General features: G+C 32.6%; 15 protein-coding genes and 2 long non-coding RNA genes across 36 annotated transcripts; 8 read left to right on the top strand and 9 right to left on the bottom strand.

Annotated features, from left to right (window-relative positions):
* Positions 1 to 3859: 3859 nt before the first annotated feature.
* On the top strand, positions 3860 to 25132 carry gprs (speckle type BTB/POZ protein). Of its 5 annotated transcripts, none has more exons than XM_076409120.1 (10): positions 3860 to 4049; positions 7563 to 7793; positions 10212 to 10322; positions 10593 to 10628; positions 17213 to 17330; positions 17390 to 17547; positions 19720 to 19867; positions 22327 to 22362; positions 23229 to 23395; positions 24956 to 25132. In XM_076409120.1, exons 2-10 carry the CDS (start codon positions 7563 to 7565, stop codon positions 25130 to 25132), a joined length of 1182 nt encoding a protein of 393 aa, XP_076265235.1. In that variant the 5' UTR covers positions 3860 to 4049. The 5 variants fall into 5 exon arrangements, with proteins under 5 accessions (XP_076265235.1, XP_076265272.1, XP_076265253.1 ...); XM_076409157.1 differs by having other exon boundaries at positions 24960 to 25130; XM_076409138.1 differs by lacking the exon at positions 10593 to 10628.
* A 7488-nt stretch (positions 25133 to 32620) lies between these two features.
* Positions 32621 to 33824, bottom strand: LOC143194114 (uncharacterized). Its single transcript, XM_076400694.1, has 2 exons — positions 32976 to 33824; positions 32621 to 32920 (listed from the first exon to the last, which is right to left on the bottom strand). Exons 1-2 carry the CDS (start codon positions 33822 to 33824, stop codon positions 32621 to 32623), a joined length of 1149 nt encoding a protein of 382 aa, XP_076256809.1.
* Positions 33825 to 42080: 8256 nt separating this feature from the next.
* LOC143199348 (pickpocket protein 28) lies at positions 42081 to 53543 on the top strand. The gene is made up of 9 exons (XM_076409109.1): positions 42081 to 42244; positions 42302 to 42544; positions 46375 to 46486; positions 46585 to 46730; positions 47208 to 47412; positions 50014 to 50284; positions 50916 to 51061; positions 52959 to 53086; positions 53137 to 53543. Exons 1-9 carry the CDS (start codon positions 42105 to 42107, stop codon positions 53360 to 53362), a joined length of 1617 nt encoding a protein of 538 aa, XP_076265224.1. The 5' UTR covers positions 42081 to 42104; the 3' UTR covers positions 53363 to 53543.
* A 2761-nt stretch (positions 53544 to 56304) lies between these two features.
* LOC143194095 (uncharacterized) lies at positions 56305 to 57912 on the bottom strand. Of its 3 annotated transcripts, none has more exons than XM_076400668.1 (4): positions 57799 to 57912; positions 57233 to 57343; positions 56965 to 57146; positions 56306 to 56592 (listed from the first exon to the last, which is right to left on the bottom strand). In XM_076400668.1, the coding sequence occupies exons 2-4, from the start codon at positions 57321 to 57323 to the stop codon at positions 56407 to 56409; spliced, it is 459 nt and encodes a 152-aa protein (XP_076256783.1). In that variant the 5' UTR covers positions 57324 to 57343; positions 57799 to 57912; the 3' UTR covers positions 56306 to 56406. The 3 variants fall into 3 exon arrangements, with proteins under 3 accessions (XP_076256799.1, XP_076256783.1, XP_076256792.1); XM_076400677.1 differs by lacking the exon at positions 57799 to 57912 and adding an exon at positions 57416 to 57526; XM_076400684.1 differs by lacking the exon at positions 57799 to 57912 and having other exon boundaries at positions 56305 to 56592; positions 56965 to 57162; positions 57233 to 57369.
* Positions 57913 to 63154: 5242 nt separating this feature from the next.
* LOC143206904 (centrosomal protein 20) lies at positions 63155 to 65127 on the bottom strand. 2 transcript variants are annotated; one of them, XM_076419761.1, is made up of 4 exons: positions 65080 to 65127; positions 63888 to 63944; positions 63524 to 63727; positions 63155 to 63471 (listed from the first exon to the last, which is right to left on the bottom strand). In XM_076419761.1, the coding sequence occupies exons 2-4, from the start codon at positions 63916 to 63918 to the stop codon at positions 63341 to 63343; spliced, it is 366 nt and encodes a 121-aa protein (XP_076275876.1). In that variant the 5' UTR covers positions 63919 to 63944; positions 65080 to 65127; the 3' UTR covers positions 63155 to 63340. The 2 variants fall into 2 exon arrangements, with proteins under 2 accessions (XP_076275876.1, XP_076275866.1); XM_076419751.1 differs by lacking the exon at positions 65080 to 65127 and having other exon boundaries at positions 63780 to 63892.
* Positions 65128 to 66119: 992 nt separating this feature from the next.
* Positions 66120 to 83993, top strand: LOC143206787 (uncharacterized). The gene is made up of 9 exons (XM_076419517.1): positions 66120 to 66212; positions 66900 to 67140; positions 70978 to 71142; positions 72389 to 72663; positions 75919 to 76025; positions 78233 to 78361; positions 78418 to 78536; positions 80641 to 80825; positions 83782 to 83993. The coding sequence occupies exons 2-9, from the start codon at positions 66960 to 66962 to the stop codon at positions 83938 to 83940; spliced, it is 1320 nt and encodes a 439-aa protein (XP_076275632.1). The 5' UTR covers positions 66120 to 66212; positions 66900 to 66959; the 3' UTR covers positions 83941 to 83993.
* A 1741-nt stretch (positions 83994 to 85734) lies between these two features.
* LOC143206746 (pickpocket protein 28) lies at positions 85735 to 120265 on the bottom strand. Of its 3 annotated transcripts, none has more exons than XM_076419439.1 (10): positions 120150 to 120265; positions 102181 to 102406; positions 94359 to 94501; positions 94201 to 94303; positions 94038 to 94137; positions 91113 to 91264; positions 90068 to 90269; positions 89744 to 90014; positions 86647 to 86706; positions 85735 to 86589 (listed from the first exon to the last, which is right to left on the bottom strand). In XM_076419439.1, exons 2-10 carry the CDS (start codon positions 102396 to 102398, stop codon positions 86138 to 86140), a joined length of 1701 nt encoding a protein of 566 aa, XP_076275554.1. In that variant the 5' UTR covers positions 102399 to 102406; positions 120150 to 120265; the 3' UTR covers positions 85735 to 86137. The 3 variants fall into 3 exon arrangements, with proteins under 3 accessions (XP_076275554.1, XP_076275545.1, XP_076275562.1); XM_076419430.1 differs by lacking the exon at positions 120150 to 120265 and adding an exon at positions 103357 to 103439; XM_076419447.1 differs by lacking the exon at positions 120150 to 120265 and adding an exon at positions 103357 to 103397 and having other exon boundaries at positions 102181 to 102402.
* Positions 115530 to 119686, top strand: Gart (trifunctional purine biosynthetic protein adenosine-3 Gart). The gene is made up of 14 exons (XM_076419405.1): positions 115530 to 115863; positions 115941 to 116188; positions 116242 to 116636; positions 116689 to 116943; positions 117005 to 117224; positions 117282 to 117504; positions 117554 to 117752; positions 117831 to 117887; positions 117947 to 118141; positions 118197 to 118428; positions 118482 to 118603; positions 118662 to 118921; positions 118979 to 119236; positions 119289 to 119686. The coding sequence occupies exons 1-14, from the start codon at positions 115696 to 115698 to the stop codon at positions 119469 to 119471; spliced, it is 3015 nt and encodes a 1004-aa protein (XP_076275520.1). The 5' UTR covers positions 115530 to 115695; the 3' UTR covers positions 119472 to 119686.
* LOC143206870 (tetratricopeptide repeat protein 36 homolog) lies at positions 119684 to 122872 on the top strand. The gene is made up of 4 exons (XM_076419700.1): positions 119684 to 119818; positions 119883 to 120071; positions 121392 to 121567; positions 122716 to 122872. Exons 1-4 carry the CDS (start codon positions 119719 to 119721, stop codon positions 122785 to 122787), a joined length of 537 nt encoding a protein of 178 aa, XP_076275815.1. The 5' UTR covers positions 119684 to 119718; the 3' UTR covers positions 122788 to 122872.
* On the bottom strand, positions 122795 to 125316 carry Trp1 (Translocation protein 1). Its single transcript, XM_076419584.1, has 8 exons — positions 125159 to 125316; positions 124579 to 124711; positions 124298 to 124450; positions 124108 to 124247; positions 123867 to 124054; positions 123660 to 123807; positions 123427 to 123611; positions 122795 to 123377 (listed from the first exon to the last, which is right to left on the bottom strand). Exons 1-8 carry the CDS (start codon positions 125192 to 125194, stop codon positions 123248 to 123250), a joined length of 1113 nt encoding a protein of 370 aa, XP_076275699.1. The 5' UTR covers positions 125195 to 125316; the 3' UTR covers positions 122795 to 123247.
* A 64-nt stretch (positions 125317 to 125380) lies between these two features.
* Positions 125381 to 126946, top strand: LOC143206828 (dnaJ homolog subfamily C member 28). Of its 4 annotated transcripts, none has more exons than XM_076419625.1 (6): positions 125381 to 125504; positions 125702 to 125814; positions 125868 to 125963; positions 126025 to 126224; positions 126279 to 126426; positions 126477 to 126946. In XM_076419625.1, the coding sequence occupies exons 2-6, from the start codon at positions 125737 to 125739 to the stop codon at positions 126909 to 126911; spliced, it is 957 nt and encodes a 318-aa protein (XP_076275740.1). In that variant the 5' UTR covers positions 125381 to 125504; positions 125702 to 125736; the 3' UTR covers positions 126912 to 126946. The 4 variants fall into 4 exon arrangements, with proteins under 4 accessions (XP_076275740.1, XP_076275715.1, XP_076275735.1 ...); XM_076419600.1 differs by having other exon boundaries at positions 125486 to 125629; positions 125683 to 125814; XM_076419620.1 differs by having other exon boundaries at positions 125492 to 125629.
* Positions 126936 to 129232, bottom strand: LOC143206877 (SUZ RNA-binding domain-containing). 3 transcript variants are annotated; one of them, XM_076419724.1, is made up of 5 exons: positions 129110 to 129232; positions 128568 to 128665; positions 128382 to 128434; positions 128076 to 128321; positions 126936 to 128029 (listed from the first exon to the last, which is right to left on the bottom strand). In XM_076419724.1, the coding sequence occupies exons 2-5, from the start codon at positions 128631 to 128633 to the stop codon at positions 127921 to 127923; spliced, it is 474 nt and encodes a 157-aa protein (XP_076275839.1). In that variant the 5' UTR covers positions 128634 to 128665; positions 129110 to 129232; the 3' UTR covers positions 126936 to 127920. The 3 variants fall into 3 exon arrangements, with proteins under 3 accessions (XP_076275839.1, XP_076275829.1, XP_076275846.1); XM_076419714.1 differs by lacking the exon at positions 129110 to 129232 and adding an exon at positions 128714 to 128845; XM_076419731.1 differs by lacking the exon at positions 129110 to 129232 and adding an exon at positions 128714 to 128845 and having other exon boundaries at positions 126936 to 128014.
* A 12944-nt stretch (positions 129233 to 142176) lies between these two features.
* Positions 142177 to 184282, bottom strand: hob (bridge-like lipid transfer protein family member hobbit). 3 transcript variants are annotated; one of them, XM_076419304.1, is made up of 38 exons: positions 184105 to 184282; positions 183872 to 184046; positions 183693 to 183819; positions 183446 to 183637; positions 183130 to 183393; positions 182893 to 183078; positions 182621 to 182839; positions 182164 to 182494; positions 181990 to 182111; positions 181767 to 181921; positions 181483 to 181616; positions 180030 to 180309; positions 179739 to 179902; positions 178594 to 178838; positions 178404 to 178544; positions 178224 to 178346; positions 177985 to 178161; positions 169257 to 169497; positions 158886 to 159050; positions 158586 to 158786; positions 158330 to 158523; positions 158089 to 158248; positions 156898 to 157086; positions 156641 to 156834; positions 155141 to 155302; positions 154965 to 155084; positions 154695 to 154908; positions 153220 to 153426; positions 153010 to 153158; positions 152881 to 152956; positions 145054 to 145175; positions 144703 to 144978; positions 144393 to 144622; positions 144196 to 144343; positions 143421 to 143514; positions 143017 to 143207; positions 142551 to 142868; positions 142177 to 142419 (listed from the first exon to the last, which is right to left on the bottom strand). In XM_076419304.1, exons 2-38 carry the CDS (start codon positions 183982 to 183984, stop codon positions 142357 to 142359), a joined length of 6687 nt encoding a protein of 2228 aa, XP_076275419.1. In that variant the 5' UTR covers positions 183985 to 184046; positions 184105 to 184282; the 3' UTR covers positions 142177 to 142356. The 3 variants fall into 3 exon arrangements, with proteins under 3 accessions (XP_076275419.1, XP_076275427.1, XP_076275436.1); XM_076419312.1 differs by lacking the exon at positions 142177 to 142419 and having other exon boundaries at positions 142821 to 142952; XM_076419321.1 differs by lacking the exons at positions 142177 to 142419; positions 142551 to 142868; positions 143017 to 143207; positions 143421 to 143514; positions 144196 to 144343 and having other exon boundaries at positions 144456 to 144622; positions 144686 to 144978.
* Positions 160685 to 163249, top strand: LOC143206912 (uncharacterized). Of its 2 annotated transcripts, XR_013008561.1 has the most exons (3): positions 160685 to 160891; positions 162197 to 162330; positions 163070 to 163249. It is a non-coding gene; the product is annotated as an uncharacterized LOC143206912 (long non-coding RNA). The 2 variants fall into 2 exon arrangements; XR_013008560.1 differs by lacking the exon at positions 163070 to 163249 and having other exon boundaries at positions 160693 to 160891; positions 162197 to 162459.
* LOC143206924 (uncharacterized) lies at positions 177004 to 177399 on the bottom strand. The gene is made up of 2 exons (XR_013008562.1): positions 177282 to 177399; positions 177004 to 177202 (listed from the first exon to the last, which is right to left on the bottom strand). It is a non-coding gene; the product is annotated as an uncharacterized LOC143206924 (long non-coding RNA).
* Positions 184283 to 184298: 16 nt separating the features above from the next.
* mRpL50 (mitochondrial ribosomal protein L50) lies at positions 184299 to 185491 on the bottom strand. The gene is made up of 4 exons (XM_076419665.1): positions 185354 to 185491; positions 185084 to 185187; positions 184517 to 184839; positions 184299 to 184465 (listed from the first exon to the last, which is right to left on the bottom strand). Exons 1-4 carry the CDS (start codon positions 185411 to 185413, stop codon positions 184344 to 184346), a joined length of 609 nt encoding a protein of 202 aa, XP_076275780.1. The 5' UTR covers positions 185414 to 185491; the 3' UTR covers positions 184299 to 184343.
* Positions 185492 to 185538: 47 nt separating this feature from the next.
* Positions 185539 to 238543, top strand: skd (mediator complex subunit skuld). Of its 3 annotated transcripts, none has more exons than XM_076419340.1 (28): positions 185539 to 185816; positions 200927 to 201272; positions 222300 to 222399; positions 223851 to 224140; positions 224197 to 224368; positions 224428 to 224541; positions 224607 to 224906; positions 226456 to 226665; positions 227509 to 227653; positions 227720 to 227984; positions 228042 to 228265; positions 228316 to 228552; positions 230109 to 230412; positions 230473 to 230796; positions 230853 to 231091; positions 231146 to 231407; positions 231462 to 231787; positions 231848 to 232076; positions 232142 to 232344; positions 232413 to 232598; positions 232652 to 232829; positions 232893 to 233122; positions 233183 to 233374; positions 233443 to 233797; positions 233974 to 234290; positions 234345 to 234596; positions 234652 to 234896; positions 236043 to 238543. In XM_076419340.1, exons 1-28 carry the CDS (start codon positions 185748 to 185750, stop codon positions 236173 to 236175), a joined length of 6447 nt encoding a protein of 2148 aa, XP_076275455.1. In that variant the 5' UTR covers positions 185539 to 185747; the 3' UTR covers positions 236176 to 238543. The 3 variants fall into 3 exon arrangements, with proteins under 3 accessions (XP_076275455.1, XP_076275447.1, XP_076275459.1); XM_076419332.1 differs by having other exon boundaries at positions 230097 to 230412; positions 236043 to 236713; XM_076419344.1 differs by lacking the exon at positions 226456 to 226665 and having other exon boundaries at positions 230097 to 230412; positions 236043 to 236713.
* Positions 238544 to 285636: the final 47093 nt, after the last annotated feature.

Below are 285636 nucleotides of genomic sequence, written 5' to 3'. Positions count from 1 at the left end.
TTGTTTTCCTCTATTTAGCTATTATATTTGAACAAAAACCACAAAATATTAAAAGATATCCAAAGGAATATATTTTATATGCTGCGAACTTCTTACAGAATATTTTTAGGACTGTATAGGAAACAAACATGAGCACTATCCAAAAAAAATTAATACAAATGTATTCTTATTAATGAAATTAAAAGGTTTACGAAAAAGCATCGAGAAATATTGCGTGATACCAAAAACGTCGTCGGCAGTTGTAGTATACCCCTCAATAACAGTGCACTTTCCAGGAGATTGAGGAGACAAAAACTCTTTGAACTTATATTGTTATTTGTGATAACTGTGCCGTGTTTTAAACCATCTAGAGTACACCAATGCTTTTAAATAAAAAAAGGAATTGTCAAAACATACAAGAATATTATCATTTATAGGTACGTCTAACGATTATACATCTGATTTATATTTTTTCACTAATACCTCAAGGTAACAAACTTTGCAAAATTCAATTTTACTCTTGATGTTCAAAACCATATTACATTTCTTTGTTTATTTACTTAAACTAAGATGAACCTTAACGATTATTTCTAACACCTTTATACAATGTGTGTGTTAAACAAAATAAACATTTTTCTGTGTCCATGTGTTATATGTTTTCCAAATTCGTCTCAAAAATCAAATTGGACTCCTTAAGATATTTTGCGATAATCTAAATGGGCAAAAAAAATTATTTTGTACTCAGGGATTATAGTTCTTATTTTCCAATTTTTAAAATCAATTTCTGGATGAGATTTTCTCTTGGTTATTTTTTCCCATCTGAAATAAATTTCTACAAAACGGACATGTCACTTTATCATTACAAACAAATTCTATACTCTTATACTATTTAACTAAGATCGTTTTTAATCGTCAAAATCATTTTTCATATGCAATTAAATTATCTGCATTACTACAGTGTACTATTATAGCAATACGAGCGTACCGCTAAAATAGAAAGCGTGGAGCAAATTGTAGTTATCTTTCTATAGTCTATCTAAAGTTTTTTTGTACAAACGTCATCAATGTGCATAATGTATTGCCTGCCACAATTTGTAAATTCCTTTTTGAGAAACAGACAACATTTTTCTTCCCCCTTTATTCTAATTAAATGGAGACACAATGATGTCTGATAAGTTTGAATGTGTAACCGAACTAGCCGGTCGTCCGGTTGTCAAACGTATGCAAAATTCTTCAAAACAACAATGATTACAAGTTGTAGATCGGCAGACGTTATTTTAATGTTTTAAATTTCAAATCGCTGCTTATTACTACTCTGATTGAAAATTCCGAAGCCAGACAGATCAGATAGCGTCTCTAATCAGTTACTTAGAACAGGAACGAGATAATGGAGTAAAGTCAGTAAAATTCGTTAGGGAGGTAAGCATTTTTACTATTAAATATTAATTTGCTGCGATTTTTATTGAAAATATATTAGCGTGTTGCAGCTGCACTGAATATTATTAGTATGGACACGGTCACTGAAATATCTCAAAAATTAAAAAATATGATCTTGAATTCACCGACAAAACCGTCCTCATATGAAATGGGTAACAAATCAAGATCATCTTGATGTTAGATCTATAAGAGATTAAATATATGAAATGTGAAACAGTGAGTAGTTTTCACAAAATTTTCATACAAACATAATTTAATACAATTATTTCAATGGAAATTGTTGGTCTGAAAACTATCGAAGAGGTCAAATGGAACAAGGCACTCATGGCAAGATGATAATATAAATAGTGTTAAGACAACAAAAGTTGATGGAAAAAGGTAAAGATTGAAATAAAAATTGATTAGGTTTTATTTGTCATAACAGTTATTAATAATTCATTGCATATATCTTGTACTTAGTGTTAAAAACGGGAATGGTTAATAACACCGTCGGCCTGGATGAACTGGATCAGACACATTGAGGATGAAATTGACGCAACATGGAATTGTGAAAAAATCTTACATATATTGGAAATTAACAACTTATTCATTCACCTGAATGAAACTTTCTTAATATGATATGATTCAATGCTGCCAATTTCTAAGACAGGTTTATGAGAATGGAAGCAATTAATATTTGATAACTGTAGGAAATGTTATTTTAAAGAGTAAAACATGTGCAGAGATATGTGTGTAGTTGTTGACAATATATATGAGCATTTGGTTAAAATGTGTCAGGAGAGAAATAATAGTAACTGTAAAAATGTAATGATTAAACCTTATTTTATCATGAAAGATATGTACAGGTATTAACAGAATGAAGAAGAACTAAGCGTAAAAGGTAAATATGCTCTCTAATGAAAGTAAAACATGTTACTTGGATATACAATTGTTAATTAGGTGGATTAAGCCTCCAGAGGATACAACTACAAACGCGCCTAGAACTCTAACCTAGAAACTAATAGGTGATATAGAAAAGACTTAAATGTAAATAAGTAATGTAAAAATGTAATTTAAGTCGTTCGACAATATATGCATTAGACCTACTATAATGTTAAAATTCTATTTGATAAGAGTATTTTTGTTTAATTATTTTATTTAGATTAGAATTTTGTTGTATGTTAAAATCAAACTGAACTAAAACTCAGAGTTGATACGGTAACATTGCGACGTATTGACGTCACAAATTTAAATGACTTTATTTAACTTTTTTGTACTGTGATTGTAGTTCGGAACGTATGGAAAATTCAGCAACAACATTGCAAAATGTATTTAAAGTATTTTTGTTGCGTTTATGGAGGTCATACGCTAAATAAATATGGAAAAATCATGATAGGTGCACTAGATGGTGCGTATTTCTAATAGTTTATTGTAGTAAACTCTGACAATCTATGGATCTGGAATTGTCTTGTAACGCGTGCAGAACAAAGCTGTAAAAGTGGTCACTTTATGACAGAGTATACTTTTCATTTTCTGTACCAACGTTATGAAAAGAACAGAAAAATCATGTACATGAGCTACTTTTGCTCGAACAATATCGTCGGTATAAATGTAAAGAAATAACCCAGCAAAAATATCTTAAATTATCATCAGTGTCGAAGCCAGTTCCTTCGCTAATTTGCCGAGGTACAGGTACAAAAATATGTCTTAAGAGCTTCGTCTTCATCACAGGGAGCTATGAAAATGATTTGATTTATTAGGGAATATTTGTCGGACCTATAATTGGAAAGCTAATGTCCGAGGTGGTGTTAACAAAATATTTGAGCAGTAGCATAGGTATCGTTTCCAAATATTGTTCTCAGTAATAATAAACTTTCTCAGTAAGCACAAATCACCGGATTACAAACACGTAATCGACAATTTCTTGTAAAATTACCTCAAGAACAAATCACTCTCAAAATATGTTTTCTACATCCACATCTCGATTTTTCTCACAAAAGTTAGTTGTGATTTATACTTTTTAGTTCAATAAATAGCCGTTAATGATCAAAACTAAAATCAATTTTACAAAACGGGCCGTATAGTTATCTAGTTAACCCGTTTGCTTTTTATCATAAAAGTCCTACTATATTTTATTATAATAGTCTACCAAATAATTTTTGCGACTTTAAAATAAATAAACATTAATTGAAAATACATATCCACTAATCAGGAGTTAAATTAAATTGGGATAAATAGCTAGGGCATAAGAATAACAATCATATTTAATTAAAATAGGAAAAAACCCAATAATTATTAATCTTGGAGAATACACAAGAGCGAAAAAAATTACAAAACATTATTCCCGTAATGGCTCCATAATAAACATCTCCCCATGTAACGCGTCCTTGAACCGAGGCAACCAGATCGTTAAGGACACGCATGCTCCCTATCACGCTTCTCCATCCATCCAGGCGGCCGACTCTCAGCAAGCTCAACAGTTTTTCATCCGTGAAAATATCGCAAAAGAATAGGTCGATATGGTTCCGATAAATATCGCTTATAACGTTTTCTAAAAGCGACCAAGCACGTTCGTTCTGATTTGAATCAGATTTTTACCTTCTGTTTCTCTTATTTTAACTGTTTGTCGACAAAGCTCAAGTAAAAATCAACAGGTAAGTTTTTCCTCACTCGTCTACTCACTATTTTTAATAGACACATTCTCTGTGTGTAATATTTCGAACAAATTAGTTGAATATTTATATGAACATAAATATAGTATAAAAAATTGTTTGCCTAGATTCAAAATATATACTGCATATTTTATATCTAGCAATCAACGTTTTTTAACTATTTTTCTGAGTCTATTTTTCCAAATAAATATATTTGAATTAAATTAGTATTTGTCATATAATATGTATAACCTCTAATAAAGCTTTATTATTATTGAAATATAATATACATGATTTCATAAACGTCCTTAGCAATATAATATATATTAAGAGATACCATGTTGCTGAAAAATGTGTTTTCAAAACGTAAGTATTATTCAATAAAATCTCCTAAAAATTTTTCTATGTTTATTTCAATTATTTTTTAAATAGCTGCTATTGGCTCAATTTGAAAATGTAATCATTTGTAATGACCTGCGTTCGATGAAAATTGCTTTCCATGGATTTATAATGATATAAATAGAATAAAAAAACAAAGGAGAGTAAAATCTGGTAAATAGTGCCAATGCTTCAACAATTGTTAAATTAATTAGCAGTTTTTCCCCACTTTTTTAAGCTCAGGGAAAAAGTATATAAATTTGACGGAAGTGGCTTATTTCTTCTGTAAATCAATTTCTCGCATATTTTTAAAGGTTACTCCCAAAAAACTGCTTCTGGCGCCTACTTTATCATTTTCTGGATCTTCGCTCCTTTTTGAGGATTATGGTTGAAATATTGTCCATATTCATCTACTATCAATGTTCTAGTGGTCAAAGTCGCCCGCTTATAGGCCATTACTTCCTTCAAACAGTACAAGTTCAGATTATGCATTTGGCCTTATGGAGCTGGTCATAGCATATGATTTTATACCAAATCTAACAAACGTACAGCACAACCTTCCTATCAATCCTAGTTTGACCACTGTTGCATGGCTCAGCACACTTCGATCGTGGTTCTTAATACTTTCTTTTATTAAATCTCTTAGGATTTCAACAACTCAACAATGTGCCCATGGGCAATTAATTTTTTTTATGATTTCCGTCATACAATATAACTATACTGATATATAGAAAATCGCTTCAATAAGTGATTTGCGGTACAAATTTATAATCTAAATCTTATTGAGATACTATTCTAACTTATTCTAAAGTCTAACTCTTTCTAGGGATTATTATATCACACCCTATGTGACTTGACACTTAAACTCTATTTTATCTTTGTTGGAATTCATCTTTCAACTTTTTTGGATATAGATTAAAATAAATCCGAGTCAACCATTCATAAACTGTCACAAAAAGCTTTTTTTATTTAGAAATATCATCTTTCCGATGTAATCTATTGTAACGGCTCAGACTTTTACAGCGCAAGATTCAATTTATTAAAGTCGCCGATTGGAAAAATAATGAATTTCGTTTTGCTAGACTCAACTTTTAAATTCACTTTTGAAATGTGAGTAGGAATGTCAGCCGAGAAGAAACAATTTAAAAAACAATATATTCAAAAGTATACAAATATCGACTCCAATATTTTTCAAAAAAATACCGATATTTTGACGATCGAAAAATATCGATACTTATTTTTACAATATCGATGTTTTTTCGCTCCAGTCCTATTTTCCACGCAATATTCACTTGAAGGGAAGAAATCGCAAAACAAAAGTTTGATACGCTTCTTCAATCGAAGCTCCAAACTTTTCGTATCGAACTTTTTCCTCTCCAGTTCTAATTTTTGCCGCAAACATTTTTGATGATCGAGGGAGAGAAATCTCAAAACAATGGTTCGATATTTTCCTTCAAAAATTAAAAAAACTAGGTTTTTAATATTGATATTTTAATTTGTAATTGAAAATTCTCTATTTACAATTATGAATACTTTTTTCAAAAAAATATCGAAAAATATCAATATATCTATCTTTAATTTCTATAAATATTTCTGCTTTTTTATACCTGAACAGAGTATGGAGTTTCTTACTAAATACAGATGGTTTGATTTTGAAAGAAATTGAATGGAATCTATGTGTGAAGTATTAGCATTTTCTCTTTGTTAGCTCCATCTTCCATTTTACTTCTATTTGAACGTGGGTTGAAACAAAACTGAATCAGGCATTCACAAATCTGTCAAAAGCTTGTTAATAAGATACTTAAGCTTTCTAATTTAATTTAGTATAAAATAATTAAACTTTTACAGTTTCAGATTCAATTAATTAAGACCGTTTATTAAAAAAATCTTCTTGTCAAACATAATATATTGTCATTTCTAAAACATACCAAATATTAAATTCGAATGTGTTTTGCTGTTTGTAAAGGATATTGGATTTAGTATTGGAGTAGTAACCTAATAGTGCTGCGTAATCTTACCCAACCACAATTTATATTATATTCACACCCTTAATAAGTTCTCTCTTTACCAAAGGATAAAGTAACCCGAACTATAAGCATGCAGATTACAATTATAGAAGCTACCTTATATAAATTTATATAAATATTTATATCTTATAGATGCATCGGGTACATTTATATGATTCAATCTAATGCTCTGTATTTGGTAGAATCAGCTTGATATGCTATACTATGAGCTGCTAAGACCTAATGAAACTATTAATCATTATCGACTACAAGTGAAGCATTTTAGCCGAGAACAGCACGAAAAACTAGCGGAATAAACAATGCGTTAATACAATAAAAACATTCTAGAATAAATGAAATCTATTTTTCACAATTAAGCTTCAAATGAAAACAAAATCCTTTAAATCTAATGTATAGGCTTATTAACATCGTTCAAATGTTTTTCACGGTGGCACAAATCCCAGAAATCCTCCCAATTACTTTAATTTAATGATTTTTCAATTAATTGAATCCTAGGTTATGTTGGCTTTAAGGACATCAATCTATTGAGACTTACTGACATAAACTTACGACTGTAGGAAATTCCACAAAACAAAATGTGTCGAGGTCAAATTGCAGAATGATGAAAGCCAGTTCATGTTAGCTAAATCAGAGATAACCATTCCCTCGTGGCGTTCACTTTGTAGCACATAGTGACATACTTCTAGAACAATATGTCGTTCAATGTGTACCAAAATTGAACTAGCTATATTACATTATCATGCTTCTCATTGACAGTAGTGGCCTTTTCAAACTGGAGAAAAAATGGGAAAGATATTTTTGGTAATACTTTTGTTTAGACCACTTTATTATTTAAACACCATTTTTGACATGTACTGTTGGTGATTCCAACGACTTTATCTTACAATCAAAAAAATTACATCTAAAACAAAATAGTCTGCATTCATAGACAAAAATTATCAAGAAAATACACGTACAAAACACTTGCATCATAATAGATCACAACACTTTTCACATAATTATAGCACGAAATGTAATTTTCTATTCCCAAGTTTCAAAAAAATATTTGACGGCTCTAATGACTCTTTATTTTAAACTGTTCTAAAATCGTATTAAATTTCGTTTATTGTAGATGCCGGAAAGCGTATTACTACCAGCAAGTTACATCACGATGGCTGAGGCTGAGCCAGACCTCAGTACGTTCGAAAACAAGTCAGGATTGGCTGAAGACATGAAGTTCCTGGCGTCAATGCCGGAACTTTGTGACGTCACCTTCCTCGTTGGCGAAACCAGAGAACCGGTGTGTGCTGTTAAAGCGGTGCTAGCAGCCCGATCAAGAGTATTTCACAAAATGCTCTATCAGGTACAATTTAAAATATATCAATATGTATGTATTTTAATGTATGTATTTATTTGTTTTATTTGAAAATAACTAAAAATCAGCTAACTTGCAAACTTTTAAATATAAAACGCTCCTGAAATATTATGAAATGATTTTGAAACATATCCGGCTTGAAAGTAAAAAAAATGTTGTCCCCATCTAATAATATTTTCGTTACATTAATATTTTCGGCGTTGACAAAACAAAGAAAGACAATTTTCTTCAATAAATAAATCAATACAACCGAAAGTTTATAACAACTTAAAGATATAATTTATTTTCATTAAATTAATAAGGACATTATACAAATGGAATCATTCTACAAGCACTGTATATGTTAAACTATAACTCAACAATTTTGAAATGGGGGAAAAAGCCAATAAAAAAGTCATGGAATATACATTATTTAACAAAGATCTACAGATTTGGCGCATGAGATTATTGGACACCATTTAGTTCTGAAACAGATAATAATTCAAGTTTGACGCATGCGTATATACAACTTGATTTAATTACTCCTATATATAAATAAATACATACAAATTTGATAAATAATTGATTTAATATTGAAACTATATATAAGGAGGCAAATAAACATTGAAAACTTTTTCAAATAAAATTATATAATAAAAATATAATTTCTATATGCCTTTCTATTTTTATAAGAACGCCATATTTAAATTAATTTACATATTTGAACAAATAACATGAACTCCAACAACCATTACATAAACATTATCATAAACAATACCAAAATCATTTAGATCAAATCCAGTTAAAACCAAATGAAAAATCCATCACTATATATAAAAGCAGTGAAATCGTCCTGAAAATCTCCATTTATAATCAACTATGATCCCTAATGCCATTTTTGCTACTCTTCTTGATCCATAAACCCCATTAGTGAATTGACTGCCTCGAGCTTTTTATTATATATAATATATTGTACATTTACGAACCTAAAATGATCATACTTTTAAGCTGAAAGAAATTTTACAATACATCATTATTTTTACAAAAAAATTTTAATTTATAATTTATTTACCTATACTCTTATATAATAATGCGTTCTCTTTTCCTTGTTTGTCATTAGATAATTAGAGTGTTATTGATAATTTTATATTTTGTTAATTTGATTCAGATCTATTTTTGTTAACAAATTTAATTATTTCATGGTGTCATGGTCCACCATTCTTGCATCCTAGCAAAATTCTGTATAATTTCTTGTCCATTTTCTTCTTAACAAATTCTAGCTACATCTCACCTATAAAATAAAAATTAAATCATTACTAAAATATATCATGTTTAAAATATATGTCTAATTATTACCAGTTGCTACAATTTTTTCTATTATTCTTGATGGACAAACATCATTAATGAATTGACTACTTACAACTCAACAAGAATCATTTTCTTCTCCGTTCCTGTTATTACTAAATTTTGGCATATGTTCATACCTATTCGATGTCGTTGAAAATGATGTGTTATACATTTGGCAGCTAACATTCCCACTATAAATAAAATCGATGCTTTTGGATTTTATAAATTTTAAAAATTTAACCTTACATTCTACACTTACCCCTTGTTCTTCCATATTTTAAAACCAGCGCATGTTAAACCACCAAGAAAAACACAACAATTTAATTATTATTCCTATAAAATTATTAATGTAACACAAAATCTAAATATTATATATGTTTTTGTTGTTTTCATTTGATCGACTATATAGATCGATTTGAAGAGAATGTCGCCAGTCGAAAAGGGAGAAAATATAGTTTATTCTTTTCTATGGTTTTCTATGCAGGATAGTGCACATGCGCCAAATCCGGATATATTTGTGAAGTAATGTATCCTAAAGTACAGAATTAGCTCTGATCATCAATAATCAAGTTTTTCACTTCTTGAACTTTGATTTGCCCTCTATCTGAAAACACTAAATTCGGTCATTCTTTCTCTTTCGTCAAGTCTTACTAAGTCAGCTTGGATATTAGCGTTTGCATTTTAGCATAGATATCTAAATTGAACACATTGTATGTTTTATTACATTTTAGATATTTTTAATATTATGATACCTTATTTTTTCTTACTAGACGTTCTTTTTAGAGCGTCTGTAAGAAAAACTGTTATTATTTTAAGGAATATCTTTTTTATACAACATTTTAGCTTTTAGAAATATCAATTCCTAAAAATGTAGTACTCCTATAATGAAATGCATTTTAAGAGAAGAACTTTATTTCTCTACTTTATTTCTATAACTCTCAACTCCATGCATGGTTAATCTGAATATTTAGCTTAACCATGCTCTCTCAATTTCTCAACTCCATGCATGGTTAAGCTAAATATTCAGATTATACATAGATAGATAAAAATTCTACTGATTTCATAAATTAATATTTAAAGGCTCCTAGTCCGCAACGTAAAAAAGAACCACCACCAAGAGAAAACAAACTGCGCTTGTTCCTGAAGAGATCCTCCGAACCCCTGCTTAACTTACAGAACGCTTCTCAACAGGTAAAAGATTCACATAAAAGTACTCTCAACATAAATGACATTATACATAAACAATTTTAGAAACTGATCAAATATGTGAACTCTCATATTAAAAATTATATTCGATCAAAACATTTTCTTGAGCATTATTCACGTATCTGATTACGTTTTAAATATTTTACTAAACAAAGTTACATAGGTATTGAAACTAAGTGCATAAGTTCCATAGATTTAGGTTTATGCGGCTTATGAATATCGATTTTAAATAATCCTTGTTATATATACATTTAGAGAGGCTTCACCCAGCAACTGGCTCCTATCCAAGAGGTAATTCCAGTCCTCTATCCACAATGCCCGTTTATTTTACATTTTTTTGCTTAGAATGCATTGTCTGCGAGATAATTCACGTATCTTCACATCGACACATTTAGCAAGCTCACAAAAAGACGTTGGGCGTGAATTTTCTTAATTACTACCGTCCATAAATATAAGGGCAGAACTAGAATAACAGTAACCGTATAATTAAGATTTTCTTGTTTTAAACTACATGAGTTTCTAAAAAGATTGTGGTCGTTAGTACTAGTATTAATGAATTTTACATTCATTTCAGTTAACTTTTCAACCAGAAGCACAACTTTTTTCTTTCTCTGTTCAGCGCCATAACAATCTATTTCAGAACAATATGCCACTATATTCTTCATATTTTAACTTTTTATAATTGAATTTTTTTTAATAAAAACCCTACTATTTATGGGAGCAGCTGCCATGCCTCTACATGAGTTTGTTGCTGATACTGGGAGATCTCGCATATATTGCCCATGCTTTGAGGAATATTAAGCATGTTGCTTATAGCTTTAGTCTGGAACCTTCCATAATTTCTATGTTACGGTTGCTTGTTGTTTCCTATAATTGAATTCAGATGGATTTTTCTACCATCATTTTGGTCTTATTGCTTAAGTGGGAGTATCGTCCCGTTAACCAATTCACATAACGGAGCCTGTTGTAAAGTTGTTACGCTTAATCAAGATATGCTTCTGAAAAATTAACCTACGATCCAAGTAAAGCACCATGTAATTTGCATGGTCCTCTTGTGGGATGTTTCCGTTATATAATTCTACCGTTGTACAGTTACGCATTGGAGTTGGAACGAAGCAATTTTTGTATCCGAATGCACTGAGAGGACGGCCGTGTCGTCAACGTAGGTCGCAGTCATTGCATCCTCACTAGTAGAAAAGTCCGCAATGTATATCAGGTGTACAACACCGGTCCTAGTACGCTGCCCTTACCCTTGATCATGAAGCTCATTCGATTAAGGTAGGTTGGGAGTAAATGTCAAAAGCTTGACTTATGTCCAAAATGGAAGCAGACCAGTACAGTCTATATTCCAGGCATCTGCTCATAACAAATACACTGCCATGTATTTGTTCAATTATTCCATAGTCCTACCGGTCTCAGAATTGGTGACTACGGATTATGTTATTTGTGTGCTCCTTCTCTGTGCTTAAAATAATGTTTTCCATTATTTTGTCAATTACTGGTACAAGACCCATAGATCTATACGAGATCCTATCCTGTGATGGTTTACGATTTCTTCCATTGTCCTGAGAAATATTCCAGCTTAGTACAGGCATGGAATGTCTTGACTTATAAATCCCTTGTGTGGTAAATGTTTCAAGGGAGTTTCGTCAACAAGATCGTAATCTGGTGATTCTCCTTGAAGTATTTTTTCCCACAGAACCTTTAGGATGCAACGGTAGGTATGTCTCATATCATCATTCATCAGTGATTTAAGGTATTCTTTTATTTGGACTTTGTGCCAGACTAGTGCTAGATAGTCAGTAAAGGTGCTGACTTTAATACTAATGAGAGTCATTTCAGCTTTAGGCTTCTTTATAGTTTTCTCTGATTTTAACAGCACCACTGTGAATTAATATGGAGAAATTTCTTGAATTGAATTATTATTTATTGTTGAATATTGTCAATTTGGTTATTTTCCAACTAATTTTTAAGTTTCCAGCTTTCCAACCCACTTTTTCTTAGAAACCGTTTTCTAAAAACATAATTCTATATTTGTTACAGGTTATGTGGAAATCATCCCTTCTGAAACTTATTTTAAATTAATTTTAAACATGCACATAGTGATTCAATATCTGTTTTTAAATAAACCTTAGAAAAGGAAAACATAAAATTACCCCTAAACCTTCACAATATCTTCTGTGCTTCTAAAAAAGAATACTTCTTACGTATTTAATTAGGAAATGTATTGTATTACATTATTGGAAACCTTCTATTATTGGACGGTGGTATTTCTTCAAATTTACTATTTCCTACGATTGCTCTAGTTCTTATAATTTTTATTCAAAATATTGAAAATCCAATATGGTACAATTAATTGAGTAAAAAATTATTGAAAAACTGAATTTTGTTAATATTATAAATAAATATTAAAATATATTAATACTAAGACACCAAAAAGATTGTTTCGGCTAATTTTATAAAGCAAAAAGTGCTTTATATAATAAAATAAACCTGACATGGGAATACTGCTAAACCGACTTTGGATGGTTAATCACTAACTGAATATCCGTACTATATTGAACATATAGTCTATTCTATAAAACAGTGAACTCACGCCTTCAAAATGTATGGCGTCAACACATTGCAATATTGCCGCATTAAGTTTGACTTTTAGATTTTTTGTGCATTAATTATATTGTAAATAAGATAATGAAATAAAAATAATTTATTCAGTCAGTGTGGATTTCTAACTTTCTATTCAAGTCAATAACTGAACTGTTAATTATCAATCTATCTGACATTTTCTCTTCGGTGTGTCTGATGGTGTTCATCCAAACTAAAAGTGTTATTGTAGTCAACGCTTCTTTCCACACATCTCCAAACAGTTCTTGCTTTTGAAACCTCCTCGAACAGCATGTCTATTGTAACAATTTCTTCTTACATTCCGTAACAATTCGATTCAATTGAATATGCAGTGACAGGGAAGAAGACTTAATATTATGTGACCATATTGTTCAGCTATGCATCTTTTTTCACGATTAATTTAAAAAAAAAGTAATTTACATAAAAAATAATTAAACATTTCATTTATATTTATAGAGTAACAATTTGTAATAGTTCAGTCTTTAATATGACACGCTATTTTTATTGTGACTTTGCCATTCGTCGCCCAATGATCCATTTTGAAATATCAACGTTCCGCCTAGATACACCAATTCAAATAACACAATTTGGTTAATTTTATTATATGCTTTTAAAAATTGTGTTATATTAAGAACAATGTATGGAGTTTCCATTGGACATCTTAGTTGGTTATCTTCGAAAATGTATAACGGGATATCTTTAATCCCTCAAAGAGCTGCTTATCTCCAAGTTATCTATTAATAATTTCCAAACTAACAGTTTTCTCTGAAGTAATTATATTAAATTATGTTTAAATCGGAAAAACTACTCACTACTTTTATTCATTTTATAGATGTGAACTCGAACATCGTATGAGGACGTTCTATTTTTGGTGATTGTAATATTTCAATCACAGTGCCCATACTAATATTCAACAACTGAATATTAAACATATCTAACGCATTTTACTGACAAAAGGGAGGCCTCCATTATCTGCTTCCTCTTCGAAGCAAGTGATTAGAAAAACAATATGGTTTTCACTCTGGTCATTTATTGGCTTCGGTATTTTCAATAAGAGTATTTTCAGTAAAAGATTTGAAATTTATCAAAACAACCAAAGCGCCAAAGAAACGTTTGTCGATTTATAACTTCTAATTTTTATCAAGATTTTGCATCTTTTGCATTGCATCTTTTTTAACTAGAATAAGATAAGAACAAACTGCGATATGCAATACATTTGACATCGTGAAAACCTGAGTTCACTGTTATTTTGAATAGACTATATGATACCAGATATTATAGCTACTACTATGTAATATTTGCTTTATGTTGATAATGTTTTATCTTCTATTCAAAATAATGAATATAATCTATATCTTCAATATAATGCATCAAATCCGATTTTCATTATAACACTAATTATTATTTATTGGCTATGACTATATAACCTATAAGATAATGACAACAATCTGAAGTAATATTATTAATATTTAGTACATGAATTCAATATTTAACGACAAATAAAACATCAACATCGATAATAACAGGTCATCTAAATCAAAAATTATTTGTATCAAAAATACATTCGATATTATTAGGTGATTGCATATATTTTTATCAAGCTCTGAAAGAGCATTCAGACAGTTTAGCAGTTGATGAATCAACTGTTTCCTTGCGATAGAAAAGATCCTAAAAGAAAGAAAATAGCTACCATATAAATTGACTAAAAATGTATATTTCACACCCCTTCAAATCGTAGTTTCATTGCTCGCCATCCAAAAAAAAGGTTATCTGTGAAGTGTGGTAGAAAGCTGATTTGCTACAACAATATCAAACGCAAGTAGTCATATATTAATCCAAGAGGGCCACTCATACTGATAACGAAATATGTTTACATTCATGAGCATAAATCCTACTGGAGATGGAAAGCAGATTTACTACAACAATCACAAAAGCAAAAAGGCAAGAGTTCATCCATATCAACACCGACTAAATCCTACTATTTATATATTGGATTGAGCAAAGTGTAACGTGTTATGATCTACTAAAACGATAAATAATATGATACTAAAACTAAATAAAATTACTATTACAACCGTATACCGACAAACAAATTGGCTATTGTATTGTAACTCCTGCTACGTGTAATGTTGCACACGTTGCAAGAGTTGTTAAGGATTCATTGTTACAGCTTAAATTCCAAATTCTGTCGCACCCAGCGTACTTACCAGACATAGCGCTTTCTGATTAACAATTGTTCAGACTGATGCAGCATGGCTAACCTAGAAAATTTTCGAAACGCCGATGAAATGCAAAAATGGACAGATTAGATTTCAAAACATTATGAAAAATATTTTTTATTAATATATATTGGACTAAATTTTCTCAGAAAGTGACTTTTAAATTGAAGCAATTATCAGAATACATGCGACCACCTAATAATAACCATGAGTTATATATCCCATCACCAATGACAATAACTGGCAAAGTATCGTTCAATATTATGGAATCACTAATTAACATATCAAATAATGTCAACGTAGTTGGTGAACATCAAAACAACAAAATTTTTACAGATTCTTTTATCCTTTATTAACTCTTGACTCTTTTCTAAACAATTACTGGATATGCTAACACACCGAGACACTTTTTATAAAACTAAATAAATAGCCGAAATTACTTTCTTCTCAACATCATGCTGATAATCACTAAGTCAAATAAATAATTATACCATGTTGTAAATAGTAATAAAATCTAGGTATTCTTCAAAAATTCTTCAATATATATCAATTTTTTGCTTAAAGCTTTTCTTAGACATTATATAACAGAAGATGACGATCGAAAAGCTTTCATCTTTTATTTATCATTAATAGCTTACTCTAGAAATATACATATAGACAAAGAAATATTGTAATTCTTACATGCCACATATTACATTCATTTATCAACAAATATAGTAAAAAATATTTCTTTCTCTAATAGTATAAATGAGGTTGTAAAAATATTAGCTTTGTTAATATTTGTAGAATATATTTCTAACCCAAATTTATTAAGTAACTATAGACACTATTTATTCATTGAAAGCAATAACTTCCTAATAAATAATATTGTTTTAATTCCATAATCACCATGAAAATAAATCAATTTCAAATTAGAAACATTAGAAACTTTTAAAAGATTGCTGCTTTCAATGAATGTTAACTAGAGTAGGAACGATTTTCAAAATTGCACAAAATAGACAATGAGTTGGTGCGAGTAATAATATCACTTAGATAGAAAATGCTTTTATGCAACAGTATAAACATAAATACTACTTAATACATTTGTTTGTATAGTTTGGATATTGATATTCCCAAAGAGATAAATGTGAGAATTTTATGTTAGACATTAGACTTGATATTTAATTTTGAAACCTTTTTACAACTTCGATCAGATCAACCAATTATTCGTTTTACTTTTAATTTGTATAAAAAGTAGCTTATGCAGTAGTTATATCAAAAGATAACTTCCAATACATCTTTAGCTGACAAAAGTCAGTATCGCAAAAGTGTAATAGGATACAGATTATGAGATAAAAAAATGTTTGTTTTCACTTTTTCACCCAAAACAACTCATTAATAATCACAGTTATAAAGGACATTAACATTCACTTTTCATTCATAATAATGTCAAAAGGGTTAACGAATTTATCAAAAATATTTAGAATTACGTACCACATTTATTGATATTGCATGCCTTAACAATTTTAATACTAATGTTTTAGAAGGCCAATCTCTACAAACAAAACTGTTTATATACTTTGATATTCCCAGTTTTCCTGTAGATAATTTAGACCAGAAAAAGCTGCATGCAAACTTTGACCACTTATATGAAATAATTTAAATAATAGTATGTTTAAATATAGCTAACTAACTACATAATACCTCATCAAATGCATGTTGTTAATTAATAAATCTATTACCTACTTAAATATCTTTAAAATACAGTGTTATCCAAAATACAATTTTATACAAATAAAGCAAACGCATACATGATACTCAACAACTTAAACATACTCGCAACACAAAATATTTATAACTAACTTATAAAATAAAAACATGATTATCTTAGTCAAAATGTATTATATTATTTAACATAAAATATTAGCTACTTTTACGTGAAATATTTGATATTCGAAATTTTACTAAATATATTTATTATAGTTAAACATTTGGATAACACTGAACAGCACTGCTGTGTTAATTCAACATAAATTAATGAATTTTGTCTAGCCTCAGTCGCAACAACATCAAACCGTGATTATTGAGGAATTTGAGCCTGATGTATTTCGGCAACTGATTGAATACATTCATACAGGCTGTGTCACCTTACAACCAAGAACCCTTCTAGGTATTTTACTGAAATAGTTTCCTAAATTACAGTTATATTTTACTATTTATATATTACAGGAGTGATGAATGCTGCTGATTATTATGGCTTGGATGAACTAAGACGAGCATGTGCGGGTTTCGTACAATGTTGTATCAACGTTGATACTGTGTGTGCATTGTTGGCTTCAGCTGAGAGATATATACAATACAAATGTACCAAATCATTAGTGCAGAAGGTAAAATAATCACTATATATAATCAATATATATATATATATATATATATATATATATATATATATATATATATATATATATATATATATATATATATATATATATATATATATGTACCTAAATAAATATAAAAAATAACTATGAAAGCTTATATAACGTAGTTATCATCATCTTCAGGTAATAGTTAGAACAGCCTTAGACGTAAGTCACTTAGGTGAACGTCCAAATAAATTATCAGGTCTGTAAATTAATTTTAAAGGATTTACAGATTTGTTACTCCCTATTAATGGCATCGGATACATTTGAAACCAACATTCTTGTTGAAGCCTCAAGTTTCATCGCTTTGCTTTTTCCTCGAAGTGTATATCGCAGAATGTTGTGTGAATCTTATGGCAACCATGATCCTCTGATTTCATTTTGAATTATGATTACTCTTTGATTAAATTATTTTATGTTATAAATATTACTTGATGAAATTATCAGTGATCCCCATTCCTTCGATTACATCGATGCATTTGAGTCAAGCACTGAGTGAAAAACAACCTAAATACGATAAATACGTAATAAAGACACAAAAATGTTATTCTTCATTACGACAGCGCTCAACCAGACGTTGCGAAACCAGTGAAAACATACTTGAAAAGATTAAAATGGAAGGGCTACCCCGTCCGCACTATTCTCCAAAACTTGTTCCTTCTGATTACTACTTGTTGCGATATATGAGTGGTGACCTGTCTGATGAGAATACTAGGAAATGGCTTGTGGATAGCCTCAAAAAATATATCGTTCTTTTCCTGAAAGATGGGAAAAGGTAGTGGATCGATAACACTTTGAATAAAAAATATTATAACGATTTTTCACAATAAAACTTTTTTTTTTTGATAATACACAAATTACCGATTCGGTTATTGTATAAATTTTTAAATATTTATTACAAATATCACTACATAGTATAAAACAAAGTCGCCTTTTCTGTCCCTATATCCCTATGTGCGCTTAAATCTTTAAAACTACGCAACGGATTTTGATGCGGTTTTTTTCAATAGATAGAGTGATTCAAGAGGAAGGTTTATATGTATAATACATGCATAATATACTAAGGCAACATTGCTAATTTTAGAGGTTTCTAACGCGATGTCGTAAATTAACCTATTTTTTTAGGCTTATTTAGCAATTAGCAAAAACGCTGCCTAACCCTACGAGTTAGATCAAATTAATGTACTACAGTATTGTACACCATAAAAAGGTCTACAAAAAAGTCCGCGATGGTATATGTTTATCTTTTAGGGATAACCCACATTAACCATTTTTATTGTTTATTTTTTACGTGAGAAAATGGCTTATTTACGAAGCTATTTTAAGCAATACGGCATTAATCCTTATCGAATTAAGTACCTTAAATACAGTGTGCAATTAATATAGATCAATATGGTTCCTTACAGCATGTAAATTAAACAAATATTTTCGGAGATATTACAAATTTAAAATTTGCGTTTAAAAATGTGTAATGTAATAAAAATTGTATGAATTTAGATATTCCAAAGATAGCAGGAAATCTTCATAGTAAGTATAGGGGAAGAGGAATTGTTTTACTCCAAATTTAATGCGTGCAGGCCAAGGGCAGTAATGAATGAACCAAAAATACTGGATCGATTTTAATCATGTTTTCATTGAGTGACATAGGCATATATATTTTATGCCCGTGCAAAGTCGGAGCGGGCCGCTATGTTTTTATATACAACGTTCATATTTTTTCTGTAGTGTATTTAATTTAGTATCAGCATTGCACCCGTGCGAAGCCGGGGCGGGTCGCTAGTTTAAAATAAAACAAATTTAAAAAAATTCTTTAAAACTAATTTATAGGCCAAATATTATATTGTGATTTTCAGCTATATCTTTTACTAAAAGAGCTAAACTATTTCTGGTGATTCTTTATTGGTCTGATTTGGTTTGGTTTAAAAACCTGCGGATTTGATCTTATTAATAACACACACACAAAAAATTTAAATACGATGCAACACATTGAAACAAAATTAAACTCAAAGAGCCATATAACCATGGCTACTATACTTAATGAAAGTATTTATTTAAACCAACCGCATGATTAAAGAATAGTTAATATTTTGTTATATATTAAAAATACAATATTAAATCGTATCTCAACTCGCTCAGGTGCTGGAATTTGTGGATGAACACGGTAATGAAGTATTAAACCTAGGATCTTTCACGCTCTTGCCTCAACATGTAGTCAGACTGATATTAGCCAGGGACGAACTACAGGCTGATGAATTCACCAAATTTCAGGCAGCTCTCATGTGGGGTAAGCAAGACTAATCAGCATCAAATTAATATAGATTTGTTCTGAAAATAATGTCTATCGTTTCGCATTAGATTTATTTTTGCTTTATTTTAGTTAATACACTGCTGGAAATAAATTTTATTTTAAGTTTGTTCGGAATCTGATATCATGAAGTATCCTATATATTCTGTTTTCATTGCATAATTTAGTTATTAAAATAAAATGTAACATGTAATTGAAGGAAAAAAACTGACAATTTAACTTTTTTAGATATCATGAACAGAATTGTAATCTATATTGGATATTTTCTTTACTATCTCTAAATATATTTTCCATTCTTCTAGACAAATGACACAGAATAATTTCGTAAATTCTTCTATCCATTTTGATTTAATTCTTTTTATTTTGCATTTAAAAACACTACTGTAATCGCAAAAATAACAAGATTAAAGATATAATATAATTAGATTTTTTTTTCATCGGAGAAACTTTGAATTTACAATATTAGTTGCATGAAATTATTCATGTCAAGAAAATGTTAATTACGACGATAACTTTTGTTTCTACCATTGCGACATTAATGTGAGATATTAATTCCTAATTGCCTGACTGATTTAATTCAGAATAACGCCCGGGTTATTATTTTATGCCGATTGAGGATACTAAAACCGAATTGAAGAGGACTCCATAGTAAATAAGGTGAATGTGGGAAAACCTCCTATTCGATCTGAAACAGTTGCTTCACAACTCTTACAACGTATTACAGAACATTATGACTGAGCATTGCATCTTTTACTCACTATTGTAGATGTTCTTTACAACAATACATCATTAAATTTGTTCACGTGACATCGGTACGCATTTTTTATATCACCATATGTACAGCACGACATCATGACCATGAATGTTTTGTTTCGTTGTGGTTAATATAGCTCTCCTGAAAAAACCCATAACATTTTGCGCTTAGGATTGTCGCTATAGATGCAAATTTCATTCTCAGTCAATGAATCACAGAGGAAATAGAATATTTTTTATCTGCCTGTAATGAAGCCGCAATGATGAGACGAAGTGGCATTTTCAATCAATTTGTGTGATTTATCATTCAATAATACGTTCCTTGTCATTGACATCAAAATTACCGCTTTTAAAACTTTCTTTAAATTATTTCAAGGTAATATATGTTGGAAGTAAAAATTTAAGCATTCGATAATTATCGTCACGTTACACTCAATAATTTAATAACAGTGTAACTTAAAGAGAAAAATATATTATTATTATTGAGTTAATTATATTGACACTTGCAATTTCTACCAATAAATTCCGCTAATCAAAATACATATAAGCACTCAATATATAGGACGTTTTTTTTGTGGCCATTTCAGGCGCTTTTGGACTGATACTTTCAATACTCTTCATACTTCAATACCATATATGAATTCTTGCAAATATTATTGTTCATTTTTACATGATTTTATCGTTTTATTAATAACGGTATTTAATTATAGTATTGACATATTATATTAGCAATCGGTAACAAAATTATACTTTAGCACTTTTCAATATAATGGTCAGTTTCAAGCAACTATTATAAAATATTCAATATAACTCCCACAGAAGTATTCTAACGAATGATGATACGACGACGTTTTTCTTGACGATGATTTTGTTAAAAGTAAGATTGACCTTTATGCAGATAAGATTGTTGATGAATGCTATGGTAGCATATTGTTTCTCTATAAATACAGAGGGAGAATATTTGTTTCCAAACATAAATACTATGATATCCTTACTGTTGGTATTGATGTTGTTAAAAACTATACGACTACTATAGCTACTATAGCTAACAAGGCAAGGGATTGCGAAATTAACAGAAGTTATATGGAAAAAGTGTGAAATGAAATGGTGAAAACGGAAATTTGCAGGTATCAGAAATATTGTCCCTGTCTGAGTAACTAATTTCAAATAATCATGTAATATAATAGAAAATAAACTTGAAAGAAATTGGAATTGATTTGCTTTCATCGCCAAATATAAAACAACTGGCAAATATTAAATACCATTAAAGGTACTTAATGATACTTAAGATGTAATATTATAATTTAAAATTAAACTGAAATGGTTAATATACATAATAATTATTGATCTATTTTGTTACAATACATATATAACAATATTTGAATTAGAGCACTTCAAAAGAATAGAGGTAATATTAAATAATCTTTATTTAGATAAGTATAGAATATTTTTCCAGCAGTGTATATTTAATATAAGAAATTTAAAATCATTAAAAATATTTTATCTATTATTTTCAATTAAAAATAAATAAGCACTAATATTAATAAGTAAATTATAATGCTAACATAAACTAAATTATTTTCTGAACAGTCAAATATTCCTAGTTTAGTTTTACATTTAGTTCGAATTAGATGTTGTGGAGACAAGTTTTCTTATGCTTTTATTTAAACCGTACAAATTTCTAGGACTTGCACAGGGACAAAATGAATCAAATTCATCAGGTTAGATTTTACGATAACCCTGTAGAATATGTTGTTGATAATTATTGGTGTTTTATCTGTAAATACTTTCGATAAACAACGACACTGCAAATCGATACATACATTTAAGCTCTCATTAATGCTCTCTATAAAAGATCTTCTAACACAGTATGAAAAATTAAATGAACAGATGTGTCCACAATCAAAATGACATTTAAATTTTATTATTTAGATGGTTTTATTTCGTGCTCTTAGTGTTGTTTCTCTACGTTCTTTTTCTTTCTTTTGTTAAATTTATATCATATAGTAATATTGTGAATATATTTTAGACTTTCACGGATCTTTATTTAGAATGGCCCAAGACGCTTACTTACGTATTTTGTCAAAACTTGAAATTGTTTAAATATTTTCGATTGAAATGTTTTTAAAATATTTAAGTTATCTTTTCTATCTTTAATATTTCTTTTATCTTTTATATCTTTAACATTTCTAGCGTTTGTATTCATGATATTTTGTTAGAAAGACAATTCTAGGTAAACTCGTCATTGAAATAAAGTCAAAATTGGACAATTTTTAAAATACAGCAAATAATGACATATCTGACAGATTTTGGTTAATAGTGATATGTAAAAAATAATAACAATATCTCATTAATTACAAAATGAAACTGGCCCGGAGTTATTATTTCCCAGTATAGTTATTAGAGAATCATCAAAATCTGGAAAATCTAATTAAGAAAAATAAATTAAAAGTTTTAAAAGTTTGAAGTTTAAGTCTGTCAACTTTACAAATAATATGAATATAAAAATCAAAAGAAATCTAAGATATATTCACATCTATTTTAATACAATTATCACCAAATTCAAATAATAATGATTTTATTCCAGGTAAAAAATATTGCGATAATAATTCAACAACCAGTTTGAAGGACGTAATAGGCAACTTTATCGAATACATTCAGTTCCACAAGATCCCGGCTAACGTACTGATGCGTGAGATACATCCTTTAGGGCTGGTTCCATATAGCATTATTATGAATGCTTTGGCTTATCAGGTTCAGTATTTTCATTTTCTTCCCAATTCCCAACATTAATGTTAATCGCATGAAGAATCGCTTTTAATCTTCATAAATATTTGTCGTCGCTATGTCTTTATTTAGGAAAAATACGTTTCAATATAATCTTCACTACAAAGTCTATGAAATAAACTTTTAAAAAATATTTACATTATCGAATAACTTGCACAATAATCAGATGCCATCTTGAGATATTAGGCAGTTGCATGTATTGTGATCAACGATATCAATTGGCGAAAATGTAGAGTATCAATATAAACAAGAATTACTCATTATCAATTAGCTCTTAGGATAAGTGGCACTTGCAACACTATATATGTAGCTCATAAGCCTTTAGAATACATCTCGCGTTTCTGGTATGGATAAGAAAATCTATTAACTAATTTTCACAATAAAGGTTCCGCCTTCAATTTATATTTAAACTAATATATCAACGTTCATTTGATCATCTATAAGAATTGATTGAACTGATATTTGGGATAAAATCAATTAAATTGGGGTAGCCTAATTGTTTGGTCTATACATATCATATTTTTAAATAAGGATAAAACAGTTGAAAATAGAACTGTGTTGTCATCAGTACATATTAGATCAAATTTTAATACTTTGTTGTTATAGTAAAATATTACTAGTATAAATACATAATGCCTACATTCGAATGTATATAAATACTACCCACAATACAACACACAAGAAATGAAAGATTTTAAATTGACAATTTGATGTTTTATAATTGTACTGAATAAATGTTAATTAGAGGCCCATCAAATAATTATTTCTAAGCTACTGGTGATGCTACTTCATCATACGCCAGTCGTTTAGTTTGGTTAAAGGTCTAAAAGTAATCTTTTTGAGAGGAGTAAAAAGAAGAATGAGAGGAGTAAAAAACTCAACAGAAAACCAAAATGTTCCAAAACAACAAAGAGTTACCATAATATAAGCTCAGATGCTCATATATATAAAGAATTTATATAATAAGTCCATAAATCAATTATTAAAAGCATGTTCCTGGATTAAACAACAAAAACATAAAATTATCATACAACAGAAGCAGTCAATGGTAATGGGAGTGGGAAACTTTTGCTCCCTTGGAATAATTTGATTATTACTTGTTAAAATATGGACTGACAGAAATGCATACACATGATACATTGGTACACAATTTTCGTAATAAATAAATACGAAAATTAATGAATAAACTGAATAGCCGCAGAATCAATATCGTTATATTGACTTGTATTGTCACCAAATATATGAAAAAAATCGCAGAAAAAGATGAACTTTTTGATTGGAGCAATTTTGCATAACAAACATCTATTTCAGTGAAAATATGATAAGAATTATTAATCCTAATATTATCAATAATAATAATTTGATTTTGTAGTTGAACACCCCAACAACAAGTAGTATATAACATATACGAAAAGAACATATGAAACTAATAAATTTTACTAAATAACTGTGCTTCACGTTTTTTACCAATAATTGTGCTTTAGTTGTTCACCTGATCAAAAGATCCTCCATCACTACTCTTTGCAGGCAGACCCGAACAGCGTTGATCCCGGAAAGCTGTCCCCAAATCGCGTAAGACGTCAAGATCATGGCCGTTCGATGAGTGTCCAAAGCAGCCTGGACCCTTACGGATCAAATACCACGCTCAGCTCATCTGGCTCCTCCGAACTGGCTTCTTCAGACGGAAAGCATAATTCCAATTAACATAGGGCCACTGGTATGCCCCTACCCTCGGCACCTCCTCCTGGTGGTGCTGCATCAGCCAGTTCTCTACCCACGTCCAGCGCCCCTATCGTCACATCTAGCGCACCATCCAGTGCACCTTCGAACACACCTTCGGTCAGCTCCAGCCCTCTACACCAGCCCCATATCCATCCGCCACCTACTGTTACGATACAAGCAGCATCCCCAGGCGGTGGTAGCTCTACTCAACAATCATCGCCAGCACATACGTTTACATTTACAATTATCCTGAAAAAAGTGACTGTCAAAGAGAAAACGAACTTGTAGGGAAACGCTGAAGAGTCACTAAGTCGTATGATGGGCTCGACAGAAGTTTTAATTTAGATTTTGTATTTATCTAGTTAATATGTACATTTTATACTTTGTTTGCCGTTTATATCGTTTTATAATACAAATTTATACTACCAGTAGAATACATTAGAATTATACAATCTGGTGAATCTGATGTAATCAAAAACGAACCGGTTTAGTGCCATTGTAGTCAAGAACGGTCAAGCGAAACGCTCATTTTCGGTCGGTCCGAAACGGTCCTTCAGCAATAGAGGCATATTCAAAGTACATCCAAGCATGCATGTTCATTTGTGTATGTGGTACTTCATGATCAATCATATAAAATGCAATAGCAAATATTCCGCCACATCTAGGTAAGATACGAAAAAGAAGATACGAAAAAGCATAGAGAATTCGAGCGTTTTTACTATTTGTTCTCTTGCAACCACATCATACTAGCTGCTCCTGCAGCTTGGCCGATTTCCTCGGGCCACTTTCCTCTCCTCCTGTTCTGTATTACTGCAGGAGATCTTGTCAACATTTTGGATTTTCCATAATTAATTCTCAATAATTTATATCTAGGCCTTTATGTCGAGAAAATTTATTTTAGTTCACCTTTAACACCAGGACGCAAGATTCTAGTGAATTCGAGCGGAGGCTGCCGTATTACTGAAAGTGGCCGAATTATACTCAATCATAAAAAAGAATACATCTATTTCCGCTATTTCTATTTAATTAAAAAAATCAATATTAATCTAAAAATAATACCCAAGTACATACATTCCTTATATTAAAAATTAAACCTGTTATAAATATATCGTTCAGAATTCTACATCTATAAATCGTAACATGTTAATAAAATGATATTTACGAATCCTATAAGATTATAAGGTTACAAATATCTATTTAAGCCCGCACAGTATTCGCAGTGGTTAAGGAAACAGTATTTTAAGTCTTCTTAAGATATAAATAAATATCAACGAAGCAATGACAAGTAAAATAATAAAGTATAAGGTTATAATAAAGATTTTATATTTTCAATAATAAAAACAATTATTTAGTTATTTACAAAAAATTATTATTCTCTTTTAAGGTTGAAGAAATATATAAAATGTACATATTGTAGGAATTATATATGTATATATATAATGTATGTATATATATAATGTATGTATATATATAAAGTATATATATATATATATATATATATATATATATATATAATAAATTATTTAATTAACATTGTCGAGCCCTCATTAACATTTATTCTAAATTTTTTATTATCTGCCGCACCATATCTTACACTCGTTTCAATCATTACATTATCTAGTATATGCATTGTGATATCTAAAGACTTATTACTTATTTCATACCTCATACGGCAGATAAATAAACGAATATATTTTCAAACATAATACAAATCGTAATTAAATCATATTTTTTTCAGAAAATAGAACTTGAACTACAACAAATTATCTTTGAATATTTGGTTTATTCTATAATTATAGTTTTAGTGCTGTAGTTATCATTATAAATACCCTTTCTGTGTTCACGTTTAACATTGATACACTCGCTGAATGATTATTAATAATATTATGAGTTTTTTTTTAATTTAACATTATTTTTCATACGAATTACTGACTTTTTGGCTATAGCAATCTATATCAAATTAAATGTCAATTAATTGAATAAATAATGCAAGTTCAAACATAAACAACAGAAAAGAAACTAAATTCATCGGTAAACATTCTTAACAAATGGTTGTCCAATAATCACCAAAATAAAAGAGGGTACGACTTCAGGAATTCATACTGGGGTGAGATTCCGTATAGAAATAGTATATTTTTGAGAAATAATTCTTTTAATAATCATATTGATATTTATGCAATAAATAAGTCCAATGTTCCCATAAAACGTTACTCATTAACTACTACGCTTCTTTAAAATGAGTAAATTAATTAATATCTAAAGACTATTAGATTAAAAGTTAGGCCCTTAATATTACCTATTTTTATGCGGAGTCAAAAAAATTAAACCGATGATACTCTTCAGGATAATCAAGTTATGTCTCAAAACTTCTAAGACAAAAACTTAAATACTAATACTTTAAATGTAACTTAAAATTAAATACATGTGATGTTATATTCTATGTTAAAACTTGACATGTCGACACCTAATTTTTTCCTGAATATATAACGTCTTGCCCTTTCCACGTCCTGATAATACAAATTTTACCTGATTTTTGATATTCACATGATTCTTTTCCATACTCCTTTTCTTGCCAATTTCTCCCCTTACCATACCAGTGGCTAAATTATTAACTAAATATTGATGTTACTTATGTAAACCAAAACATAATACTCAGTTATAGGGGAGTGTTATTTGTTGTGTAGATCAATGTATGCTTTCTCTTGGTTCAGTTTAAATTTAAGATAAAAAGTAGTCTCAAAAAAGTCTGAAATCTATCTATAAGTACTCTTATCATAAGTTGTGCTATTATAATTTGGCTAATATTTCAATACCTGAAACATAAATTGGTTCAAATGTGAATATATCATATCTGAACATAGAAAGTTATATAGAATAAGATCGATGAAAATTAAAAAAGGAATTGGGTACAGTTTGTAGCTTTTAACTGATAGGTTAAGTACACTAAACAAATGTATGACGACATGTCGTATCAAAAAGGTTTCATCTTCATAATTCTCATTATTTTAGCCAAATTAAAGTGTCAATGTTATGAACTATGTATGCTCTCTATCAAAAAATGGGCTAAGATGTTATAGAATATATCTCTATTTATGTACAATATGTGTTTTAATATCAACCTTAATAATATTAACAATAAGCAAAACGTTTACTAAAGAAATCAGAAATGGGCTAAACCTGGAGAGGTGAAAAATTGTAAACCATTATCTTCCATCTTGGCTGATCACAGTCTGGCAACATCTAGAGTCTGAAAAGAGCATTCTCAGGGAGATCAGAAACAGATATCACTCCAACAGTTTGACGAAAAGATGTCAGAAATTAATGACCTTTCTCCAAACAGAACTGGTAGACGTAGCCCTAACATCTGAAACCATATTTACAGACAAATCACATTGGAAAATATACCATCTATCGAGAAACAATCATGGAGAAATAACCTTTTATTATTGAAAAAAATATCAAACATTACCCCTGGAGTAATTTCGCACAGAAAAAAATACAGGTAACCTCAATAAAGCCAACAAACAACAAAACCGAAACAGTAATAACTGCAGATTACTGTTCCGCTAGGCACAAAATATTTGAAGAAGACTTTGAAAAGAGACTTTCCTAAAACGATTTATCTGTGGTGGCGATTAGAACTTAAAACTTACATTAAAATTACACTGGGGCTGGATTTATAAACTCAAAAGGAAGGCAACTACAATGAGTATTAGAGATAATAAATGATTGAGTGGATTTCCAGTAGCGAACCTACTTACTGGCCACCTAGCAGAAAAAAGATTCCTGATTTTCTGTCTGCTCTATTCCGAACATGTGTCGATTTATGATGATATATATGGTAATACTAACTGATACGCCATTCGGATATACCGAGTGGGTAATTGACAAACGAGAGAGAATAATTGAGAAAATGCCTTATCATCCATATAGAAAATTATCATCCATATAGCCGCCAATAAAGCATCGCTTGAACTCGTAATGTAAGGGCAAAATAAAAGAAAAAAAATACTTACCAAAATAAGTTGCCTTACCACTAGATACCAAAAAAATAAAACTTTATTTTATAAATGTTCAAAATAACTGGATATCCTCATAGAAAAATCTTTCAGAACTGCCTATCAACAATAACATCCTCGGTACACTCGAACTGTTCGCAGTGGAAGGTAACTAAAACCATAAGAAAGCTAAAGCTTAAATAAAAAACTATTAGAGACAACATAGGTGGGTAGAAAATATGAAATAGAGATAAAGTCGGTGCCTTTGCGACTACCTAAGTTTCCACCACTCTTGGAGTCTGACCAGGAATAAGAGCCAAAATGAAATACAACCTAAAGTGGTTCTGAGAGATGAGTGAGTGATGAGTTATCAATGAGAAAAACCTTTCAATGAAGAAAAAGTACCAGGTTACGATCCTGTCGACCCAACTATCTAAAAGCATTTACCACACAAGATAATCTGACCAGGACCAAGAGTAAGCAACTCGACAGCAAACTCCGTAATATCAATTGGTTAAATCATTATCAAGTCAATCTAAAAATACAGCATTCTACTATGGGACACGAGAAGCATGAGTCATATCGAAATATTAGAAAGATTCCAGAGCAAATTTTTAAGGTAAGTAAGGCAAAATTTTAAGGTAAAGTTTTAAGGTGAAGTATAAAATAAGTCAACATAACATAAAATATAACACACAACATATTCACATGGGGCTGCATCCATAGATAGAAACTATCTCATAAAAAATAAAACAAACAATTTAGAATCGACAACACGTGTGACTTATTGTTTTAAGTCAGATCTCCATAACACAGAATAAAGAAGAAAAAATCGATGTCGGCGAAAACCAACATGCCACCGAATCTCGAATTTAAGAGGGCACCAGAGTCTGAGATAATCGCAAAAATATTAGCAGAATTATTCAGAAGCTCATTCTCCGAAAAGCAAAAAAGCAAGAGTCCTTAATGTATAACCATCCGGTAACTTCAAAATCCTGCTCACAAACAGCTTTCTGAGCTAACATATATTACAAATTCCATTTTCAGCTTGGAAAAGTTTCCATCTATATAGAAATACACCTATATTATTGTTATGCCCAAAAAAAGAACTAAATCGACACCCTATATCTACCGTCCAATCCTCCTTCTAGATTAATTATCAAAAATCGTTAAGCAAATAATTCTCTATGATCTTATTGAAACTGTTAAAATGAAAAACAGCAACCAAGACCAGGAGTTTGGATTTCGAGCCAAACACTCGTCAATCCGCCAGCTAAAATTAGTAAGCGAAGTAAACCGCACTTTTCATGACAAGAATCCCAAAGTGTTTTTAGGAATTTAACAAAGTATGGCATCATGGTCTATTTTCAAAGCATTAATCAAATTTGTGATCTTGTAAACTTGATATATTTATATCTGTCGATTATTCCCAACGAATGTCGGTGGTGTTCTTTTTTAACTAAGAGATATGTCCAGTCCATTTCATTAGATCCCTCTAAGGCTGAAACAGTAAAATCCACGTTTTATGCGGATCTGACGACGATATTTTTTTTGGTAGATTTTGACGTATTGTAATGGGTTTAGATATTGTAAGAGTTCACATGCTTACATTGCAAAAGAGGACGAATTGATTTATTGAATCAATATTGAAGATTTGATGGTTGCATTTAAGGCACAATGGCGATTTTTCATAGATTCATCAAAAATAAGCCTTAGAGCAGTTCCGCCTATGATGGGTTTCTTTACGTCTGCTATTACAAACCTTCACTTGAGTTCTCTTCACAGGCCAGAGCTCAATACAGATAGGTCTCTCCATAAGCGTTGCCGGTGTTATTCTCAAAAAGTTTGGGTACTCCTAATTTTGGATTACTGGCGTGTAGTTTGGATATGATTGAAACTTCTACTTAAAATCGATGTCTACTAACCTTATCCACTAACAGAAGATGATTCTGTCCCTTGAAGCCAATGTTTACTTCCCTATTTAGAGATGGTACAACTAGCTTTCCGATCTCTAGTTAAAAATGCGTGGTAGTTCGCATTTTGTTATCCTTTTTTCAAATTTGTGGTGGTAATGGCATGTTCTTGATGATCTATGGTATCCACTCTTCCAATAGCTTCTTCTTTTCCTCCATTCATACAATTGCTTCCGAAGGCATTAATTTCGTCTTCGTATGGTGTTGCTCTATATACCTCTGCAGACGTAAATGGCTGATTATTGGATACTTCGGCTACCTCCATGATTCTGATGAGCAACTTCAGTAATTTGTCGATAGGCATGTCCACTCCACTAGAAGCTAATATATTCATCACCCTAAACAATTACGATAGCCTTTTGCTTCCTAGAGTCGCTTCAATTAATTTGTTGTTGAATCTAATCAGTATATGTGCTTATTAAACGACACTTCAGTGCATTGTATTTGTTTGTATCTGGTAGGACTATAAATGTGTCAGTTACATGTTCAAGAATAACATTATCAATAAACCATAGTTTTGATTTTACCGACCAAAAAGATGGTAGATTTACACTTCTTACCCCCTCAACATTTTCACTTTCTACTGTTTGTACACTACTCAAATTTAATCTCTGGCTTCGTACGTAATTAATTTTTTTACGTTTTATTGTGATAACATCGGGTTTATTATTGTAGCTTACTTGACAGATTTGGGTACAAGTAAAATATACTGAATAGGTCAATTGACCAGCGCTACCATTTAATATTTATGCTGGTGAATTTGCCAGTAAAATGCGTTAGGGAGATTAAAATTTAATTTTTTATTAAAATTTCAAAAGACCCTCAAAAAATTAAGAACAATTTAATATTAGATTCATCAAAAAGAAATCGTCCATATGCAAAGCACAATATTTTAATACAATTATTTCAGAAAATTAATCTGGAAAGTGTTAGGTACACAGTAGATTAGCTGGAAGAAGAATCTGTCATAAACTATTACGCCTTCCTACCTATCTCTGCATATTTAATCCTATCGAATTAATATGGAGGGTGGCAAAAAGTTATTATACTAGACATGCTGATTTGGAGGGATATACAATGAAAAACAGTTTGGACTTGTGGTAAGCATACTGTAGCATCTTCGCCTTAGATCAACTTCATCAGATAGTAGAAGAAATTAACAACTGGTGGAATTGTGAACGAGTTTACACTACAAACAACCTACACTACAAACTATTGTGACTGTAAATTAATTCTAGTTTGGGTCCTTTGATAATATATGTTATTATATATTATTAATATATATTATTTATATATATATATATATATATATATGTATATATATATATATATATATATTATATATGCCATATGATAATTTATTATTATGTGCCAAAACCAAAATTCATTTTGATGACGTAAATGTACTGTTATTATGGAATCTTAACAATTATTTTTTATGTTAACAAAAATATAACTTTGTAATTTAAATTACAGATATTATATATTTATTATTAATTTTACAAGGTTCTATTATTTATGGTTATACTTGTATCATTATTTCTTAATTCGACAAATACAATAAAATAAGTTGCGGTAGTACCAACAATAGAAAATGTCGTTGACCTCTTGATTTCGAAAAAACCCGCTGCTGAAAAACAAACAGGTCTACTTTTCATTTGACCTATAAATATCTGCAATTCTTGATGTACTTCTGAGGACAATAGTTGACCGTCTATCAAATTATAACAAATGGAGAGCAATTGAAGCGATTGTCTTTTCGTCATGTCACAGCGAAACTGAGTCATAGAAAACCATATCTAAAAAAATATGGGTTATTATGAATATAATATATTAATCTGTATCAATACTTACCAAATTTAAAATAATAAAGATTACGTAGAGGAAAAATGTGTCATACTGGAATTTTAGATTGGGAAGTACCTTTTCTATGAGAAAAATGCCAAAATCCAGTATTTGTAATGAACACTGTATCGCCATCAACAAGAGTAATTCTCCAAATAGCTTGTTGAATGTATCAATCACCTTATGCATTTCTAGATATAATCTTTTTGTTTGTCTAACCATTTTTGTAACGCTTTCAATATTGGTATAGGAACAAGCGGTCAAAGCATATCTCATATACCTATACTGGTTCGACAATTCCAACGCAATTTGGCCAATAAGATTAGACAACAGGAAACTATAGTAAAAATAAATGTAGGATAAAACGAAACTTACGGAACTATTTTCTATTTGCCAGAAAAGTATGTCCAAAACATATAAAAGAAGAATTATAAAGGTAGCTACTACAAAATACAAATTAGCATTTCTCAAGATGGTTCTTTTAATATCCTGGTGCTCTTTAACAATTTGCTGACTGCATACGTTAGAAATTTGTTGAAATAATCTCTCCCACAACTTCCTTCTTGTATAGGACCATATCACGACACTGTTAAACATTATATAGCCAGATAACTCGCACATAACTCTCACGATAATTGACAAGTAACTTTCCGAGTACTCTGTATAGAACTTATTCATCCAAATATAGACCTCCATTGAAATCATAAACGTAATTAGAATCACCACATAAAATAAACTGCAAATTCTACTACCCAGACGATTTAACGAGAAATTGTAGTTTGGTAGTATACCAAAGCCTTTCATAATTTCCACATTGGGTCCGAATAAGGGGACACATTTATTTCGGTTTTCTATCATGACGGAACTTGATATCTGAATGAAATGTCCTATCCTTACCATAATATGATATAACGTAATTAACGCTAATCCAACCAAATGGAGTTGATTTCGATAAAATTTTATTGCTATTTGTAGTTGCCATCTGTGTTTTAGTGCCATTTATATGACCAGATATCTATAGAAAATATTGTTCTAAATGGTAAAATAATCTTTTATTCCATTAAAAGTTATTTTGTTTTGAAAATATGGATTCTAATATGTAATTTTCGTCGTATTTTGTTTTGTTCTTCCGAAAAGGGAAAAATTTAGCTTAATCTTACCTAACATTGTATGTTGTTTAGTGTGCTAAGTACTACAAAGAACGCTATTATCAGAATTGGTTTGCTAGACATTAATGTAGACTCCAGGAAATAGCCTTCCATGATAAAATTATGAACAAAAGTCATATTCTTGGATTCCGCATGAATTAGCATTAAAAATTTTAATGGGCCAAGTTACCATTTGTGAATGGCTGCTGAAAGGATGTGAAATCAGTCCATCTTTTAAATGACGAAAGACTGGAAAAGCTTTATAAACTATTGCTAACATATGCAGCATGAGCTGTTCGAACATGGGAAAGTCATTAATGCGACTCTTTATTGTCTACATCTATTTAAACTGAAATAAGCGAATTAGAAAAAAACATATATTTAGTGAATCGGCAATAGTTCATAGAGATTAGCTGATTCACTAGCTGTAAAGTTTTACTGCATCTATAGCCCGGACTTCGTCCCATTCGTTCCTATTTATACAAAACTCTTTTAATGGTATAAAGGTGATATACAGATAAAATTACTTGTTTCAGTTTTCAATCAATCAAATCTTGTTTCAATCAAAACAGTATTGGCAAAAATCTTAAAATAATTTTCTCTCTGTTATATATATAAGAAAAAATACCTACAAATTGTAAAGCCCTTTTTTTCTATTTTTTCATAACACTATAATTTATAAAATTCGTTCGGGTTATCAGATCTAATCGTTGTTCTGGGTTCGCTTCACTGTTTAATTGTAATTCACTGTTAGATTGTAAGCACAACGCCTATTAGTTTCCGATTGCCCATAAAATACCCTTCAGTGGATCCATCGATCACTGCTGATATAAACATATACTAATTGAGTATCAAATATTCAGCTGACAAAGGAGACTATTTCAATCTCATTGAATTCAAATCTATTTCAATTTAGGAAATACGATAGCAGTACCTTCACTTAAAGAACCTGGATCGGCTGATGAACTTTTTAGGTCTAACCGGAATACTGCCAAATATTTTAAAATAGTAACCAATATTTATATTAATATTCATATTTTTGTGTATTATTTGTACCTTACACGTTTCTTTTTCTTTGGTTTGTCATATTTTTATATTTTTATATTCTTATATATTTATGTCTTTATACTTCTTTGTTATATATGTTTAAACGTGTATGTTTTTAAAATTTCAATTGATTTCTTTCTTCACACTCTTGTACTTTTATAGCCTTATATTTTTGATGTGTTTATAATTTTATTATATATATTCTTGTATTTCCATATTTTTATATATTTGATGTAACCTTACATATATAGTTAAACAATTTTATATATAAACTTAATATCTACTTTGCTATACTTGATCTTTTGTGTTCTATATATAATAATTGTATTAATTCACCTATACATAATGAAAATATTGTATATTTTGTAAAACTGGGAATAGACCCCATGAGGCTGACGGGTCATTAAAAAATAAATAAATCTAAGCACGCTAAAAATTGTATTTTCAACAATTATTAGTTTTGTTGTTTTAAGATAGAAAATAGCATTTCGAACATTTTATCATCGAGATTTCCTTATTTATCAAGCACAATGTTACATACGGTATTTGTGGCTTTGATCTGATGCGTCAATTAATGATATATGTGTATATTATTTTCAATCTGAAAGCAATGGTTATTTATTTGACTAATTACATGGCAATTCGGAGAGTTGATATTTGTTGTTTATTATTATTGCTTTATATTATTATATGATATATGATTAAACGATTATATTAGTTACATGAATCATAACAATATACTTACACCACTAACACTCAGAGAAAGTTATGTGATAATATTGTGATGGGTTATGAAATATGGATTCTGTACCTCATATCAGAAGCAAGCTTGGAGAATGCAAGAATATGACATTGTTATGTATTAGATTGAGCTCAAATATGAATATAATCCAAAAACAACATCAGAAATGATGAATTGTTGAACATTTAACATGATCAGGGGGGTTATGTTAGGATACAACTCCTCAAGTCAACCCCAACCCATAGATCAACACCAAGAAATAGAACTATTAATAAGAGAAATCACTATAGATACTTTATCTATTGACTAACTGGCATGAATCAGTTCAACTAGATGATAATTGGTGATCAAGTAATAATGTAGATACCATCATCGTATTTCGACCATCTTGAACATCGAATAGAGATTTTTATAAAGCGCCTATGTTATATATGATTATAAAACCTTTTCAGATTATGACGGCGCTGTTACTCGAATTATTCAATATCAATGAGAAGCAGCTGTTAAACTAATACCGTAAGTCATCTGGCACTATACATTAGATAAATAACTGGGAGATAACCATTATTTCATTATTATTATTTTGTAAACAACCGAACAGATGATACACCAAAAATAATATCATCTATTATGGATATTGTTTAATTGTAAATCATTTTAATAACACTTTTAAATAAATAATATATAATAATAAATAAACGATTATACGCAAACGTCTATCTTCATTGATAACTCTGATATTTATAGAAGTTATAAAAACATTATATTTTAATATACATTAAATTGACAAAATGTTAAACAATTTTTATACATTTTCATGAAAATTTTAATGCAAAAATAGATATAACTATTGCCGACCTATTCTACGGATCGCAATAGAGAAGAATTGAAAGGATGCGGGCAATAGGTGTAAAATAGTCTTAGAAAAACAGAAATAAATTTCTGATGAATCACTGGCAACTTTCGTAGCCAGTAAATATAAGGTTCTAAACTAGAATTCGTTGATAAACTATTACACGAGAGGTTAACAAACTAAACCTCCATCTGATTATATAAAATGTTACCTTATATTTCTCACATGATCTGAAATGATATAGAAATTAAATCCTATTAGTACTACCATATCACCATAATATAGCAGATTAATAACTTGCCGCAAAAGCAACTCCCCCAAGACTTGAAAACAAGAATATAACAGTTATACAAACAAAACGCAATTAAAACATCTGATTAAACAATGACAATTAAATACTCATCAAGATTTAGAAAAAAATTCACCTTTGATCGAACAACTATGTTCGAACAAATTGTAACCTGCGTCCTTGAATTTGTTCCTACTTCCTAAGCTGCACTGGTTGTGTTTTAGTCGTATTTAGTCGCAATTAAAATCTGGGACCATAAAAAAGAATTTCGGGATTCGAAAGAACTGAATTGTATTTATTCTATCAGTACTTTGAATTAGTGATCCCACTTTCATGAACTCTACTAGATAGAAACTTTACTATATGTGAATGAAGATGAACGAATCTTCTTAAGATTTTTTGTATGAGAGTCAATCTGCAATTAGTAGGACTAAAAATGTAATTATTTATAAAAATGTTTAGAAAATTGTATGTCAATTACATAGATATGGGACTGTATCAGCCTATATACTATTATGATTTAGCATGGTTTCATTTCGTTATACTTTACTGAACACTTTCCATAGGACATAAATCATTTTTCAACATGCCACTTAGAGGTGGCAATATTTCCTCCATTTTAACTTAATGACGGCAGCATCATCGCAAGCTTATGCTTAAGTATCAATCGTAAGGATTTCCTTATAAGGGGGAGTGGGGTTGGACATTCCTATTTTTAGAAAATTGCTAATATTGTGCAGTTTTTGTGCATATATATAATATTTTTTTAGAAACATGTTTCCTGAATTTCGGAGCCGAAAAATTAACCCCGTTCTGAGGATGACTGTTCCGCTCTTGAGTACATTAACCTAACTATTACAATTAACCTATTACATTAACCTTACCTAAACATTGTATATGTGCTCAATTGTTATATTATATCCTCTACCCATTGCCCCTTGGTGGTGAATTAGAATAAAAATCTCCGACAATTAAGTAATACCACGCTAGGTCATTGTCAGTATTACTTTTGTTATTATTTCTTTCTTATTATACTAGTCTTTTTCATTTTTCCTTCCTATTTCCTTTTTGATCCATTGTTGTAATGTTCTTCAGCCAACACATTTTTTTCTGAAGTATCTGTTAATAATCCAGTCTTTCTAAAACGTCTCTTTAACATCTAAAATAAGAATTGTAAGAAAATGCTGCCTGATGCCATGCAATTTTCACGATTCCTGGTATTTGGTATATGCGTATAGTTTTTCTGGGATTGTTACACAATATATTATGACCATCTAAAATAGTCTCATCAGTATAAGGTATCCAGCTCTCTCACAACGGTCTTAATTACACTAGCCGACGTAACAACGCTTGAAGGGTAGTTTCTTTTTCAATGTAGCCTTTATCGCCTAGTCATATAAGCCAAAAAACAGGGTTAATCTCGGAATGAGACATAATAAGCTGTATAAGTATAGGTCCGTATAAACCTGTATTTTAACATTCCAAAAGTTATCTTGATAGTTTGATAAAATCTGGTGTATGCGTCTTAAGATATCAAATGTCAAAGGTCACAAAATCATTTTCCTACAAATATCTCGCTTTCTATGAATTTAATAATATTTTCAATTTTTATGATTATTATGGGATATAAAATTCTCTACAACTTATGTTTCGAAAAATTTTGTATACATTCAACTGCTTCTGAGATAGAGGACGAGCGTTTGCACTGGTTGGTGGAAGAGTGAATGTTGGTGGTCCTCGTCCTCTTGATCGTACGTATTTAATATTGAAGATTTTGTATTCTACCGTCTAATATTTGTTATTATTTTTTCCATATTCCTAGCCATATACGTAAATGATGTCGAAAAAATAACTCATGGCTCAATACTTGAATCTACTAATATAAGAAGAAGGGCAACTATGTTTCTGTATTAGAACAAGTAGTAATTTTATTCCGGACACCTCTATCAATGTTAGTATATTTTATGTTCACGACCACACCTGAGAGAGCATTAGTTTTTCATTATATAGAGCGGATACAGGGCAGTCTCAGTTCTCCTTATATCTCTCCCCCTCCCCCAAAAAAAGACGACAGCATCATCGTCTAACAAAGCTTTTTTAGTATTTATCTTGATAAAACCTAATCTCAGCGTAGTCAATTACCTGCCTTCCACACAAATCAAAATCCCGGATCTGCTACTGACATCAATTGTATTTGATTAGAAATAATGTTTTCAGACAATAGAAATAATCCACAGTGCAGTCAAGGTGAACCTATTATACTGATATGTGTATATATCTCAACAGAATTATAATAGTAGCCAACATGAAAATATAGAATATTCCAATAAGGTCATAATCCGCTACATAAATCAAATTTAGGTTAGTTAAATGAGATGGGAGCGTCCTTTCCGACATGTTATGGATGGAACGCAAAAATATATAACGGATAATCCAGTTAATTAATGGAAAAAGGCGTATGAAAGTTATCCATTTTATTTCATTACGAAGTATGATGTTAAGAGAGTATTGCGTCCATATCGTTTATGGTAATTGCTTTGTTACTCTCCTAATTACTATTTAATTATATTTTACTTCTAATAAATATACGAGGGTTATTTCAAATTCTACAAAAGTATTTTTTTAATTAGGCTTTTCTTTGCTTGATTTGAAACGAATACTACAATGAAATTTATTTCTACACAGTATGATTATGTTTCCAGAAAATTGTGGAGAATGATCTATGAAAATAAATTGGGTGAAAGAATTATCAGAGAATTCTTTATCCTTTATTGGAACACCACAACCTTATCTCACTATAAATACTAAATACTCAGAATAAAAATAAGTTTCCACTGTTTAATCTAATCGAAGATTCATCGATCGAAGTTTCCATCTAAATATGTTTCACATATGGTTGAACATTGTCATGCCATAAAATAAGTTAATCGTGTTTCTGCTCATACAATAATGACTTCTCTACTAATAAATTATATAATTTGACTTCTTTGTATGCCTTATTGTATTATTTGTACATTTTATTTCTGTTATTTGTCTTCAACGTCAAATTAACTAGTCTCGAACTTCTAAACCTCACCTATTACAACGCAAGTAACGCTCTGTTGGCTCAAAATTCAACAATGTAGCAAAATAAAAACTACTAATCTTATACTATATTCTTTATATTATATATAGGGTTTATCTATGGTTTATATACTGCTTAACGTAGGTTCCAGGCGACGGTCTTCGATATTAAGTCTATCTATTAGCTAGTGATCCAATCAAATACTAGCTCAATCTGTTTCTTGGAATTTACACCCTTTACAATTAAGAACAATTGCCCATATGGTCTCGAATCCACAACTATAGCAGCACTAAGAGAACACTTACACAACAATATCATAATCTAACGATTTATAGATAACAATTTTAAATATAACTCACTGACAAGCTCTTTTTCGAACGGTATCTTATGTATTCTTTCAATAATGTTCTACATTTTGTATATTTTTAACGAATATGGTACATACCAAGAATGAAAATGCATGCAACATCAACATTTAGACATCCCGTTGTTGATATTATTAATTAATTATTAATTACTATATCAACATATTGATACAACAATCCCTATTATTTCCTTATATATTTGTACTGTTTTTGTTTAAGTTGTTTTAAGTCGTCGGTCTTATATTAGTATGGACATTCATATCAAAATATTTTTTATTTATTTATGTATTACATTGTTACTAGTCGTTGCCGAGTAACATTCAATTTGTCTTTGCAATAACTTAAACCTAAGTATGTATCTAGCAGGGCCCATCGGCTCTATCTTAGCATCTGGTGTAACAATGTTTATGTGTTAACTGAGGCTATTCTATTAAATGTACCTCACTGCACTACACTACACAAGGTCATATAGTTTGATTATTTTAAATATGTGTCATGTTCTGCTGTTATTCAAGAGTTGTGATACTTCGACAATAACATAAGAATGGAGTCTCTCCTCATGTGTCATTACGATGATCTTGATTTCCTGAAACTCTCGGTGTAAGTCGTATAGTATCCGGATGCCCCCAAAACACTCTCAAGACTTTATTCTGGAAAACTTGAATTGTATTTATATTACTTCTCACAAAACATCCCCATAATTGAATTCCGTATGTCCATATAAGTTTCAATACTTGCTATTTTTCTATATTCGAATTCGAATTTCAGTTCATTTATTTTGTTTCATTTTTTGCACGTCCCTTCTAACGAAACTTTCCATCAAGGTTCATTCGAACATACCTAACATGGCTGCTATATGGAATGATATTATTATTGTTTTGGTGCTTGTGTGATCTAATTTTACGTAACCTGTACATGCACAGATTTACTTTCGTTAACTTTTATTTTCCAGATTTGTATCCAGTTATTTATATTGTCACTTGCCTATTATAATTTTCATATGACCTTTTCCATCTTGACTTTGACAGCAAGAATATCATCAACAAATGCAGCCATCGTAATATTGTGGTAAATCACATTTGTAGGGTATGGACAAAATTGGAGCCAATACACATTCTTATAGCATACCTGCTTTATCTTCTATTAGTGTAAAGTAGGCTTCCTCTTGTTTGAACAAGGCCTTCTTGCAATAACTTATCGAAGGCTACCATTTTACTTTTATAAGCTTTTTCAATTATATCTGTCATTCTAAGCACCCTCGATTATTGAATTCTTGTTAATAAACTCAAACTGGTATGTAGATATTAGGATTTCTCTCTCTGTAATCGGTTTTATTATTTTCAACAGGAGTTAAAATATAGGCGTATAGCTTTTATTTCATTTAAAAAATAAAATAACTTTTGACTACATTATTAACAAACTAGTAATAAACATTTAAATAGCTAGTCAAAATATCAATCTGAAAACAATCAAGTATTTAACTCTGAAATACTTTTCAGAAACTACCCGTAGATCAGTTTAAAGAGCTGTCACCTATTACATCATTTATTGAAAAAATCGTGGTGTATTCAGCGAATTTAGTGTTATTCCCAGTTAATATTCACGAAGCCCCAAATACAAATAAACAACCATGACAAAGGCAGTTGTATCCCCGCCTAAAAATCAACCTGTATTTTGTAAAAGTTTTCGGAATTATTTCAGAGAATATTGTCAATGTACTGGTGTGCACGGTTTTCGATATTTCGGTGAAAAACGAACAAGATTTGAAAGGTAAAGGTTACGAAAATATAATTCGCTATAAAGTTGTAACTACTCATTTTATCGTAGAATTTGGTGGTTTATTGTATTTTGCTTTGTATTTACTGCATGTGCGTACCTAATTAAAGAAGTGTATCACAAATGGGAAAGAAGCCCAGTAATTGTGAGTTTTGCAACAAGTGAAACGCCCATCTATAAGATACCATTTCCCGCCGTCACTATATGTCCTGAATCAAAGAGTAAACATTCAGTATATAATCATACTGATATCATTGTGAAATTATCTAGGAAGCAGAAATTAAATCGAACAGAGTGAGTAATAATACAACTTATAATGAAGTAATGTATATTAAAATATATTTTACATATCGACTATAAAGTTTAAAAATATCGATTTTGCTTATTACGAGTTGCTTATTACTACCTGTATTGATATAAAAGGACCATAAATGAATGAATGAAATGAGCGCGTTTCACAGCTGTCAGATCGTTATTTTGTGAATTATAGCAAAGCAACTTTTGTTATTGAGAAAAAATTGGATAAAAAAGAATTTCGCCTGTTGATAAAATATATCGTCTTGAAGGGAAAATATACAGTTCAAGCAAAAACTTGGTTTGATTCCGAGTTTCCGGATACTGCCCCAAGAAAACCAACCATCAAGGATTGGTATGCTAAATTTAGACGTGGTGAAATGAGCTCTGAAGACGGTGAACGCAGTGGACGCCCAAAAGAGGATGTTACCGTCGAAAACATTTTAAAAATCTACAAAATGATTTTGAATAGCCGTAAATTGAAACTGAAAGAAATTGCAGACACTCTAAAGATATCAACTATATGTGTACATCATATCATTCACGAATATTTGAGTATGAGAAAGCTCTATGCAAAGTGGGTGCCACGCGAGCTCACCAAAAACAACGACGAGTTGATGATTCGGAGCAATGTTTGAAGATTATCAAGCGTAATAAACCAGCGTTTTTGTGTCGATATGTGACAATGTATGAAACATGGCTCCATCATTTCACTCCGAAGTCCGATCGATAGTCATCCGAGTGGACTGCACACGATGAAACCGCTCCAAAGCGTGCGAACACGCAACAGTCGGCTGGAAAGGTTATGGCGTCTGTACTTTGGGATGCGCATGGAATAATTTTCATTGATTACCTTGATAAAGGAAGAACCATCAATAGCAACAATTACATAGCGTTATTGGACCGTGTGAAGGACGAAATCTCCAAAAAACGGCCGCATTTGAAGAAAAAGAAAGTGCTGCTTCACCAAGACAATGCACTGTATCACAACTCAGTGGAAACGATGGCAAATGGCAAAAATCAATGAATTGGGATTCGAATTGCTTCCTCATCCATCGCTTTCTCCAGATCTGGCCCCCAGCGACTATTTTCTGTTCTCAAATCTTAAAAGAATGCTCGCTGGGAAGAAATTTTCATCGAATGAAGAGGTGATCGACGAAACTGAGGCCTATTTTGAAGCAAAGCATAAATCGTACTACAAAAATGGTATCGAAAAGTTGGAGGGTCGCTATAATCAATGTATCACCCTTGAAGGGAATTATGGATAAAAAGAATAACTTTGCCAAAAAAATATGTTTTACTATGGTAGGTCGAGGACTTTTCAATTGACCTGTTATATATATAATAATTTGAAAACGGACCAAACTATTAAGCACTCACATTATAAAGATCATCTTTATAAAGTATTTTGCATAAGCAATATTATAAAAATCTTTTAAATATTAGAAGTATGTATGGAGAAGGCTCACACGAGATTTTAAGTAAATCGGTTCTATAAAACTTGAAATATCTTCAACCATCTCGAAAAAGCGTAATTTTAAGGAAAACGCCTTTAAAGTTTTGGGGTAAAGTTACGACGGATTAAATTCCGCATCACTAAAACAGCTATCAAATAAATAAGAACCAATATAAATCTAAAATAATTCGGAAAATAATGCATTCATCGCATTTAAACCAGATTTCTTACAGAATGAATTTAATCACCTTCTTTCTGTCCTTTCTAAAGATGAATACAACTAAAAGGACATATTCAATGCTCACCTACTATAAAAAGTAACACAGAAGATAAGGCCGAAATAGTATCGCTTTAGTATTTCCGTTTCTTTCTCGCATTGGAAAGGAACTGAAAAAATAGATGACATATAGATTTCTCAGACGCTCCCTAACCCCAGAGCTGCAAGGGATCTACTGAAGGTAACACATGTGTTCAAAGTCCCTTCTGTGTGTAGGAAAATATACATAAAAGAATATGGGAGGACGATAAGCACCCCAATAAAAGAACATCAACGATGTACAGGATATGAACCCACGGCCAGTCAACTTTAACTAAAGAACGACTGAGAGAAAACATCGGGAAAATTTTAATATGACAAACATCAAAATAGTTCAAATAAAAACAAGTATTATAAGCCCGTATAAAAACAAGTATTATAAGCCCGTATCTGTCATACCAACCTCATAGTTTTTTACTATTCAACGAATTAAAAAATAGGCTAACCTAATTATTAGAACTTTAGAATCAGATCCCCGGTCCTGAAGATGCAATAATACGATTGCACGATTTGGAATATCGGCTAATAGTTTATGTCAAGAAACGCGGCTCCAATCAGGCAATAATTCAGATACCGTGTGAAATCTCAAACTTTGATCTCATTCGTCAATAATCACAAATAAACTTAAATAAAGTATCAGAACATTAATAAATCAATTAAAAAATGATATTTTGTCGTCTTTAATAATTCTAACCAAGTTAGAATAGAATTGTTAGTTTCTAACAATAATTTAAAATTACAGGTCAATTAAAAAGTTCCCGGTCTGATACATAGATGGCGCTACTAAAATTAAATCCATATGTTTTTAGTTAGCCCTAACCCTCAAAAGATGCCTGTATAAATTTGACAGCTGTCGGATCATTAGTTCGTGAATTATAGCAATTTGAGTGAAGCAACTTTTGTTATTGAGAAAAAATTGGATAAAAAGGAATTTCGCCTGTTGATAAAATATATCGTTTTGAAGGGAAACTATACAGTTGAAGAAAAAACTTGGCTTTATGCCGAGTTTCTGGACACTGCCCCAGGAAATTCAACCATCAAGGATTGGTATGCTAAGTTTAGACGTGGTGAAATGAGCACCGAAGACGGTGAACGCACTGGACGCCCAAAAAGAAGTCGTTACCGACGAAAACATTCAAAACATCAATAATTTAATGGCCATAAACTGAAATTGAATGAAATAGCAGACACTCTAAAGATATCAACTAAACGTGTACATCATATCATTCACGAATATTTGGGTATGAGAAAACCCTGTGCAAAGTGGGTGCCGCGCCAGCTCACTTTTGACCAAAAACAACGACGAATTGATGATTCGGAGTAGTGTTTGAACATGATCAAGCGTAATAAACCCGAGTTTTTGCATCGATATGTGACAATGGATGAAACATGACTCCATCATTTCACTCCGAAGTCCAATCGACAGACATTCAAGTCTGCATACGATGAATCCAAAGCATTGGAAAACGTAACAGTCGGCTAGCAAGGTTATGGCGTCTGTATTTTGGGAAACGCATGGAATAACTTTCATTGACTACCTTGAAAAAGGAAGGACCATCAACAGCGACTGTTACATAGCGTTATTGGACTGTTTGAAGGACGAAATCGCCGACAAACAGCCGCATTTGAAGAAAAAGAAAGTGCTGCTTCACCAAGACAATGCACCGTGTCACAAGTCAGTGAAAACGATGGCAAAAATCCAGGAATTTAGCAAATTGCTTCCTCATCCGCCGTATTCTCCAGATCTGGCACCAGCGACTATTTCCTGTTCTCAGATCTCAAAAGAATGCTTGCTGAGAATAAACTTTTGTCGAATGAAGAGGTTATCGCCGAAACTGAGGCCAATTTTTAAGCAAAGGACAAATCGTACTACAAAAATGGCATCGAAAAGTTGGAGGGTCGCTATAATCAGTGTATCACCCTTGAAGGGAATTATGTTGAACAAAACAAACTAATTTTGCCAAAAAAATGTGTTTTACTATGGTAGGCCCGGGACTTTTCAATTCACCTGTTAATTATTTTATTTACTAATCATATAAACTAATTGATTATTTACAGAGAAACGAAAGCATTGTATATGAGTCTTATTTGTGACTTAAATCAGCTTAGAAAATTGAATAAGGCTGGCGTTAATACATTCTCTGATGACTTCTTAAATTTTATAAATTCGGTAAGAATTATTCAGCTCATTTATTCAACAATGTAATTAGTTGAAATTATCTTGGTCAATCAACCAAATTTACTTAAAGGGCAATTTTATTTTTGCAGGCTAGACGAGAGAGATACATTTTTGAATGTAGTTGGATGGGAGATAATGTAAATTGCGATAGCCTTTTTGTACCTGTAATTACAGATGAAGGAATTTGCTACACGTTTAATATGCTGGATAGAAGTGACATGTTCCGTGAAGATGTGTAAGTTAATACAGTAGCAATCGTATAAAAACTGGACCTATGGAATATATAATACAATATTGTATATCGGAACTAATTGTATGCACTAAGTATTCTAATAATTTTTTCACTTCAAAAATAAATTTATTGAGAAAAATTGGTAATTTCCACCTTTTCGGCAACATGGCGATGCTGAAGTAACAATATGTGTTCAGCAGCGATAGAGTTTTGCGCTCCTTCAGCAGTTCGATTGTCAAGTCATTCTGAATTTATTTTCCCATTCGGTCTGCATCAGGGTATCCTTAAAATCTCTTTCATATGGAGAACACTATCATGTAAAAGGTTGAGTTTTTATGTATTACTCGCTATTGCTAATCCTTTTGTAATATTTATTCTAAATAAAAATTAGATTAAAAATTATCAATAAAATATATTATTATTTTGTCGCTATGAAGAACAAATTATATATAATTCGATACTTGTTTTCTTTTCTTGTAGAATTTACTATGAAAATTTTCTACGTAATCCCGAACGCGAAAATCTTTCTTGGACTTTGGATGATGGCTATGGAGAGGAAGAAGGATTAAAGACTTACCCGAGGCGAGCATCGTTAGCTGGCGTTAAAAATTCCTTGCAAGTATCCCTAATTGCATGGAATGAGGATATCGACTATACGTGTAAAGGATCATTAGAAGGTTTTCGGGTAAGTTACAAAGGTTACTTCTTCTAAATATTTAAGGAACAAATTCATTTTTACACATTCTCTCAGCTTGAGGTTTAATTTTTCCTTAACTCAAAAGAATATATTGAAATAAACACCATTCAAAAAATAAGGGCCGTGTTACAAGAAATAGATTTTTGAAAGAGGCAGATGAAAATTAACGCTACAAATTAATTACAACAACAGAAATCATTGAATATCGGATAGAATTAAAATTATCATTTTTGGAAGATACATTCACTCCAAGATAAATTCAGGAAAAAATTTCATAGTGCATTTAAACAATACAACAACACCAGAGAACGTAAGAAAAATACAAGGTATAATTTTATTGAATCATCAATTAATCAAGACAGATTTAATAGGAGCTCTAGGCATATAATCTAAACATTGAGAGTTATGCGCACAATGTCGAATTCGCTAATAATGGAACCGAAATATCTCAAATTATTGTGACAAAATTGGATAATATATTTTTTTCTAGGTACTGTCCGTAGTGATGGAATGCTATTCAACAATGTTTGAAGCGCTCGTAAAAAGAAATAAAAGTATTTTGTACATGGTTTAATCACCACTAGTGATTGTTGTATGATCGAAATTCGACCACAATGTATTAAATTAATAATGTTTCTCTCATAATAGAGCAAAGGGTCTCATTTAAAAATCATCTGTTACCTAAACATGTTTTCGCAAAATGCAAACTACCTCAAGAACTTACACACACTAACATTTCTTAAATTGCAGTTAAATAAATATAATTTCCATTAACTTTCAATGAACGAAAAAGTATTAATAAGTGTAAATTATTATGCCACTGAGCATAGTAACAATATATTATAAGTAAGATTATTTTCAGAACTCTAACAACTACAGAACATCAAATATAAGTATACATGATCTTTCTTTATTTTTATATGATAAACAGTAGTTTGGAATAATAAATGAAGTAATACATGTTTGTATATTAAAACAGAGAGTATACGATAACACGATTTTGAAATTGATATTTGAGCCTGTACATTAAAACAATAACGAACATAATTAAGCAATTTATTTTTTACAATTTAGAAATGCATATTAAAGGGATGTACTTACAATCATTAAATTAATTAAGTCTATAGAATAAATAATCAAAATATGTATCAAACAAAAAAGGTTAATATTTATCAATGTTTTAGAATGTTTACAAATGTACTGTTAATAGATCATAATTTCTTCTATTTGTCCAATGTGTTCCATCTATGCAAATTAGGTAGTTAGTTCCATTTTAAATCCTGTATATTTTTATTACTTCATTTATGTATTCATGTAGTCCTTATCTTTTATCCATATTTATGACCTAAAATATATATTAGAAAAACAATAAATACACCAGGCTGATTAAAAGAATAATTTCTGTAACTAAATTTTCAAATAGAACTGTATTGTTTTTTGCTTATTAATTTCACTCCTCGATCTCGCCCTTGCAGATAGCTCATCTTTAGTTTGTCTTCCATTTAGTATGGCTTCCATTTATTTATTGCTTTCTACTTAGTCTTATATTCCATATATCCCAATTAAAAGTCTATGAAAATGTTTTATAACTGTTAATATTCTACTTAATGTTTATATCAACTCCTGCTGCACAAATTAACTTTTTTACATTACAATATTCGGTTAGTGCTTTTTCAAGAAATGCATTGACTAATGAAACCCGAAATTAGAATTCAATAACATTAAAATTTACATAAAAACCTTAACGGCCTTTAGAATTAGCTTTGGTACAATAATATACTATGTCTCCAGAACTATATCAATTAATAACAGTCCTTAGCATGAACAATTTTTCCACACAGACATCAAATTACATTAATATTGTGATTTTTAAAATCTAAATATCTTGTAAATAAAAAAAACCCACGGTTCTTGTTATTCTCGAATTTTGTTAATCTATGTTGGGATAAAATGTTCACATATGTCGGGTGTTTCTCGCACAGCTGTATACACGGATAAAGCGGGCACAATAATTTGTTTTCTTTGCGAAAAACGTAAAATATAAAAATACCTTACCTAACCATACTATTTGTAATCGTTTTTTATCGAAAACTTAAAATAAAAACAACTTTTACCCCAGGGTGTTATTGTCGGTGAACCAAACTCGCACGGCACGGCTACCCACTGGATTTGTTTATACAGTTTGTTTCACCAATCTGACGGCTATACCATGTTACTTGATTTGGGCGTTTTTCGTTTTATTCGGCTATATTTATTAGTAGCGCGTATTACACAAAAATATTAATAAAAATAAAAATATTAGACCTAAAATTTCTTCCTCGATATAAGTAAAAGTTTAATGTTTCCAATTACACTTACTTTGAAAGTAGGCATAAAATTATCTTGAATAACTTTTATTGCTCGAAGTGGCGTTATTTAAAATCAATTATTGTATTACTAAAGTAATACTGTAAGTACACCACTGCAAATAGCTAAACACCTTATTGGATTTTGCATATGGAGTAAATTCAATTCAACTTCTTCATAAACATTTTCACGTTTCATTAATAATCTTGATACCCAATTAATTTAATAAATAAATATTATCAGGTTATGTTACATACACCAATGAGAATTCCTACACCAAGTCAACAATACTTCAAAGTACCACTGGATGAAGTTGTACTGGGATCAATTCAACCTGTAATGATTACCACCTCTGACACAGTAAAAGTTTACAATCCCAAACGCAGAGAATGCTACTTCCCTGCTGAAAGAACATTGAGATACTTCAAGATCTACACACAATTAAATTGCCAACTGGAATGTTTGACTAACTTCACTTTAAGTCTGTGTAATTGTGTAAACTTTTATATGCCACGTAAGTTCGCTGGAAAATAATTTAGAATGCAAATAAGTCTTCGTCGCTTTTTTAGTCGAAAATTATAGAAATAGGTTTAACGAAAAATATATTTAAAAAAATGTAATTTATGTTTTATTGAAGAAAATGTTCTAACCACTATTTCTCTATTATTGTCTCTAGAAATGTCTCTAGAATGAAAAATACCAAACAGATAATCTCTGCGTCAGACAACAGGTGTTAGGTTTATGTCTATATTTATTTAATCTTTATTTTATGTCTCATATTTCTGTGAGATTCTGCCGAAATGTCGTCCAGATATTAAAGGTTCTAAAAACCAAACGGGATTTTTTTTTATTATAATTATTAATTTTAACATACAACTATACTAATTTATAATTTTAAACGTTCTTAAGTCTTCTGTAGACATATAACAGCTTTGTATAAGCCCTAAGCCAACAAGGATTGTTAAATTATAATAATGAGTAAATAATAAAAAATGATCGATAATTATTAATAAATGTCGTAGATTAGACAGTGAAGATGTCATTTAGATGAGACGTTTTAAACGCCGGAGACTTATTTATGCACACAGTACTATCAGTTACTGAAAATGTAACTTTACTAAGCTATAACAATAATGTGATTTCAGGCACTGGAAACACAAAAATATGTGGAGCAGCAAAAAAGAACTGTATGATGCTCGCAGAAAAATGGCTTCAAACAAAGGGACTAGTAAAGAAGTTAAATGAACTGCGAACAAAGCCCAAAAATAATACTGACGACGACGATTTATCAGTAAGATATATATATCATTATATGCTATTAGTAAGATCATTTTTTAACCTCTTCGAAATCGGCGAAGTGTTCTGCAATGCGTTGCAATTTAAATTGATCATTTGTTGTCTGTAGCAATCAGCATTAACCCCAAAATTCAACAGTTCATAATATGGGACACCTACCTGGTCCACCAGATACAGAGCATCGATGTTTTCCCATCGCTATTAATCATTCACAAAGTGCGACTTAGCTCACATTCAACAATTCTGCAAATTGTTTTTGAGTTTGTGTTGGATTTTCAACCAATAATAATGTCCTGCATTGCCTCATCTTCAAATATTTTCGGTCCAGCATGTTCTTTATCTTAAATGTTGAAATCATCACATTTAAATTGTCGAAATCCGGTTTCCAAATGTCTATGCTTGGAACATGTTCACTGTTGATGAAACAACAAAAGTTAATGCGTGAATTTGCGGCACGTTTTGCATTCATAAAATTTGTTCATCACATTTTCATTTTCATGACATTTTCAAAAAATTCTTAATCTAAAACGCTGTTATATTAGCGGGACCTAACTAGAATACTTTGAGATTAATTAATAGTAGAATAGTATGACATAGGTATCAAATCATAACAATACTTACGACTAGTAAATTCTTTAGAAATGTGAAGTATATTCTGAAACCGAAAGCCGGAAAATTATTACCAACACATCTATTATATAGTCAAAACTTGTAGTACTTGCTTCCATTTTAATTGAATTTTAACTGAATATATTGAATATATTATTCTGAATTGAATTTTAATATATTTGGTTTTCATTTTCTTGCACTATTAAATATTTGTGAGGTAGGTTAAACTGGGTAAACAGATAAAACTCAATCAAAGAACTTTCAAATGACTTATCGGTTGATCAAAAACTACTTTAGACGTTTACTTGCATTGCCTGGAAAGATACAAAAGGTGGTATAATGGATACCACATGAATTGACTAAAAATGCTATTATGAACCATTTCAATATCGCGGTTTCATTGCTTGCCGAGCAAAAAGCGAATAATTTTTGTGGCGTATTGTGACTGGCGATGAAGAGTGAATTTTAGTCCAGTACAACCATCAATATCTGCACTGAATTTTCAAGGCCATAAACTATTGCTGTGCAAATGGTTGAATCAGCAAGATGTAGTGTATTACAAGGTCAGTTAGAACGTTCAAAAGAAAGCTGTTAAAATTTCATGATAATTTACTCATAAGTTTGTGAGTTATTGGGCTAAGATTGGCACTACTTTTATTATTTTCAAAACAATGGATCAAACACAATTTCGTCTTTTAATTTTACTCTGCCTCTTGAATGGAAAGAAAAGGACTACGCTATCCGAACTATCAAAAGCAACAATATAACGTTGGTTTGCTGACTTCAAACGTGGTCCTAGAGACACCAATAATGCAGAACGCAGAGTCCTAATGAGGTGGCAACACCAGAAAACATCAAAATAAGACACAAAATCGTTTTGAATCGAAAAGTGAAGTTGTGTGAGTCAACTACCATCGTAAATATATAAAAAGAACGTATTGGTTTTATATTCCATGAGCATTTGACTATGAGAAAGCCCTGTTCAAAGTGGGTGCCGCGGTTGCTTACTGTTGTAATCGAAAAGCAAGCTGTTTTTCTTATATAAAGACAGCAACCAAATACTAAGTCAGCATAAATGAGCGAGGCCAGCACCACGGAATGGTTCCAGAACAGTCTCCTTTAGTCCATTGATCGAAACACATTGTCGGGCCAATAAACCAGTACATTTATCAAATAAAGGCCTTTTATTTAAACAAGTATGATCTTTTTATTTTAATTTCTAACATATAAAATAATTTTCTATAGTTTTAATGAAAGTAATTTGACTTTATTGTAAATATTAGGTTCCTTTTTGTGACTGTATGCCCATATGTACTGATTTAACCTACGATGTAGAAACATCTCAGGCCGGCTGGAAATGGCAAGGAAAGTGGAAGGCCCTGCATCCTGATCAACAATTCAAAGAGAACCAGTAAGCAGTAACAATATTAGTGATCGTCAATCAACTAATTTAATTTACAGAATTCATAAATCTCAGCTTACCCTATATTTTAAAACCTCACAGTTCGTCACCTCTAAAAGACACGAGCTATATGGACCGACAGACTTTCTGGCCAACTTCGGAGGTTTACTTGGTTTGTTTACTGGCTTTTCAGTTTTGTCTTTAATGGAGATCATCTATTTTCTGACTGTACGAGTTTGTTGTAACATCAGAATGTACGGTATGTGGTACGGCCCAGAAACTTAAATAACAAGAAAGTTTCATGATGGTTTTATTTGACTATATAAGTGATATTTTACGTAGCAGAATTTGGTTTTACATCAAAGTAAATTATCAGTACAAATGTACAATTAGTTAGGTGAAAAATAATTGTCAGAAAAAGTACAAATCAAAGATGAATAATAACTAACCATATTTATATATACAATATGTATTTAACTGTGTTTATTGTTAGTTAATTTCACAATAAACTATTCCGCTACTTATGTTTTTACTTGCCTTTTAATCTAATATTAGTCATTCTTGAGTTAATCGATGGCTTAGATAAGTTTTAAGTGCTTATAATGATTTTTGCATTGAGTATCTTAAAAAATCCAAGGGAACTAAATTTTCATATCTACTACTTGAAACAGCAAAATGAGTACAAAGGAGTAATGAGAGAAAATAAATAATTAAATTTTTTCTTAATTTAAAATGTGCACCCAATATTTTCTTGCCACTGTAATAACTGTATCTCACATCATTTTCCAAAAACAAGTTTATTATGTACTGTAATTATTCAATATACAGATATCATATTTAAAAAAACAGCATTTTAAGGCGTATCTGAGTATCTGTTGTATTTAGATCGCATTTGACCTCTAAGCAAGCATATCACGTCACAAATTTACCACCCAAGGCCATGAAAACTTTCATTACTAGAAACCTTACCATAAAAACCGTTACTTTCTTTCCCTAAATGAGTAAAAAAGTGACCGGGGTCAAAAAATTATGTATTTTGGCTAAGGTAAATCATACTTACCAAAGTAGAATAAAAAGTATTAATTATTTTTTAACCTTCTAGACTGAAAATACCTCGGCAAATATAGAAATGATATAGAATCTATGAATTTATAAAACGACATCCTGATTTAGCTTTAAATCAAACTACACATACGAGCATAGCAAGAACCATTGACTGCAATCAAGTGCTAATAGATATATTTTATACAAATTTGAAGCAGTGTCAAGAAATATATAAATTAACTAACCTGCAAGCCCCATATAAATATGGAGATTTGTATGAACACTCATAAAAACACCTGAAAGGGAAAACATTTATAATAAAGTTGTTTCTGGAGAATATTGTCAATCTATTAATGCTGTATGAGTGCAACTGTAAATTATAAATTGATGGATGAAGCTCCATCTGAAAGTTTTTGTGAGTTTCATCAACACATTTATATTTTCAATTCCTTCATTATTTCAAGGACAATACATCATCAACTTTAGACAATCCTGTGCGATTGACAATCGATAATAATTCGTCCTTTACTACCTCACGGCAGTCACAAATAACCCTTAGACAGATCAATAGACTGTAAATATACAGTAGTCAGTACCTATATAATTGAATCAGATAAATTATTATTATAGTATCCTAGTAAATCTACTAATCATTAGCAAGTGACTTCGATTTCTGATAAGATTTTAAAAAAGTTGCTGTGGGTAAAAAGTTTCAGCATTCAAGTTCACTGAAATACATCACTTCGATAACAACCTGCTTACAGAAGCAGACTTTGCACCATCCTCAGTTACGGAAACGTTTTATTCATCTTTTGATACCGTTGCTCAATGTTCACGTTAAAGTTCTCTTGATCTTGAGTAAGATTCAATAGAGAGTAAAGAGTATAAATTTAGCAGAAACACTATTTGAGATTCCTAATATTTGAAACCGTGCTGAAGTTGTGAAGTGAAGTGATCATCGAAGCTGATATAAATAAATCCATTGAACAATCATATGTGTTTTTAGATCCAATGGACAAAATATACAGGAACCGCAAATTCTGGTCTCCGTAGCATTTTGAATGTTAACATATGGGACCCGTGAGTAGGTCTCATAGTCCTTTAACCAATATAAGTCTATCGCTAAAAGCCACTTACATGGCAACTGTCAAGCCCGAGACAAAGTGCCACAAGTCGGAAATAATCGTTAATAGCCCGCTTAAAAATATGTTATGTATGAATAGAAGCAAAAAGCAATCGACCAAAACTCTAGGAAAAAAACCAAAGATGAACATGGAAATCAAAACCATGCCATAGGCGAAAAATAATATTAGGAAAGATATTAAAACCAAAGACAATGAGAAAAATAAATGTTCCCAGCAAGGATACTATTGTCCATTATGTCGAAGAAAACTATTTATGTTTTGTTATAACTACAAAGATTTATTACATTAGAATAAACGCCGTTTTTCTTTAATCAACTAAAACTTTCATTTTGATGAATCTTATTACATCACTCTACGACTACATTCACTTGATTCTAATATTCTTTAACACGGGGTCTTTCAATAAAGATTGGTCGATGTTGAAGTGGAGTGACACAATATATGTGTAAGAATCTATACCAACAAACTATAACATTATCACAATGGTACGGATCCGAGTAAAACAGTTTTTAAAAATTCTACCGAGCAAATTCGGCGGAATGTTGGTCTGCGTCAGTTTAGTATTACAATTTCATATAATATAATCATTAATGACATTTCTACAAACTATACACTTTTTACAACGCTAAACATTATTATATTTCTTTAAATAAGTCAACACAAATTCTAAAATAATTATTGTTAAGGGTTACAATCATCATGTACAAAACTACATGCTACAGATATTTGGATAGATGCTACTAAAGTAAAAATTTATAAATTAATAAGAGCATATTATAAAGAAATTAATAATTTTAGGCACTAGTTAGTATCATAACACCAAAATTAAATGTTTAGTACCAAAATAAAAATAAAGACGCGATGGCAAAAGTATTCAGGATTAAATTAAAGTTGATCAAAAAAAAATTAATTTTAATCTATGTACACTGAGTAAGAGAAAAACTAGACATACTTCAGTATAACTGCTACGTACATAATATGTTCATGTAATCATGTCCACCAAATGAAATATAAAATATACTAAAACGAATACAAAATTATTTTATTAATGATATATTTAAACAGCTTCATTTTGGACTTATATGTTCATGATTTAATAACAATTTTTTAAAGTCAATAATCTGTTATGAATTTAAAGTTTCATTCCTTCTTGCTCTCCTTCGCAACCACGGCCAAATAACAAAAAGCACCACATCGCGGTACTGGCTGCGCTGCTAAGAAAGCGCCACCATCCGGAGATTTCTCATATAGCATTGGTTTTTTGGTACCACCACTAGCCGCATGTTCCTTCCATTCGTCCAAGTTCACTTCAGCTGGACCACCGGGCTAAAAAATTTAAATTACTACAACCATAAAACGGAAAATGTGTGTATTTTAGGCTGCATAATTTATCACTTTATTTATAAATTAATAATAGTAAATACATATAATATAGTTCTATTTTAATTATAACAAGTATATTTTTAGTTATTTAATTATAATCTAATAATTAAAAGCTATAAATAACTCTTTAGTATTAATATTAACAATATATATGTAATATAAATTAATTTCCAGAAAACAATTTGAACATACTTTAATATTAACTAGATAACATCATTTAACTGTATATGCTAAAGATAAAAACCCTTGAACTTGTTTTAAAGAATTATATGTCAATTAACCTAAACTGCAAATATCTAAACTATGATACTATACCAGAAGATGAGCTATGTCCGGCAATGGACTAGTAGGAGGTGGTTCTGTAAAAGGAGGTTGAAGTTCACCTTGTTGTATATTCACCACCAAGTAGTACATAAAATCATTCCTTAGTTTCATCTCTTCGATCGACTTATTACACGTAGCCAGTTTCTTCATCCACCTTATCGCTTTGTGCTTATCTAAAACAGGCACATCCTTTTAACACCTCCACACCTTGATCCAAACTTTGATAACAACAGCTTCTTAGAAACCGAAAAGCCTTTACCGTCATTTTTGTTTAGATTTGGTAGCATTGTTTTCGCCAAGAACATGTTATAGTTGCAGTCATAGTTAAGATCTTCGGCCGTGTCCGTCATCCTGAATGGTTTCGAGAGTTCTGAATAAACACAAAATAATTTAGACGTTACAAAACGTGACAGGTCACAAAAGTGACATTGTCTTTAATAACCTGCTAATAAAATACCGGTTCACGGTTCACCTAATTGTAAATAAAGAGCTTTTATTGCTAAAAACAAAATATTCAAATACATCAATGAAATTACATTATTTCTTTATACGATTCACCAAATAACATTTCATTGTAAACACTAAACACATTAACACACACAACAATGAAATAATATACCCATACTGTGTATATTAGTGACTACAGTCATCCAAGGAATTGTTTAAAGAATATATTTGAATAAGTTTATCTTTAAAATACATTGATTTTATAATTTAATAATCTGATAATAACTTATGTCAGTATTCTGAATAATTTTTAAGAATTTAATAAAAAGTTATATTTTAGGTTACATAATTTAAAAAATTGTTAGTAGTTCTGCTTACAGCTGTTAATTTATGCAAATATTACTATAAAACTGCAAAAACAAATACTCCCAAATGTATAAATTCAATTATTAGTTCAACCAACTAAAAATTAATCAAATAATAATATAAAGCGTAATAAATTATAATTTCGATTGCGCAACGGAACGTCAAAAATGTCTGAATTGACATGTTTCTTTATTGATTTAAAATAATATGTACATATGTCAATATTTGACGTATCAGTTCAAAGCAGCAAAAATTATATATAAGTATGTGATACGGCCAGCCAGTTTGTAGGCATATACCGTGCAACTTTTTCCCATCTCTCTGACAATATAGCAATATCCTGCCGACAATACGATGTTTAACAACAATCTAATAATCGATTAAATTTTTGCATATCTATGTCTGGTAGGCAAAGGGTGCGGCAGAACTTCCCATTCGAACTGCATCGGCATATCCACAGATAAATAGAGCTCATAGAGTAATATACATAGAGTGTTAACTTGTAGCCTCGTCTTGTGAATTTCGTTGGTTAGTTTAAATTACCATTACAGGCACCTGTAAAGAAAATATTTTATTAGGAAGGCATTTCATTGCTTGGGGATTTCATACGCATCACGTGACTAACCCCTGACGCCACATTCTACTGACCAATTAAATTTGAAATAAAACTCAAATGTAAATTTCTCAAAACAATTTATTAAAATAAAATTGTATATAAATATACATTATAACTATATAAATATATAATATATAAATACAACATTATAAAATATTAAAATGCTAAACTAAAACTATATAATGATTATATAAATAAAAAATAATGAAAAATAAATATATAAATAAAAAATAATGAAATATAAATATCTAAATAAAAAAATAATAAAATATAAATATATAAATAAAAAATAATTAGAGATGAATATAAAAAAGGCTGAAATCTAGTTGAGAACACAACAATCTGCTTGAAAATACAATCAAAATTGTCTATAGCGCTTTTTCCCTTTTTCATATCTCTTTAGTGCTATCAATTTAAATAAGATGTATTACAGTTTGTATATTTTTGTTCCCTCATTCAGAAAACAGAGAACTACAGCTGAAAGTCTGCCTGTTAATATTTTACGTACTTGCTTAACACAAAAATACATCTAAGTAAATTCGAGGAGTAAAAGGAGTTAATAATCACGCTCATCTTGTTGGTGTGTAAATTGTATTATTTTACATTGTATTAATGTATTTTTTAACATCATTTTAACATAATATAAATTATAAGTATCTTAACCATTATGCATTTGTTTCAAGCAAATGAACCCCTTCAAAATAATTGAATTTTTAATTGATGGCACCTTACAAACAACTTTTTAAAGAAAAACTTTTCTACTAAAACTTTTCATGTAATACATTCAATATAATTTTGCCATCGCCCCATCTGAATACACTTTTTTAGGGTAAATGATGTGGCTCGGTGAATGGAGGTAAAACAAAATGAAACAGTTGTGTTTACATTATGTGTGTTATTTATTGAAGTAATATAAAAATATAAAAACACAAATGATAAAACGGATGGCAGCGGTGTTACCTGGTAACGAGGCGTGGGCAGTCGATGGTGGCACGTCTAAACCAAACGAGGGTTGAGCCCTGAATGAATCGAAATACCCTTCAATAACATCCCAAATAAACGTCTCGGGGTTTCCGCCAGCTATTCGTTATCGGGTTCTAGTTGGCGCTGCTGGCACACCACCCGTGTTCAACATCTGGGATTGTATTTCTGGGTATTTTGTAAACCGTTATTCCACGATATAAAAGTCGACATGTCTCAAGGTCGCTACAATACTCCCTTGTCAGAATTTTACATACAATTACTCCAAGCAACAAAAATACAAAAATGTATGAAAAAATATCAAATACAAAAAAAATTATATACCAAACAAAATGTGCTGCATGAAAAGGGCTTTGAAAAATATGATAATTCGAAACGGTTGTGGTTGGTACGGTTGCGATCTGGTACGGCTGTTGATATCTTCCGGTCCTACAGATACCGTTGCTTCATTATCGCTTTGGCACTTCAATGTGGTAAATCGACGACGTTGAGAACAAGCTATTTTTCGGACAGGGCTCCCGTAATCGACGCTGTGGGAGGATCGATTGTTCGAGGACGTGGTAGTTTATTTTCTTCGACGACGAGACATTGGCAATTCTGGTACCTCGGCAAAGACATGACGAGTCTACGGTGACTGCAATCGGTACCTAGCTTCTGGAGCTGCTCTGTGACTAATCCGTAGTCACATACGTTACGGTAATTCAGAAAAAACAAATAACGACGGTATCCAACCGAAGCTGCCCAAAGCCTTTCAAATCAAAATGTCTGCCATTATGACGGAGATGGAGAACGAAGGAAGACATTATCATTTAAACATAGCGCCGAAAGAAATGTTTAGCCGAGACGCTGATGATTAAGCAGTGATGTAAAAATATCTATGAGTTCAAAAGATTGTGAAAGAAAATGTTGACAAAAATTTTAAAAAAATGAGTTGGAAATAATGAAATGAATAGGAATAAAATGAAAAGGAATATTGAAGGTCAAATCGAAAACGAATCGACTCAAAAATATTGAAAATTTTGAAACAAAAAATATAACGGCCACGTAAAATACACGTACCCTCCATTCCCAAGTCCAAACCCAATTTTGCGAAAGATCACGTCGGGGTCACCACTTTAGGGTAAATGATGTGGCTCGGTGAATGGAGGTAAAACGAAATGAAACAGTGGTGTTTACATTATGTGACCGTTATTAATTGAAGTAATATAAAAATACAAATGATAAAACGGATGGCAGCGGTGTTACCTGGTAACGAGGCGTGGGCAGTCGATGGTGGCACGTCTAAACCAAACGAGGGTTGAGCCCTGAATGAATCGAAATACCCTTCAATAACATCCCAAATAAACGTCTCGGGGTTTCCGCCAGCTATTCGTTATCGGGTTCTAGTTGACGCTGCTGGCACCCCACCCGTGTTCAACATCTGGGATTATATTTCTGGGTATTTTGTAGAGCGTTATTCCACGATGTAAAATTCGACATGTCTCAAGGTCGCTACACTTTGAATTAAAGTATGAGTAGTATTTTCATGATTTCTTCTATTGTATTCCTGTAAAAAACAACATACATATATGTGAACACAAATTCTCTATATAAATACTTGTATACGTACCAGGTAAAAGAAATGCTACACTGGATGCATAACTCTTTTGAGAATGAAGATACATTAGAATCAAATAATAGTGATTATAATTAAGGCACAAAAATGCTAATCGTACTCGATGTCAGACACCCAAAAACTGTGTCACAAACAAACCATAGAAACAAACCATCGGGTTATAGAAATTAGCCAATCAAATGCCTCTCTAGGGCAATTCAATTTAACGAATCAAAAAAGTGATCTCAGAGCCAGCATTAGTTGGACCCGTAATACATTTTCTCGGTTTCGCCTATTTAAGTGAAACTTCTATATATACTCATTATAGATTTAACTTTATAGGAAATTTTGGGAAAATGTTTCGCGACATCCAGCATCTAAATGTTACTACTTTCAACTTATTACTTGTTTTAATCGCTATGCTAGGAGCCGCAGAAGAAATGCCGAATCGTTTTCCTTCGAACAAGTATTTGGCTATCTTAAGTACACACAATTCTTTCTTTTGTTAGATGCAACTCCACTAAAATAATACCTACTGAATGCAAATATAAGAGAGAATTAACCGAAGTTCGATACACCAGGAATTTTGGTGCAAAATGATTCAGGGCTAAACAGTGCTTAAATTTTATTGCCCAAGTAAGAACAAATTTATTAAACTGCCATTAATTAAAAATTTAATAACTACCTTGACGGGGTACATTTCATTTCAATTAAATAAAACAAAATCGTGCAATTATCGGAATATATTGGAACATGAGGGCTCTTTAGATAATTTACATCCATACTAACGGGAATATATTACCAGGAATTACAATTTGACAATCACAAACATGATGTGGTCAAGGCAACATGACTGACCATTTATTGTTGCGATAGTTGCGGGTTTAAATCCTGCTGGAGTATGGTCGTAAATTATGGTATGGTAATTAACGCCCACTACTACTTTAAACTTAGAAGAGTGGACTAAATAGAGAACGATGCATTTTCATTTAAGAATTTAGGTAAGTAAGTTATTCTTTTGTGTTTGTCTTTGAATATGTGATGCAGTAGAGGATGCAATATATGGATGAGATAATGAAGAAAAAATAAAGACCAAGAAGTAACCACATAATTCGCATAATACATGGGAGAAATAAAATAAATTATAAATTAACTATAGCAATTATATAATTATTCTAAATTTAGATAAGTTTTAAGGTCTTTATCAATTAATGTAATAAAATATGTGATAATACAATGTTTTATTTTTAAATCTTTTACCAATTTTTAGTTTCATTATTGACTTTTTAAACACAATTCTTATAACTGGTAATTGAATAATTACCGGTTCATTAAATAATTTTAAATATGTATTATTTAATATTGCACCAGTTTATTTGAGAAATATAAAGTTAAGTTTGTTCGTTATTGTACTAATATACACATTCAGATTAAATATTAATTACAAAACTATTTCAATATATAAATAAATATATCTATTTTTCAACATAAAAGGGTAATAATATAAGGTAAAAATAAAGGGGTAATAATATAAGGTAACATAATAAGATGATTTGATGATATTACACATCTAAAAATATTTGTAAATTAAACTTATTAATATGTTGTTCAACTTGCAATAACAGTTACCTTAGTTTTTGTAATATTTTCATATTAACAATCTTAACAAAAAGTGAACCCGAATTGGCAGTACATCCGTGCCTTTCTATATATGCCAAGATATGTTAAAAATGGTGCAATGATATTGTTTCTAATGAACATTAATTTTATCAAGACAATCAAGACAATCAACTATATTAGTGAAGTTATTTTGATAGTAGAAATAATGCCTAATTAAAGAAGTTTTTAATATGATGTTGGATAGTAGTTTTATTTCTATTAAATGTGAACACATTTTATTATTTAAGTTTAAACATTAGCTAGAGATCTTTGGTGATTTATATAAGTTGATATATTTAGAGACACAATGTAATACCCAAAAACTTATCGATAAAATAATTTAAAAAAACAGCGCCATCTATTGGTAATAATTTCAAATAAGATAAATGTTAAAGAATTCTTGTACTATGAAAATGTTAAGAATGTTTTAATTAACTAATATTTAAACTTATTAAAATATTATAACATATTACCTCATTATTTCGATTGTGAGGTTTAATAACAGTAAAAGTATATAATTGAGACAATAATTTATATTTAGGATATAGAAAATCTACAGCAAATATATAAACACAGCTTCACAAACACATTTTTAATGATATATTGAATTTTATTAGTAAACTTTATTTCAATAAAACTATTATGATTATATTATATTATTAGCAAGAATAGCAGAGGCTCTTCTATTCAGCTCTTCTATATTTTCAGTCAGTATCTTGAAAAGCTGATACAATATAATATAATAAGGGAATTTTAGCGGTTTTCGTATCGTCAATAACGCCTAATTTTGTTGTTAAAATATCTCTAGAAATCCTCTCATTTGACTGTCCCGATTCTTAAAATAAAACCGTCATATATAATATTGACTATTTCCTCACTAAACATACCCGCTGTTAGAACTTGCTCAGAATACAGGTACCCATTCCAGGAAAGATATTCCCTGATCAACTCATTTATTAATCTTGTTTCCTCGGGTATCTTAGGAGTCTCATCGGATTCCAAATTTCTATTCAGAATGTTCATGATAGCTGCCCTGATCTCTCCTTTAAATCGACCCAATGTACCATCTTTTTGCAACGATTCTTTTATGGCTGAAAATAAAATGATGAAGTACAATATTTTCACGAAATAACCCGTTTTTACCTTGTAAAAGGTCACTTTCTGTCGTTTCACTCATAGCACACAAAAAACATGCATACAAAACCCATCAAACAAAAAATAACTGACAGAATTAACCTATTCTTAACGTACCTGTGTTTGTATAGAGCACTTTTGTTACCATAGCAACCACAACTGAACAGCTGTTTCCTTCATAAAAAGCATATAATGTAAACTAGATCGTGAATGGCATAAGGAAGATTTCAAGGACCTTTTATTTTTATTTATCAATTTTGCCTAAAATTTCTCGAATATCGGTAAAAAATATATAGTATAACTAGTGTAAAATAAGGTAAAATAGATATTTCACAAAAAAATAATATTCATACTGTCTAAAAACTTGAATTTTTTATTAAATGTTGGTTCATAATTATAATATTATAATTATTATATAATTGTAACAATTAACCCTCAAAAATTATTTAATAATTAAGAATTAATGTTTAATAATTTTTATATGCGGTCATAAATGGAGGAACTAAACAGTAGTTAAAATTATTACAATTTTCAATGGACATGATGACTAATTTTGAAAAACATTTTACAAAAAAATGAACAACATTCCAAACAAATTTTCTCTCTTAAAATAATGTAAAAGGTTTTGAAGGAAAAGTTGGCGTAATTACGTTTAAACAATATTAAATTTGTGCTAAAATGCTCAATTATTACTAACGTCTAAATATTACGTGATGTTTTAATAAACAGTTTGTGAGTATATGTTTGTTTCTACAGTGTATCGATGGTGACACTTTCCCACTGTTAACTGTAACTGTAATGTATTTAAATCTTGCATAGGGACACCTATATCTATCTTCATAAAATGTAATGTATTTCTGCGAATATTAATCGGGTACAAGTTTATACTTTTCTACTACCTTCATAGTGTTTGACGTACCTCGTAAAAATAAAATATTTTTAACAGAAAAACTGAACCGACTTCAAAAAATACATAAGGAACTCACTAAAAATTAAAAATTAATCAAACTTAAATATTTAATACAAAAAAAAATTAAAATAAATATGTAATAATAATAGGTAGGTATTAAGCTGAATTATGTGTATATAGTATATATACGTGTAGTAGATACGTAAAATAAGGTTTTTGTTTATATTTATTTAGTTATTACAACGATTAATATGTACTTTAGGGTAAATGATGTGGCTCGGTGAATGGAGGTAAAACGAAATGAAACAGTGGTGTTTACATTATGTGACCGTTATTTATTGGCTATATAAAAAAAATGAGAAAAATACAATTAGATAAAACGGATGGCAGCGGTGTTACCTGTTGACGAGGCTTGGGCAGTCGATGGTGGCACGTCTAAACCAAACGATGGTTTAGCACTGAATGAATGGAAATACCCTTCAATAACATCCCAGATAAACGTCTCGGGGTTGCCAGCTATTCGTTATCGGGTTCTAGTTGGCGCTCCTGGCACCCCGCCCGTGTTCAACATCTGGGATTATATTTCTGGGTATTTTGTAGACCGTTATTCCACGATGTAAAATTCGACATGCCTCAAAGTCGCTACATGTACATATTTTATTTTAAAACGTTTTTTTGTGTTAAAATCTAAGTTCAATAATTTTTTACTTTTAGTGAGTCCCTTATTTATTTTTGAAGTAGGTTCAATTTTTTTGTTAAAAATATTTTATACAATTCTGTGGTTACTCTATAGCACTCTGTGGTCACGCAACTGAAAAGCTATTCAATCAATTCTCTTATTTGAACGTCACACTTTATTCCAAGTGGTTTGTAATGACATTTTAAGCTCGGCTTTATCCGTCCTCAAAGTTTTCCCCCCTACTCGTACATTAAATTAACGTTCTCTCTTACAAATTTCAATCAAGCTTGTATGTTTTTTGAATGAAGGTTTTCTTTGCTAACTGGAATATTATTGATATCCATATGAACAGATCTTAATCGATCCAATGGAAATTAAAATTACTTTTAATTTTTCTATGCCAACAGTATCATTTCACTGATAAAATAATCAAATTATATTCTGATTAATGTATTGATAGAAATAATTGTCTTCCTAGATTCTTCAGATGATAATATGCCATATCCGATCGTTAAATTTGTCTATAATAATTTATTGTGGTTTTATCTAAACATTTACTGCGCGGTAGATTTTCTAAAAATTGACACTTATATTGACAGAATTGTATTACATAGGTAGTATTGTTACTGAATTATCCTGTCATGTAGACATTTTGTAAAAAATTACCGGTGCTTTTTATGAAAATTTCCAAATTTTAGTCAAAATTTAACGCAATATTAATGCAAGTAATTATCAAGCAGTTTTAAGTTTTAAAATGAATGGAACTATAATTGCTTGCATTGTCACAGCGATATTGGTTTCAGCAGTGTTTTGTGCTATGAAAAGAGTTAGTCCTTGTTTCTAGTTTAATTTAGTAAGTAACATATTTTATGTCAGAATCATCCATATAAATCGTGTGACAAGTCCTCATGGGTTATGGACTTGGAGGAAAATGTCGAATTATTCCAACTAAATTACTTTAGTCGTGATATTTTTCAGCAGTACAAAAATGACTGATAAGAGCATATTTTGTAAGGTTAATTTGCCTTGACATAATTTCTATAAAGCCTTTAACTCTTTTAATTTAATGAAGTTACTGTTCTGCTTTATAAGTTATTAGACAGCATTGCCATGATAGGAATTACCTTTTTATCGTCATCATCACACCTTAACTTAGCATAATTTCACTATAGGATTATAGCTTTTATCCAGATAATCAATTTCAATACAAATGTTTGTGTGGACTGCTCTCAATCTTCAATGAATACGACCGAACCATTGTAATCTGCGTCTTAATATTTCTTCTCCACATCTCACTCTATGTTGAATGAGAATGAATTCTGTCTTATAATACAATAACTGTAGTTTATTAGAATGCATGAAATTTGCAAAATATATATCACAGATATTTCTAATCTATATAAAGCTATTAACATTATCTTAAAAATCGATATTCTCTCTGATGTTAATCAAATAATCCCACTATATCCAAATCTACACTTGCTGTTAATTATATTAAAGTCCGACTATATGATTTTTAAAATAAATCATTTGTTTTTAGTTCAGAAAGACTCTCTTTGTAGCAAAATAACGATAGTGGGATTTGTTGGATACCAAAATAATGTCTAGATTAACAAAGCCCCCGAGCAAAAGCCAGATGCGGACGCCATCTGCCGGAAAAATATCAGGAACAAAAGGCGAATCTAAAACTGACTTGAAGAAGAGGAAGGTGGGGAGTAAATCCGGAAAGAAAGATGTTGGATTTGAATTACCAGCTTTAAGTATAATTGGAAAAAAGAAAGGTAAGTTTATATATTACCAAACCAAAGTATTACTAATTGTTTATCATCATTATTATTTGAACTAGCGCGGATTAATATTAATAATAGTTTTATGTTTGCCATTTAATCTGTTCATATGTAACAATATTCATAAAATCTACAATTTTTGTTAGTTTCCTAGTTTCCGAAACATACAAAAGAACTTATATAAAATAACTATATAATATATTTAATCAAATATTCAATTAAGGGCACAAACTGTAATAAACCGAAAATATTCGTAGATTTAGACACGCCACTGGAAGTATAAACACAGTTAGGCTTTTTTAATGTTTTGTGAACTTTAGAATGGAATTTTGTATTCCATAAAATGTTGAATATTAGCCTGTTAACAATTCATTATCCCTCTCAATGAATCGGTCATATAATCTCCGGTAATTGGAAAATTAGAACTTGGTGCAGGTGGATACCGACATACTTCCGGTGCAGCATTCTGACTGGTTGGGGATCTAATTCTTATCATAAGATGTATTTAACACACGCGGAAGGTCCAGCAAATTCATTTGCTGCTATGTCTGACAATCCATCCAATTGTACTCACGTCATCCAAATCTAATCTAATTATTTGAAATATGATTTTGTACAGCAATGTAATTTATTGCTCAGGTACTGGTATTGTGGGTATTCCAGCACCATTACCGTGATTGCTTAATAGGATTGCAATTTGGATATTTTTGTTTATTCCTTCGGTTTTGAATCAATATTTTCATTTTGGGTTTATTACACTGTTTATCTGGATAAACTGGATTCTTCTAGCTTTGAAATCCATTCATCTATAATTCACTATCAATTTTCATATGCGTCTTAATGATGATTTCCATATAATATTGCTATTTATAACCTTTAATAATGAGTGATTGTGTCTTCATTATGCTACCAAACCAACCAGATATTCTCGTATTACCCTTAGGCCCCGTCTTTAGACCAATCCTGGATTTTTTTCTACAGGGCATAATTATTTTATGACATAATTATTCTATATGTCTGAAACTATAGAAGTGAAGTTAAGATATCGTATATTTATGTTTGCGGCTATTTATAATTGTGATTGTCCAAAAGGCAAGAGTCAAAATACAACAAGGAGAATGAACCCAGTCACTCCAGTAACCAGGCTGAGTAAGGCTGAATGTCTTCTGAGATAGTCTCTAATATTTGATCAACCGGTAGACTTAATTCCGTGGACAGTGTTTGGGATTACCCACGTTAAAGAGTAAGTTTAGTTATATGGTAACCCAAGTTGATAATAAAGAGAGAGTAACTGAAAATAAATAAAGAAAAAATAGGTAATTAGAATTAATTCACTTCATAAAATTTCAACTGGTTCTTGTAGCCTATAGTCAGGTTTGTCTGATTTTCTGTATATTTTGTTCTTCTGGGCTTCAAGCGTTTTTAAGATGATAGTCCATTCTGATACCATTTATGAGGTTTCTGTTAACGACAGCTAATTGTTAAATATATTATAACTGATTTGATAAAACGATAGAGGAGTGTTGTGGGTTAGTCCTTATGAATTACGCTATTAATTATTAGATCGTGCGCTATTGAACACGCCATATTTTAGTTCGATTACTGTTTCAATATCAAACAAATTTCTAGAAGTTAAAAGCTTGATTTGTGATAATAAATTATGTCTCGAAGCACGTGTTCACTTTACTTTAAGAAAGCCTTCACTAATATGCATTATAGCGAACTAATATTGATTATAATTTAATACAAAATTGTAGAAAAAAGCTAAAAGCATTGTTCTGTTATATCTTAAAAGTGGCAAATGGCCCACAACAACAAACGCAGCATAAAAATTAAATGAACGATTAAATTCGATGCGATTCGCAGCTCTTAGTGATTCGGCATAATGATTCATACAAACCAGTAAAAATAGATCGAAAAATTTTAACATAGAAAGTTACTTATATTTATTTGTTGTGTACTTATTAAAATAAAATGCCACATGTTTGAGAACGAACAGGAAATATTGATCGACGTTCACTTAATAGAGAAATAGTCCGCAACTATCAGTCAAATAGAACTATAAAATAACAATTGACGGATAATACAAATTTGCAAACCATGTTGCAAACACACATGTATATCAAGGTCGAGAGCAACACAGTGAACGTCTTCGAACTAATAAATTGAGACAACGAGTGTCTCTTATCACGTTCGAATATGACGCCGGTTATTCGTCACGTGCACAAGTCGTCATCGACAATATGGAAAAAAAATGTAAACATTGTCATTGGCTTCCATGATTAAATATGCTACCAGAACCATTGAAAACACTATCCGCTGGGACCATACTAAATCGAAATTGTTTTACACAAAATTCGTAAATTCATTTATTGCTTCCAAATGACATAATTTAGGGCAACAAAAATTGTTCAGAATAAGAATGGTTGTAATTTTAAATCAACATCAAGATTCAGGGCGAACTGTACCATACCATCAAATTGGTTTCTTCTTTTCAATACCTGAGACTGATCCAAAATGTTTGCAAATATTTTTTATGGGTGATGAGCAGCAAAAATTAAAACACGCTCTCTATATATACATTGAGCAGATGGAGGAGAGATAAAATGTGACAACTTTGGGAACTTTCTTGCAAAAGCGTAATAGATTACAAAACGGTAACTACAATATTGTCATTAAACCAGAGGAAGTATCATATAAAAAGAGCTTAGGAAGATACAATATACCAACTGTTAATGAAGTGACCAAGATAGTCCTAATTTTTATGATGCTTTGTATACTATTCATCGATATTTTGGAAATGAGAACATGAATCGTTAATATCGTTGATAAATAAATATAACAATCATTAATTTACTTGATTACACACTACTCGATCTGAAAAATTACGTTTGAACAGGACAACGTCTGTTGGGTCTGCCAGTTTACGTATAAATAAATAAACTAAGTTATTAATAATTAATTAAATATTAGAAAGCGCTCTACTAACTAAAAAACACCCAAAAATGGGGGAAGCTAGATAATTTTCAATTGAATCAATAAATGACGCTGCTTCTATACTCTCAAATATTTTGGGAACCTTTTGCCATTCAAACGTTTTATAGTACGGATTCATTGTATAAGTATTACTGATCTATTAGGCATATTTTTCATATTTATTTGGAGTTTTTTCTGTAATAATAAATATAAGTATACTAAACAAAATAAATATTATCATTAGTTATAACAAGCAGAATTAAACCCATCCTTATTGTGGCATGTTTTTACTAGAAATAACGTAAATATGTTTATTTAATTAGGAAAGTTTAGCATATCTAAATTTCATCTAAACAACTTGATTATTTTGATATATGATACATGTCACTTTTGTCATTAATTTTATGAAACAGTAATTATAATTAAGTAAAGCAATTTATCATGTGACATGACCGTTAATAATATACAATAGTTTAATCAAATCAACCTCTTTATACTTTTGTCACCTCAAACAATGTAATTACATGAAATAGTTGAATGGAAAAAAAGATTGGGTTTACTTGGAATTAAGTTGAAAAGAATTAAATTAATTTAAAGTCTATATTTCTTTAATTTCTGTATAGGAAGGTACCAAAAACTGGATCAAAACATAAATTTCTTTTCGGATATGTTAAACATGACTAGCAATTCACAATTGTTTAAATTTGTTTATTGTAAATCAATTATTAACTGTTGAATAAAACGACGTAGACTTATTTGTACCCTATGAGTATGTTTCAGTCATTATGATCTGCTAATTTTGTTATTTAACAAAACAATTATAAATGTAAATATATACAATAATTTTTTTAACAGATATAAAATTTGAAGATATCCGAAAAAAGGTTATTAGACGAAACAATCCAGAAGGTGAAGACAAGAAGCAACTAGTCAACATTATCAAATACATCAACCAATCCAAGCCAAAACTTAAAGTTCAAGAATACATAAACTTGGTCTCAAAATATACCAGTGATAACGGTACGAATTAATTAGTTACCCTTACAGCCTTGTTGATGTTCCTTCCGCCTTAAAGTTTTCTGTTCTTATCTATCAAATAATTCATTTTCGTTTCCTTCTTTTACTTCCTTTCTGCGCTCGTCTTGTTGAATCACCAGTTGAATTACCTATGTGAAGGTTACCACTCAATAGTCAAATTATTCAAGTATTATGGGTTATAGAATCAATGCCGGTTATCCATTTTTATAATATAATGACGTATACCTAGTACTGAAATACAGAAGGCACTCGATAACGTGAATATTCAATAATGAAAACAATGCGTTAATATATACACATTTTCCAATTAAGATACCTCTTTGATTCATGGAAAAAGTGAGCGAATTGTTGAACAGCGATGTAAAGCAATACTGGTTCTGTTGAAAAACAGACCAAACGCATCCTACTTGTTCACCATTCAAGTAGTCTTAAAACAGAACATGCACATGACCGCCATAGTCACATCCGTAATGGTTGCTTTATATAACACCTCCCTTCAAGAGAAATAGCCACAAGACTGTTTGTTTTTGAGTATCGATTATATCTTCGTCCGCTAGTTTACCTTTGAAGATCTTCTAAATGGCATTGTTTATATAGAAATTTCCATGATGTCCCCCTATGCAAAAGTTTTCCAAGTATTGGTGACTCTAGATTTCAATAGTCTACGGCTAAAATACTGAACTATCATTGCAAACTTCTGTCCAAATTCCAATAGACTATGTTAATTCACTGCAATTTCAGCCCGCTTTTGACGGCCTCACATCCTGAACAGTGCCGCGTGTTCGGAGAATCCACGGATTAGGGGTATTTTCATAACTTGAATGTTTCTGACTTTGAATAGTTTATGGCTATCGGCCTTTGAGTAACTTTTCCGCCTTTTGTGACCTTACAGCTTCAGCTGTGGTACTTTGGCCCGAACTTCACTTAACTACACCAAGAAATGCTTCGAATAACTGCGGAACGACTGCCAGTCCAACATTAACCTATCTTCTTTTATTCGTAATTAAGTTGAATTAATTGAAAAGACAGCCTTGTGGTTGCCTTGGAATCCTACCGAGATAAAATATTAATATGTCTTGCCTATGATCTACTTTGCTTGATCAGTAAACTCAATTGTTAATGAGGTGTGATATTTTCATTGACCAAATTACGCTTTTATTTATCCTATCTGCTTATTTTGAGTTTTTCCAACTTTATCAACTATTATAAACATTTTAAACAATTCTAGGTGAAGTCTTAAGAAAAGTAATGGAAGACGATCTAACTTCCTTTCGAAAAGTTGTAACAAAAGTTTATGAGACAATGACTCAGGATGTCAGCGATGTTCTTGTGAACGAGCAAATCCAAACAATGAATTTCTATAACGAGAGATATGACGTATATTATGAAAAAACACTCTGGATGATTAGTGAGATCTATCAAATGATACCGGAATTTGATTTTGAACGATATGCCCGTGATAAAGACCAATATCTTAATTATGTATCGCCAATTCCAATACTGGTAATTTTCTTAATATTAATAAAAAAACATTCCCTAAAGGTTACGGGTTTTATCAATACATTTTACATTGACTTTTTCTTACATTTAATAGAATAATCACCTAAAGCTATGACTCGCAATGAAATATGTGATCTATTTTTCCATTAGTGCTCAATATATCTGACACAATGTGTAATCTTAACAAGATATATTTCATCATTGTTTTTATAAAAGAATAAAGCGTAGTGGGGCGAGTTAACTCAATTTAAACTATTAGGTGCTTGAATGTATTCTGATCATTTGTTCACCTTAAAAAGGTATTTATTGAGAAAAATTGGTGCCATATAGATTGATCAAAATATTATACAATTTTTTTCCATATTTTTGTCATCATGGCGATACCATGTCGAAAAATCGATGTTGGTTTGGCAACGATTCAATCATTGATCCAAATTCGTAGATTTTCTAGCATTTTGAAACAGTGTGCCTTCATCAATTTGCACAAGTAAGGCGCTATGCCTGCTGAGTATGCAGCCTACAGCAGAATATCCCATTCGAGCATACCCTCCACAACTCTTGCAATTTTCGGATGATCACTATAATACAAGAGAATGACTTTGAATTTAATCAATTGACGTCGGTAGGCATCTGTAGTAACGTCATGATTATTGCCATAGATAATCCGGTTCGGTGTAGCATACTCAATAATATTTTCAATTAATTCGTATAATGGTCATTTTCCCTCCTCTTATAACTAGTTTTTCATCCAATAAGTCTTGCAATTCTTTGTCGTCAAGCTTTTTTGTTTCTACAGACCTTTCCTTGTAAATGATATGAAATCAACATTTTAAATGATTTACACCGAAACCAACAATTGCGATATGACGGAGCAGCATCATCCTAAATTTCTAAAAGTTTTTGATGGTCTTCGCAGCAGATTCCTTCAAATCAATCAAGTCCTATCATTAGCGCTCTGTGCCCACTGAATAATTCAATAACACTAAATGAAAAATTGTTATTCTGTGTAAAAGAATGTCAAAACCGTCGAATTTAATGGCTTGGTTAAGTTGTCTAACTGTTGTTACATCGAAACTTCGTATTTTCAGGTATGGCTGATCAAAATGCGTACAACCATCTAATATAATAACATTTTTAAAAACACAATTAAACTATAAATATCAATTAACATAAATCACCAAAACTCAAAAGGCAAATTAAGTTTAACCTTCTAAAATATAAAAATAGTACATTATAAAATATAATGCTTTCTAAAAATTACTAATCTAATTTCTGTCTTTTTTTTTGGCAGAAGCCTTTGATACTTTAAAGTATTTAAAATCTCGAATTCTCTATAATGTAAAAAAAGATTCCTTTTCAAAATACTTATTTTCTAGTTCGCACTCTTAATCTTCATTCTGTGCCACTGTTTTTTTTTTAAACCTATAGAATATAACAATATATCACATAAAGATGCTCCAAACATTTTGCAGAATATTCCAATATTCTAGAACTATAAAAGAAACAGACATAAACATCATCCATATTTGTGATAACCTTATTATTAATAAAACAAATATTAATATTGTCTAGACATTGTTATAAGACGCACTTCAGAAGTGAAAGCGGCTTTTTAAATAATTTCAGTATTGTGCTAATCATTAGTATACATCGAAAGCAACAGGTGATTTGCCAATCAGCTCCACTTGGACACGCACTAACCCTCACTAACTTTTTTAATTCGTTTATATTAGATAAACGTTTATATTAGACCACTTACATAAACTATTTTTATTAAAAAAAGGGATTACTGGAAACATAGTGTTAAACAATTTTTGCGTTTTTAAGTACTAATTAATTGTTATTAAATGTTGAAAAACAACTTTACATCAAGCGCTGATGAGAAGATCAATAATTTGATCTTTGCAGTATAACTTTTGTTACTTAGAGAATTTAACTATTACCTAATTAAGTTTATTTTTGGTTTGCACATTATAGTATTGTTTGTTTGTTTTAAGGTATTAAATGGTTATTTCTGGAATTTTATTGAAACGTTTAATTATTTTGTCGTACTTTTTCTATTGATTTAAAACCAACAAAATGTTTTTTACATTCAAAACATTGTTAACTATTTGTTATTTCTGCTAAACGACTATGTTGCCGTATCAACTCGGAGTTTTAGTTCAGTTTAGCTTTGACATACAACAAAATTCTAATTTAAATAAAATATAATAATATCTACTATTTTAAAAATGTTATTCTTTTAAAAGCAATATCTGGAAGTTCCATTTGACCTCTTCGATACTTTTCACACTAACAGTAACACAAATAATTGTATTAAATTATGTTTGTATTGAAAAACAACTCACTGTTTTAATACATTTCATATATTTCATCTCTGATAGAGCTAACATTAAGCTGATCTTGATTCGTCACCCGCTTCGTATGAGGATGGTTTTTTTAGTTGAATTCAAGATCTTTTTTTTTTAATTTTTTGAGAAATTTCAAACTGACACAAGTCAAGTGACCATGTCCATACTAATATTCACTGCAGCTGCAAGAAGCTAAAAAATATTTTCAATAAAAATCGAAGTAAATTAATATTTAGCATTCTATTATTCAAAGTAACTGATTAAAGACGTAATATCTGTGTAGAGACTGTTCTGTCTGGCTCCGGAATTTTCAATCAGAGCAATAATAAGCAGCGATTTGAAATTTATTAAAATAAGCAAACATTAAAATAAACATTTTCCGGTTTACGGCCTCTTATCAATATTGTTTCGAATAATATTACATACGTTTGACGACCGGACGACTTTAACGGGCTAATTTGGTTACACGTTCGAACTTATCAGATAACACTGTGTCTCTTCTTAACTAGAATAAAATTAAATGGAAAATGTCTGATATTAGAATGAATCTACAAATTGCGGCAAGCAATACATTAAACATCGTGACCTAGGACAAAAAACTTTGGATTGACTATACGCTTATACTGAATAGTTAAGCCGTAATATTTCTTATTTAATATTTTTCTACAATTGTATCGACAACTTACATTTTCGCGATCTTTCATAGTCTAGAGTATCTCTTCTCGTGTTAGTTATTTTAACGCATTAATTGGTAGTGGGCAGTATTTTCCGATAATGGTACAGAAAAATTTAAATTGCAGTCTATAACTTAGGGCCAGAGATTTTTTAATTGGTGTGTTATATGATTATTATATATCTTAACATAGATTTAATGTAACATAATAACTTATATTTATATATACTTTAGATAAAACGTGACGCTGATGATGTGGATGCACAAAAACGACAAGAGGCCTTCCACAGGCTACAATGGTTAAAGATTGAAGGTGAAAGGTTAGCTGAAGAAAACAAGAGGTTAGTCTTCATTTAATCACAATGTTTATATTTTATTGATTCAAATTCTTGTTAAAAGATATCGATATCAAATTTACAAGAAAATAATTTAATATTTATATAAATTATTGATAACACATAACAAGTTGTTATTGATATTTACTTAAAGAAAACTATTTTAATTAATATGTTGTTACTAATTGTTACCGACTAACCTAAAATGTGTTTGCGAACACTGCTGTTTGCCGGCTTGATTGGCGCAGTGGTCGAGGCGACAGAACTTCCTGCTGTTGCGGTAGCAGCATGCTGGAATCCTGCTGAGCCATTTTAATGTAAACATAAATTTATGTTTGTTATTTTTCGAAAGGACAAGAATATAAAAGCCGACAAGGAAAATGATCCCAGTAACGCCAGTAACCAGGCTGGGTAAGATCGAATGTCTCCTGGGATGATCTCTAAGTTGGTCACTCGCCAATCGATAGGCTTAATTCCGAGGGCCGTTGTTCCGAACCGTTAAACCGTTAACATTAAGCAATAGGTCCAAATAAACCATAGTTGGTAAAAAGAAGGCTATTCAATATAACAAAAAAACTGCTGTTTTTTCTGCTGGGATTTTCTTCGATTTAAATTTTGTTTTTTTATATATTTAAAATCATCTCGAGTACTTTACGTTGTCGCTAGATAGGATGATAGTATTATTCATTGTTATTATTGCATGTGAAGTTTGATTATATGTAAACTCGATATGTACTGAATTGTTTTTGTTAACTTTTATCCTCCATGCCTGGGTCCATTGATTTATATCATCACTCGTTGCGCGTCTTTTTCCTCCCGATTATAAGAGAAAAACTGACAAAATTAATAACTACTTTAATTATAGTAAACTTAAGTAACAAAAATAGATGGGTAAATGGATAATGACGACAATCTTCAAACAATCAATTGGCACAAACTTGGCTCCCTGACTAGATATCGGAATATTTTTGCAAACTCCTTGGTAATTAGATGGATACATTACATTTTATCCCCCACTGCTCCTCCCTTGGGTAATGTGTACGGAAAAAGTAGGCTGACTTCATTATTCTTTTCGCCACCTTATTAATAATTATTTCTAGGGAGGGGAAGACTTATTCCTTATGGTGATTTCCTCATGTCCAGAAAGATATACGACCATAAATACCCTGCGATTCACCTTTCCCACGGGTTTCCAAGGTCAACAATCTCCTCAGTATTTATCTGCTTATTTACACCATCGGAAATCTTTCAAGGGATTGAAGTGTTAGTGCAGTTCGTCTGGTTATTGGTATCTTTACTCTTTTTATTTCGAGTGTCTCGTCCTGTTCCAAATATGCCTGATTTCGTACCTATTTTTTACATATTCTTAGAGATTAGCTTAAATAGAATAAACTTAAAATAAACCTGACTTTAATATACTTCAAATGCATCAATAAATTAAATGCCTAAACTATTTTCTACACCCACCTGTTGTAACTTTCTGTTTGTTTCGTCACTGTTTTTTCCAATGTCTAGTATCGCAGTATCGTGAGCAAATATATCCGTGGTCATATTTTCTTGTATAGTATAGCACATGTAAAATACGTAAAAACTTTGCCACACTACACTGTCATGTAGTACACCTGCTTTACCTTATTTATTATAGAGTAGGCTTCCAGTAGATCAACTCTAAACATTCTGGCTGAAGATTCTATTTCTGTGTCATGTCAAACCTTGTCCAAGGCTTGGGCTCCACCTAAGAACGTAGCTAAGTAGGCTTCATATGTTCTACGCATCTGATCTATTGTTGACAATCAATTCTTCATAAAATCAAACTGATGGACGGGTATTTGATATATAATTTGTTGTAGTCTTTTCAACAGGAAAACCGTCAAGATTTTTCAGTCAAATTTCAAAACAAACCAGTTTTTAAAACTTTGGTAACTTTTTTTACTGTGATTAGATAAATTTTCGAATTTGCGCACTCATTGAACAACAGAATATATAAAAATTTAGTTTCTGTCAGTTTGAATGTTCCCACCTACATCTGTTATATGTGGGCTGTGAAAACAAAAAACTTATAAATGCTGTTTTAATTATTTTAAGCTAAATTACTAAATTTTAATCTTAAAATTTTTTTTTTAATCATAAAATAAAATACTATAGAATCTAAATTATTTTCTTATCAATTCAATAACAATAAGCAAATTCAAACTAAAAAATTATTTAATTAGGTTGCAAGAGAGACTGAACGAGCTTCGACAACAACAAGCCAACACCCAAACAAAGGCCGAATTGAAGTCTCATATTATGGAGGAGAAAATGATCGATCTAGAGAACCAAGAGGCTGAAAAACAAGAACGGTAGAGATAATTCATTATCTTATTAATTAGACACATTTTTTCTGTGATGTTTTTAGTTTGAATGAGCTACAAGGAAACTTAGGAAAAGCTATCGTTAGAAGTGAAGCTTATATTAGACTAGAAGGAGATGAACCGTCTAAAGGTCCTAAAGCAAAAATAGAAGTCAAAATTGATAGTAAGTATAAAAATAGCAGCTGGAAAAGTTGTGTGATTCTGTTTCTGTATATTGCCGCAAATGGTTAAATATGAACTACAAATATTAAGTAGTCGAATTTAATTTTTTTGATAGACTTATATTATTAGACTTAAATATTCATTATTTAAATATTCATAAGAGAAAACGATAGAACTAAAAGAAAATGTACGTAAATGAAGCATTTATTTTAAAAAATTTATAAATTTGTATTAGGTGCTTGTTGGTAACCAGATGCTGTTTTTTGCTCTAATAATGAATTTATTAATAAAAATTGGCACTATATATTAATCAAAATATTATTTAACATTTTCTAAAAGTTTTTCCCATCTTTCCAACATGGCGACAGCGGCGATTCCTTAATAAGTGCGCATGTGCAAGTGCACCACCAAATTTAATGCCTCCTCTTAAAAAGAAAATTAATTAAATTATCTCCTGTCATTATTTTCACAATTCTTTTTATTAAAAAAAAAACGACTCATCATAGACTTTAAGAATACACAAAAACTTTGACGAATTTCTTATCTGATGGTAAACGAAAATCTTAAACCTATCAAATATTTCATAAGCAAAACTCCATATCCCCAAACCGCAAGACGCTGATTATGCATAACGTGTCAAATCCAGCCGTTCGCTTTGTTCTGCGCCCGTCGCGGGAATCTATGTCACTGCACATCGAAATATTAGATCTGATTGGTCAATCCTCCGCCGCCCGGACCCCGTGTACTCCACAAAACATTCCACTTGTAGCTCGCGGATGTAATAATCTATCTAAAACGGGAATTTTGATAAAATGACGGACAATTTTTACTTAACGTTGTGCACCCCCAAAGTATTGAACAACGCGCCGCCGCTACATGGCAATTCCATGTCGAAATAAGGATGTTGGTTGGCAGCGATCTATCATTATTCATTTTCGCACTTCTTCATCAACATTCTGCTTTCATTTTCTTCAGCATCGATCTTACAAAAAAATATTAATTAGATGGCTCTATGTCTACCGAATGTGGGTGCAGCAGAATTTCCCATTTGAGCTACCACAGTGTATCCCCACCATACTCAACGTATGGCCGAGCGTTGTCATGTAAAAATTCCTATGCGTCTGTTACTCCCTATTGCTAGTCTTTTTTGCAATAAAACATCGTTTCAACCTATTCCATTGACGTCAGTTGAAATCTGCAGTAACAGTTTCTTTTGATTTTAATAGCTAGTAATACATTACCCCATACCGAGCACCACAAGTACAGCAAGACTTTATGGGCGTGAATATTCCGCTTTCCTCTCTATTTATGATACACCTGGTCTAACCCATAACTTCTTGCGCTTGGAATTATCGTAGTAGATTCATTTTTCATCTCCAATCACAATACGCTACGAAGAACTCTATCTAGGAAGCTTTTCTGATCTAGGAAGCCATGAAACCATGAGGTAGAATTTTCACTCTTTTTGAACCTTTTCTATTGTACAGGAGCAATTGACGACAATTAATCCATGAATTTCTAAGCTGTGTGAAAAATTGAGATGGGTTTTGATGCAGTAAGTTTTTACAATCCAATTCGAACTTTGTTCGTTCTACAAGAAGCTCGTTGTCATTTACCTCAAAGTCACTGCTTTTAAATCGTTAAAACCAAAATCGAAAATTAGGATATGACGTATTAAGTGTTTGGTGGATTTCGGCAGCAATTTTTTTCCACTCAAACGAATAACGAAAATGGAATTTTGAGCATTCCACAAGTTGCATCTATATACACTAAATAACTAATTAATATTATGTAGAGAAATATCAAAACCAAAATATTAGATTAGCTTAATAGTGGTTTAAATTGATACTTTACTTTCCTTAGTATTTTCATCAATAGATATCGTTGGTTAAAATACATGCAAGCATCTAATATAAATACCGTATTAAAACCGCTTAAAATAAAGATCGTCAAATTATGCAAAACCTTCAAAACATATTTAAAACACATTTTTATTTTCTTAACAATTATTTAATTTGAAATAAATGTTAAATTTTCGAATAATTCAGAATGAACAAAACATATTTTTTTATATGAACCATTACTACGACTTCTTAATTTTAAAGGAAAAATGCACCATAAGAAAAAGGTTGAATGGTCTACGGACACGGCAATTAGGATGGAAAAGGAGGCCGCAATTAGAAGTGTAAAAGCTGAAACAGCCAAAGCAGACGAAAGAAAACGAGAACGAAGACAATTCAAAGCTCCGCAAAATCTACCGATAATGCCAAGAGATCGTCGATCTGTAGTTGTAAGTTTTAATTATATACATTTCAAGTTTAATTCCTAGGGATCTATTAAAATATCTGTTTAGAAATTGATTTACAACTAATCGGTTTTTAAGTCACATATTTAGCTCTACTAACTGACCCAGCGAACTTCGTTCCACCTTAGTATGAATTTATGTGTGTTTGTTACGAATTATTTTTACTTCGGGACAGGGCGGGATTAACAACACCACGTTGGCTTTGGAACAGAAAAGAAATCTATTTTCCTTGCTGCCCGTAATATCTTTTGAACAACCGCTTGAGACAAACTACAACACCCTCTACTGTTATACTTCTTTTCCACATATTAGGAATAAGATGTTTTCTCGATATAAAGCAGATATTGAACACCCCATCTCTATTTAAATATACCTAATATCTAACCTAATTAACATTATAAATATAAAACTGTAGAAAAATACATATCAATTGCGAAAACAAAATGATTACATTCTATACATAAACTCATTAGAGATTATGAATATTATAATTCTAAATGGTGGGAACTTTATTTAATAGTTTAGTCAAACAAGGGTGCACAATGCTACAAATGGCACTTAAACTGTCGACTTTTAAAGTAACTTGTTCAATCGCATACAAGTCCTTTTAGACTCATTTATTCGTAGGCTGCTAAATTGAAATGAACGGAAGTGCCACGTCACTGGATTGTCAGTGAGAAACACTATGAAGCCACACATTTTCTACTGAAACAGTCATCACTCCGGTCGGCATCATCCATTCCTTCAAGTCCACTATTGTTTTTTGGGTCGTCTTTTGGGATTTCCTGTGTTGATTGATGTTAGTATAACATATAATTCGTAGTCATCTAGTCTTTTGAGCTTAATGATTCTTCTTCCATAATTCATTTGACATTCGCTAATATTTGGTACAACAGGCTAGTCCTCATAACTGTATTTATTAGTTATCATCACTTTTGATGGTCTGCTCTTTAAAGTTTCGATAACCTCGTCCAGTATAGCCCACCATAATAGCTTTTCCTGTCTTTGGATCTAGCTGACTCTCTTTTACTAGTATAGCATACCATGCCATAAATTAAAAAATTACAGATCATGCTCCTATTCTATTATGATCTAGTCCTATTCAGTTCATGCACTGAATGAGCATCGGTCCTTGAGTTCCCATAATCCATAAAATTCTGCCCTCTGTTAAGTCTGAAATATTCTTTACCTCCAAATTTATTATACTGGCTCTGATTTTTCTTGAGTCAGTCAGCTTTAATATGTTTCTTGCTACCACACATTCTTGTTCCTACTTTCAATCCTGTTTCTTCTATTTTTCTTCCATTATTTACGAAATCTGGCTTTACATTGTCTATGGTTTCTAATGCCATGACTAATGTGCCATATGACACATTTTCTTCTTACTCGGTATAACCGGAGTAAATGACAATATTGGCCACTCTCTTTTAAATCCAATCTTCTCTTGTAATTTCCGTACGATATGAATTCTCATTCACATTTTTTTTCAAGTTTATTAATTTTCTCCATACAAAAAGTTTGGTGAATGAACTTGAACATACAAAATCTCCTCGCAGCCTCGATGGCATCAATTCTAGTACAGATTTAAATAATTGTACCAATTAATTGTGAGTATGACAGAATTGTTGCAGTTGTACGATGATCTCTCGCCTAGCTAAACAGTTGATGATACAGCGTTGGTTAACCTCGACATTTCTAAGAAAATAAATTTATATTCACCATGAACTAATAGCAACAATGCTCCTGCACGATGATGAATTGGATCTTGAATCCTTAGATAATCCTTGAATAATATAGAAATTAATTTATTAACCTTTGTATTTATATATTGGAATTGATAGATATGATATGCGTTACTGAAGAAAAAAGTACCATAAAAGTTTGATTGAAACCTCTTCCCTCAATGATCTATTTGCACCAAATAAAGTAATTTGGAATAAACTATTCGACATTCTACAAGAAAAGCTCTCATAGCTTAAGTTCTTGTTCAAAAAGTAATGAATTCAGTTGGCGTTGTGATAATTTAACCTTTCTGTTTCCATAACATATTTAACCACAAACCAAATTGTGGTTAATGTTTCAAAATCGACTGATTTATCGCCGTCGAAATCTACTGCTGAATCATATTTAAACGCCAAACGTTCATAAACAATTGCTGCGTTTGTCAGTACATTTTGTCTCCTTCCGCCTAAACTCCGAATGGATACTTCCAGATCTCACTAGAGAAATTCGCATTCTATTTGCCTCCAAATTCTGTGTACGCACTTCTTCACTATCATTCACTCTAAGATTATGAACGTTATATAAGCAATGTACTCACTTTCCACAGTCATAAACCCAAAGAAGCTCGAAACACACAAACAAAGTCTTGCTTGCTTCTGGATTACAAGAGAAGCAGTAATTGAAATTGAATTTGAATGAACTGAAAGTCGTTATCTTTTTTTGTGGATATAAAACCCACGATGGCTCCAAACGATTTGTGTATTTAGCCAGCATCAAGTTCAAAGCAAACGATACAAACTAATGAGTTCGTAGCATACCTCAGTATACGTTTCATTGAATTATATCACTTTCAAGCTGGTTATACTTAAAAGCATCCCAAAGCTTTATGTATTAATTTATATAATTTTTTAATTTAATAAATTGTTTAATTTAACAAACCTGAAGCTGGCTAAATTCGGCTGACCTTTATGCTAAGAAGCCAATTTCAAACGTCAATCTGTCAATATTTTGTTAGCTGTCTTCTGGTCACTCTCTTTATGATTATAATTTTTTAATATTTTTTTGTACAAGCCTTGTCGTGACAATAAACTCCTAGAAAGAATTATGTCGTTTGGTGCAGTGGTTCTATCTGATGATATACGAGTGCATACATTTCGACGATTTATTTGTACTTATATAGATTTTATTAATCTACTATTTTTTCATCCATCCATATTAGCCATCGCCGTTCAGTCAACCCTCTGGAAGCACCGGTCAGCCACGAATGACAATGTTAAAAGAAAAAACGAGTCAGAGAACAGTGACTGCTGTACAAGAAAGACGGGTATTAAGACCCAATTCTGGTAGCTGTCAAGGAAAAAAAAGAAATACTAAATAATTTATTCGATATCATGTATATCCCTTGTTATAATGTTTAAAATATATCAATTTCAACCATAACCAATCGATGCATTTCTATCTAAAATCATATCGTTTAGATTTTACACACAATTTTCAAGAAATGGAGGATGCGATAGGTTTAAGGTGGTAAGAAATTTAATTACTACTAAAATAAGTAAAAGTAATCGCTAGTAAGATAAAAGTCAAATTGAAGCAATAGCAAATAATACATCAAATACTCTAAGTAACGTATGTTCTAATATTTTCAGTAAATTTAAAGGAATTGTAAATTTTGTTTACATTTAATCACGTATCCATGACCTCTTTTTATCTACTATAAAAATATCATTAGTAATTAATTTAAATTTTGTGATTTTTATGATTATTTTAAAACTTTAAATTATATAGATTTATATAGGCTCTTGATAATAATTGCAGTTGAAACACGACATAAATAATAAAATTAAAGAACAAGTTAAGTGAATATACTTTACTATCCATTTGTTTACAGAACCAGGAAAAATAAGTACGTAAGTCGGTACGGTACATCCATTGATAGCCGCTTTTCCCCCCTATTTTTTAGGTAATTTACGAATCGACCTATTTGTTAGTATCTTCATAAGAAGTGAAATGATGCTCAGAAAAATCACAATTCATATGCCGGTACAGGTAGTAATCAGAAGGAAGAACGTCTGGAGAATAGGGCAGATTTGTTAACACTTCCTATTTTAATGTTTCCAAGTGTGTTTTCACCGCTTTGTGCAATATGTAGTCGAACGTCGTCATAGTGAAGAATAACATTGTTATGCTCGAATCCCGGCCGTTTTTCGCACAATGTGCAGCTCCAAAACATTAATTATAGTCGATAGCGACCCCACTGATGGTTTCATTAGATTTAGTATACCAAGCTGATCCCATAAATACAGAATATTAGCTTGGAGTCATGGATATTCGGCTTTGTCGTTAATATTGATGCATGACCAAATGGTCCCCGTGGTATTTTTTCACTTTAGATTATCGTAATGGATCTACTTTTTAACGCAAGTAACAATACGATGCTAAAAATCGAACCGATTTTGGCATTGAAGCAGCATATAACCAAACGCCTTTCAATATATCCTAGCTTTAATTCATACGGTACGCAAAACCCAAGCCTTTGGATCATTCCCAAGTTCTTCAAACAACTGAAGTTCTTTTGTTACTCGCAACAATTCTGCATATTCTATCCCAATATTGAATTTTTTTGCCTGTTCAGTAGGCTTTTGGTCTTCGGTGTTACACATTTCACATGTTGAAATTGAAAAAGCATGATTGTCATAAGCTTCACACAGCATTCGATGACCTTCAGTCGCCTTTTTTTTTAATTGAAGTAACAAAGTAAATGTAAATACAATACACAAAATACAAATATAGACATTTTCAACGTACAATGAAGACTGTCTGTCTATGAGACTGCAACATGAAGCTATTTACAAATGTACCCGATGCGATTTAATATACATTAACATCATCTGTCGTAAATCCTTTAAAATCAATGTATAGGCCTAATAGTATCTGAAGTTATTTAGAACGGTTTCCCATATTTTTCAGAAGTCGCGAGGGCGTTAGGTTTTATATGACTTTAAATATATATGTTTAGAGTGTGTTTTTTTAGAAAATTAGAGATTTTTTATTGAATTTATATGTCACTTAAAATAATTGTGCTGTTAAATAACAAAAATTAATAAAAGTATTCTCCTGAGCAACTGTTAGATAACTAAAAACATGGCTAACAATAAAAATCAATAACAAATACTTTAAATAATTTATTTCGTAATTATTAACTACAATAATAATCACTGTTTATATTTAGTGACGTATCGATGACCTCTTATTATCTTCTACAAAAACATCTTTACAGCACCGTAATGTTATTTTCTCTAAATATGTGCAATATAACATTTGATTACAATTTCATAACAATACAACAAACATAACACATAAATTGGAGATTTATTATCATATTTCGGCTATATGCTTCGTTTCCATTAACGACAAATATTAAACAGCAAGACTTAACACAGAAGATATTTTTTTACATTAGACATTAAATACAAATTGCGTTCTATGTTAAATTAGTTGTTACGATGATATTAAAATATTCTGCGAATAATAATATAACATAGTTCATTATTTGTGAATATATATGGTATGAACTACTTTTTATGCACATACATATCATCATTGACCAGTTCCGGTGATCCAGACCAATAATGTCGTCCGTATTTCTTTACGTTGCACATCAATCTTAAAGACAAAAAGTAAACGATCTCCACAATTGACAAGAAAGAAAATCCGGTGAATAATCCCAAAATACCACCGCAATTGGCGAGAAAATCCGTTTCGCCATATAATTCATTGCGTTCCGACGTTATGAACTGTTGCTCCTTGAAAAAGATATTAATCCTTGTCATTTGTACTCCAGGGAACTCGCTGAAGTTTACTTTGTACGACTGAAATACCCTGGCCCAATTAAACTCGGCCTGAGATGTCTCCGCATTATATACTAGAGATGTGCAGCCCGGTAAACAATCGCACTCGGAGGTTTTTTGAGATTCGTCCTCTTCGCGATTTATTCCGGACTGTACCTCTCGCCTCAAAAGTTCGTCTGAAAAAGCATGTCGGAATATGACATCATACAGATAGTTAATCTAAAAACTCTTACTTTGGGCTTCAAACATACACGTTATACTTCCAGATCCGCATATGGGAGTACCTTCTTCATCTGAAACAAAGCATTAATAATATCGAATAAAAACAGGTGCTTACGAGCATTCTGATTATGTTGTCACCATAAAAATATGTATAATATATATTAATAAAATGAACAATAATGTTATTTTCTACAATTGTTTCCCATCTTTCCAGTGACATGGCGATATCGTGTCAAAAGAACGATATTGGTTTCATCATTTCGAAACCGTGTTCCAAACCAGCCAAGCCATGCTGCATCGATCTCAACAAATGGTAATCATAAAGTGCCATGACCATGACCTCGGATGCGGCAGAAATTCCCATTCAAGCTTCAACAGCATATATTTTACAACATTTGCAACGTAGCTAAGCGCTGTGATGCGATAAAAGTTGTAATATTGGTCTTTTTTCAATAATATGTCATTTGATTTGTTCAATTGACAGTAACAATTTCATTCGGTTTTAGCAGCTCATAATACGGTACATCTTGTTAATCCCACCATATGTTTAGCAAGAATTTATGGCCATGAATATTACGCTTTGGTGTCTATGTGGATGGCTCTCCTAAATTAACATACGATTTTTTTCATTTAAAATTATCTTAGTAGATCCACTTTTCATCCGCAGCCATAATACGCCAATACACATGCTTTTTTACCTGACAAATAATAAAGCAACGCTATTTAAATGACAATGACAATTTCAGTCAATTTGTGTGGTGGCTAGCTTAACTCTACCTTTCCCCTTCTCTTCGATGGTTCCATCGCATGGAAACATCTGGAAACAGCAAATTAATCAAGAGCTAAGCTGATTTCTACCTCATGATATTTAAAGACTTCAGTACTGAGACCATGTGTAACGACAAGCAAAAGTATGAAACTTATACTTCGAAAAGTACCACAATTAGTAGTAGAGTCGTCTGTCAAAGTGTGAGAACCACTATTAGAGCATTATTGAACACAAGTGTTAACGGCACACAAGACTAATAATCAGGTCTTAACCTACCACGTAACAAGTTTTGCTACATTAGACACCTTATGCAGAAAATTGAAGACGTGTGGACAAGAATGGAAATCTCTATAAAATACATATGAGTTTTTCAAGACAGGTGATGAAATGAAGTATTAACGATTTTTGTTTTCTATTTCACATAATTTTTGCGAAAGATAACACTCTATTTAAGATTAGGTTCAATACGCTCAAATGGTTTATCGCGCAGAATACTTATTGTGACATCCACTGTGTGGCACTACGGCGTTACCCTTGCCAAAGCACATGTCATACACGTTTATATAATTCAATTTGGACCAAAATAAATGAGTTATCATAGTTATGTAGCGCTCGCCATTAAAGAGCATGAGAGCATGAAAGAATGTTTTGTCGCCTAGTGAACTTCAAGTGGGGTAGCACCATTTCATATAGGATAATTATGCCTGTTAACATATTCATTCATCCAAAAATGCTCCTCGTTCACAACGATTATTTTTGATCAAAATTGTTGTCCTAGTATACACGCATTTAGATATGATGTTCAGTCATGCAACTAGCCATAATTATTTGGCATCAACGACTGAAATAAGAACATCAGAAGCTATCAAGATTAACCCAACCAAGTTGCTTCCATACCCTGTAGAATTTAAAGAAAAATTGAGCTAGAAATTGTTAACGAATAATATAATATAATATCAGAAACAGAATACTATTAAACCTATAAATTAATTTTAAAGGATTTTTTATTTGAAGTTTTATTGTGAAAAATCGGTACAATGTACTTTATTCATAGTACTACTTTTTCCGACCTACGGAATCTTATTTAAGATACATCCAATCTTTTGAGGCTGTTCACCATTCGACTTATTTTTTGATAGTTTCATAAGCAGAGGCATAAGGCATAAGCAGTTAAATAATTTGCGGGTGCTAACATTAGGTAAAAAAAATTGTCTATAATTTTATCAAAATTCCCGTTTCGACACAGATAATTACATCCGCGAACTACCAGTGCACGGTTTTCATGTGCACACGGACGTTCATAAACTTATGACTGCCACGGCCAACATGGGGTGCGGGCAGCGGAGGATTGATCAATCAGATCTAATATTCCGATGTGTAGGAAACGGAGATTCCCGCGACGAGCGCACAGCAAAGCCAACGGCTGAATTTCCCCGTTACGCATAATCAGCGTCTTGCGATTTGGAAATATGGAGTTTTGTTAATGAAATAATTGATAGGTTTAAGCTTTCCGTTTACCATCAGATAAGAAATTCGTCAAAGTTTTTGTGTATTATTAAAGTCTATGACGAATCGTTTTTATATAAAAAATTATTAAAATAATGACAGGACAGAATTTAAATAGTTTTCCTTTCAAAAAGAGGCATTAAATTTGGGGGTGCACGTGGACGTATGCATTTATTGAGAAACCGCCGCTGTTCATAAGAATTATAGCGCTGCTTAGGCAGGTCACGACTCATATCGAAAGATACGCAGAGCTCAAACGTATCAATTATAGTCGATAGCGATCCCTATTAATTGTTTCATCGAGTAATATGTTCAAATGAACGTCTCAAATTGTTCTGACTGCCTGGAAGGCTCTTTGTCTTCGATGTCAAAATCATCACTTTTAAATCATCTAAACCAGTATTCAGTACTATTGGATGAAGGAATTGGATGAAGCATCGTTGTCCCAAGCTTTTAGTCGACTTTTTATTCGCCAAATGCGATTAGGTTCTAAGTACTAATTCAGACATGTTTAACGCACGGAAAAAATGTTTTGCTCACACTTCGACGAAATAACCAAAGAAAAAACACATACTGAAAAGTGAACCCTGTCAGTGAGGCTTCAACATGAAGGTTGATTAGAAATGTAACCGTAATATAAATACTCAGTAACACCATCTGTTATAAATTCTTTATAAGTAATTTACAGGCCTGATAATAAAATACTTTAGAGGAATTTTAGTCGTAAATCTACCCTAATATATGCTGATGTTGAAATAAACAGCTATAATTAAGAACGATACTTACACCTGAGTTATAAATTAACTAAAATTATAAGAATAATATATACTTACGTGGCATATGATAAGCAACACATTCACATTTTGCCAAGGTGTAGTTGGTAAGACATTCAACTTCGCAGTTTTGTTGAGTGTAGCTTTGATAAAACGCCAAATGTCGCTCTTTGGGAAAGTAACACTGTCTCCTATGTGGATCGTAATCTTTCAAGCCTTCAGATGTGGTCATCATGTCAGGTTTGACGGCAACAACGACTTCTTGATTCAAAGGTGCCCGAAAATATTGCATTCCTACTCTGGGTGTTTCAGCAGGATTGTGGAGCAGAATCTGGAAAGTGTTCGATGAATTGATGGAAAAATAATTATGTGGAAAGTTCGAACCTTGAAACCTTGCACAGGACCTCTACAAATATAATCAAGATCTTGCTGATATGCTCTGAGTAACAATAAAAATCCCGAAGAGAATCCAGCTGACATAGCTCGTCTAGGATATGTATTTATAGGAGCATTCTTCGGATAACCATCTTCTAAGTTCCACCCTTCCGATTTTCTTCCATGGGACATATAATCACCATGCAAAAACCTTTAAAATCAATAATTATCATAAAATATAAATAAAATGTTATGTTAAGGAGTTTTAAAATAGTCAGACTTTCGATGTTATTTCTTTATTTCGATACTGTAATGGTACGAATAGTTCCATAAAAATTAATGATAAAAATCTCAGCAGATTTTAAGACTAAAAATAAACCTTAGTTACCTAGGTACACAAACAAGTTTCCACTGTTTGACAAAATGTAAAATTGTTAAGTAAAAATATATGTAGCTGATAATTATCGATTGTTTGAAGAAGTGTATGAAAAGGATAACTTTATTAAAAGTGTTTTAGGCGTTTTCAACATTCAAGAACAAAGAACCTCACGTAAAATATAATAAATATTAAGCAAATCTAAACTGTTTGAAGACTTAGAGTTGAAAATCAGAAAAAAGGAATCAAAAAACCTTTGGGAAATCGCTATCTAGAAACTCATGCGTTTGAGTTGAGCATGGGAAGAAAAAAACCATTTTTCGATTGTAATTTACAATATGACAAGGTTTGAACACTTTTCCCACACATGTCTAGCCAAAGCACATGCAAGTGCACTTGTTAATCATTACTCGTCTACAGAATACAGCACAATATTCCTATACTATGAGAAAAATAAAAAAAATAGCAACAGAAAATATTTTAAATAAAATATGTAAAGGTGCAAATATAAAATTCTTGCTACAAACAGTGAAGACATACTTGTAGTCCCAATAATGTGCAAAGAAAACGTCTATACTACTAACTACTAACATAGATGACAATAACATTGATAGAGATTTAAAAATGATTTAATGTATGTTAAAATAAGTTTGATCAAAAATAATATTTATTACTTACACATTATTATTTAAAAGTTCACTTCGGTCAAGCATATTAAATGTAAAACATAAGCCTTCCTCGGTTAGAATAGGCGTGAAAAAGTTCGAACAGCTTTCGTTCAATAAAGTATATTTACAGGACCACAACATTTCGTTGAAATCTGGAGCAATCTGTAAGAAATTTAATATATTAATTAATAATGACTATTACGATTATCATGTAGAATTGTTAATTTGTTTTGTTTATTTCTTATGGAGAACCAAACCATTTGATTTTGTAGGGCAGAAAAAAAAACAATAGTGTTAATTAATACATGAGCATTATTAATATATAGATAGAATACTGGTGTTTTAACGCCGCAATATTATACTTTCGTTGTTGATTTAATTCTTTTTTATTTGTAATTCATTCTGTAAAGTAGTGGGTAGTAAATTTAGATAGCTTATAGATATGACTAGTAGTGTATGGCTCATTTGGATAATATTTAAAAACAACTTGTTAGGCAGTATGGGAAATGAATTATAGTAATTTTTCGAAGGAAAGCGAAATAATTGCATCGGATATCTGGTGGAGCCAGGTCATACCAGGAAGTACATTAAGCGAAGTAGAAAACACATGACTGGCGAAAAGTATGTACGTATCGGCTCATTGTCGAGTGCTCCAGACAATGGGGGTGTAATAAATCAGAAACACAACTAAGTAACGTACATATCTCATCCAAGGGAGAAAGTCATAGTTAGAAAAGTCTTTCCTTCCGAGGAAGAAGATCCAAGGAATAAAACAAGATGTTATCCGCCAAATCAAATATATGCTTCATTCCAATTATACCGAGATCAATAAGTACTTGCGTTAGCCGATCGATTATAATATTTAAGTCATCAAGCAGAATCACCTAGGATTTCGAGTCACCGTTTAGACACCAAATAAGACATCAAGTATTCATAATCAAATTCGAAACGATAGATTCTCATCAGAAATCTCTATGCATAATTCTTATATAATAACACTTCTTATTTAGTAATATTCATAACTATTTTAATCTTATATTACTTATTATTTTGTAATTGTTATCTAAGTTGGTCATAAATAAATGTTTTAAAACTAAATACACCTTTGCGGATTTGCAGATGCAGATAATTTGCCCATAGAAAAGAATCACTATGAAATCTTTTTTGTTACTACATGTATAGTGATTAGACAATTCAAGTACTCTTTATTCGTTTATCTGCATATCGACATTAGTTACAATCACGTTTAGAAGAATGCATATAAAATAAGTAGAATCCTAGGGTAGCTTCATGATATCTGATAGTTGTAAAAATGCCTTTAGCATTTAGAACGTCGGAACGCTACTACAGCTTAATTAATTTATCAATTCCGTCAGATATTTGCACCCACAAATGCAAGATTTAGTTTAAATTCCATCTATTATACTCAAATAATTCTCGAAAGAGAAAGTATTAATAACCGACAAAGCACCACAAAATATTAGGTGCTTGTACATATTTTGATCAGCGGTCTCTATTGTTGAAAATTCGAAGTAGCAATATAAACAACAAAAATAACTATTAAACAGCCCAGCTTAACTGTCGATGCCAAAGAATACCCTGAAGGACAATAAATCCGTTCGTGACCAAAGATATGTACTTGAGACTCGAGTTATTGAATTCGATTTCTGTAATTGCTTTCTTCGATGCTATTTTATTCTCGAAGCGGTTTTTTGAATTTGAAAAACATAAGTTGTTGTAGCTAGTGAGCAAATATTTAAAAACCATAATACTCAAAAGATATTCCTTGTTTTTTAATATCTTTTTGAGCCTTTTATCCCAGAAATACATACTTCTGTACCTTAAAACTATATTTCATATTAATAATTCATTAGTGATAACTATATCATAATTATTATACCCGCTTCTATTAAACGTGAAATTAGCATCGAAAATTGTCTATGCAGATTAGCTCGATTCACCCTCGATGTTACAGATCAAAGAGGGGCAAACAGAGCGTGCAAGGGGATCAGGGAGGCCATCTCCACCTGATGAGCGATGAAATGGAACTCATTTCTCACGGACCAAAGACTGGAGGGTCCACCTTCTTTCTGACATGTCTCCAGACGCTTCGTGGGGAAGATGCACATTTCCCCTGAAGTCAGCAGTTACAGGAAATGTTGCAGTCGCTGACCAAGAAAATGTTGAGCTCCTCGCGGAGACCTACGAGGCTCAGATGAAATGCCTCCTTCCCGCAGAAAACAACGCAACAAAACTCTTTCACTAAGGAAAACAAGATCATTCCTGATGAACAATTCGTCTTTCGCGCTCACCAATCATCCGTCCATTAAGCCACCCGTCTAGCCGCACACATCCATCACGCTATTGAAACAGCTTGGAGCAGTACTTATAGACCAAACTAAAGCTATCGACAAGGTCTGACACGACGGTTTGATCGCAAAATGCATGCGGTTATCGAACAGATCTTTCCAGGTTAAAATCAGGAAAACACTTTCCACTCGAAAACAAATCGACGCTGGCGTATCTCAAGGTTCCCCGCTAGCTCCTGCCTTATTTAACCTTTTTATTACAGATCATCCGAAAAAAGAGCACATTGACATCGCGTTTTACGCTGACCAAATTTAATGCAGTAGCAGTACAGGTCCACAGGAGTCAATTGTGAGACGGTTTCGGTTTAGTGTATTGGTAAGTCCATAGGCAATCCCACAAAACCCGGTCCAATGTGTCACTTAAAAATAGCGGCTATCGAAGCAAGTCTTCGTGATCAACAATGCGTCATGCATTCCACCTGATTGCACCTGATTTTAGGGCAGAACAAAAAAAATTATAATAACTATGGCATGCAAAAATATTTCACGTAAAAAAATAACAACTAAATAATATTAACCATTTTTCTTGGTATAATCCTATACTTATAACACATATTATAACTTACGCCCATAAGAAACTCAATGGTATCAAATCCTGTCGTCAAATTCCCTTTGTTATAAATGTGATTCTCGCAAACCAGTGCCAGGTCAGAAAATTTCTTTTTCCTTGAAATGTAAAACAAATACTAATACCTTGACCAAAAATAACATTGAAGTAAGTATACTCACTCATCCTCGGTCATCTCGTTGGATTCGTTTATAATTTTGTGGTAGTAATCGGTAAAATTATATTTAGTTTGGCGAGCTTTGGTTTCAGAACAAACCGTAACAGCTAAACATAAAGAAAGAAAATTACTTTGTGTGACTAAAACAAACGAAATAGATACCTGGGAAAGGAACTTGCCATACTGGGGTGGGGCTTCTAGCAAAACTAACGAGTACTGGTGAGGTATCCCACTTTATCCATGTTTGTATGATCAAATTGATACATATATAAAGAGATACACAAAAAAGTACCAACCACCATAATCTAAAAGTATAAGATAGAAATAGGATAATATAAAGAGTGTCATATGTTGTTTTATTTTTGACGTACGATATATCGGTAAATTCGATAGTTTTGATGTACCTCTACATAAAATAATAGCGAGCTAATTAATATCATCTACTTATTCAGTATATATAAAAGCTAATCATTGAACGCTTAAAATTTTTAACATTTTTGGTATTCATTATTTTTGCTCTTTGATGCCGAAACACATCAATCACTTGCAGAAATTTAGAGTGATGTTGCTCCATCATATCCCAATACTGGGTTTTGGTTTTAACGGTTTAAATGTGGTTATTTTGACGAATTTAGTCCAATTTGGTTGATATTCCATATGTTATCGTCGAGTTATTTTCAAAAGAGAACAAACAAAGAACCGACAATGTACCACAAAATATTCGATGTAAGTACGTATTTTGATCTGCGATCTTTATTATTAAAATAGAAGCGGAATATTCATGACCATAAAACCTTACCGTGCATATAGTGGGACCAGCAAGACGTATTTTACAAGCTGCTAAAACTGAATAAAATTGTTGAACATCTTGAATGGAAGTAAGAAAACGGATAGTTTCCAAACCAACATCGTTCTTTTAAGAGAACGCCGTCATATATTACAAGGAAGATCGAAAAAATTGTAGAAAATGATGGAAAATATTTTGATTATACTTTTATTTTGTTCTTTTATTTATACTTTATATAATAATAAGAGATCTCTATTAATATATTTATTATAATATATTATGAATATATCAGGCCTATAAATTAATTTTTAATGACAGTTGGTTACAGTATATTAAATCGCATCGGATACATTTGTAACCAACTTCATGTTGAAGCCTAACTGACTAGGCTTGACCTTTCAATATTTGTCATTATGTGGAAGTGGAACAAAACATTTTTTCAGAGCGTTAAATATTTCTGAATTTATATCGCTTGCAGGAAGCTTTACTTTTTACTTCAATTTGAAGAAAAAGGCGGCTGAAAGTAATTGAATGCTGTGTGAAGCTTATAGCAATCATGCTCCATCGATTTGAACATTTGATTACTGGTTTTGATGTTTTAAAAGTGGTGATTCTGACACCGAAGACAAAGAATGTTCTGGATAGAGGAATAATAGCAGGAAGAATATGCAGAATTGTTGGGAGTAACACAACAAGACACCATTTGATTCTAATCACTTGAAGAACATGAGAATGATTCAAAGCTTGGATATTTTGTGCCATATGCATTGAAGACAAAATATATTGAAAGGCATTTAGTAATGTCTTATATATTGTTTCAACGGTAAAAATGGAAAGGTTTTCTGCATCCTATTGTTACTGACGATGAAAACTATATCCATTACTATAATTCAAAACGAAAAAATGGTAACTACCTAGCCATGCATGAATATCAACAGCAAAGCCGAATATCCACGGCTTCAAGCTAATACACTCTATTTGTTAAGATCAGCTTGCTGTATACTATGAGCTCCTAAAGCCTAATGGAACCATCAATGGGGATGGATATCGAATACAAATTCGATTGAATTGAAATTCGAAACCGTTGAAAACATACTTGAATATATTATAATGCAAAGTGCTTCTCCACCTACCGTATTCTCCAGACCTTGCTCTTTTCTAACTTTTCCAGCATATGAATCGTGACAAAAACAGCGACTATCGATGGACAATACCTTGAGCAAAATGCATTACACCGATTTTTCACAATAAAGCTTTAAATTAAAAAAGTGCTTTAAAAGATAATCAGAGTACTTGGAGAGGTTCATATCTAATATTTTATGGACTATACGGAAATAAAATTAATTGTGATAAGAACCTCACGTAAATCAGAATTATATTCAACACTATAAAAATAAATGAACTCCCATAATTAACGAATTATACTATTGAACAGAACAAAACAGCTAAAAAATGTAATCAGAAGTGAAAATGATTATTTCCAATAGTCGAACATGAAATATTTCTGAAAACAAAATGGGCATCAAAAACTACAGTTCCGAAGGTGAAAGTAAAACTCAGACAAATAAGCGATGCGAAAATTATTACAATAAATCCCGCTGCTACAAACCAAAGGAGTGTTGAAATAAATACAAACACAAGATTCTACTTTATTCGGTTGTATTTTGCGGCTTGCGAACTGCCCTCGACAAGGCGCAAAACGGTAATGACCCTGGGACCCTTGGTCTAAGTGACACGTAAACATGTCAGGTCTACAGATATTGCGATCCTCCGAACTTGTATTTATATCTTCGGTAATATAAAGATTTAAAAACAAACGAATTTATTTCAACGCTTACACTGGTAAGGTGTAATCAGTATGTCTTATTTATGGTAAATAGGATTGGATTAACAGTATTGTGTGTTCAGTCATTTCAACAAGTCAGCACTTCTATCCGTTAAATAATAATTTCGTAGCCGGCTGGGTTAGCGTAGTGGTAAAGGCGACAGGACGGTTTACCTACTCTTGCGATAGTCGCGGGTTCGAATCCCGCTGGAGCATGGTCGTAAATTTATATTTGTTATTGTTTAATAATTGTGATTGTCCTAGGCAAGAGTGTAAAATCCGACAAGAAAAATGATCTCAGTCATCCGGGTAAGACCGGATGTCTTCTGGGATGATTTCTAAGTTGGTCACTCGCCAGTAGGTCCAGTCCAGATAAATCCCTAGTTAATGAGACTTTGAAATACAAAAAAAAATCGTAGCAGTTTAGTAAAGTTTTTGTTTTAAACTATACGTGTTTCTTAACTTATATTGTATAAAATTATGTGTTGTATAAATTTATATAATGATTGTATAAAAAAATAATATTCCTTTCTCATATACTACAATATCTGTTATTTTACATTTTATATATTTACAAAGATTCAAAATTCAAAATCCTTCAGTGTACAAAAAAACAGATATAACTATTCGGCCCACACTGTAATCGCAAGAACTTCATCCATATACAAACAACGATTATTATTGTCGTGTATAACAAATTTATATCAATTTAATTGCCGTGAAAATAAATCATTATAAATTTAAAAAATACATTCCTACCAGGAGACATGTTTTTAAGTATTGTTATTCAAGTTTGCAGTGTGTAATTTTCCGATTGGAATCGGAATTATGTTAGGAAACTAATTAAGGGCGTTTTTAAATTTCTAGACAAGATAACTCGGAAATAGTAAAACACCGTTTTTAATCACAAATCGGTGTATTGTTACACAATATATACCATAACTACGTAAGTTCCTTTTATGAATTTTTCGGTGACTGAGTTTGTAAATTCAGAGACTAATAGCACTCTCGTTTCTCGATGTATTTAATTGTTTTTAACATACCATGAGGTTGTCAGAATCATCCTCAACATTGTGTTTCGTCCGAATCTGATCAAAGTCCGAGATATGTAACTTTTTGTAGCAACGAAATAGGCACTTTTTCAATGATTAATTAATTTCAGTAAGAGACCGTTTACGGTAGAACATTATCGCTTTGGTTCTTTGTGGATTAATTTACTGTTTCCAAAATTTGAGCCATTTGATTATTATGTTTAACTGCTCTTGAAGTTTGGGGCGTATCTATTTGAAGGTTAACAGTTAGAGAGCCTAAAAAAGGCAGCATCATCCGCGTAGAATCTGGATTTTACTGTTTCAATTTTATATATATCGGCTATGTAGTTGTTATCGATAGTTCAGAATTATTTAAATTTAATAGTTCTGTAGTTTGCTCTTGTACTTATGAATGTAAACAATTGTTAAACAACTGTTAAAGGTAACTATTCAAAATTCAATGGTTTTGACATTTCACTAGATAAAATCATAACTTTCCGTCTAGCATTATTGAAGTTTTTAGTGTACACAGATAATCACAGAATAACATGATTTAATGTAATAATATATAGAATAATCATGGAACGTGCAAAAATTCTTTTGGTACGCTTGTTACATTTGTGGTGATGCTACTCCGTCATTCATTTTTCTGCATCTAGGGGCCAAAATCATACTGTCGTACTTCCGTCGGCTCAGCATCACTTCAATGATGCGACTTGGATCGTCCAACAGGACCTCCCTCGGACCCATAAGGTAAGACTGGTGCCGAGTCCATTTTTCAAACTTCATCATGTCGCCTCCCTACGAGAACGGCTTCCATGGTCGCCGGATTTCACAAAAGTTTGGAGTCGTTGAAGCAATCGCTCCGTCGAGAATGACACAGAATAAATCGTCAAAAGACGATCAGAAGAAGAGCTGCGGCCCCTTGCCGAAAGTCACGTTTAAACTTGTGTATCGTTGCGGGAGAAAGACACTTCGAAACCGGCTGAGTATATTATTACCAAAGGTCCATCTTATCGTTATTCGCTGTTGTTTTGCTAAATTTATCTGATTTAATAAAATTATCACTTAAAATATTTCTGACATGATACCCTGTATATAAAAATGAATTGCTGTTCGTTAGTATCACCAACACTCGAGAACAGCTGGACCGATTTAGCTAACTTATGTTTTAAAATATTTGTAGAAATTCACAGAAAGTTTATATATTGAGAAACTATGGAATAATTAGACCATATAATGTATTAAATATTGAAGATAATTTCTCACCACAAGGAACTATAAACGTTTCTTCCTCAGAACAATGATTTATTCAAATTGTTCAAAATAGTATTGGATCGGACGCCAAAATTACGTAGACGTAAAATTTGGAAAATAGATGTATAGCCTATTAAATTCGTTTTAGAATCAGACAATATTTTCCTTCTCATTTTATTCTAGTTAAAAAGAGACAAAAAGAGCCTGTCGGTTATCAGATATCAAGTTGTTGTCAAGTTGTCCGGTTGTCAGATGTATGCAAAATTCTTGAAAGCAATGGTGATCAGAGGTTATAACTCTAACTTATAAATTATTGTGGCTGTGTAATTAACTGTAGTTTTTAGATGTACTATAATGTTAAAATAAATTATATTTGATAACATTTTTATTCTATTATTTTAATTAGATTAGAATTTGTTTTATGCTAAAGACAAACTGAACTAAAACTCAGAGTTGATGCGGCAACATTGCGACGTTTTGATGTTACAAATTTAAATGACGTATGTCCAAATAACTTTGAATAGACTATAAGTAATAGGTTCACCAGCTCATCCCGTAAAGTAATAAATCTAATCGAACCATCCTTCAAAGGCCGCAAATCAAAAACATTGGTTTCGATACCGGACGGATATACTACTGTGATCAGAAAATAATAAGACTTTTAAATTCCTATCCTTCGATTTCATATCATAAATCGGACTAATTTTATTTTGTCATAGTCGGTCAATCAATTAAGCTAAATCAAGTTTAAAATCAAAATTTTTTATTTATTAATATGTAAATACTACTCGTTGCCGACTGACTTTTAATAATTTTTCTATACGGGAGGAATTATATACTTATCTAGGAAGACCCAATATTAGTAGCACATTTCAGTGTTTATGTCATTTGTACTTCACTACACAACTTCGTCTTCGTCGTTCGTAGGTCAGTGTTGTTCAAAAGTTGCAGCAATTCACTGTTTAGATGGGAAGTGGAGTCTTTCCTTATATATTGTTGCGAATCTCTTAATTTCCTCTTTAACAGTTGGAATCCCAAGGTATCAGTATATTTAACTGTTCCTGTAGTATCTGAGTACATCCACAGTACTGCTCAGCACTTTGTTATTCTGAGATAATTGTATCAACTTGATATTCCTTCTCACAGAACAACGCATATACAGCTCAATGCGATCGCTGAGTTATTTTGCAAATCCTTTCCACTCTGTTTGCTTGTTAATGCTGAGTTTTGTTCTTTTTTACTGAGGTCTATATGTTTCTGACTATGAAAAAATCTAATAGATTTGGTGTTTTATTTGTATCAATCTTCCAATAACTTGGTTATCTTGTTGACATGTAGTTATATCCTAGTGCAACCCTTAAATATTGTCATTCCAGACCCCCCTCTTGTATTTTTAGCATTGAAGTCGTCACCAATTATAAATTTGAAAAATAAGATGATGTTGACAGTTTTCTTCTACCGAGCCAAACTGTCATCAAGAAATAGTATGTGCAGCAGGCCGAAATTATAGATCGATAAGTCTCATTGACATTGGTTATTTGGGTCTTTTTCATCAAAAAATCAATTCATCATTACTCAATTGCCATATTTAGTTAATTAAGCTTCTAGATTACAATCCAAACTCAAAAAACAACTTCTATCTTGCAAATTTCCTCCAATAATAACAATAGCCACTCTGTCGAATCTCGGTGAATTAAACCTCATTGCCTGCTGACCGGCAGGTGTTTTCAGACCTGATGATATTGAAACTGCCAAATAGCATCCGATCGAATACTGTTTTGAGCATTTATACCAAATCGTTGTGCTGACGAAGAAACGTTTATAGCTCCTGGACAATAGTTTGATTCATTTGTTCTTATATCTCCAATTGTTTAAGATTTTGATAACTTATATAAATAGAAATGTCACCAAAAATGTTTCTGTACCTTTAAAGTAAGCATGAAATCATGTTTCGTCAAACAGTGTTATCCGGAAACAACTATTATAATTTTGAATTTTGACCAAGAAGTGGTTAAAATCATTTCCCATCCCAGAAAGTAATTATCTGATGGTCGGACCAATTGTGGCAAGTTTACTTTTCACCGGCACACCATAAACGATAGATTCATCGCGGTATTTGAACGCCTTAAAATGTTGAACGATTTTTATTTCCCCAATTGCAACTGATTTGTTGTTTATTTGTTCCTGAATCGCTGGAACACTACGTCTAAGGAATCGCTCCATTTCATTATGTCTGCTCGTTGTTGTTGTGTTTGATATACAGAAACTCCATACATTTTAAGCCTATCCACTTCAATTTCAGTCACTTTCAGAATGAAATTGTAATATACCTATATGACTATAATTATATTCTGTCTCTCGCTGTTCATTAGTGTGGTTAATACGTATGTTAAGGTAGCTCGTCACTTTATAATGTGCCATCAATTAAAACCTTAATTATTTTGAAGGGGTTCATTTATGCTTAAGACTTAAATTAACTTAAATTTTGATATATATATATATATATATATATATATATATATATATATATACATAAATCAAAAAACTCATATAACATATTATTGGGTATTAACACTCTATATATTTACTCTATGGTTACCGAATTTATGTACCGAACCTATCAAAATTAATGATACCTGTGTAATAATGATGTATGAAATATAAATCGTAGTATAATATTAAAGTATTATAAAAGTATAAAGGTTTAATACATTGTATAATCATCTAATCGCCTAATCGCGGTTTGAAAATGGCGGAATATTTGACAGCCAACAAAAATTTTGATCCTTTATGAAAATGAAACCATTGATGACAGTGACAGTGACAGCGAATTTTGTAGGGGAAAACAAAATCTTCATGTATATGTATATATATATATATATATATATATATATATATATATATATATATATATATATATATATATATATATATAATAAGAACAAGTAGATTCTTCAAAATATTTTATTTAATCTACTTTAAATAATTTCAACTTATTCTTCTTCTTAATAGTTATAAGGCTGTACCTAACAACATCTTATATGTACGAGCGCATTTTATAATTTCGTCACTTTTTCATTTTACCTTTCAAATATTGTTCTTTCCTGTTCGCCCATGTATTTAAATCCATGTATGCCAGTATTACTGGAATATTCCGCAAAATAGTAATAAAAATTCTTCCTAAATCCTGGATAAGGACGATGATGTTTCACTGGATACTCGATACCATCTTTCTCCTTCTTGCCGGTCTCCACATCAGGCAATTGCTTGACTGGAGTTAACTTTTTGGGAGTTTCAGTCATTTTACTATCTATAAAAAATTATGTCGTTAAATTATTACATCTCATTTAATAATGAGTAAAAAGAACTTTGTTCCAAAATGTTATTTATAATTAATATCAGGAACTAATTTTTATCAGTTAAAAACTCTGTTCGCTCAAGTACCAGTGATCAAGTGAGACTTCAACAGTTCAAAAATTAAGATATTGATTATAAAAATTCCCCGGAAATTAAAAAAGGCTTAAAGATAACAATTACAAGCATTATAAACCAACTCACAAGCGTAAAGATCTTGTAGGCTAGTTAGAAGTAACATAATTAACAGCTGGAAAACGTTTGAGTGGCTTGTAGAAGATTTAATAGGAATAAATAGATACAAAAAATAAGTTTTATGTAGAATTAGATGCTCTATATTTAGAGAAATAAACAACAGCTTAGTGTATTGCCAAAACTGAATAAAATCATTACTGTTGACTATCAACATCAACTGAATAGTTTGGATGGCTAACGCAACGACGCAAAATTGTTACAACAAAGCTGGGTATGTAAAACATACACTATCGCAATTTAAAAAAGCATACCCACTAGAACGACCTTCTAATTTGTTGAGTTTTGGAACCATTTTTTCAGATTAATGTACGATGACCTGAATGAATATACACCTGCGAAATGCTAAAGTAATGAGAAAATGGTTAAATGAATAGTCTCAGAATCCACTATTTCGCTGTTACCAAAACGTCGTATGAATAATGATAAATATTTAAATTCTTTCAATTACACAAATTTCCTTAACAAATGTCAATTTATACAATAATGTCAACCGAAGTAATCACAAGAATTAACATAGATCTAAAAATTATAATATTTACTAAAGATTATATAAACAGTATTTTATCACTAAATATTACTAAATATTCCTAAGTATTAGATCTCCGCGTTTTTTAATAAATAATTTATTAAAAATAAATATCAAATACTCACGCGTATTTTATTAGATCTTGCCGAGTGCGTCTGTTTTGACGGAATGCTATTTCAGGGATGAATTTGGAATCACCCAACAGTTTTCCGATGTTTTACTTAAGGGAAGCTCTCCCTAAACATAGATTGGCCGCACCAATATCGGACGTTAATAAAATATTTTTATAGAAAATTAAATCATTTGTATTAAAACAAATAATCTATCCAAAATTGCTGTGAACATACGTCATCAAAATGTTTAATTCATTGCCTGCCGCAATTTGTAAATTCGTTTTAGAATCAGACAATATTTTCCTTCTCATTTTATTCTAGTTAAAAAGAGATACAATGCTGACTGATACGTTCGAACACGTAAACGAACCAGCCTGTTAAAGTCGTCGAGTTGTCCAACGTACGCAAAATGCTTCAAAAGAATAGTGATAAAAGGTTATAAACCGGCAAACGCTGTTGCGGTTGGCTTTGCTTGTTTTGATAAATTTCAAATCGCTGCTTATTTTTACTCTGATTGAAAATGCTAAAGATTACGTCTCTAATCAGATACTTCGAACAAGAACTAGATAACGGAGGCTCTGCTTTTGCCATAAAATTCGTTAGAGAAAAATGCTCACATTTTTACTGTTAAATATTAATTTGCTGCGGTTTTTATTGAAAATATTTTAGGATGTTAGAGCTGCACTAAATATTAGTATGGACAGGGTAAACTGAAATATTTAAAATAATGAAAAAAGTAATATTGGATTAACCGAAAAGAAATCGACCTCATATGAAGCGGGTGACGAATCAAGATCAGCTTGATGTTAGCACTATCAGAGATCAAATATATGAAATATATAAAAACATATATATATAAAATATAGGGAGTAGTTTTTTTCAATATAAACATGATTCAATGCAATTATTTCAGGTAAAAAGTATCGAAGAGGTCTAATGGAACTTCCAGACATTGCTTTTAATGGAATACAATTATTAGAAGCATATAATAAAATTTAAAAAAAAAACGTATTATTTCTATTTGTATATTTGGACTTCAGTGAAACTTTCTGAATATGAGATTATGATTCAATGCTGATTATTTCTAAGACAGGGTGATGAGACTAGAAACAACTAAATATAAATATGTGTATACAATTAATATACGATAATTGTAGAAAATCGTATTCTAAAGTGTGAAAAATTTATGTTGATTAGCTATATGTGTAATTGTTCAGAATAAATCATATTTGGTTGAAATGTGCGAGGAGAGAAAAAATACCAACTGTTTTGCAAATATGGTTTATACGTTAGGGAGAATTAAGTGATTAATTTTATCAATGGTGTACACAGATAATAGCAGAAGAAATATAAAATACAGTGATATCAAAATGAATTGACAAGGGTTTCAAATACTGTTGTGTTTACACCATCGAAAGAAACAAGAACTAAACGTAAATAATTGAATGTGCTCTGTAATGAGAGTAAAATACGTTACTTGGATATACAATTGTTAATTAGGTAGATTAGGCCTCCAGGGGGATACCAATACATAAAAACGCATCTAGAACTCTACCACTCATGGGTGGTGTGGAAAAGAGGTCAATGTAAATATAATAAAATAACTGTAACCTATCTATTATTGTAGCTGTATAATTAACTGTACTTTAAATAATTGTATTAGATGTACCAGAGTGTTAAAATAAGCCATATATATTTGATAACATTTTTGTTTCATTATTTTATATACAGCATTTCAAATACGGCAACATTGCCACGTTTTGACTTCATAAATTTATATGGCGTATGTTCACACCTACTTTGGATAGACTATATGCATATTATATACGAATATAATAATAAAAAAATTTCTAACCTAAAATACCCCTGCAAATTTCTAGTGAATATTTTTACATTTATTTTGATTTAAAAACTTACTGTCAACATGCATTATAACTTTCATCTAGATAATATTGATTTAGTACTATTATGGATTTTATTATGATTATTTTACATTTATTTTTTTTTCTAGAATCCTTATATAGAGAAGTATATATTAAAAATGTAAATTCTGTTAATGGGAATTCTAAGGTGCTAACTGGTTGTATTCAGTAATCGATAATTTAATCATTAAAATCATTAAAGTCAAATCACAAAAGTTTTCATGTTTTCAATTATATATACGAGTTTCCGATTTTTTTGTATCGTTCCAGTTACTTACTTCTTGCGACATGGCGTAGTTAGTAATTTGTGAAACACCGTCAAACACTTCTGTGTTTTTGTTGAAATCAATATAGGTTTTGATATCTATAATTAAACTTAAGTTACTAACTTCAGACTGTTTCTGAATCCCATTATATTTGAGTAAATTTTTTGCTGCTTCAGTTTAACCTTGAATTTTCAAAACAGCTTGCTGAAAGCTTACCGGCTAAGCGTATCAAAAATTAAGGCCACATTTCTGATGCGAGATCTTCAATATATTTTTAAAAGCTATCAACCTGGTTTTGTGATAGCCCAAGATTTTATGATATTCTTTTACTACTTTAAGCTTCTTTAGAGCTTTAATCCGAAAAGTACTAATTTTTATTATTTATTTATTACATTGTTACTAGTCGTTGCCGAGGAGGAGGAGGCCCTATCTTAGTTTTGGTTTTATAATGTTTATGTATTAACACTGTTGTTTATGTATAAAAACTGTTGTTTTTTTATTAAATGCTCACTACAGTACACTACACAATATTAAATGGTTTGATTTTTTGAGTCTGTACCCTGTTCTGGTGTTATTCAAGATTTGTATGTCTCCTTGCGACTCCCGTTACGAAGTCAGTTCAAAGCATTAGAAAGGCTACGTTAAGGTGTCCTAATAGCCTCATACCTTATACTCTAAATTACTCATCTTGTGACTCCGACTAACAGCAGCACGAAATTGAACAAATTATTTATTTAAAATGAAATATCGTTAGTAACATATATTAAAATGCTATAAGGACTGTAAATTATTTTTATTTATTTTTATCGGGTACATTTGTAACCAACTTCATGTTAAAGTCTCACTGACTGACTCACTTTTCAGTATATGTCATTTCCTTGAAGTGTGAACCAAAAAACTTTTCAGTGCATTGAAAAGGTCTGAATTTGTACAGAGAAAATCGCATTTGTAGGAAATTTTACTTTTTACTTCAATATGAATAAAAAGGCGATAGAAAGGTCATGGAATGCTGTATGAAGCTTATTGCAAATTATTATGTGATTGTGATATGTGACAAGTTTTGACGTTTTAAAAGTGGTGATTTTGACACGAAGACAATGAACGTGCTGAGAAGCCAAAAAATGTAAGATAAGGATCTGTAGGCATTACTCGCAAGGCATCCGTAAATTGCCTGAAAGATGGTAAAAGTAACGACTATCGATGGACAATACTTTGAATTAAATATATTTTATTGATTTTTCACAATAAAGTTTGAAATTTAAAACAATCCTTTAAAACTATTTTATAAGCCTAATATAAAATATCAAAAAGGAAACACTTAATGAACACAATAGTGCATACAATGATCTAACTCAAACAGTAACAAATGCAATATTCGGCAATAAAATACAACGCATCCCAAAATAAACAAAGGTGCGGATTATCCATTTCCCTAGTTTTCCATGTAGAATTACTAGCAATAATAATTAATAAACAAGCAGTATTTGGTATTTTTCTATTAACTTTATCGTTGACAACACCAGTAACACACCCTGCGCCTAGGGACGGAACATGGAATGAAACTAATTTGTGAATATATTTTTCTATTTATTGTAAATATTTTTGAACGTATGTCCACATCATTGTGGGCGGCATAAAACACACCCATTTAAAGTAATAGAATTTATATCGTGACAAATGGCGATGGTTAATGACAGTCATTTAAATGTAAAGATGCATGTAATTATATTTATAATTAGTTATTTTTTGCACATACGAGACTATAAATAGAAGCTTCATAAATTATGATAAAATATAATTAATAATATTTTCTTTTAATTCAGTTTATCACCAACAGTGCATGAAATATTGGTGTTTTTTTTTGTTTGTTTATTGATTTAAACTGGACCTATCTGCTTAAAGTGGTCTCGACCATAATCTTACCCAGTCTGGTTACTTTGTATTAAAAACGGTTAAATTTTACAATATTTTATAGACAATAACAATTATAAACAATCTCAAACAAAAATATATATCAACAGCCAATAACAGGATGAAAAGAGTAATACAAACTATAAACTGCTTTTCACACCAAACACACAAACAATATGATTCCTACATTTTAATGAGGGAAAAATTACTCAGAAAAATACCATGATTCCATTACTATAGAACTATTGAGATTATGGGCGAAAAACTGAATCAAGTGATTTTCACAGATCCCTTTTGAAGCCAGTTTGATTGAATTTATTGACAGCCATTAAGAGAATTTTGTGTGAATGGAAGAAATGGCAGTCAAGCTCGAACATTTCATGATGAATATTAATTTTCCCACCAAACCCTTAGCATGACTTTTCTTTTCATTTCTTGGCATTTTATTGTCCCACTTTTTCTTGTCTGTAATTGTTCGTTCCAAAAAAAAAATTTATTTCATCTCGTTTCAGCAACGACTTGAAAACTGTGTATCAAATTTTGTGATATCCAATTCTATATAAATCACAAAATGATACAGCAACAATACAACCAACAAAAATTAGATCCAAGGGGATTGGAAGGGATTTAATCACATAGCTTGGAGTTAACGATTAATAAAACCTTGAAAATTAATTACTCACAGCTATTAATATTACAAATTTTAATTATCACACGGTGCGCGAACGCACTTACTGACACACCGGCATTAATAAAGAAAACAGATAAAAATCGACAACTTTCGCTAATATCTGATCACACTCCAGTATTAATATCTTCCAGTAAGAAGGCCTAATCTTACGAACTGGGACAATTTCAAACTCAAAAGAATAACAGGTTAATTGAAAAGTCCCCGGCCTACCCTAGTAAAACACTTTTTTTGCCAAAATTAGTTTTTTTTATTCAACATAATTCCCTTCAAAGGTGATACACTGATTATAGCGACCCTCCAACTTTTTGATACCATTTTTGTAGTACGATTTGTCCTTTGCTTCAAAATAGGCTTCAGTCTCGGCGATCACCCCATCATTCGACGAAAATTTCTTCCCAGCGACCATTCTTTTGAGATCTGAGAACAGGAAACAATCGCTGGGGGCCAGATCTGGAGAATACGATGGATGAGGAAGCAATTCGAAGTCCAATTCATGGATTTTTGCCATCGTTTTCACTGACTTGCGACACGGTGCATTGTCTTGGTGAAGCAGCAGTTTCTTTTTCTTCAAATGCGGTCATTTTTCGGCGATTTCGTCCTTCAAACAGTCAAACGGTCCTTCAATAATGCATTACATAGCATTGATGTAATCAGTCGCTATTAATGGTCCTTCCTTTTTCAAGGATGTCAATGAAAATTATTCCATGCGCATCCCGAAATACGGACGCCATAACCTTGCCAGCCGACTGTTGCGTTTTCCCACGCTTTGGAGCGTGTTCATTGTGTGCGGTCCACTCGGATGACTGTCGATTGGATTCGGAGTACAATGATGGAGCCATGTTTCATCCATTGTCACATATCGATGCAAAAACTAGGATTTATTACGCTTGATCATCTTCAAACAATGCTTCGAATCATCAACTCGTCATTGTTTTTGGTCAAAAATGAGCTCGCGCGGCACCCGCTTTACACGGAGCTTTCTCATACCCAAATATTCGTGAATATGATGTACACGTTCAGCAGATATATTTAGAGTGTCTACTATTTCATTCAATTTTTTACGGTCGGTAACAACCTCTTTTGGGCGTCCACTGCATTCACCGTCTTCGGTGCTCATTTCACCATGTCTCAACTTAGCTTATCAATCCTTACTGGTTGATTTTCCTGGAGCAGTGTCCAAAACTCGGTATCAAGCCAAGTTTTTGCTTCAACTGTATTTTTTCCCTTCAAAAAGCAATATTTTATCAACACGCGAAATTCCTTTTTATCCATTTTTTTTTCGCAATAACAAAGGTTGCTTCACTCAAAATGCTATAATTCACAAACTAATGATCCGACAACTGTCAAATTTATACACGCATTTTTGAGGGTGGATGGATTTAATTCTATTAGCGCCATCTTTGTGCCAGTCCGGGTCTTGTCAATTGACTTGTTAGACGATCTTGAGCAATAGACCCGAAATATAATTGAACAAATTTTGCAAAGGAACCTAACCCAACATCAAGAGAAAAATCAGAATATGAGGTAAATTACACCCTCGATATAAGGGAATTGATAAAAGAAATACGAAAAGCTAGAAGAGTATGACACGGAACCAGAAATGCTGTAGGCAAAACAATATTTAATAGAATTAGCAATCGGAAAAATCAAAATATTGAAAACTATAAGAATAATTGCTTCAAAAAATATATATAAAATAATATGTGAATTAAGCCCTGGAGTACAAAGAATATTCGCTATGGAAACAAAAGCAACTCGGAGATTTAAAGTCAAATTATTAGAGTATTAAAATTACTATTAAAAATTATCGAATTGTATGGGTTCGAAGCAACAACGAAAAGCTGAGCTGTTCGCATTACTTTGAGTTAATGTATTCCAACCGAATCATATAGAATCTACAATTGATACAACTCAATTCATTGAACAATTGATACTGTTTATCATTCTGATGTAGCTGTAAATCTGATTTCTTCAATGGAAAGTTGCCATGCAAATCGATAACAACCTCAATCCTTAAAAGGCTTTTTAATTGATTATATTTAACCTGGGATTTTGAAAGAGCTGTCACAAAAAGCAATCATCATGTTGACATATATATTCAATGCCTGTTTGGGGTTGAAACATATTCCAGCACGTTTTAAGGTTCCTCAAATAATAATGCTTAACAAACCTGACAAGCCGACAGAACAGGTTGTATCTTACAGTCTTGTATCGCTACTACCTTATTATAAATTATTTGAGAAACTGATTTTAAAAAGTATTAAACCCTTTATAAAAATACCAAATTTCTAGTATGCATTTTGAAATCACCACTTAACAATCAACCACATCTGTGTTTTATGGGTTTATTCCATTATAATTCATCCATTGTTAACTAACCATTAGGAAATGTTGTTAGTTCCGTGCTAGCTCTTGAAGAGAACGGTCGTATCCGGTCCGCCGAACCTACCTGCGCTTCCGAGAATTACCCGAAACTTTCTCTGAGATGGAAAAAAAGCGTCTGTAAGCGCTGAAAAGGCGCATTTACAGACAAGGCAATGGCGTCATGTACGTCAGAGCCGACGTCGCCTCCTGACCATTATCCCAGCTCTCCTAAATCTAATGGACCATCTTCCGAAGACAGCCGGGAATTGCTCATAGAAGATTTAAGAAAACAGAATGAAGACCTGCGAAGCAGAAGAGAAGCCGAAGTGAAAATGTTCGCTCAAGCACAGACAGACGCACTGAACAAGCAGACGGAAAAGCTGGAAAAGAGCAAAAAGGCTTCCGAAGATCACAAAGGAGAAATCAAAATTCTCACGGCTATAATTACAGGCTTCATGAGGTATCAAAAAGATGCTATGGAAATAAGGACTCCCGCTGCCACAGAAACCCACACCCAGACACCAGCTAAACCGGCACAACGGTCAGACCAAACTGAAGACCGACACTAGATCCTGTACCAAAATCCCAGAAGCACCTCCAAAGTGCAGCAACTGCGGTGAAATTCATACCGCAAACTTCAGCGGTTGCAGCTGCCGTCCTGCTCCAAGAAAACCAAAAATTCCGACCGAAACCAGGCCTCCACAAGGTTTTGCATGGAGTAACCAAGGTGGCAGGAAGCTAGCCCAAAAACTAGCCAGCGCCACCCAGCCTGCTCCAACTCAAACTCCTGCTCCAACCAATACACTGGACCTTAACTTCCCAATACAGGCGTTTACTGACCCGCAGGCTTTCCTGCAAGTGATCGCCCTGGCTCACCAACTTCCTCGTCTTTTCCCAAATGTCGCCGCCTAAGCGGCAACATTTACCTGTTTCTTTAACTTCCAGCAGCTTTTTAAATCTTCGAAATGGCTGTTCCGATATCTCTTATACTGATGACATAGAATGCAAACAGCTTACGCGAAAAGCAAACAGAATTGAAAGACATCAAGGCATTCTATGACATCGACATCGTTCTCATCCAGGAAACTTTCCTGAGACCTTACCATCGTCTCTCTTTCGAACACTTTTTTGTCTACAGAAATGATAGAACTCCGGATCGAGGCGGTGGAACCGCCATTCTTGTCAGAAAAAGAGTCAAACACGAGCTCCTACCCTCGTTATCAGTAAACCTCGTGATTACATCCCTGTACAGGAAATCTTCTGCATTCAACTATACCGAATACCGATCACTCGTCGAAGGAAAATTTCCAAAAATAATAGGTGGCGATTGCAACGCCCACCGCTCCACCTGGGGCAGTTCCAAAGCGAATCCCGCAGGTAACGCCATCGTAGCTCTAAGTGCAGATCTGGGCTATGGACTTGCCCTGCCAGATGAACCCACCCATCACCCTAGTACAGTTTCTCAAGGCGCAGCAAGAGATTAATTGATTTCTTTATTCTTCAAGACGTAAATCGCGATTCCGAAGTTCGAGTCCTTGACGAACTAGACTCTGATCATCGTCCGGTCCTTCTCAAACTCGGAAACTGCGCCACCACTCAAGTCCCACTAACAAGATTCAGGAAAAAAACTGACTGGAAAAACTACCAATCTCTTCTCCTGAAATCCGATCCAATTCCGAAAATTAACACACCAGAACAGCTCGAGGAAGCCGTACTCAAGCTAACTCGTGATATTCAGTCTGCTCACGAATCTACCACAGTCAAAATTTCATCACAACCGCAGCCGTGGAAAAACAACCTTCCCGCTTCTCTTAAACGTGAAATTCGCATCAAAAACAGTTTATGCAGATTAGCTCGATTCACCCTTAATGCTGCAGACAAAAGGGAGGCGAACAGAGCATGAAAGGGGGTAAGGGCGGCCGTCTCAACTTGCCTGCAATGAAATGGGACTCATTTCTCGCGGACCAAGACCTGGCGTGTCTCGTAACGCCTCGTAGAGAAGACGCACAATGTCATCTCTCCCCTGAAGTCAACGGTTACAGGAAATTTCGCAGTCACTGACCAAGAAAAAGTCGAGCTCCTTGCATAGACCTACGAAGCTCAAATGAAATGCCTCTCACTCGCAGAGAACACTAACGAATCCAACTCCATCAAAAGACCAGTAGCCCCAACCTTTCTTCTCAACTATTTCGTGTCTCCAAAGTCTCTACAGACTGTGATCGGCAAACTTCAAACCAAAAAAGGTCCAAGTTTCGACGGAATATCGATTACCCAGTTAAAAAAGCTCTCGCATAAGCAGCTCGCAGAACTGGCAAACATCATTAACACCATCATGAGGCTGCAACGTTTCCCGGCGTCTTGGAAACACGCACATTAGCGATTATACCCAAGAAAGGAGCAAAATCATCGCTCAGCGCCATTTCGAAGCTTGCCGAGAGGGCAATACTCTACGCTCTCAACTCTTTCACAAAGGAAAACAACATCATTACTGATGAAAAATTCGGCTTTCGCGCTCACCACTCATCCGTCCATCAGGCTACCCATCTGGCCGCACACATCCATCACACTCTTGGCCAACGTAAAAAGCTTGGAGCAGTTTTTCCGGACCTAACCCAAGCCTTCGACAAGGTCTGGCACGACCACGATTAATCGCCAAGTGCGTGTGGTTAGGCCTCCCAGAAGACCTAACCGCTCTCATCAAGTTCTATCTCTGGGACAGATCTTTCCAGGTCGAGATCAGGGAATCACTTTCCAGTCGTAAACAAATCGATGCTGGCGTACCTCAAGATTCCCCGCTGGCCCCAGCCTTATTTAACCTCTTTATTTCAGATCTGCCGAGAAATGAGCACATTGACGTCGCGTTTTACGCTGACTACACTGCTTTCTTCACGGCCGCCAGGTTCGAAGTTACAATTCATGAACGTTTACAGAAGCAGCTCGATCATGCGGTCAAGTGGTTCAAATTCTGGAAGTTGCAAATCAACCGCCTGCTGTCTCCACTTTGACCGGCGGTTCGGTTGCCATTCCCAAATCCAGAAAGCAATCCGAAAAGGTTCGGGGATAGCAAACCTGCTATATTTTCTGATCTGCCCTTCTAGCAGACTTCCCATCTCCATCAAATGCTTATTTTACAAGATGTTAATTCGGTCCGTACTCCTCTACGGATCTAATGTCTACTTCAAGTTTGTTACACCCAACCAGGTCAAACGGCTTCAAGTTTTCCAAAATAAGCTCCTCAAGAGAATATCAAATGCTCCATGGTTTGTCAGAAATTATCAAATTTATAGGGAAACTGACACTCCAGAAATCAAATACTTCATATCTCAACCATTCCACAAACAACAACTCAGCTCAAGTTCTTCTGAAAACGCGCTTGTTCGCGAGCTGGTCGAAATGTTGGGAGCTTAGCACCGCGTCACCGCTAAGCTCCCCCCTCCCCTTTTTCCAGGCTGAAACGGCCTCATCCGTCGCTACAGTCATAACTTTTACCCGCATATAACAGTATCCAGTTGTGTGTTAACTCAGGTTCGCGAATCAATAGAATCGCCGAGTCCTCGTGCCCAATAACGGCTTCCCGATCAGCGGGTGCCATATCCCCAAATTTAATGCATTAGCAGTAACGATCTACAGGGATTAACTGTCAGGCGGGTTCGGTTTAGTGTATTGGTAAGCCCAGAGGCAGTCCCACATAACCCGGTCCAACTTGTCACTCCAGGGCAAGTCTCCGCGACCAGGTATGCGTCATGCATTCCACCTCCTGGTTTTAGGCCAGAACAAAAAAAAGATTTTTTTGGCTGATATATCGATATTTTTCGATATTTTTTCGTATTTAATTTTAAAGATTTATCAAAAATATCACTATTATTTAAGAAATTTAGGAAAAAAAAATTTTTTCACTATTTTTATTTTCTCTTAAAATATCGATATATATATTTTGTTAAATATCGATATTTTTATACTTATTGCAAAAAATATCGATATTTTTTATCCTCCGATATATCGATAATTTTTAAAATGTTTTTTTTTAAATATCGATATTTTTTTCAACCAACACTCCTACTATGGGGTACTACTAGATAGTCATCATACAACGCTTCCAAAACAAAGTATTGCGTGCCATTGTTGATGCTAAGTATCTAATGAAGTTATACAATGCGATATCCCTCTAGAACATATAACGGGTGTAATCCAAAATGTTTGTGTTAAGTACCTTAAAAGAGTGATAGAGTCTAAAAGGGAAATGCGTAGACTAAAACGTCAACACCATCCGATCCGGTTATAAGATATATTTAGAATATTTAGAGTAACTAATTAAGATAATATTATACACAGAAGATCACTTAATGATGTGATCTTCTACGTGACATGCACATATTATATATTATAATCGCAAAAAATACTTATTTCCCACTGAGTAGAATGTTGAACCACTAAGAGTACTAATTTTTTAAGAAAAAATCTCATTCACTTTCACTCAATCCACCTACACACCGCTATTCTTTGCCATTTCCTTCCCCTCTCTCTCTCTTACTCCCTCATCACATATACCTCCTGTACCAACCTTCCGCTCAACTCTACCCCAAACCTCCTCTTCCCCCCCCCCTCACTAAATCTTCTAACCAAAAAAAAACACCTGAATTTTGTCTAGATTCCTGATGGATGTCCATTGAAACATGAATTACTTTCGCTAAACCCACCTCAAACTCCTAACTAGAGCTCACAAAAATGCTGATTTCCCATAAATTCTATAAAATTGTATAAAAAATATTTTAAATTACTTTAAAATAAATCTCTAATGAGTAAAAGAATTATTTTTAATATATAATTTAAATACTGTATTGATTCTTAATAATATATATTTATTATGGGTTTGTATAAAACTAAGTTATTTATAACAAAGACATAAATAAAAAGATTTTGTAGAAATAACCTATGACCGTGGCGATAACGTAGATGCATTTCGTAACGGCTATCGAAATCTCTGCAGGGGATAAAGAAAGGTTATCAGTAGTGATGTTTTGAAATCCCCGCGTTTATTTGTTAATTTCTATTGGTGTGCGTCACGTGTAACACAACAAGTGGTTGTTAAAAAATATTTTTAATACAAAATATTGCTATTGCTGAATTAAACTTTACAGGCTAAAGATCGTTATTTACTACAATCATATTCTTTTTTTACGATTATTTTATTAAGAAAATGGGTAAAAGTGTTCTGATAATAGGCGGTGGTGGCAGAGAACACGCTATTGCTTGGAAACTTTCGCAAAGTGAAATAGTAAAAAATATATTTGTTGCTCCAGGAAGTTCAGCAATTGGAGAAGTAAATAAAGCCACGAATATTATTTTGAATATAAAAAACTTTCAGGTAATATAAGGATATATCATTAAGGTTAAGTTAATTTAAAAAATAAGACCAGTTTGGCTTAAAAAATATTTTTACAGGAAATAACAAAGTTTTGTAAAGATAACAATATATCATTGGTTATTGTTGGTCCTGAGGACCCATTAGCCGATGGCATATCCGATACATTATTATCTAATGGTATTAATGTGTTTGGTCCAAGAAAAAATGCTGCTCAAATTGAATCGAATAAAGACTGGGCTAAAGAATTTATGGATAGACATGGTATTCCAACTGCTAAATGGAAATCATTTAAAGATGCTACTAAAGCTAAAGATTTTATAAACAGGTAATGATTAAAATAATTTAAATATATATGCATTTCACATAAAATACTTCTAGTGCCTCATTTCCTGCATTGGTTGTTAAAGCTAGTGGACTTGCTGCAGGAAAAGGAGTTATTGTTGCTTCCAATAAACAACAAGCATGTATGGCTGTGGATGATATATTAAAAGATAAAAAATTTGGTTCTGCTGGTGAAACTGTGGTTATAGAAGAGTTATTAACTGGTGAAGAAGTTTCAGTCTTAGCATTTTGCGATGGAAAAACTGTTAAGCCAATGTTACCTGCTCAAGATCATAAAAGAATATTTGAAAATGATGTGGGTCCCAATACTGGTGGAATGGGTGCATATTGCCCCTGTCCATTATTATCAAAAGCACAACTTGATTTTGTACAAAAAGAAGTGCTAGAACGAACTGTTACTGGATTTTTAAAAGAAAACATTGATTACACAGGTAAATATTGTTTTATTTTGCTGTACTGGAATTATATTTTTTTATTTGCCAGGAGTTCTATATGCTGGTTTAATGTTAACACCTGATGGACCAAAGGTTCTTGAATTCAATTGTCGTTTTGGAGATCCAGAAACAGAAGTAATACTTCCATTGCTTGAAACTGATTTATATTCAATTATGACATCTTGCTGTGATAAAAATCTTAAATGCCAAGACCTGGTTTGGAAATCAAACTTACATGCAGTTGGGGTTGTAATGGCCTCTAAAGGTTACCCAGAAAGCTCTTCCAAAGGACAAATTATCAAAGGTACTTTTCTATGGTAAATATATATATATATATTAGTGAGATTATTTTTACTATCTTATAGGAATTGATACTGTTAACTCTAAACCGAATAGTATAGTATTTCATTGTGGTACAGCTTTAAAAGATGGCAATTTAGTTACAAATGGCGGAAGAGTTTTAATATCTGTTTCATTAGCACAAACTTTAGTCGAAGCAGCTATAAATGCTACCAAGTCATGTGATATTATAAAATTTGATGGTGAACAACACAGAAAGGATATAGCTCATAAAGGAATAGCAAGGTATTATGCTACACAATCAACATTTACCAGTAATACTTATTCCAACAATTGTTTTAGATCAATATTACTAATGGGAAAAATGACATATAAAGAAAGTGGTGTTGATATTGTAACAGGCAATAATCTTGTTGATCATATAAAGCCTTTAGCAAAATCAACAAATCGTAGTGGGGTAATGGGTTCTATAGGTGGCTTCGGAGGATTATTTGATACCAAGGCTGCAGCTTACAAGGATCCCTTGTTAGTTTCTGGTACAGACGGTGTTGGAACAAAATTAAAAGTTAGTTCATATATTCTAATCAAAATATTATTTAATATGTGTTTTATAGATTGCTCAGGAAATTAATTTGCATAGTACTATTGGAATTGATTTAGTAGCTATGTGTGTGAATGATATTCTGGCCCATGGAGCAGAACCTTTATTTTTTTTGGATTATTTTGCTTGTGGAGTACTGGATACTAATATTGCCAAACAAGTGATCGATGGTATTGCTAATGGCTGCAGACAAGCTGGATGTTCTTTGATTGGTATTGCGAATAAAAATAAAAATTTATATATCAATTTAATTTTAGGGATGATGGATTTGTTGATTATTTAATTTATAGGTGGAGAAACAGCAGAAATGCCTGACATGTATCCACCGGGCGAATATGATTTAGCAGGTAAACAGTTGAATTTAGTTGCATGTGTACATGATTTCTTGACAAAATGGAAATTTTAGGATTTGCAGTAGGTGCAGTTGAAAGAGATCATTTAATGCCTAATATCAAAAGTATACAAGAAGGAGACATTGTCATAGGTCTTCCTTCATCTGGTGTACACAGTAATGGATTCAGTTTAGTAAGGAAGGTAATGAAATTAGCGTCAGTGACCTATAATGATGAAGCTCCATTTAGTACCGAAAAGAAAACGTTTGGTAGAATATATTTGTGCTATATTTTCTAAAAAGTTTTATAAACATGTAATTTTAGGTGAAGAACTATTAACGGCAACTAAAATTTATGTTAAGTCGGTCTTGTCAGCAATTAAAACAGAAAATGTTAAAGCTTTTGCTCATATTACTGGGGGAGGTTTAGTAGAAAATATACCACGCGTGTTACCAAAACATTTAGCAGTAGAATTAGATGCATCTAAATGGCTTATTCCATCCGTTTTTTCATGGTTATCCACTGTAGGAGGTATAAATCAGTCAGAAATGTTGAGGTAATTTGTAAATCAAATAAAATATATTATAGTACATAGAAATATGATTGCAGAACTTTTAATTGTGGTATAGGGGGTGTATTAATCACAAAGCCCATTCATAGTGTTGATGCACTAAATCTCGTTAATAATGTTGAAGCCTCAATAATTGGGAAGGTTATAAGAAGAACACAAGGTGAGATCTTGTCACATTTATATGAGCTTAGTATATTTGGATTTTCAAATTTTCATAGATCCAGTTATTGTTTCAAACTTCGCTGAAGTGTTAGAGCAGTCAATGAAGTCTCACATCCCACAACTAATATCAAGTTTAAATGAAACTAAAAAACGAGTTGCGGTCCTTATTTCTGGTACTGGCTCCAACCTACAATCACTCATTAATGCTACTCAGGATCCAACACGACATGTAGGAGCAGAAATTGTTTTGGTAATTTCAAACATTCCCAATGTAGAGGGACTAAAACGTGCAGAAAGAGCCGGTATATCCACTAAGGTAAATCTATATAATTGTTCACTAATATTTTACTTACTGGTTTGCTTAAACCAAAAGGTTATTAGACATAAAGATTATAACAACAGAATAGATTTTGATATGGCAATGGACAAGGAACTGGCCAAGGCCGGTGTAGAAATTATCTGCTTAGCTGGTTTTATGAGGATATTGAGTGCTGAGTTTGTTGAGAAATGGAGGGGGCGTCTGATTAATGTTCATCCAGCCTTGTTGCCTCTGTTTAAAGGCGTCCATGCTCAACGGCAGGCCCTGGAAGCTGGCGTAAGAGTGAGCGGATGTACCGTACATTTTGTAGAGGTAGGTTGATGATGAACAAGACATAACCTTTTAAACAATATTTGATTTATAGCCTGATGTTGATGCTGGTGCTATATTAGTACAAGAAACAGTTCCTATAGAGATATATGACACAGAAGACACTCTAACCGAAAGAATCAAAACTGCAGAACATAAAGCCTACCCTAAAGCATTGAAATTACTAGCAACGGGAAAAGTACGTTTAGGCAGCGATAAAAAGATATTTTGGTGTTAATACTAGGATATTTGTCATAATTTATACATTTGCTTAAAAGCAGATCTGAATATTTATAAGATATTTTCAATTTTAAATTAATGCAAAATCAATTTATTTATGATCGGAATTTTATATTTGTTATTCAGTTGGTTTTCACAATTAAGAACAGGTTTTAAGCATACATAAATTTTTATGTAATTGTTTGTGTCAAGATTAAATCTTGTGTTTGTTTCTATATGCGTTTTATTTTATAATTTATTTTAAAATGGCGTTGGGTGACTATGATAAAGCTGTACTCACATGCGTTTTCAATCCCAATTTACCAATTGAAGAAGTAGAAGTAAATCCTACAGCTGAGCTAAAGGGTAAGTAAAATGAAAAATCAGTTCACTAAAATGTTATTAATGACGATATGTTATTATCATGTAGATGAAGAACAATGTACATCGTTAAATTTGCAAACGCAACAGATAGAAATTGAAGCAATCCGCTTGGCGGAATGTGGCAAATTAGAAGATGCTTTAAATCTGATAAATTCTGCAATCGAATTAGCACCTGAAAGGCCATCACTGTATAACAATAAAGCCCATATGTTACAATACTTAAGGAGATTCGATGGTAATAATTTATCATTTTTTTCAACACTAAACATCTATGGACTTTTATTGAAACTAAAGCATGCATGGTGATTTTTACCTCAATAATCTGCTGCCTCCGTTTTTAAATTCTCCTAAACCTGACACAATGTCTTAAAAGTTTCCTGGCACCGGTTGCGATGAGAAAGAATAAAAATTCGACACGTTAATATGTACTGTAAGCTGATAATACCCTAACTTCAATTTAGAGTTCAAATTAGCGGTGACATGAATGACTATCCCTTTAGTTTAATTTATTGGTACTTTTAATTCATTCGATGGGGGATATCCAAAAGCATCCTCGTCTACTGCTATTCAAAACTATTATCAAAATGATCACGGTGCTCATCTCAAATATTAAGTAGCGGTAGAAAACTAACGTTCCCTTTATATGTCCTACTTTGACTGTAACTATTTCAAAGATTCGAATCTTAATTGAAATCTGATAATAATATTGATTCTAATAACTTTTGTGTTCGATAAGATATCGCATTAGGTTCAACCTTTTATTTTTCTACAGATGGATCATCGTCTAACCAAAAAAGATATAGTAGGAGTACTAGATATCTTCGAAAACTTAATTTCCTTTACCTCTTCGTTTAATAAAAATTGTTATCTGGTTATTTTAAATGAATTTGAAGAAGTGAAATTAGAAGTCAGTAGATAGGTTTTTTTTGGTGTTGATAATGATTTTTCATTTAAAAAAGTTAGGTTTTATTTCTATTTTTACTTTCAACATCAATTTTCAATTTGGCAAATGGTTCGGATGATTCATTTGTTATAATACTGAATGTATTAATATTCTAAAATATTTTTTACGAGTCGATATTGAATTGATTTTTTTAATTCACAGAATTATTTTGAAAGCCTTTCTTTAAATTTACTATAATTTTTGCTTTCAATGCTTTCTCTTTCCGTTCCTCTATTTCTGGGTCAAGGTTCCAGGTTCACATTTTACCAAGAAGAGAAACTGTTAAATACTTATACACACATTATTTCAGTCATTGAAGGTCAAACAAACAAAAACAATTAATTTTAAAAGATGTTTGATAATGCCAAATATGGAAAATGTCAAATAACTTTGAATATAACTATGAAACTATAGCTATGAATATAAATTTTAATAGATCTTTACGCTAGGTACCCTCGTGGGCGTATGGAGTAAGTTTAATTACAATAAGATCACTGATTTAGAAACACACAGAGGACAAATAAACAAACATTCATTTTTATATAATGAAATATTAATTTTAATATATATGAAAGTTAAGTAGATTTTTGAGAGTGGGTTTCCCAATTTTAGATGCATTCGAAACTTTGACGTTATGCATTGCTCTATGCACCCAAAAACACCGGAAAACTTTATCACAAGCATGTGCCCAACGAGGCGTTTTACATAAAAGAGCAAAAAGATTAAAGGAAGCTAGAATGGACTTTGAAGAAGCTGCTAAACTTGGTAGCACTTTTGCAAAATCACAGGTATTTGTATATAGATAAGTCGGTCAATACAGAATGTGAATATATCAACAAATATTAGTTTTAACTAACTCATAAAATCTTATTCTCTTAAAAACATAAATGAAATGGGCAGGTTTTTTCTATTTCAAGTAATTTATTGAATGTTTTTTACAAATTTTAGAAAAGATGTAAATAATTTTTGGAAAAACTGAAAAGGCCATTCAAGATTTTCTTGGAATCAAATTAAGTCTACTAAGTAAGAATTTCTTTCCTCTTTCTCGTAATAGATTGATTTTGATTGTTAGATTTGCATTTTAAAATTTGTCTAATAGCTAAGCCATTTCATTTCTTTTGAATCTTTCCAAACCAAGCACGTTTTTTAAAAAGGTTCTGAGCGGTAGTTATGTCCTTCTAATTTAGGAGAGAAGCATACTGGTAGTGCATACTGACAGTATGCACTACCTTTCTGAACAATTGATATAAAGAATCATTTAAGTAAAAAAAGAACCAGTAATTAATATCTGGTTGCATTTGCATAGTACTTAAAGTGATGATAAACTGCCAAATATAGAATTATATTATTGTATTATATGATCTGTATTAGAAAATGTTACCTAAAGATAAAAATAGTACCTTTTCCATCTTTTAGAAAGTATACACAAAATATTGAGAAATCTATTTTATAAAAGTAAAGAAATTAAAGAATGCTAAAGTCAACTAATATTATATCTCATTTAAATTGTTTGTAATAAGTCTCATGATAACATCAGAGACCCAATTTTTCTTCTCATCAGAGATTTTACAGCATTAAAGCGAATCAAAACATTTCTCATAAATTCATTAGTTGATTAAGATCGGTTTTTTTTATCGATTACCTCCATACAAGAATGAAGAGGCGACTTCGTCTCATTTGTTCACCATTCAGGTAGTTTTTACATAGATGGCCGGATAGTCAGAATCGTATTATATACACCCGCGATTATTTTATTTTTGAATTGACTCATTGTTTTATTTGAATGTATTTGACAGATTATCTCCTACTACATGGTTTTATTGATATTAGAAGAAACAAATTTTATCAGACCAAATTATTTTAAAAATTCTTTCTGTATTAACCGACTATAAAAAATGTTTCGTCAAAAATTAAATTACATCATGTTACGTTTTAGTTGATAGATCTAAATCCTTATGCCGCCATATGTAATCAAATGCTGAGGCAAGTAATGGACGAACTGAACTAAAACACTGTTAATTTACATATTTTTATTTAATAACTAAATAAATTAAATGTTAATAATTTTTCAAAAATAAATGCGTATTATAAAAGGCATAATTTTAATTACCAAACAGATCATTAAGGTTATATAAGAATACATAACATAAATCTAGTTGTACAAAATAAAAGATAACCCCATCAAGTCCCCCCTTATATATATGTTTACTTTATAAATATCTACTATATGTTCAATCCTGACCACATCCTATAAGAACTATATGTATACAACTTATATATAAATATGAAGTATACAATTCAGAAAAGTTCCATAACTAGGATTTATTTAAATAAAGGAGTAAATCAGTTGTCCAATGTTTTAACCATAAAATTTATATTCCATCCTTAACACAATTAAAACATATAGTTTTATATAGAGCAAATATATAAATACACCTTTAACTATACTTCTAACAGTATTCACGGTTTTAGGAATCTTCTAAATCTTTATGGTCAACTATTTCAAAATCTTTTCCTGTACTTGATTTAGATTCACTCTCACTTTCTGAGCCTTCACCATCATCTTGTCTAAGTGGTAAGTCATTAATATCCATATCCCTATAAATTATAACAATATCAAATAACACTCTCTTTGTAAAAAAACTACCTTCTCAGTTCCTCTGAACTTTCTCTCCCATCATCTGATTTATCTTTATTCTCCTCCCAATCTTTATCATCTTCTGCATCAGAATCTTTATCCTTTTTCTTTTTTTTCTTTTTATCAGTGTCAGTTACTGGACCTTTATATTCATACTTATATAATGGCCAAAATGAAGCAAAGAACCCAACATCCTGTAGAGTCATTGATATTTAAAAAAATAAAATTTATGATAATACAACCTCTGTTAAATTTGGTAAAATCCATAAGTGATGCCTTCCTAGTGTGATAATCCATATTAAGCAAAATAAGATTAAACGTATTACTGCCATTACAATAATAGAAACAAGGAAACAAGCAGCAGCTACACTCAAGTAATATACTCCCAACCTACAAATAAAATATTTAATGAAAACTAAATATGTTGCTGACAAAATCAAACTATCAACCTAACAGAGGGAGGCCATAATGGGAATAAACATACACCGATAGCACCTAACACTAAAAGTGTGCCAATAATCCAATAATAGAAAGGAATGGGATCATAAATCCAAACATATGCATCTAATCCATCAACAAATCTCTGATCTTTATGCATTTCCAATCGAATTTTTTTCTTACGTTTCTCTTTATCAATCTAAAACATTAGATGTTTAATCCTTTATACTTTTTCCATTATTATATAGTAACTTTTTCAGAAGGTTCTTTTCCTTCTGCTACACTATTTTCACCATCAGTTCCCTTGCTCTGTTCTTTTTCTTTTTTCAGTTTTTTATCTTCATCTCCAGACTCTGATTCAGCTTTTTTAACATTTTTCTTCCCTTTAAGTTCTGTAGAAAAAATAATTAATATTTATAACAAAATATTAAATAAATATTACCCTGTTCTGAGACAGGAACTTTTCGAGCTCTATGATAGAACTTATGTTCCAACATAACATGTAAGTAATCAACTATTTCATCTCTCGTTCTGAATAATGGTGGATCTCTTTTAACATAATTTGATTCCAATAATGCATCAACTGCACGTTTTCCTGCATTCAACAGTAAAATAATACAACTTATGCAATAAGAATTACGATATCAAAGATATAAAATAAATTTAAAGAAAACTGAAATCAAAATACATAAGCAGTATATATAGTAAGCATTCAGTCAGTACCTGTGAAATATTCAACATTATGATTCAAAAATTTAGTTTTTTTTATTGGGACATTTTTCCTCATCCAGTCAGCTACTTTAAACTCTTCTTTATTGGGTTTGTTATCTATCTCCTCTCCAGGGGGTACATAATCCTAAAATTTGGCAAATATATATGCATACATATTTTTATAAATCTGTATATATCACTCAGATAATATTAATCGTTCTCTAAAAAACATAACTAGAAAAACAGATGTAATGATAGAATATTACAATATTGTAATTATACACACACACACGCATATCATGTGCCCTACAAATAAAACTCACTACATGTTAATAAAACCTTTAAAACAAAGTGTAACATTACTATCTACACAATTTAATTCTCATGATATTTAGAATAAACCACAGATATACTTAATAGACATATTAGAAAGAACAAAACAGTTATATACGTCATTAAATTTTCAATTAATTTTGAAATAGTGCAATAAAGTATTCTATGTTTCATTTTTGAAAAAAAAAAAAGCTTTATTAAAAACATGAAGTAGACTTTAAAATTGGATATCTCTAAACATAAATATGTTCAAACTTACGTCTTTACGCTTGTTTTTCCGTTTCTTATCCGCCATTTCGACTATGACAATGACAAAGCTGACAAAACAAATTCTTTTTGTTGTCCTTTTTTCACTTTGACAGATTACTTTTATAAGAAGTATTTTATCTATTTAAGTATCATATACTAAAATCTAAAATAAAAATAAATCACTATAAAATATATAAAACATGGGAGTGACATGAAATTACTATTAAGTAATATTCTATTCATATGTATTTATTTAAATAATGAAACTATGATCACGGGGATCATATATTTTTACATTTAAAAATTTTCTGACGCATCAAAATTGTATTTATATTTTATTGCGTAAATACAGAAATGTAAGTATCATTAATTATATAAAACAATGGCTTTAATTTTCAAAAACACAGTAATATTAAGTTCAATTAGAAGATACTGTGGTACATCTACTTTAAATAGAATTTTGAATGATAAAGAAGTAAAGGTAATCAAATGATATATTATCATGCTATAATAAATCAACATTGTAATCCTTAGCAATATTATGATTTGTTAGAAATAGAAGAAACAAGCAGTAATGAGCAGATTCGTATGGCTTATTTAGAATTGGTTAAAAAGTACCATCCTGACAGTGGTACAGAAGAAGCTTGTGTAGAAAAATTTCAAGCTGTATGTAAATAACATAAAAATATGAACAAAAACTATATTGATTCTGCCTTCAGATTGATTTTGCTTTTCGAACTTTAATGCAACAATCTAAGTTAAAAGGAAATAACACAGAAGATATTAATTCTATGCATGAGGACTATAATATAAAAGTATTCTTATAGCACAACATAAATTTAAATGTATTTTTTCATTATCAAAATCTTATTTTAGCATACAGCTCCACAACATAGACAGTACTTGAATTATGAAGGTATAGGCTCAGGTAACCCATTTCAAAGAGAAAAACAGTACACACAAATTCGTGCTGCACAAGCTGCAGAGAATGTTTATAATCATAGAATCAGTAAAGTAACAGCAGAAGAAAATACGCTTATGACAAAAGAATCTTTCAAACATAAGGTTCAAACAAAGTAACAAAAGTCATTGTAGTCTGAACAAGAATAATACAATGAAAATGATTCCAGATATGGTTTTGATAGACTAGTTGAAGATTTAATTCAAGAAGCTATATCTAAGGGAGAGTTTGATAATTTGAAAAATTTTGGTAAACCGCTACCAAATTATGAGAGTAGAAATCCATATGTTGATTTTATCACTCATAAATTGAATGAGGTTAAGCATTCACTAAATTTTATTTAAAACATATTAATAAATTGTTTTAGGTTTTAATTGACAATGGATTTACTCCTGATTGGATATTACTACAAAAAGAAATTAGAGAAGATATATTGATATTAAAAAAGAATTTATTTGCTGAAAGGCAATATTTTGGGCCATATCCATTATCAGTGGAAGAGAATATAGAATGGAGTGAACAAGTCTACAAATACAAAGATTTAGTTAAGAAAATTAATAAAAAGATTGCAAAATTTAATTTAGTTGTACCAGTTTTAAATAAACAAATAATACCTATTTGTCTAGAAAGGGAAGCACAAAAGGCTATGGTTATTGGAGATGGATATGAGGACTTAAGAAATGAATTACCACAAAAGAAAACCTCATCTATTGAATCTACAATAACTCAGCCTTCTAATCAATATGATACTATATTTGGCATATTAGATTATATATTAAAAGGTAGATGTAACACTAAATAATCTACTTTCAAGAATAAAAGTAAACTTGTTTAAAATGTGTATTTGATTTAATTGCACAACCAAAACATAAATTAACTTGATTTAATTACTGACAATTTATAAGTAACTATATAATTAAAATACATTAGTAAAAAAATAATTGCAATATTTCATCCAAATGAAACATCAATGTGATGTAACAATTAAAATGTACAGAATATTACAAATCGTACTATAGGAAAGAAATGGAGTAATCTTTAGCTTTAAATATCCTTAATACCCCTAATTACTGAATAAGAAGTAATTAATATTTTACTATATACAACATATTATACATAATTGTGGAGACTGTTATCCTTCTCTCAACATATACTTATATTGTCCATATTTATATATAGTATAACATACCCAAAGAAACCATAATCCATTTTTAATAAGACTTTCTTTTTAAATTTAGTTATACATTAATAAACAGGTAAACATATCTATCATTGATTATAATAATTGGCACTAGGCAAATATATAACACAATAACAGCACCAACTTAAATCAATGACTGAAAATTAACATATATTGTATCTTATATATTGCACTAAAACATGTATGTGCAACAAATGATGTCTAGCAATGCAAAAAAGATGATCTACTTCAAAAGGTTCTGAGCAATTTTTTAAAACTGTTATGTCAAATTAATGTTAATTCTTAATATACATAAAATTAATAAATACCATTTAAAATCTACATCTCAATAAGGTTAAATAATACATAATAGAATAAGAACCTGAAATGTATAATAAAAATCAAGCAAATGATTTTACTTAGCTAAGAAATGTACAATAACTTTATTTACATGCTTTTTTGCACATATTTCACTCATTTAATTAATTATATAAAATTATTTAGGCACTTTTGAAAGGCTTGTTGTTTTCAAACATTTTAATTACACAATACACCTATAATTCATAAAACCATAAGCAAAGCATGTATATAAAGTTTAGCAAAATTGTATAAAAACAATTGTTTAAAACTACTACCTCCTAAAATTAAAACCCTTTGTACCATCTGGCCCCCTAGGTGTTCTGATAACATTATCAATATCAGATTTCCCCTTAATTATGCTGATTCTAAAACATATCTGCCTGTTACAATTTGACCAGTCAGAATTAAATCCCATTAGTCTATTACCTTTCTTCAGGTCTTTCAGAACTAGCTTCACCTAATATTCTTAATCTAGCTTCTGCATATTCCTGTTCTCTTTGTTGTAAGGTTTTTTTAGGTAACATTTTTTTAATATCTGTTGATATTTGTGAACCTTTTGTAGGCCTTTTTAGAATCTTCACTGTTGGTTCGGGTGGTACATACTGCGTTCTTAAGGCATCATCACCTGTTAATGTTAGTTTTATTGGGACCTTCTCTACATTACCGTTAACTCTAAAGAAATTACGTCAGGACTTATATCAAGAATATTTTAGATACAAAATTATTTACTACCTGGAATCCTCCAAGCTAGGCATAATGAGTTTATTAAACTTTTTTTCTAAAATCTATAAAAATAAAAAAGTTAACCTTAACCTCAAAACTCTAGGAAACTTTCACAATGTTAAACACTTATATCTATATACTTTATCAATAATTTAAAATTGTATCATAACACTAATAAAATAATACACTTCTTACATCAGTCTCTTCAAGATCTTCCCAACTATCAACTTCAATTGTATCTTCTTGGTGTTTTGCAGCCATAACTCTGGCCCATTTGTCATTAACTAGTCATACTGAAAAAAAAAATACAGAACATAAATATAACAAAATAATTTGTGTACCTTTCAATAATTCAATATAAAAATATAATAATTTGTAAACCCCACTATACAAATAGTTTTCCCTTAAAAGAATACAATGTAGAAGAACTGACATTTGACGTAAGGAAACAAGGACAACTAGTAGGTCTAATGGTTAACCGGAAAAATATATACTATATGTACTTCTATATTTTCTATATGATATACATTGATTTAAATTGTATATGATACTATTTTATATATTTTTTGGTCTATACCGTAAACCTCTGTAATAATTTTTATATATGTTTATTATATATATATATATATATATATATATATATATATATATATATATATTTTATTATATATACGAAATATTTAAAAAAATACTTTAGTATATTTTTTACAATTTATTAAAAATATTTACATTCTCACCATTGGAGTTTTTTTAGAAATACACCATTCGCAATGCAGGCACTTTAAAAAAAAAAAAACTTAAAGTATAAATATATGTATGGAAATGGTTTAAATATATGTATGGAGTCACGTCAACTTCTTGGAATGACTCCGTCAGTCAATTGCAAGTAGCCCCACTTAGGGGCGTGCATATATGAACATTATTCTAAAAACAGGAACCTCATCATTCCCAGCGGACTAGAGAATAACTAGTCTACAACGTTTCAGAAGATTATAGCAAAGCGATTTTTCGCAGATATTCAAGTATCGCAAAATCGTACAGATTGAAGAGTTCGGTTTCAGATTCAAATGCCTCTATTATGCATTAGCAGCCAGGTTGGCCACAGACATGTATCGCACATTTTGTGTGAAAGAGAAAGCCGATGCGATATCTTTGGACCTAACTAAGGTTTTCGATAGTGTTAAATATATGACTTGTCTCGATACAAGAGCCAGTATAGAAAAGAGGAAGGAAAGTTAATAGAGGGCGCTGTGACTTGTATCCAGTGGTTATAAATTACCAGGGATCAAAATAAAGTTTCTCTTTTATTCCAAGGCCATAAGTGTATTAATTCCGTCCCGTCCCGAATCATAAGTGATTCGTAATAGTCTATACTGTTCGGTACAGTTATATTTTTGATATATTTTAATCTGCCAAAAAAGTATATTTTGATGCAGTATTTTCTATTTTATTTGGCATTATTTTCCTTTTGTTTATTTTTTACAAATATTTCCAATGCTATACAAAATTTTTTTCTATTATTTTCAATCTTTCCTTATTAATTTTATAGTATATCCAATAAAACAGTCGATGCACGTCATCAAAATTTATGACGTCAGCACGTCACAATGTTGCCGCATTAACTTTTTGTTTACAATATTTGCTTTTAATTATTTTCATTAATGTATTGAAGAATTTGGTAACAGGACTGACCAATGCAATACAAATCGAATTTTATAAACTGATTCGGTTACATGTTGGGATGCATTTACATCAGACGGCATTTAGTATATCATAATTTATTTATTACCATTCAGTAACCACTTTAAACTAATAATTAATAGAAACAAATTACTAATATATTTAGTAAAATGAAATAAATAAGTTATTTATTATTAATTTAATATAGGCAGTTTTATGCAATATCGATATTTATAACAAAAATTTGATGTATTAACCTAGAGAAAGAACCACAGTCCAATAAACGGATATAGTATATCATAGATTAATTCAGTATAAGTGCACTTAAATAATTTATTTTTACTCTTTGTGATTCCACAATCTGCCCTATAGGCAATAAGTATTTCTTATGTCTATATTATATTTACATGGTATGCAGAAAATCACTTCATTAAGCGATCTTCTGTATAAAATATTATTTTAATTAATTAGTCTTATTCTAAAGCTTATTTTAAAGTTTATATATGTCCAGTAATCAAATCAGGTGGTGTTAAACGTTTTAGTCTACGCATTTCACTATCACGTCGCATATTTAGCTGATTAGCGAGTACATTGGGATGCACTGACACTCTTTTGAAGTACTTCACACAAACACGTTGAATTACACTCGTTATAGGTTCTAGAGGAATATCGCGGTGTATCATTTATTTGAAATATAGTACGGAGCATCAACAATGGCACGCAACACTTTATTTTCGAACCGTTGAATGATGGATATATTAGATTTGCTAGCGGTACCCCATAGTTGGATTCCATATGACCAAATAGGCTTGAGTATAGACTCATACAGCAACACCTTGTTATCTAATGATAACTTGGATTTGCGCCCGATGAGCCAATACATTTGATATCATTTCAGTCCAAGTTGTTTTCGTTTATAGAGTATGTGCTTCTTCCAGGTTAGACGTCGATCTAAGTGCATACCAAGATATTTAACTTGCTCTGCTTGGGGGAGTTGACGATGATTTATATTCACTGGTGGACATGTTCTTCTACGCAGGGTAAAGATTACATGGGTGGATTTTGTTTCATTGACTTTAATGCGCCATGTCTTCAACCATAATTGTATTTCATCCAGGTGGATTTGTAGGTTTATTGATGCTGTGACCGGACCTTCATGGGATGCAAAGATTGCTGTGTCGTTAGCGTATGTTGCCACAGTAGTTATTTTTGTGGTGGGCAGATCGGCCATATACAGAAGATACAGCACTGGACCCTGCGGAACTCCCGAATATATGGGATTTAATTCGGTATGTTCATCGCCTTGATTTACAATAAAATGTCTATCAGTGAAATACGATTTTAGTAACTGATAGTTCGGATGAGAGAGAAGTTTCTTTAGTTTAACCTGCAAGCCCGTATGCCATACTTTCTCAAAAGCCTGAGATATATCTAGAAAAGCAGCAGAACAATATCTTTTGGCATATAGGTCAGTGTTAATTTTGTTGACATGTCTGTGCACTTGTTCTATAGTCCCATGCTTATTGCGAAACCCAAACTGATGTTCTGGATTAATTTTTCTTTTTTCTATTATATAGTTTAGCTTTTTGATGTATATTTTCTCGAAAACTTTCGAGATTATCGGTAATAAACTTATAGGCCGGTAGGAGGTCACATCTTTTGATATTTTTCCTGGTTTAAGAATCATTTGTTGGATATATAAATAATTGACGCGTGCCGTCTACCTGGGGTCAGCGTGCAGCCTCTTCGAGGGGCCCACAACATGCATGCTGCCTACCTGACGAGCGTTTCTCCTACCAAGAAGGTGCACAACGAGCTATCTACTAACCTGGGGCGACAACGAGTATTCATTTAACCTAGAAGATCCACAAACGAGCCGTCTGCCAGCCTTGGGTCCACAACAAGCGTTCCTTCAACCTAGAAGGTGCACAATGAGCTGCCCACCGACCTGAGGGTCCACAACGAGCGTTTCTCCTACCAAGAAGGTGCACAACAAGTTATCCACCAACCTGGGGGCGACAGCGAGCGTTCCTTTAACCAAAAAGGTCCACAACGAGCCGCCCACCAACCTGGAGTCCACAACGAGCGTTCCTTCAACCTAGAAGATCCACAACGAGTCGTCTGCCAGCCTTGGGTCCACAACAAGCGTTCCTTCAACCTAGAAGGTGCACAATGAGCTGCCCACCAACCTGAGGGTCCACAACGAGCGTTTCTCCTACCAAGAAGGTGCACAACAAGTTATCCACCAACCTGGGGGCGACAGCGAGCGTTCCTTTAACCAAAAAGGTCCACAACGAGCCGCCCACCAACCTGGAGTCCACAACGAGCGTTCCTTCAACCTAGAAAATCCACAACGAGCTGCCCACCAACCTGGAGGATCCACAACAAGCGTTTCTCCTATCGAAAAGGTCCACAACGAGCTATCCACCAACCTGGGGGCTAAAACGAGCGTTCCTTTAACCCAGAAGGTCCACAACGAGCTGACCGTCAACCTGAGGGGGTCACAACGAGCGTTCCATCAACCAGGAAGGTCCACAATGAGCGTCCCGCCAACCTGGGGTCCACAACGAGCATTCCATTAAACAGGGGGAACGCAGCAGAAGTGTAGCCAACCAAGGGGGCCACACATATGAGCTACCAACCTTGTGGAGCCATCGCAGACGAGCTGCTCATCCAAGAGACCACTACAAAATCATCAGGCACGGTGACACAGCGAGAAAGCTTGCAGCAGGTACATACCTATGTGGGGTACGCCAACGAGATGAATAACAAACTAGGGTCACCAATGCAAGCGACAATAAATTAGCCGCCAATATGAAGCATACTGACCAAACAGGGGCCAGTCAATCGGCCATCATCATCAGAGACGTTACTATGAACGTCTACAACACGGCTGCCTGCAAGAGGGGGGTCAACCAACCTGTTGCCACCACCAGTGACGTTCCATAAACGTCTACAACCAGGCTGCTAGCAAGAGGGGCCAACTAATGAGTGGCCATCACGAACGACGTTTCTATGAACGTCTACAATTAGGCTGCTAGCAAAATGGGGCCAACCAACCGGTGGTCACCATGAGATACGTTGAATGTCTACAGTCAGGTCTCCATTACGGACGACAATAGCAGTCACTACATTCACATGAATATCGGCCGCCAGTCCTCCATCACAGGGGATGCATGCAGTCAGACGAACAAAAAGTTTGTCCGCCCATCAAGCTTTCACCATGGCCGACAGAAGCAGTTAGAGAAATCAGATTGAGGTCTACAATCAGACCACCATCACAGAGGCCTCCGCAACCAATACAGATAGTCTATCAAGCCACGATTACAGTGAGTATTAACATCTAGCTTGACAAAACGAACATCTGCAGAACCGCCAAGCAGACACTCCAGTGAACACGCACAGCCAAGCGAACCAGTTGAATAACTGCAGTCAGGCCACCGATATGGGGGCAGCATCATTCATTACAACCAGATGAATGTCTGCAGTCAGGCTACCAACACGGGGCCAACAGCACGCACGGCAATCAGATAGACCTTTGAAATCAGGGCATTATTAGAGTCAGTATTAGCTTCCAGGCCGATAAGATAGTTGTCTGCAATTAGACTATTAACATCAAGAACAGCAGCAACAGTCATGCCAACCTAATGGGCGTCTGCAATCAGACTGCCATCATTAGGGGGAAACTAGTAGCTGTCGCCAACTAGACAACTGACCACAAACAGGTTGCCATGTTGACAAATAAGCTGTCTAAAAGGGGTACACCAAAATGTATGTTAACAACCAGGTGGTAATAAGGTAAAGGTCAACAAACCAGCTATCAAAATTATGAAGAATAGTAGACAAGCCGCTAGCACGGTGGTTGTCAACGAGCCATCAAAATGAAGAACTATTAACAAAATTTCAGCAAATATACAGCCAATAAGGTTTATATCAAAGAAGTGATGAACGTATGGCCAGGTTTTAGAAGCAAGTCACTAGCAAGCACAATCATTAAGTATTACCAGTACACAAGATTGACACAAGTAAGATAGACATCCTATTGATGTACACAATTTAGTAAGATAAGAGAATGCTCGAAAACATTGGTTTGGTAGTATAAGTAGTGAATCCACATGAATTTGGATTAAAACTAATTAGTGTTTTGTTTCGAGTACATTAATATAGAAAAGCAGATAGAGGTTAGAAAATAAACCATTGGCAGTTTACAAGGACACAAGAAAAGAAGGAACCAACAGCATTCATACATAATCGGACCAATTGAAAGAATATTTTGAAGATATCATGGAAAACAGCAAATTAATCCACAGTAAACTTTGTAAGATGTATGTAAGATAGGGGTAAAGTAATCATTGTTATTAAATCAGCCAAAATTAGTATACAATAACGCAAAATTAGGAATCGAGATATCTTTATGTAAAAATTAGAAAGAATAGACTTTATTAATTTCAAACCAGATTTAAATAATTTGTAATCAACAAACATACCAATTATGACTGTTCAATTTAAAAACAAACATAATTCATTAAAATACATAATTAATAGGATAATCTGATCAGTCGCTAAATAATTTCAGATAAATAATTCATAATTTTCAAAATTAAGTAAAAATGCTAAATGATAAATTATGTTAAATAATGATGTTGCTATATAATTTTTATTTCAAGTTAAATATCATAAATTCCCGAAAAATAGGCACAAGATAATACAATTGTCAAAGTTTTAAATTTAATTAATAAAAGCCCAATCGTAGCATAATGATATTTCCTATAAACACTATGTTTTTGGTTAATATCAATGCATTTTGAATTAGTATGATACATTCTGAGAATTTTAAAATAAACTTTCAAACAGCAGTTTGACAGATTTTTAATCCTCAGACGAAGGAAATTTTATAGAGCAAGATTGCAATATTTTCAGGCGACATTGTACTGCTGTAATAACATTCTTGAAAAATTTTGAAGTTAAAAATTTTAATTCAAAGTTAGGGCTGACAAAAGATGATATCAATATGTGAATAGTTTGAATAAATGAATACAAATAAAGGCTTCAAATGGATAGTTTAGTTCAGTAAATTAAAAATATTTTGGGAAGAAAATCAAAATGGTAGTCTAATTTAATAATAATCTTGAAGATATTATTGATATTGAAAATACAGTAATTGTATAGTTTATATTTTGTTACAAATATATAAAATAGCAAATGATTAAAATCAAATATTTTAAAGAAAATATTCTTCACACACATCTTCACACTTCATTTGTCAAATTATCTATAAATTAATTAAATAAGTTAAATAATTGAGAATTAAACAAAACAAAAAGTTTTATAACTTGAATTTATCTAATGTAAGCTAATCCAAATTCTTTTAATTTTGGTGATTTTCTGAAATGGAATATTATATAATTAACATAAAAAAATAGCAGAACAACCTTCTTAAATCTAATGAATGTGCATTGTAGTATTGAATTGTAGTTGCATGAATTTTGTATTTAGATATGGCTTGAGATTATTATCAATTTAAAGGTTGTATCTTTGAAGGATCTGATGCTTGATTTTAACCTGAATTAACAACTTTCTGTTCGAGAAATCACCTACTTTAGTCAATAATTCTCTAGACATGGATATAATCATAGGTAAACGCTTACACTAGGGACATAAGGTAAAATTGGAATTATAAATTTAATAATTATTGTATATACATACATTCAATATGATTCTGATCGAAATGAAGGCAGCATAACAATAACTTACGAAACTTTTGTTAAAAGGCAGCAACTAATCAGAGAATAAATTAACTTTTAAACGCAAATACAAGAATGTATATATTTTAATGAATACATGGAATATAAAATAAATCTATTAAAAAGACAGTGATCAAGAACAATGGTCATATAGGTAGATATATACAATTTAGTTAAAAGTGAAAAATGATCAAAATATAAATCAAGTAATGAAATACACGAACAAGAATAGTGTGAAAGTAAAATTCAACAAAGGTTTGCAGAAAAACAATAAGGATAAACAGTTTATAGTTGGGCAAAGTAAATAATAAGCATACAAGGTAAACATGATATAAAGTAAATGTAATTAAAATAATATTTACTTGGAAAGCAATAAACGAAACAAGAAATATAGTTTTGGAGATCGAAGTAGAACTTAAGAATATAAAGGTGCAAAGCTATTAAACAATGTGGAAATTGGCAAATTATTTCAAGTAAATAGTTTAGACTATTGTTGGATGTAAAATTCTAAATATCAAATGCAAAAGGATATAAATTATAAGGTTCGTTAGAAACATAGCAGGAGAAGAAGAAGCACATAATGCACCAGGCCATTCAGAGAAGTTAAAATGGAGTCTGGCAGTTGAACCTCACCGAAAACATTGGCGGCAGTTCAGCTAAAAAGTATAAAATTGACTTCACAGAAGTTATAAAACAAACTGCATGGAAGGTATAAAATGAAACGATGAAGGAAGAAATCATCAAGGTAAGACATTTTAAAAGATCATGTAGTAAATACTATGTTGCCATTATAGAAAGACCAAAACCACCAATTACAATGTTCCAAGAGCAGCCGGAGTGAAGTCTTGCGAGGACGCTGCGAAGTCAGGATGGGCGAATGTTGAATATATAAATAATTGGGTGGATGCGCTTACATCATGTATATATGGTTGCATAAGCAGATATTAAGCAGTTTCCTGTAAATTGTATTGAGCCCTACGGCGCATGCTCGTACTAATGCCATCCGGACAGGATGAAGATCCCGCCATCTTGATTCATTCTGTGTCGGTTGAGAAAATGTCGGCCTTTTCTTTATTGCTTCTAGCCCAATTATTTTCGCTTGTTTTAATAGGTGGGTTATGCTGCTGGGGTCTCTTAAGCTTTCTTGTTGCTTTCCACAATGAATAGTCTGTAGCCTCAGTTGGTGTCAAATTCTCTACGTATTCTTGAATGCCTTGCTTTTGTTTATTTTGAATTAGTTCTTTCTGCTCTTTTATTGCCCTATTAAATTTTCTCTTATTCTCTTCAGTCCTTTGCTGTTGCCAAATCCCTCGTAACTTTCTTTTTTCTGCTATCTTTTTCTGTATTGTACATGATATATGTATATTTTTTCTTGGAAATATTTCATTGTTAGAAGTCGCGGAATATGCTGTCTCCTGTATATTTTTTGTAATGTTTATTGTTGCCATTTCTAGGTCAATTTCAGTTTGTAACGGTAAGTTTAGAGAGATATGTTGGTTCACCAGTAGAGATATGTTGTAAATGATCTGTCTTTATTGCTTTTAGCAGTTCTCTACCTTTTGAGGTTATTATTCTTGAACCCCACATTAAATGTTTTGCATTGTAATCTCCTCCGGCTATAAATCTACTATCTAGCGTACTGAAGAATTCTTGAAAATGTTCTGCCTTGTTGTTATGTTTTGGTGGGCAATAAATTGCAGACTTGTTAATGGTCCATGGACTTCCTCTATGGTTATACTGGTTTCTTGCAGGTAGTCTTTACGGAATTTTTCTTTTTCGAAATGCTTTATATCATCTCGAATGATTATGGTTGTACCCCCATGTGCCTTATCATCAGGGTGATTTGTACGATAAAGTTTATATATGGGAATTTTCAAATAATGTTTGTCCGTAAAATGTGTTTCGGACCATCATAATATCAATACTTTGTTCAGTTACGAACATTTTTAGTTCCCTGGCGTGTTGTTGGAGCCCATTGGCATTCCAGACGGCGATGTTGTAGCTAATGGTTTCAGGCATTAAGCAAGTCACAACGACGGTTGTGAGTAGGCCAAGCATCGTATTCAATTGATCCATTAGTTTGGCCATCCTGTTTTCTAATCTAGAGATGTCGCTGCTAGTTTCAATAGGTTGTGATGTGGTTTCTCGCTTTTGTGTTGAACCATTTTCAACCATTTGCGCATAAGTTATGTCTGGTTGACTTGGTCTGGTGGGTAGACTGGTAAGTGTGGATTGTTTTGTTGCGGTTGGTGCCTTTTTTCTCTTAAGGTAGGATATAGTTTCTGGTGCAGTTGTTTGTGAACTGCGCAGCCCTTGCAGTTCTCTGGATGATTTCTGTTACAATTAGCACATTTCACTTTTCATCGTGAACTTTACAAGTACAATCTCCTGTTTTGTGTTCACCTGCACATTTTACGCATCTAAATGATTTGCGACAGTAAGTTTTGTGTGCCCGTGCGCTTGACACCTCGTGCATTGTGGTATAATTCTTTTTATGTATGGTGGCTCGCATTTAATAATGTTGTTTTCTAATTTGGTGATTTCATATACCGCTTTATTATTTCCATTAGGTTTTAAGTCAATATAGAACATAGGTAGAGGTTTTCGTTGTGCGATGTCGTATATTATGAACATTTACGACATCGTGGCCTTGTTCAGCTAGTGCTACCTTGATGGTGTTAAAGTCCGCCCCGTGATGTAATCCTTTTAACACGAATTTAAATGTTCTCTCGGATTTAGGCCTGAATGTATGATACTGCTTGTTTCTTTCGCCTAGTTCTTTTACTAGAACTTTAACGTGCTCCGCTTCGAACAATTGAATTTTTATTGTTTCATAGCTCACTGTTTTAATTGTGTAGTTCGTAGTTATAGTTTTCAATAGGTCATGGATGTGTTTTATTACTTCTACCTTATAGACTGTTATTGGTGGTGGTTTGGAAACAACTTTTTCAGGGCTTGGTTGTATTCTCTTCAATTTCTTCCAATAGGTTGCTAAAGCTGTTTTTTGTCTCTATTGGTTTCTGTAACCAATAGTCACTGATCCCTGTTTGTCTTCTCGCAATTTCTTCTTCTGGGCTTCTCAATCGTTTTTTTATTAATGACTGTAGTCCATTCTAATGGTGAAGTTTGCGTTATTGTTGATTGTTCTAATCTCATATTAAAGTGCACAGGTGATCTGGTTGAATCGCTGTAGTTTACCATTTTTAGATTTTTAATATTTTATTTTATTTATTTCCAGAGGATTAAAAAATAAAATAAATACATTGTTTATTTCACGCACTTCATTTTCACTTACGTATTATTTCTTGCACTAGTTTTTGACCAAAAATATTATAAATGAATTTCAAAAGGGCTGTTGTAAAATAAGGGGAAATAATTTTAAAACACTAATAAAAATGAGATGCAGTCTTTTTGTCTGGTCACGTAAAAACGTATTCACTACACTTTAGGTCCGCTGAGAGACGGATAGCCGCATTTGTTATGCGTTTTTAACACTCAATTAAATAACCGGAATAAAATACTGGGTTTTTTTAAAGAAAGGTAACTTTCTAGAGCTTGGAGCGTATTGCAAATACGTCTTCACCCCACGAAGGTTGGAACTGAACTTTAAATAAAATGAATAACATTTAGTTTGGTTACGTATGACGTTTTTTATTGTTTACATATTCCAGTGGAAAAGTAATTTTAGATAATGCTATTGTTTCTTTTTTAAAAACAATTCATCACAATGCGATTATAGCTATCAATAGTTATGTGATAGACAATTAGTTTGATTGAATATTAAAAACCTTGACTCAAAATAAAATTAAATTTGTATCAATGAATACTTATTATTTTCCTCAAATTTATTAATGTATATTTTTATTCATTAAATACTTTAAAATTAATACATCAAAGCTTTTAATAGATGTAGTTAAAATATTATTGAGAATGAAAGAAACAAAACAAAATTGATGTCAAATATGGTATATTTGGTATATTCATATATTATTGATGCATTTCCTTTGCGTTTTGTTTTTTGACCCAATATTCTGTAACAGTGCCAGTACCATTCCTTACCAAAAGTACATGCTTACATATTATATTTTTAATAACCACTAAAAACAATATCGAGGAATATTGATATGATGTGAGCTTGGAAAATTAAAATACGCTCGTAGTTTTGATAATTTTAATGATTCTTTCTTATTTTAATTTTAGTACGAAAACGTATCGAATGAAGAGATACTTACTGAGATTTATATATTAATTCATAAATTCAATATGTCGTCCCAGCTTCGTTACAATTTGTTAATTTTTTCTATTATCAATAAAGAACTAACGTTTTTTTTTCTATAGAAAATTAACAAGTAGGCAAAAACATAAACATGAAATTAGCAAATTATAAATATAACCAGATGCAGATTATTGGAACGCGTATGTATATAACGAGCTAATCACGTCCCAATCTTCTTCACTTCCCTGTAGTCTCATAGAGACTATCACTCTACGTTGATAAATTTATTCAAACTGAGGGTGAGGACTGTTTTTATGTTAGCTTGACAACTGTTAGGTAATGCCATAGAGTAGTTATTTGATTTTTTTTCGATTTTCTGGCTCTATTAATGTCCGTTCAAATCTTTTGAGTTTTAAAGCTTCTTTCATTCAATCCTCAAATTTATTGGGGAGGTATTTGTATTTGAGATATTTGAATTAAAATATTGGTCCTGCTCGTTATGATTCATGACATCATATGATCATGACGAGCAGGGCCGAAAATTCAACTTTCGGCCCTTGTGGTGTAATATACTATGTATACCCTAATAGTTGCAACATAAATATCTTATGCCTACCGATAGAAACAATCAAAGTGCAAATATTGCAATTTCATCAGCAAATGTAGCTATGGTGATATTTTCCATTTGTGGTATATCAAATGTGTAAACAAGGTAAAAAATTGAACCACATTATATTTTCCTGTCGTATTTTTTCTTTAGCTAATTTTATTATAGAAAATATTTCTTCTTGCTTTACTGTAAACATTCTGGTTGAGATGTGAGAGTTTACGAGTTTCTGTGCCTTTAGTAGCATTTTCTGAAGCTGTATTAATCCAAGAATATAGCTAAGCCTTTTTTGTTTTATCTTCGATTTTCTAATAACGTTCGTGATTTTATACACCTAGTGAATAAAACCAAACCGATAGACAGCTATTAGATTTTTTTTATTTATATAATTGGTTTTAATATTTTCAATAAGCGTTTTTTAACTCACTCTATTACCTTTACTAGTGACATTGGTCTGTGATATTTTAGTTCATTAAGCAGTTCTGGTTTTGGGATCATATTCTTTTTGGATTCTAGAATGGCTTATAATAATGTAATTTAATGGGTTACGAGATCTAATTAACCACCTTCCCAACATCTGGGACATGTTTTAGTTGATATACTGCATTAATAAAGTTGGTAAGTTTTATAATAAGGGGATTATTGTCCAGTTATTAAATCATAACCTACTGTTTTCTGTGAGTTGATGTCAGTTCTGAAAACTTTCGGGATTTCTTTCGATGTGGCTAAAACGTTGCTGGTATAACAGCAATCCCATTTTTGCACTTCTCAGCATTTAAAAACCATGTGTTAACCAAGCCATTATCCATCAACCTCAAGAAATAGTAATCAGAAGGCGCTATGTTTGGTGAGTATGATGTGACATATAAGAGGATGATTTTGCATCTATTACTCGCTATTGCTGTTCAACAATTCATCATATAATTTGTTTTATTGGCATTGACAGACATCTGCAATAACAGTTGTAATTGGTTAAAGCAGCTCGCAATACAGTGTAATAGCCATTTTTCCTCTTTTTAGATACGACGGAGTAGAATTACCATAATTATCTAAAAGCGTTTAAATAGTTTAACCTATAGGTTTCTTCAAATCAAACAGCAAAAGTAATATATACACTGAATAACTCAATAATACTCTGTTATAATATATCTATAGACGAATGTTATTATATATAGAGGTATATTAAAACCATAAAAATTAATAATCAGGTTAGGTTGTTTACATGTACAGGTACCTCATCACCTATAGATATAATTTTCACGTATAGATATAGTTGTTTAACCTTCCATTCCTTCAATTATTAGAATAAGTTCTAACTAATTGATCTTCCTAGAAACTATCCTTTGCGGAACTTTATATCCTGCACAAAAGGTAAGTTCTAGATATATAAACTCTTGCTTCTATGTTAGACAAATAATAGTTGATAGATGCCTTATTTGACGAAATAGAAGACATAGTCTAGAAATTCAAAAGATGTTTGTTTTCAATGATAAATTTGTATCTTCCAATCTATTAAAAATACTTATATAAACTTCGGAGTTTCCAAAAAACTATATATTAAAAACATAAATATATTACAGATATACCTAAACAAAATTAGAAGCCAAAATACCTAATTAATCACAACATAATAATTATAATAAATTATTAATTATAATGTTTTAATATGAGATGTGTTACAAAAATAAGCGAATATAATAGTTAAGTATCTCAAGTTGAATAAATATGTGGTTCCTTTTATGATTTACCTAATTTGAAAACTCCACTAACTCCTTTTCTAATACTTTTACTTTCTGGTGCCTAAAATTATATAATCATATAAAAATATAATGTATAATATATATAATGTATTGAATGCAAAACTAACAATATATTATAAATAACTAGAACATTAAAAGCGCCAATTCAAAGAATACAAAATATATACTTACATGCCTTGCACCTAGCAGCATTTTAGCTTTATCCTCTTCTTGTGGCGCTGTACTATCTTCCCCTGTTCCTGTATTTCTTTTCAACTGCAGCTTCTGTTTAATTGCTTGAGATAAAATCACTCTTTTGGTATCATTCCTTATTGCCATAAGAAGGTCTAACCATGTCCATGTCATGTTATGATATTCCAATGTTGGGATGACAATAGAAACATCTCTAAGATCTTCTAAATTTTTCTCTTTGGATCCTTTGTAACTAACTTTAACTGGTACTTCTGGTATTTTTATGTAAACAAATAACTTATTTTTTTCTGCTCTTTCCTACAAAAATATATTATACAATAAAACTTAACTCATCAGTATTTCATATTCACTGTATGAAGTATGTTAATTGCTGACGACAACCTAAGCATGTAAAGTAATTGAGATATGATAATTGTATAATAACTATGGAAAATACACTCCATACCTTCATTTTCTCTACATCGTCTATATGAACATAGAAATTAGAGTCGCGACTTTTTTTCGACTTGCCCTTTTTAGCTTTAACCTCCCTATCATCACCATCTTCACTTGCTCTGTCATTAAATTCTGCAGCTTCTGTATCTCTTTCAGGGAATGAAAACTTCATCATTGTATTATAGAATTTTTTTGTTAAACCTAATGAGAATAAATAATTAATATAAGTGCAACATATTCATATATACAGATTTAAGTTATATATCACCCAAATACTTATGTTTTATTAGTATATATATATATATATATATATATATATATATATATATATATATATATATATATATATATATATATATTAAATAATACTGAATATATTTTATAACTATTCATATTAAGACTTATATGGCTTACCTATAGTTAGTGGAACCAAATTAATTTCAAAATGTTCCTTAACTGATATTCCTCCAACAGGTGGTTTTTCACGACAAAATATTCTCAAAACTTTCTATAAAAATTAAACTTGTTATAGGACAATACAATTATTATATACAATGCAGTTATTACATACAATACAAACAAATTGATGGAATATAAAATGCTGAATATGTTTTACTAAAAGTATCAGATATATTTGAGCATCTAAGAAGCAGTACATTGAATCCAAAATTGTATTTAGTGAAAAGACATTGTGGTCATATCCTAAACAGGTTTTTAACAATAGTAAGGAATATTTGCATTTCGAAAATTTATTTTTAATTACAGATGCAAAATATGTGCAGATGTGATACAGATCAAAAGGTAACTAATTACAGTGGACGCAAGTATGTCAAATAAAAAATTAAGAATTTTCGCACGAAAATCTGTGTAGAATCGAATTTTAAAATTTGCCCAATTGGTTTCCCTTTCATAGTCCATTCAAGTTCAATAATTCATTGATTATTAAACTTATGTTTTTAAATAAATTGCAAAGAGTAACTTAAGGAATGGAAGAAATAATATTAACGAAGCTAAGAATCAGTGACTCTTTCAGAACACCGGCTACAAATAAAAATATAACTAGTATCCCATTGTTTGTATATATACGCTGTGTAGCAAATCTTTACCAAAAATAAAAATGGGATTAATTCTTTCATTATTAAAAAACATATGTTGTTAAAATGCAACTAAATAAAACCAGCTTTGGTACCTTATGTTCTATTGGCATATCATACTGAATTTCTGTCGGACATAAAATTTCTTTGTAAATTTCATTGGGTAATAAATTAGTCATTCTTAAGTAACCTAACTCTAACAAATGCTCCACTGAATCGTCCGATTTTGAATTTTTAGTATACCTAAAAAAAATTTCTCACCAAAATTGTCATTCAAGGAATGTTAACTTACAAAAAATTACTTAGAACTAAATCAGCTATACCAATTTGCCCATCGGCTTCCGTAAGTCTCCACTGAGCATGTTTGAAACATATTTCATTAGATCGGACGACAGTCAGAGGTTTATCCTTCCTGGTAGTAGCCATTTTTGCATTTGCTAGTAACTGCGTCTCTTTATAACACGACAGCATCATATCCAACTCTTCGCTTTGAGTATTCAAATTAATTTTACAATCATGCATCTAAAATATATATTTATCATGAGTAGAATAGTAATTGATAATAACATATCATAAAACCCTAACGAAGCAAAACAATTTACTTGTCTATCAAGTCGATCCAACTCTTGTTTAAGACCAACATCATCTGGATTATCTTCAAATGCTTTGTTAACGAGATATGCATCTTTCTCCAATCTTCTAAGCTTATTAATTATATTTCGTACAATAGTTTGCTTTTCTTGTATCGGCCGTCGTTGATCCTCAAAACTATGTAAAAGCAATTGCAAGCGCATTCTAGCAAGTTTTTCCAGAGCTTCTTTACGATGAGGTTCCACATATAGCAAAAGGTTATTGATAATGTCCAGAAGCATCGCATACTATAAGTATGTACATATGTAGAAAATACCCTGTATTAATTCTCAGGTATTTAAACAAAATTATTGAACAATTACCTGTAATGAGTTTGTGCAAACATTTAAATCATAGTGCATAAGAGTGAAAGCATCCACAGCTATCTGCCTATTATCCCAAGGACTAACATCTTCTTGTGGTGGTGGAGGAATTTCTCCTATGCCTGGAAAAAATATATACGGAAACACGTACAAATATAATAAAACATTTTTTTGAATAGGAATAGTAGTGCTAGAAATGTCCGCAAATTTCAAGATGCTAAAGAAAACACGTATTAAGACGAAGCAGACCCACTATATTTTTTGTCATAATCGCATGTTATATTCGTATTTTATATACACGTTTTATTATTTATGTGTAACCTTGGAATAATATCTATAATTATAACATTAATTATACGCATTTAATTGATTGTTACCTAAAATGGCACTTTTCATTTATCTGATACGCCAAATGACATTTGCGGATTTTAACTCAGTTCAATTGTTCAACCAACTAAATTCGTAAATATAGAAAACGTTTCTTATGTGACATAATATTTACATTTCAGATTTCAGATCTACTAATATTAAAGCAAAGCTATGTTACATGCCAATTTTAAATATAGGGTGAGACCGTGAAGCTGCTGAGACAAGCATTAAGCGGTGATCGATCAAATGAAGTTCAGAACAAAGTAAAAACGGTGTCGCCAAGATGCCTAATCAAGTGTTTGATATTGTTTGACACATTAATAAAATTCAGTGTTGACGTAGATTATCTATGGGAATTACTCTGAAGGTCACGGCATGTCTTTTTTGGGTGCATATAAATGTTATTCTGTATTAGATATTCTGTATTATGCTAACTTGTTGTGTAGTGTGAATGATGAAATCAAGGTAAACGATAACAATCCGCACGAGACCCAGTCTTTCTGGTCTGGAATCGGGGAGTCACGCCCCAGGACCCGAGTTATCTCAAGGGACATAGCTGCAGTGTGTAAATCTTGTTTTGCACCTTGCACCTCTGTTTCGGGTTTAATATCCCCGAGGTCCTAGTCTTGTGTTCGTATGTGCTCCAGTTCATTAAATTATTTAAGCCTTACGGTGCAAGATCATGGAGCTCTAGTACCGTACAATGTAGCAGGTTGTCGCTTAGGCGCCTGTTGTCCGTCAGCCGACTTCTGTGCAGTACCCCTGGTCCTCTCCCAGGCTGGGATGCAGGTAAATGTTACTGGTTACCCGCTCCCGCTTTTCATCCGGAGGAGTTTCCCACTCTGAAGAGACCACGTATAGTGTTGCTTGAGACCGGCTATAACCAAATATTTTACAACAAATATTTCATTGTTAAAAGAGAGTGAATGATTCTTTTAGCTCAGTCCCTCCATTTATAATTCATAAGAATCTAAGGGATTCTATTGGTAATCTAGCGAGTGTTAGAAAACTGAGAAACAGTGACTTGTTAATAATGGTTAAAAATAGAGCTCAAAACAATATGTCAAAATCAGGACAGTTTGAAATTTCTGTTGAAACACACAAGACATTAAATACATTAAGACAAGTGATTAAGTGCTATAACTTAAAAAATTGTAGTATTGATGAAATTTTGGATAACATGAAAAATCAAGGAGTGATAGCTGTTGACGTATTACAACCGCTAAAAAGGTGATACCGCTAGCTTAATTTTCTCTTTTCATCAACTACACAAATTTCCTGAAAGAGTAAAAACAGGATGGTACTCACTAAAAGTTAGACCATATATTCCAGCTCCACATCGATGTTTCAATTGTCAAAGATTTGGCCACGTTTCTATAACTTGCACAGATGTCAAAGTATGTCCTTCTTGTGGAAAGCCTGATCACGCAGACACGGTTTGCCTACCCCGACATGTATAAATTGTTCAGGAGAGCATTCTCTCCTATATAGGGGATGCCCAGTTTATAAAATTGAATATGAGATAAATAAAATCAAGATAGTTGAACGAGTATCATATTTAGAAGCCAAGAGAAAATTGAGGCAGCAAACCAACCCCCCTTTCGCCCAAAAAGTTTCAACTGGGAAAAAAAACGGTGTCATGTGGCACCCAATGTGACCCCGTTGTTACAAACGCCACTGAGGCCACTTTCCCTCCTACTCCCCTTAAACCTCCAACCATTCATTTGAAAATGAACAGCTTTGGGCGATCGTTCCTATCTCACTTTTACAAAACACCCAAGTGAGTCTCCTATTCACAATGAGCCGATCCATGTTGATGACATTTTGTATAGTCCTATTTCTTTAAAGGAGATTAAACTAGCCATTCTCGAATGCTAAAATGATACTCCGGGACTAAACGATGCGCTCCAACTCACCCATTTTCAATAACTTTTTGCTCTGAAATTATGGTTACATCCCTCCATCATGGAATCAGTCCGTACTTATTCCTATCCACAAACCTGGGAAACCAAGATATTCTACATTTGGATACAGATCAATTGCTCTAACCAGTTATCTCTGTAAACAGTTGGAACGCATCACCAACAATCGACTGATTTACTATATTATAAACAAAAGCCTTCTATCCAAGTAAAAATGTGGATTCATCAAGAAATACTCTACTTTGGATCATCTGGTTGAATTTGAGACAGACCTAGTAAACGGCTTCAACCAGGAAAAGCATACCACTGCAGTTTTCCTTGATATGGAAAAGGCATTTGATATGGTGAAGCCCTCAAGAATATTGGACACTAGCCAAACGGAATCTTGGTTGCAAAATATATCGCTTTCTCAAGTCTTTCCTTGATGAGTCAGTGCCAATTATGTCATTTCACCATCCATTTCATAAATAGTGTTCCTCAGGGAAGTTATCAGTCAAGTTATTCCTAGGTACCTGTATTTCCGTATCTTTGCTGATGATATTGTCCTTTACCATATAGACAAGGACCATAAGGATGGCGAGTCTTTACTACCACGCTGCATAAACACTCTATTGATTTTATACCAGTGGGAATGGTTGGATTTTCTCTTCGGGTAAATCCACCTGATTTCACTACCCATAGGAAACTGTGCGACAAGTCTCATGTCGGTATCATTGGTAATGAATGGGCAGATATACTGGCAGGTTGTCGGGAAAGCTCTTTGATTTTTTTCGCTCATGGACCTTAACACTCATGTGAAAAACACTCACAAAGAGCTAAATCAATTAAAGTGGGATTTGATGGGGATGATTTTTGGGACGATTAAAATGTCTATTTTATACATTTTTATGCGTTATTTCAAAGTATTTAGATCAAAAATAAAGGGAGTAGCCTCTGACCGAGTGCAGTTTAAAGCTTTGTCTAACGACTATATTAACGTAACTCTTAGCAATGAAACGGACTACATGAAACGAATATAAAAAAGCATCTCATTGAGATGAAGAAAAACAATTTATTCAATAAACTCGAATACCACACTTATCAGTTAAAAAGTGATAAGTGGTATAGAGTAGTCATTAGAGGATTACCGTCCACAACAAATCAGGATGACGTTAAATCGGAATTACAGGCTTGCGGGCACGAAGTAGTGACCGTCACGCCTATAGCGAAAAAGACAACTAATGTAAATGGCGAAAAACAAATTAAACATTTTCCGTTGATCTACGTAGACATGATACAAAACGAAAATAATAAAAATATATACGACATAAGTTATTTACCAGACTGTAGGATAAAAGTGGAACCTCCGAAGAAAAATAATAATATATCACAATGCACAAACTGTCAAAATCTTGGACACACTAAAAATGTTTGCAGTAGGGAACGAAGATGTGTGAAATTTGCCGGTAAACATCACACAACTCAGTGCAGAAAACAACGCAATGGTGTAGCGACATGCGTGTTGTGCAATGAAAAAGGTCACCCTGCCAATTATAAAGGATGTGCAGTATATCAAAAAAAAGAACTCCAGCCAAAGAAAATTACAGCAGAACAACGCTTAAGACAAATTGACAAAGCCAAAAACTCTGAAACAACATCTACCATTGAAAATAAAAAAACCAAAAATATAAACGCCAAAATATCAAATGATAAAAAAATTGTCAAACTATCGTCGACATGATGAAATTGCTCAAAGAATTCCAGACTGAAATGAGACAGAAATTCAGTCAGTTAGCAGACAGGGTGAAAAAATTGGAGAAATCCGGATTGGGGAAAACTACCCAAAACAAGCTAAAGAGAAACCAAAATAAGTAATTCGTTTTTAAGAATTATAACTTGGAACGCAAACGGACTAAATCAAAGAGTCCGGGAACTAGAATTATTCTTAAAAACAAATAATATAGATATAGCTCTCATATCGGAAACACATTTTTCTAAAAAAAACTATATTAAAATACGGGGTTATGATGCTTACTGGACACTACACCCGAGTGAACGGGCTCGAGGGGGAACAGCTTTAATAATTGAACAAAATATACAACATTTCGAACAAGAAGAGATTAAAAATGAAGAAATACAAGCTACGATAATTAGTATCGAAAAAAACGGGGCTGAAATAAATATTGGCGCTATATATAGTCCACCAAGACATAAAATGACACAACAACATATAAAGATATCTTTTCAAAATTAGGCCCACGGTTTATTATTGGTGGAGACTTTAATGTTAAACATACAGCTTGGGGTTCACGAATAATAATACCTGGAAAAGGAAACGAATTACTCAAAGCCATTAACCTTACAAATTGTAATTATCATTCAGGGCGCGAACCCACTTACTGGCCCACAGACAGTAATAAAGTCCCAGACCTGCTAGATTTCTACATTACAAAAGGCATCTCATTAAATCAAATTAGTACAGAAAGCTTGTGTGATCTAACATCTGATCACACACCAGTATTGTTAACACTGGGCGCGACAATCCTAAGAAAAGCAAAAAAGCCTAATCTTACCAACAAATATACTGACTGGGACAAATTCAGATTAATACTGCAGGAACAAATCAGTTTAAAAGTAAGACTTAAAACTATAGATGATCTTGAGCAAGAAACCAAACATATAACTGAACAAATTCGGTCAGCTGCAAAAGATGCTACCCCAATAGCAAGAGAGAAATCAGAATATCAAGTACTTTACCCCCTCGAAATTAGAGAAATGATAAAAGAAAGGCGAAAAACTAGAAGAGTATGGCACAGAACCAGAAATGCTGCTGACAAAACTACGTTTAATAGAATTAGTAATCAGACGAATCAAAAGATCAAAGAATATAAACAGAATTGCTTTCAAAAGTATTTAAGTGAATTAAGCCCACAAGCAGACAAAGATTATTCGCTATGGAAAGCAACTCGAAGATTTAAAAGACCAATTATTCGAGTACCGCCAATTAAAAATGATCGAAATGAATGGGTTCGACGCGACAATGAAAAAGCTGAATTGTTCGCACAATACTTAGCTAACATTTTTCGACCTAATGATATAGAATCTACCATGGATACATCTCCTGTTTATCAACCCGATGTAGATCTAAATCTAATTTCTCCACTGGAAGTTGCCACTGAAATTGATAACCTCAATCCTAAAAAGGCACTTGGTATAGATGACATTTCACCTGGATTATTGAAAGAACCGCGAAAAGCAATCATCATGTTGACATATATATTTAATGCCTGTTTAAGGCTGAAGCATGTCCCGGAATGCTTTAAAGTTGATAATTATGCTCAAGAAACCTGACAAACCTGCAAAACAAGTCGAATCTTACAGACCTATTTCGCTACTACCTGCAATATCAAAGTTATTTGAGAAACTGTTATTTAAACGTGTTAAACATTTGGTAACAATATCAGATTTCCAGTTTGGTTTTCGAAATCACCATTCAACAATCGATCAAGTGCACAGAGTAACTGCGGCTATTGAAAGAGCGTTTGAAGAAAAGAAATCTGCAATATTCCTGGATGTCTCATAAGCTTTTGATCGGGTTTGGCATTTGGGATTAATCTGTAAGATGAGCAAATTGTTACCGCGTAACTATTGTCAATTGCTGGAGTCATATTTATTCAGAAGAAAATTTAGAGAATCGCACGAAATGGCGTTCTCGATATTTAAAAATATCTCGGCTGGAGTTCCACAAGGTAGCGTCTTAGGACCTCTCCTGTATCGGCTCTACACTGCTGACATTCCAACAACAAAAGAAACACTTCTTGGAACCATCGCCGACGACACAGTTATTATGGTAAAAGATATATCTCTGTCTAGGGCAATAGAAAAAGTGCAAGTGGCAGCCAATAAAATTTACAAATGGACAAAAGATTGGAAAATTCAACTTAATAGCTCCAAATCTGTCCACGTTAATTTTGCATTAAGGCGAAATAATAAAAACTTAATTACATCACTCAATGGATGCCCGATTCCTCAAGCAGAATCAGCAAAATACCTTGGAATCCATCTTGACGGTAGATTAAATTGGAAGCATGACGTTAGACAAAAAGCAAAACACATTAGAACCAAAATAAAACAACTATACTGGTTAGTCGGAAGATACTCTCAACTTGATCTAAAATCAAAGAGGTTGATCTATAATACAATTATAAAGCCAATTTGGACCTATGGGGTGCAAATATGGGGTTGCACTATAAATTCAAATCAGTTAGTCATACAGCGCTGTTAAAACAAGGTTCTTCGATTGATTACCAATGCCTATCGCTATGTAACCAATGAAGAACTGCACGATGACCTGGAAATCAAATGGATTTGCGAAGTTGTGCAGGATTTCGCCTTGAAACACGAAAGAAGATTACTAAATCATACTAACGTGGAAGCAATACAATTGCTAGACAGCGCGCAGGATGTCAGGAGATTGAAACGAACAAAACCATACGAACTTGCGTGAACATTTAGTGTGTATTATTAGTCTAAACTATAGCTATAAGTTAATAATTGATAAATAATCATAATATTATAATTGAGGAATACATTCTGATGTATTTTCTCGCACTCGTCTTGCTTGTTAATTAATCCAAGTACATAGGAAAAGTAGTAATAAATTAATTGCAAATTAAGATTATACTAAGCGTATCTAATAAAGATTATATATATAGTATTATTCAAGATATTAATATCAATGCATTAATTATCAAAATGAGTGTTCTTAAGATACTAACATTGGACGAACTAGTGATGATTTAGTAGCAACGATTCTGCATGAACGATTTAAGGGTCTAGTTATTTCTCGCTGTTAGTAACGTTAATTGGTTACAAAAATAATATGATTTGGCTCAACTTTTTTTTATGGGGCTTAACATTATATTGGCGACTACTATATGTTAAATACCAATTAATGTTATCCATTACTTTTGTTGTTTGATTTGGTTTTTTGTAGCTGATCAGACATTTAAAAACATGATGATGCTCTTTCGTCATATCACAATTATGGGTTTTGGCTTTAACAATTTAAAAATGGTAAGTTCAAAACAAGTCAATTAAAAGTCCTTCCAATAAAACAGTCAGTGTTCTTCATGGATAACATCGAATATTCCGCAAATGTAAAGTTAGTTAAAAAGAGACATAATGATGTCTGATACGTCGTAACATGTAATCGAATCAATCTGTGTCAATTTATGTTGGTACTGGCCGACACTGTTGTCAAATGTCAATACCATATAAAGTTCTTCACTACGTTAGTGATAATAATTATACGTTATAAAACAGTAAACGTATATAAATCAAAATTCTAAATTAATGCCGCAACAAGTGTTGATGTCATAAATTTTTATAATGTGCATTGGCTATTTTATCGCCAAATTGGTACAAATATTAATATATGTTGTACTAAGTTTTTTTTAATAAAAGCCTTTTCTTTTGAAGCGAAAAAATACCTGAATATATGCAGCACCTAATAAAAAAACAAAATGAATTAACAGAACCTTTTAAATATCTTTACCTTCAGGATCTACACTAATATCTCCATATCCTGCATAATAAAACTCACACTTGCATCTTGAAACAATACGTTGTAACTAAAATCAATTACGATTAAAAACTTTAACACAACGAAAATAAATAACCCTACCTGACGAGATGTACTAGGTCCAACGGTGTCACTCACAACCGCACCCACTGAAACACCACTACCCACCATATTTGGCACTTCTGATGGTTCAGATATTTCAGCGGACTCTTTTTCTTGAATATTATCAACTGTTAACCACATAATATTCTCTGTAAAAAAATTTGATACTATAACACACTATATACATATCAAAATAGTATTGCATCATACCATTAGGATCATTCTCTCCTGCATTAACAGTAGCATAATATTGCATACATTCTAATAATCCGGTCCAGGTTGTTTTTGAAACTAAGGTTCTATCTTTCCACACTGGCCTATGATTTCTTTGCATAATTTCTGCTTTGGCTGCACTAAGAATAACATACCCATTTGTTTCACAGCCTTTCAACAGAACTTGCGCATTAACCAAAGATACTGAAACAACATCAATCCATTATTTTTAAGTGAAATATACATTTATTTTCGCAACAGTAATATATATTAGCTAATTAAGATATATTAACTAATTACAACTGTACCTCAAAAATTCATTAGTATCTTTAAATTTCAATTGTTTCATTAAAAATAATAATTATTGAGAGAAAGTCCTAATAAGTAACGAGAATGATAAAAACTATTAAGCAATCTCTATATACCAGGACCAAACTATAATTATTGAGTATATAGATTCAAATAATTTTCTAAAAATGTATATTTAACGTTCAAAATTCAATGTTTAATGTTCTCCTTAAATAATTTAAAAACCTTTTTAGCAGCAATATAATTATCACAATATTTAACAGCGATATCAAACTCTTCTTTTGGCTGAAATCTTTGACCCCATATTTTTTACCTCAAAAAATAGCTAGAAGTTTAATTTTGGCGATGCGTGAGCGATAAGTAGGAAAAGTAAAAATCATTAGACAAATCTTTATTAGTGTAATTTTTTTAAATAATATAGATATAGACTGAAAAACCAAGTGTTACTGCTACTAAACTTTTTTAGCACTTTACTGAATATAGAAGGCAAATAATTTGCACTACTCTGCCCTTCACCACACCTATACCTTTAAAAAATATTTTGTATATAGTTTCCATCTACATTCACTATCTTTTTATCACTACAGGAGATTTTTCATCTTCCTGTATTCAAAGTTGTGTTTCTTTTTTGATGAATGCAGATATTGAAAAACTGTATGTAACTTTCATCTAAAATAATTATTTTATCAATAGTTGTATAGCCTTCAGCGGTCATAAAGAAAATATAAATTTAAAATGCTTAAATCTGCATTTTTAATTTCATTATTGACATAGGTAATTTGGTTGACATCTTTCACGATCTTCTAACAGTAGCCAGTGGAGGCTCATTTTAATTTCTGTGTATAACTGAGTTGAATCATTTACTCTCTATAAGCAGTTGCTGATGAAGTACAAGATCCCTAAAGACCGATTTTGTACTTTCCTTCTTTATCACAATTGTTTACACTCAGGCCTCTGCGCGAATACTGAGAATGGCGATATAACTTGTTTAATTAGAATGATTTCTCAAATACATAAGAACTTCACAAACTAAACTAACATGGCAAATAAAAAGAAAGTGCATTATTTAATATACAACTACTAGTTTTGCACATTTAACTGTAGATTCTATTATTTTTATTTTCAATAATTCTAGTTTCGTCTCTGCACAATATAATTCCTACTTTGCCAGTTTTTATGTATAACGTCATCCCCTTGACAGGCTTGAGCGCCCTGTAAATACTGCTGTCTCGAAACTGCTGATAAATCATCACTATATACAATAGAGTTATTATCAGCCTCCGCAATTAATTGTTGCAACATATTAGCTGCATGTCCCGATTGTAATTTACAAATTGGAGATGGTGTATCTTGACTAGAACTGGATGCTTGGATAGCCTAAAATATAAGCATTGAGTTAAAGCGACTGAAAATAAAATACTTATTGACAGGACCTGCATTGCAGTATTTGCTGGTGTATTTGATGACTCTGCATTCCTCCTCTTCATAGGTGTTGTATTTGTGTCTTTTCTAAATCCTTTTAAGGCTTCAGTAGATAAGTTTTTTTTCATTCGCTTAAAATATTATTTTTTAGTCAGAAAAGGGGAAAGGAATAATTACATTCACTTACTTTGGTTTTCATAAAAGTGTCAAACAAAACCAAAGCAACATTCCTATTGCTTTTGGTCCAAGCACCTCTCAAATCATATACCACCAAACGATGTGTCGGAGTTTCTTTATTAGTATTACCATTTGATTGGGTGGGCAAGGTAGCTTCCCTACCATAAGACACCTAATCATACAAATCACTCAACTAGATTCTGACTAACTAAATGTGTACTTTTTATACTATAAGTCCCTTATTTTAAATTGTTTCGCCCATATAAATGTTGTTTAAGTTATCCAGAAATCTAACAATATTTATATAATATTTCAAGATTTTTTTAAATAGATATTATAAAAAATTATGGGAATATTTAATTATGGGTCACGTATTTTCGAAACAGTGGAATATAAAAATTTAGCGGTTGCACGAAGTAATGGATGATTACAACCGATGTCCTATTCACAACTTACTAATTATGGAATTCTATATAAACAGTTCTGCTTTTTTTCTTTGATGAGACATGAATGCAATTATGAAAATTTAATCGTACTAATAGACAGCTGAGAATATATCAAAATAATAAAATGCGCCATTATGAATCAGGCATCAGGAATCTTTATAAATCATATTTGCAGAAATATAAGACAATCCGATCTTCTATGAAGTACACTCAAAACGACGCTAGTTATAAATAAAGTTAGAGGGTGACATACAATACTAATGCATTTCTATTCATTATTGTTTATGGTAAAAAAAATACTATTTCATTTTATCAGTCCAAATCTTCTACGATGTTTGTACATGAGACCCACCAACGTTATCAAAGCAAACAAGTTACAATACTTGCTGTTGGAGATGGTTAGAAACAAATTACCAAAAAATTGCAACAGGTAACAATAAAAATAGACCCAGAGATAAATATATTTTTGATTTAGATTAATTTTGAGGAAAAACTTATGAATGTATATATGGTATGAATGAACAAAAAAACAAGATCTCGAATCGAAATATAAAAAATGTAATGACTATATTCTGCGAAACACAATATAAATATAATACAAATATTTCAGAATAGTCAAACACTCAATTAAGTCAAACTCGAATACCAAGAATCATTCAGGAAATTAAGAAATATAAGAACAATAAGGGCATAAGGAAACATTCGACTCCCATGTTAACAATCGAAGTATTACAACCCTTATATGACATTGAACTAGGGCGCAGACTCCTCAGATTTTTAATATAGCGACCAAGTCATATATTCGCATGTACAAGTATTATAAACACTAAATAAAAATCAAAAGGTTTTTCTTGATAAGTATCTAGTTTTACGTGATTTTAAAAACAAATTGTAGATTAGTTGGAGAATTTATCAACCGTACATCGCTACTTAAATTTTAAAACAAAATTATTACATAGGATGGTTCTTAATAGTAATTCTATATTGAACCATTATGAGATATGAAATAAATTTAAGAATGTATTGTTATATTAATTTTAATTTAGGCAGATAGATATTCATACCTTAGCAACAGACAGGCAATAAGTTTTCTCAATAGGTTGTAGTCTAGATGTTTCTATCTCAGAATCATCTTGTAGAGCGCTTTTTAGCCAAATTTCTGAATCAGTGAGCTCAGAATTCATATAAACAATTGACCATTCAGCTTTTGGACGGTGTTTTAGACCATCGTCAATAGAAATTAGGGATAGAGAATGTTCTGAAATTTTTTTAACCAACCAATATTTTTAAATTCTAAATTATATTAAGTTCATCTGTATACCTGAGCTAGATGACAGTCGTCCACCAAACAGCTCACAACCTCGGTGCATGGAAAATGACATCCAATAACAAACCTGAAATTTATGTAGACCAACCAGCAGGTTCAGTTTCTTATAATGTCGACTTAATTGGATTTTTCTTGGTCTTAAATTATTAAATATTCTACCTCTTTTAGTTGGTCTTGTAACGCCTAAAAAATTACACAATAATAATTGTTCAATAAGCTTTGTCTTCTTTGATTTATTCTTTTTGCCGAATAGTATTTTATGTTTCCCGATATATATTTGTTGCAGTGATTTACTTATTCAGTGACTAATTAGTCGATTCAGGGACCAATCGACGATCTAAACATTTTATCGATGAAAACTGTTTCAAGTACAAGTTCGGGTTTTTTTGAGATGTGAGAATAACTAGAACTCGGAGAGAGCTAAATTAGACAATGAAAGTGGATGTATAGCACATTATTGTAGCACAATTTAAATAATGTTGTCTTGACGGAGAATACTTCATTTCTTCTATAAAATACCAGAAAGTTACTCATGAGTATTTAAATCCACCTAAAAATATATTCGTGTGTCAAAGCCAAACTAGAATAGTGTTCTATTATTAGAGCATATTGTGCAACTAGCCTTCTAGAGCTCAAAACTTCAATTAAAACTTACTTAACCCTGCCTAATCCAATGCAGGATTAAACTAGTTCATGTTGTGTTGTAGTTTGATGTAGTGTATTTAACAGAAAAAAGCATGTTATGTTATGTTATAACATATGTACTAATCTATATCATATGTACATTACTATTGCAGAGACTGAAGAAGAATCCATGGGTTATATAAGAGTATTTTAGGAGACGACTAGTAACAATATATTAATAAAAAATATGTTTGGTGCTACATTTTCCACAAAAATAGCATTACTGGATGGTAGACAACAATACGAGTTGGTAGAACTACCTAAAAATCCACATATATTTCTATAAAACTAGGAATGCTTTTCAGTGAAATAAAAGACAAGCCATCTGTTAAGACACAACAAAATTGTTGAACAACAACTTATAAAGCTGATTTAGATTACACATAAATTTAATGTGGTTCTTTATTAAACTGATATACAACATATGTTACTGAGTAAATTATTAAAACTGTTATCAATTATTAGAAATATATGAAATAAATTATTTTAAATAAAACTAACCTGATAGGATCAATTTTAAATTTTCTATCCATCTTAGTGTACTTCCATACAATAATAGGATAGGACAACCACTTTGTGATTGATTAGGTGTTGGTTTTGTTTCCAAAACAATGCTAAGGTTTACATTTTGAGACCTAAATGCTCTAAAAGAATCATGTACCTGCAAAGAACCAAACGTTAATATTATGAAATTAATGTTCAATTAATGAACTAATTCAAGATATATATGTTAAGAACTTACTTGGTTACTTGAATATTCTGGTATTTTGTCTGGGGCACAATAGATAACGTTGTGATGGTCATTTGGATCACCAAGGCAAACCCACTGGAAGTTTAATATCAATTTTAAATTAGGTAGTTTCAATAGTTGAACATCGTCGTATTTAGATGCCGTTCTAACAAATATATTTAAGTCGCCCTTGAATACCAGTTTAGCTGAAAATTTATAACGATAGTACAACGAAAAAAAAAACAACCATTTTTTAAAATCTAAATACCATTGGTCCAATCCATAATTACTTTTTCCCACGTTAATGCCATTTCCTCCGTTGTGTTATAGGGATCTAACGATGCGTGTAATAAAACTTGCAACTTCTGAACTACCATGGTGAGTCTTCCATGCATTAGTAACCTCATTTTATCCCAAAATGGCAAAGGCGGCGAGGGATCTCGCGAAGGTGCAAATATTTTATTAAAACCTTAAATAAATACGCAAATATTATGTAATGGTTCTCACAACGTTTTAATGTAAACAATTATAAATAATGTTATGATTTTATTTTTAAAAGATTACTTACTTAAATTACATTGAGCGATAACTGGTTCCCAACACGGTCCAAAAGCATAACTGTAAGATTCAATTTCGCAATTAAGATCATAGTAGAACTTTCTTGGTTGCATACTTCGTGATATTTCGCATGGTTCGAAAGGATCTCCTAAATCAATCAAAACTGTCCTTATGGCTAAAATGTAAAGATAACAATTAGGTGAAAAATATTGTCGGTGTTAATATTGTTGTGTGTGTTAAATAATAATCATAAAAATTAAAAATCTAGAAATGTTTTAAACTATGGTTTATCATACCATATCATATCATTACGTATATTGCAACAGAATTTCAGAGAAACACGACTGTAAAAATGATATACATATCTGTCATATTTTTCATTGGTTACAAGGCATTAAATATAACAAAATAAAATGTAAACTGAGAATTCACATAGCTGAGAAAGAAACTTTAGCGATAATATCAATCGATAAGTATTGGCTATCTATTTCGTTTGCTGTTCAATCTAACAATGGGGCACAACTATCATGACGAACACTTTTCAAAATGCTTGAATTGCAGCAAGCACAGATAGTTACCGATATACGATATTTGTTGACGACAGTTATTTTATATATATAATTAATTTTTATATATAAAATTTAATATACTTAAAATATATCCCTTATTAACCAGAAAAATATCGGCTATCTTTACCAAGTAATAACCATGATTTTCCTAGCATTTTTGAAAATAATACATTTTTCATCACCCCCTACTATTCATTGCAGAAACGGTTTCCTTTCATACCATTGAGGCAGCATTTCAGTGACGATTTTTCGACTTCCATATTACCTGTCATCCAACAGCGTATAAACATGATAGCTACAAATCCAATTCAACGATCAAATTCAAACAACACGTTCTTATTTACATTTTGAGTTAGCTATAATCATATATACAGTTATTGTAATAATCTATCTAGAAATATTATGAACCGTTCTAGAATTAATAAAAACAGCAGAAAATGAATACAGAATAAAAATTAACTCTGAATGAAATGGAAGAGTAGATACAAGAATAAAAAAAGAGCTTTAAGGATATTCAGGTGGTTATAGCATGTATTAAGAAGTGCTAAAAGTGCGAAAAAAACTAAAGAAATTTTGGCAAAAAATAAGAACTTGATTCTCCAGACCTTTTTGAAGTGTATTAACAAGGTCAATCATGCACTTTGTATGCGTACTTACTGCTGCTATTAATTATCCAATTGAATGTCATATTTACTACTATTATGCACTTTTTTATATAAGATGTTTTTTATTTTTTTATTGTTTTAAAAATAAAATCACAGACCAATAAAATATATAATCAAAATAATAAATGGACATTATTATCGTCGAATCAAGAATACTTTAAATATCAAGATATATTAAAAAGTATTCACCCTACGGAAGTTGCTAAGTGAAACTTAATATACGAAATATACGAATTTTTGGCGTTAGACTAACATGATGGTATTATTTTATCTACACATATAATTCACTTAAATTGCTAATTAAATAACAAAAATAATAATAATATATAGCTTTTAATGGCACACCAGGCCTTATCCATGAAAATAAAATCGTTAATATTAATAAAAACAATTAATATCACATTAGGATTGTTACTAACAAATATGTAAGCTAATGTAATCATTTTTATTCATGCAGGCACGATATTAATGATCAAGATGGAGAGATATTATGTTTCCTGTCTAAACTAGCCCATTTAATAGCATTCCGGCGTTCAAACAAAACAATCAAATGTACCTACCGCATATTTGTAAGCGATAAATCTAACACATATATAAAGTCCTTTCCGCGTTTAAATGTATTGATCTACATAACATAATACTACATCATATTGATAACGTTGTTTCACCGAAAATACGACATTATGTCAAGTGCAAGAAAACTAATCCTCATTACTTTATTGATGATGATCTGGAATATTGAGTTCAGCAAATGTGAGGAACAAAATGAACAACATACCAGGGTAAGAATACAAAGCATCATAATGAAATGTATGTTAAAAAATTATAACACAGTACATATATATGTATAAATTTCTCAACTTTTGTTGGCTCATTAATCATTTAAATGTTTTAGTAATTTGACGTTCAGACGTTTAAAGTGTCTTTAATCTGTCAATTTATATTTCCATTTATTTAAACTAATTCATAATATTATCGTAATACGCATGATAATAATATAGTTTATAATTGTTAATAATGAATATGTAAAATATTAGCCTAACCAAGTAACTTTTAATCTAAAAAAAACAATTTTATAATGCATTATTGCTTTTTATTTTATTTTTTATTGCTGAAATTAATTTTTTGCAAATTTATTAAGTTAACACGAGCTTTATATAAAAATGTTAGGACTATCAATTAGCTCATTTTAATATACTTTTAATGTTATGAGGCTTAATGATAAATATATTTGAAACTTTCCTGCAACGAGTGTAATCTTAGAGTTTAATTTCAAAGTTTTAAAAGTGGTGATTGTGATGTCAAAGATCAACTGCTACTATTTCTTTAAATTTGAAAATAAGAAATAATGGATGGGTACTAAATGGCGAATACTGTAGTTCTGAAAGCAATTTGTAGACTAATTCGTATATTTTTGTCTTGATAATAATGCCAGCATGTCCCTGTGCATTGTCATTCCAATAATGACCTTATTCGCTGAAAAAATCGTTTTAAGACAACAAGTTTTTTAATCATATTCCCATTGAAAACCCCCGTAATTTGAATTTCTTTTTGATCTCTCGTGTTGTAATGAATCCATATTTCGCCAATGAACTAACCCCAAAAATCATTTTAATTGTGTGTTAATGCACAAGTAACACAAATTAATTTTTAAATAAAGATCTTGTACTTAAGTAATTTTATGATACCCTTGATTTACTTAATAGTTTATGACTGATAAAAATTTGGAGTGCCTAGATAGTTTGCATCAAAAATATCCTTAGAGTCAGTTCGCAATTCGACTTCGCAATATTTGATGTTTGATAATGAAGAAATCACTAACTTAATTTTGATTTTCTCTTTTAAAAAGAATTACTTTATTACCATTCAGTCAATATTAATATGGCAATTAAATAAATAATAATATAATTATAACACAAAACTAATCAACTAAAACATGTATAACAAAAATATTACATTGTAATTAAGGCGGTCCCAGACAGTTATTAACGAATGTCTAACCATTAAATATAACACCATTCTAATTGGAATTTAGGTAAAATGTCAAAATCATTCTTGAACTATGTATTATCACTGATTCTTTTCAGATATCAAGAGAGGCCTTACCTCAATTACCAGGTATACCACCAATGCCACCGCTAAATCAGGCTGATGCCATTCTGAAGGCTATGCAGGAGGCTCTAAAGCTACTTCAGAAAATTCCCAAGCCGGGAAAATAAATGTATATTAAAGCAAGAAGATGTTGAAATTATAGTTTTATATATATTATATATTCTGACCACAAATGTAATTTAATTAGTATACATTACTGTATATTTGTAATATAAGTTGTGAATGTATAGGGATCAAACACACTTTTACTTAATCAACTTTATTTCACGAATAAGAACTGGAAACATGTTGGTCCCACCCAGGCAATTATATTTAAAGGAAAGTCTAAAATATAAGCAATTGCCGCCATTTGAAAAGAAACATCGCTGTACATCTAAATGATCAGGAAACAAAAAAAAATCATATATCGATCCAAAGATATTTTAAAATGTAGCAATATTTTTAATAAAACTTTAAAATAAAGTATTAATCACTAAACTTTAAACTCAAGTTTTTGGTACTTAAGGTTTATTGAAAATAATTAAAAGATATTTAAAATGTTTAAAATATATCTTTTTTTAATTTAGAAAAATTTCGACTAACAAAAATATCGATATATCGGTCAAAAATATATCCGCCAAAAATGTCGATATTTTTTCGGCATCCTTAACTAGCCGACTACCAACGATAAGACCTAACAGATTTTCTTAAACATCGTTTAAAAAACTGTGTATTTTGTTTATTTAGTATAATATTTTACTGAAATTCTATAAGGCAATAAATTAGATCGTTACTTTAGAAATGTCTATATCATATTCGAATAATGTAAATTTCATTATGGCGATATTTATTACAAATTTACGTTTCAGGCTTCACTGAGAAAATCACAAAATTTATCATTAATGGATGATTTTATGTCAACAGCCATGGATTGGATATTCAACCTAATTGGCATTATAATGGATACTTTGGGGTCTCTAGGAATAGGAAAATGAAAACAGTACAAAGTAAATTATGCACTGTATAATATAAATTGATATTTTCTTTTATTTGCATCTTTTAATATTCCAGGGCATATGATGCTTAAGTATCTTTCTTTAATTATAATAATTAATTCATAGTAAGTCACTTGGTGGTTTAACATAACATGTAGTTTAATTTGTGAATAGCGGTAAATTAATGTTATAAGCTTTGTTGTTCAATAAGAGACAATACTATTAGTTTCGTCGTTTTATTGTTCCATAAAAATTTACTATTTTCTTATCAATGTGTAAATGTATTCACGTACACGTGTAAACTCATTTATAACGAAAACTTTTTTATTTACTCTTTACCTTTAACTAGAAAGATGGATTGGTCGTGCAAGTTAAGTTATAGTATCTATCCTTGTTATCTTCTATTTTGCCTTTACTTCGAGTGACGATAAATTATTGAAACAGGAAATATAAAATAATTCAATAAATTGTTTAAGCTTGTTTTATGAGTTTAATAATCATCAATGCAGTGACTAATAACACACTTAGATTTTGAAAGAATCGAAATAATGATATGACGTCTTCAGATATTCACACTTAGTTCAGTTCCAACCTTCTTAGGGTGAAGACGTACTTTTTCAATACGCTCCAACTCTAGTAAAACACATTTTAAAACATTTAAATGACGATTTAAATACGCATAACAGATACGACTATCCGTATCATAATGGACCAAAGTAATGTGAATACGTATTTTTCTATCGTACTAGTATGGTAATCTTAGCATCATACGTAGATTCAATACCAATATCAAAGAATCTCCAAACGCATCTAAATAAAATAGAACTATGGCTGAAAACATGGCCCATCAAGACAAATGAAACAAAATATACCCATGTAACTTTTACCCTGCCCAGTGTAAACCAGTGAATATTAATAATTGCCGATTGTATATAACTCCATATATATTGTATTGTATTGGCTTAAATTCGACATAAATCCAAATTATCATTAGATAACAAGGTATTACTGTAAACTTAGACCAATTTGGTCCTATGGAGTCCAACTATGGGGTACTACTGCAAGTTCAATATAGTCATCATTCAACACAATAACGTTCCAAAGCCTAACAATTCCAAGCCAAAAGTACTGTGTGCTTATGCTCCGTACAATGTCTTTAGTGAAGTGATACAGCATGATATCCCTTAAGAACCCATAAGGAGTGTAATTCACATTAAAAGTGTTTGTGGTAAGTACTTCAAAAGAGTGTTAGTGCATTCCAATGTGTTTGTTAATCAGCTAAATGTGCGACATGAAAGTGAAGTACGTAGACTAACACGTTTAACGCCATCGGATCTAATAAATGGAATTAATTAATAAACTTTAGAGTACGATTTAAAATAAGATACTTGACACGGTAAATCAATTAATGAAGTGACTTTCTACATGTCATGTATATAATAGTTTTCATAAGAAGTAGTTCCCAATGGGTAATAAACAGTTATTGGGCTTATTATACTGAGCAGATTGTTGAAGCACTAGGGGTAATACAGTAAATACATTACATCAAAAAAATATTGGCACTTCATTATAGTTGAAATATCAGAGCATCAAGTAAAATAAATCGTTTAAATGGTAGGTGCATTAATGGACAAATGGTTAACACATTAATCAATGAAAACACAAAGTGTGCATTGTTTGAAAAAGTCACTGAATGTAATCACTAAGTAATCACTGAATCGATCCATATGTATATTGAATTGTTAAACTAAAAAATGATAACTTCATAAAAATTGGATAATAGGTAGAGTGTAATAAAACAATTATATAATAGGTTACGCTGCTACCTATGCCATGGGTCAACAAGTCGCCATTTATTTCCCTAAAATAAAATAGTTTTAAAAATACAAAAAAAGGTTTTTTAAACCTACACGTTTCATGTTTAGCAGAGTTGGTAGGATTCCGGAGATATTATAAGCATCTTTAAAATACATTTAATTGGAATCGACTTACATATTAAGAAAAGAAAACAGTTTGACGCTGGATTGAAATAATGTAATGTAGTACAACAGAAAGTTTTGGTCATCTCCTTAGGAAGGATCTCCTTATACGGCGCTGGATATCTGGTTTTTGGTTATGTTTGATTAATATTAAACCGGCAGTATCGTTTGCGGTGCAGGTTTAATAAGTCACTATTTATTTTCGTAAAATAAAGTAGTTTTAAAGTAAAATAAAAGTCTTTGTTTTTAAACCCTACACTTTTCAAGAACTTATATTGATTAGCAACTTAATGCAGTTCATTAAATAGTTACTAAAAAATTAATTTTTTATAATTAATCTATTAGGACTTCCACAATCTGTATCTATATATAATTCCTTGGGCAATAAGTACTATCATATGATTTCCTATACTGATATAACTATCCTGACATGCCGAAGATCGCTTCAGTAAGTGATTTGCTGTACAACTTATAATCTAATTCTTATTCTAGATACTATTCTAATTCATTTTAAAGTCTATCCTAACTTATTCTAAATACTATTCTAACTTATTCCAGAGATTATTAAATCTCACTCTGTGTGTCTATTAATCAGTTCGTACGGTAGATTGAGTTTGAGCCTATGCACTAAACTGTCAGTGCGCATTTAACTGTTTGGCGAGTGCATTGGGATGCACTAATAGTCTTTCAGAGTACTTCGCACTAACACTTCGAATCACACTCGCTATGGGTTCTATAGAGATATCGCGCTGAACCAGTTTGCTGGAGACGTAATATGGGGCATCGACGATCACTCGCAACACTTTATTTTGGAACCTCTGCAGGATGGCTATGTTAGATTTGCTAGTTGTACCCCACAGTTCAATAGCATAGGCTCAAATGGGCCTAAGTATTGACTTATACAGCAAAACCTTGTTATCTAAAGATAATTTAGATTTACGCCCTATCAGCCATTACATTTGGTTTAGTTTAAGCCCAATCTGTTTGCGTTTTGTCACTATATGTTTTTCCACGTCAAAAGTCGATCAAAATGCATTCCCAGATATTTAACGTTATCCGCTTGCGGAAGTTCATCATTATTCAATTTTACCGAGGGTCAAGTTCTTCTACAAGGGTGAATGTCACATGGGTAGATTTTCTCTCATTTGTTTTGATACGCCACGTTTTCAACCAAATTCGACTTTGTTAAGATGAAGCTGGAAGTTTCTTGTGGCTGATATTGGATCCTGGTGTGATGATAAAACCGCTGTATCGTTAACATATGTTGCAACAGTAATGTTTCTTGAGGTCGGTAGGTCAGCTGTATACAACAGGTATAACAATGGGCCAAGAACACTGCTTCGCGGAACATCCGGATATATTGGGTGTAAGTCAGTGTATTCGTCACCTTGTTTCATAATAAAATGTCTGTCTCTGAGGTATGATTTCTGCAGTTGAGTGTGGGGCAAAAGCTTTTTCAATTTAACATGCAGTCCAGTATGCCACACCTTGTCGAAGGCCCAAGAAATATCGAGAAATGCAGCGGAGCAATATTTTTTATCGTTTAAGTTTTTGTTAATTTGGTTGACTGATCTCTGTATTTGTTCTGTTGTTCCGTATTTATTACGGAAGCCAAATTGATGGTCTGGAATAATATTTCTCTCCTCTGCGATTATTTAGAGTCTCTTAATGTATAGTTCTTCGAATAGTTTAGATCACAGGTAACAGGCTTATAAGACGGTAAGAGGAGACGTATTCTGATTTTTCTCAGGTTTAAGAATCATAATGATTTGAGCCACTTTCCAAGTGCTAGGAAAGTAATTAAGTCTTAGCATGGCATTAAATATGAATGTTATTAATTTGATACACTTTTCTGAGAGCTCTTTTAAGATTCCTCTAGTAATTAGGTCAAAACCAGGAACTTTTTTAGAACTGACTTCTTTATGTATTGTTTGTTTTACTTCTTTAACAGTAAATTTCTCATGTGGCAGATCCATTTGAAACGGAGTGTTAAGAAAGACAACTATGTTATTTTCTTCTGTTGCGGATATTTCAGACGGGTACGTATTAAAGAAAAGCAAAGAAAGTGGTTTTGTTTTGTTGAGAATATTTGAGTTCACTGTTATAATAACTGGTGAGTGATCAGATGATAGATCGAAGCATGAGCACGTTGCATGTTTTGATGTCAATATTTTTTGTAATATAAAAGTCTATGGTATCGGGAATTTTATTTCTATCTGACGGCCAATATGTTGACTCACCAGTAGAGATATGCTGTAAATTATGTGCCTTCATTGCTTTGACCAATTATTTGCCTTTTGGTGTTATTAATCTAGAACCTTAGAACATACATGTTTTGCATTGTAGTCTCCTCCGGCAATTAATCTATTACCCAGCGAGTTAAACAAACCGTGGTCTTGTTCTGCCTTGTTGTTATGTTTAGGGGGACAATAGATAGAACTCATTGTTAATAACCCGTGCGCTTTTTCACTGGTTACACCGGTGGCTTATAAATATTCCTCGCTGAATTTCTCTCTTTTACAGTGTTTTCACGGATAACTATAGATCTTCCTCCATGTGCTTTATCATCTGGATGTTTTGTGTGATACAGCTTCTATTTCGGAATCCGTAAATAATTTCTATTTTTGAAATGTGTTTCGGATACTATCATGTTATCAATATTATGTTCATATAAGAACATTGTAAGCTCCCTGGGATGTTGCTCGAGTCCATTAGCATTCCAGACAGCTATTTTGTATTTGCTGTAATGGCTATCAGTCATTAGGCTAGCTTGGTAACGAGGACGGCGAGTAAATTCATCATTGTACTTATTTGCTCTATAAATTTACCATCATTTCCTCTAATTTACTAATATTACTTATAGGTTCAGTGATGATTGGCGTTGTCTGCGTATTAGGTTGGGTCTGACTGTTGGTTACTGCGTGTGCGTATGATATATGAGGATGTTGTATTCCATATAATTTGCAGGATGGTCACGTTGACGCATTTTACTTTATCATCACATGTTTTGCGCGTGCAATCACGCATGCTCTCCTGCATATTTTACACATCTATATAACACATCTATATGGTTCATATTTAATGACATTGTGGTCCAAATACTTAATATCGTTAACATGTTTATTATTTTCCTTTGGCATCAAATTAATACAAAACATTGGCAGTGTCTCCTTTGTTACATGATGTTTAATATTGTGTATATTTACAACTTCCTGGCCTTGTTCAGCTAGGGCTGTTTTAATTTGTTTGAATCTGTGGCGTGATGTAGTCCTTTTATGACGAATTTAAATGTTTTTTTGGACTTTGGTCGAAAAGTATGATATTGCGTATTTCTATTGTCCAGTTCTCTTATTTACACTTTGAAGGTGTCAAAAATTTGAATCTTCATTGTTTCAGATCCGATTATTTTTATTGTATAATTATTACATATTGTCTTGAGCAAGTCATGCAGATGTTTAACAACATCTACCTTATATATTATTACTGGGGGTGCTCTGGGAATTGTTTTTGGTTGATTTTCTTTGTTGCTCTGGTTTTCTTCTATCTCTTCTGTCAGGGCACCGAAACTGTTGTAAGTTTGGATGGGTTTTTGAGGCCAATAATCGCTGATTTTCGTTTGTTTTTGGACGACTTGTTCTTCCGGACTTCTCAAGCATTATTGGCAGTTGAACGTTAGTTCGAAGAGCGGTTAATAATTGATTCAATTAATACATCGACAGAAAGATATTGTGGATTAGCCATTATGTATTGAAATTAACCGTGCAGACCACTTAATAGTTATTAAATGTTAATTTAAATTTTTAAGTTTACGTGCTTCATATTTTACTCGCTCGATTTACCGTTTCGAAATAAGAAAGAGAATTCCTAAAAGGTAGAACCTTGCTTATAAAAAATAAATAAATTTTAAATTTCACGTTTAACGATAACTATCAAAAAAAATATGCCCAATGATGCTAACTCAAATAAATAAGTACCTCTGGGGTTTTTATAGTAATATAAGAAGAAAAAATAGATTATCCAGTTCACACTGTTTATTAAAGCGAACATTAAAAAATTGTAAAAATGTATGACATGATACTAACCTCTACTTGGGGCAAGTTGTTCAGCGCATGTTAGTTCACCACAAAGGTACATCTTTTTGATGTCCAATAAAGGCTGTGGGAAATCCCTTAGTTGGAATTTCCACTCCTCACAGCGCAAACTGATTAATCTGGTCCAGAACGTAGAAAAATTCATGTTTTCCTCTGGCCACGGACTATCTGGGTCCATTTTTCTTATGGTGTGTATGTTGGGGATGTCTAGATGTTCTGGGCGCATAAGGACCTAAAATAAATGTTTAATATAAAATTTACTATATTTAATAGCCTGGAATCAATATTACACACTAAATATCAATCTATATAAATACAATATTAGTGTTTGAAACAAAATCACAAAACTCCGAAAACTGGTTGATTGTTTTGAAATCTCAACACAAAGTTGCATTCATGGCTTAAGCGTATTTTAAAATGTATCAACATACTTTCTTTAATATGTAATTAGATATTGTTAAAAATTACAAGTATAATGGAGATACAAGTTTCTGGACTAAGTAGCAAATATTATACTCGGAATGAACTTAAAATAACTACACTTTCCAATAATAGGTGACACGAAATGATTTGGAAAAATGAAGGCTTATTATTTTTATCATTAATACATTGTAGATATTACACAAGATGCATTTGTACATTACGGTAATACAGTTAACGTCAAAAAACTAACTATTGTAATATAAAAATAATTTACTTCATATGCATGAGGAGTTTCAGTCACCATCATCACAATCGTGGCCCAGGGCTAATCCTTATAACTGTGGAGTTTTGATTTTGGCAAGGAATGCTTCTATGCACATGGATATTAATATGCTAAGACAAGACTTCCTCTTTAAGAATATTGCGTGCATATGTGTGTGAGATCTGACCTAGTTGCATAAGGCTAAATTTCATATCTAATATGTACTACAAAAACATGATATTAAGTTTCCTTTGTCACAAAAACATAATATTGATATTCCGCTGAACTAAAAGTCCGTTTTTATTGTGCATTTAAAGTAAAACATATAATCATTTAATAGTAGTAATTAATTTAAAATGATAAAGGACAACAGTTGGTTTTTCAGTATGTGTCATTTCGTCGAAGTGTGAACAAACAAATTTTTATGTACATTAAAAATGTAACAATTTGTACCGAGTAAATCGCATTTGGATTCGTTGTTGGGGGACTTGTTTATTTGGCGGCTGAAGGTCATCGAATGCTGTGTCAAACTTAACCATGCTCCATCGATTTTAACATGTAAATACTGGTTTCGACGTTTTAAAAGTGGTGACTTTGGATACTTCTGATTACGAGTAAAGACATAACAACGTTATTCTTCGACATGGCAACGCTCGACCACATGTTGCAAAACTGGTGAAATTATACTTTGAAACATTAAACTGGAAAATGCTATCCCACCCGCTGTATTCTCTAGACTTTGTTTCTTCGGATTACTACTTGTTCCGACATATGAGTCTTGACCAGTCTGAGCAGTGCTTCACTGCTTATGAAAATACCAAAAAAAAATGGGTCGATTCGATAGCCTCAAAAGATCCATCATTCTCCCAAAATGTAATCTGTAAGTTGCCTGAAAGATGGGAAAAAGTAGCGATTATCGATGGACAATGCAGATTTTCACAATAAAGCCTCAAATTAAAAAGAAAATCTTTGCAACTAATGTATAGGCCTAATAGATAAATTTAAAGGTGTCTATTTTCATTAATTTATAAAATAAAATATCCAGTAATATGGCGTGTTATTCCTTCAACATTTTATTTAATTATTAAATTAGTTATTTACTTGATCAACATAATTGTTATGTACTTAATAGTTTGTACAATTTCTATTAGTGTCGTATTTTATCGAAATTGATAATTGTTTTTGGAGCCAATTGGAGCCGAATTGGCAAACCATACATGCCTGTCTATGTATGCTAACATGATTTTAGTTGCAGTCAGATGTCTCTATAAATATTAATATTGCATATTGTAGAAATTAGTTTAGGCGTTTAATGTATTATGTGTTTGATGTTTATTTGTGTCAAGTTTATATATATCAGATTTATATATATATATATATATATATATATATATATATATATATATATATATATATATATATGCGGTGTATGAAATCACCAAATTGGAAAATAATATTATTAAATGCGAACCACCACATATAAAAAGAATTATACCACAATGCACAAGGTGTTAAGCGCACGGGCACACAAAGACTTACTGTCGCAAATCATATAGATGCGTAAAATGTGCAGGAGAACACAAAACAGGAGATTGTACTCGTAAAGATCGATAGAAAAAGTGAAATGTGCTAACTGTGACGGAAGTCATCCAGCGAACTACAAGGGTTGCGCAGTTCACAAGCAACTACAACAGAAACTATATACTGCCTTAAGGGAAAAAAGGCATCAACAGCAACAAAAACAATCCACACCTACCAGTCTACCCACCAGACCAAGTCAACCAAACATAACTTATGCCCAAACGGTTGAAAATGGTTCAGCACAAAATCGAGAGACGACATCTTAACCTACTGAAACTAGCCACATCTCTAGATTAGAAAAATTGATGGGCAAACTAATGGATCAAATGAGAACGATGTTTGGTCTGTTAAATATATGACTTGTCTCGATACAAGAGCCAGTATAGGAAGGAGGAAGAAAAGTTAGTAGAGGGCGCTGGGACTTAAAGTTTCTCTTTTGTTCTAAGGCCATAAGTGGTGTATTAATTCCGTCCCGTCCCGAATCATAAGTGATTCGTAAAAGGTTATGGGCCCAGAATTCTCGGTGTAAATGAGAAGTAGTAGGGTGACGACGGAGAGTGCAGGGGAATGGAGATTAGGAAAAATTTTTAGTTCGATATAGTATATATATAATTATATATACACGAAGGAGAGGAACAAGATGGCTGTATGCAACAGACGAAAATTAATTTCGGGGCACTAGAGCACTCAAAGATCAATGACCATCAGAAGGAACACCAGAAAACTAGAAAAATGTGATCTTGAGTTATCAGTAAGAAGGAAGAAAATATTGTAATCAATGTAGTAAATAGTGGTGCAGTGGTTAAGAGTTTGGAAGGTCAATCACGTGTATAATATACAAGGATCAGTGAAGCACTAGTAAACTGTAACATGAGATCCAACAGAATTATCAGTAGGATAGAAGGAAACATTGTAATCAACGAAGTAATTAAGAGTTTAGAAAATCAACCACGTGTATAATTTACAACGAACAGGGAAACACTAGTAAACGAGTAACATGGGGTCCAACATAATTATCGGTAGGATAAAGAAAACATTGTAATCAATGTAACAATTAGTAATGGAGAAGAGTTTAGAAAATAAACCATGTGTAAGTTGCAAGGACCAGAGAAGTATTGGAAACTAGGAACAAGGGGTTGAACAGAATTACAGGTAGAATGAAAAGCTATTGAACCCAATGAAGAAGCGTTTAGTTAGAAAGCATTAGAATTTTCATATAAATATCAATACAATTGGGATTTAAGAAGATGGATAAACGTTGTTCTGTGTGCGTAGAAGCTAAAACAACCAGGAGTCTTTCTTTCTTTCTGCAAGGAGACGAGAACAAGTGCAATAGAAGAGTTAATTCATTCGGATATTTATAGGCTAACAAACCCAATATTTGAATTGAATTGAATTTGAGGAAGATATTTATAATAGGATGGATAGAAAATACTAGATGATTTGTCTCATTTTACCAGAGTAAAAATCCTTAAGACAGAAAATGAAGCTGAAGAGAATTTCAAACAATACATTAATGAATTAGAAAGACAGTACGGAGTAAAGCTATTTTGTAGGAAACAGGGGATTCATTTAGAATATAGCAATAGCCCACTCACCGCAAAGTAATGGAAAGGCGGAAAGATTAAATAGGACCTTATTAAATATGATTAGAACAAAAATACTTGAGTCAGGGATTCCAAAATATCTCTGGGGAGAAGCACTTAAATGTTCTGCATACGAACTAAATAGGAGACCAACCGCAGCATTACCAAGAGGAAAAACACCATCAGGAATGTGGAACCGGCGAAATGATCTAAATAAACTTAGAATCTTTGGATGCCGAGCATGGTACACTATCTTACCAAAATGCAACAAGCTAGACCCAAGAGCAGGAAAAGCCGTGATGGTGGGCTATACAGGAGGAGGATAGTCATAAAGTCGCGAGACGCAAGGTTTGATGAAAGTACATTATATAAGACGTGCATAGAAAATTCCAAAGAAGAATCTGTGAGTAAACCGAGGCAGCCAGTTTTGCAAGAGGAAGAAAACAAGAATTTGAGTGATGACGAAGAAAGCATTAAAGAGCAGACAACAGACAGTGATGACGAACCTGATGAAAATGAATCTATCTTGCCTAAATTGGAGGAAACTAGTTCAGGAAGAAAAACCTCGAGACCAAGGAAACTAGACGACTATGAGCTATATGTCGCCTATTGTCTGCTCACTTCAACGGAAGAAACACCAACTACATTTAATGAGGCTTATGAAAAAGAAGAATGGGAGAAGCAATAAATAATGAAATAAAATCACATGAAAGATTAAGAACATGGAGCCCGACCGAGTTGCCAGAAGGAAGTAAAGCCATTGAAACAAAGTGGCTATTCAAGCTAAAAGACAATGATACAAAAAAGGCAAGATTAGTAGCTAAAGGATTCCAAGTACCATTTAGTGGTGAAGAGTTCGGTTATGCTCCAGTGTGCAGGCTACAAACAATAAGAATTTTAATATCAGTATCTATTCAAAAGGACTGGTTGATAGATACAGCAAATAGACGTTCCAACAGCATTCTTAAATGGTACAATAGATAAGGACATATATATAAAGAAACCAGAGGGCCTAGATACAGAAACAAAGTATTTCAAGTTAAATCGAGCATTGTATGGTTTGAGAAATGAACCTAAATGTTGAAACACTAAATTTAATGAGGTAATGAACAAGCTGAAGTTTAAAGATCTGAGTATGACTATTGTCTGTACTCTAAAGATAATGTTCATCTTGTTGTATTTGTTGATGATGCCCTAATAACAGGACCTGAATATCAAACAGCAAACTTGATGCAACATCTGTATGAAATATTTAAAATTAGAAAGATAACCGAAGTTAAACGATTTCTCGGAATGGAAATGGACAAGACCACCGATTGACTGAAGATACACCAAAAAGGCATCATTCAACGATTATTAAATGAATACAACATGCAAGACGGTAAAACAATAGCTACACCAATGGAAGTCAACTTTCATGTTGATGAAAGTGAAGAAGTTATCAAAGATGTACCGTTTAGAAGATTAGTATGCAGCCTCATGTATATATCTTTGGTTACAAGACCGGATATTGCATACAGTGTTTCGTATTTAAGTAGATTTTTAGATAGACCAATAAAAGGAGCATGGAAAGCTGCAAAAAGGGTAGTACGATACCTCAGTGGTACAAAAGACCATGGATTGTTATATAGTAAGGGCAACAGTGGATTACAAGGTATGAGCGACGCAGATTGGGGAGGTGATCGTACAACAAAGAAGAGTGTTAGTGGTTGTATAGCATTTCATAACGGTAACCCAGTGGCGTGGCATTCTCGGAAACAGAACTGTGTAGCGTTGAGTTCAATGGAAGCAGAATACATATCTGCAGGTTTAGCAGCACAAGAATTATTGAATCTCAAAGGACATCTAAGAGACTTAAATGAAAGTAGAGAAGTGATGTTATTTGTTGATAACCAGAGTGCTATTTCCATGATCAAAAACTTTGAAAACTCCAAAAGAAGCAAACACATTGATATAAAATATCATTTTATAAAGGAACTTTATTTAAAGAAAGAACTAGTAATTAAATATGTTTGTTCATCTGAGAATTGTGCTGATTTATTCACTAAGTCATTAAGTAAAATTAAATTCACACAATTCAAAGATAAAATTGTTCAAAGAGAGAATTGTTTTTAAGTAGAAAACTGACTGTTACCTTTGTTTATCACATAATTGTGTAGATTCATTTGATTAAATTATTGATTAAAGTTAAAATTCTCGCGATGTAGAAATAAAATAGTTCTAAGTTTGAACAAATTTGTATGTACAATGTAATAGTTGTAATAATTGTAATAGTACAATGTAATAGAAAAATTCCGCAAAGGCTACCTGCAAGCTACCAGTATAACCATAGAGGAAGTCCATGGACCATTAACAATTTCTGCGATATATTGCCCACCCAAACATAACAACAAGGCAGAACAGTTTCAAGAATTCTTCAGTACGCTAGGTAATAGATTTATAGCCGGAGGAGATTATAATGCAAAACATTTAATGTGGGGTTCAAGAATAATAACCTCAAAAGGTAGAGAACTGCTAAAAGCAATAAGGACAGATAACTTACAACATATCTCTACCGGTGAACCAACATATTGGCCTTCAGACAGAAATAAAAAACCAGATACAATAGATTTCTGTATTACAAAAAATATTGATCCAAAAAACTGTCAGGCAGAATCATGTTTCGACCTGTCTTCTGATCATTCACCAATAATAGTAACAATTTCTTCAAAAATTACCATCAAAGATAAACCTCCTTCTCTGTGCAATAATAGAACTAACTGGAACATCTCTCTAAACTTACCGTTACAAACTGAAATGGATATAGAAATAGCAGCAATAAATCTTACAAAAAATATACAGGAGGCAGCATATTCCGCGACTCCTAACAGTGAAGCATTTCCAAGAAAAAATACACATATATCATGTACAATACAGACAAAGATAGCAGAAAAAAAAACTTACGACGAAATTGGCAACAGCAAAGGACTGAGGAGAATAAAAGAAAATTTATTGCCCTAATAAAAGAGCTGAAAGAATTAATCCAAATTGAACAAAATCAAGGCATTCAAGAATACCTAGAAAACTTGGCATCAACTGAGGCTACAGACTATTCGTTGTGGAAAGCAACAAAAAAGCTTAGGAGATCCCAGCAGCATAACCCACCTAAAACAAACGAAAATAATTGGGCGAGAAGCAATAAAGGGAAGGCCGACATTTTCGCAAAATACTTAAAAAATGTTTTAAACCTTTCCAGTCTCAGCTACATAAAGATGAGGAAAATAAAATTACTAGCTTTCTAGATTCGCCATTTCAAATGGATTTACCGCACGAGAAATTAACGGTCAAAAAAGTTAAACAAACAATAATGAGAGAGATTAATATTAATAAAGCTCCTGGTTATGACTTAATTACTGGCAACATTTTAAAAGAACTATCAGAAAAGGGTATAAAACTATTAACATTTATATTCAATGCTATTCTACGAATTAATTACTTCCCTAGTATCTGAAAAGTAGCTAAAATATTAATGATTCTTAAACCACGAAAAATACCAGATGTGACCTCCTACCGACCTATAAGTTTATTAGCGATAATCTCGAAAGTTTTCGAGAAATTATACATAAAAAAGCTAAACTATATAATAGAAAAAAGAAAAATTATTCCAGAACATCAGTTTGGCTTTCGCAATAAGCATGGGACTATAGCACAAGTGCATAGACTTGTAAACAAAATAAACGCTGACCTAAATGCCAAAAGATATTGTTCGGCTGCTTTTCTAGACATATCTCAGGCTTGACAAAGTATGGCATACGGGCTTGCAGGTTAAACTAAAGAAACTTCTCCCTCATCCGGACTATCAGTTACTAAAATCGTATCTCACTGATAGACATTTTATTGTAAATCAAGGCGATGAACATACCGAATTAAATCCCATATATTCAGGAGTTCAGCAAGGTAGTGTACTGGGTCCAGTACTGTATCTTCTGTATACAGCTGATCTGCCCACCACAAAAATAACTACTGTGGCAACATATGCAGACGATACAGCAATCTTAGCATCCCACGAAGATCCAGTCACAGCATCAATAAACCTACAAACCCACCTGGAGCAATAATACAATTATGGTTGAAGACATGGCGCATTAAAGCCAATGAAACAAAATCCACGCATATAACGTTTACCCTGCGTAGAAGAACATGTCCACCAGTGAATATCAATCATCGTCAACTCCCCCAAGTAGGGCATGTTAAATATCTTGCTCCATACCACAAAATAAGGGTACTTAGATCGACGCCTAACCTGGAAGAAGCACATACTCTCTAAACGGAAACAGCTGGGTCTGAAATGATATCAAATGTATTGGTTCATCGGGCGCAAATCCAAGTTATCATTTGATAACAAGGTATTGCTGTATGAGTCTATACTCAAGCCCATTTGGGCATATGGAATCCAACTATGGGGTACCGCTAGCAAATCTAATATATCAATCATTCAACGATTCCAAAATAAGGTGTTGCGTGCCATTGTTGATGCTCCGTACTATATTTCAAATAAAGTGATACAACGCGATATTCCTCTAGAACCTATAACGAGTGTAATTCAACGTGTGTAACACCACCTGATCTGATTACTGGACATACGTAGACTTTAGAATAAGCTTTAGAATAAGACTAATTAATTAAGATAATATTTTATACAGAAGATTGCTTAATGAAGTGATTTTCTACATGCCATGTATATATAATATAGACATAAGAAATACTTATTGCCAATAGGGCAGATTGTGGACTCACGAAGAGTAATAAAAAAAAAGTATAATGGAACACTGGATTCAGATAGTTGTTCAAGATATGATTTTATTAAATCTTAAAAGTATAGTCTTACCATAAGCTCGACATCAATCATGGTCCAAGCAAAAAGTGTAGTTCGTTGGGGTGCTGCTTGATACATTAATTTAGATCGCTGTACATATATATCTGCATTTTTCTTTTTCAAAATGGCATATAAATCTTCCACCTTTCCTGTGTGCATGTGAAGGTGTACTTTTAGCAGTTCACTAATCTAGACACGAATTTCAATACCAATAAGTTACTTATGAAAAAACTATGTTAAAACAAACTCACCTTTTCTTTTAACATTTTGTGCCTTTTTAGACTTTCATTGTATTCATCCACCAACAGTTCGAAATTATCTCGCAATTTCACTTCAAAGGGATCATCACTCATTTCAAATATGCACTCCTGGATCTAGAATAAAATTATAGGATATTATAGTAAAAATTGTATCATGCAACTCTGTCTAACTTTTATTAACCAGTCCTGCAGTATTGGCGGCTTGATTGAAGTAGCATTGGGATTTTTATGTACCATTTTCAACCATTTAACAACAGATAAGAATTGATTCTGCACAGCTTCAGCATAATTATGTTCATGTGGAAATACAACCTGTAAATGTGTATATCAATATATTTTCATTCATATATTCATGTTATACCTTAAATACATCAATTTGAATTAAATAAGTCCGATTTTTATTATAGTTATCTGGACAGCCAGCTTCAATTCTCTCTGCCTTAATTTTTTCAGCGGCAGCTTCATCTTCAAACAGTCTTTTATAAGTAAGACCTCTTATGTCAAAAATATCAGAATTATCTATTGCGATTGTAATTGTATTTATTATGTGATTTACGCTCCTTTCTTCATCTGCATTATGTTTAAGTTCACAAAGTGAAACGTCGTCTAAAACAAGTAGCTAATTAGTTGTGCTAGGTTAGCAGTTAATCAATAATTAAAGAACACAGATTTTGTTCCAATAAGAACATCAAAGATATGAATATGATTTGTTGATATTTTACTGTTTGTGTTTTTATAACAACCTGACATTTTTTTTACATTTTATTTCAAATTGAAATATTTCACTAATGACCTTAATATGGCAGAGTATTACATAATTTTTTCCACTATTCAGGAATCTCGGTCATTTAATTCAAGACAACGATTTCCAATCCTATGTGTTTAATAAATTATGATGCTCATATGAGATGTTCATATATACCGGAGTGTCGATATTACAGCAAAAAATGTGTATAACTACATTAGAAATTAGAATCGAGATTTGTTTTAGTCATTATTATTCTAAGAAAAACATATTATATACAACTACAGCAGTATTTTAATACAAATACCCAGATTCTTGGTCATTGATTTGTCAAATTTAACAAACTATTTGGCGTTGCAATTAATTCGTAGATTTTACAAAAAAAACGGTGTATAAATAATATAAATAACGTAAAAGCAATATCAATATGACCCAAATATATGAGAATGGGATGCTAAGGTGAATAACAGAATGTGTTTCATTGACTCGCGACTATCTGGTTCCACGTTTATTATAAATTCACGTGTGACATAACGATATTAACGGTACTGATGTTACAGTATAAAATAATCAACTGTAATTAATTATGATGGGAAACGGGATCCAGCCAAGATTAAATGAAAATGAAATGTATGAAGTTTCACGATGCAGCAGTTAATAAATAGTGGATTGGTACATGATTGAAATATTGATATAAGCTAAAATGTATGCTTTGTTATTCAAATTAGAATTATTTAAGCTGATATTCATATAATACTTACCTAAGACAACTTTAGCGGAATGATTCTTACTAATATCAATGTAAAATTCAAATTTTCCCAAAACTCTGCATTTTATAATCTTTAAGGAATCGATTTCCTTCTTTGGTGGAGCATTATGGATTGAAATTATATTCAAAACCTGTTTCTGAAAATCAGTTATATCTCTAAAACAGATTTACTAATTAATATCAAACTATTAGTAATACATTAATATTGTTTGAAGTATATGAAGCGACACCGATTATCTGTCTAATGTATGTATAAATATTTATTACGTAAATGTAATGTTACCTCAGTAAGAGTAATGCCTTCAAGTGAAAGTTTGCTGACCAATAAGCTATATTGTCATCCCAAAAAGTAACATCATATTCTACGGAGCCATTTTTTTTAATATAATCTAATTGAACCATTTTAATAAATATCTTGTAGTTCAAAATATCCTCAGTTCTTATGCAAGTGTAATAATCACCAGTATTATTCAAGGTAAATACTTTAAACTCCTCAAATTTGAAACTGGACAATTGTGGATTAGTCTCAATTGTTATTGCATCTAATCTTGACACAAAATATTCTAAGAAAAATAAATAACGTATTTATTTCACATGAAGAAACGTAATAGTTGTAATCATAGTTTAATTTTATGTCATAACTGTAAACAGAAAACGTCATGCAAAAGTTACAGAATATCAATTTAAAATAACATAATATTAGGTGTTTGCATGTATTTTTTGTCACCCATATCCATTGGTGTAATGCGAATTATTGTTTTTTTGGCATTTCTTTACATAAGATAGTAGTTTTCATTGAGTATTATTGATTTATTTAATAAATACAGACGCCAGCCAATTGTGGACGTTAAAATTTATAATACTGATACATAATATTCTAATTGCCCGTTTCAGTTTTGATTTAACGTGAAGATATTGATGTCAATGACAAACAACGGTCTTATTGGACAAAAACCAACGTCAACGTCAAAATTTCAAAAAACTCATACAACTGCTAAGCTTTTGATGAATCAACTGTTTCCAGACATTTAATGTGATAGGGAAATGGCTACTTAGGGGATTGGCTGAAAATGCCTTTTCGAACCGTTTCATTGCTTGCCAGGCAAAAGTAAAAGAGTTTCTATGGTCTATTAGGACTGGCGATGAAAAGTGGATCTACTACGACAATGCTAAGCGCAAACAGTCATGAGTTAATTCAGATATATAAAAATTCCTTTTTAAAGTGAAAAAATAATCAGACCACATACAAGCACCTAATATAAGTATATAACTATTGTCTAATATAACTAAAAAATATTAATATAATAAGATGTATGAAATAATAAAGCTAATTCAATTCTAACACATTAATTAGAAAATCCCTGGTCTAACTAATAAAAAAACATCTTTTTGAGCAAAGATTAAAAATCTGTTTCCAAAATAGGTATTTCTTGTTGGGATATCGACATATGCAATCACTATAATGTAAACTGCACCTAATGTATAACATGAGATTTAATTACAACTACCGAATAAGAATTATTATTAAGAAATAACCCAAAACAGTTTTCGATTTCTTCCGTGAATTATTCACTATTCTGTTAAATATCTACTTCCACTAGACGTCTAGATGAATATTCTCAATATATGACAAGGCCCAAACACAGCACACTACTACAACTGGTTTTCTAATATATAGACCGGGGACTTTACATTTGCTATATGATTTTTATCTGTTTGTGTACAAATTTCCTTACCGTTATTTTGTGACTGCAAAAAACAATTAAAATGAGTCATCACAATGCTGGTAGTAAAATTAAATTTCTTTTTATTAACACTTCTTTTCTTGTTCAATATATTCTTTATCCGGAACTTATAACTTAAAAGTGATCTAAAACATATTCTTAAAGTATATACTAAACACTCTATGTGCGCTTTCCTTAAATATAAGAATAATTAAGGGTATTGTTAATTAATCATACTATTTATGATATTAAAAGAATCTGATCTAATATTATCTAACAAATAGTAAAAAAAATACCTTAGAGCTAATAAAGCAAAATCAGCCAATTTCAGGGACCATTCCAGATGAACTGTGTCCAAAATGGAGTAGAGTTTAAAATCTTCATTTTCCGATGTGCAAAATTTAATTAAGCCCATTCCTAAATAAAAAGGTGTACCCCACAAATGCATCACCTTTTACAAAGATAACATATAATGTGAAATATAATTATTTTAATACAATATACAAATAATAAACAAACCTTAGATATTGTATTCTCATCCCATTCTTTAAATGACCACCATAATGATTCTATTAACAATTCAACTTGCCAATGTCTATCAGAAAATAGCAAATTCGCGAAATAAGATTCATACTGAGAACCTGGTCAATGTACACATATAACATATAACTAATACATAAACTAACTGCTTACCTCTGCTTTCTTGTACTTGATCTAACATTAATCTAACTTTATTTATAGCAAAAGTTGATGAACTTTGTTGATGTAATTTAATAATAGCCATGACGTTAGAAATTTCAGCACAAAAGTTTAGGGAAATATCTTTTATAATTTCTTCCACCATTGAATAACGTTTCTTTGTAAGATACACCGATGTACAATCAATGTTACTAGATTGCTCTATATTGTTCAGATTAGTTCTTTGTGGTATGTTTTCAGAAAGCCATTTAAATAAAACAGAATGATCATAAGTTATAAGTAGGTTTTGCTGTTGCAAATAAATGTTGATAATTTTATTTTTCAGCTAAAAAAAAGTATTTTATTATTTAGGACAAATTCTATCCAATATAGTTAATACATATGCAATCTTATTAATCAAATCAGTATATTAATTTTACTAAACCCATTAATATTTTATTTGTATTTTTACCTTAGCATCAACAATAAGATGCTTCAATTGAATGGTTTTGTTTAAATCATGCTTTAAATCAAAGTGCTTCAAAAAAAAATTAAACAAAGTTTTATTGCTGTCATTTTGAGATATTGTATGATAAATCAAGCCCATTGTCTTTATAGAAGATGCACAGTTAATAGTGCCATTACTTAGTTCTCCTTGGAGGGAAGTATTTTCAATTTTAATAGAACAATTCTGCAAATATAAGTTAGTAAGTATTTACATCATCATCTAAACAAGTTAAATACCTTAGGTACTATTGGTAAAACTCTTTCTAACACATCTCCATTATCATTTTTGGTAACATGTAATTCATATTTGTTTGGCGTTTTTAAATCAGAAGAATAGTGTGCTTTATTTTTAGGATTATGTAACACTGAGAAAAATCCATTTGAAATTGTTGCTCTACTGCAAGGTACTTTGATATCTAATCTCTAAATAATATTTTATATTATCGACTTATTATTTTGTAATTTATTTTTTACCTCTACAGATAGTGGCCCTTGAGCTACAAGAACTGTCTCCATTGCGATATTAAATGAAAATTCAGCAAGCCTAGGACTCAATTCATTGTTATTCTTAAAAACCTTTATTAAAGTATCTGTTGTGTTAAATGTTACTAAAAGGGACTTTGCATTCTTCAATATGCTGCCATCAATATGCAGTTCCTTAGCTGTTGTTTGTACTAAGCATTCATTTTCTTCTTGCATAAGTATTGCTGAGAAGTCATATATATGAACTGCCATAAACTAAAATATGTTTATGCTCTTCTATGTGTATCATATTATATGTAAATCTTACCTGTGCGAAACTGTTTATGAAATTTGGAATTGTTTTTTGACGAAAATCTAAAACTTCTTTCTTAACAGTTTCATTATTCTTTGGTTTTCTTGTTAATGTTTTTTTAATTCTTACACACTTAACCACCAATGTAATTAATTTTGTAAGTTCTGAATTTAAAAAACTACTCTTAATTCCAATCTCATCGATTTGCTAAAATAGATTATATCAAGCATTAAATTACAGTTAAATAAATATTTATAATTACAATCATATACTCATTCTTTGATATTATTATATCACACAATTTTAAGTATGGAAGCCCTATTTTTCCTATTTTAATCGGAATGTTATATTTCTTTTCAAAGAACCATGATAATATAAAAGGAACAGCCCTAAAATATAATATATTAAATAATAATAATTTAAGTAAAATTGTTAATTCACCTTGAAATACTAACAAATAGTATTAATACTACAGTAAGTATCAACGTAATGCTCATTGTAATTATTGTTATATATTCTTGACCACAACTATTTATTAATATGATATACTTCATAAATGAAGATATATAAGCACTGTCAAATTCATAATTTTTGATATTCAAAAATGATATCTATCCTGTAAATAAAAATTTCTTAAAAATTTGGGTCCAAGTAATTTTAAAATATTAATTTACCAAATGTAACATCTATACAAAAAATGTCTGGGTTTAAGTAAAATACGAATATCCCCTTATATTCTTGAAGCAACTGGCTTAAATTTTTGATACTTTCAATTTCTTTTTGAAAACCATATCTATACTATAAATAATTAAGAGGTTATGATTTCGTTCGTTTGTCATCATTCTGTCATTATTGTCAAAATAAAACATTTATTAATAATTTATTTTATATTTAACATGTTATTTAATTACATTTAAATTTTTGGGTGTTTCGTTGACTGTCTGTGCCCTTTATATTTTCCTTTATACTTTAGGCCAGTTACAATAGTTGAACTTTCTGGGAATGCTGTTATTCCACCAAATTCTATATCAGTTTCTAAAAAGATTGAATTAATATAATTAAATATATAATTAATTACATTCTTACTGGGATTCCATCTAGTATATTCAAATTGGACGTGTAAATTACTAGGCAGCTCCATAGTCCTCATTTTGTCTAAAGGTGTTCCTGTATCCACTGGTGTAGAATAAAAATCTCTTATATCTTTTAATGTTTCAATTTGATGCAAATGTGAATTTGGTACGCTATGGTTAAACGCTTCATAACAAGCTGTAAATACTCTATAACGTTCATCTAGGTTAATTAATCTCGTGTCTAAGTTAGTGTTTCCTAAAGTTTCTTGAAATAACTTCTGCAAGAGATTGTCCAAATCTGTCGGCGGTATGTATTCTTTCCGTGGGCGTAAAAATCTAAAATATAAGATAGGTATATGAATTACAGAACAACTTGCAAAAGAAGTGAACTTAAAAAAACATTCAATATCCAAAAATAATTTAAAAAAAGAGTAATTCGAATTTTTGCGCGCAGCCTCGAATATATTGACTGGACGGTAACGCTATCTAACGGCAGAAACATCCAAATAAAGGGAAAGCAACCGTAATGGCTACTCGCGCTAGTCGTAGTTGTCAAAAGGAAAGTAAAGGTGGTACACACCCTTTTGCGGACAAAGATTGAGCTGTGGAATTCAATTTTGGACTAGGTTTTCTATCCAAACCTTTCCTTTTCTCCGCTTTGGTGGCATAACACCGTCGGAAGACCTAAAAATAAAAAGGTTATTGGGAACCAGTGAACTAAAACAAGTGAAAACAGTGATTTTAGTGTTTAGACAGAAGTATATCTGACCGAGTGACGGTCCGTACAAAATTCAAATTATAAGCTAGTGTTGTGGACTAGGATACAGAATATTTATATTTTAATATTTACGTTTTTTGGTGCTAGAACTTGTCCTGTTTTCAAAATGCCATGCTTGAAAAACGCCGCCATGATCCTTACTGATTAATAAACTGCAATAAGTTCAGACATACGCTTGTTCACTTTAAAAGGACGTATTTCTGGTGCTGGTGCGGTACGATAAAGGACGGTATGTCGTAGATAGGATCGTATCGGGTGACTCGGTAAGGGTTTTCATGGTTGAGTTTTCGACGGTTTTAGTGTAGCTTGTTATTTCGTTACTGCCGCCATTTTGCAATTACTATTGAAAGGTAAAAAATTATTCGGTAAATGTAAACGTTTCGCGGTGCGGTCTAAGATATTTTTTGTGACGTGTTGTGCTAGTTTTGTGTAAACTGTGGAATAATCTTTTAAAAATGGATCAAATATGACGCACCCCAATTTCCAAACTAACGGAGCTAGTTTAGAGGATTGCCACACAAATTTCTTTGCTTTGGTAAGTTTATAAACGCGTAAGGTACGAATTAAAAGAATAAGGATATTCATAAGTGTCATTTCTTAATAAAATTAGTTTTGTCATAGTTTGGAAACAAATTAAGATTTGTAATGTTTACGTTTTAGGAAATGTACAATATTAAAATGTATAACTTCTGTTTAGTTATAACGACTTTTATATCAAAACAATCGTTATTTTCTATTTTGTTTTCTTTGACATTGTTATCAAAACTGACACCAATTAATTTAAAACAAATGAACTACGTAACACTGTTTACTTGGTTAAAAAATTAGAATCAACCCACTAGGATTGCGTTATTTTCACTTTCTCTCAATTAGAATTTGATAGTATTACTTGATATACTAAAGAAAATTTAATTCTTGTAATTCCTGTATCTAAAAATCAATCGAGGACATAGTTCGGCGATTTTCCTTGGTGGTTTTCTGTGGAAAAGCTCACGAACATTGCGGGTGTTCTAATGTGAACGAACGCAAGACAACGTTGCCAAAGTGTGCATAACGGTGTCCATGGCCTACTATCGTTATAATAGGCATTCCGTTTAGCGTTTGTTTTAACAGTTTCTGTAAAAAATCTTGTCCATTTTACGGCTTTGCTAATTTTACCGGTGTAAATATTAGTTTAATCTGTCATCAACAGCGTAAAATGACTTTCTTTAATAGGCAGCGAGTAGGAATAACAGACTATAATAACACTGTTTTTATCTTGAGATAGGGGAATTCAAATCTGGTTTTGTACATTTCACGATAAGCAAATACACAATTCAAGGTAATAATAACTAAAATACGATACTATGCAGGCAGTAATAATTTATAAACGGTACTTTCTCATTACTTGTGGAACATTATACTAACTAGCTGCTGAATAGTTTTTAGTATTCATTTTTGTTTATAAAGCAATAGAGAAGTTATTTTTTATTTTATAAAAAGCTGTAGTGGGTGCGTGTGGTTTATTAATATTATTCATTGATATGGTCATTTTCAATTGTCTATTCAGTATGCACATTAGGAAATACGATTAGGTAATAAATAATTATTTCACTACTGCGCTGGTTTTTATATGATGACTATATATATATATGAATTTTTAAAAAAATGTTCAGCTGTCTATCTGGCAACACTGCTGTCTGTCTTAATAGAACGAAAAAAAGACCAAAAGGCCGGGATTTGTTATACCGGTAAGCATGTTGTTAGTAAAGCTTTTTTAAAAAGGCTGCCAGTTTTTTTCTTTTGTTGTTTTTTCTGTTACTTAAAGGTGGTTGACAGAATAGTTTTATGGTCTATTAAGACTTGTGTAATTTTTTTCCACGCTTATGCTTTAGCGCTAAGCTACTTGTAATAAAAGCTACTTGTTGTGGGTGTCTTTTTACTCTTTTTATTTTTCAATATCAAATATTGTAACACCAAAATTGCATCAGATTGTTTTTGCATTGCCCAGCTTTATTTCTCATTTAATTTATATAATGTGGTACAGTGGAAAATTCCACACTTTCCGAGATATTTTTAATTTAGTTATTTAATTGCTTATGTATATATTCCTTATTCTAAGTAGTAACAGAATATTTTCTTTTCATTAAGTATATTTTTTATGTATTTAATTTCAAAAAATTTAGCCACTTTTTATAAAGGATTTATTACTATTGAGCATTATAACTATTGTGAAATTAACACAGGAAGTAGATTTGTGTATATATCTTTAAAAAATAGTTTTATTTCAAAAACATCTGCCTATGGTGCGGTAATATTTTAATGGGGTGACAAGCACATGGTATGTTCTGTCAATCGCAGGAGGGTCAATACCCCTTGCGATTTGTGGGTAAAATTTGCCCTTACTTCAAATACTCTTAGACGATTCTAATGTTTAAGGGGGCGAAGCAGGTAGAGCGACATTTATTTTTGGTATTCGGTGCTATGTAATTTCTACAGCAAAATATATGCAGTTTAGATGAAATAGGCCTTTTAATAATTACCTTATTTATAAAAGGGTTTTTAAAATTGTTTGCGGGTTATAATTCTTCAAATGTGTTTTTGATTGGAAAAAAGTATAGTGTGTTATATTTATTAAATAAAATTAATTTAAATTTGCATTAATAACGATGTTGAACTACTTTATTCAGCCATTTTGTGGACCGTTTAATAACGGTCTTGCAATCTTGTGTCTTAGACGTCTATCAAGGTTATTTGCGGTGTACGAATAGCTGAACAATTATCGAATCAGTGGCTCGTTCGTACCGAAAATGTCTACAACTTCCACTATCGATTCAAGTTTTTAATGTCAGTCAATATTAACCTTAACCGAGAACCTTAACCTAGTACGCAAGTATTTAAACACATTCTAAAGATTGCATTCAAGATCCATAGAATATTGGTTAAATTTAAATTAGATAAATAACCTGTGATCATTTGTTGCCTACATTAAATTAATTACTCAAAAATTTTAATAGATGTAATATAATTGAACTTATTACTTTCTTACAATTATGGAACCTGTAACGTAACCATTTAAGTGAACCAATTATATTAGCTTTTAATAAAGTTTATTTTGTTCACATTTGAGCTTAGAGGAACCCTAAATATTCTATTTTTGAAACTAGCCTGATAAACACAGAACTAATTAAAAACTGAATTTATATTTTGTTAGTTACAAGAAAGTAGAGCATTTTTATAAAATCCAAAGTGTCAATCCATACCAACTCTGCAAGTTTGCTATAAATATAGTAGCTATATAGTATGTAATAAATTCGTTTGAACGTTTTTCTTTATTTCACAAAATCCTATTGTGGTTCATTCGCACCAACTAAATAAAATATTTAAGGATTTTATTAATTTTAAAAACACTAAAATAAACACAAACTAAAATTATCTTATTTCTCTAGGAGACCTCTATTTTAATTGTAATAGTCTTTAATAATTTAAATACAGCATATCTATTTTAATTTCCTTAAAAGGTGATAAAAATGGTATTTGTAATATTATAGTTATTATTTATTTAAAAACAAAGGAACATTATTTTATATTAACTACTAAATATAAAAACGGAAACGTTAGATAAAGACGGAAATTACTTTTTATCCGGATTAATTAATGTTGTCAATTAGTAGGCTTTTTGAGGTTTCTTAGTGCTGATTTCAAATATTTCATTGAATAGATGTTTTCGGAATTTATAATAAAACTGTATATGGAAATAAGATATATTTGTCGTTGTTTTGTGTTCAGTTTAATACAAATTAGCTAAATATTCGTTGACTCAAATTAGCTGCACTATTTTAAAACCAATAACGGATGCCGGATAGTTCCGTATATCGATGAAATTACACCAACGATGGTTAAAAAGCCAGAAAGCAATTATATGTGACGTAAACTTCCGCGGTACGGGTTACGTAAAAGCAATTAACTTTGTCTCTTGGGATAACCTCCATAGTCCCGAAGTGTCGCCGAAGAAATTTTGGATCAGTCTATTTCCTTTATTGACATTTAAAATAAATTATTAAATACCCACTATCGTAATAAAATTAAGCTAGTCCGTCTCCAACCACTAATAATAATATTATATATATATATATATATATATATATATATATATATATATATATATATATATATATATATATATATATATATGTAATGATTAAAGCGTTGGTTGTTTAGTTAGAACATTTGTCAAATCACCTAGGCTAGGTAGCGGACCCCGGGGCCTGAAGCGCTCCTTATTTTCAATCATTGTTTCTTTATTCCTATTTTTCCTCATACTACTGCTCCTCTATTTAGCCTACTCATTGTAATATTAGATAAAATAACTGTGTAATTTATTGAGTAAATATCTAACACTAAAAAGAGAAATATAAATTATTTTTAACAAAAAAATTGAACCGACTTTCAACTCACTAAAAATTTATAAAATAATCAAACTTAGATTTTTAACACAAAAAAATTTTTTAAACAAAATATGTACATAATAATCATTGTAATAACTAAATAAAAATAAACTAAAACCTTATTTAACCTATCTACTACACGTATTTAATATTCTACTATATACACACAATTTAGCTTAATACCTACCTATACCTATTTATCTATTTACAATATTATTTTAACTACTACCAACAGTTAGTTAATGTTTTATATATGTCACAAAATTATATTATTTTTGTATTTTTTTGGGCTCGGTACCGACTTCTAGTGGCCAGTTGGTAGTGATTAAGATAATATTGTATACGTTGTATAACCATTCAACAACCTCTCGGACTTTTTAGGCTCGGATGAACGCAGAATTGAAAGGTAAATTAAAATTCTGGATTTTTTTAGAATATTGTTTTGTTATATTAAGTTTAAAATGTAGTAAATGTACTATTGTCAATATCTCAGAAATGTTGTCGTTTTTCTGACAGTTTTTCTTAAACTATTTGAGTAATTGTAAATATTTACGTATTTTACCTATTTTGTTTTAAGCTCGTCAGTATTTCAAACCCGTGAACAAATATCTGCATAGTTATTGCTAATAGAATTAGATGTTAAAAGTCATTTTGTACCTACATAAACGAACATTGTTTATTTTTAGTTTGTATTTGTTTTGTTTTGTTTGTCTATCAGTCAGTACATGTTTCTGGTATTTATGTTTAATGCTTTGTAATGGTTTCCTACTAAGGTTTTTTTCTGATAAGGTTAGATATCGAAGTTATTTTCATTTAAGCACTTATGCGTATGATTACTATACATACGTTATTTCACTCATTTTATTTTACTGTAAACATTAATTCTAGATATTTGTCAGAATATATTTCTATATCTCGATAAGTGAAAAATGATTTATACATGATGTTGACAAGAAACTTAGAGGCCTAAGGACTGTGAGTTAACTTTTAAACTAATTTTACATTTTTACAAACTGCATTTGGCAGTATATTCGAGGTCAATGCACGTTATTGACTGTTTTGTGGAAGTATATTAATTACATTGTGTATATTGCATACTAAAATGTAGAGTGTATATAGTAAAATTTACACCATTCTTAAAACTAATTCGCTTTACTTGTAACTTATAATTACCAATCATATACATAAACAATAAAATGCATAAAATTAATATTTAGAGTTCCAATTCAAATACAGTTTAGGAATAATGAGCTCGAAGTATTTCGAGAAATACAAAATACCATTGTCGATTACTTTTATGAATGACTATCGGCTAGTCATTCAGTCGTGCCGGCGATTCGGGTTTCGTTTAGTCTCTTTTCTGATGGATCAGTGGCGCACTACTGTTTCTCTAATAACTTTTCGAAAAAATAAGCCAGCGTAACCGGAAAGTTGAGTAATTTTTTTTATTACTAGGCCACGTACTTTTAACTCCGATATGTTTTCATCAGGTTACTCAACATCCGAATTGCATCTATTTTAATTGTGGTTTTGATTTCAATATTTAATATGCCGCTATGGTTATTTTATATTTTGTGTTCGAGTTTCATGTACAAGTTTCACATGTATTTTATTAATATTTTAGATCTAAAACTATTTTTTTAAATTGAATATAAGTTTAAATAATAAAACATACATTTATTGTGTAAAAGCAGATGTATTGTACGTTTAGTTTCTTAGACTTCTGTTCAGTTTTTTAGGTGTCTAAGTAAATAATATAAGCACGATGCATTTTTAGCATCTAGGACAGAATAGTCATAATGTCACTTGTCATTGATGACCCGGTGAACTTCGTATTCGTATAATCTATCATGCGAATTTTCTCCGACAGTAACAATAGCCGCTTCGTCGATTGTTAGTGAATTAAACCTATTTTAAACATTTTGATTAAATCGTTGTTCTGGTGATATTGGACTGTGAGAGTACAACGCCCTATCAATTTCCTCAGCCGGATTTCTCATAAAATAATTTGTAAGAATTGATGATCTGTATCTGGTAGTGTTAATATCGCTTCTAGTAAGTGATATATTTGTATCTGAAATTGTTTAAAATGTTAACTTATTTCTGATACAAATTTTAATATTACCAAAAAATTTGGTTGTGGGATCAATACAATATTAACAAACAATTGTCAGTTTTCCAATTGTAACTGATTTGTTGGCACGACAATCTATTTCCGGATCGTTGTGGAATGCTGCTCGTTCCTGAGTCACTGTGTCTATGGAATCGCTCAATTTCATTGCGTCGTGTTCGCTGTTTTTGATGTGCATGAACTCGTTGCATTATAAGCTCTACCATATATTTCCGTTCCATATATCCACTTCATTTTCAGTCACTCCCGAACACATGGATAGCTCGTCGCACATTTCATAGGCTTCGGCAACCTAACTCAGGTCGTCATTTTCTTGGCATTAACAGCAAAAGTAAAAGAATGATCATTACTTATCACTAGTGTTATGGAATCATGTACCTATCAAACATACTTAAATTTGTATGAGATACAAATCGTTGTAAAGTATTAAGCGGCGAGTGTCGAGAAATCATGTTACATTTTTAATTATAATGGACAGTAGCTTTAATCAGTATACATTTTTAGCTGCAACATATATTTCTGAATTCACCCGTAAATATTTGACAACCAACAACAATGTTGATCATTTGTGACAATGAAGCTATTGACAGTGACATTTTATATGGGGAAAACAATATTGCATAGAGTAATACATGATATAATAGTATAATAGTAATGTACTCTATGAGGGTATTGTTATTTTTACTATTTTTTGGTGATTATTCCATATTTGCTCATTATATAAACCTTCTTTTGACGTTATTATTTTATTTTATTTACTGGCAATTATTTCAAAATCAAAATTAGCCAAATCGGCGACTAAAAGAAAATGCGACGAGCAGAAATTAATTTTTATACATATAGACTAAACGAATGAAACTATACGAAATTAAAACGTACCTAGTATTTTTGCTCTTAAATACATTAGATACCGTTTTAGAGATTTTTCAAATATAAGTTTTAATTTTTATGGTACTTAAAATTGTTTCTCATGTGTAGTGTCAGGTGATTGGTATACTCGGAACATTTCGTTAATTAGTAACTGCAAGTAATCACCAACTTCTTTCAGTGTAACTTTAAAATTGATATTGTTAGTTTAATTTTAACTTTAACGCTTAATGTTATAATGGTCGCGGTGTAATCGATATATAATATATTTGTATATTTTTAAGAATAAATCTTATGATGTTTATTTAAAATACTGAAATAGTAAAATGTAACAATCTATAAGATCAGCAATACAAAAGCATATATTTCAGAGAACCTAATATAATAGTCTGTACGTTCGAGGATTTCATACCTAGGTTAAAAGTTCGCGATGCCGAAATAGCAGTCCCTATTGATTTTTTCTTTGGCGGTATTTTCTCTTCTTCCCGTTCGTGGGAGAACGTAGAGCATCGACAATGGGCCATGTGGATGACAGCGGCCAGGCAATACCGTCTGTAATCAATAACCCCCAAAAGGATCGGTGCTGCGACCTACGGTGTACTTAATCGGCCAGAAATATCCTTAGGATTTATAGTGATTTATAATAGTTCAATAAAAACATTGATATTATAGATTTATATCTTGTAGCTGACAGCTGACTTAACCTGTTCAATTATATCAATATATGTTGATATATATGTATAACTCATGTTTTTCTAAATTAATTAGATATTAAAACCTTAACGATAACTCACCCTAAAAATGTTAGTGAAAAATCTTGTTTGAACTGATCTATAATATTCCATTATTTATTGAGAAGTTTGGCACACTTAAGATTATGTTGATTATGTCTGTATCCGAATAACATCGAAAAAATATAATTGAAAAATATAAACACTTTGAACACACACAAAAGTGTATTTTTTTATTACTTTCTTCGAACTTATCGTGTTTCTTCTGAAAATAACTATTCCTCCCCCAGGAATTTATAACAGAGCTGAGTAAAATAGAACCGCCTGAAGAAAGTCCGGGTAAAAACGAGAGCAAAAAAACCACAACAATGTATCGAACCACCGGGAGCCAGGCAGCACGTGCGATGACCCTAGCTGAAATGACGCGGCGTTGCCGTCACCTCGCGTCGATCTGAATCGCCACCAATTTGGTACGAGTCGCTAAAGGTTGTTACTGAGTTCGAGAGAAAAAATTGCGCTATTTTAAGCAATCGGTTAAGGTTGCATTAAACTGCAGTCGGATCTCCTTCGGCAAATCAAAATAACTCGATTTCGAATCAATTGCAGATAAATATTCCACGACAGACCGCAATTCTAACGGTCGACGACGTTGCCAAGCCGAAAAGTTCAGTAGTCGTTGTTTATTTAGCTAGAACCAAGGTAGAGTTTTGCATGCTAATTCCGTTACTATACGGATAATCGGTATTCAATCTATTGTATGGTTAACTTATCCTCTCTTCATGATAATAGATCAAATTTAATAAGCCCGAAATTGAATGAGGTGATGATTGTATGGAGATTATCTAAACTTAACTATTGGTTTCTTTTAGTATAAAACTAATACATTTTAATTTATTTTTTTACATCAAATTTGATATATTACTATCACGTAAGTTACATAAATATTATTTCAAATTAAAGTCTCAAGTGAATAAACTTCATGATAAAAATGAAGTATATTTTTCTTTGATTTGATTACTACTCCTAGGAACTATTATAAGATCCTACGAAACAGGGTTAATGTAACCCTACTACTGTACATTCCCATTATAACTAGTTTAATAACTGTCAGTTAGTTTTGTTCTTTTTCTTAAATCAAAAGTAATTAAAGAAGTAAGAAAAAGTCCATGTATATGCAGAGAGAGATTTTTAATTAAATAATAAATCCACTTTCACTTTTAGTTTAAAATTGATATATTCGTTATATTCAAACTAAATTAGAGTTGAGACATGTAACAATTCGATAAACATTAATCAAGAGTATTTACATTAATACAATTAAATTAACTTTAAATAACAGCTATTGTTATTGCCATCACAAATAATCCGTTAAATAAACATTCATATTGTTTTATAATTAGTAATCTTAGATATTGCATCAAAAATGTTTTCTCTCGGTCTAAATATAGATTGCATTTTAAATAACATTCTATTCATATGATTCTCCATAAATAGGATAAATGTGTAAATGCGGCAAAGCAGCAACTAACTACCCACTGACGGTGACCAAATTAGGAGAGTAATGCGGCAACGCTGCGAGGGTCGGGAAACCAGCCGACAACAGGTTGGCGTCTGCCTCGTCTCGTGGGTAGTCATGGCAACCGAGTCTAATAACCGGTTTATGGGGCTAATCGCGTTCTCAACAATATCAGCTGATCGACGACGGCCCAAAACCGATTTCAGCCTCGAAAACAGTTTTTGACAGATGACGACGTTTCAAAGATAACGACCGTAAGGTCGGTTTTCCTTTTTATTTCGTCTTTGCGATAGCTGTTTTCAGTCACGGTTCATTTAGCAATTTTTTTTTGTTTTCAGCTTGTTCGTACCTCTGTATGTATTTTTGTGGGTATCTTTGTTTTATATAGTTACATAAATTACTATAAAATTATAACATCTTTTTGTCGTAATTTTAAACCACATTAATTTGTATTTTCGATGGAGTTTTACTATATATATTTTTTATCTAATAATGAAAAGACAATTAATGAAAATGACTTTAATGTTTATCGAGGTGTTCTCCTCGATGATGAGTACACTTTTGTATGCGTTTGAACCAATTTTCGTAACACTCTTGTTACTCTGATTGAGGTACTTCCAAAATCATGGTTTTAGGCGCCGAAAAACGTTGGCCACGCAATTCATTTTTGATATGGTGGAATAGAAAAGGCATTTGGTACCAAATCTGGTGTATGGACTATGATGACACATCAATTTGATCTTTTGGCCTGTCAAATAGGTGGTTATTTCAACCGATATGGAAGAGCTTGCATTATCAATGAAGAATATAACGAAGAATGATGCTTCCTTGCCAATTTTTTTTAGTTGTTCCGAAGAAGCAGGCGATCACTTGCTTGGAACTTCACTTCATTTTTTTCGGATTTGGTTCATTATGGAAGACTTATATAGTGGATTGTTGTTTTGTTTAAGGCTCATACGCATATATACAAGATTCGTCACCTGTGTGGATGTTATACACAACTTTTGATGCGCCGCCATTATATTTTTGGGTATTTTTCTGCACTAATTTTTAAATTATACCAGAACCAACGTGAAAAAATTTTTTTCACAGCTAAATGTTCATGTAATATCTTGTTGATGCTAGTCATACTAATTCCCAAGGATGACTCATCATCAGCACCAACGTTTTTTTGGCACAACTGGTTTTGAATTACCATGATAGCTTTCATTCGGAAAGAACTGCGGCCACGATTTAATACATCCTCGTCAAAAGCTGCGTCGCCAAAAGTCGAAGTAAGTCGATCGATGTATTCCTGACTAGATCATCTACGTCGAAAGTCTATTTTACGATCATCACACAAAAATGTTCACGAGTTAACTCTAAAATGTTCAAGTTACTGTAAAAAAACAAGCTGTGCTCAACTGAGAAAACATTCTGAAGAATGAATGGTTATGGTTATAAAGGTAAACTTCTAGTTGGAAACATCAGGTGGAGCCAAACAACACTTAGTGTAGGAATGTTCGTGTCGGGTCGGTCGAAATGTGTGGCTGCCGCTACGATTATTTGTCAGAACACTCACTACTATTTTTGGAAGGAATTTGCACGAGAACTGAAAACACTGGTTGAAGAAATACTGTTTATTTCAATGTTAAATGATACATGTGGTCGACGGGAGAATTGACAGGATATTAGGTTAGGTAGAGAAAGTACGGTAGCGCTGTGGAAGTGGTACTATTACAAGGGGATGGAGAAAAGAAAAGAGAACGAGACGTCGTCGTGATGGTCTTTTATATCCTGGAACTGCATGGTACCAATCCACCGGCGTTGCCAACCTTTGTACTTGTTGTGGTAATTCGTGGTGGCCTAAAGGGTCGTGGCGGTCGCCACATTAGTATTGCCGAGGCTCAAAATATGAATTGCAACTCTGGCAATCGTTTATTTGTTTTAATGTTTTTTAAACAATTTATTTTTAATTTTAGTAAATTTTTAATTGGAAATCCCAAATTATCATTACCCATTATAGTTCAGATCCTTGACAATTACCCAGATTTTTCAAATATAATATAATAACGTTTTTAACGAATTACACTTAATTTTAATGAATTAACAGCTTTTCAACAGATAAGTCTTCATATTTTGTGAACCGTGAAACGTAATATTGCACAATATACGATTGCTGTCGCCTAACAATGCGATATTTTGCCCAATTTATGTTTAGGGATTGATTTCGTAAAATGGCTCGAGACCGGTATCTATTAACCACGCAGAAATTAACTCAAAAATATTTTTTATTGAATAATAAAAATGTTTTTGGATGGATTTCATAAAGCTAAATATGATTTTTTCTACCAAATCCAGCCCTCAAACAGTTTGCAGTTTTTATTTAAATAAACATACATTTAAATATACATAGGATAACATTCATTTATATAATATTAATTATGTTACATGTTTAGTACTTGAATCGAATTTTTAAAGTTTCGGCATTTCTTTTTAGTTTTGCTTAAACCATAACAGCAATTTAATGTTTTCAAGTTGTTAATTTTAATCTATAACAGCTTCTCTTCAATGAGAAATATTTGCGTTTTAGTTTAAGATAATTGAAAACCACTGAAAATATTGTAGCTAAGCATATGATTTGATTTTTTACGAATTTTAATCTTACAAATCATCAGTTCGAATATAACATAGTTACATAATGCTTTGATTTGAATATTCCTAAGTATTTTCTTTCTTTCTTTAGTTATAATGATATGTTATTTTATGAATGTATAATATTCTATTTTATACGATTTACAATAATATAACTATTGTCAAACTTTGTTAAACTATTGGCGGCACCATGATGGTATGGGTGTACGTAATATTTATGATTGTTTATGACAATGATGGAGATAAAATGGATGGTTTATGTTCTTAATACCCATCCCCACCAGTAACTGTGAGACCGAATTACATCTTGACTGGTTCGACATTGTCCGGTCTTCAGTTGTTAGGGTTAGTTGGTAAAATGGACACTATAGGAGATATAGCAAAAAATGCAGTGACATTGTCAATGATCCATCTATCAATAGATATCATCATAGATCAATAATGAAATATTGCTAATATTTACATTTTAGTGTTAAATTCGCTGAAAGAGTGTACCCCTACAATCTGATTCGAAAGAATAAAGATTGAATGCAATAAAGGTTGCATCTTAAACAAATCATTCGTGATACGATATCGGAGGGAGTCATATAGAATTTATTTAGGGCAACATTTAGCATGTCTGTCACCAATAGGTCTGCATAGTAGGCTACAGGGCAAGTTCGGCACAGGCGCACTTAAATACAATTAATAACGTTTCAGTTTAGTTTTATGTTTGACATTTTTATTGTTTACATGCCTGTATTTCGCCGAGAAATAAATTTAGCTAAAGATTCTCTTTGAAAAACAATTCATCATAATACGAACACAGTTATCAATATTTTACGAGAATCAATGGAATTGAAAGTTGAAAAATTAACTCAAAATAAAATTAAACTTGTATCAACATATACTTATTATGTTGGCTAAATTTGCTAATATGCCTTTCTCTTTCACTAAATCACTGAAAATAATATAAATAAAGGCTTTTAATTGAGGTGTTGGAAACAATCACGAAAACGGAAGAAACGAAATGAAATTTATCTCAAATACCACCAATGTGTCCAAAATGTTCTTTACATGTCTGAAATCTCTGATTTACTATTTTTCATTTAGTAGCATTTATGCACTTGTATATATGCACTGTAGTGCATATTCCAAACGTGTACAATAGTGTCTGCAATAATATCAGTAGTCATCCCATATTCTTCTTAAACATACATGCTTACACGTAATATTTTTTAATAACTTGTAGGAATAATACTAATACTTATAGAACTTATACTAATACTGATAGAACATATTATAATTTTTATTTATATTTTTAATTTTTAGTTACGTTTCTGAATGAATTTTATATCATTAATTTGTGGTATACTAACAGATACTATAATTTTTTAATCACCAACAAAAAACTAGAGTTTTGTTATTTCATAAAATTTTCACAGGCATATATAAAAAAGTCACAACTTAATGTAGATTATCGAGAACGCATGCGCAGAACGAGCCAATCATAGTACATGTTGTTCACTCCCTTGTAGTCTGTAGATAGTATGGTCTTGGCAGTTCTTGTTTGCATGAAACAGCAAAAGATCGAGCAACAATCTGGGTCAGAATATTAAACTTTTGTAGGTCACAACTTTAAAACGCATATCAATATCGTTTTCTTACGTTTTTAATGTTGCGCTGTTAAATACTTTTTAATTATGATACCACATATTATCTAACAATATATTTTAATTTAATATATTAATAAGGAATACCTATTCTGAATCATATTATTAATATGTAGGTTAATTAATATTTTCAGAAACGGGGATACTTTCTTTCAGTTATAGTAAGAACTATATTATTTTCTATAATTGTTTTTGCTAGCCGTTGTTTTCAAAATGATGGGTCATCGACATTGTTTCCTAAAAAATATTAACAGTGTTAACATAAGTTATCATATAATATGTCTAGAAGGATTTTATTTTAAAGGAAATTGCCAACTTGTTGAAAAAGTGGCGGAAGTATCACCAGTAGCCAATCTAATCACAATTTAATAAAATAACACAACTATTATAATATTACCTAATACCCATTATATGGGAACTTACCCCTAATTGTAAATGCTTCACTTCGATATGTATTGAATTTTAAATAAGACATTTATAACAGAAATTTGTATGACACCAAAATGATCAACAAGTTTGACATTGTTATTGTATAGTAGTACCATTTAAAATAATGTCGACGGTGACATATTTGTGTTTAATACTTTGTTGTTTGGTACTATATACTATTTGCTGTTTGACTGAAATTTGGTGTAGATTTCTAATAAAACAAACTAATGTTTTAAATAATTTTGTGGGCATTTGACAACAGGGTCAACCAGTACCAACACGAGTCGAATTTTATAGACTGATTCGGTTACATATTAATTATTCGTAAAAAATCCACTGCGATCTTAAAACGAATTTTATATTTTTATAAACTGCGTTTGGCAGTATATTTGACGTAATCTATGACAAGCATGGGCAGTTTTATTGGAGTGTGTTACTTCTTAACTATGTTATCTGTAAATGTAGTTAATGAAATTCCTTCATATTTAGATAGATCGTAGGTTAGACATATTGCAAAAATATAGACCAAAAGAAGGCGAATAAATAAATCAAATGTTCAAAATGTAATGATTAATAATTATAGACAAGTAATTTTCAGTTGACATTATCAATATACTGTACTGTCAATAATTAATACGTAAATTATGTTAGATATCAATATAGTTTGGACTGGAAATTTAGTTTATTATCTTTTTCATATCATATATAACTTTTTCAAACAATTTTTGTATACTTAACGCGCTTTCCCTTCAATAACCAACTAAGAATAATTTGAATGGCTACTATTTAATTCAATTTTAAAAATGTTCTCACTGACTTCCTATTTACTTTTTTTTATGGAGAAATTATCTCATAATACCTCAATACTTGTTTTGTTTTACTTAAAAATACATCCAAAATGTACGATCATAATTCCAGACAGTTTTATAAAATTATTTTTCAGTTATATCAGTAACTTTTTGTAACAGATGTTTTTGAATGTTCAAGGCGAATTGACTTGTGAATTTTAATAAATTCTGCCACTTTCTACATTCCAAGAATGAATATAGGGAAACTTTAGTGTATCGATGATTATTTGGTTGGAGGTTAGACCTCTTGTCAATTATCTGTAACTAGTTAATGTTGCAACACTTTTTGAATCATTAAAATGGCTTTTATAGAAGGAAGCTGTGATTCATTCTAGGTATTATATGATTTTGTATCATAATGTTTTAATTAAATTATTGCATTTAATTGTTACGATTTTTTTTTGTTACAGACAGAACTATCCGGGATTAAATGGCGTAAATTGACATGGTCGGAACCCGGAGGTGGTAGTCATGGGCCGGGCCATGGCGGGCATCATGCTGTTCCTGGAGAGCCATTGGAAGATCCGGTGTTGCGTAGCTATGCTCGCTGTCTGGCTGCTGATATATTGTGTGTGTGGCGACGGGTTTCCTGTTGTACAGGTCCGCTACGGCAGCCGACCGATGCCTTTGACCAGACTCCAGCACCCGCCCAACCACCCCCTCTTAGTTTGGCTAGCGCCAAAGAATTGTGGATATTCTGGTACGGAGAGGAACCCGATCTAAATGAGCTAGTAGCACCAGAACTCAACGTGAGCGGTAAGTAAAAATTAATAAAACAGGAATAGTAGAAGAATTACGACCTTTTGGTTACTTAAGGTTAGGTCAAGAATATATTTTTGTCTATCGGTATTATCTCAAACTACTAGACTTTTCTTCTGTTGATTGTTAAGCATTTATGTTTTGTGGCGCACAAGGATTTATTATTTCATGAAAGAAACTTGGTCATATTACTTTCGTCAATAGTTTGAGGGTTTCTAAATGTGCTTGATATCAACATAAATCATTGAAAGCCTTTAAAAACTGTATTTGTTGTTGTTTTTTCTTATGTAAATCGTGTCATTATGCTCAAATTTTCGTATTTACTTATTCCGAAAGGTTACAACAATAATCAGAAATTTTAAGTAATCCACAAATTTTCTTTTTCGTCCCTAAAAATACGTTAACAATCTCTTGGCCCATTTCTAAACACAAACTTGCTTCAGAGTCAAATATGCCTTTTCCATAACGATGAAACAAGGCACAATATCTAAACAAACAAAGTATTACGACATTTTGGTGACACATGACATGGTTATATGACACATGGTATACTACCCTCAAATTAAATGATGATATTTTGATTCTATTATTATGAAATGTTAAAAAACTTTTTAGTTTCACCCTTGAAAAATAGATGGTTGTCCTTGAATGTGTTGCATAACCCAGTAATATTTTCTGAGGAAAGCGAACCATTTATGTTAATAAATTTTTCTTATAATGTTTTAAAATGTTATATAGTTACATAGTATAAACGATAGAAGCTATTATCGAAATACTGTTTAAGAAGAAACGTATAACTTTTTTATATGTCTATGATTTAACTGCATTTACAGCAAACGTGTAGTAACTAATGAACATTTTAATTTATTTAACACCTGGATGTTGCTTGCAATCTGGATGTTGCCGCCGGCCAAATAGATTATAGTTCCGGAACGAGTTTTCCGTAACGTTTTCCATCAGGCCGCTGGCTAAACGATCTCGACGACGCTATTTAGCCGCAAATTTCCCAATTCCGGTGACGGTTCGTCCGCCCATACAAAACGAACGACGTTAGTTACGGCTGGAGGATAGTTATCAAATCTGTAAAATGCAATTATTATACTCATCGACGGTAGGGTGCTGATTTATGCATAAATCCATAATGCCTTAAGCATCACGTAATTTTATAAAAATCGATTTTCTCAAATATGCATATATAGATGCATGAAGAAATTGCGTATTTATTTTTCGTATGAAACGGCAAACGAGTTTTTCTATTTTTGTTGGTTCTAATAGAATTACTGCAACTTTTACTTTTCGTATAAGCTATAGTGAAATGTAGTGAAACTTCTGCATATCTCTCAAGATGCGGTAAATAGTGCGGGGTAATGTTGCTCAGTCACTTTATACGACAGAATAAATGTCAAAGTCTCAAACGCCAAAATTTAGAATTGAAATCCTTGTTTGCATCTCGTAAAGCAAACATTATTAGTTAAATATTAACTACCGCATATGAATAACGATTTAAGCAATTTAAAAATTTTCCCACCACCAAGTAGTTTTCCCACGCAATGGTGGTATAAAAATATTTAAAAAGTATATTACTAGTTCTCCATAAACATATTTGACGTTTTACAAGTCGAATCGCGAAGGATTTTTCCACTATAGCCACATTTCCACTATTGAAATAATATTAACGATCTGGCAACCTGGCTGGAACGAATGCATGTCGATGTGAAGTGCCGCAGTAGGCAGATGTTCTCTTATTTTTGCCAGGCTAACGCTTCGAGCCATGAAGTGAAATGTTTCTAACCAGCACCGATAGAATATTCCCCCTTCTTTTTTATTCTTTGACGGTCGTATTTGCTTCGTCGTTCGTTCTCTTTTTGTGCTCGGTGGTTGCTTTTTGTCGGTATCGATTTTCGGCTCGAATTGGATTTTTTGCTTTTTATTCCTGCTGCGAGTGGTGTCATCAAAATAACCATTTTTCTATTCGCAAATATGCTTTTTGCTTAGTTCTTTGTCTTCAGTATTTTTTGCTTATATGTTGCCACAAATAATTTTTAATAATTTGTTATAACTCTATGGCTATGTGCTAATTATACATTATAATAAATTTGTTTAACAGACAATACAAAAAATATTTTATAAAAAATGTTATGCACGATGATCTTTATGTAATACGTAATGGTATATATTTGAGGATAAAATACCAACGAACAGATGCCGGCGAAAGCCGGATAGACAGTTATACTTGAGGCCGTTGCTATAGTTACGGTATCACAAGGCTAAACGGGAAATTGTAGTGGAAGGGGGGAGATGTAGTAAGTTATTTGTAGCAAATCTTATAAATATAATATCTATTCAAAACTTTTAAATATTAACGAATTAAACAGTAAAAAATTATTCATTTATTTTTAGCTGCTTATTTTATTCTTTAATTTTTATTTACATGCGCTCTATTAATATATACCAAAATTGTATTCTTTTATGTATATATATATATATATATATATATATATATATATATATATATATATATATATATATATTTTAAAGTTTCCTTTTACCAACTATGGGTTTATCTGGACTGGGCCTAAAGTTTAACGTGGGCTACGAACCACGGTACTCAGCATTAAGCCTACCCACTGGCGAGTGACCAACTTAGAAATCATCCCAGAAGACATCCGATCTTACCCAGCCTGGTTACTGGCGTGACTGGGATCATTTTCCTTGTCGGATTTTACACTCTTGCCTAAAACATTTACATTTTAAACAATCACAAACATACATTTACGACCATGTCCCAGCGGGATTCGAACCCGCGGCCATCGCAACAGTACGAGGACCGTCCCATCGCCTTTAACACTGCGCCACCAAGCCGGCTTAAAATTGTATTCTTGTTAATGTTTTATTTAATTATATTTAAATAATTACTTTTCCTTTTTCAACAACCATTAGTTTCATTTGTTTTATTTGTGGGGACAGGTTTGTGTAATAAATAAATATATGTTATGTGGCTTAGTTAAGACTAAAACATTTCGTGTTATATTAATGATAATCCCAAAGTTTACATGAGATTATTTCCACGTTAGTCGCTACAATTGTTTTTGAAGTTATTCTAAAATTTAAACTTTCAGCTAATATATCGCTCAGGCTGCATAATTAATCAAAAATTATGGTAAGGGACCTAATTTTAGTTATAACACACTTAATTTATTTATTTGTTTATTATAAATAGTAAAGGATTTCTTAATTATTAATTAATATATTATAATTATAAATTAATTTTAAAGCATTTACCACAAATGATGTTACTTACTATATATTAAATAGCATCGGGTACAAGTGTGAACAAAAAACGTTTTCAGTGCGTTGAAGATATCTGAATTTGTACTGAGTAAATCGCATGAAATTTTACTTTTTTATTTAATTTGAAGAAAAGGGCGGCTAAATATCATCGAATGCTGTATGAAGCTAATAGCAACCATGTTCCATCGATTTCAATATGTGAATACTGGTTTCGATGTTTTCAAAGTGATGATTTGGCATTGAAGATAAAGAGCACCCTAGATAGCCAAAAAGACTGGTATTTAAAGGCATTACTCGATGATGATCCATGTAAATCTCGGAAGAATATAAACAATTATGCAGAATTGTTGGTAGTAACACAAGAAAACATCGGTTTTTTTAACAAAGGTTTTTTACATAGCATTATTACTAGTGATGAAAAGTGGATCCATTATGATAATCCAAAGTGAAAACATCATGAGGACTACCTGGTCAAGTGGGATCAGCTTGGTGTGGTACACTATGAGCTGCTAAAAACCTATTGAAACCATCAATGGGACCGCTATATGTTGTAAAACTGATTAGAACATTAAAAAGTAGCGGCTATCGATGGACAATACTTTGAATAAAATACACATTGTACCAGTTTGTCACATTAAGCCTTAAAATTTTAAAAAATCCTGTGAAACTAATGTGTATGTGTAATAGAATTTGCTGTAATAATATGTTTTATTAGATTTATTTATTTCAAATCCAAAGAAAAATTTTCCAGTAAATAATACTTCTATATAGCAGCAGAATTAAATACATGCTAAAATAATTAAAATATTTAGTGTTAATAGTAGGTGTTGTTTTTTTTTCTGTCTGTTCGCCTAATTTAAATATTTTAATTTATCAATATAACAGTGCTAGAGAATTTACTTAATGCACTCTTATGTCATTACAATTTTAAATACTATTATATACAATTTTATATATTAAAAATTTTAATATGTGATGGCAACGCATGTCAGTGGTTGAATATAACATATATCGATTAAGATTAACTCTACTGGTGTAAAAACATGTATATTTGTTTAAACAATACTGTAATTCCACGGCAATGTCCAATGTTCCAGGGTCTGAAAGCATTCGCATTTTTTTCATAATCCGCATAAGCGAAGTCGCACAATTTTAAATTTTAGGATCAGTTTTTGCAAAATGATGGCTGTTGAAATAAAAATAATATCTGTCCTGAGCCTGTGTCCAATTCAGGTGTTACCCAAGATATGTAATACATCGATATCAAGTTTCTCTTCGTGTCTCTTTGCGATTCTCTTGATTTCCTGAATTGATAGTCGGTATCTGAAAGTTTCAGTGTAAGTAATCAGACCTATAGTATTTGAGTGCATCTATAATACTTCTCAGGACTTTGTTCTGGAAGAATTGTATTATTTTTATATTACTTTTCGTGCAACATCCCCATAATTGAATTTCGTATGTTCATATAAATGTCAATACTTGCTTGTATAATAACAATTTATTATGTACTAGTTATTATGATTTTCTTCCAATTAAGCAATATATTTTCCCATATTTGTTCCTTCTACAGTTTTCTGCAGTTCTTTCCTTTTCATTTTTACATGTTCTTTCTAGTGAATTTTTGATATGTGGAATGAATGATACTATTATTTATTGTTATTGTTGCTTATGCTATCTGAGTATACGTGAACTGCACATGTCCAAATGTAGTTTTGTTAATTTTTTTCCAGGTTAGGATCGAATTATTTATATTGTCACTTGTCTGTTGCTTTGTGTTGTAATTTTCGTGTGCCTTCTTCGCTATTGTCCCCGACATCAAGAATCGCAGAATCAGCAAATGTAGCCATCGTGATATTTTTCATTTGTTTTATATCACATGTATAATATATGTACCTGGTCAATTGTTGAATACTTAACAAATCCCAACTGCTGTGTAGATATTAGGTTTTTTCTTTTTATAAACAGAATAATGATTCTTCACCTTTTACTACGCTGTTCCCATTTGTTTCTCTATTTATATGTCTATATATATATATATATATATATATATATATGTTTGTATACATAATATACGTATAAACTTTATTGCCCTTCCAAAACCGTAATTTACTCCTACTTGTGTGATACATTTTTAAATGCCTTTTATATTACATTTTTTTTGTTTAAAAACATCGTTTTAAATTTTTGTTATTATTTATTTCTGATCGATATAGATATTGTATTATATAATGAGATAATTTTAGATAAGATACAGAAGCCGATCTTAAATCAAATATTTATGAATTGAGTTCCAGCTGATGTTTGTAGGTAACATAAAATAATCGCAATATTTAGGATTATCATTATGTGTATAAACTTTTTCTTTTTTTTTGATAAGAATTTACTGGATTTTTCTGGTGTTCTATGATATAATTAAGTTTAAATAAAGATAAAAGATTTTTAATAAAAAATATTTTAACGTTTCTTTTGATTGTATTGCAATATGTAATCAGTTTTTTTAGTTTTAAACATATATTGTAAGTTTTAAACAAATTAGTTAATTCGTGTTATACTTCCTTTATTTTGGATGTTGAATAAAATATGGCATCCGACTGGGATGTTAACCAAATAGTTAATATTCTAATCCAATAAGTTTCCTTTTATTCGTCTTAATAATAATACTTATTGTGTTTTTTACTTGTTTTTTTTGTTCTATTCTCCCAAGTAACCTGTTTGTTCCATTATTACCTGGAGTATATATTGTGATTTTGGTAATTTCATACTATGTAACAAATATACTGTTTAATTTACCATATTGTTTTTCTTAGTATTTCAAATATTTCTTATGACGGTGGCGGTATATTTTAGACATTTATGCCCAAATATATGTGCTCTGCAATATAAAATTATATTATTGTAATTTTTCTTTGTTGAAATTTGTTTGAAAGTTTATTTCAGTTGCTTAATACTATGCACTAATTTGCTATATTCCTCTTTCTTGTGAGCTCTAAAAATGGATCTATCTTGGTAAATATTTGCATTTGGTCATTCTTTAAAGTATTATATAAGATCATTGATAATAATATCAAGTATTAGTACAAATGTGCATTTTTTTGTTATATTTTGGAGTCTCCTTTTTTATCTTGAAAGAACATACTGCTTAACGTGGGCCCCCAACCTCGGCATTAAGCCTACCGACTGGAAACTTTGAGATCATCCTAGAAGACATCGGATCTTAACGAGCTCGTCGCTCGTTAGCATGACTGGGATCATTTTCCTTCTAGGATTTTACACTATTGTCTTTTGAATATTCATAAACATACATTTAGGATCATGATCGCGCAGGATACAAACCCGCGACTATAACATCAGAAGGACCATCTTGTCGCCTTGGCTGCTGCGCCAACCAAGCCGGCCCATATGAATTTTAAACCATCTATTATCAAAAACTAGTTATGGTTTCGAATCAACCAACCTCCGTAGTCCTCCGTACGATCCTATTAATAAGGTGAAAATACAGCGATAATAAAGTTTCTTTGGCATTATCCGAATTCAAGAAAAACGTCTAATAACTTTGCTTCGCCCATATGATTATTATAAATCATCACTGCTTTTGGATATGACACGTTTTGTTTTTCTCTTTTTTATTGAAATGTTTTTAAGTTGACCATTTGCTGTCGATGTAAGTTGAAACAAATAGATTGGGCGGGTCCTGAAATTATCGTTAAAATAATAAAACGTTTAATTTTTTCAAATCGATTATATGATATTAACAGTTTAGTATTAGTCCACATTCTATTTATGCAAGGAAACGGAGTTAATTATTATTTTGATTATGTTGGTGTTGCTGTATATAATTCGCAAATTAATAATGTTGATTACGAGTTATATAATATAAATATATCGATTACAGTGAAAATATTAATTATGATATAAGTTGAAAAACGCCTAACGTTTAAAAACAAAAGCTTTTATCTTAACTGAAAGAAGTGACGGCTATTGAACCGAGTCCTACTCTTGTGTAAATGGAACCCTAAGACAAATCGTTCATAACATCTCACAGTGTGACATAAACACGCCGTTATTTTTTCGAATATTTATTGAATTTATGTGTCATATACACCAATTATTTTTTTGTTGATTCGTTGGTAATATAACTAAATAAGCGAATTATAACGGGATTATTTAAAATAATCTTTAGGTTTATTGAAATTTACCGATTAGATCCATTAACATTACAAATTACGTTACCATTCAAATCCTTGAATTTGCTGAAAACTAGCGATCATTTTTTTAAGTATCGTCTCGTTATATAAACAAACCGATGCAAATATAAACCACAGCTAATTAGAACAATGTTCAGCACAAACATCTAGACCGGTTGCGTAAGAAATAACGATCCAAATAATCGGCTAGCGTCGAAATCAAAAGTGCGAAATAATTTGTTTTAAAAAAGGAAACTAAAAACGACCACTTCGCGTTTTCCCACAGTTGGAATGTTTATGTTTTCGCATCGTATTAGCGGTCGGAAGACACTCCGCTACCTGGTCGGTTCGCATCGTGTCGACTTCCATAAGAATGCGAAACAGGTAGTTTTAACAACTGGTAGCCGTTGACGGTTCAATAAAACTGGTACGGATACCATTGTTATGTATTGTTGCCAAAGTTTACGATAATTCCCCATGATATATTTTGTATTTCTTTGTTTCATTTTATAGTTACGACTTTATAAAATTATAGGGGAGTATAATTGTGGTAATAAACAGTATGATTTAGACAATAAACACTAATGTGTGATAACATTTTATAAGATCTATTTCAATAGATCTCTTCGCACTTGTATTAATGTAGTTCTTTTATCTGTTTTGATATTAGTTTTTATGGCTTTAGATTGTATCTGATTTTATATTAACGTGTTATGCTAATTATTTAAGATATATTTTTGATCCCCAATGAATTTCACATAATGGTTTGATCCTTTATCAGTGACCATTGTCACTGATCTGATGTCATTTACATGTTTCAGGTTGTTCTTTTGTTTGATATAACTTTAATTTTATTTTTGTAGCTTTAGTTTTTCTTATTTTTAAGCCATATAGAAAAACAATTTGTTATATTTATCATATATATTGTTATCAAGTCTTACGATAATTCTATGGTTATATTTCGTAGAATTAATTTAAAGTGGAAGGACTTAAAACGTTTCCATCTTACCATACTTATTGGGCCTATTTTGATCTCTTATTTTCTTATATTCAATTTTTTTTAATTTTTCTTTGCTTTTGAAGGAATTGTTGATCATTAGCTCGGATATGACCAAACTATTAATACGACTTTCTACTGTCGGTAACTAATGTGATTGAAGCAGACAATTAACATTTTAAAAATTAATTATAATTAAAACAATTAAAATTGAATAAATTGATTTACATAAATTTATAAATAGGAAAGAGTCAAGGTTTTGATGTTTCAAACCCTGTAGCCCGGACCTTGTTCGTGCAAAACTCTAATAGTGCCAGCAGATAGCTTCAAGAGAGGTTGATGGAAATATCTTCCAGGATGGAATTATACTTATACCGGAAAAAGTCATTTATCGAAACGACATATCTATTATTGATTGGTATTTGAAATGTATATCAAGAAATTCGCTGTAAAATACGTGAAAAATAAAAACTAAATTACTTTTTCCCTAACTCATATTTTATTTGGATTCAATGTTATATTGAGTTTTACCAAAAAAGTGACAGGTGACAGGAAAAATGATAGTTACATTTCAAACCAATCTAATTATTTTTTGTTTTGTTTGTTGTCTACTTATTTATAATTATTTAGTCCTCGACTATAATTTTATATTGGTATTATTGGCTGATATTATAAATTCCTATGATTATAACAATATTTTTTTAGAGCTGAATGTATGTAGTGTTAGAGAATTTGTGACAATAATATATTAATAATTAAATATGTGGTAAATACATAATTTAAAGATAATCAATACTTCTGATAAATCTTATCTACTCCTAAATTTTTAAGAAACATTGTCAATTATAGTTTATGTTGTCTATCTATAGGATAATAACCTTGAAGTAGGCCATGGAATGAATGGAACAGCTTTATAAAAGCAAAAGCCTAGGTGTTTTCTTAGGTTTTGTCAGTTTTTGTTTCTTTTTTGTCTAATATTTTGACTGGAGCAGCGTCACAGTTTCCCGTTGGAGCTTTTCCAGTTTGAATTGTAAACATTCGTTGCTCATAAATCATTCTTATCTTAACAAGGGCAATAAAAATAAAAACTACTGGCAGGCGTTCCCCTTTTATCGTAAAACCTCAAATTAGATCGTCATATGGACAAAATTGTCGACTCGATTTGATTTTATCGATGCATCAAGTACTTTTTCTTGGGTGAACTATTTTTTTAATTTCTCTGCCAAAACTGTTTTAAACGTCTAAGTTGTGACGATGAGCTGACTGGCGAGAAATAAAATGAGAAATCATTGACCTCTTGGTACGCTGTCCACGGTGATTTCTTCTATAGGGTGTCCTGAAGAACTTTCTAGAAAATAGCTCCGATTTAATATTTTTTGTGTTTACATGAGTTGAGTAATAATGTATATACCTTCCTTTTTTCTCCCTTCTTAATATCTTTTAGTATAATATTTAGTTACTGTGATGGGATGTTTTTAAAAAGTTTTTTAACGTGAAAATTTTGTTCATAGAGGTAGGGGTGTTGGCCACTGAGAAAAATATCGATATATCGGAGAAAAAATATGGGCCAAAAATATATAAATGAGAAAGAAAATATTGTCTGATTCTAAAACGAATTTACAAATTGCGACAGACAATATGTTAAACATCTTGTTGACGTATGTTCAAAACTTCTTTAGATATTCTATATATTATGCAATATGTTATTTATAGACAAGAATTGTCTGACCAACCAGTAAACCCTACTTAAACTCAATATATATATATACGTTTTATAAAAATAGGCGTATTATAAAATTTCTATAATTAAAATCCAAATAAAGAAAAATACTAATGAATGACTAGATTCATTTGAAGTCCAGCTAATGTTAGTCATTAGCAATTGACTCACAGTTATCAAAATATTGTAAAGTTTATCCATTTATCATATAACAATTAATCCTCGATACATATTTTTACCATTTGCTGAATTTTTATACTTAGTTTTATTATTTCAGTTCTTTTGAAAATAATCTAGCATTATTCGGATAATTGAGCACACACTTTACTTACGCATACTCTATTTTTAGCTTTTGCTTTGTAAGTACACGTCTCCATTATTTTCCTGTGAACAAAGCTTTCATAATAATATTTATTTAAAAACTTAACTGATAATGCATGTGGTTAATTTCGAACCACCGGGTATCTTCGTCTTTTGTGTGAATTCGTATCGCGTCTATTCCGTGTGAAACCAGCCTATCATACGGAGGACGAAAGATTACTTTGGCCGGTGCACATTGACGCGGCGTTGCCACATCTGTCGGAGCCCACTCGGTCGATTTTTTGGATATTTCGACCGTACTTTTCGCACGCTTCTCGATGATGACCTTGACCAAAATAGAGTTTTAGAAAGAACCGAGGTGGAGAACGTCCAGTATCGATTGTCATTTCTCGAATTCTTTGGTCTGCATTGCAAGAAAGTATTTCCTATTACAACGGTCGTGATCTTAATTAATGTACGGAACGCAATTAAAAACGTGGCTATTCATTTCGCTGTCAAAATAGTTGTTTGAAGGTGGTGGTGTTTTTCTACTTGGCGACATTTTGTGGACTAAGCTTTCTTTCTTTGAAAATATTGCTAGACGGTATGATTTCGTTGATGGAAAAGTAAAATAATGCAAAGTAATAGTTATTTCCGTTTATGATCTACAAATATGAAGGCCTACAAATATAAATCGAAATTTACAGTAAACATAATTAATATGATCTGTTTTGATTAAAACATATAATTAGAATTTAAATAGAACCCTGGGCGTTAACGGCCTTTTTTTCTCGAAAAATATATAAATTAATTATAGATATGTTATAATATAATAATTATTATAATTAACTCATTAATTATTTTAATATAATCTATTATACAATATTTAGAATTAACTTAAATTTTTAATTATGGGTTTCCTGAATAAACTATTTTTCAAAAGTATTTTCAACAATTTCAACAACAACTTGCCTTTCTTCACTGATTACTTGCACTATAAACGCATATCCAAAATATTTGGTACTTTATGATTTTATTCTAAATCCATAAGAGTAATGATAGCTGATTCTATTAACATACAAGAAACGTAAAAACCACCTCCTTTTTATACCACTTTTTTATATTTTTTTATAAGTTTTTTTGTAAAAATATAATTAAAAACTTTGAATTTACTAAATATATTTTCTAAACTATCAAATAATGACACTAAAATGTTACCAAGAGAATGGTAGTTGTGTTTATGAATGAAGTGAATTATTATGTTTGTGTGTCTTGTTGAATTTCACGTGAGAGAAATGACACATATTTTGAGACATTTAGAAATCACACGAACATCGACTAAAATATTTATGAGGCTATTAACCATTTTTATTTATTAAAAAATAATTGAAATTAACAAACAACTGAAAATAAAAATAGAGATAATGCAGTAACATATACATATTATATTTTAAATTAGTAATAATAATTAATTAATATATAATAATATAATAATCTCAGTTATATATAATAATAATCCGCACATTTTATAATAAATTACTTATTTGCCAGCTTTGTTGGTGAAGTGGTCAAGGCGATAGGACGGTCCTCCTACTGTTACGATAGTTCTAAAAGTAGTAGGAGTTCTAATCCTACTGGGGTATGGTCGTAAATGTATGTTTGTGATTGTTTATAATTGTCATCGTTTAAAAGTCAAGAGGTCAAAATTGAACAAGGATCTGGGTAAGACCGGATGCCTTCTGGGATGAATTCTTAAGTTGGTCACTTGATAGGCGTAATGCCGAGGACTGTGGTTTGCCTACGTTAAGTAGTAGGTCCAGTCCAGATAAACCCTAGTTGATAAAATAAAAAGGGGACTAAAATATAACATAAAAAGTTATTATTTCATTAAATGAAATAACGCAAATGCCAGAAAGGAAATTTATTATATATAGTATGTGTTTTGTGAAAGGTACAAATTATTTTAATATCGATCTCCATCATTGACAGTTCTGTTAAGTATAGCATCCGTTATTGTGAAGTTATGAAACGTATGGTCTTTAAGAATAAACACTTTTAGTTTACTAATAACGGAATGACGAAACAGACTAACAGTGTGGTTCAAACTAAGGGTGTTGATCACTGAAAAAAAATATAGATATTTTTTGATAAACCTAAGTACCAATTAAGATTTGAAGGGTTTTTTAAAAATGATATTTAATCTATTCTCAGAAAATATCGATATATCGGCCAAAAATATCGATATTTTTTCGGCATCCCTAGTTCAACCTTATTTTAATGTAAAGGAGACCACCACCCTTATGTTCGATAACAATATTAATATTTTTCATTCGGGAAAAATATGATATTTTATAGATTTATTGTTTTAAGTTCAAAATAAAGATTAACGATTTGTGGAATATATCAGTCTGCTGTAAAGTATTCAAGAATAAATATCGGTATTTTTTGGATTCATTATTTTAATGGCCAGAAAAAAATGATTTGTTGGTACTAAAATATAACGATATTTCTAGATTTGCTACTTTAAAAATATGGTCATCAGATATGGGTAATCCCTCAGTAGTTTTATTCATTTGAGGTTTTTGGAAATTATACTAGTACATTTCGTCCACACTTGTTTTGATATATATATTTTATAGAGTTAGCATAGATGATCTAGATATGTATTTTTATCGATTAATATTTGGGAACAAATAAGCTTGGGAAGTTAATATGAAGACATTTGGGTCCCTATTTAATTCGTCTTAATAATTTATTATTTATTTCGTAATCGGCCTCACATTAATGAGATTGTTGTATACACCTTACTATAAAGCGCTGTTTCAATTACATTCTTCTGTGATTTAATAGTTTCTCAAAACTAAATTAACAATTAGAGTTAAGTTAGTATTTTCTTTAATCGATTGATCATGTAAGTAAATTTGGTAAATAATCATGTCGTAAATTATAATTTATCAAACAATTTTGACACAACTAAATGACCTCATTATTTGAACAATTTAATAAAATCAGTCCATTACCCCGGAATTTTCAAAAGTATCTTTCTTTTACATTTAGGTGCCATTTATTATTCATAACGATTTTTGACACTCTTCTCCTCTATGCAATAAAATATTAAAATGGGCCGACCAATTAATACAATTAAAATTAATATTAAACACCACCAAGATATTTTAGCACACCCCGTGCATATTTATAATTCGTATAAAATCATTTATTTTGCTTTAATTGAATATTATTCCAAATTAATATTTCTGCAGTGAATTAATCTTTTAATTTAATGTGAATTAAAATTAGAACTATTGTTTAATTAATTTATTTTATAAATTATTTTTCAGTTATACTTTTTTTAACGCTAATTTTTATATTATGAAAATTGTGAATACAATTGTTCTACGTCAATTGTTTTTCTGTATCTTGTAATAACACGATACCGGCCTTTTATTCTCAAAAAAAAAACAACATAAAAATCAAAACCGTTCGGTTACATTATCCACGTTCACAAAAACGCGGGCTGGATTCTCGGGGTGACGTCACAATCTACGCTACAATGACGTATAAACCCCATCTCCGTCCCTCTCAATACGGGACTATTCTGCTTCATGCCGAGAAATAGTCCGATTCGGCTAGTTCTGCGTAATCGCGCGTTGTTGTCAGGCTGCATGTGTTTTAGTAGATCTTAGGAAATATTTATATTTTTGCTTTTATTTTTGTTTTTAACAATAAAGTTCATTTATTTAAGGCCTTAATGAATGTGTGATATTTAGTTTAATAAATTAGTTTTTTTACATTTTTTTGATATTTATAAATAGTATCCGGTATGCATAATAATAATTGAAAGTGACATAATTATTTAAATTATTTAAATTTTATTTAATTCTTTATTTTTAATTATTTTTGTTTCAATTAGGTTACAAAAATAGTTTATTCGAATCTATTTCTACATGTACAAGTCGTAAAAATTTATGGATTAATTTATGGACTGTTTTAAACATGGAATGATAAAAAAATGAATTAACCAAAATTGACTCTTAGGACGTTTTATTTGATAATTATTAAAGAATGTTGTTTATGCAGTCGAAACTGATAAATATTTTATGAGGAAACATATTGAACATTGTTAGAGGATTATTTTAAACGTACGTTACGGTTTTGTTGTGTGTTGGATAGCATCGGTCGTTGACGGTTTAATAGCATCATCCGTTTCGTGACGTTGAATTTTAAAACCATAAAACGTCCGTATCGTTACTCATGTTCCGTGATAAGGGCTGGCAAGTGTAAAGAGGGTGCGCACCCTTTTCCAAACTCGCCCACGTGTTGGCGCGTTTTAAAGGTCACGGGGTTGAATTCTACGAGCTACCCCCCACAGTTTTCCTCACAGCCACCCTCGACGACACGGTTGTCCGCCTCGTCGTTCTATCCCCATCGCTAGACGACGTAGAACCGTTGCTGTTGCCATGGCAACTGGCCGAAACACCGATCCGGAAGATTTTGCCGTCCATACTGTGTTGTCAAGTTTACCCAGAACTAGAATGTAGAAAAGATTTATTTTTCGGTACCTCAGAAAGCAAATTATTTGGATGTCTTAAAATAAGTAATTTTCATGGATTTTTTATAAAACAAAATAGTCGTCATATTCATGTTGTTAAATTAATATGTTGATAGTAAATTTGTTTGCTAGTAAAACCAATACTATGATCGAATTTAACTCTACCTATACAATACTCTAGTATTGTTATTAGAAAAGATTGATTTCAAGACTAAGTATGCCGCAAGCATTAATGATACATAATACACAAAATATGGTTTCATTATTACCGAAAATGTTTCCGCATCTTGGATACAGAGAATTATTCATCAACTACTTTCTAAAATAAATTATCAATACCCAAAATTATTCTTAGTATAATCAAAAAATTATCTAGACTTATATAATAAGCCCTAATGGGTTATTTGATAATTGATAATTGAATATAAAAAAATGAATAATTAAGCTAAACCGCAAATAATTAGCGTCAGTTATCTTTTATTAAAATGTAAAAAAACCTTTAATTTTGACTCGAAAAATTAATGAGAACAAAACTCTGTCCATCCAACTTTAGTAGTACAAGTATTATACAAAGACATTTAATAATATAAATACTTCTATCATGCACTTTTCACTTGCAGAAATTTAATAATAATAATATTGTAATAATATAGTTAACTGTATATTAGGCCTATAAATTAATATTAAACAAATGGCGTTACTGTGAATTAATTTACCGGGCAACCAACTTTATGTTGGAGCCTCATTGACAGGTTTCACTTCAGTCAATGCGATTTCGTGGAAGTGCGAACAAAAAATGTTTTCATTACATTGAAAGTGTCAGAATTTGTCAGAATTTTACCTTCAATTTGAAGAAATGGTCGGCTCAAGGTCATCCAGTCTGTGTAAAGCAACCGTGCCCCATCGATTTCAATATGCGAATACTGATTTCGACGTGGTGATTTTGATACCGAAGACAAAAGCGTTCTGGACAGCCAAAAAAATTGAAGACGAGGATTTGAAGGCGTTACTCGATGATGATTCCTATAAAACTCAAGAAGAATATGCAGAATTGTTTGATGTAAAATAAGAAACTATTTTCAATTGCTTGAAGAACTTGGAAATTTTGTACCGTATGAAATGAAACCAAGAGACGTGGAAAGGCATTTGGTCATGCTTCAACGTCAAAATCGGAAAGTTTTTTTTGCATCGCTTTGTTACTGGTGATGAAAAGTGGATCTATTACAATAATACCAAGTGAAAAAAATTATGGAGACCACCTTGTCATGCACTAACATTGAATATCCATTGCACCAATTTAATACTCTGTCTTTGGTGGGATCAGCTTGGTGTACTACGAGCTGCCAAAACCTAAGAAAACCTAATGAAACCAACAATGGGTATCGCTATCGAGTATAATTTGTGCATTGTGCACTATGCGAGCTTTCTTTCGAGATGGATACGTAAATTGCCTGAAAGATGGCAAAAAGGAGCAGCTATCGATGAAAAATACTTCGAATAAAATAAATATTTCACAGTAAATGTTCAAATTAAAAAAAAAATTTAAACCTAATTTATATGCCTAATACTTAATAATTTAATCAACAAATCATATTTGTTTTTTTTTGCTATTCAAACTTACTACCTTTCACAACACAATTCAGTTTTCGACGTATTATTGGTATTCATCGCCGTGTAAGATTATTTGTTTATGTGGTTACGTCGACTCGATAAACTGGCAACGCCGTTCGCGAGCCAATCAAAAAGAAAGTCGTTCTTGTAGATTAGTTCCACTTCGAAAAAAAAACCATCAAACCATAAAATTGAATTGTTTCGTGCTTAATGAGCGCACATATTGACAGTGTATGCAGCCAAGGAAATAGCATTGAAGATTTTCTGATGGTTAAATGGCTGTCTTAAGACGCAAACAGTAAGTGGTGCTATTTTGCCAGTTTAAAAATTGAAATTGACTCAGGTGTTATTGTGGATAATACTTCTTTCTACATATTCAAACAGTTCTTGCTTGTATATTCTTCTCGGCCTGTTTGTCCACCATGTCTATTTCGACCACCATGTCCTTGTAGTAATTCTTTGTGGATTGAATATGCAGTGATAGAAAATCATAATACTCCGTGGCCATATTTTTCATACATGTATCTTTTTTGGGGCCTTTTTTTATTTTCGAAATTGGTAAATTACATAAAATATTTCGTTTATATTTACCAACAATTTGAAATAGTTCACTCTTTAGCATAGTGCTTTCAAAACTTAATTTATGTTTTGCAAGCCATTCCTTAATAATAGTCTTTGTTGAGCCACTTGTTCTGGAGGATCTTTTCTACCAGTATGGTATGGTCCATAATAATAACTAATGGTTTCTTCAAATTATTTACAATTGTTTTTAGAGCTAGAGTAAAAACGTGTTATAGTTATTTTAACTTTTACCTTTTTCCATCAACTTGATCAAACAATAGCGTCTTGCCAACAGTGATACAATGCTCCATTTTGAAATATCCATGTCTTGTCTGGAGACACAAATTGAAATATCAAATATTTCTTAATTTTCCCATATGTTTTTAAAAATTGCATGTAAGCAATGCCTGGAGTTTCATTAAAGGTCTTCGTAGATTATCTTTACACCATTTAAATCCTATGTTTCCTGGCATTATATAAAAGGATGACTTACATCATTTAAAGAGTTGTCAGGGATATGCAGTTTTCTGAGGAATAATTGTTGGTAAGATAAGTAACAAGCAAGTGTTGCAAGTGTAATTTTTGGTAACTAAGTGTCACTAAGGTAATTAAGTGTGTAACTAATTGCTCGATAATCCTCAAAATCCCTGTTTTGACGATAGAGGGAATTCAATAATTAAAAGCACCATAAATGCCTGAACATGCCAATTCCTTTCGGGAATCCTCCCATGAATAAGTTTTTTAATGTTTATTTTTATACTACAAAAACTACACACAGTGGCCTCAAAACCCCCTCAATAAAAAATCAACAAAATTCAAGGTCATCTAAAACAGTAGACTTTTTGTATGCTTTTATATACTTGTTCTGTATATAGAAATCCAGCGGGATTTAAAATGTATCCACTTGTTTATGTAATATTAACACACACTTGCAACTCTTACTGGATATCTTTACTCAAGACAATTCTTAGAACTGTAGATCAAATTCTGCGCCGTTATAATAAATTATGTCAATTTTTTGAGAGCAAACTTCAACTAGTCGGTCTCCTTTTGAAACTCTACTCATTTTTCAAAGTTGACGCTTTTCAGCTTGTATGTAATCTTTATGTTAAATCCTCTATATCCTTGTAACATGTCCCATATTTGTTCCATCTCAAGAGTTCCAGCGATGCCATTCTGCGGAAGTCTTCTATTATTTACTGGTTAATGATCTTACTTGCTGACATATCCTTAACCCAAATTCTGTTCTATGATTAAGTTACTTTATTTTTGTTACTTTTGTTTTTTTATAGTATATACCAGGTAAAACAACAATTTATGAAAATGTCATGCAAAAAACATAATAGTGAGTTGGGGAAAACAATTTTGGTTTTTCAAATTGAATTCACTCATATAAATCTTAAGCACTAATTACTTTTTGTCACTTTTTTTTAAATAAAAATACAATTCCGTCATTGTACAACTTTCGGGTCAAAAAACTGAACCAACTAGTTTTCATTAGCCTTTTTTGATCGATTGTAGAAATATACATAAAATGGATGTATATGTACTTTTGGAACAAAACAATGAATTAAGATAAACTAATCAGCAGTTCAATCAATAATTGTAGCAGCTAACGAATGAAATAACAACCACAAAATCAGTCTAGAAATATATGAGACACCAAAAAAGCGTGAAAACAAACAACAAACATTCTTTCTACACAAAGGAATATTACATCGATAAGGAGGAATTAGAACGAGATGGTGAAGACTAAAATACCACCTTCCCCGTACATATGAAAAGTATAAAGTAAAAAAAGAAGCAAGAGGATAAAATTCCTCCGACTCCCCCATCAGCATAATCAATATTCATAATTTCAATCTGTTTAGGACGCAGATAAAGTGTTTGGAGTCACCTGTAAATATATGGGTCAAACACAGTTTCGTGTTTTAAGTTTACACTGCTTCTTGATGAGAAAAATACCGTTCAAACGAAGCAATGGTTTGGAAAGTATTATAAGGGCTCCGCTCCATCAGAAACAACAATAAAACGTTGGTTTTCTGATTTCAAACATGGTCGTAAGAGACATCGATGATGAAGACCGCTGTAAACGTCCAAATGAGGTGGTAACACTAGAATACATAAACAAATCCACAAAATCGTTTTGAATGATCAAAAAGTGAAGTTGCGTGACTTAGCTAACATCGAAAAGATATCAAAAGAACGTGTTGGTTTTATATTGCATGAGCATTTAACTATGAAAAAGCTTTGTTCAAAGTGGGTGCCGCGTTTGGTCACTGTTGACCAAAAAAAGAACTGTATTGATGATTCTAAGCTAAGATAAAGTATTTGCCATGATCAAACATAACACACCGGAATTTTGCGACGATATGAGACAAAGGATGAAACATGGATCCATTACTTCACTCCGGAATCCAAACAATTGTCATGTTAGTGTACAGCAACTGGTGACAGGCCTAGTTTGAGGCAAAAGATAGATCGTTCCACATAATATCGGATAATCAGTTCGTCGGCTATTTTCATGGTTTACTAGATCTAATATATTCTAAAGTAATATCTCAAATAGTTAAATTTACCTTTTTAAGAGAGTTGTTCTTATGTTGTGATTTTTTAACTTATATTTTTATATTTATATACATATTTTCATACACATTATTCTATACTATACACGTAACAGGTCAATTCAAAAGTCCCCGGCCTACCATAGTAAAACAAATTTTTTGGCAAAATTAGTTTTTTTTATTCAACATAATTCCCTTCAAGGGTGATACACTGATTATAGCGACCTTCCAACTTTTCGATACCATTTTGGTAGTGCGATTTGTTCTTTGCTTCAAAATAGGCCTCAGTTTCGGCGATCACCTCTTCATTCGACGAAAATTTCTTTCCAGCGAGCATTCTTTTGAGATCTGAGAACAGGAAATAGTCGCTGGGGCCACATCTAGAGAATACGGTGGATGGGCGGATTTTTGCCATCTTTTTCACTGACTTGTGACACGGTGCATTGTCTTGGTGAAGCAACATTTTCTTTTTCTTCAAATGCGGCCGTTTTCAACGGCCCAATAATGCTACATAATATTCGCTGTTGATGGTCCTTCCTTTTTCAAGGTAGTCAATGAAAATTATGCCATAACCTTGCCTACCGATTGTTGCGTTTTCCGACGCTTTGAAGCGGGTTCATCGTGTGCAGTCCACTAGGATGACTGTCGATTGAACTTCTGAGTGAAATGATGGAACCATGTTTCATCCATTGCCACATATTGACGCAAAAACTCCGGTTTGTTACGCTTAACTATCTTTAAACACTGCTCCGAATCATCAACTCGTCGTTGTTTTTTCGTTGAACTTTCTCATACCCAAATATTCGTGAATGATATGATGTACACGTTCAATTGATATCTTTAGAGTATCTGCTATTTCATTCAATTTTAATTTACGGTCATTCCAAATCATTTTGTGAATTTTTTAATGTTTTCGTCGGTATCAACCTTTGGGCGTCCACTGCGTTCACCGTCTTCGGTGCTAATTTCACCACGACTAAACTTAGCATAACAATCCTTGATGGTTGATTTTCCTGGGGAAGTTGCTTCACTCAAAATGCTCTATAATTCACAAACTAATGATACGACAGCTGTCAAATTTATATATACATCTTTTGAGGGTTAGGGCTAACTAAAAAAAATATGTCTAGTGGTGCCCTCTATGTGTGAGGCCGGGGACTTCAATTGATCTGTTATATAATTTCATTTTTACTTATTATATTAGTATTATTAATATTTTCGAATTTTACATTATTTTTTTGTTTCAGACTGTGAACAAGGCTCTTGGGAAAGTGGTCTTTCATACGAATGTAGATCTTTACTGTTTAAAGCTCTACACAACCTTATTGAACGTTGTCTTTTATCGAGGTAAGTTTTGACATTACCTCAGAGGTATTTAATAGTTCTGTTCTGTTTGTCCAGATTGGTTCTAGTTTTCGAGTTCGTGCTTGATTGCCGCGCTGCGCTCTTATAACGACAATCACGTGATGACGTTGCATTAAACATAATTTGTAAGACTTTTTTGTGGTTCGGAACGTGTGAAAATGCAGAGACAACGTTGCGATTCAAAAGCCGATTAAAAGTGTTTTTGTTATATGTGTGGATGTTGCACGAATATCTCATTTTTATCTCAGTATTTTCAGTACTTTGTTTTTGCTGTAGTAAACACCGATACGCTATGGGTACTGGTGCTTTGTAACGCGTGTAGAAAAACTGTTTAAGTTACTTTGTGAAAATGTATACCTTTCATTTTTTGTGCCAATGTTATGGAGAGAACAGAAAAATCAACTAGATGATTGCTATTTTTGCTCGATCCATTGCCAGTTTGTTCGGTTATAACTGCAAAAAAATGCCTTAAGATTTTCGTCACTGGCGAGCAGTGAAAGCGATTTCGTTATGGAAAAATCAAAGAAGGAATATTTGTCGGACTTGATATTTAAAAACTAATGGCCGACGCGAAGTTTTCAAAGTGTTTAACGCCTGATGAAGCAGCGACATTTCAAAGTGTTATTTACAACTTTTTTGGTAACCATAAATCATCGGATTACAAGCACGTAATTGGTTATCTGCATTCACATCCTGATTTTTTCCCGCAAAACTTGGGCAACACGAGCGAAGAGCAAGGGGAGTTACACCAAGATATAGTGAAAATCGAAAGGCGATAGCAAGGATTTTAGAACAAAGGCATAATGAGCGATCACTGTTAGACCCTAATGCGTCAAAGATATTCCAAGAAGTATGAAACACTCCGTCCAACCTCTATTCATTTCTGATTTATACTTTGTAATTTAATAAGTGGTCGTTAATGGCCAAAAATAGTAATATAATGAATTTATTAAATATTTCGAAAACTAGAACCAATCTTAAAAGACTGGCTGCTGATTTGGATGAGCTCCTCAATTTACCTCATACAGCTTTTGGTTGCTCAGGTCTAAAATCGTGTATACTTGTGATTAAATACACAGTTAGATATTTAAACTAGATTTATGCGACTTATATGTTTAACAACGAACAGATATATGTTTAACCATGGAATAGAAGAAAAATACAATTAATTTTCACTTAATATATTAGCAGATTTCTTTCGATATATTATAAATCAAATCATTATTGTTTTCATACTGGCGTATTTGCAAAATATAATCGAATTTTGATTAATAATTTAATTAATAAATAAGTCGAAATCCAGGAAAATAAGCAAATTGATAGTTTGGCCTGCTTAAATATTTACATTTTCATCATGCTTTTCTGGTTCATTTTAAGGCAACCCTTTACTTTATCCTGAACTAAATTATGAATAAATGTTTTGCCACCTTCAGGGATTTCATCCGTCTGGGTAAATGGTTCGTCCAACCGTACGACTATCCGGCGCCTCGTTACGATCCCTCCGATCTCGATACCTCCATGAATAATACAGGAGCACCCACACCGCCCTACGAATATTTCGTTCCACCACCCACCGCCGGCCACCTCTCTTTTTCTTTTGCATTCTTCGTGCACGGAGAAAGTTCTGTATGTGCTAGTGTGGATGTGAGGCAACATCCCCCAGTGAGAAGATTGACGAGATGGCACATGCAGCAAGCACAGGCAAGTTCTGGTGGTATCAAAGGTAAATTCCTACCCTTACTTGATTCCCTGTAATTCTGATTTTAATTTTATTTTCAGTGATTTTGGCGCCATTCGGATTAGCTGGCACGTTAACTGGTCAGTGTTTTCGGTCACCTGAGTCAACTGCGAAGTTCTTGGATGACTGGAGCCATTTTTATCCTTTGGATAAAAGTTCTTCTCTTACCGATAGCAGTGTTGTCGAAGTTATTGTTGGTGGTGTGAAAATGAGGTAAGTTGCTGTAAGTTATGTTGAATATGCTGAAACTATATATATTGTTTTTATTTTAGGTACCCTTCATGCTATGTTCTTGTAACAGATTTAGACGACACTTGCAGTCAAACTGTAATAACCAATGGTGGTCTGCCTGGAAGCAATGCATCAAGTAATAGTATAACTGAGAGGTATATTCAATAATTTGCTACTTGCAAGCTTCTAAATATCTAAATATAAATTATTGTTATTTTAGGTTGACAAAAACTACCATTGTTCCGAACGATGCATGTTCTCCAATAACTGTCCCAACTCCACCACCGTCTCCACTACAGATCAACAGTAAAGTCCCTCAACCTGGACCACATACAGTTTCTGTGGAGAATATCAATAGTATGTCAAGAGATCAGTCAGCGGCTCAAATCTTGGCGGAAAAAACGTGGCAACACTGCTTATGTGGAGGAAGCACCGGAACAGAAAAGGGAATGAAAGAAGATTCTGGTGGGAACTGGGAGTTTGTAGAACCTACTAGAAAAACTTGCTGTACCTGTTTAAAGTAAGTAGATCACCATTGGTATTTTTATACTAAGAACTTTTTATACTAATATGTAAGGTGGATGAGTACTGTTATAGAATATCTTGAAATGTTACATCGGTATTAAACATTTTCTTGGTGCAAATCAAATAGAAATAGAAAACCATTATATTAGGTAACCATTTTACACAGATTGTCATGGTTCATTATGACATAAATATCTAAATAATCCTTGAAGTACTAAAATAATATTCTTAAAATTTAAACTTAACTTTTTTATATCTAAAAATAAATTCTATATAATATTGATCTCTTTCACAAGTAAAATATATTAAATTATACAGGTGTGTAGTGTTAAGCGATATCTTATAACTCTTAATTGCATCAGGTAAATCGAATTCCATTAAAAAATAAAAAAATTACTATACTAGTAATTAGCAGATTTGGTGAAAACGTAATTTCGTTTTTTTTTACCTTATTGAAGGCAAATTTCTTCATATACATTTCATACATTAAGTAATAATATATGTGCCGTTTGGATCAATGACATTTTGCTTTTGTAAAATCATAATTCCGACATTGTAATATTATTGGAATTGTTGGGTAAATATGAGTCAACTAATTTATTTAAGGCTCTTTTACCAGCTTTACGCGATTAAGTGAGTTTTGTAGACACCGAAACAAATGCTAGTCTAATATCTGAACTATACGGCAGATACTCGTGGCATAGCATTTGTCGTGATGGAAGAACGCCGTTTGTATTGATCCATTCTGACCGTTATTTTTTTATGTCGCATTGGTGGTTGTGTGTAGAGAGTTGAATTAATAGTTTAGTCACATTCAAGATGTATATTTTCTAAATGCTTAACATTATTGGGTTTCGACCACTATCTCTTTCGTACATTATTAAATTGTTCAGTTAATTCATGTGGACCTCAAGTATTGAGCGTCTTTTGGTGTTCAGTCTTGTGTAAATAATGATTATAATGTAAATAATATAAATAGTTTTATGGTCGAAGTTTATGTCCCGTGGCAATATTGAAAGATGAAATACGCTTGTCTACCTCGATACATTTAAGAATTTCGTCAACATTTCGAAGGCAATTTTTAATATCGAAATTTTTAGAATTAAAACGAACAAACCAATTCTGACAGTGGCGTTTACTTAAATAAGCATCAAGATAAACTCTACGTAATTTTCGATGGGCGTGCTTTGTATTTTTCTCTTTTTAAAAGTAAAAAAGCAAAATACGATGAAAATTACTTTCTGGGTTTCTCTCCATCTTTTTCGACTATCGACTGATTAAGCGTACGGTGTTATTTTTATGGTATATGTTACCAATATGTGGTAACAATGCTATGCAACTTTATAACCATCTTCTATGAAAAAACGAAATTACTTTTTCGCCAACCTAATATATTAACTAATGAAATAGATTGTATATTGGATAATACTTTATTCGCGTTATTTATGTGTATTTTCTTCTTTATAGTGCTTTGCAGTTTTTTTCGTGATATTTATTTATTATGTATTTATATTATTTGTTTTATTTAATTCTTTTAAAACCAGGCCGAGAAAATACATTTCCTCGTCAAGCCTCAAATGGCCTCAAACCAATTCCAGTTTAAGTTCCGGCATGTCGTTGGGCAGTGCGCCCAGGCCGCAGAAGCTACAAAAAAACCGTATACCATTTCACAGGCGTTCGCCCACTCCTCGAATCGAACAAACTCGATCACCACAGACAGTTGTTATTTCGCAACCGCAACCTCAAGACTCAAGGTTGGTCCTGAAGCCTCAATCTGCCGAATGTGCTACTGTCTTATTATGTTGTAATTGTGGAGGTGGTGGAAGTTTTCATTCGGTTTTGATGCAGTTGAAATGATTTAATGTTACTCAAACCAAGTTGACTAAAATTCATTATTTTTGTTATATAGTATTAATTAAGAGATAGTTAAAATCACTATCAATATTTTGTTTAAATATTACTTTATTTGTTTTTTCTTATAAAGCAATGTTCCAATAGACAAGTAGAAAAGAGATCTTTTTTACCTTTATAGCAGTTTAGTCAACTTTGTATATTAAACTTGAAGCTGTAACTTCATAAAAACCTAGAAACTACACCAAAAGTGGCAATGGTTTAACGATTTGTTTTAATTTTGTTAACTTTCACGCTTTATTATGGCTTTGGGAATAACAGGAATAATTCTTCATACAGCGAATTACAAATAATGCAAATGACTTTGGGAGGTAGATAATATCAATATAATATAATTGGTTATATCATCAAACATATATATTTATAATGTGACATCATACCATTTAATAATGATATACGTTATCACATCTTTAAGAAGCTCCTTATGCTTTTTATGCACTAATACATTTTGGCTCGTTCTTTAACATTTTATTTGTTTGGCATGTTTTAATACAGAATCAGTATTGAATTATCTGGGAAATGATTTATTTTATTTAAGAAATTAAAAAATTAAAATGTTCCAGATAATTTAATGCAAAATCTGGATAACTCAAAACCATTTATTCGTCATGATCAATAATAATTCAAGCAAAGAATTAACAAACTTCAAGACAAATTATATATAATGTATTTTTTTTCTTTTTCAGAACTTGTTTGGGAGGCTCATATACGCCCCATGGAGGCCCACCTTCTTATCCTAGAACTCAGGAAAGTTTGGCAGTCAACTCGGTTGGTAGCCCTGCTTCAGTTGCGCCATCGCCTCTTCCAGGTCCTCATTCTCAACCTGCATCAGTAAGTATCATTTTCTTCCATAATAATATCTGATAAATGCAATTATTAACATATTTATTTTCTCAGGTACCTCCAGCAGATGCTATTATGCCCACTTTATCGCCAAATCCACCTACATCTGATCAGTCACCATTAGTAGGAGCAGACAAAACCCAAACACCTCCAGATAGTGTTCGAATGCCTCCCAAAAGTGTAGAAAGCCCCACAAATAGTCCATCTTGTATAAAAAGTGATCTTGACTCAAAAGGAAATGACAGAAGAAGTAGTGATGACTCGGAAAAAAATAGTTACGGATTAACTCTATTAAAAAGGCCTACATTAACAAGCAAAGGTATGTCAGCCTTTATTGTCATTAAAAACAATTTTCTTTATTTATGGATTTTTTTAGAATATGAAGTTGCATTAGGGGAAGAAGAACACACTTTAGATATGTTATATGATTATTCTACACAGAATGCGTGGTTGAATCATCCAGTTAAAAAGTTCAAACCTGATGGAAAAGAAAACAGATTCAACAAAAAGATGGATTTGTATTCTATGTATAATCATAATGGAATTAACCAAAGCAACGATATTAGCAGAATCAATATTAAGCAAGAACCTTCCTCTAATGTGAGTTGTTTACAATTTTTTACGCACATTTTAACAGCATTTTTACATAGATGATTTGTGAATCAAAACCTATGATGCAGCCGCATGGAATAAAGCGGCCTGGAGATCCATATGAGTTTGAAGAAGATGGTGGTAGCAAAATTGATGGATTTACACGAACACCCCCAATTAAAGAAGAACCCAAAGATAAAAAAGATAATTTGTTCACCAGCGAAGGATTGCAACCTTCTTATAAAGATTTGGAACAAATTTTTGATAACTCAGATTATACCAGTAGTGATGAAACTGTAAGTTTTTAATTATTCGCTATTTTAAAAATATAGCAGCTGCTTTTATTAATTCATGTTTAGTAACTGATTTGGATTAGTAAAATGCAATATTAATAACAAATCTTTCCTATTGTATGTTAAAATTCTACTAGAGTTTGAATATAGTCATAATGTTAAACACAATTTTGAAATATGAGGATCAATATACAATAATTGGGATTAGAAATATAGTTACCCATGCAAAACAAATTGTTATTTATTAAATTTTGCAGTATTTCAAGTGAACATGTCTCTTTAGTTTGTAAAATTAGGATGAACAGCCTTAGAGAAATAAGTTATTTAATGTGTATGCTATCAAAAAAAAAATGGAAATGTCAGGAGAGAACAGTTGTAAAATGATTTATAGTGCTGTAAAGAAAAACATTTGATACAATTTTTAAATGTATGGATCAGGTAGCCTCAATCAAATTAGAACAAAAAACAGTACCACCAAATGGTATGATTATTATTATGTCAGGTTATTGTGATAGGTGCTAAATAATGGTAATTATCACTAGAAAATCAATATTATCTGGTTTATTTTGATTATTAATGGTATTAATTTATGTTGTAATAGCCCATTTCATTTACACCAACCTGTTAGTATTTTCATTTTGAATACTAACCTACCAACTCCTATAAAAACCAACCTACACCAAATAGTTACCTCTTACTCTCTAAATTAAGTAACTTAATCCAATAGTTTTACATGTTTATGTAAGCAAATTAGTTATTACAGTAAATATCAAAATTAATGTTTGTGTCAGGTTTGAATAGGTCACAATGAAGAATTCCTATATAATTCCATCAAACACACATCGCCTTCTTTGATGTCATTACGGACTTTGCAACCGTTCATAAAGCATCTCCAGGCTTCGACCTCGAATCACATATCAATGTCGTACATGATCCATGTTTCAACCCCTGTAAACATGTATTTCAGTAGCTCAATTTTGTTTCAGCAGCGTGTGTTCAATTTTTTACTGTTAATTCGGATGGAGCGCAAATATTCTTTTGCAAGGCTTCTTTTGATAACCATTTTTACGTCGACATTCAAAATTAAATTTTTTCGACTTTTTGCATGATCAAGGTGAAGATAATCTTTAACGTCGAAATTTTTGGAACTAAAATGAGCAAACTAATTTTACACACTGGCGTTCATTTTAGAATACATGAACATAAGCACCACCAAATTTTCGATAAGTATGCTCTGCATTTCTCCTTTTTGTGAAGTAAAAAAGTGGACATGTATTAAGAAGTGATTAGAACGAAATTAATAGGTCAACGACAGAAAAATATTAATGAAAGGGCATCAGAAGTAAAATAAGCACTTGACAGCTGGCGTGCGTTAGAAAACCTGTAAAACTGCTTTCAATAGCGCCTTCACAAAGTATTAAGCAATTCACTTTACATGCATAGTTATTCTTGTTATTAGTCATCTAACAGAATATTATATTTGTTACTTTTATGTGCAATTTTCACCCTACCATGCTGTTAATTGTATCTTTTCTTCCATAAAACAGTGCTTTCCACAGATTCAAATCCAGACGCCACCAGGATCTGCTGGACCCACAACAAATCACTTGCTTCATCAAGATGACACAACCAAACGTATATCTTCTGGTCATAGTACAACTAACTTGGGGGGCTGCCCTAATGTAGGAATGCCGCCCGAATTAAGCAAGATGTTTCCGACACCACCAAGTTTGGAACACAACCCAATAGCTTCGCCATGTGGGCAATCCGATTCAGTACAAGCCGACTATCCAGATTTAACCATTGTCAGAACTAAACAGGATATTTATCCAATGATGGGCAGCCCACAAGAAGAAAATATAGGTTGTTAAAATTCTTCTTTGTTTATTAGATTGACGTTAATTTTATATCTTTCTTTTGCAGAAGATTGGAGTTTTGTTTTTAAACCTCCAATAATATGTAAAATGGTTGGAAGCAGCAAATATGCTCCTTTAAACAATCTTCCCAGCCAAATTCAACCTGTACAGTTACCAAACAATTGTATCTATAAACCATCTTGGGTTCAACATATAGAAAATAGCAAGAACCATAGTCAACAAAATACAAATAACAATACTAGCAATACAGGTAACAGTAACAACAATGCAAACGTGAACAATAATAGAAATCGAGCGCCCACACCGTCTGTGCTCAATAATGTGCATCAAAACTCAGGTACCTATCCTGCTAGTCCTCTACATCCACCAGGTGAATTAACAATCAGCGTAATTAAGAAAGAGTCTAACAGTCTCATTTTATTATAGGTTTCAGACCTCCACCACCACCTTATGAATTATCATCACCAGCACACTCTACTGCCTCTTCATATCTCAACAAGAATTTGAATTCTGTGGAACCAGTTCCCACTCCACAAGCCAATCAACGGACCCCAGAAGCCAGTTCTTTGGTTCTTAATATTTTATTGACTGACACAGCATTTAATATCTTCAGAGACCATAACTTTGATAGTTGTACTCTTTGTGTTTGTAATGCTGATGGAAAAGTAAAGCTACTGTTTTTAAAAACGTGCAATATTTTAAATAATATTTAATTTTAGGTGGTTGGTAATATCAGAGGAGCTGATGCTGGCATATATCTTTTGAACTCACAAAGTGATAAAGCACATGCCAGCGCACAACCTAGTAGTCCATTCCCTGGCTTAGGACAACCCCCTCCTTATGGAAGCATACTTTCTCCACAACAGCATCATAGCTTAGAAGAAGAGCCTGTTAGATGTAAATGTGGTTTTTCCGCAGTAGCAAATAGGCGGCTTGCTTACGGTAGCGGTTTATTTTATGAAGACGAAATGGAAATAACCGGTACTAAAATTTGCACAAAGTTTAAAAATTACATTAAGTAATATTTTCTGATAGGTATTGCTGAAGACCCTGGCGACAGGAAAAAAACATCTTTGATTTCTTACCTAACATCTTCTAATTATTTGAAAACAGACTCAACAGTTGATCGTGAGCAACTGGACTCATTACCTCACAATCTCTTGGAATTAATACGCAATCAACTTGTTTTTGTTCCAAGCACAGCCAATGCCTTATGTCGAGCAGCTATATATATCAGACAAGCCAAAGGTGGTTTATATTCAAATGCGGTACATGTATTAGAATATTCTGATAGCAATGAAGTTACCAGTATAGCCTTGGAACAAAGCAAAAATTTATTAGACAACTTGAACATGTGCAAGGTATATCTTTTTAAGTTTAAGTAAATTGTGTGTTATGTAAATATATATGTATATTTACAGATGGAAAATGAGAAAGTTTCTAAATCTAACTCTGTCGGAGTACACAGGTGGCCTTATCTTAGGGCTCCTGGACCACAATGCAATCAGGATATCGTTAGGGTAATGAAATCTTTGCAGCCTTTGCTGCAAGAGACTCTTCAGAGGAAAGGACAAACTCGACTGTGGGAAGCGCCATCAGCGGTTAAAGGACCTTTGACGTGGCGTCAATTTCATAGACTGGCTGGTAGAGGTAATTTAATAAAATACTTTATTACTTAAATTGAGGGAAGAATTAAACGAATTTGTCTGTAATAGGTACTGATGATAGGTGTGAACCACAACCAATACCTTCAGTAATAGTAGGACATGACAAAGATTGGCTGTGTTTATCTCCCTATGCTCTTCAACATTGGGAGAGCTTACTTTTAGAACCTTACTCTTATACAAGAGATGTCGCCTACATTGTAGTAGCACCTGACAATGAGGCCATTTTGCCGAGAGTTAAGACATTTTTTAAGGTAATATTAATTGATTACATCATCATCAATATGAAAGAAATCATGTTAATTATTAATTTGTTCAATAGGAATTATCAACAGCTTATGAAATTTGTAAATTAGGGAGACATAGTCCTATAACGAAAGTACTCAGGGATGGCATATTGAGGGTTGGGAAAACAGCTAAAATGAAGATTGGAAATGAACCAGTGGAAGAGTGGTTTACTCTGCTTGGCGATGGTGAAACTATTGAAATGCTCAAATTATATGCGCAAGTAAGTATAGTAATTTATAAATATACAAATGTATTGTATGAGATGCATTTCAGGTTTGCAAACACCATCTTGCACCTCATCTGCAGCAAGTGCCAATGGATAAAACACTACTTGATCCACCTCCTGAAAATAATGAACGACCTGCTCCAAGTCCTATGCCTCCGCCTAGTACTCCGGATCCTAATCTACAGCATTCACAATCATCATCTACCCCCGAGAAAAATGAACAAGGTAAATTATAGTTTGCTTAATAATTTTTTTACTATTGGTTGGTTTCATTACTATTGGTTTCAGATGGAGATTCATTAAAAGATAGTCCAGCGTTTCCTGGTAGTAATATGGATACATCGCATGATGATGATGATCGGGAAGCACCATCTGTTATTGTGTACCTTATACAACCATTTACTTTAGGATCCGACCAACCTGAACTGCAACGATTAGCAGTTCTTGCACTACTGAGGTGTTTCCAAAGCGTTTTAACTGCAGTACCTGAAAGTATTAGAAATAATATCAGTGTTCAAGTAAGTTGATCTTGCATATCATTACTAAAATATGATTGACGATTTTTTATTAATTTTTAGATAATTTCTTTAGAAAGTATAGTAGAATTAAATAAAGCCAGAGATCGAATGAGGCATAGCGATAATATGCGAGCATTGGCGTTAAATATATTCTCTCAGTGTAGAAAGCTACTAATTCATGCCAATAATGTTAAATCCCTAACAGGGTTTGGCACAGCAGCTACGGCAGATCTTTTCTTAAAGAGTAAAGATGTAAGTAATTTTTAACGGTACCGTTAGTTTTAATGGTTTCTAGAAGAATTTTTTTTATGTAACTACAGGAGAAGAACCGTGCCCCATATAGGCTGTTTACCCCTCCATATGTCTTGGCTCCAATGCGTGAGAAAGTTGAAGCAGCTGAGGCCTTTGGAAAAGGAACTCAAGATCAAGCTTCTGTTCTTTATATTTCATATTGCCTGTCAGACGATCAAAGTTGGCTTTTAGCAGTTTGTACAGATGAAAGAGGTGAAATATTTGAAACAGTCACAATTAATATTGACATACCAAACCGAAGTAGGCGGAAAAAGGCGTCTGCGCGCAGAATAGGGTTGGAGAAATTGATGACTTTCATATTGGGCGTTATGTCTCAAAGCGTACGGCCATGGCGATTAGTTGTTGGAAGATTAGGAAGGATAGGTAAAATAACTGGATTTGTTTTTTTAACGGTTATGACATAAAACTATAAACAGAAATGTGTCATAGCAAATTAAAAAACATTTTTAAACATATACACATAATGTTTTTTAACATCATTGTAGCTTCCTTTAATCATGTTTTTTTCCTTGAAATGTGTTATATATTCTGTTTTATAGGACATGGAGAATTGAAAGGTTGGAGCTGGCTTCTTAGTAAGAAAAATTTATTAAAAGCTTCTAGGCACTTGAAGGAAATTTGTAATCAGTGCTCCATGTTATATCCAAGTGCAGTGCCTTGTATACTTTCCGCCTGTTTAGTAAGTCTGGAACCAGACTCCTGCTTAAGACTGATGCCAGATCAATTTACGCCAGACGAGCGGTTTAGTCAAGCTAGTGTTAATTCACAGTTGTCAACTCCACAAGATGTATCTTGCACACACATATTAGTTTTTCCAACAAGTGCTACAACACAATCATCACAAACAGCCTTTCAGGTATCAATGTTTCAAGCTATCTAATATCATAATATTACACGAAATTTTCTCTAGGAACAGCACATTACCGTTGATCTAGCTGATGATGAATTGTTTAAAGCATTTGATGATGATATGACAGATGGAATAAATGATGAATTTACTGAAATTTTTAATTGGGATCAGTTAGGTCAGTCACCAACAGGTAGTCCTAGAAGAGAAGATGCAGGGGCTGGCAGCCCTAATGGAGGTATGGGTATGGAAGGTGCTCCTGGAGCATCTGGTGCACCTGGCAGTGCACTTAAAGGACAAGAATCAAGTGAAGAGGTTAAAAGATAGACAATATTAATTTTCCTGATATATTTTAAATATTTTTCTTTAGGTTGGTATAGTGTTACAACAACCTCTTGCCCTTGGTTATTTAGTATCGACTGCACCCACTGGTCGAATGCCGCGCTGGTTCTGGGCTTCATGTCCCCATTTAGAGGGCGTTTGTCCCGCATTTCTTAAAAATGCTCTCCATTTACATAGTCCAAACATTCAACAAAGTAGTGATGACTTATTTCAACATTCTGCTCAAGTTACTAGTCATCCACTTGATTCACAGTACACTACAGATGTTTTAAGGTAAGTGAATGTTTAAGCGCAACCAGTCCTCATTTATTGTTTGTCTAAATATCTGGTAGATGAAACATTTAGCCTTAAATCTGAGTATAAACAATCAATACTCATATTAAAATGTTATAACTTATTAAACACATATTGTCATTTTAAGTGATTTTTTAAAATTATTTACAGAATGTTACAGTTAAATATCAGTTGATTTAAACTGAATAATGTTCACTTAACCAAAAAATCAATTTATAAAATTTATTATGAATCAAGATTATAAAAGTTTGATGTTGAAATTAAATAAACCAAACTGCGAGTATGGCATTATGTATAGAATATATTCTTATTGATCTGAATTGTGAAGTTTTCAGCGACTCTGATCTGTGAATCTAATTGAATTTGAACAATGGCCTGTTTATGTTGTTAATGTGATGTTGTTGAACCTCGTGTAGACTGGCGTCATTCCATATTCGATATTTATGCTTATAAACATATTCATCCGGCAACATGTCTCGTCGCTAAAGATAATTTTTCTTCCTAAAATTAGAATCCTAACAAACCATTATTTTGATACAATTCAATCGTGTAGCTTGTTATTGTGGCTTGTCGGGCTTTATTGAGCAAATAAACAAGATAAACAAAGGCAGCCGACATCGACCCGTTCTTGTTGAAAAAACCTATAGCATTAATTAGTCATCTACAATATTTCTTCATAGAATAATCATCTTCTTATTCTAAAAATGGGCATTTGTTTTCGGATTGGTTTAGCATTTTGTTAAGAACTTGGAATAATTGTACCGGTTACTTGTTTTTGATTATATTTTTACTACTTTATGATACTAGTTATTAATTTATTTATTAATTAATTAAATTATTTTAATTTATCAATTGTCTTTTTAAACAGTTTTTATATCCCCTCACTTGACGGTTATTTTAAATGTTAATGAAAATAGTTCTCACCTAAAAATATTCAGAGTATTTGTCAAAATTAGCTCCACCAGATTCTTCTTCCAGCATCTTAATAAACCTATTTTTCCAGCAATAAATTATTTTTGTCGCTTCCATTAAATTCCGAGCTTCATTATATTTTCATAATGATTAGTTGATAACCAAGAGGATTGAATGTTGAAATTGAAACGTAATTTTTACTTTTATTTACAGGTATGTCCTTGAAGGCTATAATGCCCTCTCATGGCTCGCATTGGATTCGAATACGAAGGATCGTTTATCGTGTCTACCCGTACATATGCAAGTTTTAGTTCAACTTTATCATACAGCAGCTGCCCTCTTGTAAAACCCTGTGTGTTTAGGCAGTATTTAGAACATTTTTGAAAGATCAAAATTTATCAATAATATTCATTATTCTGTACTGGTTATTGATATGTACATAACAAATCTGTTTTGTAAAGTACTTAACTAATCTCATTATTATGTTAGATGGTTGTTTCTATATTATTTCATTTGTTTTTTAGCCAATGTCTAGGAATATAAGCATAGCGACAAGTTATTATAATACTCAAAGTGTTGTTACTATTTGATATTCTTTTAATTGAAACAAAAAATGTGTACATACAGAGATATAATTTAATTGTACTTTGTAATTTGTCCCCATTATTTTTTATTGTACAAAGAAAAATTGTGATATTATAATAAATTTAGCCTATAAAAAAGAACAATTTTAAAACTGAAGCCGAATATATAATTATATATTTTTGAAAAACTGCCAAAATAATCACAGTGTTTTACAAGGAGTAATAAATAGGTTAGTGATGTGTCAATGTTATTATTGTATAAGTGTTTATGTACAACTTTTAAATATTGACATTTTACATGTGTTTTATTCAGTATCCGCTATATTCAGTGTTCAGTGGCAAAATGTTAAATGTTAATTTATCTAACTAAAAAAATAATCATGCGGACCTAATAATTCTTCCTCATATTGAATCTTCCTCTTCGATCTCAGGGATCTTCCAATGCGTCACATTTTCTTAAAAAAAAGCAAGTAAATGATTTTATTTTCTGCGTAACTTTGTTTATTGGGCACTGAGTAAGGAATACGCAAGGATTTTAGTGAAGGGATAATAAGCATTCAGTCACAATAACAACTTGATCTGTCAACTGGATATTCTTGAGGATTGTCAGAAATTAATCATTAATTTAGCAAGTTTGTTCTCGGTTCTAGTTTTTTTCACCTGAGCACAAACAACCAACCAAATATGATATAACAATAGACTGATATAAAACAAAAGAAATTAAAAACAATTAAAACCTATTCGCACTAAAGAATTATAAAGCCCTCCACATATCTCCCATTTCTAAGTTCATTTCAGTTCAAATAATGTTAGGCAAATAGCATAAAAAAGGAATAATTTCTATATAGCAATATAATCAAATGTTGCGGTATTGCGTGGACTGTTGCCAAAGAGAGGGTTAACATGGAGAAAACACCAATACAACTAGGATAATTTGTATATAATTCGCCAATCATATTTAAATCAAAATTGTTGTTTCATTTAGTAGTCGACTTTAGAACATTTGTATATTTGTTTTGTCGCTGGTAAAAATATCTAGTAAAAAAATAAGTAGAAATCGTCTTATGATTTCAGAACCTTTCGTGTTGGCTTCATTTCATAAGTCCTAGTAAAACAGATATACAAATCCTTTTAATGTTTTCTACAAGCCTAGGGACATTTTAGCAAAATGTGTACTTTATAATATTGTAAGCAACACATATATAATAAAGATTTTCGTTTATATTTTCGATCGTAAGCTTAAAAGAAAACAAAAATTATCTGGGGCCAAATTTTTGACATATTTTAATAATCGCCTCAGGTGTGTTGCAGCTAGCCGTTGTAAATGTTGCATCTCCAGTTATATTATTTCTTTGCTGTATGGTCCATTATATATGTTTGCTCATAAATCTGTTTGATGTTTGGTTTTACACTATATAATCTTTTCCAATGTTAAATTCATGTGTTTAACAATAATTTATATTTTAATTTCAACAATAGTTTTATATAACGTGTATTATTATCAAGAATTATTACGACCATTCAATAACTGAGATCTTTGTTATCAATTAGAGATATTTTTTTCGGTTTTCGATATTTGCACCGATGATTTAGGGGGGAGGAACAAGATCCCATTTTATTTGATTGTTCATACTTTTCAAAATCGCTGTGATTTTGTTTTCGTTTTTTTTTCTAAATTGTAAATTTTTTTGGTATTGACAGTATTTTCTGTAAAAAGAATCTTAAATATGCAGGAGAAATCTAGGTTATGTATTCCCTCAAACCCGTACAATATTTTCAGTAATGGATTCTTTTGTTTCGTATGTAGAAATTTACTTATCTTTGTTTATATTATTTATATTATTTAAAGTTATTTTTGTAACATTCAGTACTGGTTTTAGGACTGTTGTCTATATAAGTTCCGAAATATTTAGTACCATAATTTTTTGTAAATAATAGTTACTGTTGTAATATGTCAATTTTAGGGAATTGGGGAAATTAATAGTTAAAGAAATTGTAAATATTTTATTGACATTAGTTGAATTAGTGAAATACACATGTTAATAACTTTATAAATAATTATATACATATTAATTATTATACATATTAGGTATTATTAATAAACGCTCTATGAGTATAAACTTATTAAAATTCTTTACTGTTAACCTATAATTGATCAGTCCTTTATATTACCATATTCCTATTGGTTGGGCCCCGACCTTCATAGAGTCAAGACGTGTTTTTTTCCTTCCCGAAAACGAGTCTCTGTAAATATCAAATATAAATACATCTATTTTTTTACGGTCAACTTCGGTTAACGGTTTCAAAGAACTCCCAGGTACTGGATAGGGTGAAACGGCCAACCCAAAGGGAAGTAAATACGTGCTCTCAAACAAAAGACGTTCCACGTTTTCCAAAAGGGGAAAAAAGTGAAAGTTAGTGAAAAAAAAACAATTAATTATAACAATACAATATAATGGATTTAAATATATTACTGAAAGAAAACGAAGAATTAAAAACGAATAACGAGCGTCTGAACCAACAACTGTTGCAATTATCTAAGGATATGGCTTGTATCCGTTTGCAACTGCAAGGTCACACGCAAGATACATCAAAAAGGCATACTAATTATGCAGAAGACTACTACACTGGTGAAGATGAACTAGCATTAGAGGTGGGGGAACAGTCTGATTGGACCAAAGTAACAAATAAGAAGGATAAATAGAGGAAGAAGTGAGAGATGACGCCTTCGCCAATTGCAAAAAGTGCTATAAACATTTAAAAAAAGCAAGAAGACAAAATCTCTCTGCCCCCTTCGATCAAGGTAAGCAATGTAGGCAATTTTAATTTCTTTAGATCACAAATAAAGGGAGTAACCTCTGACCGAGTGCAGTTTAAACCTTTGTCTAACGATGATATTAAAGTAACACTTAGTGAAACGGATTACAGGAATGTAAAAAAGCATCTCATTGAGATGAAGAAAAACAATTCATTTAATAAACTCGAATACCACACTTATCAGTTAAAAAGTGATAAGTGGTATAGAGTAGTCATTAGAGGATTACCGTCCACAACAAATCAAGACGATATTAAATTGGAATTACGGGCTTGCGGGCACGAAGTAGTGACCGTCACGGTTATAGCGAAAAACACAACTAATGTAAATGGTGAAAAACAAATTTAAACTTTTCCGTTGTTCTACGTAGACATGACTCAAAACGAAAATAATAAAAATATGTATGACATAATTTATTTACTAGACTGTAGGATAAAAGTGGAACCTCCGAAGAAAAATAATAATATACCACAATGCACAAATTGTCAAAATCTTGGACACACTAAAAATTTTTGCAGTAGGGAACCAAGATGTGTGAAATGTGCCGATAAACATTACACAACTCAGTGCCGAAAACAACGCAATACTGTAGCGACATGCGTGTTGTGCAATGAAATAGGTCACCCTGCCAATTATAAAGGATGTGCAGTATATCAAAAAAAAAAAGAACTCCAGCCAAAGAAAATTACAGCAGAACAACGCTTAAGACAAATTGACAAAGCCAAAAAACCTGAAACAACATCTACCGTTGAAAATAAAAAAACCCAAGAAACCGCAAGACCATCGGTCAAAAATATAAACGCCACCAAAATATCAAATGATAAATAAATAGATACGAAACCGCAGAAAGCTGCGGCCAACGAGCCAACTATCGTCGACATGATGAAATTGCTCAAAGAATTCCAGACTGAAATGAGATAGAAATTCAGTCAGTTAGCAGACAGGGTGGAGAAATTGGAGAAATCCGGATTGAAGAAAACTACCCAAAACAAGCTAAAGAAAAACAAAAAAGAGTAATTCGTTTTTAAGCATTATAACTTGGAACGCAAACGGACTAAATCAAAGAGTCTGGGAACTAGAATTATTCTTAAAAACAAATAACATAGATATAGCTCTCATATCGGAAACACATTTTTCTAAAAAAACTACATTAAAATACAGGGTTTATGATGCTTACTGGACACTACATCTCAGCGAACGGGCCCGAGGAGGAACAGCTTTAATAATTAAACAAAATATACAACATTTCGAACAAGAAGAGAATAAAAATGAAGAAATACAAGCTACGATAATTACTATCGAAAAAAAACGGGGCTGAAATAAATAATGGCGCTATATATTGTCCACCAAGACATATTATGACACAACAACAATATAAAGATATCTTTTCAAAATTAGGCCCGAGCTTTATTATTGGTGGAGACTTTAATGTTAAACATACAGCTTGGGGTTCACGAATAATAACACCTGGAAAAGGAAACGAATTACTCAAAGCCAGTAACCTTACAAATTGTAATTATCATTCAGGGCGCGAACCCACTTACTGATCCACAGACAGTAATAAGTAAGTCCCAGACCTGCTGGATTTCTACATTACAAAAGGCATCTCATTAAATCAAATTAGTACAGAAAGCTTGTGCGATTTAATATCTGATCACACTCCAGTATTGTTAACACTGGGCGCGACAATCCTAAGAAAAGCAAAAAGGCCTAATCTTACCAACAAATATATTGATTGGGATAAATTCAGATTAATACTGCAGGCACAAATCAGTTTAAAAGCAAGACTTAAAAGTATAGATGATCTTGAGCGACAAACCAAAAATATTTTTTTTTACTCTTTGTGATTCTACAATCTGCCCTATAGGCAATAAGTATTTCATGTGTCTATATTATATTTACATGGCATGCAGAAAATCACTTCATTAAGCGATCTTCTGTATAAAATATTATCTTAATTAATTAGTATTATTCTAAACTTTACATTTGTCCAGTAATCAGATCAGGTGGTGTTAAACGTTTTAGTCTACTCACTTCACTATCACGTCGCATATTTAGCTGATTAGCGAGTACAGTGGGATGCACTGACAGTCTTTCGAAGTACTTCACACAAACACGTTGAATTACACCCGTTATAGGTTCTAGAGGAATATCGCGTTGTATCACTTTATTTGAGATATAGTACGGAGCATCAACAATGGCAGGCAACATTTTATTTTGGAACCGTTGAATGATGGATATATTAGATTTGCTAGCGGTACCCCATAGTTGGATTCCATATGACCAAATAGGCTTGAGTATAGACTCATACAGCAACACTTTGTTATCTAATGATAACTTGGATTTGCACCCGATGAGCCAATACATTTAATATAATTTTAGTCTCAGTTGTTTCCGTTTAGAGCGTATGTGCTTCTTCCAGGTTAGGCGTCGATCTAAGTGCATACTAAGATATTTAACTTGCTCTGCTTGGTGGACACTGGTGGACATGTTCTTCTACGCAGGGTAAACGTTACATGGGTGGATTTTGTTTTATTGACCTTAATGCGCCATGTCTTTAACCATAATTGTATTTGATCCAGGTGGGTTGGTAGGTTTATTGATGCTGTGACTGGATTTTCATGGGATGCCAAGATTGCTGTGTCGTCTGCGTTGCTACAATGTATTGCCACAATAGTTATTTTTGTGGTGGGTAGATCGGCCGTATACAGAAGATACAGTACTGGACCTAGTACACTATCTTGCGGAACTCCTGAATATATGGGATTTAATTCGGTATGTTCATCGCCTTGATTTACAATAAAATGTCTATCAGTGAGATACGATTTTAGTAACTGATAGTCCGGATGAGGGAGAAGTTTCTTCAGTTTAACCTGCAATCCCGTATACCATACTTTGTCAAAAGCCTGAGATATATCTAAAAAAGCAGCCGAACAATATCTTTTAGGATTTAGGTTTTTTTTTGTTCTGGCCTAAAAACCAGGCGGTGGAATGCATGACGCATAGCTGGTCGCGGAGACTTGCCCTGGAGTGACAAGTTGGACCGGGTTATGTGGGACTGGCTCTGGGCTTACCAATACACTAAACCGAAACCGCCTCACAGTTGACCCCTGTGGATCACTGCTGCTACTGCATTAAATTTGGGGATATGGCACCCGCTGATCGGGCAGCCGTTATTGGGTACGATGGCCCGGCGATTCTATTGATTCGCAAACCTGAGTTAACACACAACTGGGTACTGTTGTATGGGGGCAAAAGTTATGACTGTAGCGACTGATGAGGTCGTTTCAGCCTGGAAAAGGGGGGGAGCTTGGCGGTGACGCGGTGCTAAGCTCCCAGCATGTCAACCAGCTCGCGAACAAGCGCGTTTTCAGAAGAACTTGAGCTGAGTTGTTGTTTGTGGAATGATTGAGATATGAAGTGCTTGATTTCTGGAGTGTCAGTTTCCCTATGAATTTGATTATTTCTGACAAACCATGGAGCGTTTAATATTCTCTTGAGGAGCTTATTTTGGAAAACTTGAAGCCGTTTGATCTGGTTGGGTGTAACAAACTTGAAGTAGACATTAGATCCGTAAAGGAGTACGGACCGAATTAACATCTTGTAAAATAAGCATTTGATGGAGATGGGAAGTCTGCTAGAAGGGCAGATCAGAGAAGATAGCATGTTTGCTATCCTCGAACCTTTTTGGATTGCTTTCTGGATTTGGGAATGCCAACCGAACCGCCGGTCGAAGTGAAGGTACGTGACGTTATCCAGCCATAGAATTATTGCGGTGTCGATCTTAAGTTGCGAGACGCGCAGTGCGTAACGCTTCTTATGGAAAATGATGGCCAGGGTTTTCAGGGGGTTGATTTGCAACCTTCAGAATTTGAACCATTTGACCGCATAATCGAGCTGCTTCTGTAAACGTTCATGAATTGTAACTTCGAACCTAGCGGCCGTGAAGAAAGCAGTGTCGTCGGCGTAAAACGTGACGTCAATGTGCTCTTTTCTCGGTAGATCTGAAATAAAGAGGTTAAATAAGGCTGGGGCCAGCGGAGAACCTTGAGGTACGCCAGCATCGATTTGTTTACGACTGGAAAGTGATTGCCTGATCTTGACCTGGAAAGATCTGTCCGAGAGATAGGACTTGATGAGAGCGGTTAGGTCTTCTGGGAGGCCTAACCGCACGCACTTTGCGATCAATCCGTCGTGCCAGACCTTGTCGAAGGCTTTGGTTAGGTCTAGAAGAACTGCTCCAAGCTTTTTGCGTTGGTCAAGAGCATGATAGATGTGTGCGGCCAGACGGGTAGCCTGATGGACGGATGAGTGGTGAGCGCGAAAGCCGAATTGTTCATCTGGAATGATGTTGTTTTCCTTTGTGAAAGAGTTGGGAGCGTAGAGTATTGCCCTCTCGGCAAGCTTCGAAATGGCGCTGAGAAGGCTGATAGGCCTGTAATCAGATGGAGATGATTTTGCTCCTTTCTTGGGTATAACCGCTATATGTGCGTATTTCCAAGACGCCGGGAAGTGTTGCAGCCTCATGATAGAGTTAATGATGTTTGCCACTTCTGCGAGCTGCTTATGTGGGAGCTTTTTTAACTGGGTAATCGATATTCCGTCGAAACCTGGAGATTTTCTGGTTTGAAGTTTGACGAAGTAGAGACTTTGGAGACACGAAATGGTTGAGAAGAAAGGCTGGGGTTACTGGTCTTTTGACGGAGTTGGATTCTTTGATGACAGTGTCAATGTCTTTAGCTTTAGTGTTCTGTGCGGGTGGGAGGCATTTCATTTGAGCTTCGTAGGTCTCTGCAAGGAGCTCGACTTTTTCTTGGTCAGTGACTGCGAAATTTCCTGTGACCGTTGACTTCAGGGGGGGGGATGACATTGTGCGTCTTCCCCACGAGGCATTTGGAGACACGCCAGAAGGAAGGGGGGCCATCCAGCCTTTGGTCCGCGAGAAATGAGTTCCATTTCATTGCTCGCCATGTCGAGACGACCGTCCTTACTCCCTTGCATGCTCTGTTCGCCTTTCTTTTGTCTGCAGCATCAAGGGTGAATCGAGCTAATCTGCATAAACCGTTTTTGATGCGAATTTCACGTTTAAGAGAAGCGGGAAGGTTGTTTTTCCACGGCTGGGGTTGTGATGAAATTTTGACTGTGGCAGATTCGTGAGCAGACTGAATATCGCGAGTTAGCTTGAGTACGGCTTCCTCGAGCTGTTCTGGTGTGTTAATTTTCGGAATTGGATCGGATTTCAGGAGAAGAGATGCGGTATGAATTTCACCGCAATTGCTGCACTTTGGAGGTGCTTCCGGGACTTTGGTACAGGATCTAAGTGTAGTGATGCCCGGCACATTTGACGCACCGTGGGGGGGCTCGGCAATACGAGCTGGAGTGCCCGAAAAGCTGGCAGTTGAAGCACTGCACTGGCTGGTCGTTTCCCCTCTAGACCTTGACTTTCACTGTGATGACGCCGAGTTTGGTCATATATATGATCTGTCGCTCTTCGCGAGGGACAACTACCTGAACAATTGGTAGTTCTATCCCGGATTTTAATTTCCATCTTTGCACAAATTTGGGATGGAAGCCTTGATCAAAGAGAAGTACACGTACCTCGTCAATGCAGAGTGATTCTGGGATGTTTTTTATTATTACCCGGAATGCTCTCTCCTCCGGATGACAGAAGGAATGGTAAGGGTAATTCCTTTCCTCGAGCAGGGCAGTGAGTTTACGGTAATCGTCGCTTGTGGCGACGAATAAGAAAATGCCCTCCTTTTTGTTTCGGGTTATAATATCTATTGATTGTGCCTTAGTAATTCTAATGAGCTCCATGAACCTCTTCTTGTCACGGAGCACTATAGGCGGATTTTTTTCCTTTGGGGGAGTTTGAGAAACAGTCGCCGAAACGGTTGGCACCGTTTTTGCTGTGGAGGTTAAGATTTGTTTAGTGGCCTGGCTACTTATCTGCGCAGGCTGGGTTGGTCTTGTGGTAACTTGTTTCGGTAGTGGCTGTGGGGCCGTCCTGGTGGTCGGCTTGTTTTGCACTGGTCTGGTGGTAAATTTTGTAATCGAAGGCTGTACATTAGCCTTGGCTTTTGATTGGGTAGATTGAGTGGCCGGCTTGGCTACCGGATTGGGTTGTGATTTGGGAGCCTGATTTCCCTTCTTGTCGGCCTTCGGCAGCTGGCTTTCCTGAGGTGGAGTGACGGGCCCTCTTTTCCTTTTTCCCACCAAGGTGAAACCGTCGTCTGGGTCTTCAGTTTGGTCTGACCGTTGTGCCGGTTTAGCTGGTGTCTGGGTCTGGGTTTTTGTGGCAGCGGGAGTCTTTCTTTCCATGGCATCTTTTTGATACTTCATGAAGTCTGCTATCGTAGCTGTGAGAGTTTTGATTTCTTCTTTGAGATCTTCGGAGGCCTTTTCGCTCTTTTCCAGCTTTTCAGTCTGTTTGTTCAGGGCGTCTGTTTGTTCTTTAGCGAACATTTTAACTTCATCTATCTGCTTTCGCAGGTCTTCATTTTGTCTTCTTAATTCTTTTATGAGCACTTCTCGGCTGTCTTCGAAAGATGGTCCATTTGAATTAGGAAAACTGGGATTATGCCCAGGAGGCGACGTCGGCTCTTACGAACATGACGCCATTGCCTTGTCTGTAAATGCGCCTTTTCGGCGCTTACAGACGCTTTTTTATGACGTAGGCACTGGTGGAACGTGATAACGGGTCGACCGTCTTAAAGAAAGTTTCGGGTAATTCTCGGAAGCGCAGGTAGGTTCGGCGGACCGGACACGACCGTTCTCTTCGAGAGCTAGCACGGAACTCTTTGGCATTTAGGTCAGTTTTTATTTTGTTTACAAGTCTGTGCACTTGTTCTATAGTCCCATGATTATTGCGAAACCCAAACTGATGTTCTGGTATAATTTTTCTTTTTTCTATTATATAGTTTAGCTTCTTGATGTACAGTTTCTCGAAAACTTTCGAGATTATCGGTAATAAACTTATAGGCCGGTAGGAGGTCACATCTTCTGGTATTTTTCCTGGTTTAAAAATCTTTTTTTTTTGGCTACTTTCCAGATGCTAGGGAAGTAATTAATTCGTAGCATAGCATTAAATATAAATGTTAATAGTTTCAAACCCTTTTCTGATAGTTCTTTTAAAATTTATCGGTAATTAAGTCATAACCAGGAGCTTTTTTAATATTAATTTCTCTCATTATTGTTTATTTAACTTTTTTGACTACTCATTTCTCGTGCGGTAAGTCCATTTGAAATGGCGAATCCAGAAAGCTAGTAATTTTATTTTCGTCATCTTTATGTAGCTTAGGTTTAAAAATATTTTTTAAGTGTTTTTAGAAAATGTCGGCCTTCTCTTTATTGCTTCTAGCCCAATTATTTTCGCTTGTTTTAATAGGTGGGTTATTCTGCTGGGGCTCTTAAGCTTTCTTGTTGCTTTCCACAACGAATAGTCTCTAGCCTCAGTTGGTGTCAAATTCTCTAGGTATTCTTGAATGCCTTGGTTTTGTTCATTTTGAATTAGTTCTTTCAGCTCTTTTAATGTCCTATTAAATTTTCTTTTATTCTCCTCAGTCCTTTGCTGTTGCCAATTTTGACGCAACTTTCTTTTTTCTGCTATATTTTTCTGTATTGTACATGGTATATGTGTATTTTTCTTGGAAATGTTTCATAATCGCGGAATATGCTGCCTCCTGTATATTTTTTGTAATGTTTATTGCTGCTATTTCTATATCAATTTCAGTTTGTAACGGTAAGTTTAGAGAGATGTTTCGGTCTAAGTTTTCTCTAAATGAGGACCAGTTAGTTCCATTATTGCACAGGGAAGGGGGTTTATCTTGGTACTACTATTATTGGTAAATGATCAGAAGACAGGTCAAAACATGATTCTGCATGACACTTTTTTGTATCAATATTTTTTGTAATATATTGGTTCACCAGTAGAGATATGTTGTAAATTATCTGTGTTTATTGCTTTTAGCAGTTCTCTACCTTTTGAGGTTATTATTCTTGAACCCCACATTAAATGTTTTGAATTGTAATCTCCTCCGGCTATAAATCTACTCTATGGTTATACTGGTTGCTTGCAGGTAGTTTTTGCGGAATTTTTCTTTTTCGAAATGCTTTATATCGTCTCGAATGATTATGGCTGTACCTCCATGTGCTTTATCATCAGGGTGATTTGTATGACAAAGTTTATATTTGGTAATTTTCAAATAATGTTTGTCTGTAAAATGTGTTTCGGAAACCATCATAACATCAATATTTTGTTCAGTTACGAACATTTTTAGTTCCCTGGCGTGTTGTTGGAGCCCATTGGCATTCCAGACGGCGATTTTGTAGCTAATGGTTTCAGGCATTGGGCAAGTTTGCTGACGGCGGTTGTGAATAAACCAAGCATCGTACTCGTTTGATCCATTAGTTTGGCCATCATGTTTTCTAATCTAGAGATGTTGCTGCTAGTTTCAGTAGGTTGTGATGTGGTTTCTCGCTTTTGTGTTGAACCATTTTCAACCCCATTTGCGCATAAGTTATGTCTGGTTGACTTGGTCTGGTGGATATAATGGTAGGTGTGGATTGTTTTTGTTGCGGTTGATGCCTTTTTTCTCTTAAGGCAGGATATAGTTTATGCTGCAGTTGTTTGTGAATTGCGCAACCCTTGTAGTTTGCTGGATGATTTCTGTTACAGTTACCACATTTCACTATATCATCGCGAACTTTATGAGTACAATTTCCTGTTGTGTGTTCTCCTGCACATTTTACGCATCTAAATGATTTGCGACAGTAAGTTTTTGTGTGCCCGTGCGCTTGATACCTCGTGCATTGTAGTATAATTCTTTTTATATGTGGTGGTTCGCATTTAATAATAGTATTTTCCAATTTGGTCATTTCATACACCGCCTTATTATTTCCATTAGGTTTAGTATCAATATAGAATATAGGCAGATGTTTTTTTGTTGTGCGATGTCCTATATTGTGAACATTTACGACCTCGTGGCCTTGTTCAGCTAGGGCTACATTGATAGTGCTAAAATCCGTCCCGTGATGTAATCCTTTTAACACGAATTTAAATATTCTCTCGGATTTTGGCCTGAATGTATGGTAGTGGGTGTTTTTTTCGTCTAGTTGTTTTACTAGAACTTTAAAGTGCTCCGTTTCGAACAATTGAATTTTTATTGTTTCATAGCTCACTGTTTTAATTGTGTAGTTCTTAGTGATGGTTTTCAATAGGTCATGGATGTTTTTTATTACTCCTACCTTATAAACTGTTATTGGTGGTGGTGGGAACTGTTAAATATATGATTTGTCTCGATACAAGAGCCAGTATAGAAAGGAGGAAGAAAAGTTAGTAGAGGGCGCTGTGACTTGTATCGAGTGGGTATAAATTACCAGGGATCAAAATAAGGTTTCTCTTTTGTTCCAAGGCCATAAGTGGTGTATTAATTCCGTCCCGTCCTGAATCGTCAGTGATTCGTAATAGGTTATGGGCCCAGAGTTCTCGGTGTAAATGAGAATGTAGGGTGACGACGGAGAGTGCAGGGGAATGGAGATTAGAAAAAAAGTGTTTGGTTCGGTATAGTATATATATATATATATATATATATATATATATATATATATATATATATATATATATATATATATATATATATATATATATACACGAAGGAAAGAGGAAGTAACAAGATGGCTGTATGCAACAGACGGAGATTAATTTCGGAGCACTAGGGCATTCAAAGATCAATGACCATTAGAAGGAACACCAGAAAACTAGAAAAATGTGATCTTGAGTTATAAGTAGGATAGAAGAAAACATTGTAGTCAATGTAGTAAATAGTGGTGCAGTGGTTAAGAGTTTGGAAGGTCAACCACGTGTATAATATACAAGGATCAGTGAAGCACTAGTAAACTAGTAATATGAGATCCAACAGAATTATAAGTAGGATAGAAGAAAACATTGTAGTCAATGTAGTAAATAGTGGTACAGTGGTTAAGAGTTTGGAAGGTCAACTACGTGTATAATATACAAGGATCAGTGAAGCACTAGTAAACTAGTAACGTGGGATCCAACAGAATTATCAGTAGGATAGAAGGAAACATTGTGGTCAATGTAGTAATTAGTAATGAAGTAATCCACGTTTAGAGAATCAACCACGTGTATAATTTGCAACGATCAGGGAAACATTAGTAAACGAGTAACATGGGGTCCAACATAATTATCGGTAGGATAAATAAACATTGTAATCATTGTACCAATTAGTAATGGAGAAGAGTTTAGAAAATCAACCATGTGTAAGTTGCAAGGACCAGTGAAGTATTGAAAACTAGGAACATGGCGTCCAACCTAATTATCAGTGGGATAAAGAAACATTGTAATCAATGTAGCAATTAGTAATGTAGACGAGTTTAGAAAGTCAATCACGTGTAAGTTGTAAGGACCAGAGAAGTATTGGAAACTAGGAACAAGGAGTTGAACAGAATTATAGGTAGAATGAAAACCTATTAAACCCAAATGAAGAAGCATTTAGTTAGAAAACATTAGAATTTGATATAAATATCAATACGATTGGGACTTAAGAAGAAGGATAAATCTTATTCCATGAGTGTAGAAGCTAAAGCAACCAGGAGCCCTTTCTACTTTAAGGAGACAAGAACAAGTGCAATCGAAGAGTTAATTTATTCTGATATTTATATGATAATAAACCCAATATCTGAAGATGGAGGAAGAGATTTATAAAGGATAGAAAATACTAGATGATTTGTCCCATTTTACAAGAGTAAAAATCCTTAAGACAGAAAATGAAGCTAAAGAGAATTTCAAATACATTAATGAATTAGAAAGACAGCATGGAGTAAAGCTATTTTGTAGGAACAAGCGAATTCATTTAGAATATAGCAATAGCCTATTCACCGCAAAGTAATGGAAAAGCGGAAAGATTAAATAGGACATTATTAATCAATTAAATTTAGTTCTGTTTACGAACTAAACAAGATACCAACAATTTAATCGAGCATTGTATGGATTGAGAAATTCACCTAAAGGTTAGAATACAAGGTGACATGAAGAGTGTATAGTGGATTTAATGGAAAGTCTTTATGAAGAAGAATAGTTTATTGGAATGGAAAGAGAGAAGATAGTAGAGATTAAAGATTCATCAAAAACATATAACTGGTTGAGGATCTCTAGGGTACTATATAGAAGATTAAAAGGCATATAAGTTTCGTTAGTTACAAAATCACATCTAAACAGACAAATTTGGTAAGCCAATGGAAGTAAACTTCAATATGGATAATAGTGAAGAAATAATTAAAGATATACCGTTTTGAAAATATATAGAGAGACCAATATAAGGTGAGCAGATAAAATTCCAAAGAAGAATCTGTGAGTGAATTGATGCATATAGTTTTGCAACCGGAAGAAGAAATCAAGAGTTTGAGTGATGATGAAAAAAAAGGAGCATTCAAGAGCACTTAGACAGTTCAAGGTTATATTAAAAATGTTCTGATCTCGAGTTGGAAATGGAGTGATAATGATTTTGATAGTAATGGAAATAACAAACATATTAGGATTTGATAATGATGAATCTGGTCTAGATGACAAGAAGAATAAAACAAAGGGAACTGTGAAGAATGTTAAAAGAAAAGAAAAAACAAAAGTGAACACCCATTAATAATTGATTTGGAATATAGAGATAAAGAACAGAAGAAAGCTCATAAAACAGAATAATGTTAGTGAATGATTTGAGTTGAAAGTAATAAGTGAAGGCGATAGTTAGAAAACTGGAGAAAACAAAATTGAGTACAATATTAGAAGCAGAAAATTGGGATAGTGGTGACCAATTAGTATGATACCTCAGTGATACCAAAAGACCATGGCCATGTAAGGCAGAAGTGGACTTGAAGGAACAAGTTAAGCAGACTGCAGTGGTGAACAATTAGTTATGATACCTCAGTGGTGCCAGAAGACCATGGACTAATGTAAGGCGGAAGTGGACTTGAAGGAGCAAGTTATAAAGACTGGTATGGTAATCAACTAGGAAGTTTTAAGGGATTCATGCCATTTGATAAAAACAACCCAGAGGCATGGAAGAAATTCAATCGAAGAGATATACATGTGTATGTTTGGCATCTCAAGAACAAACTATAAAATCGATATTAAATTTGACAGTGTTGTGGCGACTATTTCTATGATTGTTCAAGGAGAGAATTGTGTTTAAGTAGAAAACTGACTGTTACTTTTGATTATCACATAATTGTGTAGATCCATTTGGTTAAATTATTAATTAAAGTTAAAATTCTCGCAATGTAGAAATAAAATAGGTCTAAGTTTGAACAAATTTGTATGTACAATGTAATAGTTTTGTTCTGGCAATTTAAATGTACTTTTGTAATCTTTGTTTACGATCTTAGTTAGGTTAAGTTATATAGTACATTTAAATTGAAGGGGAGTGTTAAATATATGATTTGTCTCGATACAAGAGCCAGTATAGAAAGGAGAAAGAAAAGTTAGTAGAGGGCGCTGTGACTTGTATCGAGTGGGTATAAATTACCAGGGATCAAAATAAAGTTTCTCTTTTGTTCCAAGGTCATAAGTGGTGTATTAATTCCGTCCCGTCCCGAATCGTCAGTGATTCGTAATAGGAACAATTTTTTCAGGGCTTGGTTGTATATTCTTTTCAATTTCTTCTGATAGGTCGCTAAAGCTGTTTTTTGTCGCTATTAGTTTCCGTAACCAATAGTCACTGATCCTTGTTTGTTTTCTCGCGATTTCTTCTTCTGGGCTTCTCAATCGTTTTTTGTTAATGACTGTAGTCTGCGTTATTGCTGATTGTTCTAATTTTATATCAAAGTGTGCAGGTGATTTGGTTGAATCGCTGTGGTTTACCATTTTTAGATTTTTAATATTTTATTTACTTCCAGAGGATAAAAGAATAAAATAAATATATTGTTTATTTCACGTGCTTCATTTTTCACTTACGTTTTCTTTTTTGCACTAGTTTTTGACCAAAAATACTATAAATGAATTTCAAAAGGATTGTTGTAAAATAAGGGGAAATAATTTTAAAACACTAATAAAAATTAGATGCAGTCTCTTTGTATGGTCATGTAAACACGTATTCACTACACTTTAGTTCCGCTGAGAGCCGCATCTGTTATGCGTATTTAACACTCAGTTAAATAACCGTAATAAAATACTGGATTTTTTTAAAGAAAGGTATGTTTCTAAAGCTTCACCGTCTTCACCCCACGAAGGTTGGAACCGAACTAACCAAAAATATAAGTGAACAAATTCGGTCAGCTGCAAAAGATGCTACCCCAATAGCAAGAGAGAAATCAGAATACGAAGTAATTTACCCCCTCGAAATTAGAGAAATGATAAAAGAAGGCGAAAAGCTAGAAGAGTCTGGCACAGAACCAGAAATGCTGCAGACAAAACTACTTTTAATAGAATTAGTAATCAGACAAATCAAAAGATCAAAGAATATAAGCAGAATTGCTGACCAAACCATACGAACTTAGAGAGAGAGAGAGAGAGAGTGGCTTTGACACGAGCACACCCGTGAGGCTTATATACTTTATATTTTTAGACAACTACGCTAACATCTTATGCAGCCATATATACATGAGGCTGTCACATGTAGGTGCATCCACCCAATTATTTATATGTCCAACATTCGGCCATCCTGACCTCGCAGCGTTCTCGCAAGACTTCACTCCGGCTACTCTTGGAACATTGTAGTTGGTGGTTCTGGTCTTATTATAATGGAAATATACTCTTTACTACTTGATCTTTTAAAAATGTCTTACCTTGCTGATTTCCCTCATCGTTTCATTTTATACCTGCTATGCAGTTTATTTTAAAGCTTCTGTGAAGTCAATATTGGTTCTTTTAGGTGAAATGCAGTTAATGCCTTCGGTGAGGTCCAACTGCTAGACTCCATTTTAACTTCTCTGAATGGCCTGTTGCATTCTATCCTTCTTCTGTTTTCTTTTTTTCTTATGAACCTTATGATTTACGTCTTTGTCGGGTAGCTCGAACAGAAGTTCAGGGGTACTATATATTTATCTTCTCAATACATTTTGATCAGGCACAGCTCGAACAGAAGTTCAGAGGTACTACATACTTAACTTCTCTATACGTTTTGAAACTTTATAACCAACACAACTTTATATATTATCCTTTTCAATGTTCACTTCATTTAAATAATCCAACTCATATTTGCCTTGTATACTTATTATTTACTTTACTCAATTATAAACAATTTATCCTTATTGTTTTTCTGCAAACTGTTGTTGTATTTTACTTTTGCACCATTCTTATTCATGTATTATATATTACCTGATTTCTGTATCATTTATTGCCTTTTAACCAAATTGTATAAAGATATATATAAGTAGATACCTATTTCTAGCCTGATTTCATATGACTATTGCTCTTCATCACTATTTTTCTTTATAGATTTATTTTATATTCCATGTATTCATTAAAAAATATTCATTCTTGTATTAGCGTTTAAAAGTTAATTTATTTTCTTATTAGTTGCTGCCTTTTAACAAAAGTTTTGTAAGTTGTTATGTTGCCTTTATTTCGATCACAAAAGTTTACAATATATACTTCGAAATTAATTAATTATATCCATGTCTAGATAATTGTTGACGAAAGTAGGTGATTTATCGAACAGAAAAGTTATTAATCCGGGTTCGGCAAAATTCGGGTAAAAAATCGTGCATGAATTCTTTCAAAGATAGAACATTTGAACTGATAATAATCTTAAGCCATATCTAAATACAATATTCATGGAACTACAATTGGCACATTTATTATATTTAAGAAGGGTGCTTATTGTGTTGCTATCTTTTTTATGTTAATTATATAATATTTCATTCCAGGAAATCACTAATATTAAAACAATTTAGATCAGCTTACATTAGATGAAACTCAAGTTATAAGAACTTTTTGTTTTGTTTAATGCTCAATTGTTTAACTGATTTAATTAATTCATAGATAATTTGATAAATGAAATGTGAGTATCTCCTTTTAAATATTTTTTTCAAATTTTAATCGTTTGCTAATTTATATATTTGTAACAAAATATAAACTATACAATTACTGTATTTTCAATATAAATAGTACTATATTCAAGATTATTATCAAATTGGAATACCATTTTGATTTACTCCTAAAATATTTTAAATTTACTGAACTAAACTATCCATTTTTAGGTTTTATTTATGTTCATTTAACCGTAACATTGAATTAAAGTAATATCAACTTCAAAATTTTGTCATGAGTATTATTGCTCTTTATAACCTTTATTCTGTCCGAGAGTTTAAAAGTTCTGTTGTTCTTTTTGATTGTTTATTCTAAACATTTCCGAGTGTGTATCATTCTAATTAAAGTGTATTGATATTAACAAAGAAAAAAATTACATAATGTTTACAGGAAATATTATCATTATACAATTGCACTTCTGTTATTTACATTTCTTTGACCATTCTCCTTCGCCTATTTTTCGCAAATTTTTAATATTATTTAGTAATAAAATTACTAAAAAGTCTATTCTCTCTAATTTTAACATGTAATTTAAAATAGTAATCTTGGATTTTAAAGATATCTCGAATCCTAATTTTTGCGTTGTTATATACCAATTTTGCCTGATTTAATAACAATGGTTACTTTACAGTTATCTGCATATTACAAGGTTTACTGTGGATTAATTTGCTTTTTTCCATGAGAAGATCTTCAAAATATTCTTCCAATAGATGTGCTTATGTGTGAATGCAGTTAGTTTTTCCTTCTTCTTGTGTCTATGTAAATTTGCATAACAGCTGATATGGTAATTTAGTACCTATAATAATGTCTATAGCTTTCCTATAATAATGTACTCGAAACAAAATACTAATTAGTTTTAATCCGAACTCATATGGATCCACTACTTATACTACCAAACCAATGTTTTCTATTATTCTCTCACCTTACTAATTTTGTACATGAATATCCATCTTACTTGTGTCAATCATGTGTAATGATAATAATTAATGCTTGTTCTTGCTACTGCCATTGTTGACGGCTTTTACTGACTACATGATTGACTTTGTAACTACTTGATTTTGTTTATGAACAGCCTGTTTGTTTATGTCCACTTTGTGGTGATTCGATTGTTGGAGTTTTGCTTATTTATAGCCTGTTTATTTACATTCGCCATATTGACAACGTATATTTCTTGAGGTTTTGTTTACTTATTGGCGGCGTATTTGTTGAAATTTTGTTAATAGCTCTTCATTTTGATAGTTCGCTTGATGACAACCACTTTGTTAGCGGCTTGTCTACTATCATTCATAATCTTGGTAGCTGGTTTGTTGACCTTTACCTTGTTAACATCTGGTTATTAACATGTATTTTGGTGTACCCCTTTTAGACAGCTTATTTGTGGATTTGTTATTGTGCCCCATGATGACGACCTAGCTACTGGTCTCCCCTAGTCGTGGCAGTCTGATTGCAAACGCCCATTAGGTTGGCATGGCTGGTGCATCCATCTTGTCGGCCTGGAAGCTAATACCCACTCTAATAATGTCCTGATTTCAAAAATCTGATTGCCAGGCATGCTGTTGCCCCCGTGTTGGTAGCCTATCTGCAAACATTCATCTGGTTGTAATGAATGCTGCTGCCCCCATGTTGGTTGGCTTGGCTGTGGGTGTTCGCTGGAGTGTCTGCTTGACGGCAGATGTTCGTCTTGTCAACCTAGATGTTAATAGTCACTGTAATCGTAGCCTGCATCGGTTGCGGATGCCTCTTGACACGAATACAACCTTCCCAGTTATCTTAACAAAAAAGAGGTAACACTTAATCCAGAAAAGTACTGCTATCGTGCAAAGTAAAAAAAAAATCGCCAAAATACGGCAGTTCGTAAAAACGAGATATATTTTTATCATATTTTTTACATGTCCGAATTTTTTTTTCATAATAAAGACTCATTAGTTTTGTACGATACAAGAATGTATCGAGAAGGCTCACACCAAATTTCAAGTAAGTCGGTTTAGTAGAACTTGAGAGGTCTCGTCAACCGCCTTGAAAAAGTAGTTTCGAGAAAATCGCGCAAATTTATATGTCGTGATTTAGATGCCGCGTCGCTTTAGTGTTTTGCTATATTTCCGAAAATGTTGTAATTTCAATTTTGAAAAATCCTCTTAAGAGCTCATTCTTGAACGGTTAAGCTTTGAAACTAAGGTTAAAATCGATGTTGCCAACACGGGATTTAAGTCATAAATAGCTTTTTCCCGGATTTAGCACTGCTTTGAGTGGAACCCATCGGTTATTAGGGAATCGGGAGGGTGAAGGAACAATAGGGCTACTTTCTTTCATCAAGGAAGTTAGTAAATTTATGAAAATCGTTGGTTGTGGAGAAGTGGAAGAAATCGTACTGGAAAATTTTATTTTGTTCTCGACTAATCGGAGGACTTTAAAATTACGCTTTTTGTCCTGGAGGACGACTGTGCGATTCCTTTCTTTTTTAGTAGAATGGAATGCATTGAGTGAGTGCAGGCGATTTATAAAAATTAAAATTTACCTGCTTACTTCACTTGCTATAGTCGACGTTTGACTTTCACAGAGTAAAGACGTATTGTGTTCGGAGAGACAGTCAGTGAAACGAAACAAAAGTGCAACATCTGTGTCACAAATGCCGCATTAAAAAAAAGTCTAACGATAACATTTTACAGACTGGTGAAAAAGTGAAAGTGCGATCGAAAAAAAGGTCAGTATCGTAGAAAATAAATGCAAAATGCCATAAAACGTTAAGGGTCGAAAACTCAATATCTGGACCACAAATACGGCGTAGAATAATTTGAAACATAAAAATAACAGTATTATTTCAACAATATGAACAATATGAATGTAGAAAACACAACTAGAACCCAGAAGGAACAGGCACTCTACAATGCATGGATGAATGAAAAGTCGGCCCGGGAGAGTCTTGAAATTGCACTAACCAATATACAAAAACAAATAAATACCCTCCAGCTATAACTAAATAAACAAAACTCTGAGGGCAAGGACAAAACAACGATAAATCACCAAGCCAACAAAAGCAGTCCAATTGTTACACTTCACCACAGCAAATAAAAATAAAACAAAATAAAGAAATTAGAATGCACAGGCCACCCCCAATTATCGTAAGTAATGTACTAAAGCAACGGTACTAAACAATGGACAAATAAAACTGAACTAAAAATAATAAATTAAAAATAATAAATTGTTTAGAGTTGCTGAAACTGCAATGGCACTCTTATTAAGACAAACAAACCATATACATCAAAGTTATGGCAAGAGGGCTTCCATCAACAGCTAAAAGTGAAAAAATTATCGCAGAACTAAACCAAAATGGGCTTAAATGCTTAAATGCGAGAAATATTTTTTTAGAAATTTGAGAGAAATTTTAGTCTTCAAGAAGCTATTACCTCTATTTATGTTAGCCTTTGAACATGATACGGACACAAAAACCATTTTTGATATTAAAGGAATTTTAGGGGTCGAAATAAAAATCGAACATCTAAAAAAATCGAACTTAATACCGCAATGCAAAAGATGCCAATTGCATGGACACACACAGAAATTCTGCAGAAGATAACCTAGATGTGTAAAATATTCAGGTAAACATATCACTACAGAGTGCAGAAAACCCAAAGAAGCTAAGCCGAAACGTGCAAACCGCAATGAAGCGCATCCGGCAAGTTATAGAGGATGTGTAGTTGCTAAAACACTACAAGAGAGGAGAAATAAAGTAGCTCAAGTTAAACTTCAAGAAACAATGGATGAAAAGAAACAACCGAAAAAATATAACAATGTTAATGCTGAAATGACTTATGCCCAAAGTATCAGTCAAAGTAACCAAAGAGACACCAAGGAAGATGAAGCAACTACCAACGAATTGCTACTTAAACTAATAGGAAAGTTGGACAGACAAGAAAAAATGATCGAATATTTTTCCGAAAGGATTGAAAAAATAGAAATGAAAAACATTAGGCCTGTGGCACCAAAAACCCGAAATGGCAAATAAAGATATCCGAATAGCAATTTGGAATGCTAATGAAATCCAGCAACATCACGCTACCCTACAAATATTCCTAGATATGCAAAAAATAGATATTTGCCTAATATCCGAAACCCATTTAACAGGAGAATCCTTTATAAAATTTAGAGGATATACATTCTATCATACCATACATCCAGCTAACACCGCAAGAGGAAGTGCAATAATAATAAAAAAGAACATTTGCCACCATCAAGAACCCGGGCTCAGTACAGCAGAAAATCAGGTAACAGCAGTAACTATTAAATCAAGCAGATACAAGGTTACAATAGTCGCAATTTATTGTCCTCCAAGATACAGTCAAAAAAAGAAAAATTATTTGAATGTCCTAAGCAACCTGGGAGAAAAAATTATAATTGGAGGTGATTTTAATTAAAAAAAATACAAGATGGTGATCCAGAACGACAACAACTAAAGGCAATGAACTGCATAAAGTAGCTACTGAACTAACATGTACTTACATGTTAACTGGAAAACCAACTTATTGGCCGACTGATCAAGAGAATACCCCAGACCTGTTAGATTTCTTCATAGTAAGAAACATAACATCCAACTATATAAAAGTCGAAGAAAATTTTGAGCTAAGTTCAGATCATACGCCAGTGATTCTGACGTTGAGCCAAAATATTATAAGAAAAGAAAGAAACCCAACGTTAACAAACACAGGCTGGGAAGGATTTGCTGAAGAATTGAACAAACGAATTCAACTAAATGTACCCCTCAAGACAACTGAACAATTAAATCTTGAAGCAGAAAAATTCGTAGTACATATTGAACAAGCTGCTTGGAATAATACTCCAGAAATTAAGAGTACAACTAAAGGAATTAATTATCCAAAAAAGTGAAGGAAATGGTAGCTGAAAAACGTAAATTACAAAAAAAATGGCAACAAAACAGAATACCTGAAAATTAAAATAGTTTAAATAATATAACCCAAAGACTGAAAAGAGAAATACTGGAAATAAAAAACAAAACCATAAATAACTATCTCAGAAATTTAACAGATGATAAAGAAACTGATTACTCACTCTGGAAAGCCACAAAATATCTAAAGCGCTCATGTCTACACAGTCCACCTATAAGAGACCTATGTGGGAATTGGGCACGTGACAATCACCAAAAAGCAGAAGCATTTGCTGAAGGCAATAGCACAAGCCTTTGATAAGGTTTGGCATGAAGGCCTTGTTCATAAACTACAGAAAATGCTACCAAAACAACACACCGAACTATTAAAATCATACATTAGAACCAGAATTTTTAGAGTCAAGCAAGAAGAAGCTTACTCTACAATAAAAGAAGCTAAAGCAGGTGTACCACAAGGAAGTGTACTGGGACCAATGCTTTATCTACTTTACACTTGTGATATACCACAAATGGAAAATATCACGATGGCTACATTTGCTGATGATACTGCGATTATAGCTGTCGGAGACAATAGTGAAGAAGTTTCACGAAAATTACAACAGGCAAGTGACAATATCAATAATTGGACATAAGCTTGGAAAATAAGAATTAATGAAAGTAAATCTGTGCATGTGCAGTTTACCTATAAACAGACCGTACAAGCACCAATAACATTAAATAACACTATCATTCCATATAGCAACAACACTAAATATCTCGGAATGAATCTCGATGCAAAACTTCGCTGGAAGGAACCTATAAAGAACAAAAGAAAAGAACTGGAATTGAAATGTAGGAAAATGTACTGGCTAATTGGAAGAAAATCACAATTATCAGTTATACAATCACATTATATAAGCAAATATTGAAACCTATATGGACATATGGAGTTCAATTATGGGAATGTTCTGCAAAGAGTAACATTAATAAAATACAAATTTTTCAGAACAAGGTCCTGAGAGGTATTGTGGGTGCACCCAAATACTATAGGACTGATTACTTACATCGGGACCTTCACATACCCACAGTCAGTCAAGAAATCAAGAGAATTGCAAAGGGGGCATGAGGAAAGACTCTATTCTCATACGAATATTGAAATATTGCAACTTTTGGATACCACCAGAACAGGACACAGACTCAAAAGAATCAAACCATCTGATCTTGTGTAGTGTTGTGTAGTGAGGTGCATATATTAAAAAATTCAACATGTATAAACATTATTTCACCAGAGACTGAGTTGGGGCCGAAGGGTCCTCCTAGTTATATACCTAGATTTAAGTTAGCATAAAGACAAATTGTAGGTTAGACGGAAACGACTAGTAACAATGTATTAATTAAATAATAAAAAAAAATAAAAAAACTTTACTTGCTGGTACGAGGAGGACCAGACAGGACCGTCTTGCCTTCTTGCCTTTGGCTGATCATGTTGGAAGGATTTTGAGATCTGAACACACCTTTCCCTCTTCTTCATAAGGGTGAATCCGGTGTCACATTCCCCCCTTTCATCGTCCGATGAGACTGGACTTTTCGATATTTTCTTGGTCTTTTTTGGCAAAAAGGCCACCAGCTGCTCCTATATGATAAAGTAAAACGACTCGGCCGAATTTTCAGTGCAGACTAACTTTATTCATTATATAAGAGAGGGGCGGAAACAAAATCGGTTTCGGGTGAAAATAAATTGGTTGAGATTGAAATTCGCTTAGCTTGCTTCCAATTACTCTCATTGTAACAATTATTAAATTGACGTAAGTAATAATTGACTTACCAATGAGTTCCTGGTAGGGAACTTTAACTTTTGAATCAGTATGATCTCTACCTAAAATAATATTCTTCATTGGTCTTTCATTGGTGTGCTAATAGCTTTACAATTAAACAAGTCGAATCTTTTAAAACTTGATTAATATACTGAATATAAATATTATCTATTCTAACTCGCATGCCAAGACACTGTTTTATTTCACCTAGATTTTTTATTTTAAACTCATTTTTCAAAGATTATTTCAAAAATTTACCGTGTTGACAATCGTTAGAAAAAATAAAAAATCATCTACATATAATGCAATTACTGTCATTAGACTGCCATTCATTTTCGTAAGTAAACATTTCTAATTTTGACTCATTATATCCTAAATTTCGTAGCATGACACCGACCCTTTCATTAGCTTGTTTCAGGCCATATATAGTTTTTTAGTTCTAAAATTTTATTACTATTAGCACAATTAAAACATTCAGGTAACATCATGTATACATCTTCCCTAAGAGTCCCGTAAAAAAAGCTGTTTTAACATCTAGATGTGAATATCAAACCCTAATTTAACAGATAAAGAACCTCAAGGTTGAAAAACGAACTACTGGCGAAAAAGTTTTCTTGCGAAAAAATACCTTGCTTTTGTGTAAAGCCTTTTCCCACTAACCTAGCTCTATATCTAATATTGTCTTCACTGTCAAATTTTCTACACTTCACTATAGTTTTGTCACTAGAAGCGTCCACTAATTCCCAACCATCACTTTCCCCGAAGGAACGAAGTTTATCCTGAATTGCCTGCTTCCATTTGTTTCTATCTGATCCTGCTAAAGCAACTTGCACTGTGGGAGCAAATGTACGTCGCAGCATTTTCAATCTTCTTTGGTTTTGGCGTTCGTGCTGACCGTCTAAGTGTTTCAGGAGTCTGAAACTCAAGTCAGTATTACTGACCCGTGCCTCACTAGACTCTTCTGTTTCACTGAATGTGTTACTACGAGTTACAATTACTGGACAGTCTACTATTGTATTCCCGTTTTCTGTGGCTCCCACTGAAACTGTAATATCCATGCTTTAGTCCTCCTCTTTTATAGCAATCTGTAGTGTATTTTCCATTATAACTGTCTTTAGTGGTGGTTACTACATTACACTTAACATTGTAAACCCAATATCCTTTCGTTGTCTCGCTGTAACAACCAAGATATGTCGCTCAGCTTTCTTATCCCACTTCAGTCTCTTTTGTTTTGGAATATACACCGTTACCGGACTACCAAAGATTCTTAGATTACCTACGTTAGGTTCACTTACTGTCCAAATTTCGTAAGGAGTCTTCTGCAAACCTGAAGCAACATATCTATTTTTCAGGTAAACTGCAGTGTTTACTGCTTTATCCCAAAATTTCTTCTCTAAATTTGCATCAAAAAGCATGCACTTTGCTTTTTCAACAATGATACTATTAAGTTTTTCTGACATACCAGTTTGTTCCGGTGTATATGGGTTAGCCAATTGATGCAAAATTCTCTTGGTCTTCAAAAAACACTTAAATTGATTACCGCAGAACTCAGGGCTTTAATTTTCTTACCTTTTTGATTTTCAATCGGGTTCTTAAAAATTTTAAAGCACCACTCTGCTGTAGTCATCCTTAAATGTAAGAAAATACTTTTATCCACCACTGGTTTCCTGGCTTCCATGGGACCACATACATCTGCATGTACCAGTTCTGTTTAAACCACCGCGGAGTGCAGACGTACCTTTTGAATGACCTGTTGTAAAACAAAACATCTGGTGACATAAAAGTGTCGGTCATAAAAAGTGAAAACCTAGTCTCAATCATTGTAGGGTGCGAACGTGATTTAAAACGTGAACTATTGAACGTGAAATTTAAAATTTATTTTTTATAAGCAAGGCTCTACCTTCTAGGAATTTTCATTCTTATTTTCGGAACGGTAAATCGAGCGAGTAAAATATGGCGCGCGTAAAAAAATTAAATTTAACATTTAATAACTAGAGGAGAGTAACTAAATGTGGGCTAGTGCTTTAATATGGGCTAGTAACAATTCTAGAAAACCTACAAAGGGCGATCGTCTGTCGCATTCGCAATATACATTAAAAATCATCGTGGCCTGTAGATTCGGCTACTTTTGGAACTATTCGTATATTCGTCGGCGCAATCTGCTCGCCGCAAGCCGAAATGCTAAAAGTCGATGTTGCCAAATTTACAGCTAGGCTATTTGCTTAATGGATGTATTTTATTTTAGAAATGTAATATATTTAATAAGACTTTCTGACATTAACTTCTATATTTTGTTCTGAAAAAAAAAGTAGATACGTTTTTTAGTATTTAATACAATATATAGTCTTGCCCTTAGATTTGGCAACATTGTTTCTCAAAAGAAATTGCTTTAATTAAACGTTGGGTATTTATTTGTTTAACTATTAAAGCGTTTGATATGGGATTTATAAAGTTATATTGTTATGCTCCTTTTTACTTAAAAAGAAGGCCTTTTAGTTTAACATTTCAGCGTTATAACAGAATTACAAATATGGATACTCAAAGGTAGGTTTAGTTTCAGTTGTTACAAATGGGATAAGAAATTAAATGACTTAAATTTTGCAGTGAAAGTAAATTAATATGTCAAGCTTGTAATATGACATACTTGGTAGCAAGAGAAAGAAATATTTCACCATGAGCTTGCTGCAAAACTAAAGTCGATAACAAGAAGGATCAACTGCATTCTCTATGTCTCCAATTTAATGATTTTAGTATCCATAAATACTGCATTTCGGCAGCATCTTTGTCGGATCCATAATATAGATGTTAAACAATCTAATCTATATTTTAAGAATTTGAAAAAAGCTTTGAAAGTTGGGAGCCACAGGACGATAAAGAAAACAAATATTGCTTAAAGAATTTCTTAGAAAACAAGAAGTCAAGGAGCTTATATAACACTGTATAAGGAGTTATCATCAAGGTAGTATTTTCCATAAAACTATCTATATGATTATTAATTTACGAGTGAATTTTAGGCATTGTACGATAAGTCAAGAAGGATTACAGGCAAAAAATTAATTTGAGTCCGTCTATATAATTTTTTTTTGTTAAGAATGTTATAAGACTCAATATTGAAGCAAATACAAGTAGCCAATGTGAATCCTAGAATAATATTCGACAATGGTATTTTGACAAGGTAATTTTTTTTTATAACTTCTTTATTAGATACGCTTAGTACAATCTTAATCTACAATTAATTTATTACTACTTTTCCTATGTACTTGGATTAATTAACAAGCAAGACGAGTGCCAGAAAATACATCAGTATGTATTCCTCAATTATAAAATTATAATTATTTATTAATTATTAACTTATAGCTATAGTTTACACTAATAATAAACACTAAATGTTCACACAAGTTCGTATGGTTTTGTTCGTTTCAATCTCCTGACATCCTGCGCGCTGTCCAGCAGTTGTATTGCTTCCACGTTAATATGATTTAGTAATCTTCTTTCGTGTTTCAAGGCGAAATCCTGCACAACTTCGCAAATCCATTTTATTTCCAGGTCATCGTGCAGTTCTTCATTGGTTACATAGCGATAGGCATTGGTAATCAATCGAAGAACCTTGTTTTAACAGCGCTGTATGACTAACTGATTTGAATTTTTAGTGCAACCCCATATTTGCACCCCATAGGTCCAAATTGGCTTTATAATTGTATTATAGATCAACCTCTTTGATTTTAGATCAAGTTGAGAGTATCTTCCGACTAACCAGTATAGTTGTTTTATTTTGGTTCTAATATGTTTTGCTTTTTGTCTAACGTGATGCTTCCAATTTAATCTACCGTCAAGATGGATTCCAAGGTATTTTGCTGATTCTGCTTGAGGAATCGGGCATCCATTGAGTGATATAATTAAGTTTTTATTATTTCGCCTTAATGCAAAATTAACGTGGACAGATTTGGAGCTATTAAGTTGAATTTTCCAATCTTTGTCCATTTGTAGATTTTGTTTACTGCCACTTGCACTTTTTCTATTGCCCTAGGCAGAGATGTATCTTTAGCTATAATAACTGTGTCGTCAGCAAAGGTTCCAAGAAGTGTTTCTTTTGTTGCTGGAATGTCAGCAGTGTAGAGCAGATACAGGAGAGGTCCTAAGACGCTACCTTATGGAACTCCAGCCGAGATATTTTTAAATATCGAGAACGCTTCATCGAGATCGCACGATTTCGTGCGATACCCTAAATTTTCTTACGAATAAATATGACTCCAGCAATTGACAATAGTTACGCGATAACAATTTGCTCATCTTACAGATTAATCCCAAATGCCAAACCCGATCAAAATCTTGTGAGACATCCAGGAATACTGCAGGGCAGTATTTCTTTTCTTCAGACGCTCTTTCAATAACCGTAGTTACTCTGTGCATTTGATCGATTGTTGAATGGTGATTTCGAAAACCAAACTGGAAATCTGGTATTGTTACCAAATGTGTAACACGTTTAAATATCAGTTTCTCAAATAACTTTGATATTGCAGGTAGTAGCGAAATAGGCCTGTAAGATTCGACTTGTTCTGCAGGTTTGTCAGGTTTTTTGAGCATAATTATTTGTGCAACTTTAAAGCATTCCGGGACATGCTTCAGCCTTAAACAGGCATTAAATATATATGTCAACATGATGATTGATTTTCGTGGCAGTTCTTTCAATAATCCAGGTGAAATGTCATCTATACCAGATGCCTTTTTATGATTGCGGTTATCAATTTCAAGTGGCAACTTCCAGTGGAGAAATTAGATTTAGATCTACATCGGGTTGATAAACAGGAGATGTATCCATGGTAGATTCTATATCATTAGGTCGAAAAATGTTAGCTTAGTATTGTGCGAACAATTCAGCTTTTTCATTGTCGCATCGAACCCGTTCATTTCGATCATTTTTAATTGGCGGTACTCGAATAATTGGTCTTTTAAATCTTCGAGTTGTTTTCCATAGCGAATAATCTTTGTCTGCTTGTGGGCTTAATTCACTTAAATACTTTTGAAAGCAGTTCTGTTTATATCCTTTAATCTTTTGATTCATCTGATTACTAATTCTATTGAACGTAGTTTTGTCAGCAGCATTTCTGGTTCTGTGCCATACTCTTTTAGCTTTTCGCCTTTCTTTTATCATTTCTCTAATTTCGAGGGGGTAAAGTACTTCATATTCTGATTTTTATCTTGCTATCTATGTATGCTACCCCAATGGGTAGCATCTTTTGCAGCTGACCGAATTTGTTCAGTTATATGTTTGGTTTGTTGCGCAAGATCATCTATAGTTTTAAGTCTTACTTTTAAACTGATTTGTTCCTGCAGTATTAATATGAATTTGTCCCAGGCAGTATATTTGTTGGTAAGATTAGGCTTTTTTGCTTTTCTTAGGATTGTTGCGCCCAGTGTTAACAATACTGGAGTGTGATCAGATGTTAGATCGCACAAGCTTTCTGTACTAATTTGATTTAATGAGATGTCTTTTGTAATGTAGAAATCCAGCAGGTCTGAGACTTTATTGCTTTTTTTTGGCCTGGAACCGGGTAGGGGAATCCTGTTACGGATACCTGGTCGGGAAGACCCGCAAGAATAAGCGAGTAGGACTGGTTATGTGGAGACTGCCTCTGGGCTACCCACTAAACCCCACCCTATCAACTGATCCAATGACCCTAACTGATACTTCTTACTGTTAGTAAGGAGGGTGCCCGTAACCGGTAACACCGTTAAGAGGTACAAGGGCCAGGCAAGGACGTGGCATCGTTATCACACCACGCAGCTTGCGGTACATGAGTTAATCGCTCGCCGGAGAAGGTCGAGACAATTAGGAGTTAGAGCACGACGGGGTAGTGTCGGCTGTGAAAGAATAAGGCTACGAAGAGCCGAATGAGTTATTGGCCTAAAATATCGGCCAGCTCGGTAATACATTTATTGTCCGAGAGACGAAGAGTGGAGAAATATTTCGAGTAAACCTGGGATATAAAATCGTGAACTTGGGGGACGTCTGTTTCTCTATGAATTTGATTGTTCCTGACGAACCATGGGGCATTGATAATTCTCCTGAGAATTTTGTTTTGAAACACTTGGAGACGTTCCACAGTGGCTAAGTGAGACCTATTTTAGATAGACACTGGAGCCGTATAGAACGACTGATCGAACCAGCATCTTTTACAGGAAAGATTTTATAGATAGAGGAAGCCTGCTGGCTCTGTTGATAAGCGGGAACAGCAAATTAACAATACCTTGACCTTTATGGAGGGGCTTTTGAATGTCGGAATTCCACCTAAATTTGCGATCGAAGACAACACCGAGATAGGTGGCTTCTTCTGACCATGGGATTTCGGCGTTCTCGATTTTAAGACGCGAAATGCTCGGTGCAAAACGCTTCTTGTGGAAGAAGATGGCCTGGATTTTCTCTGGGTTGACCTGCAACCTCCAGAAATGTAACCACTGGACAGTCTCATCGAGTTGTTTTTGGAGTCTGCTTCGGAGATGCGGTGCTACTCTTGAAGAAGCAAAGTAAGCAGTGTCGTCTGCGTGAAAAGCAGCCTCAACTTGTGGTCTTCTAGGGATATCTGAAAGAGGGATTTTAAATAGAGCGGGTGCCAGTGGGGAGCCTTGTGGAACTCCTGCGTCGATGGTTTTCCGGCTAGAGAGAATATCTTTAATCTTCACCTGGAACGATCGTCCTGACAAAAATGATTTGATAGGAGCTGTTAAGTCATCAGATAGACCTAATCGGATGCATTTCGCCACTAAGCCTTCGTGCCAAACCTTGTCAAAGGCTTTGGTTAGGTCCGTTAAGACCGCTCCAAGTCTTTCACGTCGGTTAAAAGCACAGTTGATTTTTGCGGCCAGCCGATGGGCCTGATGAACGGCTGAGTGTTTGGCGGGGAACCCGAATTGCTCATCTGGAATGATATTGTTTGTCTTCGTAAAATCATTAAGAGCATAAAGAATTACTCTCTCAGCAAATTTGGAAATGGAAGTTAGTAGGCTAATAGGTCTGTAGTCAGAAGGTGATGACTTAGCTCCTTTTTTGGGGATAACTGCGATGAATGCATGTTTCCATGTGGATGGAAAGTGTTGCAGCCTCAGAATGGCGTTGATGATATTACTTAGTTCGGCGAGCTGCTTGTAGGGAAGATTTTTTAGTTGGGCTATCGAAATATTATCGAAACCCGGGGCCTTCTTATTCTGAATCTTGCTGATCATTTGAGTGAGTATTTTAGGAGTGACTAGATGGTTTAAAAGAGTTTTAACTCGGAGGCACTTCGGAACGAACGGAGTTGGAATTCCTAATGATTTCGTCGTTGTCAGCAGCGTTTATATTTGTAGCAGGAGGGAGGCGTTCCATTTGAGCCTCATAGGTTTTAGCGAGGAGCTCGGCCTTTTAGTGGTCGGTGACTGCAAAAGTTCCTGTCTCCGCTGACTTTAGGGGGGTATGACTTTTTGCGCCTTCCCCACGAGGCTTTTAGAGAGTCGCCAGAAAGTTGCGGGGCCATCCAGTCTTTGGTCCGCTAGAAATGAGTTCCATTTCTCGGATCGCCAGGCTTTAATGGATTCCTTCACTTCTCGTTTAACTCTATTGGCCTCCCTTTTGTCTGCCGAGTTGAGGGTGGCACGAGCTCTACGATAGAGACGATTTTTGAGTCGGATCTGTGACTTGATTCCTTCAGGAACTGGCTCACTTTGAGAGTTTGAATAAGATGGAAATTCGAATGATGAATTGTGATTGGCGGACTGGATGTCTCGTGTTAGCTTCGACACGGCACGCTCGAGTTGGTCAGGTCGATCAATCTTCGGGATTGGACCGGATTCCAAGACAATTTCCTGATATCTCTTTCAGTCGGTTTTCTTTCTGGCCTTGAAGAGAGGAATTTCGATTGCACAACAATCCCCGAGAGTTAATATAATCGGACGATGGTCCGAATGTAACTCGTCGAGAACTTGTACATCAGAAGGACGATTGATGTTCTGGATAATGAAAAAATCCAGAATGCGTGGAGTGCCCCGTTGTCCAATAGCGGGGTGATGGGTAGGCTCATCCGGCAGGGCGAGACCAAGCCTGCTCGATTTGCGCGCTCGCAATCCCACATGGGATGGTGAGCGTTGAAGTCTCCACCAATTATTTTTGAGGTTGGGCCGTCAAAAAGCGTTTTGAAGGCAGACGAGTCATGTGTGGAGCATTTCCTGTACAGAGAGGTGATCACGATTGGACGATCCTGAGTTTCCACCTGGATAGAGGTGGACTCGATATTTGGTGACGATACAATTGAAGGTTGTGTTTAATTCCTTTTTTGACTAGGATAGCAGTTCCACCACCGCGAGTTGGGATACGGTCATTCCTGTAAACCGTGTAGTTTAGAAGGGAAAAACCATGAGAGAGTTTTAGGAGAGTCTCCTGGATAAGTGCTATATCGATGCCTGAAGACGAAAGAACGAGTTCCAGCTCCACTTTTTTATCGCGTAAGCTGTTGGCATTTCATGACATGATTTTAAGCACTTTGGAAGCAGCCATTTTGCGAGTAAACAACTGCTAGCTAGGTGGCTAGATGGGAAAGGGGGGGTTGCCGCTTAGTCGGCTACATTGGGAAATAATTGTTGGGATTGAATGAACTGCAGGATGCTGAGCATCTGCTGCAGTGTGAAGGTAGTTGGAAGACCCGCTGGCAGTGCAGAAGGTTGCATTGGGGCAGGGGCTGGGATATTGGCGAGAGCCGCCTGGTTGGAGGAGGCCACCTTTTGAGCTAACCTCCTTGCTCCCTGGTTGGTCCACGCAGAGTTTGTGTTGCCGGAGGCTTGTCTGGATTGGGTTGGTCTAAGATTTCTGGGAGCAGGTCGACAGCTACAGCCTGTGTAATTGGCTGTGTGTGGGTCTCCACAATAGCTGCATTTAGGAGGCCCATCGCGTACCTTGGTGCATAAACGGGTTTCATGGTGTCCGGCGCATTTGACACATCGGGTAGGCGCTCTACAATGACAGCTGGAATTGCCAAACAGCTGGTAGTTGTAGCACTGCACAGGCTGGCCGTTGCCTCGCTGGAGTTAGACTTTCACGATTGACAGGCCTATTTTGGTGAGATTAATGATGTTCCTTTCTTCGTTAGGAACAACGACCTGGATTATGGGAAGGTCTTCGCCTGATTTAAGTTTCCACCTTTGAAGAGATTTTGGGTGGAAACCTTGCGAAATAAGGTGTTCTTTGGCTTCGTCAACCGTTACAATCGTTGGGATGTTGCGGATGATGACTCGTATTGCCCTTTCAGAAGGAGGGCAGAAGGAGTGAAATGCATATTTCCGGTCTTCAAGAAGCTTGGTCAGTTTGCGGAAGTCGTTCGAAGTTGGTACAAATAAGCGAGTTCCATCCTTTCGGCTTAAAGTTGCAGTAATTTCTATTGAATTATCTTTCGCAATTCTAAGGATTTCTGAGTATTTTTTCGTGTCACGAAGAACGATGGGTGGGATTTTTTCCTTTTTTGGAGCGGTGGTTGGATTTGGGTTCGCCGAAAGAGTTGGCATAGGTAGTGAGGTTGGAGATTGTGAGAGAGTTCCCGAAGTGTTTAGAACTGTGGTAGCTTGAGGCGAAGTATTTAGTGAATTAATAGCCTGGCTACTTACCTGAATAGGCTGGGTCGTCTTGACGGCCGCTGGTTTGGGCGTTGGCTGGGTAGCTGTCTTAGTTAGCGGCTTGGTGGACGCTGATCTGACGGCATTTCTGGAGGTTGATGGTTGCGAGTTGGCCTTGGCTCTCTGCTGGATGGGTTGGGTAGCCGGCTTGGTTGCAGCTGCATGTCTAACCTTATCGACGGCCTTCGACAGCTGACTTGGTTGTGGTGGGGTGATGGGGCCCCTCTTCCTCTTTCCCACCACGGTGAATCCATCATCCGGATCTTCATTTTCTAGCGGTTGAGATGTGATTTCATTTGGTGTCTCTTGAGGTTGATGTACTAACTGCGCCGGGGTGGGTTTAGTAAGGGCGTCTTGTAGCATCATCCGCATTGCGGAGAGCTCGTCTCCTTGCTTTGTTAGCAATATTCGCAGTTAAGTAACCTCAATTTTGAGCTCTGCGTTTTCATTTTTTAAATACTCGATGAGTTCAGGACCCATCATCCGGGCATCGTCAGGGCTATCATCGGCATATTTGTCGGTTGTTGGACGGCAACTTTCTGAAGGCGGTGCTGGCTCTGGCGTGCGGGACGCCATTGCCCCGCTTGTAAAACGCTTTCCGGCGTTTACAAACGTTAAACGTTGTCTGTAAATGCGCCTTTTCGGCGCTTACAGACGCTTTTTTTTTTTGAAGTAGGCACTGGTGGAAACGTGATAACGGATCGACCGTCTTAGAGAAAGTTTCGGGTAATTCTCGGAAGCACAGGTAGGTTCGGCGGACCGGACACGACCGTCCTCTTCGAGAGCTAGCACGGAACTGAGACTTTATTACTGTCTGTGAGCCAGTAAGTGGGTTCGCGCCCTGAATAATAATTACAATTTGTAAGGTTAATGGCTTTGAGTAATTCGTTTCCTTTTCCAGGTGTTATTATTCTTGAACCCCAAGCTGTATGTTTAACATTAAAGTCTCCACCAATAATAAACCGTGGGCCTAATTTTGAAAAGATATCTTTATATTGTTGTGTCATTTTACGTCTTGGTGGATAATATATAGCGCCAATATTTATTTCAGCCCCGTTTTTTTGATACTAATTATCGTAGCTTGTATTTCTTAATTTTTAATCTCTTCTTGTTACTGAATGTTATGGCCACATAGTGTTTCGTCTTCCTCCCTATCACTGCATTATTATTCTAATTGAGTTGATATGGGGTATTGTATAGAATTATTACAATAGATATTCAGGTCGAGGAGTATATTCAAATCGGAAGTGTCTGGATTTATGGAAAGAGATTACAAAAGGAAAGAATTGTCGAAAATTGAAGAAGAAATTGACAAATGGTAGAATATTGAGCAATTTTTTAATAGATTAGAAATAAACAACTTGGTTATTAACTTGATTAGTATTTGTAATAGTAACAGTCATTGAATAAAACTTTGTGAATGTTGATTTATGATTCAATGCTGGAAATTACCAACACAGGGTGATGAAAGAGGAAACCAGTAAAAGTCAATATACAATTAATATACTTTAATTATAGGAAATTGTATTATAGTGTGAAGGCTTTATGAGCATATGTGCTATTGTTCAGAATATACATAAACGTTTGGTTAACATGTATGAACTGTTTTTCAGATATGGCAAATGCATTAAAGAAAATGCAGTGATTAAATGTAGTTTTCTTAAGAAAGATGTATACAAGTAATAACAGGACAAACTAAGGAGAAATTTGGCAATATCGTAATAACTTTACAAGAAAATATTGCACCGAAGGAAACAAGAACTAAGCGTAAGTAAGCATCATTACCCCGTATTTAATGTAGTTTTTTTTAGAAAAATGTGTTTCCGATATGAGAGCTATATCTATGTTATTTGTTTTTAAGAATAATTCTAGTTCCCGGACTCTTTGATTTAGTCCGTTTGCGTTCCAAGTATAATTGTTAAAAACGAATTAATCATTTTGGTTTCTCTTTAGTTTGTTTTGGGTAGTTTTCCCCAATCCGGATTTTTCCAATTTTTCCACCCTGTCTGCTAACTGACTGAATTTCTGTCTCATTTCAGTCTGGAATTCTTTGAGCAATTTCATCATGTCGACGATAGTTGGCTAGTTGGCCGCAGCTTTCTGCGGTTTCGTATCAATATGTTTATCATTTGATATTTTGGCGTTTATATTTTTGACCGATGGTCTTACGGTTTCATGGGTTTTTTTATTTTCAACGGTAGATGTTGTTTCAGAGTTTTTGGCTTTGTCAATTTGTCTTAAGCGTTGTTCTGCTGTAATTTTCTTTGGCTGGAGTTCTTTTTTTTTGATATACTGCATATCTTTTATTATTGGTAGAGTGACCTTTTTCATTGGACAATACGCATGTCGCTACACTATTGCGTTGTTTTCTGCACTGAGTTGTGTGATGTTTACCGGCACATTTCACAGATCTTGGTTCCCTACTACAAAAATTTTTAGTGTGTCCTAGATTTTGACAGTTTGTGCATTGTGGTATATTATTATTTTTCTTCGGAGGTTCCACTTTTATCCTACAGTCTAGTAAATAAATTATGTCGTATATATTTTTATTATTTTTGTTTTGTGCCATGTCTACGTAGAACAACGGAAAAGTTTTAATTTGTTTTTCGCCATTTACATTAGTTGTCTTTTTCGCTATAGGCGTGACGGTCACTATTTCGTGCCCGCAAGCCCGTAATTCCGATTTAATATCGTTTGATTTGTTGTGGACGGTAATCCTCTAATGACTACTCTATACCACTTATCACTTTTTAACTGATAAGTGTGGTATTCGAGTTTATTGAATGAATTGTTTTTCTTCATCTCAATGAGATGCTTTTTTACATTCCTGTAGTCAGTTTCATTGCTAAGGGTTACGTTAATATCATCGTTAGACAAAGCTTTCAACTGCACTCGGTCAGAGGCTACTCCCTTTATTTGTGATCTAAATAAATTAAAATTGCCAACATTGCTTACCTTGATCGGAGAGGGATTTTGTCTTCTTGCTTCTTTTTTTTAATATTTATAGCACTTTTTGCGATTGGCGAAGGCGTCATCTGAGACTTCTTCCTCTTTTTATCCTTTTTGTTTGTTACTTCGGTCCAGTCAGACCCTACCTCTAATGCTAGTTCGTCTTCATCCATGTAGTAGTCGTCTGCATAATTTTATGTCTTTTTGGCGTATCTTGCATGTGACCTTGCAGTAGCAAACGGATAGCAGCCATATCCTTAGATAATTGCAACAGTTGTTGGTTCAGACGCTCATTATTCGTTCTTAATTCTATGTTTTTTTTTTCAATAATATATTCAAATCCATGTTGTTGTCCATCATATTGTGCTGTTATAATTAAATGTTTTTTCACTAACTTTCACTTTTTTCCCTTTTTGGAAAACGTAGAATGTCTTTTGTTTGAGAGCACGTATTTCTTTCACTTTGGGTTGGCCTTTTCACCGTATCCCGTACCTGGGAGTTCTTTGAAACCGTTAACCGAAGTTGACCGTAAAAAATATACAGATGTACTTTTATTTGATATTTACGGAGACTCGTTTTCGGGAATGAAAAAACACGTCTTGACTCTATGAAGGTCGGGACAGAACTTGACAAGGTAATGCGGAATTATATATTTAAGTAATTTCAATTAATCTTCCAGTTTATAGGCTTTGCAGAAGGGCAGGAAAATAATGCATACCATTAATCCTGAAAAGGTAGCTATTTAGAAAAGGATTGTATTTGCTACAGCTATATGATTTGTTGAGTCTTTGATTTCATTAATTATGGGGGTGTTTTTTTTAGATGGTAAGCTCTTTTTCCATATATACTTAAGCTCTTTTTAGTATATATACATATGTATGGTGTATATAGCTTAATATCAAACTTAAGAATATTAGCCTTTATTTTAATAACTAATACAGAGTATATTTTACGTTTCGAAGACTAACACTATGCCGATATCAGACGTTTGGTTATAGATAAGACACAGCCCTGCTCATGACGTCTCAAGCAATACTGAACATAGAGAAATGTACTCTATGATACTGAGAATATTAAAATATTTCTAACATTGGGGACGCACGCAATATAGTCAATATACCGGACCACGATGATTTTTAATGTATCCTCGCATTCGTTCGCTCTAACATCGCACTCACTCATTCTCGTCAGTCGCACGTGAGCTGTCACTAGTGTAGGCCATACTTGTGTTGCTGCTGTCGAAAATTAGGTTGAAATACTGTAATTATTTGATTTATTGCAGAATATAAGTTTAATTTTATGATTTTCGATCGATTTATTTCTTGCTATATATGATTGGTAATGTATATGATCAAGTTGGTTTTAGTAAAGAATTTCGAATATGGGCTATGAATTATATATTTAGGAATATAGGGCTAGCCCATATTTAGGTATTAGTATTTTAGGTGGTTGGTTATGTGGTTCTAAAGGTACCTACTTATATTTTAACACAATCAAAGGAACGCAGGAAAACTTGGGATAAAGAACAAATGATTAAAGCCATAAATATGGTTCACGAGAAGAAAATAGCCACTTTAAAAGCAGCAACATTTTTCAAAGTACCAAGAACGACATTGCAACGATTAAGCCTGAAAACGGAACTTAATCCTGAAGAAGCGGCTGCCACGACATTAGGGAGAAAAACAACGTTGGCGATACAATTAGAAAACGTTTTAATAGAATATGTTTTATTGTTAGAAAGAAAATTTCATGGAATGAGAAGGAATGACATACATGCTGGCAGTACGTAACAATTTGCAAAATCCATTTCGTAAATCTGGCATAGCAGTAAAAACATGGTTAAAGCTATTTTTGAAACGTCATAAAGACAAACTGTCAATTAGGAGGCCTACGGGAACGTCAGAGTAGTAAAAGCATTTGGCTTTAATGAAGAAAACGTGGACAGTTTTTTCACCTTTTAGAAGAGCTGTATGAGAAAAATAATTATTCACCACATCGTGTTTACAACGTTGATGAAACCGTCCCAACAGTTGTTCAAAGTAAAATTCCAGAAGTAATTGGACGCCGAGGGACGAGGCAGATAGCATCACTAACATCAGCTGAAAGGGCTTCCCTAGTTACAATTGTAGTATAAATGAATGCCATCGACCATTATTTGTACCTCTGTTTATCATTTTCCTAAGAAAAAATATGAATCTATAACTGATGAGAGGTTGTCCTCCTGGAGCTGAAGGAGTTGCACATCAGGCTGGATCCAAATGAATATTTTTACAGATTGTTTCAAACACTTTATAAAGCATACGCACCCTACACCAGACTCAAGAGTTTTAATAATATTCGATGGACACTTTAGCTACATCTGAAACATTGATGTAATAGACTTGGCCAGAGAGAATAATGTTGATATTGTATCTTTACAACCTCATACCACCCACAAGCTACAACCGTTGGACAAGACGTTTATGAAGCCATTGAAAGTTTACTACAGCGAAGAAATATTAACCTGGATCAGAAACAACAACAGAGCACTGAGCCCTTTTGACATTGTAGAATTATTTGGGCGAGCTTACAGAATGTGCAAACAGTGCGAAATTGCAGCAAACGGCTTTCGCGTTACATGACTTTGACCATTAAATAAAATTATATTCAGCGATGCAGATTTTCTTACAGCGGAACAAAATGCTGTCAAAGATGAATGTACAGATTTTACTCCGAAAAAATTCACCCGCAATAATGAAAAGTCATCGACTAACAATCCAAGATTCCCCGTTACACCATTGACATTAGGTCTGAGACTTAAACAGAAGAATCTACTTCTGGAATTGGACATTAACTTCGTATCCATATAAAAATGACTATCAATCGTCGTCTTAGGAATCTAGGTCTAGTATCTCCATAGGACATAAGTCCCGTTCAAAAAAAATCAGAAAGACATCTAATAGAGGTAGAAGCTATTTACAATATACAGCAGCTTTGCTGTGTCTTCAGTTATAACTTCGTTTCCATATAAAAATGACCTTATTGAAACAAATAAGAAGAAAATTGAAAAAGAAAGTAAAACAAAAGATAAGAAACCTAAGCAAAAGAAAAGAAGTATAGAAAACAAAAAAGCCAAGACCAGGCATGAAAGTGAAGGTGAAGAAGATATCCAATTTGATTCTGATAGTGAACCAGATGCCCCTATAGGAAGAGAGGCTCCTGACTCTGCCGATGCAGCATGTATGTTTTGTCAGGAACTTTTTTCCTAAAACGCAGCAGGAGAACTGTGGATTCTATGTTTAATGTGTAAGCTCTGGGCACATAATGACTGTGCTGGGCCAGAGTTTGACACCTGGATATGTGATTTTTGTAAGTATATTATGTGACTTCTTCCGTCTACCAAAGTAATTTGATCTCTTATAAGATATATATTTATAATTAATATTTTCGTACAAGATATTATAAGTTTCTATTTGTAGCCCATATCTGAGTACCAGTTCCATATTTAGTGTCTATTTTGATATTTTGTTTAATGCTCAATTTGATAATTATATTATAATATTTAGAACATAATATTGTTACTCAGTACTTTAAAAATGTATCTGTGATTATTTTAAGTTAAATAAATGGTTAATTTTTAAATAGTTTTTTATTTTTGAGGCAAAAACAAAACGGTAGCCCATATTTGGTTAGTCTCCTCTATTAAGTGATCTGTACGGTTAATTTCAATACATAATAATCCACAACACCTTTCTGTCGATTTAACTATTAAATCACTTGCTATTTGAAGTAACGATCAAATGCCAATAACTGAAATCCCTCAAATACACGAATGGAAAATGGTTACAAACAAAAAACGCTTGAGTCTCGAAGAACAAATCGTCCGAAAACAGACGAAAATCAGCGACTACTGGCTTTAAAAACGTATGCAAACATACAACAGTTTCAGTACCCTGACAGAAGAGACAGAAGAAAACCAGAACAATAAAGAAAACCAACCAAAAGCAATTCCTAGACTACCTCCAATAACAACATATAAGGTAGGTGTTAAACATCTGCATGACTTGCTTAAGACAGTATGTAATAATTACACAATAAAATCAATCGGATATGAAACAATGAAGATTAAAATGTTTGACACTGAACATTTCAAAGTTTTAATAAAAGAATTGGACAATAGAAACACCCAATACCATAGTTTTCGACCAAAGTCCGAAAGAAATTTTAAATTCGTCATAATAGGACTACATTACGCTACACACAATTAAAACAGCTTTAGCTGAACAAGGCCACGAAATTGTATATATATATATATATATATATATATATATATATATATATATATATATATATATATATATATAATATTAAACATCATGCAACAAAGGAGCCACTGCCAATGTTTTATATTGATTTGAAGCCAAAAGAAAATAATAAACATGTTTACGAGATTAAGTATTTGGACCACAATGTCATTAATTGTGAGCCACCATACACAAAAAGAATCATCCCTCAATACTACTAGCAAATCTAACATAGATATCGTCCGGAGATTGCAGAATAAAGTGTTGCGAGTCATCGTCGATGCCCAATATTACGTGTCCAACAAACTGATTCAGCGCGATATCCCCATAGAACCCATAACGAGTGCGATTCGGAGTGTTAGTATGAAATACTCTGAAAGACTATTAGTGCATACCAATGTACTCGCCAAACAGTTAAATGTGCGAGATGACAGTGCGTGTGCTCAAACGCATGCACCACCTCCAGCACGTCTGCCTTTGTGTGTGAACGGTAATCGACACTGCTTACCTTCACAACATACTTCGCAGTTTCGCTTTCCAGCCTCTGCACAACCCGAATACATAAGACCAGTCACCAAATTATTTTCCTTCATCTTATTTAAACATTGGCTATTGAGATGTCCAAATCTTTGATTTGCACATTGTATTCGCTGTAACTTGTTGTAGAACTGAAATTTTTATTAAACAATGACCTATTTGTACATTGTTTAATTTGTAGACACCCTTTTTTAACTCGCCCGTGGCTATCAAAACCGTTTCTTGATTATATATTTACAATCATCAAAATCAAACTTATCAAAATTCGCATTGTTAATTAATTGGCTTAACGACAATAAATTTGTGGCTAACTCCGATGCATAATACACTTTTTTCACACTCATATCGCAGCGTATACACCGACAATAGTTCTAAGTCTTATATTTTCCTAATAAGTTACTGATATTTTATTATGATTTGCTGCCATAGTGTCACTAATCTCAGCATTCTATGATCGCTGATCGAACCAGTGTTCGTTCGCTGTTAAATGAATACTTGCACCATACTCCACATACCAATCGGTCTTACTAAAACTGCCGCTTAAAAATACCGCATTAATGACATTCAAGATTTTGCATTTTATAATCAGGAACATCGTTTGGATATTTGTTTACCCTTATGAAACCTAATGTCACTCAAACTCTTTTTTTGATTTACGGTATTGCCACTTTTCTGCCTATTTTTACTACGATATATCGATATTTAAAAAAATTTCGATATTTTTTTTGCAATAAGTATAAAAAATATAGATATTTTACAAAAAAATATATGGATATTTTCAAGAAAAAAAAAGTGAAATATTAGCCTAATATATATATATATATATATATATATATATATATATATATATATATATATATATATATATATATATTTTTAAATTTCTTAAAAAATAACGATACATCTTAATAATAAATAAGTACCTATTTTAAAGGTTTTTTAAAAATTATTATATTTAATCTATTCTGAAAAAATATCGATATATCGGCACAGTTATCCAGTCTTGCGGAAATCAAATTTCGTAACAGTCCAATTTTTCTAGTAAAACAAGAATCATCAAACAACGTTTTCAGTTTCTTCCACAGATCTACTGTAGTTGTTGGTCCTCTTACATGCACGTATAATGAAGCATCTACTATCAACCGTTTTCACAATCGCGGGATTGGGCCCATAACCTGACAAAATAAAATGACTCGGTCGAATTTTCAGTGCCGACTAACTTTATTCATTATATAACAGACATGGCGGAAACCAAAACGGTTTCGAGTGACAAAAAATTACCTTTCGCAGGTACACGAAACCAGATGTTATTATATTTTAGGCTCATTTGAATACCATAAAACTGAAATAGAATTGGTTGGCTTTGAAATTTTCTTTCGTAGCTCTGCGTTTCAACGTTTTTAGCTTCACGTTTAAAGCAGTTCAGTTCCAACCTTCGTAGGGTGAAGACGTATTTTCAATACGCTCCAAGCTCTAGAAAGATACCTTTCTTTGAAAAAACCCAGTATTTTATTACGGTTATTTAATTGAGTGTTAAAAACGCATAACAGATGCGGCTATCCGTCTCTCAGCAGACCTAAAGTGTAGTGAATACGTGTTTACGTGACCAGACAAAAAGAATGTATCTCATTTTTATTAGTGTCTTAAAATTATTTCCCCTTATTTTACAACAGTCCTTTTGAAATTCATTTATAGTATTTTTGGTCAAAAACTAATGCAAAAAATAACGTAAGTGAAAAATTAAGTGCGTGAAATAAACAATGTATTTATTTTATTTTTTTATCCTCTGGAAGTAAATTAATTAAAATATTAAAAATCTAAAAATGGCAAACCACAACGATTCAACCAAATCATCTGCACACTTTGATATAAGATTAGAGCAATCAGCAATAACGCAAACTCCACCATCATAATGGACTACGGTCATTAACAAAAAACGATTGAGAAGTTTAGAAGAAGAAATCGCGAGAAAACAAACAAGAATCAGTGACTATTGGTTACAGAAACCGATAGAGACAAAAAACAGCTTTAGCAACCTGTCGGAAGAAATTGAAGAGAATATACAACCAAGTCCTGAAAAAGTTGTTCCCAAACCACCATCAATAACAGTCTATAAGGTGGAGTAATAAAACATATCCATGACTTATTGAAAACCATTACTACGCACTACACAATTAAAATAGTGAGCTATGAAACAATTAAAATCCAATTGTTCGAAGCGGATCACTTTAAAGTTCTTGTAAAAGAATTAGATGAAAGAAACACCCAATACCATACATTCAGGCCAAAATCCGAGAGAACATTTAAATTCGTGTTAAAAGGATTACATCACGGGATAGACTTTAACACCATCAAGGTAGCATTAGCTGAAAAAGGCCACGAGGTCGTAAGTGTCCACAATATACGACATCGCACGACAAAAAAACCTCTGCCTATATTTTATATAGATATAAAACCTAATGGAAATAATAAGGCGGTGTATGAAATCACCAAATTGGAAAATAATATTATTAAATGCGAACCACCACATATAAAAAGAATTATACCACAATGCACAAGGTGTCAAGCGCACGGGCACACAAAGACTTACTGTCGCAAATCATATAGACGCGTAAAATGTGCAGGAGAACATAAAACAGGAGATTGTACTCGTAAAGTTCGCGATGAAAAAGTGAAATGTGCTAACTGTAACGGAAATCATTCAGCGAACTACAAGGGTTTCGCAGTTCACAAGCAACTACAACAGAAACTCTATCCTACCTTAAGGGAAAAAAGGCATCAACAGCAACAAAAACAATCCACACCTACCAGTCTACCCACCAGACCAAGTCAACCAAACATAACTTATGCCCAAATGGTTGAAAATGGTTAAGCACAAAATCGAGAGATGACATCTCAACCTACTGAAACTAGCAACATCTCTAGATTAGAAAACATGATGGCCAAACTAATGGATCAAATGAGTACGATGCTTGGTCTACTCACAACCGTCGTCAGCAAACTTGCATTAGGCAAAATGCTTTTGGTTGAAACCAATAGCTACAAAATCGCTGTCTGGAATGCCAATGGGCTCCAACAACACGCCAGGGAACTAAAAATGTTCGTAACTGAACAAAATATTGACGTTATGATGGTTTCCGAAACACACTTTACGGACAAACATTATTTGAATATTCCTAAATATAAACTTTATCATACAATCACCCTGATGATAAAGCACATGGAGGTACAGCCATAATAATTCGAGATAATATAAAGCATTTCGAAAAAGAAGAATTCCGCAAAGACTACCTGCAAGCCACCAGTATAACCATAGAGGAAGCCCATAGACCATTAACAATTTCTGCGATTTATTACCCACCCAAACATTACAACAAGGCAGAACAATTTCAAGAATTCTTCAGTACGCTAGGTAATAGATTTATAGCAGGAGGAGATTATAATGCAAAACATTTAATGTGGGGTTCAAGAATAATAACCTCAAAAGGTAGAGAACTGCTAAAAGCCATAAGGACAGATAACTTACAACATATCTCTACCGGTGAACCAACATATTGGCTTTCAGACAGAAATAAAAAACCAGAGAAATAAGAAACCAGAATACAATAGATTTCTGTATTACAAAAAATATTGATCCAAAAAAGTGTCAGGCAGAATCATGTTTCGACCTGTCTTCTGATCATTCATTAATAATAGTAACAATTTCTTCAAAAATTACCATCAAAGATAAACCCCCTTCTATGTGCAATAATAGAACTAACTGGTCCTCATTTAGAGAAAACTTAGACCAAAACATCTCTCTAAACTTACCGTTACAAACTGAAATGGATATAGAAATAGCAGCAATAAATCGTACAAAAAATATACAGGAGGCAGCATATTCCGTGACTCCTAACAGTAAAACATTTCCAAGAAAAAATACACATATATCATGTACAATACAGAAAAAGATAGCAGAGAAAAGAAAGTTACGGCGAATTTGGCAACAGCAAAGGACTGAAGAGAATAAAAGAAAATTTAATAGGGCAATAAAAGAGCTGAAAGAACTAATCCAAATTGAACAAAACCAAGGCATTCAAGAATGCCTAGGAAACTTGACATCAACTGAGGCTACAGACTATTCGTTGTGGAAAGCAACAAAAAAGCTTAGGAGATCCCAGCAGCATAACCCACCTATTAAAACAAACGAAAATAATTGGGCGAGAAGTAATAAAGAGAAGGCCGACATTTTCTCAAAACACTTATAAAATGTTTTTAAACCTTTCCAGTCTCAGCTACATAAAGATGAGGAAAATAAAATTACTAGCTTTCTAGATTCGCCATTTCAAATGGATTTACCGCATAAGAAATTAACGGTCAAAAAAGTTAAACATACAATAATGAGAGAAATTAATATTAAAAAAGCTCTTGGTTATGACTTAATTACTGGCAAAATTTTAAAAGAACTATCAGAAAAGGGTATAAAACTATTAAGTTTAGTATATTTACTAGTATCTGGAAAGTAGCTAAAGTATTAATGATTCTTAAGCCAGGAAAAATACCAGATGATGTGACCTCCTACCGACCTATAAGTGTATTACCGATAATCTCGAAAGTTTTCGAGAAATTATACATAAAAAAAACTAAACTATATAACAGAAAAAAGAAAAATTATTCCAGAACATCAGTTTGGCTTTCGCAATAAGCATGGGACTATAGAACAAGTGCATAGATTTGTAAACAAAATAAACGCTGACCTAAATGCCAAAAGATATTGTTCGGCTGCAAAGTATGGCATACGGGCTTGCAGGTTAAACTAAAGAAACTTCTTCCTCATCCGGACTATCAGTTACTAAAATCGTATCTCACTGACAGACATTTTATTGTAAATCAAGGCGATGAATATACCGAATTAAATCCCATAAATTCAGGAGTTCCGCAAGGTATTGTACTGGGTCCAGTACTGTATCTTCTGTATACGGCTGATCTGCCCACCACAAAAATAACTACTGTGGCAACATATGCAGACGATACAGCAATCTTAGCATCCCATGAAGATCCAGTCACAGCATCAATAAACCTACAAACCCACCTGGAGCAAATACAATTATGGTTGAAGACACGGCGCATTAGAGCCAATGAAACAAAATAAACGCATATAATGTTTCTCCTGCGTAGAAGAACATGTCCACCATTGAATATCAATCATCGTCAACTCCCCTATGCAGAGCATGTTAAATATCTTGGTATGCACTTAGATCGACGCCTAACCTGGAAGAAACACATACTCTCTAAACGGAAACAAACGGGACTAAAATTATATCAAATGTATTGGCTCATCGGGCGCAAATCCAAGTTATCATTAGATAACAAGGTATTGCTGAATGAGCTGAATGAGACTCAAGTCCATTTGGACATATGGAATCCAACTATGGAGTACCGCTAGCAAATCTAATATATCCATCATTCAACGGTTCCAAAATAAGGCGTTGCGTACCATTGTTGATGCTGCGTACTATATTTCAAATAAAGTGATACAACGCGATATTCCTCTGGAACCTATAACGAGTGTAATTCAATGTGTTTGTGTGAACTACTTCGAAAGAGTGTCAGTGCATCCCAATGTACTCGCTAATCAGTACAGACTAAAACGTTTAACACCACCTGATCTTATTACTGGACATATGTAGACTTTAGAATAAGACTAATTAATTAAGATAATATTTTATACAGAAGATTGCTTAATGAAGTGATTTTCTAAATGCCATGTATATATAATATAGACATAAGAAATACTTATTGCCAATAGGGCAGATTGTGGACTCACGAAGAGTATTAAAAAAAAAACGTTTAAAGCAGTTCAACCATACCTATCAATGTAACTGTTTTCAGTGCACACAGACGATCAGAAATGCATTTTCGACATTTGTTACTACTGTAGTTTGATTTGAAGGAATCTGTTACCAAATGTCATCAAGCACTGAGAAAGTCATGGTGGTCCATCATATTAATATTGATGGTTTTGGTTTCAACAAGTAGTTAATTTGATGACAAGAACAGCTTGCAGTTCTAAAAAAGTGTGAAGACTGCATGCGCAGACATCCCGACCTCGAACGAAATTTCGAATAGCTTACTAGTTGGTGTTTGTAATATCTCATGTAATCGATTGTTTCCATACGTTTATATGCGATGGGTATTATCCAAAATTAGGGATAATGTATACCATACGAATTGGCTGAAAATGCCTTTTTGAACCGTTTCAACATAATGGTTTCATTGCTTATCAGACAGAAAACTTTTCTGCGGTGTGTTGTGGCTGACGGTAATCTCAAGGGTGTGAGATTATGAGTTAGTACAGGAGATCTATCTACATAGGCACCGAAGCGGAATATTATGAATATTCATATCCGGAAAGTTTTCTGTATATAGCTATTTTAGCAGGGTATAGTATATTACAAGCTGTTGACTAGAACGAATGCTAACAAATTGAATGACGTAGTGTTGCAAAATACACATCTGTTCTGGCCTAAAACCAGGCGATGGAATGCATGACGCATACATGGTCGCGGAGACTGAGTTGGATCGGGTTCTGTGGGACTGCCTCTGGGCTTACCAATAGATTAAACCGAAACCGCCTCACAGTAGACCCCTCTGGCTCGCTAGTGCTATTGCATTAGATTTGGGGATATGGCATCCGCTGATCGGGTAGCCGTTATTGGTCACGAGGGCCGGGCGATTCTATTGATTCGCGAATTTGAGTTAACACACGACTGGATACTATCGTATGGGGGCAAAAATTATGGCTGCAGCGACGGATGAGGTCATTTCAGCCTGGAAAAGGGGGGGAGGTTAGCAGTGACGCCGTGCTAAGCTCCCAACATGTCGACCAGCTTGCGAACAAGCGCGTTTTCAGAAGAACTTGAGCTGAGTTGTTGTTTGTAGAATAATTGAGATATGAAGTGCTTGATTTCTAGAGTGTCAGTTTCCCTATGAATTTGATTATTTCTGACAAATCATGGAGTGTTTAACATTCTCCTGAGGAGCTTATTTTGAAAAACTTGAAGCCGTTCTACCTGGTTGGGTGTGACAAACTTGAAGTAGACATTAGACCCGCAGAGGAGCGAACGGGCCGAATTAACATCTTGTAAAATCAGCATTTGATGGAGATGGGAAGTCTGCTACAAGGGCAGATCAGAGAAGATAGCAGGTTTGCTATCCCCAAACCTTTCTGGATTTGGGCATGCCAACCGAACCGTCGTTCGAAGTGGAGACCTAGTGTACCTAAGTA

This window comes from Rhynchophorus ferrugineus, unplaced genomic scaffold, assembly GCF_030347505.1.
Source record: "Rhynchophorus ferrugineus isolate W39M unplaced genomic scaffold, kcgeb_rfMv2 rfM1, whole genome shotgun sequence".
Lineage (NCBI taxonomy): Eukaryota > Metazoa > Arthropoda > Insecta > Coleoptera > Curculionidae > Rhynchophorus > Rhynchophorus ferrugineus.
This window is presented reverse-complemented; position numbering and strand designations above follow the sequence as displayed.

What these genes read in the sequence shown, in the direction of transcription:
- gprs (XM_076409120.1), top strand. Translation starts at nt 7,563, where the DNA reads ATGCCGGAAAGCGTATTACTACCAGCAAGTTACATCACGATGGCTGAG. An exon ending in CCAAATCATTAGTGCAGAAG is followed by an intron (nt 17,548 to 19,719) that starts GTAAAATAATCA and finishes CAACTCGCTCAG; the next exon opens with GTGCTGGAATTTGTGGATGA. An exon ending in TCAGGCAGCTCTCATGTGGG is followed by an intron (nt 19,868 to 22,326) that starts GTAAGCAAGACT and finishes ACAAATTTCTAG; the next exon opens with GACTTGCACAGGGACAAAAT.
- LOC143194114 (XM_076400694.1), bottom strand. Translation starts at nt 33,824, where the DNA reads ATGATAGAAAACCGAAATAAATGTGTCCCCTTATTCGGACCCAATGTG. An exon ending in TCTTTATTATTTTAAATTTG is followed by an intron (nt 32,921 to 32,975) that starts GTAAGTATTGAT and finishes ATATTTTTTTAG; the next exon opens with ATATGGTTTTCTATGACTCA.
- LOC143199348 (XM_076409109.1), top strand. Translation starts at nt 42,105, where the DNA reads ATGACAAAGGCAGTTGTATCCCCGCCTAAAAATCAACCTGTATTTTGT. An exon ending in CAGAAATTAAATCGAACAGA is followed by an intron (nt 42,545 to 46,374) that starts GTGAGTAATAAT and finishes GATTATTTACAG; the next exon opens with AGAAACGAAAGCATTGTATA. An exon ending in TCTTAAATTTTATAAATTCG is followed by an intron (nt 46,487 to 46,584) that starts GTAAGAATTATT and finishes TTATTTTTGCAG; the next exon opens with GCTAGACGAGAGAGATACAT.
- LOC143194095 (XM_076400668.1), bottom strand. Translation starts at nt 57,323, where the DNA reads ATGACGGACACGGCCGAAGATCTTAACTATGACTGCAACTATAACATG. An exon ending in AAATCTAAACAAAAATGACG is followed by an intron (nt 57,147 to 57,232) that starts GTAAAGGCTTTT and finishes TGCCTGTTTTAG; the next exon opens with ATAAGCACAAAGCGATAAGG. An exon ending in CGGACATAGCTCATCTTCTG is followed by an intron (nt 56,593 to 56,964) that starts GTATAGTATCAT and finishes TAAATTTTTTAG; the next exon opens with CCCGGTGGTCCAGCTGAAGT.
- LOC143206904 (XM_076419751.1), bottom strand. Translation starts at nt 63,813, where the DNA reads ATGAGTGAAACGACAGAAAGTGACCTTTTACAAG. An exon ending in AGAAAGTGACCTTTTACAAG is followed by an intron (nt 63,728 to 63,779) that starts GTAAAAACGGGT and finishes TTTTATTTTCAG; the next exon opens with CCATAAAAGAATCGTTGCAA. An exon ending in TGAGCAAGTTCTAACAGCGG is followed by an intron (nt 63,472 to 63,523) that starts GTATGTTTAGTG and finishes TTTTATTTTAAG; the next exon opens with AATCGGGACAGTCAAATGAG.
- LOC143206787 (XM_076419517.1), top strand. Translation starts at nt 66,960, where the DNA reads ATGTCTAGATTAACAAAGCCCCCGAGCAAAAGCCAGATGCGGACGCCA. An exon ending in AAAATATACCAGTGATAACG is followed by an intron (nt 71,143 to 72,388) that starts GTACGAATTAAT and finishes AAACAATTCTAG; the next exon opens with GTGAAGTCTTAAGAAAAGTA. An exon ending in GAGATCGTCGATCTGTAGTT is followed by an intron (nt 80,826 to 83,781) that starts GTAAGTTTTAAT and finishes CATCCATATTAG; the next exon opens with CCATCGCCGTTCAGTCAACC.
- LOC143206746 (XM_076419439.1), bottom strand. Translation starts at nt 102,398, where the DNA reads ATGACTGAAACTCCCAAAAAGTTAACTCCAGTCAAGCAATTGCCTGAT. An exon ending in CCATTGAGTTTCTTATGGGC is followed by an intron (nt 91,265 to 94,037) that starts GTAAGTTATAAT and finishes AATTTCTTACAG; the next exon opens with ATTGCTCCAGATTTCAACGA. An exon ending in GAACTTTTAAATAATAATGT is followed by an intron (nt 90,270 to 91,112) that starts GTAAGTAATAAA and finishes TTGATTTTAAAG; the next exon opens with GTTTTTGCATGGTGATTATA.
- Gart (XM_076419405.1), top strand. Translation starts at nt 115,696, where the DNA reads ATGGGTAAAAGTGTTCTGATAATAGGCGGTGGTGGCAGAGAACACGCT. An exon ending in AATCAGTCAGAAATGTTGAG is followed by an intron (nt 118,429 to 118,481) that starts GTAATTTGTAAA and finishes ATATGATTGCAG; the next exon opens with AACTTTTAATTGTGGTATAG. An exon ending in GTACCGTACATTTTGTAGAG is followed by an intron (nt 119,237 to 119,288) that starts GTAGGTTGATGA and finishes TTTGATTTATAG; the next exon opens with CCTGATGTTGATGCTGGTGC.
- LOC143206870 (XM_076419700.1), top strand. Translation starts at nt 119,719, where the DNA reads ATGGCGTTGGGTGACTATGATAAAGCTGTACTCACATGCGTTTTCAAT. An exon ending in ATACTTAAGGAGATTCGATG is followed by an intron (nt 120,072 to 121,391) that starts GTAATAATTTAT and finishes TCCCAATTTTAG; the next exon opens with ATGCATTCGAAACTTTGACG. An exon ending in GCACTTTTGCAAAATCACAG is followed by an intron (nt 121,568 to 122,715) that starts GTATTTGTATAT and finishes GTTACGTTTTAG; the next exon opens with TTGATAGATCTAAATCCTTA.
- Trp1 (XM_076419584.1), bottom strand. Translation starts at nt 125,194, where the DNA reads ATGGCGGATAAGAAACGGAAAAACAAGCGTAAAGAC. An exon ending in GGAAAAACAAGCGTAAAGAC is followed by an intron (nt 124,712 to 125,158) that starts GTAAGTTTGAAC and finishes GCCAAATTTTAG; the next exon opens with GATTATGTACCCCCTGGAGA. An exon ending in AGTTCCTGTCTCAGAACAGG is followed by an intron (nt 124,248 to 124,297) that starts GTAATATTTATT and finishes TTTTTTCTACAG; the next exon opens with AACTTAAAGGGAAGAAAAAT.
- LOC143206828 (XM_076419600.1), top strand. Translation starts at nt 125,531, where the DNA reads ATGGCTTTAATTTTCAAAAACACAGTAATATTAAGTTCAATTAGAAGA. An exon ending in ATGAGGACTATAATATAAAA is followed by an intron (nt 125,964 to 126,024) that starts GTATTCTTATAG and finishes ATCTTATTTTAG; the next exon opens with CATACAGCTCCACAACATAG. An exon ending in AAACATAAGGTTCAAACAAA is followed by an intron (nt 126,225 to 126,278) that starts GTAACAAAAGTC and finishes AAATGATTCCAG; the next exon opens with ATATGGTTTTGATAGACTAG.
- LOC143206877 (XM_076419724.1), bottom strand. Translation starts at nt 128,633, where the DNA reads ATGGCTGCAAAACACCAAGAAGATACAATTGAAGTTGATAGTTGGGAA. An exon ending in AAGATCTTGAAGAGACTGAT is followed by an intron (nt 128,435 to 128,567) that starts GTAAGAAGTGTA and finishes TTATTTTTATAG; the next exon opens with ATTTTAGAAAAAAAGTTTAA. An exon ending in CCTAGCTTGGAGGATTCCAG is followed by an intron (nt 128,322 to 128,381) that starts GTAGTAAATAAT and finishes TAATTTCTTTAG; the next exon opens with AGTTAACGGTAATGTAGAGA.
- hob (XM_076419304.1), bottom strand. Translation starts at nt 183,984, where the DNA reads ATGAAGTATATCATATTAATAAATAGTTGTGGTCAAGAATATATAACA. An exon ending in TCATAAACAGTTTCGCACAG is followed by an intron (nt 183,394 to 183,445) that starts GTAAGATTTACA and finishes AACATATTTTAG; the next exon opens with TTTATGGCAGTTCATATATA. An exon ending in AGGAGAGAATGATCCTAATG is followed by an intron (nt 153,159 to 153,219) that starts GTATGATGCAAT and finishes ATTTTTTTACAG; the next exon opens with AGAATATTATGTGGTTAACA.
- mRpL50 (XM_076419665.1), bottom strand. Translation starts at nt 185,413, where the DNA reads ATGGCGGCGTTTTTCAAGCATGGCATTTTGAAAACAGGACAAGTTCTA. An exon ending in AAGTTCTAGCACCAAAAAAC is followed by an intron (nt 185,188 to 185,353) that starts GTAAATATTAAA and finishes TTTTATTTTTAG; the next exon opens with GTCTTCCGACGGTGTTATGC. An exon ending in ATATACTAGATGGAATCCCA is followed by an intron (nt 184,466 to 184,516) that starts GTAAGAATGTAA and finishes CAATCTTTTTAG; the next exon opens with AAACTGATATAGAATTTGGT.
- skd (XM_076419332.1), top strand. Translation starts at nt 185,748, where the DNA reads ATGACGCACCCCAATTTCCAAACTAACGGAGCTAGTTTAGAGGATTGC. An exon ending in ACTTGCTGTACCTGTTTAAA is followed by an intron (nt 224,907 to 226,455) that starts GTAAGTAGATCA and finishes TTTTAAAACCAG; the next exon opens with GCCGAGAAAATACATTTCCT. An exon ending in AGCAAGAACCTTCCTCTAAT is followed by an intron (nt 228,266 to 228,315) that starts GTGAGTTGTTTA and finishes ATTTTTACATAG; the next exon opens with ATGATTTGTGAATCAAAACC.